Source organism: Pezoporus occidentalis, unplaced genomic scaffold, assembly GCF_034315485.1.
Source record: "Pezoporus occidentalis ecotype Australia unplaced genomic scaffold, CSIRO_AGI_Poc_V1 ctg338, whole genome shotgun sequence".
NCBI lineage: Eukaryota > Metazoa > Chordata > Aves > Psittaciformes > Psittacidae > Pezoporus > Pezoporus occidentalis.
The window spans coordinates 1,301-280,832 of record NW_026915355.1 but is presented as its reverse complement, the minus strand read 5'-3'; the positions used below and the strand labels follow the sequence as shown (position 1 = coordinate 280,832).

The window sequence follows — 279,532 nt, the reverse complement described above, 5'->3', positions numbered from 1 at the left end:
AAAAGTGGTCTGTTCTGTCTGCAGGCATTGCAAGTGTGTCCAGCTCAACAGTGGCTGTGTTCATAAAGGAAGTGTCTGCTTTCCATCATGGTCGTTAACCAAGGGATTGTTGCTTCAGTTCTGAGAGTTTAATTGCAGATGGAGCTGTGTCACTACCAAATGTCTGAGACAGTGTTCTGCTTTGTTCTATACCCCTGTGCTTTTTGGTGTATGGATCTATTTCCCTTCATCCTTGAGTATTTGATAACGATTCTTAGCTGAGTTTTGACTTGCTTTCTCATACTGATAGCACTCACAGAGATAACACATGTATTTTCTCTACCCTGATTCCCTGCTGTCTTGGGGTTTTTGGGGTTTGATATCTTCGACCTAATCATAAATCCAAAGAATATAATTTCTTTGAGAAGCTTAAAACTGGCATTACTAAGACAGCAGATATTCTCTACTAAGGCTGGTTGTGAACTTGACCTATTATTTTAGTCTTCCAGCTCTTTCATTACCTCTCATCTGAAAAGGGAGATTTTGTGGCCAAAATGCTACTAATCTCAGAATGCAGACAGTGGGAACTTCCCTGCACCGTTCTTCCCATCTTTTCTCTCATCTCCTAGGAGGAACCGTAAGTCAAAGAGCCAGCCTGCGTATGGTTGTGCTGGGCCCACACTCGCACCTCCGCACCACGCAGAGCTCTGCCGCCTGCCTGGCGATGGATGGGACATATGCACAGAACTCAGTCGCACAGAAGCTTCATGTTGTAGTTTGGCTTTGGTTCTGCATCCCTTCCTAGTTCCTCTGCCTATTTTTAACTCTCGGTGGGCTAAAACTAGAACTCCTTCAACGCGAACATGACTGTTTCAAGGTCTGGTTCAGCTCTAAGTGGATCTGATAAATGTGTTGCAATGGAGTGAGAAGCACGTTGGAGTATCAGCCCTGCCCTCAGTTGATACCAGCACTGATGATCTGTAACAAAGGCTCACAAAGTGAGTGTACATTGCAGGGTGCATTTGGGGCATTTAAGTAAAAAACTGTTGATAATGAAAGTAGCAAAACCCGGTATTGTAGACCACCATGCAGGCCCATTTATCCTTATCTATACCACCTCTTGGAATCTGTTTCAGTTTTTTATGCTGCTTCTCCATGTTCTTCTCATGCCATTCTAAGGCTTGTCTTGTATATGTGTTGACCATATAGTTCAGCTGGTGCAAGTCTGAGAATGAATACAGAAAACAGTGCATTCTCCAACTGTAAGGGTTCTGCTCAAACAGCATCAAAGAAATTCTACTATCCATGCCTCTTTTGAAATTAGTGTATGTACTTGTATTTGTTGCCTTTTGCAGCTCTTATAACACAATAGTTCATCAATTACAGGCTTTCAAAGTATAAGAAAGACAATTAGTCAATCTACCTGTTTAGTACCATTTTCATCTCTAATTTTGCATTTGCAGATTTCAAAAGTGTGGGGCTTTTTAACCTCAGCAAATGAAATATAAATTCAGTTCAAAGAAGAGTGTTCATAATGTGGGAATGATGCAAGAAAAAAGCAGGAAATGCACTAAAGGCTTCTCTGCCGTTTCTTAGTACTATTTACTTAGGGGATAAAAGCTGTATCGAAGGATGTTTGTTCCTCTCTGATTGAACAGCAATCTGGCTTATATCACATTACTCTTGGACTCATAGAAACAGAAATTAGTCCAAGCAAATCTCTTCCCCCAGAGTCAGTGACTATGTTTCTTCTGTTGCAGACCACAGGCTTGGAAAACAATGGAGATAAAACATTCAGGTTCTGTATCATCCTTTGTTTTGGCTAGTTTTATGTATTTACTTTGAAATTAGTCATGACAAGGCCAGAACACAATGCTCTGTATTGGTCAGGCTGACTGAAAAAGAACAGAACAAATACTGAAAGGAAGACAATTCTCATGTTAGATTCTTTGACTTAATACACCTAGAAGTTTTTTTCTTTGTATCTGGAGTGGAAGCATTAGATTAATTCTCTTTTTAGTAGTTTTAAGGAAATTTGTTCACGTATTGGTTGCTATTAATATAAATGTCATCTGAAAACTATTCTTCAGTTATGAAAACAAAACATTTCTACAAGGAAAAATATATGTGGGCCCAGTTTTTCCCCTCAGGGAAAAAAAAAAGTAACTATCATAAAACTGCAATATAAATTCATGTATTTGTGTTGCATTAAGCTTCCGTTTAAACTTGTCATTACACCTTTGTTTTGGCTAAGATCTAAGGTTCATGAGACCCCAGGAAAGAAGCTGCTTCTACAGATTTTGCAATAAATGAGAAATAATCCGTCTCCATGCTGCTGTTAACAAATTGTTCAAGACTTTTCTTCCCCTAGCCGAGGGCCAGCTCAGGAGAGACTCAACAATAGTGCTGTGAAATGCAGGTCTACAAAAATGGTGCATAGACCTTTCCAAATGCTTGAGCAGCAGGGAAAGAATCCAAAGTTGCAATGAATTTTGCTGGAGTCATCAGCCAAGTGAACAAATAAATGAGGATATTTTACCAGAGCATGTTTAGACCCAGTAAGGACCAAAGCAGGAGCAAAAAATGTTCCCTGAATTCCTTTGGGCCATGGCTTTGCACAGATAGATGTGCACCCTTACGTACGTGCTTCTGGCTGTACTCATTTCCCTTTCCCAGTACATTTAGTGCTGTTATATGCTCTGCAGTGAGAAGTATTTAAAAACTCACTACTGTGTGAAATTCTTACATAAATATAGAATTATTGCAAACGGAGCTGCTATGAATGATCGTTACAGCAGTCCTGCAGATACAAGTAATGCATCTGCTGCTCTTCTCTCCTGGGAGAAGGTCCAAGTTCTCTTACAGAGTTTGGGATACGTCGGAGAGGAGCAAACCAGCTTTGATTCTTCTCAAAGTAGATGAACCCACGTCTCTTAGCTTGGGGGTAAATGCTCTGATCATTGGACTGTCACCGAAGGGAAGGGTAATAGATGCAGCAGAGCAGGGGTTGTCAGTAAACAGGACAGGATTTCAGTGTCTAAATCCTGTGTAAATTCCATTTTCAGAGCCTCTGCTGGGAACACAGCAGTGTTTGCAGTACAACCCTTGAGAAGGGCTCGTTGCTTTTCTTAGGTGTGGAGGATTTGGCACAGTCCCAGGAGTGAGGAGGGTTTTTCCTTAATGCTCCAGTGACCACCTTGATGCCAGGGGAGTTATGTGACCAATTCACTGACCAATTACTAAGAGATTTAATAGCAAAGGAGGCAACAGAAGGATTAGGAATCTTTTGTTATCTGGCTTCCTTATTCAGCTCTGGTTCTGTGGCTGTTCCTGGGCTTAGGTGAACTCATTTCAGGGCAGAACAACTCTGGGAAAAGCAAGCCAAAGATCAGTAGGCTTGTGCTGGCTGGGGATTGTCTTTTCCGCTTGTCAGAGGATGATTTCGTTTGCCTGTAGGGATAGACTATTTTAAGAAATAAATTGAAAATCCCTTTGGTTTCTTTTTTAACCTAATATCTCCAACTAGAATATCTTGGTTCCCTCAGTGTGAGAGCTTTGGGGAGAAAAAATCCTTAACTCCAATTCCTGATCACCCCGTGCCCCATGACTGTGACAGCAAAAGCCCACAAAGACATTGGGCTTGGCATCTGGAAGATACTCCTTTAGATCGAAGGAGCAGAGGTATGTCAGAGAGACCTTCTTGGAAACATGACTGAAGGCAATGGACCTTCAAGGCTCCTTTAGTTCTGCCTCAGGTTGTAGAAATGCTGTCAAGGACAGCAGAATGGCTCTAGGGAACTCTCTGGGTCTACATTCATGCTGTGTCTTAGGAGGCAGGTGAAAAGACCTTTCAGTGAAGTATCTCAAATAGCAAAGGCTGCAGTGAGACCTGTGCACTGAGAGTGGCTCAGGTTTCTGCATTCATTTGACCAGAGAACAAAAACTATCATCAGAGTTGTTTGTTCACAGAGGATCATTTTGACATAAAGCCTAATGAAATAACTCCATTGTTGAGGTTCTCATATTTTCCAAACACCTCTGACAATTATGCAAAAGCTTCCCGAAAGCATATTTCCATGTCTATTGATGTTGTACTGGAAGGACTGAAGTTTTAAGGCAGAAAGCTTCTTATTTTTGTCTTTGAGAAGTTTAGTTTTAGATAAAGATGGTAAAGATTTACATTAACTACAGTAGGACAACAGTCAGACAATGCTCTTACATTAAGTAGGAAGACACTGGTAGTGTCATGTGTTGGTACACTACTGGGGCACCAAGGTGTAAAATACATTTCCTTTAAGAGTCTTTGTAGCCTTTATTTCAGATTTAATTACACAAAAATAATGATTTTAATAATTTGGTACTCTACAAGATGCTGATGGCAACCCTGAAATTGCCATTAGCAACACTTGCTTCAAGTAGTGATTTGAAAACTTCTGCTTCTAGATATTTCCATGAAACTTTTTAACTAACATGTCTGATCAAAATTGAAATAGTTATTTAATCTTATCACTCAATAGCTATGCAATCAGTTTAAATGCCAAACTTTCAGAAGTTTACTACTAAGTACCTAGGAGGAATTAGAAATGGGAATATTGTTCAAGGTTGAAAGGTTTAATTTCTTTAAATTGTTCCTTGATTAAAATATTTAAACACTCTTTCCTGCTTTTTTTGGTAAATCAGAGGTATTAATTCATACAAGGATCAGCCCATCATAAAACCCTGAAGCCTTTCCCACAGCATCTTGTGCAATGTTACTGTTCTCTGGCCACTTAATGGCTGATATTTTTATTGCATATGGACAAATACTTAAATAAAATTATTATGCAGGAAGGTTTTAGTAAACGAAAAATAATTTGACTGTAAATTCACAGACTGACTAGCTCATGGTTTAAAAGACATTATTGAGATAAATCCATTTCTTACCTTTTATTTGAAACTTCATTTGAACTAGCAGCACCAGCAGCCATAAATGGCTCCTGAGATCTTGTTTGCTCTGAGCCATTCAAAGGATAATAATGATATTGCTGCTGTACATGGGAGATTGCAGAAATCTCTGGTAGGATTAGTTCAACAGTACCTACCCCTGTAGCACAAAAGGATATCAAATTTGCATTTGCAGAGCAAAGATAATCTCATTGAGTTCTTAGAACTGCAGCTTGGAAGGGTGAAGCTGTGATGTGACCTGTCCAGAGGTTCCTTAAGACACATTCAATGAACTGGGGACATGCACATTTGGGATACACAGTAAATGTTTTATTCTCAGTTGATCTTTGAAAAAGAATATTTAGGATATTGACAAAAGTTTTCTCTTCCATTCCATGTTTGCTGTGTTTGTTCTGGAGCAAGAGATGCACTGGAGGCCAGTTGATGTGGTGTTTTGCCATATGATGGAATTGCATGCCTGGCAGTGTGGGATGGCATCAGCTGGGAACAGACTGGGGAACCATGGGTCAGCTGGCCTGCACTGTGTATGGAGTAGAACAGACTGGACCAGGTCTCCACAGGAGCCTCACTGGGCAACCTGCCTCTCTCTGCCTTGGGACAAAGCGAGGGTGTGAGCTACAGGGCAGTGGAGATGCTCCCAGTGTTACTGGTCACAGCTCCAGCTCTTTTCATCATAGTCATTGCTTGGTGGAAGAGTTGCTTGATTTGAAAGTGAGGATCAAGAATGTGTTGCCATCACTCATGCCCACCCTTCTTTTACAAGAAAATATATGTAAACTTAGCAGAAGCCCCAAGAACTAATTCATAATGGTATTAATTTGCTCAGTTGAGCTTCTGAGCCCCTGGCTATCAAAACCATGTATATCTGGGTGTCATACCCCTGCAGTGGGAGGTTAACATTGACGCAGTTTGGTCAGTGTGAGGAGGGGCTTTGCATTGTCTCCCCAAGGACCTGCTGGGTGGTCCTTTTTCCTCCTTTCAGACCGTAAATAATACGACTAAATCCTGTAACTGATTAAATGTCCAAAGGACTTTTGTTTGTACCAAGAAAATGGTACAAATGCCTGGAATCCTGTCAGATCCTAATCCCACAGGTGAGATTAACTCTTTTACAGATGCATTTCAAAACCCTCTTTGCAGAAAGGGCTACTCTTACCCCAGGCAAAAGTATGCTGTACCATGCTGCTGGATGTGTTAGTACCATGTAGTAGTAGAGGTCTTGAAGACAGATCCTGAGCAATCACTGAAAACCATGTCTCATAACCCCAATTAGGTGTCTCAGTTTCCTAAGTGTCCCCTCTTTCTCTGCTGGACCACACTGAAACCCAGACCAAAGCACCTTTGTGTTTTACAGACACTGAAATTCAAGGCCTGAACTGGATTGGGCCATGATGCTTTACACTCCTCAGTAATTAAATGGTTAAGAGGGAAATAAAGAAGGGAGATGGCTGGGTGGACAAATGCCAGCATAAGAAAGAGGTAAATGGAGAGGCATTCTGGTTCGTTGCACAGGGGAAAGAATAGCACGTGTGGCATGAAGTTATACTGGATGCCTATACATTTGGGGTGTGGTGAGAAGCATTAATGTGAAGGTCAAGTGTTCAAGGATATGTGTGGATCCTGTATATCTGCATTTTTAGCATCGCATATTTTAGAAGGTCTTTTCTTTTTTGATAACAAATGTGTCCTGATCTGGGTTTTCTGCAGCCAGGTAGGTGTGCTTTCTTATCATTATAGGAACCTGAGGGATTCCCCTTGTTGGGACCTCCTTTAAAGCAGTACAGGGACCCATTAACACACCTTTACCTAAAGTGGAAGTGTGCTAGCAGGCCCTGCTGCTTTGCAGGTGCCTGGCTTATTCAATGCACACAGGGAGGCTGCAGCTGCTTGGAATGAAGGTGCAGCCATCCTGCCTCAGCTTAAAAAACTAGGCAGATCAGATTCCCCTTCCTGCACCCAGCTCTTACCCACTGCAGCAGGGGAGAGGAAAACCTGTCATCCCTTTTGCTCCCCGTCAGCAGGAATGGCTCCAGATTTCACTGGAGATGCTCCAAACAGTGGGGAAGTAACAGTATTAACATCACTGTATCACTGCCCTCATAGTTTATGCTCTATACAGTTTATGGCCTGGCTTTAGGCTCTTGCATCTCCTTGAAGACATCCCCAGAGCAGTCTGATCACTGTGGTATCCACTTCTCTCTCTCCAGTACAGAAATTCCTGCCTAAATGACCCTGCATGTGATGTAATGTTAATATAAATCATCTTCAACCCAAATTCCTGGAAAAGTTAAAAAATTAACTTTTTTCTTTCTCTTTTTTTCTTCCAGATGTAGAAGAATCGAAAGGGAAAAATATCTTTTTCAGGACAACACAGGTGGCAAAAACATGCTGTGGAGAGGGAGCTTGGGAGTCCTGAGCATCTGCTGCTCACCTCTTACTTCCCTGGCTAAAAGATCATGGGTGAGTTGCTTACCTTCCTCTTCACCAAACTTGTCACCTGGGCCATGAATTTCTTCCCCTGCAAGGAGCTGCACATAGAAGAGCTGTGGTTCTCTGCTGATAGATGCTTTGGTGCTGGGAGACCTCATCTGGAGAGGACTCAAGTCATTCTCCTTCCCTGTGACCTTGCTTGTTTAGCAGCAGGAGCAGAAGGCATCCTTTGAGGGAATGCTGCAGGCAGATACTTGTGGGAATGAACTCAAAACTCATGTGAGGTTTGGAGCCTGCAATGTCAACATGTGCAGCATATATAGAAGTAAGCTGTGTGGCTGGTTTGCCATCATAACGCAAACAGGTATGAGTTTCAAACAGCATGGTCCAGTGAAGCTGTAACACTGACAGCACCTTTCATTGACTAAAGTAAGGTAAAAATGTCAATAATTCGAAGGATCTTCTTGTCATGCACATCTATTTACTACCTGTTTAATTGTGATAGGATGGGTTGTCGTTCTTAAAAAGAGAACTTGATCTAACTAGAGCAAGCTTGAAGAAACAGCCTTCTATCACATCCAAGATGTCTAAATGAGAAAAAAAGAATAGCTGGTAGTAGAAATGTATAACATTAAAGTCGTCTTTTTAGGTTTTCTCCTAGCAAGGATTCACCCAAGTGCAAACCAGCCCTAATATAAGCAGATTCAAATCCTCCACCCCAGTGCTCAGGGCATCTCAAACTATTCATCTAAGCAAAAGAGATGTTTCATTCCTCAGCTCTACCCAGCTCAAAGCTTCTCTGAGGTGGTCAAAACCATCATTCTCATGCATATTCCCTTTAGAAAATGAGGCTTTATTGAAATCTAAGCTTTTACCAGAATAGTGCTGCATTTTGCCCATTATAGTCTGAATGCAAAGTCAAACATGCAAATAAAGCTGAAATATTCCATTTTAAAATGACAAGAACTTCACATTTCCATTTTCCCTTTCAAAATAATTTTTGCTATGAAAATTAGTACTTGATGTAATAAATTGCAATAAGAATATGAAAGGAGCCTGTCAAAATGACAACAGAGTGTTTCAAGTGACTTTTAAAACCTTTTTAAACATCTCATTTCTAAATACGACATTTCACTCCACACTGCAAGGAAAATTGGGTTTGAAATTACAGAACTTCCAAGGAAACAGACATTTCAGTTTCCACATAGGTGCAGTCTTAATGCACTCAACATTTCAAACCCCAGTCTTTGATTGGGTAGTGCCAAGTACTCAAAACTGATTTCTGAAATCTGCAAGGTATCATGGATAGAGATGGGGTAGAGATGTCACACAGATATTTCATCAGTGTTGTTTTTAAAGCTTTGAAAACTTTATGCAATGTGATTTTATGGCAGAAGTGTTTCAAGTCCCCAAGGACAGTTCTCGTCTGAGATTATTGGTTTCCTTTCCTGTACTCCCTGCAGATCTGGCAGTGAAACTCAGTTTCACTTGGTGTGAACCTTTAGTTCAAAGTATTCAAGCTCAGATAAGATCTAAACTCATGACTTCATCTGTTAAAAGCAAGGTGCATTAGTGTTGCCACACTGCTTTAGTAAAAGGCAAAGGGAGTGCCTCCTGTTCAAGATCTGTTTCCAGTAATGCCCAGCCAGAAGCAGTGCGATGTCAAGCTCAGCCAGCTCGGTGCGTGACACAGTTCTGTTCTCCCTGATATCTCCAGGGCATTTGGCCAGCATCTTCTCGACACCCTTTTTTCCCTTGTGCTGCTTCCTGTGCTGGGAGAAAGCAGAGGTCAGAGATGGTGATGCCCAAAATGTCTGAGCTCTGTAATGGTCAGGGGGAAACATTTACCGTATTGACGATAGAGGTGGGCAGAGCAGTACAGCCTGGTTGGCATCTGTCCTTTCTTTCCTTCTGCTCTTCTTGTCCTTCCTGCCATACATTCCTAACCGGTATTGCCCTGCAGGCTTGCCTACAAAGACTCTAATTTGCATTTTAATCCTTCATGATAGTTTCTTTTCATATTAGTAACAGAAGATGGCTTCTTCCCTACGTTTCTAAAAATGCATAAATACATGGAAATCATATCCACTCACAATATTGCAGCATGAAAGGTCTGTAAAGGTTTCTAAATGTTTCACAGTTTGTTTTACTGTCTCTAGGAACCTTTGTCGGGGAGTCAAAGCTGGAGGAGACACAAGATTTCATCTCTACAGCCACGCTGCAGATATAAGGTCAGTAGGAACCCCATGCTCCAGCCTCCTACAGGCACTCAGGGCATCACATGGTGAGCTTTTCCAGGACAAACCTCTTGCTTTAAACTGAAATACCAAAACTGCATTGTTGAGATGTGTGTTCAGTGTCTGAAAGCGAGTGGGCATCCTGCAAACAGAAAAGCAAAGCTAAAAACCCAAGACAAAGAAAGCCTGACTTAAGATATTATCTTAGAGTCACCCAGAGGACTGAGAATTGAGTAAGGATTGGTGAGAATTGGCATTGTCTGCGTGCAAGTGTTTGAGGGAAGAGGGGGTAACTTTTGGAATCTCACTAAATTCTTGGACACAAATTACTGTATTGTATTAAGGAGTTTCCAGGTCAAAAGTACTTTACCTGAGTTTTAATGGTGCTTGACATAAAAGGGTTACTTGAATTTATAGTATTGCTTTGTTCTTATTCCAGTAGCAGCACAACACAAAGTATTTTGGAAAATCATTCTTTTTGCTTTTCCCATATCATTCGTTAGTGAATGAAATTCAATTTTTTCCATTACTAATTACTTATTTGAAGTTGGAGTAGTCCAAGCAGTCTCTTTTCATATGGAAATCTACCAAGTTTTTAGCATTGCTTCTGGCACTGTATGAACTTGATTTATATTTTCCAAATGAGGGGAACAAAACTGGATTGAACACACTGTTAAGGATGAGGAGGCATCATCACTAATGCAATATATGACACTATAATATTTTCATCATTACATAAAACCTACATTTAAATAGCCTAACATCTTACTGCTTTTCTGGTTAGAACACTTTGCTGAGCATGTGCTTCTTAATGAGCTTTTTAAAGCAGCATCAAGGCCTCTTGGTTGATTTACAATGCATGAAGACCAGGAATACTTCAGACTCTTTCTTCCCATATGCATAATATTTCAGGGGCCTTAATCTACCATCCCATTGCCCAGCTGATCTTTTTTCCTCTCCTTTCCTATGTGGGGCAATTCAAAATTCTCTCACATCTAAATAATTTTCTTTAAGCCATGATTATTTTATATCCATTGTTCATCAAATAGAGGCAGCAATCCTGTGTCTTGTAGAAATCATTACAATATAGAGCTGATAATCTCTTCCCTTGCTGAAAGTTTGTCTCTAAATTCTACATTTTGGATTGGTATTTTTTTTTTTATCTCTTAACTAATTTCTAATCAATGAGAGAGGTTTTCACTGTGGAGCTACTTAACCATACAACATCCCTCTTATCTGAGCAGCTTTGAGCCTCCATCTCCTCATCACTGGTCCCTAGAATAAAACAGGGGTAGCAGAAATGCCCACGTGTTGTAGATCCGTGCAGATAGAGCATATTTACATCCCTCTATGGAGAACTCAGCTTGCTGTTGCCATGCTTACTGTGTTCTCCAGGACTCCTTCGGCAGCTTGTGATTTGTTTTCCTGGCTTTTTGATGTCTCTGAGGCAAAGTGAGCAAAGTGAGCAAAGAGGAGCATAAACAGTGCTCCCTCCAACTGGCTCTCGGATGCTCCCTCCTCCTCTTCCTCCTCCTCCTTCTCCTCCTCCGCCTCCTCCTCCTAATCGGATCTGTCCATCATTGCTGCTAGCTGGAACGTGTCCAAAACCAATACCCCAGTGCAGCGTAAGCAGTGTGCTCATAGCTCTGTTTGATCAAGGCTAAATTCCCTCTATCTTTGGAGTGGCTTCAGGGGTGAGGCTTCAGGCTAAGAGGCTCATCTGTTTACCCTTCATCCACTTGTTCCAATGTTTTTGTTCTCAGGGTAGTTAACCACAGGGCAGTTTCAAAAGGAACGGCAGTGCCACATTGCTTAGGGTTAAGAGCATTTTGTCTCTATAAACCAAGGACTTGATAAGAGTCAGTGTTAGCACAGTGCCTTAGCCACAAAGCAACATAGGTGATTGATGGGATACCAAGTATATGGGTGTAGGCTAAGAGTCAGGAATAAGATACTGGGATAAGATAAGGGCTGGGAGAAAAGGGTTTGTGGAAGGTCACAACTTGGCTCCTTCAGAGAGCACAGGAAGATTTAGAAGAGGATGTGCACGGAGAGCAGATGTCCCAGTGCCCCCAGTGAAAGTTCTGCCAGACAAGCAAATCACAGACACAGACTGGTTTAGGTTGGAAGGGGCTTTCAAGCCTCGGCAGGGACCCCTTCCACTGGAGCAGCTTGCTCCAAGCCCCTGTGTCCAACCTGGCCTTGAACACTGCCAGGGATGGGGCAGCCACAGCTTCTCTGGGCACCCTGTGCCAGCGCCTCAGCACCCTCCCAGGGAAGAGCTTCTGCCTAAGAGCTCATCTCAGTCTCTCCTCGGGCAGGTTCAAGCCATTCCCTTTGGCCTGTCCCTACAGGCCCTTGTCCCAAGCCCCTCTCCAGGTTTCCTGCAGCCCCTTCAGGCACTGGAGCTGCTCTCAGGTCTCCCCTTCAGGAGCCTTCTCTTCTCCAGGCTGCCCCAGCCCAGCTCTCTCAGCCTGGCTCCAGAGCAGAGCTGCTCCAGCCCTTGCAGCATCTCTGTGGCCTTCTCTGGACTCGCTCCAACAGCTCCACATCCCTCTTGTGCTGCTGCCCCAGAGCTGGACCAGGATTGCAGGGGGGGTCTCCCCAGATGGAAGCAGAGGGGCAGGATCCCCTCCCTGAGCTGCTGCTCATGCTTTGGGGGTGCAGCCCAGCACACGGGGGGGGGGGGTCTGGGCTCAAGCGCACACTGAAGCCAGGTCATGGGGAGCTTCTCATCACCCAACACCCCCAAGTCTTCCTCAGGCTGCTCCATCCAATCTCCCCCAGCCTGTGTTTGTGCTGGGGATTGCCCTGACCCAGGGGTAGGACCTTGGTCTTGGCCTTGTTGGACTCCATGAGGTTTGCACAGTCCCACCTCTCCAGCCTCTCCAGGTCCCTCTGGATGGCATCCCTTCCCTCCAGCATGTCAAATAGTGGGAAACCTTGTCAGCCTGCATTTGGGTTTGTGGGGGACACATGAAAGGACAGGAGCAGAATGCACTGAGGATGGAAAAGATTAAAATGGGCAAGAACAGCAAGAAAAGGGAACATGGAAGCATCATCATGATGAAATCTCATGATGCCAAGCTGAAGTGGACAAAGGGGCCTTTGTCAAAATACATCTCCATGGGAGGCAGACACAGCTTCTGTGACCAGACCCAATGTTAAATGTGGTTATGTGTATCCCCACCTGCAGGAATCCCAGCCCACGCTACATCTGTTCCTACACTGCAGAATATAGTCTGTGGTCTCCAGGATATGTTTTCCCTTCTGATTAATATCAGACTTTGAGGATTTTCTTACCCGAAAAGACCCACTCTTTACACTGAAAAGCAAGAACAAAGTCTGAATTAATCTCTTCCTTAGATGAGTGCATTGCTAACAGGGGACTGGCGCAGCAGAAGGCTTCCAGTTTAAGTAACATGAAAGATTTTAGCTAGTGGTCTGAATAACTGAAGTGACATGATTAGATCAACTTTCTGATGGTCTAATTGAATTATGTGGATTTCTCAGTACAGCTGTTGAATTTTATGTTTGTACTGAGCCAAGCAGATGAGGCTGCAGAGACAGGCAAGGTTTCATCCTCCCTATGTGATTTCTGTAATGAATCTAATCCTAACAAGAGGTCAGCAAGGAATTTTTATATCTATTATCAAAAGTTCATCTCAGTTTCTCCTCTGCTAGTGGATTCATATAATCCCAGACTGGTTTGGATTGGAAGGGACCTTAAAGCTCATGCAGTTCCAACCCCTGCCACAGGCAGGGACACCTTCCACTAAGCAGGTTGATCAAATATTGTTAATCAGCTTGATTCCTGGGCATTCTGAATAGCTGATAGAGGGGAGCTGCCTTTGGCCTTTGTGGGTCCCAAGGCGGTTTTCATTATCCCAAGGGATGAGCTTCTTACCCCAAGTTCATTGTGAGCTAAACATCAGCCCTACAATGACAGACCCCTTTTTTCTTGAGCAAAAGAAAGTGAGCAAAAGTGCCTCTGCTCCACCCCATCTTGAACATGAGGTGGAGTAGAGGCAAGAGCAAGGCCAGCAGAGGGAAGGCGGATGTGCTTACGAGCTTATTGCACTCTCAAGAGCATCTTGGTCTGCAGAAAGGACGAGGTGCCAGGTTCAGCTGCCTCCACCTGACCTTTGTCCCCAGGAAGAACTGGAAGTGTCAAAAGAATTACAGCAGACAGGAAGTTTGCTCAGCCTGGAGTATCATAGTGTGGAGCGGAAGGCTTGGCAAACCCTGCGGTCATCGGTGTTTGCGCTTGGATGAGCTTTGTGTCATCAATTGCTTTTCAAAGCAGGATATTACAGCAACCTGGTGCGTGTGAGAGCAGGGTCAGAGGTTTCTCCTCCACCTCATACACTGCCCTGCCAAGCTGATGGACACCATCCCTCTTGGCCACCCAAATCTCTGCCGGTATATGCTGCAAGCCATATGTAGCTTCAGTAGCGGGGATAAGAGCAGCTGCTGCTTCTTCCGCTGATGCTATTGCTGGGTACCACGCACAAGCCTGTTTTCATCTGCCCGGCTCTCATTGTAACTGCACATTTGTCTGCTGCAAACTAAGCCAAACTGCAGCCTGGCCAGAATGTAAAGACTGCGTTAATGAAAGCAAATGTTCAGGAACAGTCACTGCTGCCAGACCTTTCCCTTCTTGTGCTTTCTCAGTTGTAGCATCCTGCAGTCTGGCATTTGGAACCAGCCTGGACAAGGACCAGGCCCACAGAACTCTTGAAAACATCTGATACAACCCTTGAAAACGTGGTGGTGCATCAGGGAGGGGAGGAATCCTCTCCTGCACTTACACAGAGCCACGTGCCCTTTGAAGCATGAGATTCAGCTGGAATTCTTTAAATGCCCATACCTCTTATTTATAGTAACAACATACTCAAGATAGGATCCATTTCCTATCACATTTCTTCAATGTAAGGCCGAGAAGTTTTCTTTCTAGGAACAAAGTTAGTATTTGGAACACTTAAGTGCAAAAAGTCCAGGCCAATTTTGACAATGGCTTTGATAGCTGTTGCAGTTATAATCTCACCACAAGAATGTGATACTAGAGCAGTGTGGAGTTTAATGGAACAGCAAATGACAAAACCCTTCTTCAGAAAATGACACCCTGAAGTAAATGTAGTTATTTTCCTTTAGGAAAAGAAGCCTGGATGGGAAAGGTGGAGCTTCTGAGCTTGTGCAGAGGAAATCACACAACTTGCATTACATTTCTGTTAAAATTATACTGTGGTATCACACTAGTAAAGACATGCCGTTCCCAGGCACTCCATAATGATTCTCAGCTTGATGGTAAGAAGCCAGTGTGAATCTTGAGACCTAAAGATCAACACCTTGAATAAATACAAGCAGATAAACATATGTTCTCTGAACATAGTAAGTTCCTCATTTTGCAGCCACTTGTTTTCATGGGTGCAGAGGACACTCTAGCTTTACAAGGCAGTTCAGGTTTTTGCAGACTGACTGGTACAGGGGTTCAGATGATTGAAAGCACATTTCTGTGTACCTACAGGGATGGTCTCGGTGCAGCCTCCCAGCACAGGCTGGGTCAGGGAAACACACCAAACCACTTTGTTCACATCTACAACAGGAGATGGGTGTCAATGCAGCAGGTTTAGTGCTTTAGTTTTCTCTTCTGACAGTCTCTGGTCTGAACTGGAGCACCAGTGTGTGCACAGAGCATGGTTCCAGTCCACTTATGAGCAGATGCTCTCCTAACTCCTCTTACTGAAAATGATAATCAGGCACTGCTTTCGTTCCTGTCCTCTCTCAGCAGGATGCCTCCAGCCTGGCTTTTATTCACTGTTTCACTAAGACTGAACTTTCCAAAGCTTTTTCCATGTCAAGTATGTCCTGTGTTTGTCCCCCTGTACACCAAAGTTCAGGCTCTTTAATGTCCAGCTCTCCGTACTTAGAGGACTTCCTCCTCTCTCATTCCTTTCACGTCTCTGCTCCCCCAGAAACACTGCAGCTCTTTCCTGCTCCTAGCCTCTGCCCTTCATCTCCTCCTTTCCCCCCACACCAACTCTCCTACCCAGGTCAACAGGAACACTGCAGCAAACAGCCAGTCTCCTCCAGGCCATGTCTGTCATTTGGAAGTTGCCACTGCATGCAGCACCTTTCATCTCTCAAAGACTCATGTCCTTGCTAAAAAGGCTGAGTGGAGATGTTTTATTTGCTGACTTTGTCTCTTGCCTGGCCTTCCCCTGGGCTTTTTGAGCTTTCAGGTAGGGATGCAGCATGACAAAGGTGACAATGCAGGCAGCATGCAGGCACGGTCCTGCTTCCGTCAGCACTTTTGTCAGTGGAGGTCACCTCTGCTCCAGGCTCTTGAAGTCAGATGTTGTTGGTTCCACGGCCTTGGAAAGACCTGCAATAAGGTTAATGGCCTCCTATACCTGGACTTTGAGAGCTAGGAGGAGGGTCTGCTAGAGAGCCTTCTTGGTGCTCACAAGGCGCTGGGCACCGTGTTGCCTGGACATGAGCATCTGACCTCTTTGTGCAGCCTGGATGGGTTGGAGCAGTTGCTCCAGTAGTTCCCATGCCAGGTCCATGGCTTTGGGCATCGCTACACGAGGCGAGCTTGTTTCACCCTGCCATGACTGCGCAGCTGTAGTGGCAGCAACCCAGCACAGCAGGTTCATGCAGGTGATTGTTGCATCTCCTCACCTTTTAGTTGTTCCTTGACACTCCAGCTAGTGTAGGGCTGCCTGTCCTGCTGAGACACCACAGAGGACACAGCCCTTGCTGGCTCTGCAGCACCAGTCAGCATGACCATAGGCAGGAGTTGAGCAGCAGACCCAGGCAGACCTTGAACCCCATTCATCGCTGACCTCCTGTTTGCGAGGCCATTGCCGTCACTGCAAAGGCTGGGTACCACAACCACCCCTTAGTGAAGGGCTTTGGTCCTTTTCAGTCACCAGATGCCACAAGGTTTTTGATGCTCAGCTTGGTGACGGACAGAAGACTCCTGTTTGGTGAGGCAGGTGTCCTCCAGCCCAGAGGACCACAGTGTCCTGATGGAATGGACTGTCCTTACACTATCCATGTGTAGCAGGCAGCTCTGGATCCTGATGAAGTCTTGTTCTTCCCTTAAATATTAATGGTGATGTTCAGTCGAGCTGCCTCACTTCTGAGATCACACACAGGGCAACAGTAAGGCTTTTTTGCGCCTTCGCATGCCATCTGCTCTTTCATCATGTACTTTGTAAAGGAGAGGCCCTCACATTCAGGAAAATCATTTGATGAATAAACATACTGTTTTCCTGTGATGCCTTTTATTGGGATGTTAACCGCTCTAACTGTGAAAGAGAAAGAGGTTTAGTTAGGGTTAAGACATTTCTCTTTTAACATCTACAAGAGCCTAATTATTATTCCCCTTGCATAGGCAGACTCAGAACTTAAAGCATAGCAGAGACTATTCTCCTGTGTGATGTGCACTGTCAGGAGTGTCCAATGAATAATGTAACATCACGTTGTCATATTGCACTCAAAGAAAACACCAAAACTTTGCTCTCACTTTCTGAACTCCTGCTCATGAAGCATTGATTGTATTCCCATGGGAGCTGACTCTGCTGGGAGCTGCAAGCCTGCGAGTGGAAGCTGTCCTTTTTCCATCACCATGGAAAGCTTTGACAAGTCCCAGGAGGAGCAGGCTCATCTGAAATAGGGCAGAGCGCTGAGTGTGCTGACAAAGTGATGTACACCTTGTCATACAGGTCTGCACCTCCAACAGTCCCAAAGTGGCTCCTGTTCAGAGCCCACTTCCTTTCAGGCAGCATCTGAATAGTTCTTTTACAAAGTACTGAGGACCAACAAACTCTCTGCAGGACGTTTATCTTCGCAGGGCTTGTTTTCTGCCCTCACCATGGGAACATGAAGTATCAGATGGCTATATGAGAAGGACCATCTATTCCAGGTCCCTGCATTCCCACAATGAACCTACCATGAAGTACGAAAAGCTACAAATTTAGAGACATGTTTGTTAAAAACGAATTTGGAAACTGTTGATGTCCCACTAAAACCAGGGTTCCGCCTCTTGTGATGCAAAGCAGCAACTGGCTACAGGAGGTAGAAGAGAAGCACCATTGTGAATGGCCATAAGAAATCATGGAATCATTGAGCTGGGACCTTAGAGCTCATCCACTTCCAACCCCCTGCCATGGCAGGGACACCTTGCACTAGACCAGGTTGCTTCAAGCTCCATCCAACCTGGCCTTGAACACTGCCAGGGATGGGGATTTCTCTCCTCCAGCTTTCTGTGTTAGTATATTTTATTTCTTCTTTTATCATTAGCTTAGCTTCCTTCTCCTCATTCCCCTCTGTGTCTTGGTTTAAACCCATCCTCATTTAGCTAAGGGTAAGATTAGGGCTTTTTTAAGAAACAACCTCATAACACCCCTCCCACGGGCGCTGCCTGGGAGCAGCAGAAAGGGCCCAGTCTCCCTGTCAGATACTCGCTAACAGATAGCATCACATTTGCAGAGAAACGCCAAGGATTGTGAGCTATTCCTGAGGGAAAGGGATCCATTCTGCCCAGTGCCCAGTGTCAGTCCTGGCCCTGGTGCTGGAGGAAACCGAATGCTGTTCTCAGAAACATTGACTGACTCCTGAACAAGCAATGCGTGTGTTTGGATTCAGCTCCATCAGCATTCCTTGCGCCAAACCATCCTATGATTCTATGAAACGTAACCTAGAGAGGGGCTTTTAAAGGTCCTGAACTGTTCACAAAGATGACAAACCCGCAGGCATTTAAAATGTAGGACAAGGAGCAGCTTTCTTGCCTGTGCTGAAAACCTGTGAGCACCGGACCATAGCTGTAGGTTGGCATCAGGCTTGAGCAGTGCGGCAGAGAGCCAGGGGAGGGCACCAGATGCTGCACAACAGCAGCCGAGGTGCTGCCACATCCCTCGCAGCCGAGGCCAGCGAGGATGTAGGTGCTGGAGCTCAGCACCTTGAGCTTGCACCCATCCCTGGGCTGCTGCATGCTGCTCCACTGCTGGGAGTCCTGGAAGTATCTGGCTCCTTCTCCAGCTATCCCATCTGGGGACAACGTGGTGAGCCACATTGGATGTCTGTGGACATGGGAGGATGGATGCTTGCTGATGTAAGGGTACCTGAGTTCAGGTTAGTGCTAAAAGCACATAGAATCACCGAATGGTTTGGGCTGGAAGCGATGCGAGGGGAGACTCCACAACTCGTTAAGGATGTAAAGTAGGTATGCTTTTATTCAGCGCTGAGGCGCATGGGGGATAGCTCCTCCAAAGGCATGCACACCTCAACATTGTTCTCCTTCACATTTATCCTCTAAGCTATTACATATTCATGAGGTTACACACCATGCCTATACATATTTATGACCTATCCCTGCTTCGTATTATAATGAGGTAAAGGTCCTTGCTTGCCTAGTGTCTCCTGGTGGTCATGGGCAAGGGTAGGAAGATGAAGTAAACGAGTCTTCCTTGAACTTCTCATCTCCAGTCGTTGCGCATGTTCACTGGTGATTTAGTCAGTGTTCAAACCGCAAAGCTGATCTCAGTTGGTTTAGTGGTCCAGGGAACAGGAGTTACTGTTCCTTCCTCCTGTCAATAGCCTTGGTCCTCCCACTCTGTTCCAGCAAGCACGATAAGTGTTGGGCACGAATTTGTTGAATAAGCACAAATAAGCAGTAGCATTGTTAAGCAAACGGCTTAACCCTAACCCCCCTGTACATCGGTTAACCCTTTGCATCAGAAGGAACTTTCAAAGATCATCTGGTCCAAATGCCCTGCAATGAGCAGGGACATCTTCAACTACAACAGTTTGCCCAGAACCGCATCCAGCCTGGCCTTGGATGTCTCCAGGGATGGTGCATCCATCACCTCTCTGTGCAACCTGTGCCAGTGGTTTATCACCCTCATTGTAAAGAATTTCTTCCTCACATCCAGCCTGACTCTCCCTCTTTTGGTTTAATACCATCACTCCTCATCCTATCACAACAGGCCCAGCTAGAAAGTCTCTCCCATCCTTCTTATAGACACCTTTTAAGTACTGAAAGGCTGCAATAAGGTTGCCCTGGAGTCTTCTCCAGGCTGAGCAAGCCCAGCTCTCTCAGCCGTTCCTCATAGGAGAGGTGCTCATATGCAAACAGGCTGCTGCCTCGGCACAGGTAGGGGGAGCATGCAAGCAGGGACATCCCACCTCCACATCCTGTGATAGACGATACCTCAGAGGCAGCACTGAGCCTATAGAACCAGGGCTAATGATCCCTTTCAGCAGAGATGGTGAGCTGTGTGGGTAAACAGGTTTTATTTCTAGGCCTATCCATGCATCCCTAAGCATTGCTGGCAGTGTATCCAAAGCACAGCTCGGAAATCAGCGGTTCCACCCTGCTACCCAGAAAACCGAGCTGTCAGCATCCCTGTCCCCAGGCTCAGGGGGAACATTACCTCTGGATTTGTTCCCTGAATGTTAATCATACTGATTCCCTCTTGGGCACTCTGCCTAAGATAACAGCAATAAAACCCCTAACATAATCTCAAGACTAGGACTACTGAAAGGACTGAGTTCCTGCACTGAATGGAGCTAGTTGTGATATTTAAGGGGCAGCTCCTATAAGATACTGCATCGTCTGGCCATGATCCAGGAGATAAATAAGCTGCTGTTTCATCTCAGGCCAGTGAATCACCCTCATCAAAATCAATAGGACTGATCTCATTAATTGGGTAGATCTAGCAACTACTTCTGTGTTCTCATCACTCTCCTATAATAAAAAGCTTGACTCAACCATTTTTTTAGTACTGTGTCAACTCCAAAAGTATAAGCAATGTTGGCTAAAGTCATCTTTTTTTCTACGTACCACCCTTACTGGCAGGAGGCTGTGAGGCCGACTGCAGCTTCCAGCAGGAGAGGAGAGCAAGAGGAGCTCTCCTGCAGAGTGTAATCCTCAGAGAAGATTGGGAGTTTGGTTGCCTCCAGCAGTTTCTCACTGTGCTCTCAAGTTTAGAGGCTCCGCTGGGGCTGCAGGAAAGTGCCTCTCCAAAAGGTTACATGCAGTGGAACAGAGCTGCAAGGTGGCAGAGCAAAGAAAGGAAAGAAGGAAGGGAGAAAGAGATCTCCCTGACAGCTCTATCCTGAAAAGCATTCCCTTCTGCTGAAGGCAGTGATACACAGCAGCCCCCTTGCTCCTCCTTCCTCCATGGCCAAGCACAGGTTTTCTTCCTTGAGCTGGCCTATGGAGCAGCAATGTGGCAGCAGCCTCTTCCTTCCTCCTGCCCTTTTGCAGGCTGCTGGCTGAGATACCTGCCAAGGAGAGCGGAAATATCAATGGATCTGGATCCCTGAAGTGTGCCAAGTGTGTGGGGGGAAATGGAGGACTTGCAGGGCGGGGTGACCCTGGGCAGGCTGAACACCATTAATATGGAGACTAAAATACTTGGTATGATGACAAGAGGCATCTCTGGGCAGGGCAAAAACCTCCTGTCAAACTTCCAGGGGTTAGGAATATGTTAAGCTTTGGAAGGAGCAAAGAGTCACGGGTTTTTGTAAGGAATGGAAGAGCAGGGGATGGGTGTGATGCTCTGTTGTTGGGGGTGACTGAAGAGCTGTGTAAACATCCACACACGTTCTTTAGACGGTCACATTGCTTTTCCAGCATGATTGCATCTGGCCTGAGCCTGGAAGAGTTTCCACACCAGGTAAGAAACAACCCCAATCCTGGGGAAACCATTTCTTGCAGGGTGGGCACAGCAATAGGCTTTGGCTTGCGAATCAGCCATGTCCAGACAAGCTCATGGGAAGAGGTGCCAGGAGGAAGTAAGATCCCCACAAATGAACAAAGCAGCTCTCAGCTCCTCGGTGGGGTCAAATCCTGGGAGGTGCGAAGGCAATGGAAGATGGGAGAAAATTAATTTGGTTTCCCACTTTAACAGCTTGGTTCTCCTGCATGGGTGATTAGCAGAAACAAGACGAAAATATTGCTCCCTGGCTCTGCCCTGTGCAGAAAACCAGAGCTTTCCCTGCAGATTCTTCCATGTGCTCCCTCTAATTGAGCTGGCAGTCTCGATTGGGCCAGCTCCAGCCCGCAGCAGAGGGAGCAGCTTTGTTGCAGCTTGGATGAGTCCTGCCAGCGGGACTCTTTGCTGCATCTTCATGGTGAGTGGGAAAGCAGCCCCAGAGAGCTGCCACCGTGCTCTCCATTGTGCTGTTGTAATGAAGCCCGTGTGGCACTGAGGTCTCTTCCTGCTGAGCCATGCTGCCACAGAGGCACCTTTGCAATGTGCTGCCATCAGCGACAGCATCACCTGTGTCTCTCAGGCCATTTCTTATGGCTGGAGACCTTCTGTAGTTACCTTGGAAACCTCAAACCAGAGTCAGAGATCCCCATACTGCTGTTTCTGATGGAAAACCATCTCCAGGTTCACCACCCTCCATCCTGCTGCTTTCTGGAGGTGTAGTTTTGGGGGACTGCTAAAGGAGATGGGTAGTCACTTGGCATCACCAGGACTGCTTCATGCTGAGCTTGTCACCACCTTGCTTACCATGTTCCTTCTGCTGGCACTGAAGAGGAGGCTGAGTCAAGTATCTGTGATGTGTGGCCTGAAAGCTACACTAAACCAGGGGTGAGTGACATCATCCAGGAGCAAGCCCAAGCAAACCACAGCCAGACAAACTGTGGGTGGAAAAATCATTGGGCAACTCCTTATGGCTGCCTGCATAGCTTTCCTGACCATTGTCTCACCGCCATGGGTCTCCAGTCACCCTTCAGCACCCAGGGATGCAACTGCAATCAGTGAAAATCTCCAGCTCAGTAAATTTGGCATCTCCTTGGCTGGGAGACCCTAACCCTAACCCTAACGGTGGAGGGATCCCCCAACTCCTTACCCCAGCTGGGGCTCAGCAGCATAACAACTGCAGCATCTCTCATAGCAGGTCATGTTCTGTCTCTGTTGCTCCATCTCAGCACAACTGTCCCTACTCTGGAGGGGAAGAAGTGACAGCAAATGACAGGAAGATGCAGGGGAAGGAGGTTGCTTGAGGTGCACCATGACCAGCCCTGGTCCTCCTGGGCTTGTTGAAGGTGGGTCTCCAGCACCATGGTGATGTGCAGGGCTACACACTGTGCGCACAGAGGAGCCCTGGGCACAGCCATAGGGCTGCAGCATCATTGTGCTCTGCCCATCATGGGCAATGGGAGTAGCACACATCCCCTGCAGCCTGGGACAACCCTCACATCAGGGAGGCTGGAAGCCAGTATTTCTCCTCACAAGTGGATCAGTGTCACCAGAGCTGGCTCTCCAGGAGTACCTGAAGGGAGAAGCAAGGACCTGGATGCACTCACACAGCTGCGCCTCTGCAAACCGCAACTGGGGACAGAGGTCCTGCTGCTGAGCCAGGGTGGAAAAGTGGTTTCTCTGTTCAAGCACAGCTGAGCAGGGAGCAGCTGCTGCCATGTGCCTTGCAGAGGCTCACATGGCTCTGCCCAGCAGGAATGCTGAGCTTCTTCCTTGTGCCACACGCAGGGAATGAGCACAGCTTGGCTGTCAGATGCTTGCAGTAATGGAAACCAACCAATCCCTGGAACAAATAACAGCTAAATCAGAGGCAGTCACTACCAGGTCGCAGACACTCTGCCAGCTGAGGAGGTGAAATGGAACCTCATGATAAGCTGTTACCTTCAGAGCATCCAGGCACACATGAAGCCCACAGATGAGCATGGAGCAGGGTGGTGAGAGCACACGTGCTGCTGGAGGGCAGTGGGGGATGTTTCAGGAGGGGTGAGCAGGGTGGAGGGCAGGAGAGCTGGGCTGGGGAGACACACAGGGTGGGAAACTGCATCCCCAACTCCAGCGGAGTCAGTGGAAGAGCATCCCTGTCTATGGCCCCGTGGGCCTCCCTGCTTCCCAAGCTGGGACCTCAGACTGCAGCACTGTCTCATGGCCAGAGCTTGACCTTTCCAGCACCAATTAGCTGGGAGAAGAGCTGTGCAGCTAATGAGCACATGAGGGGGGTTATCTCACCCAGCAGGCATGGACACTGCCTATAAAACTCTTGGCAAATGCAGCAGCTCGGTATCGATCTCGGGAAGGTCGGGTGCTCCGATGCATAAGAATCATACAGAGTAATGTTCATTTGCTCCCATCTGTCTCCTGCTGCTGCTTAAGGCCCAGTGTCCGTGAGACCAACAGCTCTCCGTGCCCAGCATGGTGAAGAGCCCCTGTCATGCAGTAGGCACCTGAGGTTGTCAACAGTGAGAGACTGGCACCCCTTGGGGGTCTCTGCTCTGCCCTCGCAAGCTGGGATGTTTGAAAAGGAAAGGGATATATCCTGATCTCCGTAGGTTGCAGTGGAAATGCCGGAGAAAAGAGGAGATAATGCCACCAGAGAGACCTTGAGAGATATACTAGATCCATTGAGGGAAGGTCTGTTATTTTTCCTGATAGACTTTACAGGAATGAGGCATTGGAAAATGCTCTTGGTATCTGCCCCTTTTGGCTGGGTTTGTTTCAAGTAAACCTGCATCTGGAGCATCTGCTCATTCCAAAGGGTCTCAGTATCACGGGAGAGCATCTCAACCGGGGAGGCCATGGCACGGTGGGGTGGGAGTACCTGGCTTCCCAGCTGCAGCAGCAGAGACCTGCAGGAAGGTGCCAGGGGAGCTGCCTGGTGTCTGAGGATTTAGAGCTGTCCCCATGCAGCCCTTCATGCCCAGGGGGTTTGAGCTGGTGACTTTTCTGCTTCCACCTCCTCAGAGCCAAGCACAGTCAATGCTGCCGAGCCCGCTGTACGTGGGATTAGGAGTGGGTAATTAGCCCTGAGCTTTTCTGCTCTCTGTACCTGCAGGAGGCTGGAACAGAACTCTGAGTCAGACAACAGCAGCATTTAGGAAACGCACCAGGCCTGGGCAGAATAATCAGCTGCTGGTAATGACTGTTTTCTCTTGCCACATCACTGATGTCTCCCATTGTACCGTGCTCGCTGCCTGCCGCGGGGTTGCAGGGAAAGGACGCCCTGTCAATCTCAGAGGCACGTTGCTCCAGTGGGAGATATTGTCCTTCTCACCTTGCAGGCTGAGGAGAGGCCTTGAGCTGTAAGCTGGCAGCCAGCAGAACTACGGCAGAGGGGCACAGTCTGACCACAGAGCACCTTTGCTGTGTGGCAGGGCACTGATGCTTCCTTCCTAACTCAGTCACGCTGCAATTCCCACCACAGGCATTTTAAACAAACCTTTAACCCGTGATTCTGTCCGGGCTGATAATCCCCATGCTGGCACATCCAGAGGAAATGAGTCTTCTACCATGGCAGGCTGTCATAATAACATATAATGTTTCTTCCCTTGGGAAATCCTGCCAAGGGCATCGGGTATGTCTTGTGAACAAGGATGAATGAAGCCCTGCAATCCCCCTGTGAAGCAAAGCTGATTTCTGCCTGTTTTGTAGACAAAGTGAGGGGCACAGAAAGGTTCCCAGGAGCTCAGGAAGGTCACCAAGCAGGGAATGAAAACCCAGGAGTCGTGGCTCCCAACCTTCAGGTTTAATTGCTAAATACAGCAGGCTCACCATTTCAGTCAGCTGCCGTTGAGGATTTGTCCCCATGCTTTCCTTGGAAGACGATGAGGCAGTTAGGCAGAGCCATGTAGTAGCTTAAGCATCAAAAGAAAAAGGAGAGAGGTTTGCAGAAGCATGGCTTAATGCACATTTGCCTGTCAGCTTGGAGCATGAACATGTTCAGCTATCACAAGTCAAGTAACTGATAACTGCTCATTTATTAATCTCTGGTAACTCAATCTGCTCTCTCAGCCCTAAGTGCTGAACAGAGATGATGCCCTCAGGAGCTGGAGATCAATTTAACTTGTCAAAAGCCTCAGTCCCTGACTCGCTCCTTAATGCCAGCACTCCTGATAATAACTGTTGGGCTGATTTCCTGTCACATAGCAAACAATCCCAGCTCCCTTTCTAGAAGCTCTGGCTGCCACATTCTCCTGGGCTGGAGAAAGAGCTGTGAATATCCATGACATGAGCTCTGCAGGGGGCACATTTATGCCTGGAGAAGTCTGGGATTTGCACTATAAAAAGCTCCCACCCCTCCTTTCACGCCAGCACTGAAGTCCTCTGGGTACCAGTGCTTCCATCAGCATCACTGGAGGAGAGCAGGGACTCAGGGGCCCTTTGTCTTGCTTCTTGCTCACCCTTGCTGCTGGGAGGTGCTCAGCCACACCAGGCAAAGCCTCCTTGTGAGTGGCAGCTCCAGCAAAGAGCTTATGGCTGAGCTGGACTGAAGAGCTGGGGGAAACCAAGCCCCCTCACTGGAGCAGGATGTGGCACAGGTCACACATCCAGCCCAGCAGTGATGGAAGTCAAACTGAGTTAATAAAATCCCTAATGGCCCCAATGCAAACCCTGACTGCTGCCTGCTCCATGTGGTCTCATTGCATGGACATCAGTGACTCCGTTGTCCCCCCATCTTTGCTGCCTGCCCTGGACTGGAACCAGCCCTCCCAGTCCCACCCCTTGGGGATTGATCCTCATTGGGAATTAAGAGCTTTGAGAGTGAACGTGGCAGCAGCCCAACGTTGCCGATGCAGGAGGCTCTGCTTCATTAGCCCCAAAAGATTGCTGACGATGAGCGCTTCAAGTCTGGCATTGCAGGTCCTGCTTCTCAGTAACAGCAAAAAGCAATTTCTGAGAGCACAGCCAATAAAGTGGAACTGCCTTTATCACAGCTGGTTAGGAGCGGTCGGCAAATGTGCCCTGTGGAGTAACTATTCCATGAAAGCTGCTGTGTCCTGAAAGCAGAGGTCCTGCCTGCAATGGACAGGCTGGGAGAGGGACCCTGGCACATGCAAGCATCCCAGCTCCAGAGGGGCTCACGTCTGGCCCCGAAATGCATGGCCAGTGGCAGGGCTACCAGCAAGATCTGCAGGTGCTGGATACAGGTGCCCATCTCTGCAGGGTCACCTCTGCCACAACGCCCTGCTCAGGTGGAAGGAACAGGGAAGTGGGTGTCCCGTATGGGAAGGTGTGGAGCTGCCCCACTGATTCGGGAGGTCGGCAGCTCATCAGGGCAATGAGAAGCAGCTGGGCAGTAGCTACAAATAGCTTGAGGGCTGCAGCCTGGGCTAAGCCAGGTTGCTTGCCTAGTGTAGACTTTTGGGCTTCATGGAGCAGCAAGGAAGGCCATGCGCCAGCACAGAGCAGGTACAGATCCTTCAGGTACCAAAGGGGCTGTTTCTGCTGGGGGCCCTGTCAGAGGTGCCATAGAGGATGCCCGACTTTCTCTCTCTCTCTGTTTAGGGGGGGCCAGTTGCCTGCAGTGAGCCCCACTCCTTCTCCAGCAGGTTCCTGCACCAGCTCCTTCAGCTGAGTTCAGTCAAGTACCTGGTAGGTGATGCTCCTCTTGCTGGAGGAGTTTGGAGCCCAGGGGAGGGCTGATAAAACCTTGAGACTGGCAGCTCCTTTGGTTTCTCTGCTGGACATTCTCTCTTCTTTCAGTCTTTTCCCTGTGCTCAGTGCCTGCTTGGTCTCTGCTTCCCCCCCATCCCAGCTTTTCTCCTCTGCCTGGTTTGGGGTTGCCTTGCTCCCCTTTTGCTAATAGTTGTTGCAGCACTTGCATTTCTCTCTTTCTCTGGGCCAGGAGAGGTGTGAGGTCTTTGGGCAGACAAGGTATAACCAAACTGGTCCTGGTTTACCTGGCTGAAGCTGGTCCCATCTCAGCTCCATCCTGGGTCGAAGCAGGGTTTAAAAGCCTTATTGAGGACCTCAAATAGCCGGGAGGTCTCATGCCCCAATGTACCTCTTGTCTGCAGCTGAAGATCCTTCGGAAAGCATCGGCCTGGATTGGATTTGTGGTCCCTGTGGAGACCATTATCAGCAAGGTCTACCCCTTGCAGTCTCCCAGGCCCAGAAGACTTGCCAGGAAGCGCCGGGGGAGACTGATGTGCTTTGTCCTCTCCATCATCCCCACCAGGATCCAGAGCATCCTGGGCTACCAGCCAGTGGGCTGGGGCCAGAGCAATGTGCCCAAAGGTAAGAGCTGTGCCCTTCTGCAATACCTGAAGGCTTTGCAGTCAAGAAGCACACAGGGCCATGTGTGCTGTGGGAACACACTGGGACTGGGGCCTCTGTGCTGGGTAGAAAGCTGGGAAGCACGTTTGTTCCGGGTGTGTTATGACTGTGCCTGCTATGAATCCCTGCAGAGATCCAAGAAGCCCTGATCAACTCTAACAAAGCAAGCAAGAGGAAGCGGGATGACCTAGATCGGGAGGAGGAGGAGTCCTTGTTGGTGGAACTGGAAAAGGACCTGCTAGAAGATGACTCTGATGATCTCACATACAAGGTAAGAGTTCCTGGCTGCTGAGCAGGTTTCTTCCTCGGGGGCTGAGCAATTTGGTGTTGATTGTGTTTAGCTGCTGGTAGACTGGGAATGTCACTGCATGGGTCTCCAGGGGATCCTGTGCAGGGAGCTCTAAAGAGGCTTCCTTTACTGTGCATCCTTTGAGGGCTGCAGGTGTCCAAAGAACACCGGAGCATCTTCAGTGTTTGAAAGGTATGGGATGACTGGGGTACCCACAGCCTTTTGGCTGATGTCCCTGCAAAGCAGCATCTCTGCCATCCTTGGCTATTTGGCTGTGGCTACCAGCATTATTCGGAATGGGGCCAGTGTGTCCTTCCTCAGGCTACTTCTTTCCTCCCCAGCCCTCGGATGTAGAAACAGATAGTGATGAGTATGAGACCCAGAATGACACTGAGGCAGACCTGGAGTTTGAAGAGCAGGATGGGATTGTTATGCTGAAGGAGTCATTGGATCTCCAGGTGAGTGTACCTGCTCCATGGCTGTAGACTAACAATGGGCTTTAAGGATGTACTTCAGTCCTTGCTCCCTTGGCTGCAGAAGGAGAAGGTGTCTGGGTTTGCTCAGACTCGTCTGAATTTCATGGGATCACTCATGGGTTTTGTGCTGCCTTTCTGCAGAGCTGCAGCATGACTGTGCCCCTGTCTCTGCAGGTGGAGAACATAAAACCTGCCCATGTTAACGATACCCCAGAGCTGCCAGCTGCAGGCACAGATCCAGGACCAGAGGATCCAGCTGTGTCCAACAGCAAAGAAGATGCTCCAACTGTTGATAGTGGCAATGGTAATACCCAGAAGCCACAAGCAGATGTGAGCAGTGGGGATGGCAGTGAGCAGGAAGCTGATGCAGACGATGATGACAGCAGCAGTTTGTCACACTATGGGGTAAGGATTCCTCTGTGCTGAGCCATAATCCCACCCATCCTATTTTAGTGTGTGGCAGGAGAGGACATGAGCTCGGAAGTGTTTCAGCCTGGAGGGATGTCCCTGGCATATGAGCCATTGTGAAACAGTTCTCCATTCCCTTTGCTGCCAAGTGAGCTAGGAAAGGGTTGTAGGGGCTCTAGTTCTTCTCTCTGTGTGAAGAGAGAATCCCCGTATGTCATTGAGATGGTGCTGGGCGTGTGCAATGCTGTGTGATGGGACCACCAAATGCCAGTTGAGCATCTTGTGCTGGGACCCTGGGTGGCCACTTCTGAACTGCAGGCACTAGCAGCAGGTCACCATGAGCCCTTCATGACCCACTGGCCCAGGCATCTTCTTGCACTTTAAAATGGAGAGGATTGATGGGAAAGTCTTCATCATTAGCAACTTCTCGTGGGGTCCTTTACTGCTCAAGACCCATCTGTTGTCAAAGCACTGGTGAATACCCTCCTAATTCCTATGAAGCTTGAGCTCGGCATCCCTGGCTTGCAGGGAAATGGAGGGTGAGGAGAGCTGCTCAGTGGGTTGGTTTGTACTCTGTCAGTGGTGGCTGGCCAGTGTGATGGGTGAAATCTGCTGTGTTTTCCAGGAGAAGCAGGAAATCTGATCCATGGACCTGGACTTCCGCTGTGGCTGCAAGTGCCTGGTTCTCTGGGCAGCTGCGTCCTGAAGTAAGACTGTGAAATGTTATGTTGGTGTTTTTTGAACTCTACAATAAAATTACCTTATTTTTCATGCTAACTGGGATGCAATCGGCTGTCAGTACCTGGAGCTGGCAGGTTCTGCTTGCGCATCAGGTAGCATGGGCATAGTGCTGCCAGGAGCCCAGGGCAGGGAGCTGCCAGCAGGACCTTTCTCTCTGCTCCCTCTTGGGGAGAGGCCCTTTGTGGCTCCTGGGGGGTGATGACTTTAGGAATGGGAAGGAGAGGGGTGTGGAGGTGAGGCTCAGGCTGAAAGGAGCTGGGTGCCCATGCTCCTAAGCATGGGTGGCCACGCTGACTGGTCCCCAGGTGGCTGCAGAGGCATCCTTCCACATGCATGACATCCCCAAGAAATATAGGGGTAGCAAGTCTGTACCCTTGGGGCAAACCAGCTGATTTCATGAGGAGTCCATGCTGCTCAGTGAGCATTTAGAGGCTTTTTGGTTGAGCGTTTCCCCATGCAGCCTTCTCCCTCTCTGGGTCCTACAGACCTGAGCAAACAGCAATTTGGTGTCTGGAGAGTCAGGTTGGGATTGGAAAGTGCCTGAATGCAACCTGGGGTGACTTGAACTTCACCAGCACGTGATACATTGCCTGGAACAAGTCACAGTGTCTGAGGCTGCTAAGAGCAGTAACTCCTCCAAATGTGAGTGTAAAAATGGGAACAGCTTGGGGTGTTTGGTGCTGTTGCTTGGGGCATGCCTGGAGGCTGTGCCTGACACACAACTGCCTTGAGCTGTATGAGCCTGTGTGTATCAGCTTGCACTAATGATTCTCTAAGTGTTAAAAATAACTGTGGCATCCTGCAGCAGGGATGTTGGACTGAACAAGCTGAGGTTTGGGGCAGGTTTAACCTGGCTGGGCCAGGCCAGCTCTGCTCTGAACATGGCAGTGGATAGCCACTGCTGCCAGCCAGCTTAGTAATGTCTGTGCCTGTCCCCTGCCATGGGCAAAGCCTCTGAGGAAGTTTAAACTGCAAGGAAGGAGGTGTTGAGATGCCCTGAGGTGTTGTTCTTATGTTTCCCAATACATGTGGGCTGCAAGAAAGAGTGGGAGTTAAAAAGCATAAATCCCATGGAGTTTAAAGGCAGGGCAGTAATGAGGATGGAGGTGTCCTCCCGCCCAGGCCCCGCTGTGATCAGGGATGCTAATATCTTTCTAATTAAAGATTGTTTCTTCTGTTAAAAGCAGCTCTGGGGCACATTGTGCTCTGTGCAGCCCTTCCTGCTGGGCTGCAGTGACTGTGTGCAGGGCTCCTCTGGCCAACAGTGAGCCATTTAAAGGAAGAGATACGGGTACCCTAACCAAGTGGCTGGGTCAAGACCCCTCTCCTCCAGCTGCAGCCCTTAAACCCTTTCCTGGCACTCTAAAGCTGATTCTCTCCATGTAGCTCTGGCCAGAGCATTGGTGCAGGCTCCTTGTACCTCTGCTTCAGTGGAACATGCCTCTGCCTAGGCAAAGACATTTTTCTCCCAGGTTACACCAGTTATTTGTGCATCATCAATGTACAGAACAGTCCTGAATAATGAAGCTTACATAGTCATAAAGCTGCTCAACAGCCTTCCCCATGGCGGTATCTCTTTAAATGCAGGTATGCGTCTTACCTGGCATCATCTGCTGCCACAATAGCAGTGGTGTCATTACTGCTGAATAAGAGCAAGGTTTTTGTCTGAAGATTGGTAAAGCAGCTGATGCTGCAACTCCTGGGTATTATACTGGGCTCTGCATCAGTTCGGTTGCTCCTTGGTTGTGTTTGATAGCTCTCCCATTCTCTGCAGCCAGTACTTTGTAAAGCAGAGATTAATAAAACATCCTTTGGTGACATGTAGCTAGGTAAGGGCTCTTTCTGAAATCCATGCAGGCTTTTCCTGCTTGCTCCTGAGCTTTAGTAGCACTGGATATGGAGATAAAGAGGAGTCTTTGTTCACTGTCTGGGTGGCAGGCTGCAGAGTGATTCTGCCTTAAAATGTAGTGAGGAAGCAACTCGCACTAAATCTGGTGCTCTGAGCTCACCTGCAAACGAATTCTGTGCACACCTGGCTGCAATGGGGGGCATGCCCAGAGCTTCCCACATCTTAAGCCCCGATTTAGGAAGAAGACACATCCTCGAGATGAGTCATGGGGGGGGAGTAAATGGCTTGGTGGAGTGAGACCTTGCTGCAGAGCTGCTTTGTCCCAAGGTCGTCATCCTGCATCCAGCCCAAGTAAGTGGTGCCTGTTTGTGTTGTTGAGGAGGTGGGGTGAAGAGGAGGGAGCTGCTGGCTGTGTGTGATGGCTCAGACTGGAGGGAGGTGGCTGTGGAAGGTGCCTGAACGTGACAGTGGCTGCTGGGTGTCCCCACTGCTGGGGGGTAGGTAATGGGTGCTACAGGGCTGTGAGTGAGCTGCATGAAATACCTGCTTGCACATGGGCTTTGTCTACTTGCAGTATGATGAGCATTGTACATCCCAGAAACGCAGCCTTGTGGCTAAAGGCTATTTGGCTGGTTCAGTGGTGCAGCAGCCCGAGCGTCCACCAGGATGTGGTACTACAGAACCTGATGCTTCTTGAGGACTTGGTCCCTTTTTACCCCTGCAGGGAAGGATAGGAGAGTGCCCTGCCAAAAGTCTGCTAAGGCCTCCTGAGCATCTTCTCCTCAGTGCCAGGAGCCAGGCAGAGGGGTGGCCATGGTGAGGAGCAGGCACTGAGCTGTAGGGGAGGGTTGTGGTGAGGAGCAGGCACTGAGCTGTAGGGGAGGGTTGTGGTGAGGAGCAGGCACTGAGCTGTAGGGGAGGGTTGTGGTGAGGAGCAGGCACTGAGCTGTAGGGGAGGGTTGTGGTGAGGAGCAGGCACCGAGCTGTAGGGGAGGGTTGTGGTGAGGAGCAGGCTCCCTCCCTCCACCCTTGCACACCCTGGAAATATCCAATGATTGCTTTTTCCAGGCCATGACCCTGCCTCCTCCTGCAGATCAGTGGGGTTGGGGTGGTGGGAACCATGCGAGCTGAGCCGACCCATAACCATGGGGTCTATGTGGTCCCTGTGGCTCAGTGGGTGGACACCAGGGCCAGTTTTCTCCTTGGCAAGGGCCATCAAAGAGCAAGCCAGGTGCTGTGATAGCAGAGGATGGGGAAAGGGAGAGAAATTGAGGGGTTAATGCAGTGGTAGGGGGATGAATACGTAAATGTGGCCCTGGAGGGAGCCTGAAGGGGTAGGTGAAGGTGACCCCTACGGTCAGGGTCCCCCAGGGGACACATGGACCAAGCTGCCTGCAAAAGGCTCTACACTAGATCTATGACGAGGGCATTGCGTGGGAAACAAATGGCTTAATTGAGGCAAAAATGATCATAATTAGCATGAGCAAATCCAATTAGGAGCCTGGGGCCAGTTACCTTGGGTCTGTCATTGGGAGCATGGGTGTTGGGTGGTGCGGGATGGGCAGGGATACGGGGTGATGGGTGCTCCCCTGGGACTGGCACTCATTAACATCAGCTCCTCCTCGGGCTGCTGGCTCTGTGCCCTGGATGGAGCCTAATTAGGATGGAGAAATGGAATTGCCAGGGGTGAGGGGGCTGATGGGCAGAGAAGCAATCGCTTCCCGAGGAGCAGCTTCCCAACAACTGCTGTTGCTGTCAGCTGCTCAAAGCTGGTAATGGAGAGGGTCAGAAACCCCATTCCAACCTTGCTGCGGGGCTGGAAGGAGCAGTTTGCACTTTCCTCCCAAGAGCAGAAGGAAAATTGTCCTGTTTGTCCTTTAGGGGTGACTGCCTTGTTCCTCACAAGCCTGGGGGCTGCGGAGGGGGGCACGTGCTGGGCTGTGGTGCCTCTGCCCTGGCATCCTGCAATGATTATGTTAAATGTGAAGTGTAACTTTGCAGATGACAGGAGGCGTTCATACACAGGCACACAACTGCTTTATTTCCAGCAAAATCATCTTTATGGGTTGTAATTTTTGTTACAAATATTTTTCCTCTTGGGAATATATGAATCTGAGCTGTTCTCATCGGGCTTCTCTTTCCTGTTCCATCTCCTGGTCCTCTAGAACTGGTTATTCACACAAGTGCAGCAGCAAGGGGCAGGCACTGAGCACCACCTCACCTTAATCCCCTGCCTTTTCCAGCCCAGCAGTGACTCCTCTAAGGGACTCCACTGTGTGAATAACAAAGCATGAGCTTGTGACCCCCTGGAGATGCTGGGCTGTGGTGCTGTGCCTGGTGTGGTCCCACCTCTGTCTCAGCAAAACCAGTATCCCTTGCAATGGGAGAGGCAGGCAGATCCCACAAAGCATCGGGAGCAATCGTGACCTGCAGCCTCCTTCTTCACAGGCAGAGGGGGAATTTGGGGTGCTCCTGGCCATCCTGCTCAGCCTCCTACTGTGTCACAGCAGATGCAAGCCCTCAGCTGTGCGGGAGATGACTGCTTGGTGCTGTCATCCATGTGAGACTCCTGCCTGCAACTGTTAGCAGCTCACAGCAATAATCCTGCCTTTATCTTCACGCAGGAATGAGGGAGGGTTTCTGATGTGTCCCTGTGGGGAGCTCAGTACAAGCTCCAGGTAGCACCAATGGCCTGTGTTGAGGATCTGGCTCTCCTCTGCGATGCAGGCAGCCAGGGTGGAAGTGCTGTAGCTGCCCTAAACCCAGTGGGTTTTACAGCTGCTGTTGGAGCTGCACATCTGCATGGTCCTGAGGCAAACGACTCTCCCCATACCTGCTTAGCATTGAATCAACTAGGCTGGAAAAGACCTTTTAGATCATTAGGTCCAGCCTGGTCCTGGGTGACTGGGGAATTAATTTGTGACTTCTCTGAGGGGATGGTGTGGTTCCTAAGTGCACACAGGGGTTTGGAGGCAGGGCTGGTGATGTGCTCTGCTTTGCCTAGGGATGTGCACAGTAAAACCCAGCCAGACTGCCTGCCTCGAGTTGCCCTGTGAGGGTTTGTAGTTGTCAATAAAGGGCTTTCCATCAGGGCTGGCCTCTAATTCTGATGGTTTATCTGAATGCAAAGATGCCTCAGACCAGCTAAGCAACGTTTAAGCCCTGAGCTGGGCACACAGCCTCCATGTTTTAAGAGGGGCTGCATCCAAGTGTGTAACTGGGAGCAGTTATCATCACCCCAGTGGCAGAGCGCTCCTGGCCAGCACCAAGGAGGTGCACTGTTTCCAGGACAGATATTTTTGGCTCATTTGTAGTCTGAATGGTGAAGTTTTCCAAGGGCCTTGAGCCAATTTCTGTGCTGCTGCCTTTATTGCAGTCCCTTGAGCCGGAGCCAAGCTGCTGGTCACAGTTGGGTGGCGTGGAGAAACTGGTGCTTTACCAGATGCCACAGTTGGGCTGGCAACCAGCTAGGAGATGGAGAGCTGAGGCCTGGATTCTTATTGCATGTCCCAGTGTGAGTAAAGTGGTGGAAAAATCATGAGATCCAGCAGGCCAGGCCTCCCCCTGCTAACGGCTGTGTTCAGCTGAGCTGGAAATGAGTTGCACCTCTCCTGCAGCAGCCTTCCTGTGTGTCTTTTGTGCTAAATCCCCAGTGAAAGCTCCCGACAACAAAGCTGGGAAGGAGAGTGTGCTGCAGGCATTAATATGCACATACATTAGGTGTGTGACTCACACGAGAAAGGAGAGTAATTTTCAGGTCCAATTAGCTTCATCCGTGCACTCCCCAAAACTCGCTGTATTTATTCCTATTTCATTTAAGATGCTGCCAGATACTGGCTTAGGGAAATGGGAGGTGACAGGAAGGATGAGAGCCAAGGACAGCTCCCATCCCAGCCCCATGGAGGTAAAGGAGGGTGAGGTCTGCCAGCGAGCTGGTGCCTATGCTCTAGAGGTGGCTCTGGGTATGGGTGCAGAGAGGACCCAAGGATTGCATTGAGTCTCTTTTGCAGAGTGCCCTGGATCTGTCTGCATGAAGGGGCACTTGGAGCTTCAGTTCTGGGTACCAGCAGGGCTGGAGGGTAGACCACCACCTATCCCATCCTTGCTCTGACCTCCCCTACTCCCTCAGGGACCCCACCAGTAGCTATGGGTGCTTCTGTGCCTGCTGTGAGTGACTTGTCCTCTTGAGGTGGTCCTAGTGGACTGCTCTGCTTGTCTCATCTTGGTTGCTGTGTCCCACTCGCTGCTACCAGGGGCTGCAGGTACCTGCCCCTGGCTGATGCTCTTGCAAAGCATGGAGGAGGGACTCCCTGGACCTCAATGGCTCTTCCAGACACCTTAGCAGCTCCTGGCTTTATCACCAAAATGCTTTCTCAGGAGGAGCCTGCAGGCAAGGGAATTTGATGCCCAGAACAGCTCTGTACGACTAAGGAAACACCCTGGATTGCACCTTCTACTGCATGTTCCAGCCAGGCCCCTCGTCAGCTCCAGGGTCTCTAGCAGAAAAGGGGAGTCTGAAGACCAGCAAAGACCAGGTCCTCGCACCTTGTTGTAAGTTTGTAATGCAGCTCATAGCAGAGGCAGGAGCCTGATCTGCTGACACCAAACCCAGCCCTCCTGCCGTTCCAGGGAAGTAGGTGGATTCTCTTTTGCTGGCCTCGCTCATGAGCTAGTTTTGTTCTTGGCTGTAGCTCACTTGCAGATAGGAGCCACAAAGGATCAAAACCACCTGGTTCCTGATGTCCAGGCAGCAAAGAGGTCTCTCAGGGATGGGGGTTTCATCCCAGGGTTGAACAGCCTGAAGTGCACATGAGGGATGGGGACGGTGAGGGAACAGCAGACATTGAAGACAGGCACCAAGTGTTGCTCTTAGATGAAGCAGCCCCGAGGCAGATGCCCTCCCACCAGCCATGCATCATTCATGCAAGGGTGTTCCCGATCTGATAAATCATATTAGAGAGACAAGAGACAATGTGGCTTTTAATTATGGAAACAATTACCCAGGATTAACGATAGCAGTGGTGTGATGGATTATTGCTACTCCTAAAGTTTAATAAAGCTTCGGTAGTTTTTGTCATATGGGGAGAGCAATGAGACAACACTTCCTTGGGTGTTTGCTTAAGCTGTAATGCACCACTGATGCTGCTTCATCCAGCCCTCCTTCTCTCAGTTGCACTGATGAGATGCATTTGGGGGCTTCCAGCGAATGCAAGGGCTTGGGTGAAGCCTCTGTGAGGTTCATTATAGGAAGGGATGGTGCTGGGTGAGGCGATGTTGTCCATGGAAAGCTGCTGAGGTAAAGCAGGGACAGTGTGGCTCAGTGTCACCAGCCACTGGCTAATGTGGATGTGCCCCCCAGGCTCGTGGGATCTGAGCAGAGATGCTGTTCCCTACAAAGCACATCCCTTCGTAGCCTGCCGGGTGGGTGCAGCAGCCCCTGATATACAGCACCAGCATCTTTACATCTGGGTCTTTGTGAGCAAAGGATCAGGTTGTCGCTAACATGGAATGGTTTGGGCTGGAAGGGACCTTAAAGCTCCTCCAGCTCCAACCCCTGCCACAGGCAGGGATCCATTCCAGTAGAGCAGCTTGCTCCAAGCCCCTGTGTCCAACCTGGCCTTGAACACTGCCAGGGATGGGGCAGCCTCTCTGGGCAGATGTGCCAGGGGGCTGGGACTTGATGAGCTTTAAGGTGCCTTCCAACACAAACCAGTCTGATTCTATGAAATTTTAAGCCATTTTTTTATTAAATCATTTCCTGTTTAAGTCCTGTTTCCTAACCGTGACACTTCTCTGCCCTGCAGAAACCAAGTGCTTGGATGGACAGGTCAACAGCATTCAGCGCTGGTAGGTTTGTCAAAGAAAAGTTAGTTACCCAAGTCTTCTTATTAGAATTATTCTTACTAGAGAATTCATCAGCTATCTTCCATCCCAAATTAGACCTTGTAGATCCACCCGTATTATGAATCAGCTCTACCATCACTGCATATCAGCATAATTTGTCTTCTCTTTCAGCATAGCAGCTCCCATCCCACTCAGAAGACATAGAGCAAAAGTAAGCAGCCAAAAAAAGCAAGACCCCATGTGCTGGACTCAGCAGAGCAGTAAAAGACAGGGCCTGGGGGAGTTTCTTCACTGAGTTCATATTCTGGACATGGTACATGTGAGGACAGGGAAGATGGAGAAAATCACTGAGGATTAGCATGACCCTGACCCATGAAAGGGACTGAAAAGGGCACATCCAGCTGAGCAGAGCAGCGTGAAGAAAACCTTGAATGTCTCCAAGAAGAAAAGGGCCGGAGGAGTGATTTGTCATCACTGGACACAGCAGAGCAGGAGAGGGGCCAGGCAGCTGCCAGTGGGGAGGGAGAAGGGCACCGAGCAAGGGGAAAAGCCTGGTGGTGGAGGGGATGCGTCCCTGCACCAGGGCAGGTTTAGATGGAGCTGAAGAACAATTCCTGCCCCAGAGGGTGCTCAGGCATTGGAACAGGCTGCCCAGGGCAGGGCTGCAGTCACCGTCCCTGCAAGTGTTCACACAGAGTGGAGACGAGGCCTCAGTGCCATGGGTCAGGAGTGGCCTTGGCAGGGCTGGGAATGGTTATAGAATCATAGAATCATAGAATGGTTTGGGTTGGAAAGGACCTTAAGATCATCCAGTTTCAACCCTGCCATGGGCAGGGACACCTCACACCAGACCACGCTGCCCGAGGCTCTGTCAAACCTGGCTCCATGCACTGCCAGGGATGGAGCATTTACCACTTCTCTGGGCACCCTGTGCCAGCGCCTCAACACCCTCACAGTAAAGAACTTCTTCCTTATATGTAACCTGAACTTCCCCTGTTTAAGTTTGAACCCATTACCACTACACTTCCTGATGGAGACTTGATGATCTGAAAGGTCTTTTCTAACCCAGTTGATTCTGTGATTCTATGACTTTTGGGGGGTTATTGCCACCATGCTCTGTGCTCCACTCCTGCAATTCTGCTCGGATTGGCTGGGGACAAGATTGCTGCTCTTCCATCTCCAAATGGGAACCAGCAGCTCCCAGAGCTGTAAGCAGAAGCAGCCAGGGCTTGAGCTGATGAATTAAGGAGAGGAGAACCTGGTCTCTTGGCATTAAGCATGAAGAAGCACGTCAGGGGCATGGGACAGAGAAGGCACCAGGGATGCTTCCATCCAGCAAGCGCAAATGCCATCTGCAGAGCCTGGACTCCTGATCGCCTGCAAAGCAGCCCTAATGATGTTTGGAAATGAGCTCGGAGATGCCGGGAGGGACTCGATGCCACGCTGAGATCGAGGCAGGCAGGCAGGCAGGAGGCACGCACGGAGGGAGGGTGAGGGGCCGGGGGTGGGGAGCACGTTTCGCACGATGCCGCCGAGTGAAGGGAAACGTGGGCTGAATTTCACCGGGAGCAATTTCCTGGCACGGAGAGGGGAGGAGGCAGCGAGCAGCCGCCCCCAGCTCTCCGGCAGCGGGGAGCACTGGGATGCTGCTGGGCACAGCTCTGGCGTGAACCCCTGCACTTGCCCAGGGATGGAGAGGAGACCTCGGACCCTTCCTGCTGCCACACAAAGAAGAGAGGAGGTGAAGCAGGACAAGGAATGGGAAGAAAATCGCTGCATGGGCAGCTGCCAAATCTGCTCCTTGATTTAGAGCCTGACATTTCCTGCTCTCCACTGCTTTTGGGTCAAGCAGGGATCCCAGCACAAGGCTGTTCATTAGGGATGAATGGGACCCCCCATGCCAGGTACCCCCCAACCCCACAGTGTCACTGCACCAATCCCACCACACCAGGCTGCTCCCTGCCCTGCCAGTGGCTGGGGACCCTTAGGAACATGGATGGCCCTGCAAGCCTGCCAGGCTGGGCAGCAGCAGCAAACCCCGCTCTGGAGCTGAGGATCACGGTGGGAAGGAGGAAGCAGGACGCCTCTGCTGGCAGCAATTCCTCTGATAACGCATCCTGGTACCTGGAGCACCTCCCTGGATCAGGAGGGCAAACAGAAACCTGGCAGCTGCCGGGATGAGACAATGAGCTGGGCAGTGGGAGGGGAATAAATCATCAGCAGATCATCAGTGAGGCAGCTCCGCACTCTGCTGCCGGCTGCAGTGGAGCCAAGAGCTGGGGGCGAGCAGCACCCAAAGGTGAGCCCTGAGCACCCGGAGCACCCTGTGCCAGGCAGGGATCAGCTCCGAGAACACAGGCAGGAGCTGGGTGCTGTGCAAGCACCTCTGCCCCCAGCACAGCAGAGCAAAGGTGGTGGCCTTGCAAAGGGGACCCAGGGTGGGCTGAGCCCCACCATGAGCATCGTGTGGCAGTGGGGAAAACAGAGATAATTTGCCTCCTCCTTCCTCGGGTAGGGAAATGCATGTGCTGGTTTTGAGGGCTGTTGCAGGTGCAAAGCTCCTCCTGAAGCCAGCTGGTGCTGGTGTTCAGTGGCTCTGCAAAACTGAGCCCCAGGTCTTCAAAAAGGAATTAGAGGGAGTTCTCCTTCTATAGGAGTTTGTCACCTTGGGCCGACTTTAGTGCCAGAAGGGACACCTTGACGCACACGTGGCAGAAGGGCTCTCTTAGGGCTTGCTAAAGGCAGCTGGGAACAAGGGGGGGATGAGGAGCCCAGGTCCAGCTCCCACCTCCTCTCTGCTGTCACTCAGAGCCCTGGCAGTCAGGCAGGGATAAAGGTCCCTCTCCTTCGTGCTTGGATGAAAAGCTTTTGCCTGGTGGTGTTTCTGCTGGGGACAGCTCAGAACAGCAGGTATTTGGCCAAAGAAACTTACATTGTAGTTACCAAATAGTTATTAAAAGTAACTAGGATTAGTCATCAGCTCAGGCTGTGTTCGCAGGGCAGGTACGTGGGTCCAGTGCTTTGTAGGTTAATACAAGGTGAGATGTCTTCCCTCAGGGGTTCATGCTCTGAAGCAGATCAAAGGTGCAGACACAGGAACATCGGGGTCAGGGCAGAGTGAGCGGGAGGAAACGGGCTCTGTAAGGGGAACATCACTGGCTCCATGGGGAGCAGGTCACACGCTGCTTGTGCTGTGGCAGTGACCCTGTCCTGTGCTCCTCAAAGCCCAGCAGCAGGGGCAATGGGTCACGTCCCTCCATCTGTGTGCTGGAGCCATCCCCAAGGGACAGGGGGAGGCTACGGTTTGGGTTGCTAAGAGGGGACCTGGCCAGAGCAGGTCCATGGGATGTGGGGTCCCAACCTGGGGAGAGGGTTGCTCCAGGCTGGGAAGCTGGGGATGGAGCAGGGCTCCTCCTGCCCTTCCAGCCTGAGCAGAGGCCAGTGTGGGGTGGGGTCCCTGGGGCATTGCTACCACCGGCCTAGCAGTCACTCTCCACTCAGTTTTGGGTCTCTGCAAAGCCTCCAACCAGCACATCGTGGGGCAAAGGGGGAAAGGAATAATCCCATCGGTGTGCCTCGGGATCCATAAATCCCCAGGGAAGAATCACCATGGCACATCCCAGGCAAGGACTCAGTTCCACCCTGGGGGGGTGAATCCCAGGGACCATGCCGTCCCCAGTCCTTCTGCTTTGCCTGGCTCTGGTGCAGGGGCATTTGGGAGCAAGAGGGGGGGGTCTAAGCTGCCCTCCAGCCCTGCCCTGGGGATGGTACTCCCCAAGCAAGGACCCTGGCATCCCTGAGCGCTCACAGCATCAGCCCAGTGCTGAAAGGATGTTCGGGGAGCTCCCAGCCACCCCATTTCCACAGGGTCAAACACTGCCTCCTTCTGCATCCACCATGTGGCTCGTGAGCCATCCACTGCCTCCTTCTAGGAGTTAATCGAGGCTTCCACTAGCCAAAATAAATGGCCACCGAGAGCCTGTAGTCATCTCATGGCTCCCACTGCTGCATCCTTAGGAAGGAGGGGTGGAAACCACTGGCTGTCACCAGAGCTGGCAGCGCTGGAGTGCTGCATCGGAGCTGGCAGGGGACCAGTGTCCCCAGCAGCACTGGGGCTGCCAGGGCCCTGGGCAGGCAGCGAGAGACCCTGGCCCCTGGGCTCAGCAGGGGAGCTCCCACAGTTCTCAATGGGAGGGAAACTGGGGGCAAAAGGGAATTTACCTCCCTGTTTATTGGATAGATGGTTTTCTCCCTTGGCACATTTCAGCCCAAAACTGGGATTTTGAGCGTGTGCCAGAGCAGCTGTGATTTTTTTATTTCTCTCTCGCTTATTTTTTTTTTTTTTTTTAGTTTTTAATCATTTTGCTGAGTCTGTGTGAAAATGCCCCAGAAAGCACTAAAACTTGTCAAGATGCTTCCAGCTCGTGCCAAACAGCTCCTCCAAAGGCAGAGACCCTCCCCGGAGCATTGCATGGGACAGCCCCAGCCCCAGGGCCCTGCCTCTTCTGTGCTCTTCCCCTCCAAGCTGCGGGGACAGGGACACCACGACAGGAGGAGATGACATTTGTGCTCCCCTCAGCACCCCAGATGCCATCGCCCTCAGCAGGGAGCAGGTTCTGGGTGTGCAGAGGACAGGGGGGCCCTGGCCCAATCTGTCCCCTCTCTCCTGGCATAAGGTCCTTTTTGATGAAATCCGATTTGAATTAACTGGAGAACCAGATCTAGTTCTGGTTCTGGATGGCCCCAGGCGGCCTCATGGGGCTCCTCTGACCTCCAGTTCAGGGTAGCAAAGCATTAACCTCAGCCTGGTGCCTTTTCTCACCATCTTTGTCCTGTTCTTTCATTAAAGCCCAAAGTGGTGCTAAAGAGGCATCAAAACTAATGGGAGGAGGTGACAGCCAAGTGCACCCAGAAGGGGAGAGCAGGGCTGAGCTAAAACCCAAAAAGCTTCAGAAACAACCTGTCTTAACCTGGCCACATCACTGGTCTGTGCCTTGGTTTCTCCCAAAGTACAATAATGGCGTGAAGGGGGCACAGTGAGACATAAATAACATGGGTTTCAGGTGAGAGGCTCAGGAGGGGACAAGGATGAGGTGGCCCCATCCAACCTGGGCTCCCCTGCTGCATTGCTAGCACTCTACCCCCCCAATCAACTCTAACCGTGGCCGGCAGGCAGGAGAGCATCTTCCATCAGACCAAATCAGATCAGCACTTGGCTCCCAGCGACAGGAGCACGAGCCACATGAAGGAAGCAATTCCCCCTGCCCCTTGATTAATAACAAGGCAGATCTGCTGAGCGAGGGCCACGCTGCTTAATTGACTCTGGTTTTGAAACAGCAGCTTAATAACTAGGTTCAAATTAGCCAGAACCACCTTTCCATCCCGGGGAACAGAAAGGAAATGGGGATTGCTTCGGCATGCCCTCCTCCCACGGCAGCCTCTTTAAAAACACATCTCCAATAAATCAGTTACATTTCTCATGCTCGGATTTGGGTTTTCATCTTTTTATTAAGCAGTTAAATTGTTACCGGTTAAAACAGCCATGAAATTCCTTCACAGCCATGTAAATCCCCTGGCTTTAACTGCAGATCCAGAGATGAGGCTGGGAGGAACCTCGAATGGGAAAGCCTGAGATGCTTGTGCCTGCAATGAAATTATAAATCCACATCCCAGAGCAAATGAGCAGTAGGAGGCAGCCAGAAATCACCATCAGCAGAAGCGCTGGGCTGCAGCAGGGGATGGAAGTTGCACGTGGAACCGAAAAGGCACCCAAGCTGGGAGAGCTGTTGGCATTTTTCCTGACAACACCCTGCACAAACGGAGTCACTTCGGGCAAGAACATCGAATAGGGGAGCCCCTGGCACTAAAGCAGCCTGGGATTCAGTGCTGTGCCCTGCTTCTTACCCCTGATTCCGTCCCTCAGTTTCCCCATCTGTAAAATGGAGGATGTGCTGCCAACCGCTGCTTGAAAACCACTGTCGAATGCAGAAGATGTAACTGAATCACTCAGGTGATGCTCGTCGGCTGTCACACAACAGACCAAGGGCAGCCCGTGTCCCCTGAGCCCTGCGACCCACAAGGCTAATGCCAGCCTGGACCAAGCAGTGATGAATAGAGAAGAGCAACATTTCTGCCCTGGAAGGATTTCAGCCCTAACAGGGGAGCTGGGCTCTCTCAGCCTCAAAACCTAATGAACCACATCGTCTGTATTTGTGGGAGGCTTCAGCGAGAGCAGAGAGGGGCAAGAAGAGAGAAGGAATGGCTGATGGTGAGCACAGTCTATACACGGGATATGGGTGCTGGTAGGGCTCACTGTGCTGCTACCCTGTGAGCCTGGCAACTTCCCGGCCCTACCTTGGCTGCAGGTGAGCTGGGCACTGCTGTGAGGGACAACTGAGCCTGCTGGGGGGGGCACGAAAGCAGTGTTGGGGGCTGCGTGGGTGCTGTTTGTCCCTGTTTCTCTGCTGATGGGAGGAACTGGCCGTGCTGGCCCATAACTACCTTTATGGGGTGCCCCCCCCCCAAGGGCAATGAGGTGGGCACCAGTGCCCTGTCCCAGGGCAGGCGGGGAGGGTGCCAGGGGCTGGGTCGGGGAGGGTGAACCCGGTTTATGCTGGCGCGGGGTCGGGGCCGCCTGCGGGCAGCCGGGGCTGGGGGTGTCCGGGGGGGACCCTTCCGCCTTCGGCCACAGCGGGGTCGGGACCCCCGCTCCCATCCGCGCGTGTGGCCGCGGGCTCTGCCCGCAGCAGGGGCCGCGCATCGCCCCGGTCCCGCTTCCCCGCCGCGCTCCGGGGCCGGGGGCGGCTCCACGCCCGCTCCGCTCCGCTCCGCAGGGCCGGGCACGGCGGGGAAAGGCACCGCCCCCGGGGCCGGGCCGGAGACGGGCCGGGGTCCGTCCGGAGCTGCCGCCGCGCCGCCCCCGGGGCTGCGGCTCTGCCCGCGCCGCCGCCGCGCCATGGGCAGCCCGGGAGCCGGAGCCGAGCGGTGAGTGCGGGGTCCCGGGCAGGGGGGAGGACGGCGCCGAGCCGGGTCGTGTTGTACCGGACCCAGCCGGGCCGGGGGGAGCAGAGCCCGGCGGGGCGCACACGTGGGTGCGGGGAGCCCTGCACCTCAAGGGGCCACGGTCTGAAACCGGCTGCGCGGGGCCGCTGCCCGCAGCCCGGGGCTGCAAGGCCCCTCCGCTCCCCGCAGCCACCGGTGGTGCCCGGGAACAGGGGCTCAGCTCCGGCCGGGGGGGGCGGCTCGGCGAGGGCGGCGGTGGCGGGCAGGGCTGTGGTCCCCCGTGCTGGGTTGGCACCGGGGCTTTAAATGGCCTCAAGCAGGCGGAGAGCTGCCCGGGGGTCCAGCGCGGACCTGCCCCGCTCCATCCTGTGCCGCTCGGCCCCGGCGCCCCAGGGGTCTGGTACCCGCAGTCAGCGCTGGGGCTGCTGCTCGCAGCTTTTCCCTGCAGACCCGAGTGAGCATCTGAGGTCTGAGCATCACCAGGCGTCAGGAAGGGTCTTCCCCCCCTCCATGTCGTGTTGCTCCTCTTTTTCCCCCAGTCCTGCAGGTTCTTGCTCCTTGTCACCCCAGGGCCCTGCCTGTCCCCTCCTCTCAGCATCCTTGATTTTAGGGCTACGTGGATTCTCCTGTCAAAAATCCCAGGGCTGGTTTAAATGCAAATGTTACCGGGGTTGTGTTTCTCAGGGAAATGGAGCAGGCAGCATTCACAGCAGACGTGGCTCCTATCGCCGCTGTTCTGGAGGAGCAGCCTGCCTCTTCCTACTCCAGATCCAGAGTACTTTTTGTGCCAGTTTCTTAATCCACTTGCAAAGCGGATTGAGCTAAAACCTGCCAAAAGGTGCTCTAATTCCCGCAGCGTTCGCGCAAGGGAGCGACTGCAGAAGAGCAGCTGCTCTTTAAATCCGTGCCCAGCCTTACCCTGAGATGAGATTTTGGGGAAGGAGGAATGAGCCGACAGGAGGGTAGAGGGTAACAGAAGCAGGCAGAGCGCCTGCAGAATAGGTGGAGAGCGGATTGGTGTGTGGACCTGCAGCCTGGCAGCACCCAGGGCACCAGCCCATCCCTTCGGAGTAAAGAGTGCCCTGAGAAGCTCAACTCCGAGGACACAGTGGGGTTGGGGACACTCAGGGGCCTGGAGACGACCAGCCTGGGCCTTTCAAAGAGCTCCCACTTGACGCTTGGTTTCATGGCTTCGTCTTGGATGCCAGGGGGATGCTGCTCGCTCTGGTCCTGGGCATGCACTGCCTAAGTGCTGGAGGCCGCCCTGCCTGGAGCGGGCTGCCCCGGCCAAGCTGGTTTACCCAGGTCCAGCCCCGTTGCTGGGAAGGCACCAGGAGAAAAGCCACATCCAGAGACAGAAAGTTCCTACAAACAATCTCTCTCAATCAAATCGCAAGGAATTAAAACACCCTGGAAAAGCAGAGCTGCCCAGCAGCTCCCAGCAAGCCCAGCAGCTGCTCAATGCAATGTATCCACGGGCATCTTAGAAGCTGGGGCCAGATTCTGTTATTGGCCTTAAAAATGCAGAACTGCAGGTTGTGAACCCCACGATATCCTTTGGTAAAGGGGAGGGGGGAACCTTGGGGCTTTGCACCCCAAAGCTCTGCCCTTTGCCACTGCTTCATCATCCCTAATGCCGCAGGATGGAGATGGGGTAAGGTCCCCGCACCCCAGGGCATGGCAAGAAACGTGGTGCATGTCCTCTGAACAGGAGAATAATTCAAGATGTGTTGGGGAGGTGCCAGTTTGACAGCCTGTGATTGATCTGGTTTAATTTGAGCTAATGTCTGTATCATCAGCGTTTCTGTGGCACTCATTACGGCGGAGGGGAGGGAGCAGAGTTGCTGCCTCTTGCTGCTGGAGGCTTGGCAGTGCCAGGTGAGTTATGGCCAGAGGAGCTCGGAAAAGTGGCTTCTCAGCCTCCCAACATTTCTCATGGTTTGCAGAAAACCCATTTCTCAGAGGTTGTAAAAACCCACTTGGGCACCTGCAACCTTTCCCAAAGCCCCTGGTCCTCAGCTGAGCTAAGATTGAGGGGAAGATGCTCTCAAACACGGCAATGCCCAGTCTGCAAAACAGCACCCTGAGAGCAGGGAATGTGTTCCCACTGGCTCAGGGAAGAAGCTTCATGAAAGAGTTGTGGCTTTGGGGCTTAAAAATCAGCAGATTTTGCTTTTATCCTGCCCTGTTGGGAGGAGGGAGCTGGGGGAGCAGAGAAACCGGGGCTGGGTTGTGTTTCACCCATCTTGGGCTGCCCTTCCAAGCTGCCCCTTTGCATCAAAGTGGCTGAACAAGGGACTCACCACAGTGGCAGAGCGAGGGCATCTCGCAGGCATGGCCATATCCTGCACCTCCTCCTGCTGCTGCCAGCCTCACCCTTCCCAGGGGATGCGCTTGTGCTGATCCCTCGCTGAAGATAGCAGGGCTGGGGGCTTTATTCCTATATTTTTTCCTAGCGTTTTGAGCTCAGGAATGTCTGTTTTCATTAGCTGTGTTAATCCTGCATCACGAGATAGCGCATCCCTCGCTCCAAGGCCCAAACCTAATCACTGCGCTTTCCCTCCAAGCAGCAGCACGGGCCCGAATTAAACGTTGAATTTGAAGCCTGATGGTACGGACGGGCAAGAGCACTCGGTGTTTAAAGGCTTTAAATCGATGCTGTTGGAATCGATTTCTTTCAACTCCTGGTTGTTATCTCGCTGCTGTCTCACCCCCGAGCATCCCACCAGGGAGCGGGTGGCCCTTCAGTGGGACCCGAAGCTGCCATAAGGCAGGAGGAGCAGTCAGTGGCAGAGGAGCTGGGCTGCTCCGGCAGATAGGAGCCACGTCGCTGCTGCGTTCACATCCCTGGGACAGGCACGAGCTGTTGCTGTAGCCCTGGAAATAACATCAGGAATGTGAAGAACATGGATGGGAGCATTTTGCGTGGGCAGCCTGGGTGGGATGCGTTGCCAGCAGCATCTCCCCAAGTGCCAAATCCCACATCTCAGAGCTCAGGGACCCCAGGGCCAAGCGAGGCCGTATCTGAGCTTGTCCCCAGCTATCCCTAGTCACCAGGTGGCTGTAAAAAACCCCAACATACATCCCGTGCCTCAGTTTCCCTGCCTGTAAGTGGATGTAATCTGCAGGCTTGGCTTTGTAGGTTGTGCACTCTCTCAGTCAGCCTAACTCCTGCTGTTAGTCTGTGTCTGAGCTGTAAAACAACGATTGAATTGCCTGAGAAGGGTCCAGGCAGCATCCTGCTGCATCTCTCCAGTCCCCAGGCAGGGGCTGCAGCATGAGAGCAGAAGGTGCTGCCGAAGGAGGTGCTGCTGGAGCCCAAAGGGCCGTTTTGTGTGTCCTGGAAAAACACCAGAATGAACAGGGGAGGGCAGAAATGTTCAGAGCAGATTTGAGAGGAGATGAAGGAAAGCAATAAAACCTGCAAGAGCGTTTGGAAAGGATGCAGAGAGCCGCTCCGGCTCGCTGCCGTGGTAGGGAATTCATTGTGCTGTGGGCATTATTGGTTGACTTTTCTGGGAGGCTATTTTTGAAGTTTATGTAGGTTTACCTAGAAAAACAAAGCAAATGCTTCCATGAGGGTTGGCCTGGGGGATGCAGGACCAGGGATGTGGGACAAAGCGGGGCTGGACCACAGCATCACTCAGCGTTGGCAGCGTGCACTGGGCTGCCAGTGGCAATGGCATGTGCTAGTTTGTCCTCCTTTTGATCCCTTTGCTTTAAGTCGTGATGCTTTGGGGCTGTAGCTGGATCCCTGCGGTGGCCTGGGGATGCCTTGGGTCTGTGGGGTGTTTGAGGTGGGGGCTAAATCTGGGCAGGATGTGGGTCCATGGCTGGTGTGGGTGGCAGAGCAGGGAAATGGTACTTGTCCCAAGCAGTGAAGCTGGCCACAGCCCCAACACATGCCCTCCTCCTTCCTGCAGCATCTCTCTCAGCCCAGCTCTTTCCTTGCTTTACTCCCCCTGAATTTTTCATGCCACCATGAGCTCCACTGCAGTTTGCAGCCCCATCCATCATAGGGGCTTGTTTTTTAAAGCTGCGTCCCAGCTCTTAGCAGCTTGGGCCTGGAGCACTGGGGCTCCTTGTTCAGCTCCCAGTGTGCCAGCCAAAATAGCAGCGGCCACGTACCGTAGTGGAGAGGAACAAGTGTCACCGAAAATTAAAATGACAGAATCCAGCATCAGGGTCTCCGAGGGTTTGTGCTTTATTAAGCAACAGTGAGTTCATGGGAAAGGACTTTCACCCAGAGCACCGGTTGTGTCTACAAGGAAAGAGAACCGGGGACTATATTTAGGTTCAGCCATGTGCTGGGGCAGCAGGGCCAGGCACCATGGGAAGCGAGCCCTGTCCCTGCAGCGCCTGGGGAGGATATGGGGGGGATGCAGGGACCAGGAGCTGGGAAAGGTTCAGCTCTGAGATGCTGCAGAGGTTCCAGCCATGGTGCTGCAGGGGAGGAGAGCTGGAGGGTTCCCATTGCCAGTGCAGTGGCCTGCCAGGGGTGTTGCACACACCAAGCCACCAAGCACATGTGGCCTGGCTGGAAAAGTCCCTCTGAGAAGCATTCATGCTGTCTGCAACCTGTTCATGAGCAGCATCCATCCTGCCACTGGGTTAGGAGAAAAAGGGGGGGGGTCTGCGACCCCGAGCGTGAGCTGATGCTCACACCCATCAGTCCCTGCCCGATGCTGTGAGGTCCCTTGTGTGATTCTGCCTCCCTGAAATGTGGTTTAGTGATGATGAGGGTTATTTAATAGATCAATGTTTTATCACTTTGCCTTAGGGTCTCCCTCTTTGCACCGCCCCCTCTTATTAAAAATTCATTATTTCTCCCAGATACTGTTGCTAGAGGGAGGCAGAAGGAAATGAAGGATGATCTTAGAAAGGAGGATGGAAAATATTTAATAGGAAAGGAAGAAAGAAACGGTTGAAACAAATATTGCCCTTCTCACTGCCATGGGCATGTTTGAGCCCAAGTGCTGCCAACAGACTTGAGGAGGTCGTGTGGGACCTGGGGTGAGCCTGGGGTCCTGCCTCTGCCTGGGGCTGTGGAACCCATCACTATGGAGGTGGCAAAGCTGCCTCTGTCTTCAGAGCGTGGGGACATCATGGTTGTTTCTGCAGCAAATGCTGGCAGATGTGGGAGGGAAGAAGCAGAGATATGGTGGACCTGCAGCAGGGCAGGGGGATGCGCCTGACCTCCAAATCATCTCCCATCTTTGGCATCTCCAGAAAAGTCTCCCTGAGGCCTCGCTTGCTTTTCCTGGTCAATTTGGGTGCTGTTTCTGCCTGGGCAGATGGGAAGGTTCATTTGCAGACTTAGAGGGGTTGATGGGCTGCGTGGTGAGGGACCAACTCACCTGGCTCTGCGACACCAGGAGCTTTGGCTGCAATGTGGAGCTGTTGGGCAGCCGGATCAGCTCTAAAATAACCAAAGTCAGCAGAGCATCAGCGTGCTGCCAGTGGGGATGGACCATGGATGGACTGAATAGGACCTAGGTGGGCTTGGGAAGGCGTTTTCCATCTTCAAAAGGCCTCATGAACATGGTCCCTACAGTGCTTCTTGCAGGTCAGTGACCATCAGGGGTTTGCAGAACCGCAGTTGACCATCCCATCCGAACTCCATCAGCCAAGTCTCCATAGTGACTCTGCTTCATGGGTACTCTTAATACCTCAAATTAGGCTGGTGGTTTTGTTTCCCTTTGTGGGGAGCACCGAGTTCTGTGCCCACAGCCATACCCTGGCTCAGTGGTGCAGCCAGAGGAGCAAAACCATGAGGGTGGTTGATGCTTCTGGCCTCTTTTCCAGAGGGTCACCCGGTCTGACCTTCCCCGTGTGCGGGACAGCTGGGCACCAACTCTTCAGTATTGGCAGAATGAGCTATTTTGTATTTTTCCATTTAAATCTCATTTGAAGGAAAGTCCATCTGGTTCCCTTCGTGCTGCCAGAGGAAAAAGGCTGCTCTTGGGTCAGCTTTTTCAGGGCGTCTCCTCTCTGGAAACACAGATGGGGACTGTATGGCCAGGACCTCCATCTCTTCTCCTCTGTGCCACAGCAACAAGGTGGGGTGGAGCAGGGCCCCCATAATTGAATGCTAATTGGGGATGGAAAAGGAGCAGGGCCCTGCAATTGCAAACAGAAGATGGAAGTGACATAAATGAGATCTAAATTGTGACCTTTTTCCATAAGCAGGAGTATTAACTAGGTGTGACAAATGAGGGGGGCATGATCTTGCCTTCATTAGTCCTTGTGCTCAGGGCTGACATGGAACTGGAGCCTTTGTTCTGCTCCAGGGAAGTGCAGATGTGGCATCCCTCCATGCCCGATGCCCCAGCAGTGTGTTGCTCCAGGAGTCAGTTTGGAGGCTGGAGCACTTCAAGGGTCCCATCATCACTTCAAGGGGCAGTTTCCCTTCTTGTCTTCAGGATCACTTTATTTGCATCAAGCACCAGCCTTGTGCCAGAGGAATTTCCAGCTTAAGGAATGTCCTGCTGGGGTTCAGCACCACAGCCTTTCCCCTGCCTTGCTCAGCCCTGCACCACATCTGGCAACCTCTGGAAATTCAGGTTGCTTGCTGTCGCAGTGGCAAATGGGGTTGTGATCTGATGGATGAGTCTCATCCATCACCGGACACTCTCCTGTCACGGCTGCCAGGTTGTTTTCCCATGGATTTCCCCTAGGGTTCTCCCTGGGTCCTGCCTGTTGCTGGCCTGTGAGTTATGGTTCACAGCAGGACATGGGCAGAGTCACCAGTGTGGGGATCGCTTGATGCTGGGCTGGGACCTATTGATGCTGAGGTCCAGCTCAGTGACTTCCCTCTCTCCAAAGACTCTGGAGAAAGAGGTCTTTTCTCCCTTTTCTTTTCCTTGTGCAGACAGATGCTGTTTGAGGGCCTTTCACTAAGAGAGGATTTCACTGATGATTTCAGATGAGCAGCCTGTGACACCCCCTCCACAAGAATGTGTCATTTTTATTGTTCATATTTCAATAGCTAAAGGTCAAGCACAAGCCTGGCCAGCTGGAAGGCTGATGGTAATTACTCTAATGAGCAGAAGTCTCTGGCTTAGTGCTCCCTGCTACACTCTCCAGATGCCAGGCAGTGCAACACTGCCTGGCCAGACCCTGGACACTTGGGTTGTTGTGGAGGGGCTCCTGGGGTCCCAATCTCTTGTTGTATAATTTATATATACAAGCAGGCAAGCTGCAATGGTCCGGTCGCACATCAGGCTGGAGCAACACTGAGGATGCTTCTCCTCTCTGGGAGGTGCCTGTGTCCATATCCTTGGGCTTTGGGGGTGTTTATTTGGAATTGCTGTGCTGGACACTGTGGAGGGGTGATTTACAGTTGTCTCCTTGTGCTGTTTTGTCCAGAGGGGCTGAGGCTGGCTGTGCTGGATGCTTTGCTACTTAAACATTCCTGGTCTTGGATGCAACAGCAGACCCAGATGTCGGTGCAGCCCTGGACCTGCAGAACGGTGAGTGCTTCCCTGGGCTTGAGCGGGGTGAGGCAGGGTCAGCATCATCACTGCTGTTGCACCCCATGGGGTTTGTACACTTGGATGCTTGAAACCCAGCTCATTTTTAACTCATGGCCATCCCTGCTTGGTGGCATTAGCTCCTTCCCTGTGCCCACCTTCCTTTTGTAGTGTGGTACCATCAAGCCAGAGGTTTATCGCATGTAACAGCTGAGAAATCTCCTGCCTGACCCCAAAATGAGCAAGAATTAACTGAAGTGGGGACATAATGCGAGGCTCAGGGGCGTTAAGCTCTGGTACTCACTCCGAGGTTGCTGGCAGACAGCAGTGGGGACCCAGCCTTGGATGCACTGGGATGCACGTGCAGCATCCGTTTGAAGAGCAGCAGTTCAGCTGGACATGGGAGTCCAGCTCCATCCTGGGAGAGGGGCTCTGGTAACTTTGCCCTTGCCTTGCTGTCAGGATGCCAGTCAGGGAGTTAGATCCAGTCCTGCCATCCCTTTACCCTCCCACCAGAGACTTTTGACTTTTGAGAACCTCTTTGGGGCTGCATATGGGAAAGGAGATGCTCTCCTGGGTCCACAGCCACAGCTGATGCCCCGAAGCTGTAGACGTGGGCACTGACGCCAGTGTGTCTCTCTCCAAATGTCACTGCTGCAATGTCCAGCCTGGAGGAGATGGGGGGGGGGGTTTGCAGCTGAACCCCCCTGAGGCTTGGCTGGCTCTCTCCAAATCTGAGCAGTGAGGCTGAGAGGGATCTGTTCTGCCCAGGGCTTGGGCAGGCCTCGGATGAGCCCCTGTACCCCTGCCCTCAAGGGCTGGTCCCACTCCCACCTGCAGGACAAGGTATAGGTTTGCAGTGTCAGACGTTATTCCACCCTGTAACAGCTTTTTGCTTTGTTTGCTTGCTGCTCCCATGATCATAATGGGGCTGGCAATAAAATTTCCAATGCAGCAGCTGTAGGCAGCTCTTAAGAAATGCATCCAGCCCAGGACTGATGCTGAGCAGAGCCGAAAGGAGGAGTGAAGGCTGTGGCTCCCCTTGTGGGGGTCCTGCTCCAAGCAGGGTTTCCAGCAGCTCAGAGCCCCCACATCTGCACATCGCACCCTTCTGCATGCACAGAGGTTTGCTCACAGAGCTACGAGCTTGTTTTCCCTCTGGAGAGCCAAGCAGTGGTGTCGGAGTCGGGTGGTTTTCCACCCATGGCTTCCTCTCCCGCGCTGTCCTCGGAGCAGACCTGAGGTAAGGAGACTTTGCCATCCAAGGTCCAGCGCTGGCAGCCACAGGCATCGATCAGGGTGTGATTTATGTGCCAGCCCTCGAGGAGCTCAGGCCAGCATCACCGAGATGCTGAGCTTAATGAACAACCTAATGTACGAGGGCTGGCACGCAGGACCAGGGGGACAAATGGGGTCATTTTGGGACAGAGCCTGCAGGAAGCATCTGGCTCTTGGGCTGCAGCATGGGAGCTCCACCAGCAGCATGAGGGGGGGGCTCAGCCAGGCCAGGACCACGGGGCTGCTGCTCGTGTGCCAGCCCAAGCCCTCGTCATGGCCCCAGGCAGCATCATCATTCAGCTTTCTGCAAGGTGGCTAATTACAGCGTGTGCCTTTCTGTTAGGATTATTAATCATCCTGCTCCTGCACTTTGTTTGTTACAGAGCTGCCTGTGTTAGAGGAGCGTGGGCACAGGGTCCCTTCATGTGCCGAGGTGGCACGTTCCATGCTGCTTAGGAGCCCTTCTAGGGCTTTGCACCTTCGGTTTCTGTAGGACACGGGGGCTCCCAGCATGGGGGGACAGTGTGGGGTGTGTCCCCCGGCAGCCCCAGTGCTCTGCTGGGGCTGTCCTGCTTGGGCAGACTCCAGCAAGCTCCCTCTGTCCCCTTCCCCGTGGCTCCAGCCCGGGCACAGTTGGCTTCAGTGCTTTCCTCTGCCGAGGTTTTGCTCCCAGGCTGTGTTAAGCGATGAGCTCGTAAATCGGGCACCGCGCACCGCAGGAGGCAGGAGGGGGAAGCAGCTGCAGGAGAAGGAGCAAATTCCCCTCTCTCATTTAATGATCTTTATTTGTGCCTCCGTAGGGGAAGGAGCCCTTGCCAGGAGCATAGCCCTGTTTTCCAAGATGCTCTGCTCGTAGCCAGGATACGTGCGTGCCCGACGGTCACGTCTGCGCTGGCCGGGGCTGTTATGGGCTCGTGGTTTGTAAACCTCTCAGCAACGTCGTGGTGTGGGATTTAAAACAGACAGATGCCAGGAGGACACTTCCCAGGGGCTCAGGTTCCCCATCCCTGCGCCTAGTTCAGATTTGGTTCAGATGGGGAGCTTCGGTTCAGATTTGATTCAGATGGGGAGCTTTGGTTCAGATTTGGTTCAGATGGGGAGCTTCGGTTCAGATTTGGTTCAGATGGGGAGCTTCGGTTCAGATCTGGTTCAGATGGGGAGCTTCGGTTCAGATTTGGTTCAGATGGGGAGCTTCGGTTCAGATTTGGTTCAGATGGGGAGCTTCGGTTCAGATCTGGTTCAGATGGGGAGCTTCGGTTCAGATCTGGTTCAGATGGGGAGCTTCAGTTCAGATTTGGTTCAGATGGGGAGCTTCGGTTCAGATTTGGTTCAGATGGGGAGCTTTGGTTCAGATGGGGAGCTTCGGTTCAGATTTGGTTCAGATGGGGAGCTTCGGTTCAGATTTGGTTCAGATGGGGAGCTTCGGTTCAGATCTGGTTCAGATGGGGAGCTTCAGTTCAGATTTGGTTCAGATGGGGAGCTTCGGTTCAGATCTGGTTCAGATGGGGAGCTTTGGTTCAGATTTGGTTCAGATGGGGAGCTTCGGTTCAGATTTGGTTCAGATGGGGAGCTTCGGTTCAGATCTGGTTCAGATGGGGAGCTTCGGTTCAGATCTGGTTCAGATGGGGAGCTTCGGTTCAGATTTGGTTCAGATGGGGAGCTTCGGTTCAGATTTGGTTCAGATGGGGAGCTTTGCAAAGCCCAGAGCCCCTGGGCTGTCTCCTGCCCTTTGGTGGGAAAGGAGGAAGGTGGTTTTACAGGGTAGTGTCCTAGACCCAGGCTGCCTCTGAGCTCGTTGTTGGGTGTTCTCTTAGCTGGGTGGGTGCTAACGGACAAGGATACCAAGGGGTTTGTGGCCAGCAGCTGGTCCTGGTGACAGCCAGCGATGGTAAAACATCAGGGGGAAGTCCTGGGGATGTGGGATGTCAAGTCTGTATTTCCCTTCCAGACCCTCGTCGCCCTGCCCATGATGTTAATGGGCTTCTGCGCATTGAAAGTTCTCACTGTGAACCTTTCCATTTGCTGGGAAACCTCAACAAAATAACTCCCAGTGCCCATGTGGGGACCAGTGCCACCGCCTAGAGCCAAGTTCAGCTCATGTGTTTCCAGTGGGCGCTAGTGGAACACTCACTGGCACCAGAGTGGTTTTGGGTGCAGCTGAAGACAGGGAGTTAAGCTCAGCCTTAGCTCCCGTGTGGTCCAGCAGATGACGAAGTTGCTGAGATCCAGGTCGGTTTGCTCTCAGCCAACATTTCCTGGTAGCAGTCGAGATTCAGATCTGGCTGATGGTTCAGTCCAACTGCTTGGGTCGAAGTAAGAGTAGAGCACCCACTTGTCCTGCTCCCCCTTCCCTGGTTTTAAAGGCGTTATTCACCTTGGTAGAGAAATAAAGATGCTCATGGAATATTAAATACCTCCCCAAAGCCCCTGTTGCTGATGAGTGGCTTCTGCACCTCGCTCCCTAGTACATGCAGTGACCTTTTAGAAATGTTGAACGTTGTGGTCGTATCTAAATGTCTTCTCCCCTGGGAGAATCTTGTGGAGATAGAGATTCAGACATGATGTCTATCAAGAAGAAAAGCAGATTGCGGCCAATCTGTGGCTGCCTGCGCAGTATTGCCTGGGCCATGTGCTCAAGAATCATAAGGTTGTCTCTAAAAATAAGCGGTGGCTTCTTTTGAGTTGTCTCCTTGGCATCTGAGCTCATTAGGGAATCCTCGTTTCTGGGTTTTCACAGTATTTGTGAGGGCTGGGAATTTCCACATGGAAGGGAAGTGGTCGCGGCTGTCGAAGACTCAGGATGGGGTGGGAAGACGGCTCCATGCAGACGTCAGTCCTGGCTTTTCCTGGGTAGAAAGGGTAAATCCTCCCTCTGCTGAGAGCTCACACAGACTTCCTGCTCCAGCATCGTCTCGGCTGGCCCTGAGACCTGGGGCTGTTGAGCAGGGGTTGATGCGTGAGATGCAGCAGCTGCCAGTCACCAAAATAACTCCCTTCTAGAGAAGGCTTTCATGTTTCTCCAGCAGTCCCTTTGAGCCGTGCTTCAGGACCCTTCCTGCAGTGACCCAGCCTCTCTCCTCACACACATCTCTCCTTTCAGGCTTTCTCTCCCTGTTTCTGCGAGTTGTCAGGAAAATCTGCTCCTGTTTGAGCAGCCTCACAGGGACACAAAGGTGTCTGTCAGGAGCACGGTCACCCCTGCCACCGTGGGTGTCCCAGCACCAACCCAGCTGCTCGGTTCTCCCCGGTGCTCCTCCTGCCCCAGCGCGGCTTTGCAGGACAATGAACTGACCCAAAGGAATGTGCTCTGGGTGCACCAAGAGCAGCAGAGCCGGGGGAATTTGTTCCCCCAAAAGACTCCGATGGGATTAGGAATAACTCCCGGCTAGATAATTCTCCATTAGGTCTGGTGATTGATTTTCTTCCTGCTTAGCCCCAGCTCTCACCTCCTCTCCCCGTTTCAGCTGGATTATTCTCATGCTAATTGCCTGATCTCCAGAGCCTCCTTGGAATGAGGCAGACACATCACTGGCCTCCTCTGACCCTCTGAGCTTTCTGCCTTTTTGTTTATGCCTCAGCTCTGATTTAATCCCCTCCGCTCCCCATCATAAGGTGGGTCACGCCTTCCAAGAGGGAAAACATGCTGGTGTAACTCCTGGACCCAGGGAAGGTCCTAGGGATGCCCCTTCCCCTCCTCCCTGTCACCTCCATCCTCTCCATGCCCCCTGGTCTTTTCCAGGGCTTTTCCAAGCTCAGTGTGGCCATAGACCTGCTGGGTTTGCAGACTCAAGGCAATGGATTAAATAAAGGCACAGGTTTATTTTTGAGTGATGGCACAAGAAACCTCTGAAATGCAGCACAAGTCACCATCGGGACGTTCAGGGTGCCCGTCCTCCACTATAAACCCATTCCAAGGGCAGTGGGTGGGTTGAGTCCCAGAAGAGCCATGGAGCCTAGCTGATGCAGCCGTATTCCCATTCCTGGTAGTCAAGTTGATAGCCCAGGACCAAGGAGCACATGGAGCTTGTGCTGAAGGTGAATCCGAGACCTTCCCCTGAGCCATCCTGGTACATGTCCTTGTAGACAAGACCCTTAATGACATGGGTTAGTGGTGGCCTTGGCAGTGCTGGGGTAAAGGTAGCTGCCTCTGCCAAGCTGCTGCCAAGCCGCTGGCACTGAGCCTGATGCAGGCAGTGACTGGGACACTTGGCTGCCAGGGCAGGGCTGAGCAGTGAATGGGCATCACTCGGGGTGTTTCCAGCAGCATTTGGCTGCTGTTGGTGTTTGTAGGAGCCCTCTCCTGTCCCGTGCCAAGTTTGGGACCTGCTGACACCGGTGCGAGTCGCTGGCACTGCCACTGCCCTGTGACCCGTGCGTCGGGGCACTGATATTATCCCTCCATCAGTATTTTGAGGATGAGCCTTTCCAAAAGGCATGGGGGTCACCATTTGCAGTGGGGTGACTCGGGCTTGGCCTCGAGCAGCAGCAGTGGGTTCTTGAAGAAGGTCTCAGCAGGACCATTTTGCATCCTGCAAGTCAGGAAGAATAAAACAAGACGCTGCTATGACTGAAGTATTTGTACTTGCACAGTGTCAAAAGAGGGGAACCTGGAATTGTCAACCTTGGCTTATTTTCTGGTCTTTATTCAGAAAAAGGGAGAAAATGGCAGCTGAGGAGCCATTGTTCTTAGAGGAGGTGATTGGGCCAAGCGTGTACACCAAAGCAGGAGCCATTTGAATGGGGTGGAAGAGACCTTGCTCCCTCCTTTTCTCTACAACGTGGTGGTGCAAGGGAGCAAAACCCCACCTGCAGGGGCTGAGCATCCGAGAGCCGGGTGGTTGAAGAGCACCGGTTCCTCCATGCTCTGACCCTGCCTGCTGGGAAGCACCATGGTGCCGGTGGCTGGGACAAACTGGGCTCCGTGGCCTCACATCCTGCTGGGAAGGGAGGGGAGGAAGGGGTCAGAGGTGGTCCAAGCTTTCCCCCTACCCTGCCACAGCCCCTCGGGTTTTCCCGGCTCCGTTCCCCATCCCTGCATGCAGCAAGCGTGTTATTTTTAAAACCGAATTAGATGCAAGGAGAGCCTCAATCTGAGCCTTCAGCTAAAGGCTTAATTGGCCTCACTCCCCAGGGACCAAGCTGCACTATCGGGGTAATGAGCTATTAATAAACAGCTCTGAGCTCGGCTCTGCCTGCGGTGGATGGGGATCACATCCCCCTGGTTGTCACTGCAGGGGACGCGGGGTCTCTGTCACTGGGCTGGCTTCTATGGGATGTCCTGGAGCTGGCAGGGACCCCCACGGTCAGAGCTGGCATCAGCCACCATGGCTCATGAGAGCTCCTGTCCGCCTGGGTTTGCTGGGAGGGGGCTCATGCAACTCCCCCCATGGGCTTTGCTGAGGGTTTCAGGGCTGTGCCCAGCTCCACCGGAGCACCCATGGGGCAGCCGGGGTGGCCGATGCTCTGCTCCAGCAGCAGAGCGGGGAGGAGAGCCTGGGGCTAAGGCTCCCGCTCCCCATCTGCTGGGTAAAACAATGCCAGTGGGTTCAGACCTTTGCTTAGGGGATCAGGTGGCCGGAGTAGTAACCAAAAGTGGAGTAGGGTTACCCCGGGCTCATTCATAATGAACACAGCACAGAGCTGGCGTGCTTCGGGCTGCCTTGGGACAGCGGTGTGGGCAGGGAGGTGAAGGGGTCAGGATGCAGCCAAGCATGGGAGACCCTTATCCTGGCAGTGGTGCCTGGGCACATTTGTTTAGTGTAGAGACACTAAATAAGAAGTGTTATGAGACGTTGGGAGAGCTTTTTCCTTGTGGGTTTGCAGGTCGTGCCTGGCTGCACCCATCCTATCCAGCCCCGTGGCAGAGCAGGAATGGAGGCTTCTGAACTAGGGGGAACCAAGCAAATCCTCCCCCTGAGCCAGCTCAGGTTCCCGAGGCCACCAGCCAGGCAGAGCCCATTGCAAAATGGCTCTTGGCACGGCTGTGAGCAGCCTCCTTGAAGGCAGAGGCTGCCGAGCAGCTCCAGAGCAAGGAGCTCTGGTCCTCAGGCATTTAAGGATCCCCAGTCGCAGGACACAGGGGTTTGGGTGCAAGTTGTGAAGCCTGAGCAGTGCTGGAGAGAGGGCTGTGGGGCTGGTGAGGAGAGAAGGAGGAGCTGGGATGTGTGGCAGGGGCAGCAATGGGGTCTCTGGTCCCACACTGCTGTCCCACAGCAAGGAAGGACGATGCTGCAAAACCCCTCCCTATGGGAGAAATGATAACACCTCCCTCTTGGTTTGGTTTTTTGGAAGAGGAAGGGGAATGTGTCTTGCGCCACCACTCCAGGGTGCTCCCTCCTCCATGGGGGACAAGGATGGGGGATTCGGGAGGAGGTGGTGCCTTATCCTCTTCCTGCTGTGGGCTTGCCCCAGCAGTTCCCACCATGTCTCCTGGTGGCAAGCAGCACCTCCTCCTCTATCCCTCCATCACCCCCTAAAACAAGCACCAGGCACCTTATCAGAAGCTTGTGGGCAGTGAGGACAACCACCTCTGCAGGGGTGGCTGGAGGGGCTGCCTCTGCCCTCTCTACCCCCCAAATTGCCTTTGTTGGGCTGAGAAACAGCCCGCAGCACCCCAGCCAAGCAGCTCTGCCACTTAATTAGGTTAATGACAGTGCTTCCCTGTGGAAAGGCAGCTGAGGAGTTTGCAGGCCCTGAGAGGTGTTTCCAGGCAGCCTGGAAGATCTGGGGCATGGGAAACAGGGAAAGGGAAGCAGAGAAAAGGGAAAGCAGCAGCAAAGTGCTAATCCCTGGGAAGGAGGGCAGCCAGGCTCCGCGCAGGATCAATGCTAATCCCTCATCTGAGACGCTTGTGCCCATGGATGCTATAATCTCCACTCCAAGAGGGTGACGCTGAGGACAGGGACAGGACAGGTCCCTTTGTGCAGTGCTGAGCATCTGCTTGCCCTGCGGGACCTCACTGAGCCCAGGGCCTGGGAAGGATCTGTGCCACTGGATGAGACCAGGACAGGGAGCAGAGGGGCTGTGGCATCCCACCTGTGTCATGAGTTTGCAGGGCCTCTGGCTGCATCTCTTTGCTCCTACACTGCCCTGGGGGGTCTGTGTCCCCCGTTATCCTGGGGCACTCATGGTCCCCATGCCTGTGTGTGCACTGTCAGTGGTGCCCAGCAGGCGTAAGCCAGGCAGGGAGTAGAGGCTGGGATGCGAGTCTGCTTCCATGTCTCCTCTTGCAGGTCTCTCCCCCTGCCTCAGTTTCCCTGCTCTCCTAACAGCACATGCAGACAATGAGGCTCGTTTAGCCCAGCTTTGCACAGGGCACAGTCACTGGGTCACACTTGAGATGCTGAGGGTCCTGCAGGGCTTCTTGCTGGGGGCTGGGACTTCATCATTACTACGGGACATGGTTTGGGGAGAGTTTTCCAATCTCAGCCCACACGGGTGATCTGGGGCTGGGCAGGACTTTGTTGGCTTCCCCCAAGCTCGCTGCTGACTCCGCATCTCTCTCCCTTCCAGGCGCATGGGAGAATGGTCGTGAGCCCATAAGATCATGCTCTACACAATGAGATGTTGGCTCCCGGTCCTGGTCCTCCACCTGGTGCTGCTGAGCCCCCGGCGGGCGGCCGCCTGCCCTGCCCGCTGCGAGTGCGCCCCGCAGATCAAGTCGGTGGTGTGTCACCGCAAGCGGCTCACCTCCATCCCCGAGGGCATCCCCACCGAGACCAAGATCCTGGAGCTCAACAAGAACCGCATCCGCTGCCTGAACCCGGGGGACCTCTCCCCGTACCCGCTGCTGGAGGAGCTGGATTTTAGCGAGAACATCATCTCCAATGTGGAGCCGGGCGCCTTCAGCAACCTGTTCAACCTGCAGACCCTGCGGCTGCGGGGGAACCAGCTCAAGCTCATCCCGCCGGGGGTCTTCACCAAACTGACCAACCTCACCCTCCTGGACATCAGTGAGAACAAACTCGTCATCCTGCTGGACTACATGTTCCAGGACCTGCGAAACCTGAAGAGCCTGGAGGTGGGGGATAACGATTTGGTGTACATCTCCCAGCGGGCCTTCTCCGGGCTGCTCGGCTTGGAGCAGTTGACCATTGAGAAGTGCAACCTGACCTCCATCTCTGCTGAGTCGCTCTCCTACCTCCAGAACCTGGAGGTGCTGCGGCTCCGGCACCTCAGCATCTCTGCGCTGGAGGACCAGAACTTCAAGAAGCTCTACAACCTCCTGCAGCTGGAGATCGACAACTGGCCGCTGCTGGAAGACATCTCCCCCACCAGCTTTCAGGGCCTGAACCTCACCTTTCTCTCCATCACCTACACCAACATCACAGCCGTGCCCGCTGCTGCCTTGAGGAACCTGGTGTACCTCCGGTACCTGAACCTGTCCTACAACCCCATTAGCACTGTGCTGAAGGGCTCCTTTAAAGACCTCATCCGGCTCCAGGAGCTCCACATCGTGGGTGCTCTCCTGATGTCTGTGGAACCACAGGCTTTCTCCGGCCTGAGACAAATCCGGCTGCTCAACCTCTCCAGCAACTTTCTCTCCACGCTGGAGGAGAGCACCTTCCACTCCGTCAACACGCTGGAGACGCTGCGGGTGGACAGGAACCCCCTGGCCTGCGACTGCCGCCTCCTCTGGATCCTGCAGCGGCGGAAGACGCTCAACTTCGACGGGCAGCAGCCCATGTGCTCCTCACCGCCCGAAATCCAGGGCAATGCCCTGCGGGACTTCCCGGACTCCGTGCTCTTCGAGTACTTCACCTGCCAGAAGCCCAAGATAAAGGATCGGAAGCTGCAGCACGTGACGGCCCGGGAAGGACAGTCCGTGTCCTTCCTTTGCCGGGCGGATGGGGAGCCAGACCCCTCCATTGCCTGGGTGTCCCCCCAGCACCGCATGATCACCACCCGCAGCACGGGGAGGGTGACCGTGCTGCCTGGGGGCACCCTGGAGATCCTCTTCGCCCAGGTGCAGGACAGTGGCACCTACATCTGCATCGCCAGCAACGCCGGTGGCAACGACACCTACTTCGCCACGCTGACGGTCAAGGGGCGCCTGAATGACGGCTCCCACTATGCCAACCGGACTTTGTACCTCCATGAGTTCAACGACACCTCTCACAATGACACGCAGGTCTTCTTGAAGTTTACGTTGGACCTCAAGACCATCCTGGTCTCCACGGCCATGGGCTGCATCACCTTCCTTGGCGTGGTGCTCTTCTGCTTCCTCCTCCTCTTTGTGTGGAGCCGGGGCCGCGGGCAGCACAAGAACAACTTCTCAGTGGAGTACTCCTTCCGCAAGGTGGACGGTCCCACCACCACCACCGGCCAAGGAGGAGCCAGGAAGTTCAACATGAAGATGATCTGAGCCTCTCCTGGTGGAGAACTGTTGTCTGCTGCCTGGCCATGGGCACAGCCGCAGGAGGATGGGGCTGGGCGATGTGGGAGCACTGGTGATGTCCCAGGGCTGGCGATGGGACGTCGCTGTGCTGGGACATGGCCGGAACCATGGTCAGAACCGCATGGACCTTGGGGTTGGAGAGCGATGACCCCAGCCCCATGGTGAACCCCAGGGGCACAAATGGCTCAGGGGCCATCCCGGCTCCAGGGGCTCCCAATGTAGCCAACATCCTTGCTACCAACTATGCATTTCTCCAGCCAACAAATCAGCAGCGTTTGGACCTGGGAAAAACAAACTGATTCCCTTTTCTTCCCCCTTTCCCTTTTTCTTTTTTTTTTTTTAAAGACTCTGGAAAACTTTCCTGGTGGTCGGTTCTGGTTCTTCTCTTTTCTTCTTGTTGGGGTTTGGGAGATTTTTGGTCCAATGATTTATTTTTTTTTTTTTAATGAATTTCCAAGAGAAAAGTCTTCCGTGGCGATGCGGGACTGGGAGAGGCACTGGGGGAGGTCGTGCTAAGTCGGGGTGCCCCCCAGCCCCTTGGCAAAGCTGGATCCCCAAAGGCGCATCTGTGCCTGGAGAGTTTCCCATCGGCAAATTGAAGACACGGCATCTGCAAACGTGGGTGCCCAGGGATGCTCCTGCACAAGCAATAACAACCCACCCAAAGCTGGGCTCTGAAGAGGCAACAGCAAGAAACAGAAGGGGGAAGGAAGGCAAAATGAGGCCAAGGTCATTAAATGAGGAGGAGCAGCCCTGGGGTGATGCAAGGCCCTGTCTTTGCATCCGCCCAAGCCACCGTGGGAGCAGCAGGGTGGGGAGTCAGGATTCCTGCAGTGCAAAAGGCGGTTTTGGGTCCATTTTCATTGGCTTGCAAAGTCTGCAGCAGAGCAGGAGCTGGCTCGTCCTGTGCAGGGGGGCCCGTACAGCCCATGGAAGAAGAGAGAAAGGCTTGGAATGAGCCGCTCAGGAACCAATAGCAAAAGCAAATACCAGGAGAAGGACCCGGCTGGCACCTCCATTGTGTCCGCCTGGATCCTGCACCCTCCAGCGCTGAGGACCAGGGGTCGGTGTCCCTGGGCTTGGCTCCTTGCTGCCAAGGGGACTGTTCCCGACTTCCTACCCCACCCCTGCCCAGGGCAGAGCTGGCTTCAGCTCAGGGATAGGATTTTGGGTGGGAGAAGGAGCAGAGCTGGCACAGATAGAAAGGAAGAGCCTGGATGGGACCTAGACGAGTCAAGGAGCCCATCACTTCCTCCTCTTCCTCTTTCTTCTCCTCCCATGTGCACCCATGGGAGCTGCTGCACGTCCCACCTCTGGCCCCGTTCCTGTGGGCACATCTACCTACCTGGATGCAGGGCTCTGGGAGCTGGAGAAGGCAGTTGCCCATCTCCTGCTGGGCATCCCTGGGCTTTGGGGGCTGCACTGGAGGCAGGGGCTCCCGAGGGGTCAGGGCTTTGCTGCACAAGTGGCTGCTCTGATGCTCCCCTCTCGCACCAATGGGAGCCCCAGTGGGGAGAGGAGCGATGGAGCCACTGGGTTCAGCACCCACCCTCCTCTCCAAGGTGCTCCCGCTGGTCACTGGCAGGATCCAGCCCCAAAGTGGGGGGGATGCTGCCCATCTCTCCCTTCGCATGCCCGGTGCCCCCCGCTCCCCGAGCCATGCATGCCGTGTCCCACCGCGGTCTCACCCGCGTGCCCTTGTCTGGTGTTTTTTAGCTGAGGGGGGGGTTAGGGGTGGGAAGGGGGTCAGGGATGGACCCTTGTGTCCAGGAGCAGAGGCAGGTTTGGGCAGTGCAGACCTGGCACCGGTTTGTATGTACCGAGCATGTGAATTGTATTTGCGGGGAAAAGAGACAAAAAAAAAGGGACTTTTGTGGCTTCTTTGGGTTTTTTCCCCATGTTTGTTCCTGAGTAAGAAAAGCCAAAACGAGCAGACAAAGCCCAAGCAGGGCTGGGGGCAAGCGTGGAGCTGGGCAGAACCTGGAAAGGGCAGCTGGAGTCACTTGCACCACATGCAGGATTGGTGCTTTTGTGCTTTCCTGCCCGGTGCAAGCCAGAGGAGTCCCTGGATCCAGGCAGATGTTAAACCCCTGGAGCTCTGCTGGGAAGTGCAGCCCATCACCACCATCAACTCCACAAACCCCTTAATGAACCATCTTTCAGAGGATACTGAAGTCCCTATTTATAACTAATAAATGATTAATGCGCATATGTTAACAAACTGCCGCTGCTATTAATCTATTATTAATTATTAATAGGGTGTTTGTAAGGACGTGCTTAAGCTGGAGGGTGCAAAGCCAGCACCTCCCCTCCTGCTTGCAGGGAAATTGGGGTTGGGGGGTTAAAAGGATTCCCATACACACAGGAGTGTGCAGACACGCATGTACACACACACAGAGCCAAACCCCTCTGCTGAGATGCGAAAACAGGGCTACACCTCCCCAACACCCAAATTTCCCTCCTCCCAGGCTCCGTGCCTGACCTGCCCCATGCCAGTCCCAATCCCAGCCTTTCCAGCATGGGACTGGGCTGAGGACTGCGAGGCTGAGGGCTGGTGGAAGCAAAGCAACGCTTTCATCTGCAGGAGAAAGGGGCCCTGCTTCCCAGCTTCTGCACCCCCACTTCCACACCCCACTGCTCCCCATAGACCAGGGAGGCTCAAACACCCACCTCACCAACACGACAGAGCATGGTTGTGAAATAACTGGGTGCTGCCGGTGCCCTGCACCTCCTGCAGTCGCAGTGGCGAGAGCTGTCATGGGAGTGAAAGAGGAAATTGTTTTTTTTTCTCATTTCCTGCATAAAATAATACCCCATGGCACAAGAGCAGCCAGGAGGTGAAGGGTTGGGGTTACAGTCTGGGCCAGTGCTGAAGGGCCTGGGTGCACCGTGGCCTCTGGGACAGCCATGGGAGCCAGCGCTGAGCCCACCCACTCCATCAGCAGCCTCTGAGGGATGAGAGTTGCCAGGACCAAAGATGCTGAGGAACCAGTTCAGGTGGTTTCGGTGCCCTTTGTGCCCACACAGGCCCAGCAGTGCCACAGGTATCACCCTGACCTTCCTGGAGCCAGGCGCAAGCATCCCTGCAGCAGCCACGCATTGAGAATAATGTTGATGGGGAAGAAAACGCTGAAAAATGGAGACAATTAGGGAAAAAAGCAATTTTCCAGTGGGTGCATTTAAAACTCCTATCTCCCACTGGGAAGAGAAACCAATTTCTTTGCAAATTAAAAAGATTGCAGCTAAATAAAACTCCCTGCATCAGTTCTCCAAATCCCACCCTGTGCAGACTGGGTTGGGGGGGGGGCAAACGGCTCCACAGTCCCTGGACCACAGACTGCAATTGCCATCACTGTCCTGATGCTGCTTTATCCCCCTGCACAGGACAAGGAGCTCACTGATGGATTCAGGGGTGCCCTTATGCTTGGAGAAGCAAAGCAGCTTTTGTTTCCCAGTTCTGTAGGGTTTAGCAGTGTAAAGTCACAGCCCTTTTAAAGGGCTTGGGCTGCTTTTAAACTTGGCATCATCTCCTTTACTCTATCAAGAGGCATCAGGAAATATGCAGATAATATTCCTGCAGAAGGCAATTCGTGCCTGCCCACTGCAAGGTTACTCCAGGCTCATGCCCCCCCTCTCTAGCTTGGTGGGGTCACACTCATTGCATTAATTCTGCAGTGGTATTCCTAATGGTCTTGAAGGTAACGTTACTCATTAGGGAAAAATATTGATGCTTCTAATGATTTTCTGTTGCTTAAAACAGTTTGTCCTACAGTCATTAACATAAATCACTTACTGGGATGAGGGATACACATACACTGACCCCATTGCTGAACACCATCAATAAGCTCAGGATCCTGCTGAATTTTAAATGCTCCATTTATATTCATAGAATCCCAGACTGGTTTGGGTCGGAAGGGGCCTTAAGGCTCATCCAGTTCCAACCCCCTGCCATGGGCAGGGACACCAACCACTAGAGCAGCTTGCTCCATCCATAAGATCCCATCTCAGTCTCCCCTCCGGCAGGTTAAAGCCATTCCCTATGTCAGGAATGGACGTGTTGAGGGAGCAACACAAAGCCAGGCAGCGATGGGCCAGGCAGCAGCGTGGGAAGGACCAGCGCCGGGTGTCAACTCCCAAAGCCTTGCACATCCTCCCCGAGCTGGTGCCGGATCCAAACATGACTCAGCCCCAGCACATATTTTTATCAGCTTTAGCACGCAGCCTCAGCACAACAGAAGCAGCTCCCATCACTCACCGTGACCCAACAGACACAAACCGCCTGGCTTGCTTGGGGCTGGCTGGGAAACACAGAACTGCAAAATACACAGCAAGGAAGATAGGAAGCCGGCTTCAGACTCACAGGCACCCGCTGAGCCCCAAACCAGGCCCCTAAAGCCCTGGAGAGGTGCCTGCTCCCACGGGCACTGCACGGTCCAGCCCAAATGGTGAGAATACAGTGGATGTTTCCACCTTCTTCGTACAAATCCATGTCCCCCAGAGCCTGCTCACCCCCAGGAGATATCCCTGGAGCTGGCACCCCGCAGAGGGGCTCACCCACACACACCCCCCCCAGGCCCATTGCTAACCAGTTCCATGAGCTGTTTGCTGACGAGCTCGAAGGCTGAAGAGAAGGGAGGAGGTATTAAAATATTCTGGGGTGTTTTAAAGTGTTAAAAGAGTGACTTTATCCTAGAGGGGATACAGACACAGACGGGGGGAGCTCAGCCCCTGACTTAGGTCACTTTGTGCTCCCTCAGCACCTGTAAGGCCTTGGGATGGAAACAAAAGTGGTTTCTAACAACCGTGCTCCTCTTGTGCAACGGCTGCAGGAAACCCCAGCAAAACCACTGAAGAAAACAGACAAATCCCACCTCGCCAGTCCCTCACAACCTGGAGAGCTGGGAATTAACTACGTTGTTTGGGGGGGGTTACTGTGAAATCCTCGCTTCGATGCAGGCACCATGTGGAAAGCAGCCCTGGAGAAGGGCACAGTGAGAGTGAGCAGCCTGGGGGGGGGGGACACAAACTCATTGCAGGAGGTTGCACCAAAGGCCAAGCCTCCGGCTTCCTTTACCCTTACGAGATGCAGGTTTTGAAAGAGCATCATCATCCCGCGAGCGGGGCTGCAGCGAGCGGAGCAAGGAGATTCCCGGGGGTGCCATGGCCGGCACTGGGGGAGCCCGGGATGAGGAGCGGGAGCCGCTGCGGAGCCGGGAGATGGAGCTGGAGCCCCGCAGGCCCCCGCCGCTGCCGGGGAAAACTCAGAGGTAACAAAACTGCTCCGCAAACGGGGCCGGATCGGAGCTTCCCGCAGGAGCCGGCAGGGCTGCTTCAGCCCGGTGCTTTGCGCAGTGCCAGAGGCAGGCTGAGAGCCTCACTCCCCCAGTGGGTAACGGGGACTGAGCTGGGTCAAACAGGGACAAAGCCTGTTCGGGAGCTCGTAAAGAAACCCACTGTGGTTCCGGTGCCGCTGGTGGTGGCGGCAGGGTCAGGGCTGCAGGTTTGCACTGGGCATAGGAGCAGGGAAGCGAAACCCCAGCGCGGCTGCGGGCGGCTCCTTCCCCCTGCGCTCCTCCCCACGGGCTCCTGCTTTTCCTGCCCCACACACAGGTCCCCATCCTGCCCCACACACCTCTCCCACCATCGTGTCCTCCTCGTGGCCACCCAACAGGGTCCGCAGGGCAGACACAAACCTGTGTGTACAGACACACATGGCTCTGAACCAGCATGGGAAGCCCCCTCCCAGGCAGCCCCCAACCCTCCAGAGCACCCCCAGGACATTCCAATGCAGGACCTGGAGTCCCTGGGCCACCAAATTCGCTGCCTTTTGCCCCCAGACCACGCAGCCAGGGCTCCCCAGGCCACGGCTTCCCCTTTTCTCTTTATTCTTCCCCTGACCCGGCACAGGAAGGAGCCAGATCCCCCCCCCGGGGGGGGGTCATTGCTGACTCCAGGCTCTATGCAGGGCCACCATGCAGGCACAGGGCAGCATGCGTGCCCGCAGCAGCAGCCTGGACCTGGGTAACCCCATGCCAGACACCCCGAGGAGCCACCCACCCCGGCCCCCCAACTCAGCCCTCATCTACAGCAACGTGGGTGAGTGATGCCGCGACCCCACTTCCTGCCCCCAAACGTCCCAGCTGGGGTGGTGGGGATGAACCCCACTGCTGTCCACATCCTTCTCCAGTAGTACCCAGCCATCACCCCTCTGGCTGGCGCTGGGCATCGCGTTGGGGCTGGAAACGTGCAGTGGGGCAGATAACAACGTGTCTATACTCCCATCCCACACCATCTCCCACTTTCTCCCTTCCTGGGAAGGTCTCAGACCCACTGTGTCCGTTCCTCCCTCCCCAGGAGAGCTGCGGGCTGACCTCACCCCACGCAAGGCCTGCCGAGGGGAAGGAGCTGGGAGACCCCCCCCTCATCCCGATGGGACCCCCCTGCCTCCCCCACTGCCCAAAAAGCAGCTCCAGCGAGCGGAATCCCTCCCAGAGCCTGGACAATCCCAGCACAATCGGGGTGACTCCACAACATGGGGCAGCAGCATCCCACAGCCCCATCTACAGCGTGAGGAGGGGGCTCCCAGCTCCACCCCCTCACCGGACAGACCCTCCTGGGCACACAAGAAGCGCTTGACCAAGTCCCAAAGCCTGGGGGAAGCGGTGGCCTGGAGCAGCCTGCAAAAATCCCCATCGCCCATCCCGGCGGAGCTGACGTTTGGGGTGGCAGACGGGGAGCTGGGGAAGCTCCTGCAGCTCCTGGACAGCCCGGACAGGGTGTGCAGGCTGCTGTTGGGGTGCCAGGAGGCCGCCCTGGCCCGGCTCTCAGCGCGCATCCAGGAGGAGCTGGTGGGACCCGAGGAGCGGCAGCAGCGGCTGCAGGCAGAGCTGGCAGGGAAGAGCTGGGCAGCGCTCAGCATCCTGGAGCGGGAGCCGTGCTGCGAGAGCCGGGATGCCTGGTACTTCCCGGTGGGCTTCAGTATGGAGCAAACGCAGGTGGTGTGTGCAGCCAAGGTAAGCAGGGATTGAGGGAGAATGGTCCGGGTGGAGCAGAGGGAGCAGCTCCTGTGGCGTGGGGGGGGGCTGGCTGCGGTGCTGCAGGCAAGTGTGAACCCGGAGTGTTTCCTGTTCCACGCTGGTGCTTCCCCTTTTTGCACCTACTTCTGCATTTGCTGGATGAGGCAGCGCTGCCAGCGCAGGCAGGGAGGGTGACAGCTCCCAAATAACGCATCAAGGGAAATGGTCCGCTGGGGGAAATGCCCTGGCTCATGGTCTTGAGGGGCCAGCATACACAAAGGAAAGGATGGAGCAGAGCTGGCTCCTCAGGCAGTGCAGGATAAGACCCATTAAAGCAGCTTTGCAGCTCACCTGGGGGTTACACCCCACCTTGTATCCCATTTCTTCCTCAAAGCCATTCTGGTGGCTGCCAGTGGGTTTGGAGGGTGCAGGGTGGTGGCCCTGAGCTGAGGTGGTGGATGAGGCACCCCATGGCTCCATCCTTGCAGCTGACCGTGCCTTGTCTCTCCTTGCAGGTCCCCAAGCCAGGTTCCACCAGCCTGGGGGTGCAGAGCTCCCTTGGGGTACACTGCAGCATCCAGCGCGTGATTGGCCGCTTCACCGACTGCCTCCCTTGGGAGCTGGTGCTCCCGGGAAGCCCTGGGGAGCAGAGTCGGTCCCTGCCCGGAGAGGAGCCAGCCCATCCTGCCACCCATCCTGTCCTGCAGGTCCTTATCTCCCCTGAGGTTCCCTACCAGACCCTGGCAGACTTCGTGAAGGGATCCCATGGTTTGCACAGGACCTGCCCTGGGCACTACGAACGCCTGGCTTGCCTCCTCCTCCTGCAGGTGTGCATGGGGCTGGAGCATCTCCGGGTGCAGAACGTGGAGCAAGGGGATCTCTGCCTTGAGAACCTGCTGCTGGTGCGATGCCTGTGTCCTCCCCAGAGCCAGCAAGGCAAGAAGGCATCCCTAGGGCTTTCCCTTCCCAGGCTGCTCATCAGCAGCTTCTACAAGGTTAAAGATAAGCAAAGACCTTGTTCTACTAGCCCAGAGCAGGACTGGACAGAGGGCCTTGCTGCACCACCCTCCCTGGCGGCAGATGAGCTGAATGTAGGCGTGCTGATCTATCAGCTCTTGCATGTGGACATCTCTCTGGAGAGCGCCTTGGGGTTCAGAAGCAAGAGACTTCCTGAAATCCCCTCCCTGTCCATCTACTCCACGGGACTCAAGCGTCTGGCCATGCTGCTTCTCCACAGAGATCCTTGCAAGAGGGTCTCCGTTGAGCAGGCAAGGAGCATCCTGCAGGTCCTGCTCTGGGGGCCTCGACAGGAGCTCTTTGCCAGGACCAAGAAGACCCTCGCCCTGCTCCGGAGCTGGGTGGAGGTGAAGAGGGCTCTGCTGCTCCTCAGGTTTGTGGAGAACGTGGCTGGGGCAGTGGGGAGCCCTGGCCTTGAGGAGTGGCTCTGCTGCCAGTACTTCAAGGAGGTCACCGAGCACACGCTCTACCAAGTGACCCAGGCTCTCTACGCTCCCTAAAGGCAAGCTGAAGTTTAGCCCACCCAAAAGGTCTCCTCAAAGCCAAAAGCCCATGAGGACCTGACCAAATCCACCAGCTCACAAGGAACCCAAGCTGGTCCTGGTTGGGTAAAGTCTGTTGCCAAACCCAAACCCACTTTCCCCCCAGCACAAGAATGATGAAGCTGGGACCAAACTCCCACCCGTGGCTCCTGTAACATGTGTTTTTATACCCTCAACCAGTTTTTGTCTGATGGAGACCAGTTTATCAGAGCATCTCAGGGAAGATGACAGGATAGAAGCCACAGCATCAAGTGCCAGTTGCCAAGTAGAGTTTATGGGGCTCAGACTTTACACAAACACCTCTCAGACCTCTCCTGTGGCTTTCACTGTTTCAAAGCCACACATTACAGCTCACCTGAATGCACCGTTAGCAAAGGGGAAATGCAATAAATACCTTGTATAACCTGCTCTCTTTAGAAACAATTTGTGGCACAGTCACAAATATAAATGACATTTTAAAGGGGGAAATACAGCAGCCACACAGCTTCAATAAAACCCAGAGCTGAGCCTCTTAAATACTGGTCCTTTATGTGCTTCTTTGACAGCATTACACACACCAGTAATGGATCCACAGAGAAACACAAAGCCAAACTTCCCTGCCCAGTGGTGCTCAGCCAGGATGGCCTCAATGGTGTCAGTTTATGGCTGGTGCACCAGGGACCAGGCTGCAGGGTTGGTCTCTGGCTGCACCAAGGCAGGTCCGTGGCATCTGATGCTTGGTATGAAACAAGCAGCACCATGTGGGATCCACACCCTGGTCCCTGAAGCCATGTGGATGATGAGTGACTGTCACAGTGAAGCACCACGCAAAGCCCTGTTTGGGTCATGACAATTATTATTAATTAAGTAATTATTAATCCATCCAAGAGCATCCTCCACGGGCTGTGCACACAGCAGGATGGACCATCCTGGCCTTCCCCACAGCTACGGCTGGGGCAGCCCCAGCGTGCCCATGGACATGGGCAGTAGCACATAAAGCAGTCACCAGAGCCTGCAGCACGGCTGAATTGAGGAGGATTCCTCCTAGGAGTCCCTGAGCTCAAAACAACCCCAAAAAAACCCCAGTAAAACAGAGCTGTGACACGTGCATCCCCTAAAGCGAAACCACAGAGGATGCTCCCTGCTCTATAATTAGATGGGTTTCTGCCTCTGGCTCTGTGCATGGGCAGGCAGCAGCCTCATCACCTGGGGCTGAAGACCCAGCCAAGACCACAGCACCTCTCTTCAAGACATGGGGGGACTTTCCTTCCCAAAGCAGCACCCAAAGCAGGGCAGCCTCTAAGGGGGGACCAAACAAGCTCCCTGGGCACACAGACCCAGAAGGGCTCACCACCCGAGCACAGCCGGGCCACAGAAACATTGCTCTAATTTCAGTATGGGCTTTATGGACCAAAAGCATGCTGGAGGGGTTCTCCAGGGTGAGCCCCAGCCCCGTCCCCACCGCCTCTCCTGTAGTATCTCGCATGGCTACAAGATGGCAGTAAAGCCCATGGCACGGCCAAAGCCACCTTGGGCAGCTGATCCTGGAAAACAAAGAGGAAACCAGCCCAGCAGAGGGGCACCTCCGAGCATCCCCTGCACCCCTGCTTCTGGTGACCCCCTCCCCTTTTGCCAGAAGCTTGGAGCAGTCCAGCTCTTGGGGCAACAGCACAAGAGGGACATCTAGGGAGGCCAGAGAGGGCCACGGAGATGCTGCAAGTGCTGGAGCAGCTCTGTGCTGGAGCCAGGCTGAGAGAGCTGGGCTGGGGCAGCCTGGAGAAGGCTCCTGAAGGGGAGACCTGAGAGCAGCTCCAGTGCCTGAAGGGGCTGCAGGGAACCTGGAGAGGGGCTTTGGCCAAGGGCCTGTAGGGACAGGCCAAGGGGAATGGCTTGAACCTGCCAGAGGGGAGATTGAGATGAGCTCTTAGGCAGAAGCTTGGCTTGGACTAAGGAATGCATGCTGTCCCCATAGAGATTACCACACCCTCATGCTGGCCTCTCTCAGTGAGGTTTCAAATCACTCAGCAGGTAACTTTAGCCAACCCATGACCCAAAGGGGGTGAAGGTGGCATAATGCTTTGGGGTAAACAGAAGCCTGTTCTGCCTACCCCACATCTGAACCTCTTTCTGCCTTGGCTCTGCTATAGCAGGCCACCAGAAAAGACCTTGCACCTACCACCTTCCTTGAGAGCTCCCCAGGCAGTGATCCAGCAAAGAAACAGTGACTGAGCACAGATGCAGTGTCCCAAATTACCAGTCGAAATGGACCATTATTGCACTCTAAGTAGGGCTTTTAGAGGATTGCTGAACTCCTTCAAGCCCTGGTAGATCACAGCCATGAGCTCCAGTCAAGCAAAGAATGACCAACACCTTTCCATACCTGCAACTTTAATGTCGGGGGCAGTTCCAGAGCCACCTCCTCAGCGTGTGAGTCTAAAACAGCTTAAACCAGCAATAAAAAGTAAAATATAAATTTTTATTTAGAATTAAAGCAAATACTTCAGTATCACAAACACAATATTAAACTTCAAGAAATATACTGCTAATTTGGAGGGAGCATTTATTTGCACAACCACAACATGCGCACAAATCCAGAGAAAGATGTGGAGTCTGAAATTTTCAACATCTCACCACCAGAGCAGTTGGTCACAACATTTCATAGAGTTATATATGTACTGTAATAGATGTTGACAAAATTTCTACAGAATCATCTTTATAGACAACAAGAAAGCTCTAAGAGGCAAACATTGCAATCTAGTCTTCTTCTGATGAGTCTCTCTCAAGCGTGTAGGCCATGAAGCAAGCATCTGGTCTCTTGGGGACAAGGGGATGCCCTGGTCTCACAATCTCAAAGCCCAAAAAGCTGAAAGTCCGGAGCAATGCAGCTAGGAAAAAAAAAGCAGAGAACATTTTATCCACTGATGCTGTACAACAGTTCAAGCGTCCACCAAAACAAGCTTCAAACAACGTTCCCATCATTGGAGACAGTGCCGTGAGTTATCACCTACCTCTATCATCTCTGTTCTTGTGGAAACAAATGAACACATGATCAACTCTAAGCTGTTCTTCAGCAAACTCCAGAAGAACTGCAAAACTGCAAGACAAATACAACGTGGTCAGCACACACAAGCAAGCACTTCCTTTAGAGACAGTAAGACCCTGTTGACATCTGCACATGAATGTACAGGCCTGAAAAAGAGGCTGGGGTGGAAACTTGCACTTGGAAGCAATCCCCAAGCCCCAGGCCTAACTTGGAAATCTTCAGTAACACAGGTAGCATGCTTTACTGTGGCAGCTGAACAGAACTGCAGTGACAGGCTAAGAAACAGGCTGGTGTTCTCAAGAGATAGATGGAGCCACCCAGTACCTGCGAGGGCTTGAAATTACAGACCTTTTGGGTGGTTCTGACAGAACAGGGGTCCTCAAAGCAGGATCACTTAAGCTGCAGCCTCTTACACAAAAGCATCAAGACCAGCAGAGATTCTCCCCCTCTACTGTGCTTTGGGGAAATCCCCCCCTGCAGTTCTGCATCCAGCTCTGGAGCAACAACACAAGAGGGACTTGGAGCTGTTGGAATAAGCCCAGAGGAGGCCACGAGGATGCTGCGAGGGCTGGAGCAGCTCTGCTCTGGAACCAGGCTGAGAGAGCTGGGCTGGGGCAGCCTGGAGAGGAGGCTCCAGAGAGAACTTTTGAGCAGTGCCCACTGCCTAAAGGGGCTCCAGGAAACCTGGAGAGAGGCTTGGGACAAGGGCCTGTAGGGGCAGGCCAAGGGGAATGGCCTGAACCTGCCAGAGGGGAGACTGAGATGAGCTCTTAGGCAGAAGCTCTTCCCTGGGAGGGTGCTGAGGCGCTGGCACAGGGTGCCCAGAGAAGCTGTGGCTGCCCCATCCCCGGCAGTGTTCAAGGCCAGGTTTGACACAGGGGCTTGGAGCAAGCTGCTCTAGGGGAAGGGGTCCCTGCTCGTGGCAGGGGCTTGAACTGGGTGAGCTTTAAGGTCCCTTCCAGCCCAAACCATCTGATGTTTCTATGATCAAGCACCATAATTAAGACTTCAAACAATGAAGGCAAACCAATGACACTGAAGTGCTATTCCACCCTACTGACAGACCTTTGAGACAGAGGCAAGTCAAACCAGAGCTGCATTTTAGCCAACCCACCTGTCTTTGCTCCCTTCCGGCAGAGCACCACTGGGAATTTCAATGTAGAGGTTGTTGTTGTTCAGCACTGCTCTCCAACTAATGTGTTTGGCATCTGTAAGCCTTGACTGGACATTCAGAATTCTTGTCCTGTTATTAGATGTTAGTTCTTCTGTTACATTCAGCCGATTATCCTGCAGCAGTGAGATGTGCATGGTTATTTCCAGTTCAGTTTGGAGAAGGGGTAATCCCATCGATAGGCTTGAGGCAAGAAACACATTCAAACTCACCAGAGCAAGCTGCTTATTATTGATACTCACCGAATAAAATAAATTAGCTGAAAGATTGTGATCCCTCTGACTATTCCCTCGCCCACCTGGGATCTTCAGGGGTGGGTGAGGGACATCAGGAGCACCACCGAGGCCCCGGACCCAGGTTACTACAGCAATTGAAGGGAACCCTGGAACTAGAAAAGGAGCACAGTTAGAGGTGCAGAAAGGGAGTGTTAGACAAAGGGATTATAGGAATTAGATGTTTTAAACAGTAATAAGATGGCAAGATATAGAAAATAAAACCCAACCTAGGGCAAGAGAACTCCTCCCACTGTGACCTAAACAAGTGGTAAGACAAAGGAGCCTCCAGACCAGGGATGGAACACTGCTGCCTTGCACCCAAACCCACAGGGTCAGAAAGCTGCTACTGCAGTATTTTGAGGGAAAGACTAAATTAGAGATGAAAATACTCTCAGCTTGAAGTGAGCAGGGTATCTATCTCGATACCAAGGCAGCAGGATGCGTGACCTGAATTCAAGAGAGGAACCATTCTGCTGTCACATACACAAGATGCCATTTTCTCCCCCACCTTGTTCTTGGGGTTGGCACCAGTACACTGCCCCAGCAAGCCAGGGGTCATTTTTCCCTGTGATGTATGTCCCTAACCACCTCAGACCTTGGCACCAGCATATTCAGCTTGAGGATCAGCAAGCTACATGAAACAGCCTCACAGATGTCACTACCTCAAACGCTTTCACCATGCTCCGAGGCGAAATCACCACTTTTCACTTTGAGACCATACCTGAGCATTTGGCAAACCTGCAAACCTTTCTACTGAATTCCTCAGAGCCATTTCACACCGCTTCAGTCTTTCAGGTTAAGAACATTATCCTCTTAAGATATGAAGCCTGTTTCTTGTATGCACGCTAAGTTTCACACCATCCACATAAGCCTGCTTAAATGAATAAGCCTGCTACTGTAGCAAGAGCCATGGTGCCTGGCCCCTCCCTCTGCACCATCCTTCACCCTGCAGGCTCACTCTTGAGTTGCGTCATCTCAGCAGATGCAGCAATCGAGGCCCTTAGGGAAATTTTCACAATCATCCTGTCTGTGAGTGCCAGCAGCCATTTGCAAATCAGAATAAACATGTACCAAATAATCCACCATTTTGCACAGTTCACAGGAGTTTCCTCTTTTTCACGAGCTGCAGATTTGGGATGAATAATCTGCATAAGAAAGGCACTGAATGTCTACATAGGTGAAATATTATGCATGGGAAGACATCAGTCAACACAGCAACTGCAAAGGTTTATTTAAAAAAAATGAAATTACACTATTAAAGGAGCATTCAATCCATTATTTTACGCTCTTTGAAAGGGTCAAAAGACACTTCCTCTTAGTATGAGCATTAGGTACTTGGTTTCTCTCACAATGACTGCAGAGCCATACATTCCCAATTACCTTACAAATAAACCTTTAAGCACCCAGCTCGGAAGCGTGCAGTGGCAACCCTTGAGCCAGTTTCCCCTTTCCCCCACCGAAGGGTGGTGCATAATGAAGGCTGCCTACACTCTGCAATCAACAATGCATTTGAGAGTGATGCTTGTGCGCACCTACACCTCTTCGAGAAAACATAAGCAGTAAAAAGCAGTGAAGTATAAAAACGGCTCTCTAAAACTAATGCTAGAACTCATTTCACAGTCCACATACAAGCTCTAATCCCAGCTCCCTTCATACGAGGCAGACTGACATCCTAAACGTCCATCACCCAGATTGAGGTATTTCCACCCCAGCATCTGTCGGGACTGTTTAATCTTTTGGTCGAGTTTTAAACTAGCAGCTTTCCTAACGCTCTTATATTCTACTTTAGGCTCAGTACCCTCGATTAGATTTCAAGAATATCTACGATTACATAATGGGATACTAGCTCCAAATCCTTTGATATCTTTGCTTAATTGTTGTTCTTTTTCCCCCCTCAGGGGTTAGAAGGCACCTCCAGGCCCTGCCTCCGGCCCGGCTTTGTCTGCAGGCTCCCTTGGGCCCGCTGGCTTGCTCGAGAGCCGCTTACCCGGAGGGCAGCGAGTTGGTTCCAAGGCTTCCTCCCATGGCTGTGACAGCTCCAGGGAGGCTCTCCCGCGGGCAGTTAACGTGGCACAGGGAGGGAGGCAGCCGCAGGCACCCCCCGGGGGCGGGGGGGGGAGGACGTGTCACCCAGCACGGTGGCGGGTGCCGCCGCACGGCCCCTGGGTGCCGCCTTGGCCGTTATAAAAGCCCTTTTTTTACCCCCTTCCCTCCCTCCTTTTTGTGAGGGGGAGGAAGGAGGGAAGGGACCAGGCCGCAGCGCCCAGCACTGAGGCGGCGAGGGCCGCCCCTCCCCCTGCCGCCACGGAGCACCCCTCCCCCCGGCCACGGGGGAGGCGACCGGCGCTTGCAGGACCGGGAGGAGGGTGGGCCCTGAGGGGGAAGGAGAAGGCGGCGAGCGCCCAGCGGTGCGTAGGCTGAGGGAGGCCCCGGCCCCTCACCTGCTCTGTCCGGTACTGAGGCTCAACACAGCGGGCATGATGGTGCTTTTATTCCCCTCTTTCTCTCTAGCGAAGCAGTGACTGTTGAGTATCCGCTGCAGGGAGGATTTCACCATCCGGCCGCTCTGGTCCGAACCCCGAATCCCTCCGCTGCCTCCCTCCGGCCGCTCCCCAGGCGCTCGTACACAAAATGGCACCGCACAACCAGCGGGTCCTTATATACCCTCCTCAGACCACGCCTCTCGCCGTGGCACCGCCCCCGACTGGGCAGCGGCCCAATCTGGTGAAAAGTCTCTCGCAAAGCCTCGCTTTCCATTGGCTGACGGGAGCTCGGGGGCGGGGCGAAACAGCGAGCTCTTTCTCTACGGGCTGGCAGCGTGAGGGAGTTCAAGATTGGTTAGAAGGGCTCGGGGCGGAGAGAAGAGGGGAAACGGCAGCCTCTGATTGGCTGCACCCGCCGTGGGTGGGCGAGGCCTGGCGGGGCCGGGCCGCCGAGGGCTCGGAGCGGAGCCGCAGCCTCCCCTGCACCGCGGAGCCGCCGGTTCGAGTCCCGCGTCCGCCGCCCCGGGCTGAGGTAAACGGCGGGGGAAGGGAGGGGCTGGGCCGGCCCCGGCCTCGCGCATGCGCCGGGGGAAGAGCGGGGCCAGTGTCCGCGGGGAAGCGAGGCGGGAGGGTCCGAGGGGGGCCGGGGTTTGGGCATCGCCTCAGGGCTCAGAGGGGGAGCAGGGGATGCCCCCCTCGCGGCTTCCGCTGTGGGCAAGATGCTGAGAGAAACTTGGACTGAAACAACAAGAGGGTCCCCCAAGGACTGGAGAGGGGCCCTAAAGGGAGGGCCCCAAGTTGTGGCTGGGGTTTGGGGTGCAGGGTTTGGGCTGTGGCCGTGCCCCCGCTCGCAGTGGGCAGTGTCCCTCTGGCCTGTGTGTTGTGCTGGCTGGGGCAGTAATGGAGAGCTTTGGTTGCCTGGGGAATGGTTGGTGGTTGCCTCTGGAATGGACAAGGGCTTTGTGTTGTACCTTGGCGGGGAAGCGAGTAAATCCCGGCTGTTTGCAGGGCAGAAGTCGGGCTGTAATGTAACGTAGCGCTCCGCTTTTCATCCGCAAGGATTTGGCAAATCCAAGGCTTGGGAACACAGTTGGGTCTTTCCACAGCCCCATGGCAAGAGCAAAGTCCGGAGGAAAGGATGGGAGTTTGGAAGCTGGGTGCTGCACTTCTCCTTTGGATAATAGCGATGAAAACACAGATTCATCCTTTTGGGGCTGGGGGTCAATCTAAAATTCAGCTTAAAAGCAGCAGATACGTACAAAAGGTAAAGAGGGTGTAATAGGTTATAATTGCCGTGACAAGAGAGCTTTGTCTTCACTATTTCTGACCATTTCAGCCTGAAAACCAAGTCAGAAGTCAGGGCACTTCCTAAACAGTGCGGCTTATCCTGTATGGAAAGACAGCTCAGAATAATGGTGTAAATGATAGTGAATTGAGTTTGCAGTCAAGTGTGCCTTGTAAATCAAGTGGGAAAAGGTGTTTGTAGAGCCAAAGAGCACCACTAAAGAGACATTGTAGTGATTTTCAAAACAGTGGCTTTCTAAAAAGGAAAAAATCAGTGCAGATGGCTGTGTTTGCTTTATTCAACCCGTGCTGGGCATGCCTGTTTTATTGCCTTCAGATGCCATAGCTGCATTGGGGCATTTGATTATATTTTAGGTGGTTTTTTTTTTTACTATCTTGCTCATTTGTATTTGCTTTAAAATATTCCCATCCAGGAGCTCTGAGTCCATTGATTGGTTCCACTTTGCACAAGGATAAGTGTCTAAATCCCAACCCACCTTCTGTGTCCTGAAACTGCTCTGATTGACTATGATGGAACAAAGTGTATTGCTGAAAGAAAACACTCTCTGTTCTCCTACAGCTTAGATGAGAAGCTGAGCCTGGCCAGCAGCCAGTGGCTAGTCTGGGAGTTGTGGTAAGTAAGAGGTATGAGAGAAAAATCCCTTTCCTGCTGCAGCTACATGCACTTAGCTCCCAGAACACAACATAACTGAGACATTAGTGCTCGCTTTCACCTCGCGCTCTAGATTTGGTGGTTGATTTATGGAGGGGAAGCTGGCTGCCATTTAGTGCAGTACCCAGAGACCGATTTGAAACAATGGGAGAGCTGCAATTCAGGAATATCCGGACCAAATGAAGCACATCAGAGAAGATTTAGCAATTCATGGTTTGGGTGTTGTATTAGAAAGGTTTTCCTGATGGGGGAATGAATGTGTTAGTCAGTGGAAGGACTGCCTGAGCATTTTGTTTCATTATTTCTAATAATGGCATTTATTATTCATGTAGTAATCTGACTGTAATTCCTTATAATGGAACTGCATTAGAGATCACCCTTGCAGCTGCTTTCCTCTTTACTGTGGCGCTGGGAACAGCTTTGCCCTTTGGATGCTTGTTGTCTCCATGGGCCATCATCCTATTTTACAGTGAGTGATCCAGCTGATGCTGTGGTGCTCTGTAGTCTGCAAAAAGCCCAATCGACCTGTTTTGCTTTTGTGTGTTAAATATGGTGTGGGATTAGTTCCAGCTGTGGTTTTGCTGAGATAGCCTAACTTCCAGTTTAGCAGTGACAGTGATTCATAAACCTTCACAGAGAAGCCTCTGACTCACGATTTCAGGATTACCAGCTGAGGAAGTTTGAGATGTTGCCATCTCCAGCTGGTTTTTTACCTCTGGTTTGCCATAATTCCCCTATCCTTGGCAGTAGGCAGGAGTAACTGCGCATCAGTGTCTTAGTTGCGCCAGCTGCATCCCTAGTTTGACATTTAAGGCTAGGTCGGGCAGGGTTTTGAGAACTTGGGCTAGTGGAAGGTGTCCCTGCCCATGGCAGGGGGCTTGAAACTAGGTGAGCTTTAAGGGCCCTTCCAACTTAACCCATTCTATCATCGTAGTCCAAAGCCATCTCAGTTCCAGGGCTGAGTGAATGCTCAGGTCATGCTGGGCAGTGAACCCTAACAGCTGGTGTGTGGGCATCAATTCCTGCTTGCCTGTGTCAGTTGTGGCACAGCAGTTTTCAACACAGAGGCAGAGAGTCTCATCCTCTGAAAGGCTGGAGGAAGAGTTTATGGCAGCACAGGAGTAAGCTGAAGTCAAATTCCAAACTGATGGTTAACGTAAACAGATGTTAGAGCAAGAAATGGGCAGGTTAATGAAACTGAATGTCCTTCCTCTTCGTTGTGTGTTTCCAGGTTTGCAAGTGTTTGTGATCAGATGACACGAAACTAGTGCTTAGAAAGATGTAGAGGACCCGAAACACTCGTAAGACTTGCCAGTTCTGAAGTCCTGCACGTTGATACCGTGGTTGTATCACATCTCTTATTCTGAGAAGGAAAGATAAACTGTTCTGTTGTTTAGCTGATTAAAACGTAACTAAATGACACGGCTGCAAATATTGGTGCTTCTGTGTGTTTTTCCACCACTGAGGAGGCGATTGGAAAGGGGGCTGCTGCAGGTGTCAATGAAACAGCTCCCATGTCCATGTTCTAGAGGAGTAACAAAGCTCCAGTGAAGGTGAATGGGGAAGAAAAAAAAAGATATTTGACATGTAGCAGAACTCCCCGTATATTTTCTGCTTGGCTGGATCATGCTGTCATAGCTCTTCTTGAATGTGGAAATTGATGTTTATGGCATTTAGCAGTATCATGGGAATTAAGCTGTCTCTTATTTGCTGACTAGGGAAGTACAACAGAAAGAAAAACATGAGCTCTCTTTTAAAGTATGTACAGTCCTTACATACCATTACACACTTAGTAACTCCCCAAAAATGGTAAAAAATAATAATAATACATCAATTGAGCCAGATAATCAAGTTGTTCCGATTGCCTTTTATAGAATCGTAGAATAGTTTGGGTTGGAAAGGACCTTAAGGCCACCCAGTTCCAAACCCCTTGCCATGGGCAGGGGCACCTCATACTAGACCGTGTCACCCAAGGCTCTGTCCAGCCTGGCTTTGAACACTGCCAGGGACGGAGCATTTACCGCTTCTTTGGGCAACCTGTCCTGGTGCCTCAGCACCCTCACAGTCAAGGACTCCTTCCTTATCTCCAGCCTGAACTTCTCTTGTTACAGTTTGAACCCATCACCCCTTGTCCTATCGCTCCAGTCCCTAATGAAGAGCCCCTCTCCAGCATCCTTGTAGCCCTCTTCAGATGCTGGAAGCTGCTCTGAGGTCTCCATGCAGCTTCTCTTCTCCAGAGTGAACAGCCCCAATGTTCTCAGCCTGGCTCCATAGGGGAGGTGCTCCAGCCCCTGATCATCCTTGTGGCCCTTCTTTCTGTTTCCTCTCCAGAAAGACTACTTGTTCTTACAGTTTTAAGGGTTATCTAGAGGTGCAGCCCTGCACCAAAACAGAACAGAAACTGAGGCAGAGATGTCCATTCTGATGTGTTTCCACAGAAATCACTGTGTGTGATGACTTCCCCACTCTGTAATGTAGCCACTTTTAGTCCCAGAATAATTTAAACGTTCATCTTGGTCAGCTCTGTGTGGAGATGAAGCACAACAAAAGTTTGTGAGGCCTTTATCAAAACACTGGGCAGTGGTATTTCTAAACTTCCTAAGACCTGTAGTTCACAAGCATTGCACAGCAGGGCTCTTGTGTCAACCCATCTCCTTCCTTAGAGCTTTTGGTTCCCTTCCTTACAGGTAACGGTTAACTACCAGTTATCTAATTTTAAATACTCCCCTCACAAAAAAAAAAAAATCGCTATTTGGCGTGTTAGAATCTATTCTCATCTTTGTGGGACATGTAATTAGAACACTCCTTCTAGCTGGAAAACTCTCCTCGTTTTCATTGTCACCCAAGTGAGAATGATCTGATTTGAAGGTCAGGTTTTCTGCAGACCCACTTGTGCTGGAAAGAGATCCTGCATGCCACTGCCAAGTTAAGCTGGAATTCTTAGATGTTTACCAGCACAGGGAAGAATTTCTTTTCCAAGATCTTCGTGAGATATTGAACTAAAGGAAAGCAGTCACTAGTTTGTCAGGCCAACAGATGTCTGTACTTCTTACCAAAGAAATGTTGGATCTCTGTTTTCTCACTTAAACCAGCTGACATGAAGAGGACTATATACCGATTGCAGATGAGATAACAGATGCTTAAAATGATTTAAAGTCTCGTTATCTGATTCAGGGGTGTAATCCAACATCATGCTTGTCATCTGATAAGTGCTGAATTGTTTTCCTTACATCTGCAGGATCGAACTCGTCAGGTTTTGCTGTTCACTTTCCACATAGAAATAAGGGGGGGGGGAGGGAAAAGCCAGAAGTAAGAACAGGAAATATAGTCAGGTAGGAAGTGGGTTAGCCAACAGCAGAAGGCCCAAGATGCGGTCAGAGGATGGCACCTTGAGAGTCCTGGGGAAAGAAGTGTGCCTGAGCAGTGTGTTGTTATGGTTCTGTAGCTGAAGGATAATGTTCCACAAGCTTAGGTTTTGTATTGATTTTTCTTTGGGTTACAAACAAGTGGTCATGAGGAAAGCCAAGGTAGTTACAAAACAATAGCAGGAGATATTGCAACATCCTTGCTTCCACAGTCCATTTTCTCTTTCATTTGCATTGAGCCTGATGCAGCACATCTCCATCCTCTCCTCTCCTTCTGCTTCCCTCGCCAAGTTGACAAGAGGTGATGGAGGCTCTTGCAAAGAGTTCAGTGCCATCAAAGGGAGGTTGAGCACTGGGTGAGAGCAGTGGGGTGCTGAGAAAGCAAGCCCCTCTGTGGTCACATTGTGATTGGCATTTTGGCATGCAGCGGCTTTCTGGAGTTCTTCCATGAACGTTTTCTTTCTCTGCTGACCCCTTTCCCTCCCTTGCTTGCTGGAGCCTTTGTGTGGTAGATTTATATATTTTTTTGCTTAGCTTCCCTTTTCTCCTACAGAATCGTTCAGCACAATCTGATGTTTCTTTGCAGGATGGGCCACTTTCACAGCCTCCGTGTCGGGAAGGCAGCTGGACGGCGAGGCTTATTTTCCCCCAGTTCCTATTGTGCTTGGATCAGTCAACCTTAGGGACGAGGAAGTGCACAGTACAGCTCAGCTTTTGTAACTCCGCATTTCGTTTGGGAATGTTATCAAAACAACCAGATGTCAGCAGGATGAACGTTAAGACCTGTGCAGAATCTGCTCTGTCAGAAACGAGTTCAGAGTCAGTTTTGCCTGCCTAAACATTTCGCCCAGCAGCTCATTAAAATGGATGTATTCAAAGGATACTTCCCCCCCCCCCCCCAGATTAGATCATTCCTGTGATAAGAGCATTAACAAGCATATTTTGCCATAAAAAAAATGAACAAGCCTCGAGGGCAAGGAAGGTGATTTAGCCTGCAGTTAAGTTATATCCCACACTCGTCCTTTATGGAATAAGGCAACCAGTTCACCTCTTTGTTGTAGCTGAGAACAAGCCCAACAATGGCCTCTGACCAGCAGAATGGGCAAAGTGGGGTTTCTTCCAGCTGTATGTTTGTGCTGCATGCTGCTTTATTTTGGGTATAATCCCTGTGGATTCAGTGCTTAGCGCAGTCCCTGGCAGAGCTCATACAGAGCTGTGCTAACAGCCAGGGCAGCCCTCGGGCTGTGCAAGAGGGATGGGGAGGTCCAGGCCTGGCAGACGTTGCTTTTGCAGGTTGTTTATTTGAGCTGCATGCAGCCTTGTGTTTTTGCCCACGAGTTATCTGTGTTTGAACCAATATTTACTCATGGCTCTGTGTACTGAGATAATCAGCAATCGCTCCAAGTGAGAGTGGAGCTGGAGCTGGCCATCAGACCAGCTTAGCAGCTCGGGTTGTTTACTTAAATAATACTCTTTAATTTCAGGCTGGTGAAAGGTGGCAGCTTGACAGCTCTGGGGAGCCTTAACCCACACAGCAGGTAGAGCAATGGCAGCACAAGCTTCCCCTGCAGCACACCCACTCTGACCTGCTCACCCACTGCACCTCTTCAGCCAGAAAAAGCCCTGGGGTGGGGAGAGGACTCCTGAGTTGTGCAGGCCTTGGCGTCTCCCCACTGCTTGCTTTGTATGTGACAAACTGAAATCTAAAGACAAACAGTGCTATCACAATATCTAGAAGGGATTGACAGCAAACTGCTGTCACATAAACCACCAAGCTGCTGACACAGTTAGGAGTGGAGGCTTTAAAATGAAGGCAGCTCTATTTCATTACTAGAATTTTCCAGTTTTCCTAAAGCTACTTTAGGTACACATTAACTTACCCTGTCTCCTGTTTGTTATTAACTCCAGAAGAAGCTGAGATTTGAAGGGTTCATTTCTTACCCTGCTGGAAAGGCTTGAGCCAGTGCAAAGCAGCACCACTTACACAGCCGTGCTCCCAGAAGCGTCTCAATGCTTGTCCCAGTGTTGTCGAAGTAACTAGGCATTAGGGGAGCTGTTGGTTCCCACATGTCCTGCTGTGTGTAAGCCCAGCAATCCCACACAGCTACCCAAACTTGACCCACAGAGCTTCCCACTGCAGAGGGAGGGCAGCATAATCTTTGGGGAGTGCAAGGGCACACTTCCACGCAGAGCTAAGTGTGTGCTCATAACTCTTAATAAGCCCAGTAGATTTTCTGAGGTGCTAGAAGATAAAGAGGTAGTGTAAGGAGGGCAAGAAACCTTGAAATTGCTGTTGAGGATTGGACTGATGACCTAGTTAGTTTGATTTCCTGCTTACAATGACTTCTACCAAGTACTTCAGGTGATGATCTGGAAACCTGCTTCAGAGGTGTGCAAAGAAAGGGATCAGTTGTGATTACAGGAAATACACTGGCTGGGCAGGAGTTAAGAACTAGTTATGAAATGGGGGGGGGGGGAGGGAGGAGGAGTATTTTAACTACTATTTTGTTCCTCCAGACATCCATCTGCTCCCCATATAAATGTTTGCTCTTCCTTGGGTCAGAATGCTCCCAGGTCAGATTGTCTAGTGGATATGTCCTTTCAAATTGCAGCGCAGATTCCAGTGGTGCTCTGCCTTCCTGGTGCTTCCTTGAACTTTTGTCCTACAGCACATTAATTTCTTAGCTCACAGTTCCTTGTTCCCTGTGACCTTTCCGTTTGGCTTCACACACAGACATATCTTCAGTCTCTGACTGCCGACAGAGATCAGGCAGCAGAGGAAGCCAGAGATCATGCACTATGCAAGTGGGCAGCCTCAGCCTGTCTTCAGACTCATTGAACTCATTAGGGAGGAAAAGGTAATCAGCTGTCCTTCAAGGAACAGGATGTGGCAGGAAGCAGTGAGAGTCAGCAGGTCAGTCCTTAGCAGCTGTCAGAACAATGTGCACAGTACAGCAGCTCTGGAGTTCTGCTAAATCAACTCACGAGCTTAATGGGCTACAACATGCACATTGAAACTGGTCCCTGCGGAGACCAGAGTGCAGCTGCAGATCCTGCACCATACCTGTGGCCACTTGTATTCACTAGACAGGGAAAATAGCAGCTGTGTTTTACATATTTAAGCTTCCAATGTCACCTCTGAGTCCTTGCAGCCCTCCTGCTCCCTTTGGAGGCTGTAACTTACAGTGCTTATGTCGCTTGTGGGTGAGGAAACTGAGGCAGGATAAAGGACCAGCCTCAGGCTGTACAGAGGCAGAGGTGGGATGGGAGCTGATGAGGTCTCTCGCCTCTGCTGCCTTCAGGCTACCTCCTCTGACCTTGAGTCCTATGGAAAATAGATTGGGGGTTACGTCACTTTTAAAAGTCTCCTCAATGTACCTTTGAAATACCGAATATGTTCTTTTGAACTTAATTATCTGCCCTTATACTGTCTCAACTCTCATTGATAATCCTCTTGTTTGCCTTTAAAAATATTTATGGGAGATTATTCTTTGGCAGCGATAGTTACGTTTCATTCTCTTTTCTATTATACTGGGCTTTTCTTTCAATGGATTCCTGATGTCTTGCCATTTGCTATTGTTAGGTTTATGTATTATGGTTTTAAGATTTTAAATGGGTTCAGAAAAACGCTTGCTTGTGGTAACTGGCTACTTTTCCCCATGAGCTGTTTTGGAGGTGGCCACAAGATATGAATTTATACAAAGCTGTATTTTTTTTTAATTTCATCATTCTCATGATGACACTGATTGATGTAAGCCCACCTTGTTCCTCTGACCAGCATCACTGCAGCTTGGGTCTTTGTCCAGCAACACCAGTGTGATGGCACTGAAACTCTGGTCAACTGCATCACCACTCTGTGTCCCCGGGCCTTCTAAAACTCTGCATTTTAACAGCGAGCCTTTCCTGAGCCTCACATGTAAAGCAATGCAAGTAAAGTTAATAATATATAAGGCTTGATTAAGCCTTTACTGTTCCAGTTCAGGCTGTGACACCACAGGCTAGGCCTGGGGCATTCAGGACTGCTTTAGGACTAGTGACTTCATGTGGAGACGTAGAGGTTCCTGCCAACAGCTAGCAGCAGTTCTGTGTCCAGCCTTAAACATAAGCCATCAAGAAGTCTTTGTCATTTTCATCTTGGTGCTGAGCTTTGTATTACAGCTAGTAAGTAGTTGCCATTGCAGAAGGCCATATAACCCATGTTGCTGCCGCAGAAAAGGATCAGCTTTTCAGGAATCACTCCTGACAGATGGTTCTAACCCGTTCATAAAATCTTAGCCCTTCAGTGACAGAGAGGCCAACATTTCCCTGGACAACCCCTTCCAATACTCTTCTGTCTTTGCTACTACAAAGTATTTGTGCTTTTCCCCCTTAAATTCATGACTGCTATTCATCGTTCTGTCTCCGTGGGCAAGATGACTGTTTCTCTTCAGTCTCTCATTGTATTCATACAGGACACATTCAAGCTCTTCAGCCAAAACACTTCTCGCAGCAGTTCCAATGAGACCTTTTTTCCATGACCTCCAGGTATAACAGCTGTGACACATTTGTTTGGAGGAAACTGTAAGATTAGAAAAAACAAGCTGTTCTTAATTTTCCTTGAAAATAAGCTATTGTTGCAGCTCTCCAAGATCCGTGCTCATTATAGCTCTTTGAAAAGTTACCAATCTCAAGGCACACACAATTTAAGAGAAGCCAGCTCATGTATCTTCTTGGGTTGACTTCTCATCTAGGAAGATTTCAAGAGCTCTTGACACAGCTTTGTGGGCACGTTGAGTGCTGGGACTGGGTTTAGCTTCCCAGTTTCAGAGACTTGTAGGATGCCTTTGCTAATAGAGGCATAGGGCCAGAAGAGACTTTCTGAGTCAAATCCAGACCTGCTGTCCATGCATGCTCCTAGGATTCTGTTTGTAAAGGTACAGTGCTCCATCCTCACAGCCTCCAGTGTGTCTCCTGCAAGGCCATCCCCCATGCTGAGTGCTCTAAGAGTTATGAAGCTCCTTTTTATTCCCAGTTATATTTACTCATAGCTGATTTTTTCCCCAGTTGGTTTCATGCCAGCATTGTCCTTACTGCTTAAATAGGCATCTCAGCTCTCTCTGGGGTGTTTTTATGTGTAGCAATCCTACCCCTTCTGGCCTTTGTTTTGTTTGGCTAAGCTCCCTGAGATCATCTTCTGTAGAAACTGCCTTTCTCCTTGTTATGCTTCTTGTCAAGGAGCCATCCAAAATCTTTCCCACACAAGCTATATATGTAAAGCATCTCTCCATGACCACGTAAGTGCCATCACCTCTTAGGTAAAACCCAACTATTTATAAATGTATTTGATGGATATTGGAAAGGAGCTTAAAAAGCACACACATTCAAGGAGAACAGGGAGCAAAAAGCTTGGCACATCTACCTGGGGGGCTGTAATTCAGTGAGGATGGTTTGGGCATGGGCCTTCACAAAAGGGCTGTTGGACCATCACGACTGGATCCTGTAATTCATATGGGTCTATGTTTTGATGTTCTGTTGAAAGCCTTCTTCAGTGGTCTGGCAAAGCACTGCAAACCAGTGCTGGTCTAAACCACTGGCTCGGGAGTACGTAGGTGGAAGGAGTTTGGCAAAACCTTACTCTGCACCACAAAAATGTTGCTTAGAGATCTCCCACCAGGAGTCTGAGCCCGAGTTTAGCTCCTTTGTGTTGATCTTTGGTAAGGAACTAAGAAACATTTTTTAAGGGGAGAAAACTGGTCACTTTAAGTCTTTCTTCACACTCAGAGCTAAAGTCCTCTTGACGTGGTTCCCGTAAGACTGGTGATATTGCCTCTCCAGCCCTGCCTCCCCCAGCGAGCAGCAGGTTTCTGAGGATGGTGGCTTTGGTAGGCACCCCTCGGGGAAGAGGTGCCAAAGGGGCTCAGAAATGATGCTGTGTCTTGAGGTGCAAGAGCAGCAAAGCTGCCAGGCACAAACTTGCACCCTGCTGTCCTGCAGGTCCCAGAGATGGCCATTTAAAAGCTCTTGTAGCTGCAGAAGCCTGGACCTCTTGTTTTGGGCAGATCTGTGCTATAAAAAACAGTTGTTCTTTTCATAGCTGTGGGTAGGTTTGACACCAGAGTACAGGACATATGGGGCTCAGACCCTGTCCTCCTTCCTTCCAAGGGGGATGCAGGTGATGCTCAGACCCAGGAGCTCCTTGCCAGTGACTGAAAGATGTTCTTCCGTCTGAAAGGAATGGGGATGCGAAGGGAATTGAGGACAAAGAGGAAAAAGCATCATGGTGAGGCTTTGCTTCACTTGGGGATCGCCCTGCTCTGCTTTAGGGCTCAGGCTTCACTCCCTAGTCTTATGCCTCCAGACATGTTCAGGCCTCTTTGGGCTGTGCTGTCGAGGAGACAGTGCTGAGGATGCTCACGTTTCCTTGCTCTCCTCTGAAGCCTCTCACCGTGAACGTGGTACCAGCATCCATCCTCAGCTCTCTTGCAGGGTGCAGTGCCACTGCTGACTGGTGTTTGCACAGAGGATGGATGGATGGATGATCCGATGGATGGATGGATGGAGAAGGTGATCTCCTATGTCTGTAGGGTGGTTGGAGCTGCTGTGTCAGTGGAGGGGCTGGATCCCAGGAGAAGCCAAGCTGGCAGCACAAGGCTGAAGCAAGCACCACTGCAAAGCAACATGGCCTTCTTTCTCCCCCATCCTCCTGTCCACATGCAGAGATGATGGTGCCACACCAGCAGCATTGTGCAAACCATCGTGTTTGTTTTCTCCGTGCCCCTCTTCTCTCCCCAAACCAGCCCATGTACCTGGGCAGGGGTGAGGCTGGGCCGGGGCTGAGTAAGGGTGACTCAGAGCCGGGTTCAGCCATCCCCTGCCCGCGCAGGGAGAGGAGCTGGAGCGGGTCCCACCTCGTGGCGTTAGCATCTCATCCCCCACTCCTCCTCCCTGTCACCCCGCACCTCGGCTCCTCGCTACCGGCGGGTGGAGCAAGACTAAACTGGTCTCTGCATGCACATCGCCTTTGTCTGGTGGGGATGAACATAAACTGCTGGAGGGAAGCATTTTAACGATGAAAACCATGCGGGGCTCGATTGTTCCCTGCATCCGTGGAAAATTACTCCTGCTCACTCTCCCCTTTTACTTGAGCAGCTCCAAAACACGCTCATGGGGAGGGTGAGGAGGAAGGAGGTGATCGTGCCTTTGGGGTCAGATCTGCTGCTTTATATGTTTGGTTTTTTTTTTCCCCTGCCTCTAAATGATTTATTCCAAAAGCCTCTCGCCTTTGTGTCATTGGGAAAAACACACAGCAATCAGCAAGCGTTTTGGGACCAGCCATTTACATGTCACTGGGAAAAGAATAGAAATGAATCCCTGACATCCCAGCGATGCAGCTCCAGCCCCCATCCCTCCCTCCCTTTCCATCTGGCACAAGCAAAAGCAGATGAGAGAGGTGGCTGTGGCAGAGGGTGCTGGTCCCCCTGCCCATGAGGTCTGTGGTCCAGCCCTGAGCACCCATCGGATGTGAGCTCTGCTGCAGCAGGGGCACTTCCCTGGGCACGGCCATGGGGCACAGGCTCAGGCACAGGGTGGCACACTGGCCATGGGCACCACTGGTGCCAGTGGTCATCCCACGAACCTGCCTAAGAGCTCTGTGGGTCCATCCATCCACCCATCCCCTCCACAGCTCTTGTCTGCTGGGGCTGATCAGGCGCTCTCCTCCTGCCTTTTCCCCATGGATTTGCTTTGCCATGGTGCTCCATTTTTCTTTCTTTCTTTGCCTTTTTTAGATCCTGCCTTTTTTAACCCAAATTTCTGGCTCATTTGCTCACTTATATCCTTGATTCATTTCCTTCTTTTTATATTTCCCCCCTCCCTCCACTCCCAGTGCTGCCCAGGTTCCCTCTTTAGCTCCTGCTCTCATTCTCATTGTATTTTCTTTGTTGTGATAATGTTCTCAGGAGTAAGAAAAGGCTTTCACTGGCAGGCAGGGCTGCCTGGGCTCACTGTTTTAATTCCCTGGGCAAACCCTGCCTTGCATTACTGCTGTGCTCCCTTCTCCAGCCGATCCCTGTGCTGTGAGGCATGCACCAGCCCCACCAGCTGCCTCCAGTTCTCTACACTGTGGGGATGGAGATGGGAAAGCTCAGGGCAGAAACCTTCACAAGACCTGGCTCCGTGCTGGATTTGTCCCCAAAAAAACATGGAAGATGGGAACAGATGCTGTAGGTCAACTGAGAGATTGCTGCTGTTGCCAATCACAAGTGGTGGGTGCCCAGAGGAGGAAGGCAGCAGCATGGATGATGTATTGCAAGGGGAATTAAGCTAAATACATGGAAATTCTAGGCTGGGTATCGAGGAGGATTTCTGCTTGAGGGATGTAGAAAATCAGTGGATCACATCTTGAGACAGCAGGAAAATCTGTGGTTTGGAAGCTGAACTGAACACAGCTCTGGAAGATACTGTTGTATGGTTGTGGATGGTGGATTTAGGGTTAAACTTTGCGACAAAAATGTGAAGTTCTCCCAAAAGCTCACCTAGGACTTTCTACAACCTGGCTTAGTGATTTAATTACATTTCTTTTTATGTGCACAGCAAATATCATTCCCTCTATTGACAGAAAGGGAAGCTGCAATGCAAGGTGGGGGGATTGCTCCTGGTCAGAGCCACAGCAGGTCCAGGCTCGGTGTTCAGCATCGCTCAGACTCTGGCTCTGCCCCAGACCCTCCTGTATGATTGTCTCCAGCCTGTACACTTCAGCCCCATCCTATTGCAGGAATGCAAAGGGCTGCCCTGACAGGCTGATCTTCTCTCATCTGTGGTGTGAGCTGGTGCTTATCTTCAGACATCCCTCTTGCATAGGTATTCCTGGCACTGGCAACGCTTTTTGCACCCAAGAGTCTTGGGTTGGGCTTTTTTGCATGTGTTTTTGCCTTTTCAATTTGTTTTCTTCTGCTTTTAAATCCCTCCTCTGCATCTGGTGTCTTTCTGAAACATGGTGAGAGCCTTTTTCCCAAGGGGGGAGGAACAGGAGGCAGGCTGGTTTTTGTAGGATCATGGGATGATTTGGATTGAAAGGAACCTTAAGGCTCATCCAGTCCCAGCCCCTGCCATGGGCAGGGACCCCTTCCACTGGAGCAGCTTGCTCCAAGCCCCTGTGTCCAACCTGCCCTTGAACACTGCCAGGGATGGGGCAGCCACAGCTTCTCTGGGCACCCTGTGCCAGCGCCTCAGCACCCTCCCAGGGAAGAGCTTCTGCCTAAGAGCTCATCTCAGTCTCCCCTCGGGCAGGTTCAAGCCATTCCCCTTGGTCTGTCCCTACAGGCCCTTGTCCCAAGCCCCTCTCCAGGTTTCCTGGAGCCCCTTCAGGCACTGGAGCTGCTCTAAGGTCTCTTTGGAGCCTTCTCCAGGCTGCCCCAGCCCAGCTCTCTCAGCCTGGCTCCATAGGAGAAGCTTCATCCCAGGTACTTAGCTGTGGCACTGCAGCCTGGGGCTGCCCGTGAGGTGCTTCGGGGATGTGACGTGAGCCACCTGATGCCACTGCAGTTCCTTTCACTCTCTAGTACTCAAAGTCAGGTTTGTTGCAAAATCCTGGTTCTTCCAGCAACTGAGAGGATGAAGGGAGCTCGAGGCATCTCCTCGTACAGTCAGGAGTCATTCCCCTCCATTCATTCCCCTCTCTGTCATTCCCCTCTATTTGTTTCCTTCTTTTCCCCAGTACTTTGAGCTTTCAGCTTTCTCTGTTGCTGCCCAGGGCTGCCCAGGACAGAAGGGAACAACATTCAAAGCATTCATGAAACTGCAGCTGAACTCGAGTAACTCTGCAGTGACCTCCTGTCCCTTCTTAGCTCTGAATTCCTCCCCTCCCTCTTTTCCACATCAGGACTTGGGAACTGATGGACGCCCCACCACAGGCATCCCCAGCAACTGCTTTCTGTGGCTCCTAAATATTGCTCAGGGTCCCAACTCGCTGGATTTGCTCACGGTTGCTAAGAAGGCAAAGGGAAGCTGGTATTGGGGAGGCAGGGCTGGAGCCAAGCTCCTCTTAGGTGTGGCTCCCAAGCCAGTCTCTTTTGCAAGCAATTGCTCACTCGCCTCCCCGCTGCCTTCCCCACAAACCCGGCAGCCTCTCCCTTCTCAGTATTGGAAATGATTTCACTCAGAAATCAAGAGTCATGAAACTGAGGTCATGGGACCAGTCAGTTACATGGAGGGAAGCGATCCCACAGCATTTTTTCCACATGAATAATACCAAGAATCCCTTTTTGGGGCACACACACTGCATCCCGCCACGGGCATGGTTACACCGGGAGGCTTGCAGGGGGCAAGAAAGGCAGAACCCCTCCAGGGCAACTGGAGAAACGCTCCCTGGCAGCGGGTGGGAGCGGGGGGGTGCCACTGGGATCAATGCAAAGTGATTCTATCGCTGGAGTTAGACCAGAAGTTGTGTCCATGCCACGGGCATGGCAGCCTCAACAGTTTGACATCCCGGGTTAGGAGCCTGAAGGACACTTGTAATTTAAGCTAATGGCAAATTTCATGGCTGTGTGAGACCAGTGACCTTCATGCCAGGAGGCAGGAACCAGGGCAGTAGCAAGAAGAGCAGCTGGAGCAGAGTATCGGTTAGATCCTCCCGTCCTGCGCTGCTGGGAGTTCTCTCACTGTTTCCTTGCTCCACCTCGCCTTCATCTCATTTCATTTGTAAATCACCCTTTGCACAGCCGTTGTATCCCAAACTGGCAAAAGTTCCATGACTTTACTGCTTACGCCTTTTCCTGGCCTGCTTCTGTCCTGTAAATTAAGTCGATGATGAGCTTGGCATGAGATCTGGAAGTTTTTCCCAGCAGGATCGGTTTCTCCCCTTTAATTAAATATTACAGGTTCCTCGTGAATCCTCATGCTTTTCTGAAAAGCCTCACCACAGTAATTAATGGGAAATCTGTTTTGATGTGCAGATCTGGGCCCCGCTTCTAACCTTGGACCCAATTGCAAAGCTCCCGTAAATCATCTGACTTTAGTGGATTTGCATCTTCCCTGCAACTGCAAGTCAGTGAGTGCAGCCAGGCTGAGCAGGCAGCGCCCCTGCTCCCGAGCCTGACAGCATGGACCCATCCTCCAGGCAGGTTTGGAAACCCTTTCCCAACGCACGGCTTCACTTGTCGCCTACTGCATCCCATGGCAGTGAGGCCCACGACTCCCTTATGGGACTGGCAAAAGACCTTTGCTGGTTTTCAGCCTGTCACTTGCTAGTTATCATCTGGGACCCCAGGTTTTGTGCTTTGTGAATTGGAGAGTAACTGCTCCCTCTCCGGAGCTCTCTCAGGTTTCTGTCTCTCTTCCAAGCTGACATTTTCCTCTCTTCCATCTTTCCTCATGTGGAAGCTCTGCCATATGCACTGTTTGCTCCCACACCCAGCCCTTCGTCTCACATACCTGTGTCCTTTCAGAGGTGGCCTGAGCTGCTGTCAGCAGTCAAGATATGGGTGCACAGGCGACACCTGCCAACACAGGATGGGTTTTTCCTAGCATCAACTCTGCACCAGTCACAGCAGCTCCCTCAGGTGCCGTTTTGCTGTCGTAAACCCTGAGCTGACATTTGCACAGTTACATCCACAGCAGCTCTAAGATCTCTGAGCAGTGTTAGCTCATTAGAACAAGGCCAGAGGAGGCCGCAGAGATGCTGCGAGGGCTGGAGCAGCTCTGCTCTGGAGCCAGGCTGAGAGAGCTGGGCTGGGGCAGCCTGGAGAAGAGAAGGCTCCTGAAGGGGAGACCTGAGAGCAGCTCCAGTGCCTGAAGGGGCCGCAGGAAACCTGGAGAGGGGCTTGGGACAAGGGATGTAGGGACAGGCCAAGGGGAATGGCTTGAACCTGCCAGAGGGGAGACTGAGATGAGCTCTGAGGCAGAAGCTCTTCCCTGGGAGGGTGCTGAGGCGCTGGCACAGGGTGCCCAGAGAAGCTGTGGCTGCCCCATCCCTGGCAGTGTTCGAGGCCAGGTTGGACACAGGGGCTTGGAGCAAGCTGCTCCAGTGGAAGGGGTCCCTGCCCATGGCAGGGGTTGGGACTGGATGAGCTTTAGTGAGCCTTCCAATCCAAATCATTCAATGAGTCTATGATTCATTTATGCCTCTTATTGCAATAGGTTATTGATTTTTAAAGAACCACGGTGTACGTGATCGTGCCGTCTGGCACCCCACCCCTCTTACTAACAACCATAGAGAGCACTGACCAGAAAAGGTAAACTGCAGGGAAGGATCAATGTTCCTGGGATAGATGTTTTGAGTGGAATAGGGAGATACAGGTCCACATATCTGCACAGGCAGGCAGAACTACACCATGCAATGCCCATGTCAGCAGTGAGGCTCCATCTCTCCTTCCTACACCCTGCCCAGGGCACCCTGCTTGTCCCCAGCAAGAACATAAAGGGCAATGGGGAGGGGGGAGAAAGGACAGAAATTGCTATGAATGCTCCTCCGGTTCCTTGGGCACAGCAGAAGTCATCCCATGGGATGGTTTGAGCAACACCAAATTTCAGCTGCTGTCCTGATGCCTTGTGCCACACGCCAACAGGATGCTGTGGTCCAGGGACAAGTCAGGTGTGTATCACTACGGTGGGATGGTTTCAGATGTGTTCTCGGGGGGAGAAGGGGGTGTCTAAAAGTTGTTTTAGAAACCAAAACCAAGCCAAAGCTCTTTGCAGTGTTAGCTTATGTAAAGCATCTGCTTGGCAGGGACAACCACACACGTCCAATCCCAACGTGGGTGTCAGATCCTTTCCATCCCTTTTCAATATCGTGGGGTGTCTTTGCCCGTTATTCCCACTGCTCTGCCTACTGAGTCCTATTTATAGAGCACCGTTCACTGGAGTCTGTAGGCTTTTAACCTTTATTCTTGGAGAATTATTCACTTCTTGGACCTGCCGTGGAGCAATTACTCACCAAAGCTCCTCCCCAGCCTGACTTGAAAAGAAATTCCCACGAGGCAGCTCCAAACCAAACCCCGGCTCTGCCCTGTGCCACGACCTGCCTCGGCTTGTCCCCCGGTTCTCAGCCTGGCTCTGTTGTTCATTCACCTGCTTTTGCCTTTAATGCTTCTCCAATGAGATCATTCACCTCCAAGTACAGGAGCAAAACACTCCAAATGGGCTGATTGGCTTCTCCAGGTTTCTTCCTCATTCTCTTGCTCATCACCTGCTTCTGTCTCTGGTCCTGGTCACTGCAGGAGAGAAGAGCCCAGCGGTGACTATAGAGCACTTTGGGGGTGGTTGGTCCCCCAGATGGGGATTGTTTCTGTGGGCATGGAAGGGGGGGGGTTGCTTCTTTGCCCCCACCAGCATTTCTGTAACACCCCCTTGCAATATGTGGGGTTGTTCAAAGGTGCATGTTCTACCTGCTTTCCAGTAGTTTGTGGAGTCTATCCAACACTGCAAGAGGCCAATGGGGATGGAGATGGTTCTTCTACCCCACATCTGTGAAGGGGCAGAGGTAGTTGAAGGTGTCTCCTGCTCTCCCTGCTTTTGCTGTTAAAATCCCTGCATGTCTAGAGTATGGAATGGGCTGCATCACTGCAGAGTCCTGAGGCTGACCTGGACACCGTGCTCTGTTGTGATGAGGTCTGGCTCCTTCCTGAGATACAGGGAGGCCTGAGCATAGCAAACATCGTGTTTGGAGATGGGGGCTGCTGGTGCTGAGACTCCTGCAGCGTTTCCTATGGAAAGAAAACCCTCGTGGTTTTGAATGGCTAATTTGGGGCCTAACGTGGGGCTTGAGGAGGAAATTCTTTCAGGCTGTTGTTTGCATTTCACTGGAACAAAAAAAAACCCAGAGCAAAAGGGCTCAGCTGGCTTTGCTTTCCTACCTCCCAATGAGAGGCAGGCTGGGCACATGTGGGGCGAGGAGGAGGGAGGGGAACTGGTGAAGCTGTGGGTAGTCGTGTTTAATCATTTGTCTTGGAGCTGCCCCCCAGGCGTTTGCATCCCTTTAATGAGCTTCACTCCTGCCCCCGAGACACCACTCGAGGGCAGCCGCGCTTCAAAGTCAAATCCCTGCCCCAGAGCTGGGAAAGGACAAGGCAAATCCCTGCCAGCTGCTGTGCTCTTCCCAGGATGGAGCCTACACCTGGATCCGAGTCCCTGGTCCTTTAGTTGGGGGGCATACAACCAAAGTCACACCATCTTCAGCGGTCACTGGAGGAGCCCTTTAGGCAAGGGATGCAAGGGTACAGCTTGGCTGGCGGGGACACTGAGCACCTTGCTGCTGGGAGAAGGCTGTGGAGCCGCTCGTCTCCTGCTCTGCTTCCCACTCACGCACCAGTGTTGCCATTCCTTAGGAATTCCATCATCACTTGAAATAGCTGTTACTACCAGAGCCTGCAGGCTCCTGCCTCAGCCCTCGCCGGCTGCGCACGCAAGCAAACATCGGCACGCTGCCATTTCCCGTGCGGGTCCCTGCACCTACCTGCCCCGTTTCATTCCTTTGTGCCTTTTGGCCAAGAAATACCAGACTGGTGGCGTAGACGATCATGGGAACTAATTCAGCCTGTGCCAAACTCTGCTGCTGTGATCCAAGGCGTGATCACGGAGGGCTCCATCCTGGCCCACAACATGGCACGGGCTGCTGAAACCGGAGGGAGAAGGAGGTTGGTTGGTTTCTCTGGGAGGGAAAAGAGTCAGGACAAGCCCCAGTGCTCCCATCCCCATGTGGTATGGCTGAGAAAACAGCCCGGAAAGCAGGGCAGTGCTGCAGGCTGAAGGATTGCTTAACTCGGGAGGTGGAGGCTCTTGTCCAAGTCCCTTCAAAGACCTTGCCCCAGCCAAGTGCGCAGGAGCCCCTGTGCATTGAGGGCTCCCTCTTGAATCTTCTGCTCTGCCATTCATTCAGAAACCCCGCCTAAGCTTGGATTAATCATGGCACATTGGTGATTGCAGCCTGGCTTTTCCAGGACATTTGCTTTCTTCTGGTGATGGCAGCGAGCTGTGAATGAGCATCAGTCCCAAAGACAGCCCCTTTTGATGTCAAAGAGCCACAGCTCCATAACTTCCTCATCGATCTAGCATAACCCCCTGGATTCAGAGAAGCTGCCTTGGATTTACACCAGCAGCACTCCTCCTGGCCTGCAACAAAACGTCTCAGGCAAGAAGAATAAAGGCACTAATGAAGCAGCCACTGCCCTCCCGCAGGAAAACCAGAAAGGGACAGATTGTGACCACTGTGATATTATCCCCAGGCTGTTCCAGCATCCCTTACCCAAAGCTTCACTTCCCCCTTAAGCTCCTTTTGCCTCAGTTTCCCCCCATGTGGCTGTTTCAGACCCATAGAGCAACAACCCCCACCAGCGGCCCTTTGAGGGGCAAACATTTCCCCATTCCCAGATGGCACTTCCAAGGACAGTTCGCTTGAAATGTCCTGTTCCAACGCAGTCAAGTACTTGTCTTCGCCTCGGAGGTACCAGCAGCTGTAAAACTTCAAAGACAATGATGATTAGCCCGAAGCAGTGCAGGGCTGTGAGAAAATGGATCATGGAACAATTACTGAAAGCAGCCGAGACTTAAAGTAGCATTTAATGGGATCCAGCATCTTCTGTTCCCACTGACCTGAATGCTGCTCCTTCTGCCAGGCAAAGGGAGTGAAAACCTCTGAGATTTGTAACTGCAAGTATTTAGGTCACACGTGGATTAAAGTGTGATCAGCTCTGGCTTTAATGTAGAGCTGCTCTGAAGAGCTAGAGATCACAGAGGGATCGGTGCTGCCAACGACCCAGCGAGGTGCTGGGCTTCTGAGGTGGGTTACGGGTGTTACTCATCCCTGTGCGATCCCAGTGGCTGTGCTGAGCCATGGGCCGGAGCCTTTGCCATGGGGGGGATCGCTGCTTGCAGCACATCCCTGTGCCATGCTCATCCCAGCTCACACATGGATGTCACAGCAAGGAAGGGCACGCAGGGCTTCCCACACCCTTTCTGTTGCCTCTTCTGCTCTTTGTGAAGCTTATCTCATAGAATCACGGATTGTTTGGGTTGGAAAGGACCTTGAGATCATCCAGTTCCAGCCCCCTCTGACATGGGCAGCTCTACCCAACCCCACTGCAGTGCCTGGTGGTGTGAAGCCACAGGAGCGTCCAGCTTCCAAAGTGCTCCAGGCTTTCAATTAGTTGCACCTCCACGAGGAGATTGCTCAGCTCACCGTATCTAACGCTTCCTGTGATGAGAGATCTTAATTGGACAGGGGAAGCACAGCTGGCAGAGAGAAGACATCGCTTCCTGTAACTTCCCAGTCACTTCTGCATAATGCCCGTACCTGTAAAGCTCTATGGTTCTTGCAATCACGTGGGGAAATGATCTCTCTGCTTGACGCGGATGTGCTGCTACCTCGAGGTAAGGAGGCAGCAGCTGTGTTTCGACACACAACCGTTGCACAACCGTTCAGGATGGGAAGAGCTGATGTATGCTGGATCCAACTGAAAGAGGAAATTTGGGTCAGCAGAATATTGTTGTCAGTGCTGGGCCGTGGCCAGGTTGCTATGGGGACACTTGTGCCTTTCAGGTTTTGATCCTGCAAGGAATCTGGATGCTCTTTCACCCCATTTCCCTGAGAAATGGTGTTTCTGTGATCCTCTCATCCAGCCGCCAGCCCTGCTCCCCCTCTCCGATCGCATCTCAGCCCAGTGGCAACCTCCAACCACATCTAAGGGAAGGGTGGAGTGCTCCAAGACATGAAGCATCTACAACAAGCCCGTGCAATGCCTGGCCTGAGCGCCACGTGCATCTCCAGTATTTGTTTGGTGCTGGTGCTGCCAGGCAGCACGTTGTGGCACCAGGAAAGGGGGGAACTCACCTGTGTAGCCCTGGATGAGCCGGTGCCCACTGCCACCCACATCAGGGTGAAGGGAAGATGCCAGCGTGGAGGTGATGGGGCTCTTGCTGAAGCAGGGACCAACCTGCAGAGAAAGGCTTTGCCCAGAGAACCTGCGCTTTGCAGGCAGCATCCAAATTCTCATCTTTAAAATGAAGTCAAGAGCCCAACCCTGTCCATGTGAGGGGTTGGAAGATGAAAGCTTCAAGGCCTGGAAGCGTGGTTTTCATCCCCAGCTTTGGGAATCTGGGTGGGTGTGTGTGGTGGAGCCAGGGATGAAATCCAGGGGCCAGACCCAGAGCCAGGCCAGGGAGCCGGTGGGTTTGGGCTGAGAGCCAGGACGGTGGGAAACCCACCTGTACAACCAGCTTAAGCTTTTGGCTCCCCCTGTACCTGTGGCAGGAGGAGATGGAGTCGAGCTGGGGCTGTCAGAGCAATAAGGACTCTGGGGGGCTTGGGAATTGCACAGGGAAAAGGGAAATTCATCCCCAGAACTAACCTGTGCCAAAAATAATCAGTGACTAATTTAATGTCTTTATGATTGCCTTTTAACTGCACGTTATTAAAGACAAGGAGAAAGAAGATTACGTCCTGGTGGGAGGATAACTGAGCGTTGCCATAGCAGCAAGGGGATGAGGGGATGCTGCGGCACAGCTCCGTCCGTGTGGACCACAAGCCACGAAGCCATGGCAGAGCCTCGGGGGTGGCCGGTGCACTGTGGACAGATGCATCCCTGTGAATCCAAGGCGAGCTGACAGCCTGGGAAGTCAGGAAAGAGAGATTCGTGTTATCAAGCCAAAGCCAGAGAGTCAATATTTAGCCTGGACACAGAGCACAGTCCATGTGCAGCCGAGCCTCCATCCGTCACCAGCAGCTCTCTCCCCTCCTGGTCTCACAGCGGATCGTGTTTCCCCCTCTCGGAGCCAACCCCATCCCAGAGACGCTTTTATCAGTCCCAGGGCAAGGAAGAAGCCGGGATTTGGGAGGGGGTTGAAGGAATTAGGAAAGAATTTGCCTCTGGGAATCTCTTTCCTCCATCTGCCTGGGATAAATTGGCCGATGGAGGCTTTGCAGCTTGGTGGGAAGCGGCTCAGAGTTAAACGTGTGGAGGCAAAAAGGCTTCTGGCCCTTCCCCATGCAGGAACTGCACGTTGAAGGGTGCTGGAAAGGGTGAGGAGCGCTCCCTGTCCTGTGGCCCCATGCAGGGACCAAGTGAGAGGACTTTTTCCCTGAGCCCTGTGCATGCAGATGTTTTCCATTCCAACCCAGGTTCTTTCCCGGAGGGATCAGCTCACCCACGGGAGGCAGGAGAAAGCTTAAGAGCCTGCAAGCTCATGGGAAACATGATTAACTGGGAGAAGAAAGGGGTTTTATTTGGCCTGTTAATGATTCGCTGCTTTCATTACATCCCTATAAAGCAAGCATGCCTTGCCAGTTAACAGCCCTGACCTTACTGGAGTGGGAATGAAACTGGGAAAACTCCCCTTGATGCGTGTGTCCGCAGCCCTGGCATGGTGTGGGGGCCATGTTTACAGCTCCATCCCTCCCTCCATCTGCAGTCAGCTTCTGCAGCAGGGATCATGGTGTGCTGGGTCCTTCCTCTCCCAAAGGGGGGAAATCCCTGCCCTGGAAAGCAGACAACTGCTCCCAAATTCATTTGCTGCATGGTCTTAAAGCAGGACCATGACACAGTCCCACCGGCTGTCCAGAGCCCTGCATCCCTCGGGGATGCCAGTGCCCAGTTTACTGCTCCTTTAGATCTTGCAATCAAAGACCTTTCACACCTCTGCTGAATGAAAATGGCAATACTGCAGACATGAAATGTCACAATTTGGTTTTTTTTAAATCTGAAGCCTTTCAGAAGTGGCTCTCCATGAAGAGAGATGCTCCATAAGCAGGATGCTGCCAAGATGTGCCAGGCTGGTACGGGTAAGGACCATCTGGGTGATCTTGCACCCAATGGTCCTTTTCAGCTCCCCAAAAGAGAGATGCTTCACCTCCTCACCACCTCCCCTGAGAGGGAAGCTGCAGTGGGGACCACATCCTTCCCTGCCTCCCCAAGAGGTGCCTGTGGCTGTGGGACTCCTGGGGACTTGGCTGTAGGAACTGGTAGCACAGGGAAATCGGAGGGATCGGAGAGCAAAAACCCACTGGCAAAAGGTGGTTTCCACCAGCACCGCTGGTCCCAGAGGACTGCTCCTCCTCAGCTGCACCTTCTTAACCGTGCCAGGCAGGTTTCTGCTCAGCCCCTGCATCCCCAGCACTCATGTCTCTAACCCAGGACGGGGAGCAAACGGCCCCTCCGCTCTTCTTTGTGCTCTCCAGGGGGGCTCAGAGGGACAAGCCATGCCCCAGATGCCCTTGAGAGCCACATCCCCCTCCAGCCTCCCTAAGCAGCCCCTGCTCTCGGTGCTTGGGGCTAAACTGCCTTTTGTGGGGCTGCAGCAGGGTGGGTGCTCGGCCTCCCGGTGATTGGGTGCTATTTTGCTCCGGCACCGTTGGGCAGCTGTTGCTGTATATTACCCCAGAGAGCCGGGGCCAGCCGGGCTTGGAGGCAGAGCAGCGCTGGTGGCCAGCCCCAGGTAGGACTTTTGGTGGCTTTTAACCCTTTTGGTGGGGCATGGGGCAGCCCATGGGCACAGCCCATGAGGGAGCGCTCAGCCCAGTGGGTCCAGGGCCCCGGGGCTTGTCCCAGTGCTGCCATTCCAACGTGCACGGGGAGGGCAGGGAGCGAGAGGGGACTATTTTTGGAAGTTTCTTTGATGTGAGTCAGCGCTTGCAGCACCCTCGGGAGCTTGTACAGGATCGGTCCCGGGGACGACAGCGCAGAGCTCAGTATTTGTTGGGTACCTGCAATTTTGGGCATTTAAGAGAGGATCTCGCACGTGGAGCCTGAGTCCGGGGGAGTGGGAGCACAGGAAGAGCCAGGGAAGGGATGGATGGGCCGAGCTGTTGTATGGGATGTCAGTGTGAGTGAGCCAAGGGCTGGAGCTGGCCTCTGGGGCTGTGGGTGACCAGCTCTGCCATGGGCAAAACGTCCCTGGCATCAGTGGCATTCCCTACTCTGCTTGCCGTAGGCAGTGGCTGTGTGCTGGGAACTGGTCCGATAGGAAGCCTGTTCCTGTAAGTGGCATGCTGGCTGGGGATGAGGATCCCACGTGAGCCCTGGAACGCATCCATCTCCTATCAGGGCATGGACCCCATCTCCCATCAGGAGAGGGACAGACCCAGACACGGAGCCGGTCAGCTCTGGGGCTGAGTTAATGCCTGTGGGGTGCTTGGCACAGGGGGTGGGTGTCTGTGTGCCCGGGCACAGTGTGGCTCTCACTGTCACAGAGCCCTGCAGCCATCGCAGCAAAGCTTCTCAATGTGCCCTGGGGCTGGAGGTGGTTTGGGCTCCTCCACCCAGGTGATGCCCTAGGGATGGAGGCACCGTCCCAGCACCCCACGATGGGAGTTGAGCTCCGATGAGGGGTGGGGACCACAGCAAGGATGTGGTGGGACGCTGTGTGCTGTGGGATGCTGCTGCCCAGCACCGGGGGCTGCCCACTTGGTTTATCCCTCTTGGTTTAGTGACATGGCAGCAGGTCCCGGTGAGGAGAAAGACTTGGGATGCCCCGAGGCCACGGACGAGCTGCCCAGGCAGGCAGGGAGCACTCGGAGGCAGCCAAGGAAGGACAGGAGCAAAGGTACCTTGTGCTCACAGCAAGGCAGTGGCCAGGAGGTGCTGAATGGGGTGCTCAGCCTGGCAGAGGTGGCTTTTTGTGTCACCATCAACTCTTGGGGCAACAATGGACATCAAGGGGCGCCTGCACGGTGCTGGCCCTGCAGGGATGTCGGCAGTAGCCAGGGTGAAGAGCACAGAGGCTTGTGCCCTCCTTCATCTTCCTTGCGTTCATCTTTGGGCATTGCCGTGCGCGCCAAAAACACGTCAAGGACTTGGGGGAAAAAGCTCTTTAAGGAGAAGTTCTCTGTCTCTGTGCTTTCCTCAGGGCTGGGAGCCCTCCGAGCCACCACAGCAGAGGAAGGACCAGGCTCTCTATCACTAGAGCAAAACCAAAGGCTTTGGTTTTTCATTTCCTCTTGAAAGCAAAGACCTTTCAGACTGCTGTTCCCCAGCTGAGAAGTTTCCTTTTATTCCTTTGTTTTGCTTCCAATACTGTGTCTTGGATTTCATCTTGGGAACTGGTGTCTTTTCTCCACATTCATTCTTCCACTGGGAGAAAATAAACTGAATCTGGCTCAAAGGGGGACAAAAACTTCCTCCTCCTGGTGGGGACTTGCAAGGATATGGCAGCCAGATCCCAGCGCAGACAGGGCTGTGCTCAGAGATGCCAAGGACTGAGGCCACTTGGTGCTGGGACCCTGTTGGTGCATCCTCACCCCATAGCTCAGCCCAGACCCAGGGGCAGAGAAGAGCCCCAGGAGCCCAGCACGTTCCCAGCCCTTCATTGCATCGAACCACTGCAGAGTCCCAGGGATGCTCTGGTTTTCTCTCCCATTTAGGAAGAGCCCCAAGAGCCATCCCTGAGCTTCGTGGGTGACTTGAGGTCTTCTTTGAGGCCTGGGTACTCCATGGTACCCGGTCCTGCTCTCTAGGCCACGGCCTGAGCTGCCTCCAGCCTCCAGCCACGTGTTTCCAGGGTGTCTGGGGGATGTTTGTCCCCCGCCGTGCGCCTTGGCAGGGGCTGGCACCACCCCGTTTGGCTGCAGCTCCCTTGGGATATCCAGGACGGTGACGTTCTGGGCTCAGCAGCCGCAGACCTGCCCAGTGCTCCCCTTACACCCCAACCACGCCGGCTGCTGCCGCGATGGCCAAGGGGCTTTTTGCCTCTCTTCCGAATCCTCCCTCCACGGGTGTCCTGTCTAACCATGGCCAGGATGTCCCCGCTCTGCAGGGCGGTGGGTGGCACACACCCCCAGCCCCTGGCCGTCGCCACCTCCCCAAACCCACCTCCTATTGAGCCACATTGTGCTTGTCCTTAACAGATGCTGACGCGCTGGTGAGCAGTGACGGGGAGAGCAGCAGAGCCCATGTAAGTGCACAGTGTCCCAGGGCTGGGGGGGGGACTGTCCCACAGCGCCATCCAGGAGGGCTCTGCAGCGCCCATCCCCGGGTCACCGAAGGCTGCATCCTTCGGTTGTCACTTGCGCTGATCCCTGCCGGTGGCAGCCCTCCCTTATGGCACCGATGACAGCAGCCAGCAGCCAGCCTGGCCACCAAAGCTCCTGTGTCCAAGCAGCCCCAAACACAGATCCCAGCGCATCGTGCGCTCCCTGTTCTCCCGGCACAGACCTGCACCATGTCCCCATCCCACCCTGCCATGCTGCTTGCTTTCCCCATGGGGCCCTGTGATGCTCTGCCCCCCCCCAGCCACATTCACACCCCTCCCCACAGGGGCTAGAGGAGGCAAGGAGCCGGCTTGGTGTCTCTGAGCAGGATCTGGACGAGCCTGAGCTGAGCATGCCCGAGCCAGCGCCGCTCGGCGTGGACAAGAAGAGGGCGGAGAAGGTGGGAGCCAAAGGCAGTGCTGCCAGCCCTCCAGGTAGGTGTGCAGGAAAGCCCTTCTCTGCCCCCCAAAATGGTCAGCCTGGCCCCATGGCCACAATGGTACCAACTCCTCCTCCTCTCTGCCCTGGCCAAATCTGCTGCTGGGGTGTGTGTGGGGGAGAGCAGCAGAGCCAGGAGCATGGGCAGAGGCATTCCCACTTGAGCCCCACGATGCTGTGACACTGCCAGGGGCCAAACACTGGGGATTCAGCCCCCATGTCCCTTTTTACCCCATCTCCACATTGCAAACACCTTTCTGTGCTGGTCTCTGCAGCTCCTGCCCCTGCGCCTGCCTTGCTTGGGCTGTGCAGGAGCATGTTAAGAGCCCTTCCCACCGCACAGCTCAGAGCCCTTTGCTGCTTCCCAGCTCTCCCCATAACTCTGCTTTTCCTCGTGGTCCCCAGTCCCCAAGAGCCTCCCCGTGCAGAGGAAGGTGGAGCCCCCCAGCCTGGACCCCGCGGAGGAGCCGCTCCTCTGGGAAGGGCTCACCCTCAACAAGTGCATCCTCGTGGCCTCTGTCGTTGCCCTGCTCAGCGTCACCTTCCAGGTGCTTCAAGGTGAGCCGGGGGCCGGATGGATGGGGCCGGGGTGGTCGGACCCTGCTGCCACCTCCTGCCTCCTCTCCCCTCCTCTCTTCCAGCTCCATGCTCCAAGGAGGGAGTCAGCCGCGGCAGGCAGGACCCGCCACCGCCTCCTCCCCTGCACGGTGGGTTCGGATGCTCTGTGCTGCCCTGATCCCCTGGATCCAGCCTGAGATGGGGCCGTGTCCCAGGGTGGGGTGGCCCTGGGACCCCATGTCTGGGACATGACACCCAAACAGCCCCATCCCCTGCTGATGGTGGTCTGCCCCCCTCCCCTCACAGAGGTGGTCACCACCAAGGAAGAAGAGGTCCAGGAAGTGGTGACTGCCCAACCTGTCCAGCCAGAGAGCAGCATGTTGGAGGAGGATGATGGTGACGATGACGGTGATGATGACAGTGATGCCGACAGCAACCTGGTATGGGTCTGGGTTGGGGAGGGGGTGAGCATCTTTAGACACCTCCCAGGGAGGGGAGGGAGCATCTCATCCCCATGGGGAACCATGGGAGAGGGGTCCCTGTCCCTTGGGTTGCTTCACCAGTGCCTGGTCCCCTCTGTTCCACCCCAGGCAGAGCCCTGGATCTTCAAGAAGTGGTTTGGCCGCTCAGTACCAGGGGAGGAGGATGAGGAGGAGGATGAGCATAAGGAAGAAGATGAGCATAAAGAAGAGGTTGAGCATAAGGAAGAGGATGAGCATAAGGAAGAGGATGAGCATAAGGATGAGGATGAGCATAAGGATGAGGATGAGCATAAGGATGAGGATGAGGATGAAGAGCCCACAGAAGAACCCACGGACGTCCCTGAGGTGACACCACCTGTGACAGAGGTGAAGAAGAGCCGGGGGAAGAAGCTGGAGAAGAAGGAGGAGAAGGCGCGGGAGGCCCGTGCTGCCCAGGCGGGGCGGAGCAGCCGGAGGGAGGCACGAGCCAAGGACCGGACGCACGGGGACAGACCCAGCAGAGCCCCCAGGACCCACCGGGAACCGGAGCAGCAGCCCCAGAAGAAGCGGGGCCGGGAGGGGAGGGAGAGCCGGCGGGAGCGGGACGAGCCCAGGAGGGAGGGGGGAAAGGGACGTCCCGGCAGAGCCGGTGACAGCCGGGAGAGCCCGAAGCGGGACTGGAGGCAGCAGAAGGGCAGGAAGCCCTGGGAGGACGGCCCAGCCCGGCCCAGGGAGGGCAAGAGGCGTGACTGAGGCCGGGGCAGCCGAGGGGCTCGGTGATGCTGAATGGGATCCAACGCCGGCAGTGCCCCCGGCAGTGCAACCCTGCTGCTCCCTGCCTGCTCTCCGCAGACACCCTGGGCACGGGCGGCAGGTCCAGGATCACCCAGCAGCAGCAGAGCAGCCCGGGAGCCTGGCACCAGCCTCCTGGTGACTTTGGGCCCCCCTGGATTAGATGCACAAAGGCAACCTGAAAGGACCGGGGGAAGGAGCTTCTCTCTTCCCCCGGCCTTGGTGCGACTTCTCCATCCCACCCAAAATCTCTCTTGCAGCCCGTTTTCCCTCGTGGTCCCGAGGCATCGAGACAGCACCGTGGGCACAGGGATCCCAGTGAACAGAGTTTGTCTCCAGACTGTGCAGCTCTTAGTGAATGGTTTTATTCAAAGCAAATCGAGAGAGAAATGACATTCTGGGTGAAGGAAGCCATCCTCAGAGAGGTGCCAGAGGAGCGATCACCTCGCCGGGTCCCGGTGCCGTCGCTGCAGGGTGGCACAAAGCTTTGCTGGCAGAAACCAGGGCTGGAGAGCCCATCACCGGGGATCCCTTCAGGCCTTGCCCTCACAGAGTCGCTTTTAGGAACGAAACACAAGTGCAATATCACGCAGCGCTGTAGCAACTACAGGAGACGTTCACAGCCCCAGCCCACGGCAGGATTAAGTATGTGCTAAATCAGTGCAGGTTAAAATAAACTATTTTCATTTTTAAGAAGGAGTGGTGTCTAAAAAAAAAAAAAAGAAAAAAATCAAACAAGAAAAGCTCTTGTTGCTGGTTGCGTTTGTGTGTTTTCTGTGACCCCATCCCCGATGGACAGGGGCTCAGGGCTAACTCAGGTCCCTGCATGGGCTGCAGGATGGGGCCGGTTGCAGCACCGGAGGGGATGACCAAGGGTTTGGAGCTTGGGCAGCCCTGTCCAGGCTGAGCTGGGAAGATGATCTGGGAGCAGCCGGGCTCTCGGTGCTGACACTGGCGGGGACGTGGAGCAGGTGCTTTGGCAGCCGCTTGTGCCTGCTCCCATTAATGGTGTGAGCAGGCAGGAGGAGTAACGGGATCGCTCCCTCCCTCACCCCAGAACGGGGTCAGCGCAGAGAGATGCAGAGCCCCGGGTCTCTGTCAGCGCCTCCCTATGGCCCCAGGGCACATGGGGACAGATCCCAGGTAAAGGCTGGTCCCTGTGAGGGGATTCTGCCTCTTGTTCTGCTTTCACAGGTGGAGCTGTGTGGGCAGCGAGGGCTTAGTGATGGGGCCAGAGGATGCTGCAGAGGAGGCTTTGGGCAAGCAACAACTGCCCTTGTCCAGCTGCTACAGGAACACAAGGGATAAATAAGCATAATCGTGGCTGGCTCTGCCATGCTTTGCCCTCCCCCGATGCCCTGTATCCAGCCCAAACCCCACTATGGAGTCAGAGCTACGCTGCAGCATGGCAGCTGGAGCATCCTTGGCATCAGGAGCAGGCACAGGGCATGCCAGGCTGCAGAGCAGCCCCCAGGGAGCAGCACAGCCACAGCTGAACCCACAACCAGAGCAACGCTAAAGAGCTATAAACCACGGGGAAAGGACGCGCAGGGAGCTCCCATCTCGGCGAGAAGCAGCTCCCGAGCTGCGCAGGCAAACGGGGAGCGGGGAACAGGCTGAGGGCGGGCGGGTGGCTCTTATCGACAGCCACACTCCTCTGCCACCATGTTGGGGAACTTGCGGACCTCCAGCCCCTCGGCGGAGAGGCTGATGATGAGCTGGTCCGAGTAGCGGACGGGCACGCAGCAGGGAGCGCGCTGGAGGGGCGAGCCCCGCTCCTGCATGCCCAGCAGCAGCACGGTGTGCGAGTAGTAGCTGGGGACGCGGGTGGAGAGGGGCAGCCTGCAGGGCCCCTCGCAGTTGTTGGCCGCGTAGACGGTGGGCATGACGATGAACTTGCGGTCGCGCAGGTCGATGGTCAGCTCCTGCAGGCGGCAGTGAGCCTGGTGCCGAGCGCTGCGGTTGTGCCGCTGCACCCGCCGCCGCTCCTGCCAGCGCACCCGCACCGTCTGCAGCGCCTTCAGCAGCAGCAGCGCATGCAGCTTCCCCGAGCCGGGCGGCTGCCCCCTGCCCGCACCCTCACCAGGCCCCGGTGGGTAGTAGCAGAAGCTCAGGAGATGCTGGAAAAGGCCCATGTTGGCTTGGAAAGCAGGGATCTCCTTCAGCTCCTGGATCAGCGCTTCCAGCTTGCCCAGCAGCAGCTGCAGCACGGTCCCCTCCGGCTGCCAGTCCCCCAAGTGCTGCTCCAGCACGGCCCCACTGTCCTGGGGGAAAAGCAGCACCGAGGGCTCCTCTGACTGCACCAGGCGCTCCAGCGCTGCCTCCTCGGACAGGTTGAGCAGCTGGTGCGGGAGGGTCTCCATCACTTGGAAGTCCAGCCAGTGGTGGGAGCTGGGCTGGGCGGGCGGCTCGCTGGAGGGGCTCAGGACCTGCTGGATGAACCGGGTCAGGATTCCCAGGAACTGGCTGCTGCCGCCGGGCACTGGGGATGAAGAAGCGTTGGCTTGGCTCGGTGCAGTGGGGAACAGCAGCTCCTCGGTCCCGGCCTGGGGTGGGCTGTGAGGAGAACACAGAGAGGGTCACAGGGTCCCACCAGGCCCTGCCCCATGGTAGAGGGGCTGGGGCTGCTCCTCTCCCCCCCCCCCCCCAACCCCGGTTGCAGTGAGGGTCACAGACCTGAGCTGTGGGTATGGAGCCACATCCACCACCCCATCTGCAGACAGGTAGGAAGAAGGGGCCAAAGCCGCTTCGTCCTCCTCCTCCTGCCGTGACTTGGCCAGCAGGAGCAGCACGGGGGTCATCCTGGTGAAGCACTTGTCATCGGAGCCGAAAAGGAGCTGCTGGGCCTCTGCAGGGGACAGGGGGGCACCTGGTGGGGAGAAGAGCGGTGAGGAGCACGGCCCGGGGTCCCCCATACGTCCCCAGAGCCCATCGTTAGACGGGCTTGGGCACATCCCAGGACACAGAGGGCACAGACTCCGCTGTACCCCCACACACACACACACCATGGGGGTGCCGTGTCCCTACCTCCCGCTCCGCTCTGCCTGAGGGCCAGGGATGCCTTGAAGCGGAGCTGCTCGCTGGTGCGGGTGACCGCTGCCACGGCGGCTCCCAGGGCCAGGTACCGGGTGTCCCCGCCGAGGCAGAGGCTCTGCGCGGCGGCGGGAGGCGCAAGGGGTGAGACATCGCGGGGGGGACCCGAGGGACTCCTCCTTCTCCCCCCCCCCCCCCCGCTGGTACCCCCGGGTAGTTCGGGACCCCCGCGATGGAGCTGCGGTGCCGGGGAGCGAGGACGGGACCCGGGACACGCCGGGGGAACAGCTCCATCTGCAGGCACGGCTCGGCCCCGGCGGGAGGCAGGGAGCGATGCTCGGGGGGGGGGCGGCAAAACGGGAAGGGGTGGAAAAGGGCCTGGGAGGCGATGGAAAAGGGGCTGGAAGGGGATGGGAGAAGAGGGGGGAAGGATGGAAAAGGGACAGTGAGGGTACGGCAATGAACTGGGGAAAGTGGTCGGGAGGGGCAAACAGACTGGGAGGGGGTGGAAAGGGGACGGGGAGAGAATGGCAAAGGGAGTGGAGTAGGATGGCAAAGGGAGGCAGGAGGAGGGGATGGAGAAGGTGAAGGGGACGGCAAAGGGAGGGGAAGGGGATGGTGCCGGTGCTGGCCCGGCAGAGCCGAGTCCCCCTTCCCTTCCCTTCCCTTCCCTTCCCTTCCCTTCCCTTCCCTTCCCTTCCCTTCCCTTCCCTTCCCTTCCCTTTCTCCCAGCCGGAGCCCCCGGCACCCACCTGCTCCCTCGCCAGCCCGGTGCCCGTGGCCAGCAGCTGCTCGCGGTGCCCCGGCCGCTGCCGGGGGCCCAGGTAGAAGAGCAGGACCGCGAAGCGCAGGGCTCCCAGCGACCGGGCCACCTCCGGCTGGAAAACCAGCTTGAACCAGAGCTGCGCCGGGGCTTCCCACTGCACTGCAAGGGAGAGCCAGCGGTGAGAGCCCGGCGCGGCTCCGCCGTGACCGGTGGGGAAGGGGCTTCGGGAGCAAGCCCCGGCCCGAGTGGTGGCCGCAGCATCAGAGGCAGGAGCTGATGGGCTGGAGGGACACAGCAAAGCCTGCTGTGTGTGACCCTATGGTCATGTGAAATCCCCATTCCCAGTTTCGGGAGGTGTCAGCAGGGGCTGCCTCCCTCGCCCCCAGAGCGGCTCTGGCAGATTTTCATGGGCAGATCCCCATGGAAATCTCTTCTCCTGAGACATCTCTCCTTGCCTGGGGACACTGTGGCCCCTGGGAGCCACTCCCCAGCTGCCTGGGTTTGGTGTAAGGCTGGAGCTACACGAGCCAGCCCAGGGCCCTTCAGCAACACCCAGTGTGAGATCAGCTGGGGACACAGCACAGCAGGAGCAGCCAGCGCTGTCTCTAGGACCCTCTCCTCTCTTTCCTCAATCAGAGTTGCAGTGGGGTCCTAACCTGAATGAGAAACGCCTGTGATCCTGAAAGCACAGAAGCCACCAAGAGCATGGCCCCTGGGCATTAGTGACAGGCAGGGACACAGCCCTCATCACTACTAAAGCTTCTTAAAAAGGGACCCAGGAAGACATAGAATCACAGGATGGTTTGGGTTAGAAAGGACCTTAAAGATCATTTAGCTCCACCACACCCCCCACCACAAGCAGGGACGACATTACTGTATTCACTGCTTGTAAAAGGAACCCAGCCCCACACATACAATTTGGTGCCTAAATCCCTGATTCGGGACAAGCAAACGGCATCAGCCTCCCCTGGCCCCGTGCTCAGCCCCAGTGCAGGGATCTCCCACCAACCTTCCTCCAGATGCAGCACGAGGAAGCGGTCCTGCCCCGGCTCCAGCACGTGTGCATGGATGTGCTTCAGGGGATGGAGAGCAGCACCCGCCTCCCCGCCCAGGCACAGCCCGAAGGTCTCCAGAGAGCTCTGGTCCCAGATGGTGCGTTGTCTCAGGAGCTTGATGAAGCTGCTTTCGTAGTGGGTGAGAACCCCCACCACGTCCAGGTGCCCCGGGGTTAGCCCGTCCTCGGCCATTGTCACCCTGCACACGGGCCCCTCCAGCCCCCCGAGTGGCCAAGGGTGCAGGCTGGAGCTGGTGCCCCCATCCTCAGCCACCTCCTGGAGGCATTTTGGTCCTGGGTCTGGCTTTGAAAAGGGGCGAGCAGCAGCAGCCAGCCTGGGGCTCCCCAGGGAGCTGGGTCTCACTCTTTCCTGGGAACTTGCATTTTCTCCCCGTCTCTCCTCTGTTCCGAGTCCCAGCTCCTCTGGCAGACTCAGCTCCATTTGGTCAACTGGGGAAAGCCTTTCTCCCGTGCTCCCCTTTCTTGGAAGTGCTGCAGAGGGAAGCAACAGCACCAGGCACAGCCAAAGCACCCTCAGAGCAGCCTTCATGGTCCTGCTTCGGCTACTCCAGAGCAGTCCGAGCCACTCACACGCATCCAGAACACTGGGGCAGGAGGGGAGGATGGTACCTCCCTTTTAAAAGCGGGTGGCCTTGAGTTGACAATGCACAACGCAGCTCCCTTGAGAAACTCAAAGTGCTGGAGAGGAGGGGGGGATGCTTCAAAGAAACCTTTCTGTTCTATTTTTGGGTTTGCATCCATATTGGAAATGTAAACAGAAAAAAGAGGAAAGCTGTTTCTCTTACTTGTAGGGATGCACGTCCTTGACTTCAGATGTTTCCTAAAGGAGGATGGATGTCTAGACCTGGATCTTCTTGGGGACTGGCACACAGCATTCCCATCAGCAGTGAAACACCAGGAGGGAAGAACTAACCAAGAGAATGGGGATAGAGACAGAGAATGCGCAGAAACTAAGGACATGCATGGAAAGTGTTCTCCTCTCTTCACTGGTACCTCACATGCTGCAGGTTAGAGGCTGCCCAGGCTGCGTCAGCCTCTGAAGGAGAATGTCACAGGGTGCAGCAGCACCCTGATGGCTTTGAACACTTTGGAGTTGACTTAGGAAGTCTCACAACACACCTCTTATAAGGACTTTTCCCTCTCTGAGATGCCAATGTTCACCTAAACAGTTGAGGTTACCCACACCACCCACCTAACCCACCCCAGTGAAACATGGCCCCCCCAAGGTATCTCTTTTGGCAGCTGAGAGCAGTGGGAAATGTACCTGCCAGGCAGTCCCAACACACGTTCAGAGCCTTCCCTGGGCTCCCAAGGCCTTGTAGTTCAGAGCTCAGCACATCACAGACCACGCAGCTCAACTGGAGAGGGCCAAAGGCACCCACCACAAGTCTGGAGAGGGCAGCCCTCTCCTCTGCAGGAGCTGAGACAGGGGACACTGCCTGGCAACGGGGGGACCTGCACAAGCCCATTCAAACACCAGGCCAGCTCAGCTCCAGCCAGAGCACCCAGCACGGTGGTGAAGCCAGCAGGGGCTGGACACAGCGGGTGGGACTGAGCAGGACCTGTGTCAGGCCAGCAGAAGAGGTGACAGCTTTGATTTCCCACCAAAGGGGCACGTGGTGGTAGGGCTTTGGCAAGCTCAGCCTCCCCTAGGCCTGCGACACGAGCCAGGCACTGGCCAAGGGCACAGACAGGCCAAGCAGCCCAGTCCCCAGTGCTGCTGCTCCCCACCGAGCACTTGGGTCTCACTTCAGTGCCCCCCCACTTCAATGAAATGGATCCTGGAAGAGACAGAGAGGCAAAACCTCAGAAATTCTACTTTCAAATGGCAACCAAATGGTTGGTTGAAGGAAACATCAGGAATAAATAAAACCAGAGAGCAAAAACTTGTCAAAACTAGTCTGCCAGTGGGAGATCTTACATGTACAGTAAAAACCACACGTGGCAGCAAGTGCTTCATAGTGGTACAGACGTTTAATGAATTACAATCATAAACTAAGATTTAAAATCACTGTAGTTCTTCCACTAAACACTCCCAGAGATCCCCAGCACCACCACGAACCAGAGCACTGACACTTTGGGAAGCCGTGTTTGGTGTGGTAACTCCAGCGAGCTGCAGCTGCCTTCCGGAAGGGAGGAATCTGGCTTCACTTGAGATCTTGTCTGGTGCTTTTCAAGGACTCCCGAGAAGCAGTCCAAACGGTGGAGAGGCTTCCAGCTTTTAGCTGGCAACACCTGAGTGCTCTGGCACTGGGAGCAGAAAGGCAGTGGTAATCACCACTGGGATCAGTGGTGACCCAGTAACGGAATCCTGCCCATCTGCCTGTGACAAGTCTCCCCATCACTGAACGAGCAGTTCCATAAAGGACTTCAACTGATTCACTGGCTGGGAATTTCTGGGATACACATCCAGCCACAGCTGTGCTGAGGCTGATGTAGCTTTACAGTTAGGAGGCAAAGTGCCTTGAGATTTCCAATCCTTTGTCTCTTCTTTGGAGAATTTCCAACATGAAACCAGACTGGGAATGTTTGACCTAAGGGCTAAGGGAAGCGAACACATGTCAATATTTTAACCAAAACACGGGAAAACAGGAAGGAAAATTGAAAAGCTTTTAATGAACCTACAGGATTTAGTCAAATGTGCAGGTGTACAAACCCAAAATAGGTCTCTCCATCAGTCATGATCTGCATATAAAAAAGAGAGGGGCTGGAGGAGTCCAGCAGGACTGAGTCCAGGAGGGGCTTCAGTTGGAGGGAGGTGGAGGGGGGATAGTGCCCGGCCCCTCTGTGGGGAGCGGTGGCCTCATCATGGGTGGCAGAGGAGCAGGAGGGGGTACACCGGGGGCTGGTGGCAACTGCGGTGGCACTGGAGGCGGTGGCACCGGTCCAGAGGGAGGCATAGGAGGCAGAGTCATGCCTCCTGGAGGAGGTGGTGGCATGGAGTCAGGCAGAGGTGGCCGCGGGGGCAAGCCGTTCATCAGCGGAGGTGGAGGAGGCCGCTTCACAGTCGGGGGCCCTGGAGGGAGGTTTGGAGGAGCTGGGGGCTTCTCCATCTTGAAGTGGAATTGAAGGAAGAACTGGGGAGGGGAGGAAAGCAGAAAAGGGAACAATTAATCCTCAGGACAGCTTTGTGCCATCACACAAGACAGCTGCCCTCTGTCTCCAGGAACACAGCTCGCGTCTCTTCTGGCTTGGTAGCTGCACAGACCACAGTCACAGCATTCCTGACGTGTACTGGCCTTGTCTAGTACTTAACTCCTCTGAACTCCTCTGAAACATGTTCTCAGCCCTAAGCTCCCTGTGATGGGTCAGTATCCCCCACTCTGCAGTATATCCTCACCACAGACCTGCAGCCAGGAGCCACACAGTGGGCACAGTGTTGCACGTTTATGCACCCTTCTGCTGCTGCTGGCAGCAACCAAGGATCTGCCTCCCTGGTTCAATTCTCACAAAGACTCCTCTGTCAGGAGGAGTCACTGCACAGCTGCATTCATAGAATCAGAGAATGGTTTGGGTTGGAAGGGACTTTAAAGCTCATCCAGTTCCAAACCCTGCCAGTGACAGGGACAGCTTCCACTAGAGCACGTTGCTCCAAGACCCATCCAACCTGGCCTAGAAGGAATGAAGATTTAAGCAGCAAAGCCAGCAGGGATGTAACTGATGCACACTCTTCCTGCATCACCTTTCCCTCCAAGCTGCTCTGCCATCCCTCTTCAACCTTTTTGCACTGCTCCAGTTACCTGTTTGGTTTCTCTGTTCCAGTGAGTCCAAAACTTTCCTTCTGCTTTGTCGATTTCTCTGCTTGGCACCTGCAGCAAAAAAGAACAAGGACCTATTATTAGCACCACCAGATTAGCTCAATGGGCCTTTTTAGCTCCAAAGCCTGCAAGATAAGCACAGTTATTCCAGGCCTTTGTGAGATGTGCTAGTCTCGGATGTTATTACATAGAGATGGGGGCAGGAAAGAATTAAGTTACATCCCTATCGGTCAAGGACAAGTGTGTTGGCAAAAACCCCTCTCTCAACATCTGCACAAAGGCTGAGGAGCAAAGCCCAGGCAGCTCCTTCCCGTGCTGAGAATTCAACAGCTCCCCAGAGCTCAGCACACAGCCTAATTTTCATGCCAGAGTCCTCCATCAATTCTCAGTAGGGTTTAATGACTTCCAGTCATATCTTCTCGACCCCCCTCTCCATCCCATTAACCCCCTGCAGGCTAGAACAGAAGTCTACAATAATGGTCACTGGGAATTAATGCCCTGAAAAAGATAAGAAGGGAACTTCCCCAACAATCAATTAATCCCAACTCTTACCTTGAAGGCTATGGTTTCATAGGGCTCTGCTGCCATCAAAAGGTATTGCCAGCGTCTATCAGGGGGCTCAATCCTCTGCTCGTAGGCTGACATGAACCGGTGACGAGGCATGATACTTTCTGCAATCTCTGGGTAATCAATCTGTTGGGGTGTTGTTGCAGCATTAAGGAGATGTCCAGGACAGGGGAACATTCCCTTTCCACCCCACCTTTGCACAAAGCAAATCCCTCAACCGTGAAGCATATTGAGAGATCAGTTCCAGACAGAGGCCACCAAAGGAAACAGCCTGACTCAATCAGCAGCAGAGCATCGGGCAGATAAGGCCTTTTTTTTTTAATCATTATTAATTTCATGAAGCTTGCCAAGAACTGCTTGTTCAGCAGCACTTTTACTCATAATCCTGACACCAAGAATTTGACAGTGCTCTTACCTGGAAGAGAAGGCTCTGCTGGCCTGTTTCTGGGTCTCTCTGTTTGGTCACTGTAAAGAAAAGAAGAAAGCTCAGTGAAGAAAGCAGGGTTACAGCAACATTATTTCTGCCCTAGGAAACACACAAAGCTTTCAGCAACAAGATACTACAACATTTTTCTCCCATTTATCAAACAAAATACCACGTTTTTTTTAACCAAAGTCACTACTGTGTTCAGTTTCAGGCCCCTCATCACACGAAAAAGATATTGAGCTGCTGGAGCAGGTCCAACAATGCTGCAGCGTCTGGAGCACAAGTCTGATGAGGAACGGCTGAGGGAGCTGGGTTTGTTCAGCCTGGAGAAGAGGAGGCTCAGGGCAGACCTTCTCACTCTCTACAATTACCTGAAAGGAGGTTGTAGTGAGATGGGGTCGGTCCTTTCTCCCAAGTAACAAATGACAGGACAAAAGGAAATGGCCTCAAGCTGCACCAGGGAAAGTTTAGACTGGATATTGGGAACAATTTCTCCACTGAAAGGGCTGTCAAGCACTGGAGCAGGCTGCCCAGGGAAGCAGTGCAGTCACTGTCCTTGGAGGTGTTTAAAAGACATGCAGATGTGGCACTTAGGGACTTGGTTTAGTGGTGGCCCTGGCAGTGTTAGGTTAATGGCAATTTCCAACCTTAATGATTCTGTGATTCTACTAAGGATCTCCACTGAAATTCAGCTGTTGAAGGGCAAACACTGTGCACTGCAGAGCAAAGCTGGGAGGTAAAGAAGCCAAGTTTTGCACTGAAGGCCAAACCAACACAATGAGGAGTTCAGAGAAAACACTTGAGCTATACATGCAATGAGTGATTTATGAGCATTACTGAATGATAGTACAGCACAGTAAAAGGAGAAGAGAGACTGAAACATCATTATCTGCTGCATGATTTCTACTAAGAGCTGACTGAGACATACCAATCTATTATTAAAGTGGTTCTCACTCAACTGACAGCAATAAAGAGATGTTCATGGCAATTTCAACAACAGACATCAGGAGATAAGCCCATCTCTTATTCATAGCCATAACTGCTCAGAACACTAATGAATAATTCACATCCCCAGCAGTGTACTTCATCAGCTTGGGCAGACATTGGGTGCCTCCCACAACAGACACACCCCCATCCCCAACAAACCTTTATAACCTGGTCTTCCAATTTTCACAAACTTCTTCACTTCCACTTTGACCTTTTCTGGTGCAGGCTGGGCAGGGGCCTCCTTGGCCTCCTTGGCAGCTCGACGGGCCCTGCAGAGTGATTTGACACGTGCCAAATTGAAAAGGTTAGCCCCACTTGTTTCTGAAGGATGCACTAGGAGCAGCTTGAATCCCTTCCCATGGAAGATTCAGTGCTTCACAGAAAGAATGCCAGGAAAACCTGCCATGTCTCTTCTACATGCACCACTACAGGCCACTTGTATCCATGCCCCCCCCTGCCTAAAGGCTGTCATCTCATTTATCTTATCCTCCCCCAAGCTGACCTTGGATTTGAGAAGACTTCTTGAAACATAAAAGAAGAAAACCACACGAGCTACTCATCTAAACGAAAGCAAACTTTGCATTTCTTCAAATAAAGCTTACAAACTTCTCCCAGCCTGTATTCACAAAACCAGATCCTTCTAACCAGACTCAGACAATTTGCTTTTAAAACTCTTTCTCCCCCTTCCTTCAGAAATCCCCAAACTGGCTTTGAACTTGAGCTCGAAATGGAGCTTGTCATGTTTTGGAGCAGATCTAGGCTGTCCCCCCGGCTAATGCCAGGCTGCTCCCTAGGAAACAAGCACAGTGAAAGAACATTCAGGCACGGTGGCTACTGGATAATGGAGGTGAAGATCTGTAGATGTGCACCACTTCAGTTTTAAATTGCTTTAGTAATGGAGAATAAAGCTACAGTGGAGAACAACTTACAGATTGGTCTGATGCTTCTTCCCCTGGGTATGGGCTAAGTAACTTCCCTGCAATAAAAAACAAGGAATAAGAAAGTTAAATGAAGGCGCATCTTACACTGAGAGATACTTGTCACAGAGGAGAGACAGCATCACACATTGACAAGGGTATTTTAATCCTTAGCAGAGAAGGAATCTTAACTCAAAAATTAGATTGCTCTCAACTGCTGAAGTGTCACGAGCAGTCAGGCTTAGCACACAAGAGCCACCACCCCCCAGCATCTCCTCAGTACGCAGCCATCAGGCACATCCCAGGTTCTTGCACCTGAAGCTGTATTCTAAAATCCCTGCTGCCAAGACGCAGCCAGCCAGCCTCTCAGCTCACCTCATTGTTGTGCAGCGTCAGGCAGAGCTTGCATTCATAAGAGCCCAAGTGATTTTTCATAAAATAAGGGTCCTAAGAAGAGAATTGTTCAAAAGTTAAGAGCAAAATACATGGCAAAACAACAGGATAACCAAAATATTGACAACCTTCTTCTGCATTGGAAGAACTGGGTTCATAGATTTAAATTACCACCACGATACTGCTTTAGGACTATGAAAACAGAAACAGTTGTTCACTGGTGACAGCAAACCCAACTACAGGGAGGAAACGGCAAAATACTAACCAGTCCTGAGAAGGCTGAACATAATATAGTACCAGCATCTTGAACATAATATAGTACCAGCATCTTGAACACAAAGTGCTGGCACCTCTGTGATCAGCCCCATCACAAGTGCTCCTCATTCAACTCCCACATTACCAGGAACAGAAATACTTCATTCCAATCCACAACCCTCCACTAAATCTCACACCCTCCAAGCTATTTCACTCAGGCAAAGCCCTAAGTGCTTCCCCACAGCTGGACAGGTCGCTCCTGCAGGACAGGAGCCCCGTGTCTTTTCCTTCCTACACACACAGAGGCCAAGGCTCACCTTGTTGATGTCGATGGTTTCCAAAGCCAGCTGCCGGAGCCTTTCCCTGCGGTCTCGGTTACTTTCTGAGGCAGAGGCTACGCCTCCGCTGCCTGTTTTGCCCCCAGGACGATGCTGAAAATCCATGATGGGGACTTTTGTGCTTCAGCTACTTATGGAGAAAGTCTGGAAAGATAAGGAAAAGCAATGTGAGTGATAACTAATGCTTTTCCCAACGTGGAGGTCCCCCCACTATTTACACCCATCAGCAAGGATGGGAGATGAGCACATAAACCCTGCCCTGGACACTTGCCACTTGACGCAGGGTCAACCACAGCGGGTCTTGTACCACTGGCTCAGTAAGCGGAGAGTAAAATGATCCAGAATAACAACGTAATATTGGTTAAATATTAAAGGGGGCCTACAAGAAAGCTGCAGAAGGGCTTTTGACAAGGGTAAATGGTAACAGGACAAGGAGGAATGGCTTTAATCTGACGTATTGGAGACTGAGATGAGCTCTTAGGCAGAAGCTCTTCCCTGTGAGGGTGCTGAGGCGCTGGCACAGGGTGCCCAGAGAAGCTGTGGCTGCCCCATCCCTGGCAGTGTTCAAGGCCAGGTTGGACACAGGGGCTTGGAGCAAGCTGCTCCAGTGGAAGGGGTCCCTGCCCATGGCAGGGGTTGGAGCTGGAGCAGATTTCAGCTCCCTTCCAAACCAAACCATTCTAGGCCTCTATGAACAAGCCTCCAGAGACTGCTGCATCTTCTCAGCCACTGTTTCTACACATTCTCCTCCCCACGCTCAACGAGGCTCTGCAGCCCCACCAGCAACCCAAACCAGGAGCCTCCAACCCTCCCCCTTGGCAGTGAACAGCCCCAGAACCAGCCAAAGCCTTCTCCATCGGTTCAGTGCTGCCTCCCTTACCCCCCCCCGCCCCACAGCCACCCTTAAGCAGCCCCAATGCCTCCAACCTCCCCCCCTCCAGCAAGGCCAGACCCTCTGCGCACCATCCCCAGTGCCCCTATGGGGTCCTAGCCCCCCCCTGCCACTTTCCTCCCCGCAGGGACGATTCCCCCAACCCTGGTAAGACCTTTGCAGGAGCACCAGAGACCCCCAGCCCTTCAGCAGGCCTCAAAGTCCCGTCCCCCCAACCCCGAGCACCCCCCAGCAAGGCTCAGCCCCTCTGAACCCCCCACCAAGGGGTCAAGGTCCCTCTCAAACGCTCCCCACAAACAATCTCGAACCCCTTGGCAAGGGTCAAAGCCCCCCCCCCCCCTTAACCCCTCAGCAAAGGTCTAAGACCCCAACCCCCCCCCCCAAACCTCCCCAGCCCTAGGCCTAAAGCCCCACACACCTCCGCAAGGCCTCAAAGCCCCCAGACCCTCATCAAGGATCACGCCGAAGCCCCCCCCAGCGCCCCCCAACCCCTCAACAAGGGGTGAACCCCCCCCAACGCCCCCCACTGACACCCAAACCCCCGCCATCGCCCTCACGCTCCCCAGGCCCCTACCGCCTCCCGCCGCTCCCGCCGCGCGCATGCGCGGGGCCCGCTCCGGCTTCCGTAGCGATCGGTTCCGGGGCGGGCGGGCGGGAGCGGCTCCGGGCGGGCCATGGGGCGGGCGTGAGGGGCGGTGGGGCCGCCATGAGGTACAACGAGAGGGAGCTGCTGTCCCTGGCCCGGCAGCCCGCTGAGAAGGCGGCCGAGATCTTGATGCGGGTGCCCAAGAAAGGGAGCGGTGAGAGGAGGCGGGGGGGGGGGCAACGGGACAGGGAGAGCTGCGGCTCTGAGGGGGGAGGACACGGAGCAAGGCCTGGGTGCGTTGAGGGGGGACTGGGGAGCACGGGTGCTGCCGTCGGGTACAGGTTGGGGGTCTTGGGGAGGGACCGGGATGAGAGGAAGGGGCGCTTCCCTGGAGTATCGCAGCGAGTTTCCTTTGGAGCGTTGGGAATCCTTCCTTTCCCTGCGTCGGCCTCTCCTTGCAGGCCTGTGGGCTTTGTCCCTGAGTAACAGCAGTGCTGGGGGGGGGGGATGCATCCTGTGCCTGTCAATGGGGGGATGCTGTGCGCTCTGCCTGCCCAAGGAGCCACTGGAGCAGCTGCAGGGTGACTCTGGCACCCTGGGGCTGCGGTTCAGCTGTGGGGTGGGTGAGAGCTCCTCTAGGAGCAAAGGGCGGCACCGGAGCAGGGCTTCCCCGTGGGTTTGGTGGGGTCGGTGCCATGGCAGGGATGGAAAGGGGTTCCGCTCGCCCCTTGTGCCCACCTCAGCACTGGTTTCCTTTGCAGTGTTAAAGAAACGCCTCGTGAAGCTGGTTGTCAACTTTCTCTTCTACTTCCGGACGGACGAAGCGGAGGTAGGGAATCTGCTGTGGCCTCATTCGGCTTCATACAATCCCTGCCTGGGTTGGGTTGAAAGGGACCTTAAAGCTCATCCAAACCCAACCCCTGCCGTGGGCAGGGACCCCTTCCACTGGAGCAGCTTGCTCCAAGCCCCTGTGTCCAACGTGGCCTTGAACACTGCCAGGGATGGGGCAGCCACAGCTTCTCTGGGCACCCTGTGCCAGCACCTCAGCACCCTCACAGGGAAGAGCTGCTTCCTTATAAGTGCTCTTAATCTACCCTATGAAATCTCCTCCCTCTCTCTTCTTTCTCTGTGGATTGATTGCATGGGCTTTATACAATGGTGCAACAAGAGGCTGCCAGAGCCAGGACACAGCAGCCACGTTTTCTCTTCCATCAACTCAGTGAGACCTCATAGGGGTGAGGAGCGGTGCTGCCATCTCAGCACTCCCACGTGCTTCTCCTGGGAGCTTGGAATGAAGCTGTTAAACATAACTGTGGCCCCAGAGCTGCCAAAGGTGGAGTCTGTGATGTTTGTCTGTAGGACTGTGGTGCCAGACTGTGAGGGGAGGCTGAGATTTCGCTCTCCTGGGAAAAGCATTAACATTGCTTTTTCTTTCTGTGTCAGGAATTTTGTGTGCACACAATGCTCGCTGTTACCGGGATGCTCTGGTGGCCATACTGTGGCACCGTGGGTTTTCTGGGCATGCAGAAGCCCTGCTTGGGTCTAGAAAAAAGATAGAACTGAGGGATGTGACCTTTGGGCTCTGTTGCCAGCTTCGCCAGTGCTGAGATCTGGTGATTTTTAGTGAATCCCTTCATAACTGTTGCTAAAGAGTCTTTTGGTGGAAAGCGAATATAAAAGTGCTATAATGATGCGTGTGAAGAAAAGTGCTGTGTGCATGCTGGTGCTACAGACAGGAGCTGGGAAGCTTCTGTTGGTGGTTTTAGACTTAGTTTGTCCGGACTCTTTCACTCTGATAAGGGCTGAGCTCCTCTTTCCAGTTCTGCCTTTTCCTCCTCTCTGCTCAAGCACAGCCACTGCTTCACTGGTGCTGCAGGGGCCGCTTTCCAGGGTGATGGAGATGCTGAGCAGCCTCCAGCACATGTCCCTGTGCAGGCTGAGGTCTGGCTCCTGCACCACTGCAGGATGAGGCTCTGAGGACAGAGCCCATCTCCTCCACTGCCACCAGCACTGCTCTGCTTCCTTTCCTGGTGGTGATTTGGAAGCACGTGTGTGCGCTCTGATGGAGGGGAGAGGATGTTCTTGAATGGATCAGAAGAGCTCAGCAGATAGGTGGAGGGTGCTAATGTAAAACCAGTGTGCCAGAAATAGAGAATAAACCAGGGTTTTCAGTATCTTCCCTGCTGTCCTGTTTGCCTCTCACAGTTTGTTTAGCTTGGACAAAAGAATTTGCTTTTTGTGGGTTGCCTTTGTGGCTTTTATCCCCCTTTGCTTCCCGTGTCCTCGCTCTGTGCACTAGCGAGCAAATAGCACCTACCTTTTGTCTGTTTATCCTGAGCTGTTCTAGTTCATCACAGACTGTTCTTAATACCCTGCAAGGCTCCAGGACTGCCTGTACCAAGTACAGTGTGAGTTGTTCTGTGTCATGTTAAGTATTTCATCTTTGTTTGATTCACTGAGCAAGGAAGTAAATCTTCAGGGTCCTCACGTCACAGAAACAATGCTAATGCCAGGGTTGAATGTGAGCAAGCAGAGATGTTTAATACCTCATTCACGTACACAGAGTGTTCCAGGTAGGACTAGCACAGTGAAGCATGACTGCAGACACCAAAAGGTTCATTAAAAACCATGGAACATCCATGTAATTGGAGTGAATTACTTTAAAGGTAGCATCAGGTGGTGAAACTCAAATGGCACCACCAGCAAACTGGGTTCAGAACACTGTTATGCTGGTGGGCAGAGTGGCTTAATCCTTCTCTCCGGGTCTTTTCCAGCCCATTGGAGCTCTGCTGCTGGAGCACTGCAGGATCACCAAAGAGGAGGAGAACGTCTTCTCAATCAGTGAGTTCCATCTCTGCATCTCCTTTGTGTTTCCCTTATGGCAAATAGTGCTATGTAAAAGGAAAGGTTTTGCTGCTTAGTTCCTTCTTTTCCCTCTCTTTCTGTGGTGACAGTAGGGCCAGTGCTCCTCAGCCTTTTCCTCCTCCTCAATGCCCCTCAGCCCTTCTCCTCCTCCTCAGCTGCCAGTTACTACTGTGGCATTGCCATCCCCCATTAGTATTTTGTTGCTGGCTGAACCAGTCTGCGTGACTTGCACAGCTGCTTGTGGGGAGAGAAGCAAGAACAAAACAGACAGACCATGGCTTGTGGAAGTCCCTCTGTAGGAGGGTTTGGTGCTGACAGGTTGCTGCTTCTGTGCTACTGCATTCATCAAAACAAAAGTGAGCCTCAGCTAAACCATCTGCCGGGCTAATCTAGCACCAGTCCTCCCGTCACGCTGCTCGTCCTTGTGTCGATAGCCATGGCTCCAGCTGGCCCGTGGTGTGTCGTCCTTTGTAAGCAGTCTTTCATCCAACAACTAATCATTGTGTGAGAGGTATGTGGCAGAAATAACAGGATGTTTCTCCAAGGCCATCCCCGTATCTTTTGGCCTGGTTGTCAGGCACAGCTGCTTCTCTGTGCAGAGCCTTGTCTCCCCTTCCCACTGGGAGAGGTGGTGTTCTTGCTGTCTGCAGAGCATCCTCAGGCAGGCTGGACACGCTGATCTCTCTGAGCACCAGCTCCAAATTTCCTTAGGTTTGTTGGGAACTGGTGAATGAGGGGTCCTGGGAAAGGAGCCGAGTGCAGTTGGGGTTGGGTTTGTCCCTGCACTGCAGCCCTAAGGGGTCTGGTGCAGTCTGACCCAGTTATTTCTCAGCAGAAGCCTGGATCTCTGTGGGCTGTGTACTGAAGAGCAGAGCTCTGAGGACAGTGTCATTAATTAGATGTCCTGATTCTGTCTTGGTGAAGAACAGGACTTGCACAGGGACTTGCTTTCTGCTGTGCTTAGTACCAAATTCCCGAAAGCCTTAAGCAAAGACAGGTCAGTGCCTTCTCTGAGTACATTTAACATCTCAGATGGCTGCCCTCTGCATGGGTCACAATTGCTTCCTTGGGGCCATTTTCCACTTGGATTACTCAGTCTGTGCGGACTGTTTGCAAGGAGGCTCAGGGAGCTGCAGTCTGCCCTGGCCATGTTGGTCTGGTTCAGTTCCGAGCTGCTGCTCTCAGTGGAAGTTGCTCTTTCCTCTCTTTGCAGCAGTCTTTGGCTGCTGACAGATGGTGGCAGAGGCTCAGGACCAGCAAGGAGCCACGCAGGGTAAAGGAGAGGGGCCAGAGGCCTGTGCTACCAGCTCGGTCACAGATCATCTTGGTTGAACAGAGACATGAGCTGCAGCCTGGCTGTTGCTGTGAGAGCCCAGTGGAGCCAGGACCTCCCTGAAGCCTTTTCCTTGTCCCTGGCAGGTTTCATTGAGGAGCCCGAGAGGAAATACTGCTTCGAATGTGACAGTGAGGAGCAGTGTCAGGAGTGGATTGAGGCACTCAAGAGAGCCAGGTAGGCTGAGCCACCAGGGCCAGGGCTGCCTCGTGTGCTCTGGGCTGTTTGTTTTCTGGGATGGGCTTGTGGTGAACCCAGGGAGGAAAAGTGGTTGTCTCCTCCCAAGCCAGCTGCCCTCTGGCTCTAAATAGCAGCTGAAACTTCACATCCTGTCCTGCTCAGCCTGCCCATGGTCTGTTCCTGTCTTACAGCTACGAGTTCATGAGGAGGAGCTTGATCTTCTACAGGAATGAGATCCAGAAAATGACAGGGAAGGTGAGAGAGTCCCTGGAAGTTGACTTGTCAGTGGTGATGATGGGTTTGGACCGGAGCAGGGCCAGCAGTGTCTGGTGTTGCTGGCAGCTGTTCTGCACAGGGCTCTTTGCTGCCATGGGTATGAAAGAGATCCTGTAGTAAGCCAGAGCCTGAAGCTGTGCTCCCAACAGCCAGACCTGAGTCTTCCTCCCCTCGGCAGCCTGCGTTGTGCCCAGCTCTGTCCCTCTTCCGGTGGTGGAGTGGTGCAGGGTTTGTAGCTGACCAGATCTGGCCAGGGCTGCCTGTGAACTCTTCCAAAGAAGTGGTGGGACTCCCAGCACACGTGGGTCCAAATGCTCTCACACCCCTGCCAGGCTCCTCGGAGCATCCCTGCTCGAGGTGATGGAGGTGGCTGCAGCTCACCTGTGTGCTCCTGCACCAGCGTGGCCTTGAACCATGCGTGGTTGTTCCCTGTGTCCTCCTCGATGGCTGCCTGGCTTTCTGCACCAGAAACAGCAGCCAGGGCTGGGCTGGGGAACATCCAGCCCTGCAGAATGGCTGAGGGACAGTCCTGGCCTCCCCTCTTCTCTGTGTCTCACTGGTGCCTTCCCTCTGCTCTGGCTGCAGGACCCCCTGGAGCAGTATGGGATCTCGGAGGAAGCCCGCTTCCAGCTGGGAACACGCAGGCAGTAATCCCCTCTCTGGAGCTGCCCCGGTGCCTGGCCCCAGGCTCCCCTCCCCGGGGACAGCAGCAGCAGTGACCAAGGGACTTTTTAATTTATTAGCCACATCATTTTGTATGATTTTTTTAACACGGAATTCTTTGCACATTCCCCCTTGCCCCAGCTCTGGAGGCAGCCAGGCTTAACTGCTGCACTGGTGGCATGAGAGCAGAGGAGGCAGGGACTGAACAGAGCTGCAGCACCCGCTGTTCTCTGCTGCTGGGGCAGGTCCTGAGCCAGCTCCAGCCCTCCTCTTCCTCCCCTCCTGCAGGGAGCTACTCAGCTTTTCTGGCTCAGGATCTTCCTGCAATCTGCAGGGGTTGTTCAGCCCCTCCTGGCAGAGGATGCTCCACTTGATGGCATTTCTGTGCTTGCAGGGTTAACCCTGTCCCATCCACTCCTGCTCATTGCAAAGCCATTCCATGCTCACCAAGCCTGATGGTGCAGAGGAGCTGGAAGCCTTCCACTAACAACAGGAGAGCTCAGCTGCAGGTGACAGGGGGTGACGTCCCCTGTGACAAGGCAGCCACTAGCACCGGCCTCTGGAGTGGTTTCCTTCTTTCTCCCTCCTCTGGGCAGGTTGTTTCAGTTCCTAGAGCCTGGAGGAGCCCACGCTGCAGCCCACTCAGAGCACTCCACAAATGCATTTGAAAGCAAAGCTGAAAGCACAGGGAGCAGAAAGCAGAGTGGGACCCATGGAGGGGGCCAGGAAGGAAGCCAGGTGGAGGTTTGGAAAGATGGGAACTGCTCCACTTTGGCTGGAGGTTGTGGCTTCAGGCCCTGCAGAAGTTAATCCTGGTGAGCGTGTGGGAGCTGGGCAGTAACCCTTCATCCCCTGAGTTCCTGCAGCATTCCTCCCCTTTGTAAGCATCCGAAGAGAAAGACTGGGACACTGGAAGACCAGGACACTGTGCCACAGTCATGGTGAGCTGCCAGGGAACAGGCGCTGCCATCCCTGGGGCTTCTGCAGTGAGGGGGTGCCAAGGAACATCCCTCCTCGAGGCTCTGGCTGCACAAAGGAAAACTGCCCAGGGATGAGGGGTGGAAGGACCCGCACCCCGAGGCTGCAGGAGACCCAGATTCCTGACGCCCACAGCAGCAGAGGATGCAGCTGGCAGCAGCTGCCTGGAACTAGATCAGGAAAACCTCCAGGAACCCCTGGGAGGGTCCCAGGTACCGTTGTCAGGCCCTTGATGACAGAAGGGACTCGGGCAGATGCAGCACAAGATGAACTTTGGGGGTTCACCTGGGTAGCAGGAGCGCTGCCGCAGCCAACAGCACAGGGTAAGCGAGGGGCAGCCTGTGCTGTGAGCTGGGCTGGAAGGGAAGCTCTGACTCTCTTCCTCTGGGAATTGATGCTGAAATGAGCCTGTATTGTGAGCCCCAGTGACCTGGCCTGGCCTCATCTCATGCTGCTGGGCACCGGGAGAGTGGCAGATGTCACTGATGCTTTAGGTTCAGTCTCCAAGCCAAGGTTTTTCCTTTCCCTCCCCAGATAGTCCCTTTCCTTTCAATCATTCCAGGTGCTTGCTCCAGAAATTGCCAAAAGAAGCCGAGGGGCAGCTGGCCTGCACAATAAGCTGAGGGCATGATGAGGTGGAAGCAGAACCCAGGGTGGTTTGGAAGACAGATGGCAGCTCTAGTGGAAGCAGCAGTGAGGGATTAAAGGCAGGAACACAAAGCTTGTGCTTTAGGGAATTAGTGTCCTCAGCTCAGTTTAATCCTCACAAGCCTCCTCTGCTTTACCTCAGTGCAGGGGCATGTTCCTGCCGTGCTGGTGGGTGCACAGCAGCTTTACTGACTGTGACAGAACCTGGTCTGGTCGCTTGCGAGGACGGATGGGTGGATGTGGATGCAGCTCCAGCTTCAGGGTTGCTTTGCCAGCCAGGAACGCTGCTGCAGCGCCGCTTTAGGGGCAGAAACCCGAACTGAGCCCCCCGGGGTTCAGCATCCGTGACTCCATCAATGCACAAAGTCAATCCATACATGAACCCTGCGAATTCTGCCACATTCAATCGTTTCCAGCCAGCAAGCAGCAGCTCATACCCTGCTGCCCTCAGGAACAGCCCCTTCTCAACCTCGTGCCTTTCAGCTCCTGGCAGAGCTGCCACCCGCCACCTTCACTGTACCTAAAAATGGGCATTTTCTGTTATGGGAACAGTTGGGGGAGCAGGAGAGAATCCCACCCCCTATTTAAGAGGTTGATGACATTTCTGACCTGAATGTAAGACAAATGCTGTGAAGCCTTACATGGGCCCGTGGCCGGCCCGGTAAGTAACTTGGATCCACTTCCAGACTAGTGTAGGACACTGGGTGAGCTTTCAGGAGGATGGTACTGCCAAGACACCTCGAGATGCACATCGACTGGTTGTGAATTGTGGACTATTGGTCATGTTTCCTCCTCTGGTCACTGTGCTTTTGTATTTCAGTGCTGTGTACAGGCTCCCGATGGTGTCCTGAAGCCGTTTATCTGTTGTACAGCGACCTTTCCAATAAACACTTGTTTTAATCTTGGTGGTTGTCTGAGAAGCCAAATCCTCCCCTGGGGAGGGGTGGCTGGAGCGAGCTCTGTGCTGAGGGGCATTGGAACAGGCTGCCCAGGGCAGGTTTAGATGGAGCTGAGGAACAATTCCTGCCCCAGAGGGTGCTCAGGCATTGGAACAGGCTGCCCAGGGCAGGGCTGCAGGCACCGTCCCTGCAAGTGTTCACACAGCGTGGAGACGAGGCCTCAGTGCCATGGGGCAGGGGTGGCCTTGGCAGGGCTGGGAATGGTTGGACTGGATGAGCTTAAAGGGCTTTTCCAACCCAGGGGGTTCTGTGGAGAGACGATGCCCGCAGCCCCATGAGGAGGAGCACGGTGGGGGCTGGAGGCAGGGACCCTGCTCAGGACGCAGCTGCAGATGCTCCAGGTTGGAGGGGTTTGTACCGGAGCCGAGTGCTCGGCTGTAGCTCAGGTGACAATGAAACAGGCTCAGGCAGACAGAGCTGGGTCCTGCTGCTGCCTGTGCACAGCACCTAAAACCCATCTCAGGCCAGGAGCTGCGTGAGCACTGGATGCAACGGGACCTGCAGCTCATTTTAAGGCTCCTCCAGCCGTTTCCCTTCACCAGCATTTGAACACATCCATTTCCTTACACTGGTGAAACCACTGGCTGAAAGGCTCCCCAAGGAGAAGCGCACCAGCACGTTAAACCCCATGAGCTGGGCTGTCCCTGGCCTCCCCGGAGCTGAAGGCACTAAGTCAGGATATGGGGGGGGAACACACGGCTGCTGCCCTCAGATAAAGCCACATCCAGAGCCCCCATTTCCTTGCTGGCTGCTGGCAGCGGCCCCACTGAAGCAGTGAAACGCCACAACAAGACGGTGTATTAAAATACAGACACTTTAATATAAAGACCAAACTTCAAAGCATTGTTTCCATTACAAATCAAGGTAAAGACACAAGAAATTAAGTGGAGGGAGGGGAGGAAAGAAAAAAACCAACCCCTAACTCTTACATTGGGGAGAATTAGAAAGGCAGGGTGGAAATATATATATTATACATACATATATACACAGCAGAAGAATTCATTCTAGTTCTATGGAAGAATGGAAGGAATGAGAGGACAAGTGAGCGGTATAAAACAAAACTCCAACGACGACGACAACAAAAATAAAAAGATAAATTAGGGGAAGTCTGAACTTTAAATAATTCGATTTAATAGACTAAAATTATATAAACTAATTCCTATTCACTAGGAAACATCCCATTATCACTGCCCTAAGAAAATGGGGGGGGGGGTGTAAAAAATCCACTGCAAAATGGATTTCATTAGTAGTTAAAAGTTTACGAATCAATTCCTGAGCAACAGCAACCTCCTCACCTCCTGCTTCCCCTACCCAGGGCCCACTCGGCGGGCGCAGGCTCACCCTCCTGCCGCCTGGAAGTAGAACAGAGACCTAACCAGCTGGGGTTTCATCTGAGACCGAGGGCTGCCCGGAGGAGCAGGGCACGCAAGGACGGCTCAGCCCCTTCCGCCTCCTCAGCTCCCCCCACCACCACCTCCCGAAGCGATGGGGCTGAGCGGGTGCGCCTCGAGCCAGCCAAGGGAGGACTTGGGGTTCGCGCCCCACAACTCGGCGTTCCGAGGTGGGGGTTTGGTTTGAACCGAGAACAGCTGCAGAGACGGGCTCAAGGACAGCAAATGCGCTGCAGAAAAGTTTCCCTTTACTTCGTGGCCTAGGTTGAAACCCTGAAGTTCCCATCTTTTCTTGCAATACTCAGTCTAAACAGATATTTATGTATCTATAATGCATAAGGATTAATAAAACATGGCACAAGACCACCTTTAACAGGGGCAACCCATCGTTCAGTGAAAACCTGACACGCAAGCTACGGAGCAAAGCAAAACGGGGAAAATCCCTCTGGAACAGCCATAAGAAGAGGAAAACTCCAGAGCTGAGCTTCCCAACCCCTTCCTGCGTTGTCTCCTCAGTGCTGCAAGGAGAGTTCACAAACCCACTGGAACACTGAATCGTTTCTTCTCCCCAAACCGTGGCTTTCAAGCACGTTCTTGTCGGTTTGCAGTCCACTGCAACAACATCCACACCTTCCCCAAAGGAATCGTTTACTTGGAGCTCCCACCACTTAATCCTCTTTGTGCTTTTGGCTCAGGGAAAACAAGGGAAGCAGAATCTGTCAAGAGCTGGGTGGGATGGGGTAACTCCCTCCAAGAAATAAGCACACCCATAATGTTCAGGTTTCCAACCCCTCTATTAAAAGACTGAATTCAGCACAGGACTGGGTTGTACCTAGGACTCGATCCACCAAAGCTGGACTTGATCCACCAAAGCCTCCTCCCATCCCATCAATCCTAAGGAGCATCTTCTGCCATGGGAAGGGACAGTGACCCCGGGCTGGGGAAGCACCTTTGGTACCTGGAGGTGATCAGCACCAGCTCCAGACCGGCCGAGGAAGGAAGGACCATGGAGGGGAGTCACCATCAGCAGCCCAAGAACTGAGCCTCCTCTTCCAGCAGCTCCTGAGCGAGGGCTCAGGTCCCACAGGGCCTTGTGCCAGTGTCCCCATAGGGTGACCGAGAGCGTGGAGAGCCTCGGAGGAGATGATGAGCTGCAGCACAGCCACCGCACCCCACCAAAACCATCGCCTGTCCCATGGCAGATGCCAGCTCCGCACCCGCCGATGCTCCCCTGCCCCGCAGCCGCTCCTCTGCTGGGGCTCTTCCAAGTGGAAACCAGAACAGGGCCGGGGAGCAGAGGCTGCTTTCCAAACACAACATCCCCGCAGAACCAAACCACGCCGGTGCCTGGAGGTGACCCCGAGCTGCCTGTCCCTGGCCCCCGCACCCAGCGACCAGGGCAGATACAGAGAATCGGGGAGGAGCTTGGGTTGGAAGGGACCTTTAAAGGCCACCTCACCCAGCCCCTGAAGGAGGAGGTTGAAGAAGTGGCACCAAACCTCTCCGAAGGAACCTCTTGAAGGCACCTACACACACGGGGCCCTGCGGCCAAGGGATACTGAAGCGTGTTGAAATGAGATCGAGATGCAAAGGGAGAGCTCACCAAGCCTGAAACCTCTGCTCGGCAGCTTTCAAAGAGAAGTTCCCTGCTCCAGTATAAAGAAGAAAGCGACTCAACACTGACATTAACTGGGCTGGGTGAGCATCAAGCCCTGGGGATCTGAAAGCTCTTGACTCACAAAACCAGCGACCGGTGGCTCCCGTTACGTTCAAGTGATGCAGCCTCCTCGCCTGGGTGCGCCAGCGACCGTAGGTGCAAGCACAGGTTCAGTCCCTACAAGCTGCCCTGCATCCCCACATGCACACCCCACCAGCCAGTCCTGGCACAGGGGAAGTGAGCACAAAGGGGGCACCAGCAGGTAAAGCGGCTGCTGCCATTAGGAAGGAAGGAAATGAGATGGAAGCACAAGAAGGTATTTCTGTTTCTCTGGTCAAGCAGACATGTCCCTGTCATTGGAAGAAACCAGCTGGAGACGGTGCCACGTGCATCCCGGAGGTGCTGCATTCCCTGATGTTGGCAGCTGCCCCTTCCTTTATGTCCTCCAGCAACATCTTCCCACCTTCTCCCTCCTCTACACGAAAAGCACTGGGACTGCTGGTGCCCAACGGAGGAACCGCTGCGGAATGATGAACGCACAGCGAAGAGCACGTTGAGATCTGGTGCCTTTGGAGCCTCCCAGCCTGGTGGATCCGGGTGGACTGAGCCCAGGCCAGAGGCAGCAAATCCCCAGACAAGAGCAGGGCTGGCTCCTGGCAGCAGGCAGCAGCGGGCACAGGCTTTGCTCAGCGCAGGGCTCGGCAAGTTCCTTCCTTGCTCTTGGCAACGCGCGTGCTCCAAGCTGTATCTGAGCTTCCTGACAAGTCCCTGGCACCAGCGGCGCGGAGCAGAGGGAACTTGTGTGACAGCCACGGGAGGCGGGGAGCCGGCAGGGTGCGGGCACGCAGGAGGAATTCCCTTTGGGAACTGCCTGCTCGGCTGTGACTTCTCACAAGTGTCTCCAGTTATCGCAAACAGGTTGCGGACCCCTGGCACAGCATTCCTCCAGCAGGGTCACGAGGGTCTTATTCTTGTAGCCGTCTGGATGGGATCTCAACAGCTCAAAGCTGTTCCTCCAGCAGCCCCACAGCAAGAGAAATGCTCTCCCCATTTGCAGACAGAGGGGAAACAGGTTGGACGTGGCCAAGGTTATGGCAAAGCGAGAGAAGATCAGGGAGAGCCGAAGACAACACCGCAAACCCCTTGGCAGCATCTCTCAGATAACACAACCCGAAGACACCAGTCCCAGAACCTGCACTCGCCGGCTTCCCATCTCACCATTGCTCCCCACCTCATCGGGCACCTTCCTGGAAGCACATCCCAGTGGGGATCACTGCAAGGACTTAGACTGTAGCTGCCACACAATGCAATTACTCAACGCCAGGTGTAGGACAGTTCCATCCTGCACCCAGACACTGATGGCTGCGTTGCTGTGAAGCTCAGGGCAAAGCTGAAGGGGAGCATGAAAGGCCCAAGGAACCCCGAATCTTGGTGCCTTTTCAGAAGAGGATCTGAAAAGCAGCAATTAAAAGCTTGGGTGTCCCCATCTTTCTCAGCAGGGATATAAATGATAGGGGGGAGACAAAATTAAGGCCGCTGCCCCTCCAGCAATTGCTCAAGCACAGCCTACCACGTTAAAGCCTTCAGAGACCGAGCGCTCGGCCGCCTGCTGGGAAGGATGCTGAGGCAGCTCTGCAACTCCCAGTCACCCAAGGAGCTGGAAGAAGCTGGAGCTGCCCAACTCCCAGCTGCAAAACATCTGGGTTACATTTGTCTTCCTGGATTCCAGGACATAAACTGCGTACGGCTTCTACTAGAAGCTACCGGATGCTTCTCAGCTCTCACCCTCTGAGCATCTTTGCCCTTCTCCAGGTTTCCATCTCGCTGTTAGTCACTCAGCAGGGCGCGTCGCTGTCAACTCCTCTCCCACATGCAAAGCAGGACACGATTCCAAAACGGCCCTCATTTCCAGGGCTATCAATCCCTTCCCTTTCCAGCGAGTAAGGCGGCACGCTCACATCAAGTTTCCGCGCACAAAGGCTGCCTATGGAAGACACACTTGGGAACCAAGAGAATAACTGCACTTTGTCCTAGATCTCTACCAAGATTGCCAGGGATGAGGGGCAGAGGAAAGGGCCTCACTGAACTCTGCAGGAGCCCGTGGAGCTCAAGGACCACTCTGGAACACGCCAGCACGGCGCTCGCAGCCGTTCCCCACGGAGCCAGGCAGCAGGAGCGAGCGCGCAGGGCAGAGGTCTCGTGCCGGCTTCAAACCCTAAGGCAGGAGTTAAGCAGCTATGAACAGCTAAGCGTTCTCAGTGACCATGGGATGCTGTGGCCTTGGCAGAGCTCGAGGCCGAGGGGAATGCCCCACTGCTGGAGGTGGGAGATTGCACAGGGAGCACTACGGACCCGGATGGGATTCCAGGACAGCGAGCACTCCGATGCAGAGCAGTCAGGGCTGCCCCTCGGAGCACAGGCCTGCCAAGAAGACGTTCCCCGAAGCCTAACCATCATTTTGCTGTTGCAATTCCCCTTCTTTGCCTGTAGTTTCTTTTAGTGGTACCTGGTCCAGTCTGAACCACAGCCCAGTGTGATCTCTACTGAATGGATCATCCTCCTCCTCCCTTTGTGCACTCGAATAAATAAGTTTTTACAAGTTTACTGTGCATTGTACAATCTAAAAATAAATGAAATAAAAGTATATGAAATTTATATTTTTCTCATCACATCTCTATAAAATACAGCTGCTGCTCGGAGCAGCCCTTTCTGTACACAGAACACCAAGTCACAATACAGGAACTGCACCAGTCGGATCGTGTGGCAGCACGTAGGCGAGATCAGGGTGTTTTTGTGAACTACCATTTAGACCTACTTAAAAGCAAGGAAATACAAAAGCAAAATGCACTTTGTCCATCAATGTACACGGCTGATCCATCTCTGACTCAAGTATCAAAACCCTATTAACAAAATACATTGTACTTGGAACAAAAACCAGCAAGCTGAGAAAATCTGCTACCTGCACCAGGACAGAAGCCCTATGTTCAGTCTTCCCAATGCTGTAGCAAGGGCCTGACCAATACCAGTGATCACACACCCTGTTCATATGCCAATGACATCTCAAAACAAGGTACCAGCCTAGCTACCAAAATTCACAGTGACTTGAGTGCCACCAGCAATGCCAAATGGCCCAGTGAAGCAATCTGAATGGGGCAGGACTTGGGATTTCTCCTTTCAAAGGTGCCTGTGCTGGTGGAGCTCGCCTGGGCAACCCCAGGGCCTCTTAGCTGCCATCCCAGAGGGGAGCCCGAGTTCTGGTTGGTAATGAACACAGTTAAACCCCCCCCAGTTAACAGAGTTCCAATTAAAACACAGCTTTAGTTAGAAGCCTGCCTTCCTCTGTAGCTCCCACCGCTGCAAACCAGATGGCTTTTGGCATATGAACAGAGCAAAGTGAAGAAATAACCTGCAGACCCTTCTGAGAACTGGGTTTGGCATTGCTCAACCCTCCAAATTCAGCACCAAGGATTCAAACTAGAGGCACAGTTCTGACGGATGAAATAGCACCGAGAGGAGGCTCTTTACATCTCTGCTGGTGTGCCAGTCCTTTATTAATCAGAAAATTTAATAATAAGTTGTGTTTATGATTCTAGGTGGAATAAAATAAGTCAAAATTGTTTTCACTTTAAAAAAAAGATAAATACCTTTATCTAAACTATCAACAATACAAACTGGAGCTTTAAGCATTTCTTTTGCCTTTTTTTTGTCTTTTTTTCTGTTGTTTTTTTTTTTTAACTCAGATTCACAGTAAATCTTTTCTCTGTCGTTTAGGTCTTTTTATGGTTTTATTTTGTCCAGTAGTAAGAGTAGAAACCCCTGCACAGGCCAGGTGAGCACCTTTCAGTGGAAGCCGAGTGAAGTTGGTCCACGTTGTCCTTGCATAGGTCACATTGGGTTGAGGTAGAAATCCTAGTTACCTGCACAACAGGAGGAGAGGAAGAGACTCATCTAAATAAAAGACAAAACTCTACCACGTGTTAGATGTGTCAATCATTTCTACAGTGCTCCAAGGCCTTGCCAGCCAGCAAAGGAGGAACAACTCTTGTCCCAGCCGCAGTTAGATAGAAAGGATGCCTCCAGGAGCAACAGCAGCTTTTAAGCTTTCATAGAATGGTTTGGGTTGGAAGGGACCTTAAGGCTCATTCAGCTCCAACCCCTGCCATGGGCAGGGACCCCTTCCACTGGAGCAGCTTGCTCCAAGCCCCTGTGGCCAACCTGGCCTTGACCAGTGTAAGCACATTGAACTCTGTGCTCCCATGAAGGCCACCGAGGTGGGGAAAATAAGTAACCCCCCCCCTGCACTTCAGCTTTTCCTAGCACACACTAATCTGCTTTGCATTTCGTATTACCCTGGGAGAGAAGCAAAGCAGTTTAGCCCCCGAGCCCAGTTCAGCCTTGGTTCACCAAGGACTTTGAGCACAGTAATCACACCAAAGTCAATGAACTGCTCACGTATTTGACCTGTGTCCAAGAGTCACACAGAGCAGGACCACAGCTACGGTCCATCTGCCACACACCATCTCCTGGCAGTAATGCTTCTGTTGCTTTGCTCCACAGGCCAGCTCTGTCATCCAGCTACTCTGCTCCATGCTTATCACTCTTGTGCCTGGCTTGTTTTGCTCAGAACCATTTTGTGACAGGGCCCACCACAGAGATGGCAGAGTCTAGCCCAGTATAACCTCTGTTCCAGGTAAGACAACTGCTTCAGCACAAGGCTTGCACGCTGTCCTCACCCGAGTCTCACAGCTACAAACCCCTCCTTGCCCCTTCTCCCCCACTCGTTTCTATTCAGGGTCTCTCAAGCCCCTTCCCCATCACACTGTTGCTCTCTGCTGGCACGCAGGGACCACGTCACTCAAACCTCAGCCTCGCTTCCTTGTACGGAAGGGGAAATTAATACTTACATGCCTCACAAAAGCCTAATGGGGATTTGTTTTGTGTCTGTGGAGCAATTTGATGATGAAGACACTATAGACAAGGCACAGTCAAAAGAATCTCTCAGGTATATATTGTAATTGAGTCAGATGCTTTATAAGTGGCAAAGAGTATTCAACCATAAATCGTACGTAGCTTTGGTATCAGAGAACAGCAACAACATATAAAGACCTACAGGAAAAGCACGGAGCAAGCCCTGGGGCCTAACAGACCCATGTCACTTTGCAAGCACAAGCTGTTACATCAGGATGCCACAGAGTATTTCCATTAACAGTACCCAACTCTGCAGTGGTGCACTTTATTCTGGGGTTGCTCTGAAGACATTTAAATACCTGCTTCAGTAAAAATGCACGCAGTCTCCAGAACCCCTCCTCTCTCCTGCAGCCCCAGCCTTTATGAAGCACGGAGCACAGTTAACCCTGAACATTCCCTGTGTTCTCATTCACAGTGTACTCAGTAAGCCAGTGATTGCCAAGTGGGGATAAATAGAGCACCTGGTGAGCTGGTGACTCTCAGCCCTTGCAGGCAAGTCCAATGAAGCTGCAGCACACAGATAAATCACAACCCTTTGCTACGCGAGGTTGTGTTTGCCACTGATGCAGGGGGCACATTAAGTGCGATGCAAGACCAGCGCATTTGCTCTGCAGCTCGTAAACCAAAGATTTTTAACTCTGTCGTTATTTAGAGCAGTTGTCATTGAGTGGCAGCAAAACCAAGACCACCACATTGCCACAGAGAGTCACAAAGCAGCACCACCAGGCAGCCTAACGCTGTGCGGACGTGGACTTGGGGAGATGCAACAGTCTGTGTCGGAAGGCAAGAAGAAGGGAAGGGGGGAACAGGCAACAACCACTTCCAGCAACTGTATAAAACCATACTTAAAAATAGACATTTCCTCTTGAGTCCTGACCTTCAAAATAAACATTCCCATGAAGTGATCTCCACCTGAACATAATCCTCATGTGAGACAAGACAGACCAGAGATCCTATTGTGAGCACTCCTTGTCGAGAAATCCTGACTCCCAGAACAGAGAGCATTAAGGCTCTCCATCCTCTGCCATCAGATCATTTGCTTCCCACATTTGAGAGGTTTTTCCTTCCCAGAGCCCATCCCCAACCTCTCTCTGAAAAGCAAGAAGCATCATTCAGCATCTTGTACAAAACTCCTCTTTTGTTTGGTCTAGCCTTACCTTACAAAATAAGAACTGTTAGCTAAGCAAGCTCTTTATCGTGGCTTAACCCCAGAAAGGTGCGAAGCATAAGGAGGCTGCATGCCAAGTGTGACCCACAGAGCGGCCGTGCCAGCAGCGTTGGACTGCGTGATCATGGGCGCGGACTGTGCCAGCGCCAAACGGGGCAGAGGCGGGTGATGGACTGTAAAGGAGGGGCGGGAGGTTTTGTGCTGGAGAGAAGCTAGCTTAATAGACAAAGAAGCGTTAGCAGGTTGGACAGAAGCAGCAGAAGAGGGTGGCAGAAAGGCTTCACCAGGTGGGATGGATGGCAGGTTCTGCAGAAGCGCAGGCTCGGAGTTAGAAGCGAGCAATGGAGGAGGTGGGGGCAATGAAACGTTAGGAGGGGGATGGAAAACAGATTGCACTGGCGCTCTGTTGAGGTGCTGAGCAGATCTAGTCTCACTAGATGTTACTAAATTAGAGGAAGGGGGTGGGAAGGATGAGGATGAGGTGCTGGCAACAGCCTGCAGAGGGTTTAAGCTTAGCACTGTGCTGCTAGAGACAGCACTGCTGCTGAAACTGGCTCCAAACTGATGAGGAGAGGAGGCAGAAGGCACCGCATGGTTAAAAATACCTGCAAACAGGAGAGAAAAACTCAGCTTCAACAGATGGGCTTTGTACAGTCTCAAGTGACAAGAGAAACAAAACCAAAAAGAAAAATAAAAAAGAAAAAAAGCAAAATCAAAATAGTTACAGCCCCATACAAAAATATGCAGCATGAGAAGGTAGCAAGCAATGAGAGATAATGGTGCAGGCCAGGAGGTACAAAAGATTTCACTTACCTTTCCTACTGCCAACCTCTAAATGCCACGAGGAAAAATGGTCAGACCCAAGAACTGTCAGTTCTATACCACACAGGTAGACTTTTGATGAGATTACGTGGTCTTTAGAGTTGCTTATCTGGAGACTCAAATTGCTGCTCTTCCCTCCCCACCCTCCTGCTTTCCCACTTACAGGAAAGCAGAGGGGAGATTGCATTTCCAGCAAATCTACGTGCTGAGAGATGTGAGAGTTAGGATTTCCCGACATGGTGCCTGAATGATTATGGACAGGTAAGAAAAACTGCCTTGGACACTTAGTAACGGCAGGTTCAGACTATCTTCTAGTCCTGCCAGCTTGTCTCTGGTTTGGGCCACAGAAGCCAAGCCTGTGCCGAATCCCAGAAGTGCAAGGTGCATATGGCATTGCCCTTCCTGGCAAAGAAATGCTTTTCATGTCCATTCAAGAGCCAGAATGCTACGCAATTCCCAACACCATCTCCTCTGAAGAGGCGCTGATGTTTTGCTCTTCCTGGATCATGCTAATTCCATTCAAGGCCTAATCTCAACCTTTACTCAAGTTGTCAAGTTAGAGATCCCCAACTTGGTACCAGGACAAGTTACAGCTTTTACCTGCAGGCGGACCCAAGCTGGTTCCAACACAGCAACATCTGAACAAGCATACATTATGAAATCACAAAGTCTGGGTGTATTGTTTCATTAAAGGTGATACAACAAGCCCATCTAGTAGACAAAGCTCATGAGATTTCACTGTGGGGAACTGAACTCATCCTAGCATTTCCGAGAGATAGAGGAGACTGGTTATGTGGGACAGATGTGCTTCACATCCTGCAGAAATGAAAGGGTTTCACCCCTGGAGAGGCAGTGTCAGACTTTCCTTTAGGCCCTGTCTTATACCAGAGAAAGAGTTCTGCCTACCTCCAACTGTTCCACCTGTAACCCCAGGAGAGAAGTTCCCCATAGTGTGAGAATTAGTCAGTCTGGTTGCAGCTGATGACACGTGGACCAGACTGGCAGCAGCTGGCATTGAATTAAATAAGGACTGCAATACTGAGGAATTTGTCACCGAGTTGAGGTTCGCTTGCAAGGCCATGGGGCCGAGGGGGAACTGTGATCCAGTGGTCAAAGTGTTTAGGAAAGGATGGTGCGTCTGAACAGAAGATGCTGGGTTGCCTGCTGAAGAAACAGCAGTAGAAAGGCTTTTACCATTCAAAAGGCCACCAGAGGAAACAGCAGCAGAAATGAAAAGGTTGTGGCCGTTTTTAAACTCCACATCTCGGTCCCGTCCTTTGCCAACCTTTCCGTTATGCTGCAAAGAGTTTTTGTCTGCAGAACCCCCAGTGCGGATGCTGATCTCGCTGATGTCTTTGCCTTTGACCCCTGCCCGATTTAAGTCTTCTCCTTTCGTGCCGCCAAGGCCTTCGAGTTGCCTCTTGTTCAAGAAAGGATTCGTTTCCGATACCCCCACATCTTTGCTTCGCTGTGACTGGAAACCCAGGGTGCAGTTGGAAGTCGTCACATCTGAAGCTTTATGTGGAAGAGAAGCACCATCGATAAAGCTGTGTAAACCCATGTCACTTGAGAGTCCACCATTGTAGGGAAAGCCATTAGTGGAGTTTGTACTGGGGCTGAGCCCATCCGCCCCGGAGGAGGGCATGGCAATGCTTTTCCTAGGGTGTGCCGGGATCTTGGCATCCATGGCAAAGCTATCCTCAGTGGAGGGCCTGAAGGCAAACAGCGAATTCTGGCTCAGAGATGAAACCGACTGCAAGGGACTATCTGTAGTTTTGGTCAGGTTGATGTCGGATATTGGTGAAAAAGTAGATTTCCATTTACTGCTGTTCATGTTCTCGTTGCTTTGTGCTTGTTTCCTCCCACCTAAGCTGCCACCTAGTTTGGGAGAAGAGTTGTAAGCGTCAAAAACCATCACGCACTGAATCCGCTCATGAAGAACAGGGGGTTAATTTTTCAAACACACATTCTATCAGTCTGTAACTCTGTTTGGGATCCAAAGGCAGAAACATTTGTGAAGTCACCTTAAGTTCTTAAAATTTACTTTAATGCTCTGAAGAAGTTTGAGGATCACAGACCTTAAAGCTCCTCCAGCTCCAACCCCTGCCACGGGCAGGGACCCCTTCCACTAGAGCAGCTTGCTCCAAGCCCCTGTGTCCAACCTGGCCTTGAACACTGCCAGGGATGGGGCAGCCACAGCTTCTCTGGGCACCCTGTGCCAGCGCCTCAGCACCCTCACAGGGAAGAGCTTCTGCCTAAGAGCTCATCTCAGTCTCCCCTCTGGCAGGTTCAAGCCATTAAAATCTTTGATTTGCCCCAGCCAAGGGAAATCATGTCCCAGATCTGTACCCGTGCCTCCTCACTAAACTTGATGCCACATGGGATGCTGAGCTACTTCTTCCTTCATCTTTGTACTACAGATCCCTCCCCAAACCCTCAGTCAGTGAAAAACCCTGGTCAGAGCTCTGGAGACTTGTCATTACAGAAAGAACTAATCCCAAATCTGCGAACCTGCCCTGGCAGAACTGCACTCTGCTCAGCAGCACAGAGCACACAAACTCCTGCTACTGACAACTTCAGTCAGAGGCAGACACCCATGCCCAAGCCCACCCATTACAACAACTAACACTCCTCACACTTACCATTTTCAACAGTCTTCTGTGGAGATTTGCTTTCCAATGAGATTGTTGCAATTTTCCTCTCAATTCTAGTGGGAAAAGAAAAAGATTATAGCACTCACTGCAGACCTTTTGTTGCACATCCATTCTCGTAACGTGTCCTCCTCATGTTCATGACTTAACAGTTGATGAGTACAAAAAGCCAAGTCATCTAGATAGCTCTATGCTAGTAAAGGAGCTTAAAAGCATTAAAAAAAATCCACCACAAACTTGAAGTAGAGGCTATTACAGAATTACTGCTCTTTGCCAAGATTAGTGCACGTTCCGAGCACTTCACTGTTGCTTTTCTTTCACAACAAAAGCAGGCTGTTGCTCCTGTTTCTACAGAAGTGGTTACTTCCCCAGTACCTTAAACAAGGAAAAAATTGCACCCCACAGGCAGGCAAAGGTGATGAACAATCGTTTTGCAGAGCAATGTATCAACCAGCAGTTTGGGGCAGGGTGTAAAGAGTTTGGACTCAAGCTGAAACTGGGAGTAAGCAGCAGACAGACCCATAGTTAAAGATTGCACGCACAGCCTCCGTACTGCCACAAAGCAGTGTAGTAAAAATGCATTCCTACACTAATTCTTTCTGAGGCCAGGCTGCCAGCCTTGCAAACACAGCAACAGCTCCCACATTCAAGCACTACTTCCTGAATACCTTCCCTATTCACAGTTTCAGCCACTTAAGAGGCTTGGCATAATGGAATCAGCCTCCAAGCAATAGGAACAAAGGTGGCCTAGCACCTCTCCATTTAGAGCACCACAATCAGCTCCCAGAGAAATCTCATCCTGAAACCCTTCCCTGGGTATTCACCTGCTGCTGTTGTGCTCATCTTCAGATCCCTGCTCTTCATCTGACGTTAGAGGGGAGTAATGAACACCATTGGTCTGAAGCAGGGGCTTTTCCTTTTTCAGTACCGGGGGCTGGTCATTGTCCTGGTAAGGAACAGGAGAGTTCTTCAGGGAGTTTTCAGGAGAGGAAATGGCTGTTATTTCTAAAGGCTGGTTAATGTTATTGACCTGGGCAAGAAGGAAAGAAAGCAGTTACAGATGAGAGTATCCCTTTAAAAACAAAGCATCTTACTAAGGGTATTAAAACCAGGCTTAACTTGCTCAGCTTTAGGATGCAGCAACAGCTGCTTGTTTAGCACTGCTCCTGCACTAAAACCTGGGATGAAAGCTTAAAGATAGCAGAAAACCAGATAATTTTCATTCTTTGCTTTTTGTGTTTTAACACAGAAATGAAAACACGGGGTAATCACATTTCTTCTCAAACTACCACTGCAGGACCAGATGAACGCAACTTGTATAGCTGGCTTAATTATGCAGGAATGCCATATGCTTCTGGCACTCGTAAAGCTATTTAGTCACTCTTAGTTTAAACTATTTTCAAAATATTTAACCTAGAGCCTAAAAAACCAACTTCACTGCAGAAACAAGGTCTGTGTCCTAAGGGAAGATTACTACTTTTAATTTTCACTGCTCTGTCAGCAAAGAACTCCTTGAAGACGTTCTCCCTATACAGAAACAGCTCCCCAACTTTTCAGCAATTCCCTGGCCTCTCAGAAGGGCCATTTTCACCCAGGCTCTTCACACCAGGTCTCGCCACTATAACAGCCTGGGAGTACACCAAAGAATAGCTGAATTTCCAATTCCAAGAGCCTTCCCAAGCCCTTCTCTCTTGCTAGAGCTCTTCCTTTCTGCCCTTACCATGGAGTTGATATTGAGCGGTGACCCCGACGGTTGCGTAAAGAGTCCAGACACAGTAGGTAAGGATTTGCGTTTAGGGGAGACCCCGGAGTTCCCGCTGAGATTCCCAGTGGAGGATCTCTTCCGCCGGCCTCGCTTCTTCCCATCCTGCGCGTGTGCTTGGCCACAGTCCAGCCGAGCGCTCGTGGGCAGCGGACTGTGCTTGTTGGAAGGGGATTGTTTTACATGTCCTGTATTAGGAGAGATTGTAAAGATGATTCTTCTCTTGGCCTCGTTCTCAGGATCTGAAAACGCTGCATCAGACTGAAGATCCCCCTTTGTTCCTTCGGCAAACATCTTCTGAGCATCTGCATATTGCAATACCCCTACCAGGCTCTGGGATGTGCCATTTAACCTGGGGCTTGTTGAGTGCTGGTGAGCAGGGGAGTTTTGCCCAGAGTTCCTTGACTGCATCATTAGCAAAGGATGTTGTGGAGTGGAACTCCGAGACCCTACTGAGTTAAACAGACTCCCAGAGTCGTCCAGAGCTGCCTGATCAACACTATGGTTAAGATGGGCTGGGCTGTTTGTAAGATTTCCATTGACTGCCACGGAGCCAGAAGAGTAAGAAAAACCTGTTGGAAGGGAAAGTATGCATCATTGCTTCTGCTGAGCGACAGTTCACAGTGCTAGATTTCTGGGATGACTGGGAGTGGTTTCAGCTCTACCTCCAGGAGATCAGCAGACACAGGAAACTCAAAGCTGCTTTTTACACAGCACAGTTGAGAACGTGGCTCTGTGGGCTGGTGGCTTCAGTTGGGGATTAATAATTTGCTCTACTCTTTTGCCAGTTCAGGAAAATTCATGTGATATGTAAAGATATCCTATGCTCTACCTCTTTTCTAAAAGGGAATTCAAGTGTAAGCTGAACTATTACACCTCTTGAAATCAGGGCTTCTCTACTCTCAACTCCTTCCTATCATCAAGGAAATAGTTGGGCAAATTCAGTCTGTTCCCTTCCCACAAAGAGAAGGGACTTGGTCATCCATACAGCTCACTTCCTTCTCTAAGTTAAACAAAAGGCTGTGGCTTAGGAAGCGACAGGGGATCTTCAGAGACACTGTGGCAGAAGAATGCCACGAGAGGAAGGTTGGAAAGGGAATGAAGTATTTGTCGTGGTGTATCATAAATGGGTTCAGTGCTCTACTAAGGCCTGCCTCTGGGCTGCCTAAGTGGAAGGGGGAGAAGGAAACGTGGTGTTGGTTTATAACAAACGGGTTTTTAAATACTTCATTGGTTGGATAGAAAATTGCAGCCAAGCCCTCCTTTGCAAAACAGATGCTAGAATCAACACAAGCCCCTTGAGGTGGTAAACATCAGGAACACATGCACTTTCTGATGAGGGATCAGCTGTACAATAACTTCTGGATGCTAGAACCTACTTTTCCTGGTCCACAACACTGCCATATCCTGAACAACTAAAGGCCACAATTTCATCAGATGAGCAAGTTCAGAAGCAGTGTCTGCACTCAAGGTACCTCTATCCTCTCCCATTCAACCTTTCTTCCTACCCAGATCCTTGTGCCTTTACAACTGCTCACGAGGCACCAGTGTGACCTGCATCACAAAACTAATTTTGATATTGAAATCTCACTCTGTAAAATAAAACTTCTAAAGCCCAATCATCGGCTCGTAGCAGAGCTACATAACACTTCACTGGTTTGCCACATCCTAAAGGTAGGAATCTCTTCACCCACACAGAAGAATTTGCAAAAAGCAATTATTAATGTACAATGCAAGAAGCTGCAGTTCAGTTAAAGGCACGTCAGACCAATCCTTTATGCCAGAATGCATCTAAATCTGGTTACAAAACCCACATTTCTCTAGCATGGAGTGACCTGACAAGAAATGCTCGGGGGTGCTGTCCCCACAGACAGGGCACCTGCGTGTAGGTAAGGCTGTTACCTGAGGTAGCCAAAGCCAGTGGCTTGTTTCCAGCAGCATTGCTTACGCCATTATGAGAACTAGCACCAATCTGCTTTTCAAGTGTCGATGAGTCTCTACTCTGGTGAACTGGGCTAGGTGTGCTTCTCTGGGGAGAGAAACAGGCGTTTTAGTACAGGAAGTATCCTCAGAAGTCAACAGTTCAAACCAAATTCACATGCAATAGCAGATTGACCAAGTGCTTCTCCTTCCTAAATGTCCCAGATTTTGCCTATTTTGACAAAGGCACCACTCAGCATATTACAGGACCAAAATAAATACTGGGATTATTATACTGCAACAGTATCTAGCACACAGCAGATACCATGCAGATAGAGGGAGCGCAGGCTCATCATCCCAGGAAGTTTAGGCTCAGGACAGCACTGCAATCAGAGTTCACTGCTTCACAGGCAGCCAGAAAGGAAACAAATGGTTGTACCACATCTCCAAGCCAGTGCACACAAAGTTCCCCAAAACAACCCCAAAGTGAATGTGAAATGCATCAGGCTGTGCTCTCTGGTACACAAGCAGTGTTTTCCTAAAGCAGGCAAAACAACTGGGATATGGTTGCCTGAATAAACTATGTGCTGAAGTGAGAGACACCACCCAGAGCTAACACTGTCTCTGAGGACACACAAATCCTGCTCACAGCTGGGCAGACTCTAGCTCTGCTATAACTACAAGTCTTCAGCTGGAAAAAGACAATGGAGCAAACGGTTCTCTGCTGTACCACTTAAGTGACAAACATCTGGAAGAAACTGGACCAGGCTTTTTTAAACTCCTCTGCCACTGAGGGGTACAGACTTAGCAGGATTTCAAAAAGAGATGCCCCAGAAGTTCTCTGTGTCCTCTGCTGCTCCAGAGCTGTCACTCACACACCAGGTATTGCAGCCTCAAGGCGCTATTCGAGTTCATCCTGTTATAGACAGCTTTAAGATGCCCAAACTGAGGCAGAAGAATTTGTCTCCCAGGGCCATGCAAGAAGGCAGGGGTTAAGAACAAACTGACGTGTGATTCTCTGCTTTCACTGCCACAAACTCTCAGATTCTGTGCCTCTTCCACCCAGCTGGACATTTAAGACCAGGATCACTTGTGGCAGGTACTGCACTTTCCTTCCTGGCAAACACCACCACCCCAGAGTCACATGAGAGGAAAAACCTACAGAATGACCACGAGCCAAGAGGATGCATCCCAACAGCAGCCTCCCCCAAAGCATCACAGTCAGGATTAACAGCCCACTAAGGATTCTGGTGCACAGCACCCCCTTACTCCCCACTGTGATTTTAGTTAGGGATGGAAAGTGTTGACAATCCCTTACTCACCACCTTCTCAACACGGCTAGGTAGGACTACGCTGGCCAGAGGGATACTAACAGGGAGTTTATTGGGCTGCACTGTGCTGAGAGGAATACTGATAGGTAAGCTGGTGATAGTTTCTCCATTACTCACAGAGGTTCTCTCTCTCAAAACCTGTAAATGCAAAAGAAAAAGGAACATTCTTAACCACATGCTGTTACTAAAAGACTTTCCAAACTACCTGTAACCTGCTCATTTATATCCCCTTCCCCTTTTAAAGAATTACAGGATGAATAGCAGTGACTATATAGCAAAGACAGGGCATGCGTGGAGCAGCTTTGTTACCAATATCCAACAGCATAGAAGTATGTAAATCCAAGCTACTGCTGGCCCCAAACATAAGGAAAGAGATGCCTCAGGCAAGCTCATTTCCTAGTGTTGTTGTTAGAGCTCTGTGAAAAGCAGAATTCATATCTTGAGGCCCTCTGTACACAGAAAATGTAGTAGCCAAAAATATCTCCATGGTATCCTCCTATTAGAGGGCACCTGCTTGCTCTGAAATAAGCACCAGCACGATCCCTGGCTGGAGCAATTCCATGGACAAATCTTTGTTATTTCTAGTTTTGTAACTATGAAAGAAACTACTTTTCAAGTTCAAGTAGAGACACACCAGATCAGAAAGAAGTCCTACTGCATTACTGGTGCAGTCTGTCTACAAACCAGTAGCTAAGAGGTGAGCACGTCTTTCATGAGCACAGTATTCTCTTCCTCCGGTCAGCAACCTTCTGCTGTATCACACCTACTGTATTTTGTGTTATTTCCCATGGCAAGCAGAGCACAGAAAGGAGGGTGCCTGCACTCCCTAATTTGACCAACTTCCTCCTTGTTCCACCAGGTGTAACATCTCTGAACCTGAACACAAGCAGCTCGCTTACCTTCTCGCCTGCAACTGGTAAGGCCGCTGGGGAAGAGGGCCGAGTTTCCTGTGGACTCAGCTTTATGCCATTTGAAATACCAGGGCTTGGGTATGTAAGGCCATTCTCTTTGACATGGTCAGCTCTGGAACACAGATGTAGAATCATTAGACTATAAAAGTGAATGACTTCTGTGAGGAATTCCTGTACCAAACTCCAGGCACCACCTTATTTCCCCTATCAGGTGGGTTTCTGGAAACAAAACTTTAAATAGCTCATTCATCTTCACTTTTAAACATATTTTTCCACAGTCCCAATAATCCACTGTAATTAAAACAAGCAATTACCCCTCCTTTCCCAACCTACGAAGTGATCACTCTCACCTCTGTATCTCATTAGCTGTTGCTTTTCCATTGACTCCATGGTCTTGATTCAAGTGTCTCCTTAGTGCGATTTTAGCTGGGGAAAACCTGGTATAGTCAGGTAAGGACAAGCTTGTCATCTTGTCTGCCTTCTGTCTGCTGCTGTGGTTGGGGGTACACGGAACTATTTCTTGGTCCAGGTGAGAGGTTGTGTACTGAGGGGTGTTCTGCTTGGAAGAGGGCCTGCTAAAGGCGTTGTGAATTTCATAGGGAGTAGCATGGCCGTTCATGGACAGTTCAGGGCTCATGCCATTGATGTGGGGCATAGGAAACTTGGAGCATTCCAGCTCCAGTTGGAACCTGCCATGATCAGCCTCAGGATCACGGCTCAAATGGGTTTTATTGTGTAGCTGTACTGATAGGGACTCGTCAGACGGTGTGTATGATTTCAGTTGCATAAGCTCTTGCTGTCTTTGACTCTTCTCAAGTTCCACAATGCTGATCTTTAAATGAAGAGGAAGACAATGATTAAAGACCACACTTAGCAATTCTAGCACATTATGGAGCTTTGCCTCCATATGTTTCTCAGGAAAAGCAGCCCCATTTCTGGGAACAACAGACCCAAAATTTGAGAAACAGATTTCAAGATGCTGCTCTGAGCTTGTGACCAAAAGGCACAGGTAAGGGCTCAGAGCTTCTCAGAAAACACCTTTCAGATCTTAAAAGCAAACATAAAATATCTCCAACTATACAGACAGTATGGAGTAGCTCAGTACTGCCAGTCATTGAAGGAAACAGTCACTCCATGTCAAAGTACCTCACAGCAAAAGAAAAGTTCTTAGACAGGAGTGTAATTTCTTTTCACTATGGGAAGTGACACTCTGCGAACTGATTCCTGAACCAAGACATCAGAGCACACATGCAAAGAAGCAAGACCTGCTTTTAAATTGTACTTGATGGTAAACCACGATTCCTTCTTCCACAGCATTACCAAGGAATGAGCTCATAGCATCTACTTCCCTTAAACGTTATCCACCTCTTTTTCAAGTTGACTAAAAGACTCTAATAGAAAGATTAATCTGGGGTGGGAGGAAACCACCTATCTTCTCTTTTAACATCATATCCAGTCACATACCCTTAACTGGCCCATTGCTCAAGAGCTACCCCACGTTGGTGGCTCTAGATTTGTTTCTTGCTCTCTACCTGCAATTCCAAACAGTGCTTTTGTTTCTCAGAAATCTGATTCTTCAACGCCTGCTTCTCTTTCAGCAAGTTCTCCAGTGACAACGTTGACCAATCCAGCTTCAGTTCTTCACACCGTGCCTTAAGCTGCAATGACACAAGATAAACAGATCAAAAGACAACTTTCTCCACACCACCCAAGGTGCAAGCTGAAAGCCAGGCACCTTCCAACTGGATGTAAGCAAGAAGCTTCTTAACCCACTGAAAACTCTCAGCTTAAGCCAGGCATCACCTTGTGGTCCCCACATAACGTGGCAAGATGTGACCTGGTCCTTTCTAAAAGCAGTGTTATCGCCCACCCTCCCTAACCACTTCCACATGCCCTTCACCTACCTTAACAGTTTGAGCTGCCAAGATGAACAGTGAAGAGTTAAAACAAGCACTGGACAAACCTCTTGGAGAGAGATCCAGATTCAGTTGCAAGAACATACACAAGGGCAAAGCCGTTTACAGGACACAGCTGAGTCAACTGTCACCTGAGCATTTGGTCAGAGGGAAATCAAAGAAGGACCACCTACATTCTTTCCCCCATCATTCCTCCCTCTTACAGAGGGGCTATGGCAGCTGGATGATTTATCAGTTGTAAAGATCCCCTGAAGACAGGGACAGCACTGGGCTCCTGAACTGTCCTCCTTAAATAAATGGCACCAACACCCTGCTACTCAGACACAAGCACTGTACACACCAGCTGTAAGCTCTGGTTCCTGAGTTCGCTGTTATCCTTCTCCAGCTGTTTCGTCTGTTCTTTCAGTTGCTGATTGTGAGCAGAGATCTCCTTCTGAGCCTGAATCAGGTCATTGTATGTTAGAGCTTTAACTCCCAGCTACAAAATGAAGAGTGAGGAAGAGAAAGAGATCACTCAGTAAGGTCTTGACATCCTAATTCCAGATGATTGTCACATTCAGAAGTGACACCGAGGAGATCTTGAAATGGCAACACAAGAGTTTGTTCCTTCCACCAGCAGGGAATACATCCTTCACTAAACTACCACAGTGCTCATGGTCTGTCACCCCCTGGCTCCTGGACACAACGATTTCAACAATGAAGACAAAACACAACCAAAGAGTGATACAGATTCCACATTCTTTAGCATGATCTGCTGCAAAACAGGGGCTCAAGACCTGGGACTACTCTGGTCTTATTTTTACCAAACTCGTTTGCATGCAGATGAGTAACAAGCATCCACTCCCACCAGATCAGGGCTACCTCATCAAGTTTCTGCTGAAAAAGACGTTTGATTTCCTCTTTCTGTGCCTGGCAGTGGGTGAATAACTGCTGTGCTGTCCCCAGTAACTGAGCATTCTTTTCCTGCAAGAGAGAAGAGTGAGGAAATACACTTTTAGCACCAGCTGCAGCATGGTCCCTCTTAATGAAACCATTACACCCAGTTTCTGTAGCAAGTTGGAAGTGAAACTCAGCTCAGAGGAGAATTGTATGAACTAATCTAGCTCTGCCTCAGGTATCTGTGAGCCTATCCTACACAATGCTCATGGAAGACACACAGTAAATTAAAACACTGTGGGGGAAGATAGGAAGAAAGTCATCAATAAGCCAAACCACTTGTATCTCCAATGGCAGAATTACTCCAGTGGGCCACATGACCCTTCCACTCACAGAACATTTCCTGCCTATAACATTCCTTGACTAGATACTTCCTTACTCATTTCATGGTCATGCACCGTGTGAGCAGCAAAGGGCAAGGACAGGACTTTGCTGAAGAGCCTCATTTATTCCATTCCCACATGAAAGATCAGTGCAGCAAAAGCAGCAAGCTTTGGAGACTGACACTTTTCTCCAACTTTAGCTGCTGATGCCAAATGGGAATTGTGCAGAAACTGAGCCATGGCTCCAGAAAACGTGGAGGACCAGGGCAAAAAGCACCTGGATCTTCCAAGCAGGGGAGCAGCAGTGCTGGCAAGTTCCACCTGTGTGAGAGAACACAGGACCTGGCATACAGCTCGCGTTGCCTCTCACGCCAAGGACTTGGGAAAGCAGCTGAATCACTGCAATGCTAAACAGCCGAATCACTGCAATGCTAAACAGCCTGCCACAAGTGATGCTGAAAAAAGCCTTTAGGCTTTCAACAGCAATTATTTCATCCAGCCTTCACAAGCAGCAGGAGCTGACAGCTCCACCTAAGGGTAATCTGGTGAACCAGCAACTCACAGCATCTTCACTGACAGGGTTGGAAGGGGCCTTAACGCTCACCCAGTTCCAACCCCTGCCATGGGCAGGGACCCCTTCCACTGGAGCAGCTTGCTCCAAGCCCCTGTGTCCAACCTGGCCTTGAACACCGCCAGGAATGATGCATTCATCTTGTGTATTTTAAAACCATAATACAGAAACATTTTTCTTGTACTTGAAAAACCTTCATGTAATAGAGTGTCATTAAACAGGCTACACAACAGCATCTCATCCAGCAAAGTTCTGCTCCTGCCTTTGTGAACTTTAACTTGCCATAAGTCTCATGCTTAATTCCTCAATTTTAATGTCTTCAAGTATGCAACAACTCGTAGACACCAAAGTGAAATGATTACTTTTCCACACTCAATTTCCACTTTCAGTGTATGGCACGGTACTTGCACACTATCATTTCTCATGCTGTTTCTGGGCAAGGAGATCAGTTAACTTCATGCTGACTTTCCCGACCAGTAACAAAGAACCAGAAAACTACACTGCTTAAGGAAAAGGTTGAAAATTCAAAGTGCTGTTACAGAGAGAAAACAAATGGAAACCACCATAGAAAAAGTCTGCATCAGCACCAACCGTCAGTAATGAAGAGGGTGGCACAAATCAGCCTCTGTCATTTGGGGAAAAAAGAGCTCCCCTTATGGAAAACTCCACCAAACAAGGCTATGGCTTTATGCTGACACCTTCACAAAGGTCACAGAGCTAAGGAAAGCTTCCATGGGGACTACCAGAAGCTGGAACTGGACAGGAGTGAAAGGTTATTGTTGAGTTCTATGGGGGAAGGTTCCTTCACAGAAGTAGCAGCAGAGTCTCTCTCATCAGGGCTAATTTATAAAGCGATTAAATTATTCAGAACTGAGGGAAAGCAACACAAGAAGCAAAGGGGTTTAGCTGGAAATCTTCTCCCTCTGCTGGGGAGATGGCTCCATAGCAGAGCCAAACACCACAGCTGCAGGAGTTTCTTTGCCTTTCCCTGCACTTCAGCCCATGACTTGGTAAATTTACACCTTGCCTACCAGTGCAATCTTAACACATTAAGATTCTCACTACTAAGAATGCTTCATTAAATCTCTTAAATCAGTGATGACAGTTTGGGGCTTTTTTATTCCCATAATTCAATTTATTACACGTTTAATGAACCATCCTGATGCTGCAGTTCTCAACTCGTTTAGGCTTTCTGACAGTGTGAAAACAACAGATGTCAAAAAGCAGGAAATTCAGCTCCAAGGAATCAGTATCCGTGTGTTTTTCAAGACAGTCCTCATTCAAAGTTGCAGCAACCTTTGGCTAGATTAAGACCAGTTTAATTATCTAAGAGCAGTATGACTAGCAAGGTGCAGGACACAGGGAAGCCCCTCAAAGCGGAGGGTAAGGATGAGTTCAGGCAGCACATGCTGCTGGGGGGCGACCACCACCTCTTGCTCCCCCGAGACATTTAGAGAAGAAAAGCAGCTGCCAATCCCAAGTGGGAGAAAAGGACACCAGCTTCCTGCAGAGGAACACATGCTTCATGTCAAAATCAGAGTTAAAAACACAGATACTGAAGTAAGCCTTATTAGATGGAGGGGCACCAGAGGGAAGAGGGGAGGTGCATCTCTCCCACTTTGTAGATGGGAAATTTAAGCACACAAAGACTGAGTTAGCAATAAACTCCCTAGGTTCAGCCTAAGCATTACTCTGGTGGAGTCTTTATAACTGGTGTTACTTGCACACAATTTTCCACGCCCATCCAAGGCATCTGGTAGTCTGGCAATTTTGTTTAGAAATGTTAAAAACGAGACTGACCTTTTCCTGTTCCAGTAACTGTTGCAGACTTGCTTTATACTGAGGAGTTTTCATATATGCCATGAACTGCATGTACTGGATCTTAAAAGAGTCTGCAAAATAAATAAGGAGGTTATATGTTATAAGCGAGAGTAAGTGCAACACTCCTATTTACCCCTGTTTGCTCCCTTGACACCTCTCTCCCCTTTCCCTCTCTTGCTTTTTATCTGGACTGTAAGTAAGACCAAGCCATTAAAGATCAATTTAGAGCATGCTGAAAATCCATCCTCTGATGCCAGCTGAACTCTGGGATCCATTAGCTCCTTCTAATAGGTATCCCAACAGAAGTCATGACAATACATTCAGAAACCAGAGGAAGACAATGGGTGCTAATGGTGTTCACATGATGAAAGAGAAGATGAACATCTTTCATTATTTCTACTTACAGTGCATTAAAAGAGATGAGCTGTAAAAGCCAAAACCAGCCCCCAGCTCAGAGGGCTCCTTCTCTCAGCTTCACAAAGACAGGGCTTGCTGTACTCCTACTTCCATACACACAGATGACATGCTCTACAGCCACATTCACTCTACTCTCCAAGGAGCATTTGCTTATCACTGTCTTATCTCCAGTCTCCTATTACACAAGGAACCTCCCTTCTCCCCAGCCCTCACTACTAGGGCTCCTGTCATCATAAAGCCAACCACATGATTAAGACCAAGCTGCTGCAATCACAGGCAGCCAAAACAGGTAATGAGTAGAGAGACCTCTGCAGCAAGGTTTACTCCAGACAGGTGTTCATCTCCCTGCTTCCACACACACCCCAACATAAAATGTTCCCCTAAATCACTTTTTCTCTGTACAGTAAGAACCCAGTCATAACTGTAAGACACCACAGCAAGAGAGGAGAAGTTTAGGACATCACTGATGTCCTCGGTCTCTACATAGACAGGAAGATTACATCAGATTCCCAAGTGACCCTAGACTGGCTAATGCTCAATGCCCAGAAATGGGGGGGGAAACATACACCACCAGGAGTCCCTAAAAAACACTCTCCAAGTTTTTCCCTAAATCAACTCTTGCACATGGAATGTATTTTCCAATCACACCACCTTTGTGACCTCAAACTTAGGCACTATCTCATATACTTCGCTCTAAGTTATGCAGAGAAAATGGCATGATGTTCCCCAAGATTTAAGAATAAGAGAATGGTTTCATTTAAAATAGTTACTTCTGACTAGACACTTCCATTTAAAGTTATTTTTAATTCCTGCTAAACCCAAGCTTATTTCCTTTTGTGCCAAATATGAGCTGAAACAATGCCAAAAAGCAAATACAGACCAAGACATCAGCTTCAGCAGCAAGCAAGAGAAGAGGCCTTGTGGTGACACCAACAAGGGGAAGAAACTAACCCTCTCTCCTGTTCAATATACAGCTTTCCACAGTGGCTGTCTATTAGTAGCCCTTTGATGTTCATGTTCAGAAATCACACATTCACAAACCTCACAGTGGAGGTTCCCATGCCAAGCAAGTCACAACACTGCAGTCTTACCTAGCAGCTTCTGTAGTGCAGGTGGGGTAGGTGTCACCAGTAGCTGGTTAGATGAATGCCGTTGCACTTTAGGAGGTAGTTGGTAATATGGACTATGAGGTGACTTGTATGCATCTGGAGAGAGAAACAAAGATAACCTTTCAGATTATGAAAGCCAAGTGTTTCTGGCACTTTAGCACCGGAGAGCCCATCATTTACAATGGGAGATCCTGTAACTTAGCAGGATCACCACACTGCAACAGATTGTTTAGAAGGACATCTACAATTTATCCTTAGAACATTAGCAGCAGAGACAAGCTCAGCAACAGCTTCTGGCCCAGTACCTACAGACAGGTTCAATCACCATCTTCTCACAGAAGCATACCATCATCTCACAGGGAGCTTTGCTTTGGTGGCAAGAGAGAAGTTATGACACAAAATCAAACTACGCCTAGCAATAAAGGAACAATAAGCTTCAAGCACGCACTCAGAGCCTCAGATCCTTCTCTAGGCTCATGTGGCAGGGGGAGGCTTCTTCCACTGCCAACTTTGAACTCACCCTGAGGAGAGGATGAAGATGTCTGTGAAACAGTTTGAGCGTGCAGAAGTTCTAGTGCAGTTTGGCTCTTCTTGGTCTTACGCTCTGTGTTTGCAGTGTTCATTTTCTTGGGACGTCCCCGTTTCCTGCCTGCCATTTTCCTTCCTTTTTTACTCAGCTTTTTCTTCCGGGCTTTAGAGGGAGATGGCTTTTTAACAGAATTTGCTGCAGCCTTTTCTTCTTCAGCACCAGAATCCTAAAAGACATGTGGAAGCCAAAAGCTCTTCAGCCATTCCTACCTACATGCGCAGCATTCCTTTAAAGCAAGCATTAATAACTTTAATAATTTTATGAGAGGAAACTGATGCACTGTAGTTAAATAACTGGCCAGTGAAGTAGACTTGGTTGGGATAAGAGCTGTCCCTAACACCCAAGGAGCTGCACTCATTCTCTTCTGGACTTACTCATAACAGAAAAGGAAATCTGTTACTGTTGTCTAAGAAAAGATGATTATTGATTATATTCTTCAAGTGAATTTCATTAAAATCTCAATGTATTTTTGTGCATGAACAGTCACTGCGTTTCTAACAGTATTATGCAACTGAATGAGAAAGGAAATGAGTCTTTGCAGGAGAGACTCAGCACACTTTGAACTCCATTCAATGGGTATGACTCAGGGAGAGCTCTGCAAGCTGGTGCTGATGGCAAGCGGGTGGACACCAACTGTTCTATTCATCTTGCAATACCTTTTCTCCAGAATTAGTGGCACAATACCCAAGTGCAGCTTTTATTAAGTCACTCCATCATATTTGTGTCCACAGCAACAGCTATACCAGTTTACCCATTCAGAGAACACGCTTCCCACAGAATCAGTTTTTTCCTGACACCGGTTCTGAATTCATGCACAGCTAAAGAGAAAACACATTCTCCTCTATGAAAATGCAGGATGTCCACCTTATTTTCTTGAACCTTCGTTGGAGTAGTTGTGTTGCTCTTGTTTTCTCTTTGCTGTCGACGTCTAGCTGCCTCTTGTTCCTCCTGGAAAGATGTTTTCAAATAAAACATTAAAAGAATAATCATTTGCTCCTGTGTTTCTCACTTTTTAACACACACCACTGTGTTTCCCAGCTTAGCCTCCCCCAAAAGCCAGGTGTAAGTGCTCTTGGCACACAATGCCCGATTAAAAACACCCCAAACTTCTCTTACCAGCAAGGGAAAAAACTTCACCTGCCTCAGGCAACACTCAGTGGGAAAGGGAAGAGCAAGTCACCCCTTTGTACTGCATTACCCTCCCTAACGGGTTTCAAACATGCAGCCACAGGGCAGAAGAGATTAAGCCCAAACCTCCTCCTTTATTCTTCTCCTCCCAGTCCCATCCCCCAGATCACACACTGGTGTTAGAGGGTTTGGGTTTGGTTTGGAGGGGGGGTGCTGGTGTTTTGTTGGCTTAGGGTTTTAATTTATGAAATATTTCAACAGTTTTCCCTACATCCCCAACATTCATGTGTTGTTACATCACTTTAAAAATCTCACATGACTTGAAATGGCAGAGCCATTAAACATCATCTAATTCAACTTTAGCCACGTCTGTAGAGGAAACTAAAAAAACCAAAGCAGCAACTTTTCAGCTTAATTTTCGGGTTTCAGTAGGGGCAGGATATTTCAAGGAGCTCATTTAAAGCCTTTCCCTACCTTGCAGGGGAGGTTTCACTTGCGTAACAATTCTGGCAATTCCATCACCTCTTCTGCTGAAGAGGTAGAAATGGCACCATTTCTTCACCATTAAAACCAGGGAAGTTCCAAAGCACAGGGATGCCACTCGAGGAGTCATTTTTCCCTCCAACTTTGAATTCAGCAGCCTGAACAAACCTCATCCCAAAGCTCCCATTAACCTTTTTTCATTAATTCCTGAGCAAGTCAGTTGGAAGACAAACGTTCACCTCACGTTCTAAATGAAGTGGCTTCCCTTAATTCTCTAACTGGGAATACCAGCCCCATTGCCTAGCTCAGATTAATACAGCCCAGCACAGCCTCACAAATCCTCTGCCATTTTAATTCCACTCTTAACAGCAGAGACTGCAGCAACTGACCACACATTCCATGTCTCAGCATGCCCCAAAAGTAACATCTCAGAGCACTCTTCAGCTTCGTTTTCATGCAGCTGAACACAGGGACAGATTGAAACTATCATTTCTTTCTTTAACTTCAGTTCCTAAATGAACAAACTGCTCTTTATAGACCTCCACTGCAAGGTAAGAAAACCTGTGGCTGCCCCATTAATTCTCTATTAGAAAGCTCTTGAACATGATTCAATTAGTGCTTAATGGCACGTGATGCTCCACTTCAATCAGCTCCATGCCCACATTACTTTCTTATCAAGCAAATCTGATTTGCTATCAATTCTGTACATCTTTAACAAGTGATCAAATTCCCTGTAGTGGCTGCTCTGCTTAGTTTGAGTTTTCTACCAAAAAAAAAAAAATGACTGAAACTTACCCTGAGTTTCGGATTTTTGAGACTAGAAAAATAGTTTTCAAGCTGGAAACAGAAAGGTAAGAGTCATTTTCAAAGTCACGAGAGATGAATACAACATATCAGCATTAAACAAATGCAGAACTGCAGAAATCCTAACTGGCTTTCTTCAGATAAGCTACAGCAAGAAGCCATTGACATTCACTCTTCTGAATGACGCAGACACACTGGCAGGACATAATCCACGCCTCAACAAGGTTTTAGCATCTTCACCGCTGCCTGTTCTTGTTTTAAAGCTTTGTGTCATGTATCTGCACTCAGCAGAAAGTTATTGTCAATGGAGCTATGTCGCTCTTATGCGCCACTAAAATATTCAACTGCACTTTAGGTTATTCTTTTAACAATTATTCTTTAACATTATTAGACTACAGCAAACATAGGAAAAAATCTTACTATCACACTGCAAAACAGTGTGGGAATAAACTATTTCCCCACAAAAGCTGACATTCCTATAGAGTTGTTTCTGTTTTCTTTAACTGAAAAAAACCAACCCAAACCCCAGTGAATGCATGAGTATTGTTACAGAGCTTTGGCTGGTTCTACATCAACTTGACAGTTTAACTAGAATGAGGATTTACTGCTTGAATATGATCAAACGAAATGCTCCGTACACCACAAAGCCAACTGAGGAATTAAAGACCCAGATAGTCTTTAGTCAGGGTGGAAGCTATAGCACAAGACCACGATTCTGCATAGCTGTGTATTCTGGAGCACGAGACAGAATTATACCTGTAAATCCATGGACCTTCAATGAACTAACAGACTGCCAGAGTACTGTCCATCATTATACTGTTTGCGCAAGATGCTGCACCGAAGCAGCCAAAGGCTACCAATGATGTGTGCTACAGGTCTAAATATGCAAGGAAATATGAATACAATTCCCAGAAACAAGGAACTGAAGTTGGCATGTTGACTTCAAAGCAGGTAAAGCAGCCAGAGCCACCAGCCTGTATTTATACTCACTATGGTTCGGTCAATAGTATGCAGGTAGTAAGAAACTGGTTTCCCGGTCCATGACACAGACCCTTTCAGTGGTGATAGCTCCACAACTCTCATTATAGTGCCAATATCTGCAGGAAGAACATCAAGTTAGGGAAGCAAGGCTCGCTCAGTTTGGCACACAGTTGTACCCAGCTGAAGCTAAGCCATGCACCAGTAAGGCATGTTTCTTCAGAGACCACCAGCCATTCTAGAGTAAAACTCTTGTTCTAGTGCAAGCTTTTAATAGACAGAACTTCCCTGGGTTTCAGAGGCAACTTTTACGAGGAACCCAGCGACCAGACATCTGTGCTAACAGACAGGATTTAATTAGATAGAACCGGCAACAGAGCACCATTAGAGCCAACCCGTGTAAACTGCAACTGTACTATATTGGGACTGAGGACAAACATGGTTTGTATTTGTTTGCTTGCCTATATTTGTTCTGTTCCCTAGAATTAATAGGTATGGGATGTGCCTAAGCATTTCCAGAACCACTGAACACTGAGTGAGAGGCACGGCTGTAGAAGAAGTTACGGCACACTTCTAATTAAATAGCAATTACCCAGAAGAGTCAAAACACAAGGTTTAGGATTCAGCAACTTCCACCACTATTTTAACCAGATTTTAATACTTGCTTTGGTTTGTCCTGGCTGTTTCCACATTTCTATTTCTTTTTCCAGATGGGACTAACTAAGGACAAAAATGGCACTGAGAAAAAATGTTGCCTGCTTCCTAAAGTTTTCTCTTTTCCACTATATTTTATAATATAGGAAAATCACAAGACTCAAATCCTACCTGGGCACAAAAGAAACCCCACTGAATAAAAGTATTCTTAAAACCCTACAATAGGGCAGCAGCATAAAGCTGGCACAGGAGGCTGAAATCACCTCTCTGCATGTGAAGGTACTGGATCCACAGCTCCAAGTGGATGACATTCCCTGAAAGTGTCACTTAGAAGAGGCCACTAAGACCAGAACAAGTCTTGGGTTTAGCACATCCCATGCATGATCATTTGATATTGGCACATCCCAAATACAGCACGGTCACAGAATGGGATTAAGACCTAAAATTTATACCAATAATATCCTCTCATTACTTGTAGCATAATTTCTTTTCAGGATCTCTTCTCTGAATCCCTGGAAGAGTTTCCTGTTACTGGAAGCTATTATCTACTCTTCTGCTAAGCAACCTCTTTCACTCAGATCTTCATTAGCTATCTCGATATAATTTTAACATCAACATTCCCATTAAGCATTAAATAACATGTCATATACACAGATACATAAAACTTCAGCATTCTAGAAAACATTCCACAGGGGGTTGAAAGCTCAAACAGGATAAAGAAGTGGCTCAACTGATCGTCATAATCAGGGCTTTTATTCAGTGCCCCCTTTGCCTCCCCACCTAGCAGAAAGACACAGCAAAATGGTCATGAGCCAGGGAAGAAAGGGCTTGGGAGGCCAAAACCCCTTATTTACATAGGCAGGTCTCCTAAATGAAACCTCAGAAGTGCCTTCTTGCATTTCATCTAGTTCTAGTGTGCTGTACAAGAGGTAGGAAGCTTTACTTAAGCACTCTTTGTCTTGTTAGCAAACTGACAGGCTGATCTCAGCTCCCTGGAGGCTTGAGGGTTTCCAGGATTACCATTCCACCCTTTAAACTCGTTTTATTTTCAAGCCCATGTCTACAAAGGATTGCCAAGCCAGGACCCAACGGTTAATGAGGTTCCAAACAATCAAATGCCACAGAGAAGAGTATCAAACAGGAAGGAAATGGGCAGGTTTGCATGTCTGCTGCACAGGACATTCACAGTTACTCAAGCTTCATAAAAATAACTCACAATGGGGCTACTTCAGTGAAATGCCTTAATGACAGTCTTCAAATTACTGTTCTTGAAAAGCAGTTTGCCATGAGTGTCAGGCCAAGCACAGGAAACACAGCTTGAGATCTGTACCTCAGTGTGTTACCTGCCATGTTTGCATAAGGAGGGGAGTAGGGCTGGTTTTGAATTTAGGGAATGTTTTGCACTGGACACAGTAAATGTGTAAACCCCAGCCTGGATCCTTCTTTTCCTTGGCAAAATTCAACAATAAAAGCTGAAAAAAGGTCACAAGAAAAAGCACCATCACAGGGTGTTGGTAATCCCCAAACCTCATTGAACTGAAGCTCCCAGGCTTGCGAAGGACAACGTTGGCACGTATCAAGTCTACTAGATTCAGAAGGGAAGGAAAACTCTTGTTGGCAACAAACCAGACACAGCAACTGGGCGTTTATGGGCTAGGCCTGATGGATTTACAGCACAGAAGACAAGGCATTCAACGTTGAACATTTCAGCTTCTAAGCCTCACAAATCATGACTGGTGGGATTTACCTGTCCAAATTCAGACAGCTATTGTATAAGGAACTCACATGCAAGTTCATCACTGCAGCCTCTTCGTACTTAAAGACATTAACCACGCTCCTGAAAATCCTGATTTCAACACTTAATTTCAACCTCTTCAACTGTAAAAGATGCCCAGCCAGGGAAAAACTGTCATTACATCTAAAGGAGGAACCCCACAGAAGAGTGGTGGTTGGTTCCAATGGGGGGGGGGGGGGGGGGGGGGGGGTTGGTTTTAAATACATGTCACTTTGGCATGTGTGCTATCATAATACAACAGCATTTTTCTACTTACACAACTCTTTAAACCACAACCCAACCCCACTACAGACACGTTCAGATAACAAATACACCATAACTGCAATGTAACAACAAAAGGGGCAATCATACCACTCAAGTTTCGACTGTTAATTCTAAAATTCAGAGGTGCAAAAGGTTTTGAGGACACAATTCTTCCACCTGGAAAAGAGGAGGAAAACAAAAAAGAGAGCAAAGTCAGCTACTAGTTCTTCTAGAAATAACTACTTTCTAAATCTAGCCCAGCACAGAGCCCTGAAGAGCAGCCCTAATCAAACTACCACTTGTATGTCATCACCAAAAGAAAACTCCTTAATGCTCATTCTGATAGCATGCAACAAAGTCAATCTCTTCGTCCTGCTGGGTAGCTGGGAGGGGATCCTCAAGGATCACTACAAAATGACATCTTCAAACACTTCCAAAAAAAGAGCCCGTTAATTCTCAGTGGCAATTGATGGGAATTTCAATCAGGAACACCACCATCCCAGTCCTATTTGGTGTCTTTCATGCACAAGTCCCCAGAGCCCTCTTATTTAAAAGGCTGCTCCTCTCCATTCCACAGCTATCTGAGGTCATCCAGCCCAGAGCACAGAGCCCCAGCACCTTCTGGGAAGAGAACTGAGGTTTCTTCATTGGGTTAAAAAGCCTGCCCCACCTTGCCACTTCTCTCCAGCCACCACTAAACAGCAGCTAAAACGGAACAAAGATCACCCACTAAAACTAAAGAAGACAGCTTAAGTTAAGGGGTTTTACAGTTTGCAACAGAGCCCAAAAGTCACATTCTTCACTATCAGGGGAAGCCACAGCTGCTTTGTTCATGCCACACAGTTTTCTTCTCAGAAATAGTAATTTTTGTTATTTCTGCCATAACCAAATTATTACTTATCCAAGTGGTTAAGAGGAAGGAAAAAAAAGACACCTCAGGCAGCCTAAGGGTCACAGTGGGGTTACTGGGCATCCCGGGTCACTGGTGTCTGCAGTGAGACACACAAGACATCCAGTGATGGTGCTCCCATTTTAATACTGATTAGTGAATACCCAGTACTCCGTGTGACAACTTTAAATAGGATAACCCAAGAACTGCCTTCAGTATGCAGCTACAGAAATATTATATTGTACTAGACACAGAAAGCCACCTGTATCCTGGGCTGCATCAAAAGGAGTGCGAGCAGCAGGTCAAAGGAGGTGATCCTGCCCCTCTGCTCTGCTCTCCTGAGAACCCACTTGCAGCACTGTGTGCAGTGCTGGTGCCCTCAAACATAAGGACTTGGAGCTGTTGGAGCAAGTCCAGAGGAGGCCATGAGGATGCTCAGGGGCTGGAGCAGCTCCTGCATGGAGCCAGGCTGAGAACATTGGGGCTGTTCAGCCTGGAGAAAAGAAGCTGCGTGGAGACCTCAGAGCAGCTTCCAGTGTCTGAAGGGGGCTGCAAGGATGCTGGAGAGGGGCTCTTCATTAGGGGCTGTGGTGATAGGACAAGGGCTTTGCAGTCTCAGCCACTGCATGTTTTGTCGGCTCCCGTACCAAGTAAGAGAGGACCAGCAGTTCCTCCCACCCCCCAGAGCTCTGCAGAGCCTTCACACACAGAGCTACCTCCAAGCAGTCAGGGAGGCCAGAACAGATATTAAAATGGGAAGTAAACAGCCCAAGAAATACCCATCTGGGGCGCAGATGCTTGCTGCAAGGCACAGAACAATACCCACCAACCTGGCTTCTTTAACTAAGGCCTCGCCACCACCAGCTCCCATAGCAAGCAGGAAAGCAATGGGAAAAGGTTTGAAGTTCTTTGTTACCTTCCTTCATGTTTGCAAATCGCTCCTTCAGTTGGTGATCCACCTCAGGACCAAAGGCAAAATTATTCACAAAAATAACACTGCAAGATAATGGTACAGTTAAGGAAGAGGGACAGGCAAATGGCACAACTATACCCCTCAGCTGCCCCCACAACCACAGGTCACAGTCACTTACAGCCTTTACAGCCTCTTCTGGAACTGAAAAGTGCTGCTTGTCCCTGTATACAGCCACTTCCAGCTAATAAAATGCTTTCTTCTTGCATATAGTACCTTACCTTTAGCATTCACTGGTAAAAGATGTTAAAGGCACCCTGCTCTGTGCTCCTCTCAGCACACAGCTGAGTTTTGCACCAGAAGTTTCAGCATAAAACCAATGTGCAAAATGTTTTCACCCCTCTGTCATGGTGAGATCAAACACCACACTCTTACGGTAGTTAATTCACACATGAAAAGCAATGCTCCAACACAACAGACACGTTTCATGCCAGTGCCTCCTCGCGTGCATTTAAACTATTATAGCACAATATCAAAATGTATTTTCTCTTCCAGCTTTAAATTTACCCCTCAGTGCAAAAAGACGCCTCTCAGCACATCTCCCTGTCCTAAACCCAGCACTTCACCCTAACCCACAGTGCACAGTTGCACCTTTCTGGGTTAGGAAATGGAGCGAAGGGGATTTGTTCCTGAAAAAAAACCCCAGTCAGACAGCAACAAAGAAACGTGCCCATAGGCAGAATCACACAAATGATGAAATGGTTGGTGAAGAAACAGAGCACACCACAGATTAAAAAAGAAATATCCTTTATTTTTAAGAGCCTGGGTCCAGTCCAATTGTCCCTGGTGCCCATTTCCTACCATAGAATCATAGAATGGTTTGGGTTGGAAAGGACCTTCAGATCATCCAATTCCAACACCCCCTGCCATGGGCAAGGATGCCTCACCCTAGACCATGTCACCCAAGGCTGTGTCCAACCTGGCCTTGAACACTGCCAGGGATGGAGCATTTACCACTTCTCTGGGCACCCTGTGCCAGCGCCTCAGCACCCTTACAGGGAAGAGCTTCTTCTTTATATCTAAACTGAACTTCCCCTGTTTAAGTTTGAGCCCATCACCCCTTGCCCTATTGCTCCCCGCTTGCAACAAGAGCCCTCAACATCTCTTGGAAGCTGTGGAGCATCCTGCACATGCAAAGTGCCAAAGCCATTCTAGCATATTGTTCCAAAATGAAGAAGTAACTTCTTTGCAAGAGGTCTGTCTGAAAACTCCCCTCCTAGCGCCTCCACACATGAAACATGTTCAACAAGGACAGTGAGTTTAAGAGTGGCAGCCAAAGCTATTAAAACCCATGGATGAAAAACTGTCTCTACATTAAGGGGAAAAAAGAAAATGTTATTCTTGCTCTGCCTTGCTCTTGGAAATTTGGGAAACCCTGCCTGGCAAGTAAGGCTAGCAGGGGTTTCTTCCTCCGCCTTCCCACCCTGTGCCAAAAAATGAGGCCTTGCAAAAGAGCCAAGCATATTAATGGGACTAGAAAACATCCAGGGAAGGAAGGGAAAAAGATAAAGCTTGCCAGATCCATTTCTTTAGTGTTAATTTTGGCACAACACTTGTATGCGCAGGGCAGAAGTACGGGGGACCCCCGTCCACCTCGCCTTCAGCCCTCGTTCCTGCACGTATTGCTAAGCCACAGGGCCAGTTCCTGCAGGAATCCTGCGTGCTGCACAGCTCCCACGGCAGCGCTCAAGCACGTACAGCCCTGTCCTGGTACAATCCCAGCCTGTGCTTCCAGCCTGGCCGCTCACGGGAAGGGTGGCTCTTGGCTTACTGAGACTGAGCTGAGCTCTTAGGCAGAAGCTCTTCCCTGGGAGGGTGCTGAGGCGCTGGCACAGGGTGCCCAGAGAAGCTGTGGCTGCCCCATCCCTGGCAGTGTTCAAGGGCAGGTTGGACACAGGGGCTTGGAGCAAGCTGCTCCAGTGGAAGGGGTCCCTGCCTGTGGCACGGGGCTGGGACTGGATCAGCCCCTTCCAACCCAAACCAGTCTGTGGGTCTGCGATGGGGTGGCTCCAATGGGAACTCATCAGACAATCTGCATCTCTCTAGATGGAGCTGATGCTGAGCAGTTGGCCCACTCGGAACAAACACCAACACCTACCAGTTGTGAGCAACAATCTCCTCCTTTTTGAACTTCTACATCACAGAGCAAAGGGAGTGTGGATCAGCAGGCACACCGTTAGCTGCACGCCATACAAAATAAACATCTACCAGCATTTCTGCATGCAGTTAGATGTACTCCAGCTAAAAATAAATAAACCAAATTCCATTTGCTCCAAGGAAAGCTGCGCAGACAGCCGAGGAGCGTGGATTTGGAATCACAAGCAACAAAGCAAAACCCCGCTATGCAAAGCTGGGCCAAGCCTGTCCACAAATTAAAAGGCACCTCTAGAAGTTTAACTGAGGTAGGGAGCAATGCAGGAGTCATCAGCCGGGCAGACGCCTGTGTGATGGGGTACTCTTAAAAGAGGGTGTTGGAAGCAGTCCATAGATTGCCACAATGCCGAGGACTTCCAGAGAGCCCTCTTGGACAAGTCTTCATTCCCCCACACAACAGGGTGGCCCAGAAGGTCATACAAAGATCTTTTTTGTTCCATCCATAAGGCTGGAAATGCAAAGCCTTTAAAGAGGCAGAGTACGTTACTGCTTTAGCCAATTTACTCCCTTGCTACTACCATCAAAAAGGAGTCAAATCCTCTGTACAGATCCTCACAGAAACAAATCTTCAATACAATCGGCTCAAATGAATTCCCAATTTAAGTTAGAACACACTCACTTGGGTCTTTTTAATGGCAAGTGAGCCTCGCAGTACGCACCAATAGCCAAAATAACCAGCGTTTTGCCAGAATCACCGACTTGAACAACAAGGATATGCAAAACAAACAAGAGGCTGATACTTCTCTGCAGAACCAGAATTTATCTTGGATACACCCTTGTATGTATTATCATGGGACAGACATTTAAACCCATTCTTCTAGTCAGAAAACAGGATCTAAAGAGGCCAGTATAAAACTTGGCAGATACACTTCTGGTATTTGCTATGGAAATTCTATATAAAAAGCTGGCCAGCCTCCCAATTTCCATTATACAAACTCCCAGATATTCAGTTCATAAAGCAGCATTCAACTGCTGCACTGTACCTTGTGTTTGCAATTCTCTCTCTCCATTCTTCTGAGAGGAAGTCACCTCTTTCCAGCTGAAAGAAAGACAACACAAAAACACACACACACACACACACGAGTTAACATCGTTCCTTTCTGCTCTGGAGCAAACATGTTGTACTAACTCAGGGGTGCCTCTGAAGTAAGGGCAAATGAAGGCTTTAGGAGATACCGAGGAGATGAAGCACCCAGAGCTCCTCAGGTCCTGGAGGTGGCCTCCCCCTCTGCTCCCACCCTCATCTGCTCTCCTGCCATGGGATGAACAGGGAAGGGTCTCCAGGTATCACTGATGCCCTACAAGGACTGTGCTCTATGGAGAAGCCAGCAATACCCTGCAGCACCCGCAGCAGAAACCAGAGCCCCCTCAAGACCCTGCTGAGCCCTGTGGTTCCATCAGACCCCTCAGAGTGGGAACCAGAGCACAGAGCCATGGTGCCTGCTGCAAACCCTGCCTCGTAATTCAGGCTCTTGTTGCAACAGATGGCAACCTCTGATCTTCCTGTGGTACTGAATCTAAATCTCACATGCTCCTAACACTTTGATGCTGGAAATCAAGTGACGTAAAGGCCTTATTTGAAAGTAATTCTAGTTATGACTTCAGTACCTTTCTGATGAAACCCCATCACGTGCCAGGTTAATACCTGCAGCTCCATAGCCTTCCCACCATTAAGTCATGCTTTTGAAATGCCAGAGGAATCTATGGGCTGTTTTGCTGTGCCCCAAGTAAGGCAGGAGAAAGGTTGCGGGAGGAAGATAAGAGGAGGAGAGAAAAAACAACATGCAACTGTATAATTAATGACGATGACACACTTTGAAGGCGCAGGTAAGATGATGGCTTAGATCAGAACCTCAGGAACATCAAAACAACACAAAGTGACTGCTCTGGAATCCCTTTTCTGCATATATTCTTTAGTATGGAAAGAAAGGAGCATTTCACATGCCAGCACTCAGCGACAATTCAAACAGAACTGCAATGCAGACATGCTCCAATACTTCGAAACCCTGCTAGCTGAGCTAGGGTACCTGTCCCAGAGAAGCACTAGAGCCTGCTTCCTTCCATTGTAGCCTCCCCTTCCCAGCAGAGCAGTCTGATGCTCTAGTGGAAGGTGTCCCTGCCTGTAGCAGGGGGTTGGAACTGGATGAGTTTTAAGGTCCCTACCAGCCCAAACCATTCCATGATTTTATGATTAAGGAAAGTATCGAGGGTTCTCAGGCAAGAGATCAAGAACTTTGCAAAGAGCCTTAAGGGTCAGACACTAACCATGCTGAAAACAGCAGGTCAGAACAACTGAAGTTACTTCAGTTCTGCCAAGCAGGTAGGCTGACATAAGATTTTAAACCAGAATTACTACCTGTGTTTCCCACCTGCTGCTAGGGGATGCATGCTTTGATATCCCTGCTATAGTAAAACCAAAGCATACGTTGGAGACTGCACTCACAGAGATCCAACCTAACAACGTCCTGCTAGATACTTCCGAACTCTAAAGGGGAAACTCAATGCAACATCAGAACAGTTCTAAAGAAGACTGAGTTCTTCTCACCTTATATATAGAAACATTTATTCTGGAGCTCTAGATGCCCTATTTGTGAATGAAGACCATCTCTAGACTATTTACGAGATAACTTTGTCTCAAATCTTACCTCTCTGGTAGTGAATAGTTTCATGGTTGGGCAACCAAGAGACAGTAGAAGAAAACCCACATGTAAGGCAACTGTATTTATTTTACAACCATTTTTGCCAAGTCAGCTGCTCTGTTGCACTCCTCCCCACCACTGGTGTCTAACGTCTGCACGAGGTTTCCAAACGCCAACAGGAGAAAGAAAAGAAATGGCACAATAATAAGGAAATGTGATTATAAAGCCATAGCTCAGCAAGAGAACAAAGAACCAGCGGAACCTGAAACTGCTTGGAAATAAGAAGCTTCATATAAAGGTCTTGAAATCTAACCTAAATGGCTGTTATGCTTTATTTGGATCCAGTCACACTATATGTTTGTCCTGCCAATGTGGTTAAGAGCACGGTTATAACCAAAATCTCTGGGTTTTAACCCAATATAACACATGGAAACTGAACACTTTTTCCTCTGTCTCCTTTTGCAAGATACAGCATTTTACAATTTAAATGCAGCACAGCCCTGTTTCAACCCATCTATTTTTGTATTGGAACACTACCCTAGCTCATACTTAGCCAAGAGTTGAGGGGAAAATCTCACCAGGAAAAATACTGGCGTACAGAAATAACCAGATGGTCAACTATGGTTGGGAGAAAATTGGTTATTTTCTCCCCTCTGGAAGGAAGACAGCAATTCCTGGATCAGTGCTCTGCCACAATCAAACCAGAGCACAGCAGCTACCTGACTGACTCCTCCTGATGACCAGTTTCTTCACTTACTGTACTTGGGGAGCAGTGATTAATAAATGATGGAGTAACAGGAGGAAAATAGGACCTTCCCCATCAACTGACAATGGCAATCCAACAAAACTCCCCCCAAATCCCAGTCAACTCTGTGCTTTACAGTCATTATGAGAGCAAAACAAAAACTGGTAAGGAACTGCCAAGGCCAAGGGCTGCAACAGCTAAACCAGTAGAAGAACATGGTCCCTTATGGTCATGGATGGAGAAGGTGGCACGCCAGTGCAAAGCAGAGGTGACAGCCACAGGGACACCCTCAATCTCTTCCCACCAGTGTCCCAACCCCCATCCTGTTGCTCCTCTTGCTGTGAAACTTAATCTCCTTAGTGAATAATGAATGGAAGGGACCATCTGTAATGCAGATATTTTCATCTGATTAGACAATGCAGGAGTCGTGCTTTATCTAAAAGGATAATTAGCTCAGTGCAATCCGCTTCACAGAGCTGCCAGCCCGCATTAGTTCTAAAGTTAGAAACCAAAACAGGTTTCTCTTCAGGTTTTTCTAACAGATAAATGTGCTCTACAGAGACTGCAGAAATAGGCACAGCAGCATCTGTGGCTCTTCCTGTAACTCGAAGAAAACTGGCAGGCCAGAGCCTGGGGGAAGCAACAAGAGGTTCGCTCCAGCGCGTGTGCGTTCAGCACGTACCAGAGCGACAGTTCCTGAAGGTCAAGCCTTGGTGGCATGGAGGAGAGCTCCACTCCCAGCCCAGCACTGCCCTGGGATCTCTCTGGTAACGGCTCTGTTTGACCAGCTACACAAAGCCATAAATTCACACGCAGAAATGTCTCATTCCAGCAGCCTCCATGCAAACACTTGGCTCACAAAACCCACTCATTTCTGCCTGGAAAAGTACACAGGGTTATTTTTAGGTTCCTGTTCTTTTCAAAAATAACTGGAGGCACGAATCCAAACCTCCAAAATGTGGCATCATTTCAAAGCCACAGGGGACATTTGGAGGGCTTTTCAAATACCAAAACATGGACTTTCCCGCTGAAATAGGGCATTCAGAACTATCTGGGACAAACAGCTCTCCTGCCCTTTCCTTAGCTGCAGTGCACTGCTGAGCAGTGGTAGTTTTTAAGTACAGGTAATGCCAGTAATCCCTACAAAGCAGCAGCTGGCACCAGGCAACAAGAGACAACTTGTACCCAAATCACTGCTTTTGCTCAGAATGGAGGTTTCCAGGACAACAAGCCAGACAGAGCACCCCAAACTCAGTCAGAAACAAGGCTGCAAGCTTACAGATGCCAGGCTTCTGTTGACTGATGCACAACAAAATCCACCTCTAATCCATGGGCTGACCCACAGAGTATCTGCAGCTATTAGGAGCTACAGGGGTTTCCTCTGAGCAGGCAGCACACGTGTCAGAGGTGTCCAGCCAGCAGGAATCCCAGCCTTTAAAAACGCTGACCTGGTGTTTCCTGCACTTCTTTTGAAGCCTTGTGCAGATGATCTCCACCCACTGCTCAGACAAGCTTTTATGGAAAAGGGGAAGGTCTTCTGTTATAACCTGAGCAAGCAACATCAAAGCAAACCCTTACCATCAGCAGTCCAATGTGTGACTGCAGCCACCACCAACTTCCCTTGCAGAGACCTACTCTAACCTACAACTGGAAGAATCCCGTAACAGGCCATAGGCACTGAGGACACACAGCTTGCACCAGGGGTACCCCTGAAAGAACACTGCAGCACTTTGCTCCATGGCAATCAGCACTGTGCCCTAGATACCTGGAGATGGCTCTGATTTTGAGGCCACATGAGGATATGTACAGTCAGAAACCATGAAAACCCATCTGCCTCTTGTGATACCGCTTTATAATTGGATGACTACACATGTGCAGAAATTCCCCGAGAAAGCCTCTCTAATTATCCAGGCCTAATAACCTCTGAGAAGTCTCCTGTTTCCTTCAGACAACAGTTTTCTTGAAAAGAGGGGGTAAAGCTAATCTTGGAAACTTCTCAGCTCCATGGGAAAAGAAACAAGACGGTCAACGGAGCTGAAATAAAGTGATGCGTGCTGGAAGTGGGACATTCCAGTCCAAACAGCTGAAGCAGTTGATGATGGAAAAAGCCCTGAAATACTTCATTCCATCTGAATGCAGAAGACTAGCAAGGAATATGATTATCCCTAACCCATCAGGAATTAGACATCAACAACCACACGACCATAGCACAGGGATGTAAATATTTCCACGTCGTAACACTAGCATTGACTGTAAAACCTGAGGAAGATTCTTATCAGAGAGCATTACTCTCTTGGTTTAGTTTGGGGGGTTTTCCAATTAGAATCCTGAGACTCAACAGCTCATCATTTAAAATGAAACCCAGTTCATTTAACAGGATTATGAGATACAGTTATCTCCAGTAGCTGAAGGTCAGGAGACTTACAGGCCAACGTATGATGAGCAACCTGCCTCCCACTCCTGTCATGCCCCAAATGGATCTTCTCACTCCAAAGCTGCCATGACGACCCATTACCAGCAGCTGGGGCTCTGCAGAAGCTTCAGGGATCCAACATGCCTCAGGACAGTGCTAGAAGCTGCTGGAGAAGTTTTACCCACTGTTATCATCTGAAAGTGACTCTCAATGATGAGCTGTTTTACTGAAGGTATCTGCGTGCACGTGACAGTGTATATTTTGCATGGAACCACGTCCCAAAAGAGACTTTTCTTCTATGACTGTGGACAAAGGAGAGTGGAAAGACACCTGGAGGGTTTATTTTAAATGCTGCCACTGAGCCTTGCTCATCAGAATTCACATGTCCACGTTCAGAACTTCCAGCACATGCTGATGGGGAAGGCAAGGAAGCGATTCTGATGGTTGCAGAGCTGATATGGGCAATCAACTGCTGCCTCACCAGAAAGACAAGACTTTGGACAAGCCCTTTCTGTGAGAAGTCAAAAATCCATTTGTATTGGAAAGCTGTAGAAGGCTCTTGGCTGTTACAAGAAACAACCCAAAGCAGGATTTGCTGCTGCCTGACGTACCACAACCTTTCCAGCAAGGCAGTGGAAGTCAAAACCATCATCCGCGTTATTCAGTCCAAGCTGCAGGTGGGTTCTAAGACTCCTTGCCTCAGGATTTAGGCCAAGCTTCCCTCCTCCAACATAGGTTGCCCAAAGAAATGGCAAATGCCCCATCCCTGGCAGTGTTGAAGGCCAGGTTGGACACAGGGGCTTGGAGCAAGCTGCTCCAGTGGAAGGGGTCCCTGCCCATGGCAGGGGGTTGGAACTGGATGATCTTAAGGTCCTTTCCAACCCAAACCATGCTATGATTCTATGACTGCCTGAAACATTAGAGTGGAATTCACAAGTTCAGCTCTTCTGGTGACAGACTATTCCAATTTGTGCTTATTTAGTCTACAACATTGGGAATTTTGGGACTCCACTAAGCATAATGAAGGAACAAAGTTGTTTTCCAGAAAGATAAAGACACCGAGTTTTCAGTTTCATGCCTCCCAGTGTCTCCTAGCTGCATTATGTTTGCTCTCTGTTTAACCAGAGTCACGTATAGAAAATGTTGTCTAAAGAGTTACTGAAGAAAATAAACTGCTTGGCAAAAGCCTTGGGTGTTTGAAGAAGCAATAAAAACTAAGGAAAATCTGCCCTGTGCGTCTACATGTAAGCAACCAAAACCTATTTCAAGCATCACTACAACATGGTGCTGGAAACAACTTTCCTTACGACATGCAGTGCTCCAAAGGTTCAACTCTTCCCAGAAAGGCAGAAAAGAGAGCTTTTACTCTAAACCTTTTTCAGAAAACAGAATTATAAAAGCCAAAGAACCTAGCAAAAAATAAATAGCTTTGTTTCACTGTAGTACCAGACTCTGTCACTTGGAATGCGCAATATGGAAATGCTCGCTGCCTACGGCAATCAATATGCTTTCAATATTTTAGTCCAAGTTCCTATCCTACTCTTTAAATTACACAGCTCATAAGCTGAGTATCTTCAGGAATAATTCCTTTCATCTAATGCCAGCTGGGTGACACAATGGAAAAATGCCATATGGCCACTTCATGAAAAGTAAAGCGTTCACAGTGTTTCCACAGCAGGAAAGAGTTAGCAGCCCAATATCAATCCTGCTACAAACTAGTCCCGCAGCAGGCCCAGCATCCCTCTGAAGAGGATCACGCTCTCCAATAAAGGCATTCCAGGAAGAAAGTGCAAAGAGGCAGGTGGCACCATCCCCTTCTGCAGCCTGCTTCCTGAAGGGAGAGTCGTAGCAACCTTCCTCACAAGATAAGCCCTGTAAAGAGCACCAGGGATCCCAGAAGACCCAGAAAACTGGGAAATAAAGGCTGGCCATTTGATCCCACACTGCTGGAACGCCATGTGGTTCAAACCATCCCAGTAACAGAGCAGTAATGGCTCTGTACAAGAGGAAAATGAAGCAGCAGCTCCCCAAGCCCTTGCTCGCACTTGAACTGCAATCCTCATTGCTAGCTGCAACTCCGAGCAGGAAAGTGACCCAACTTCTCTGGGCAGTTAGGGAACAATCCTGATCCGTCCAGCCTCTTCTTGACCACCAGGAAGTGGGTTCCTATTGTACTATGCCTACGTACATTTCCTCACTGGGAAATGATTAACTGGGGAGCAGGTTTTCTTAGCGACATTTAAGAAGGGGGAGAAAAGGAAAAGGGGAAGGAATGACACAAAGCTCTGCACATGCTTCACACTGTCATTACAGCATAGAAAACACATCCACAATGACTGAGTAACATTCGGAGGAAAGGGAAAGCCATTTCAGCATGTGTCCCCAGCCCCAAGGGGAGAGATGCCCTGTGATGACCCATTTACCCCTCTCCTGCTCTAACTCCACCTTCAGAGCACCCAATTGCAATCCTTTCCAGGTCAGAACCAACCATCCATCATCCTTCCTGAGCCCACAGCCCACCCCCTACCCCCCAGTGCAAACCATCTATCTTGAATTGGTCCTGGAGCTCTCTGCTTTAATCTCAGCATGCTGGGATTCATCGAGAACTCAACCCCATGCTCCCCGAGGCTGAAACCACCGCCCTCCCATCCCCTCCAACACCAGGTGACCACATCTTCCCCTTTTGTTTCTAGCAGGAGATTTCAGAAACCCAAGGAGGAGCTGCCACTTTCAACAGTCTGCCCAGCAGCACCCCCACACCATGGGGAGAGCAGGGAGGGGAAGCCAAAGGCTATTTAATATAAACCAAAGACACATGGCAGCCCCACTTAAACGATAATGTTTTAGAAGAATAAATCTTCCAAGAGCTTCTGAGAAGACCTGAATGTGTTCCCAATAACACCATACCACATGTCAGGCGAGACAAAGAGAGGGGCCTGGGAGGGTGTCTTGCAGAACACCAGCCTGGGGGTCAAGATAAAAGCCAGGAAGCACATCTGACTCATTCTGGCTGGTGAAAGGCTGAAGAGGGCTTTGCAAGTTCTGTACATCAGCGTGGATCACAAGGTTTTTCAGCTGAATTTCACTCACTGTGTATTCTGCGTGTTTCTTCCCATACCATTTCATCCACTTTCTGAACTCTCTGTCCATCGTCTAGAAGAGGAAGGAAAAACAAAACCACCTCTTAGGACATCTTGTGTTACCACTCACATCACAGTCAAAGGAGATGCAACTCTGACAGTGCTCACAAACCCCCAAGACTTGCAGTTTTGTTGGGTTGGGGTTTTTTTTACCATTACCACTCAAAAGATAGGCAGACAGACAACTACTGTAGTTTATTTTCCTTAAAACCTTTGGTTCATCAGGGCCAAGTCAAAGCTGGCATCTTCTCTTCCCTCTTTTCATCAAAGTTACATGTTCAAAATAAGGCAAACTGAGTTGACACTGCTCAGCACTAAAAGTGGCACAATCTTAAGTAGCTCCCATGTTGTGGTACATAATCCACAGTGAGTAGGAGGCACTGAATGCAGCCCAGCCTAAGCCCAGCCAGCAAAGGAACAAACAGGGTAAAGCCAGGCCTGCTGGGGTGAATGAGAAAGCAGAAAGTGGCATGCAAAGCATTGCAACAGCAAACAGAAGCAGCATCACCCTTGCTGGAGCAACCAGGAAGAATGCTTCAAACTACAAGCAGCTTCCAGTACCTAAAGGGGCTCCAGGAAACCTGGAGAGGGGCTTGGGACAAGGGCCTGTAGGGACAGGCCAAGGGGAATGGCTTGAACCTGCCCAAGGGGAGACTGAGATGAGCTCTGAGGCAGAAGCTCTTCCCTGTGAGGGTGCTGAGGCGCTGGCACAGGGTGCCCAGAGAAGCTGTGGCTGCCCCATCCCTGGCAGTGTTCAAGGGCAGGTTGGACACAGGGGCTTGGAGCAAGCTGCTCCAGTGGAAGGGGTCCCTGCCTGTGGCAGGGGTTGGAGCTGGAGGAGCTTTAAGGTCCCTTCCAACCCAAACCAGTCTGGGATTGTCTGTGAAACTACATCTAGACAGAGTCGGGCTGCAGAGGATGGAAGGCTGCTACTACCCAGCCAAGTAGCTGGCATCAGTCTTCCATTGCCCAAATACGGAAGGAACCTAAAAACCCAGACATCGAGACAGCTTGATGCCTTACAAATGTGCATCTTCCCATTCACAAAATCTTGTCCCATTCTCTATACAGTGACAATATGCAGTCTTTGCTTTAGAGTGGCAGTGAGGGTCCAGCTACACCTATACAACACATTTGAAAATGAAACTCAAGTGTCTTGGAAGACTGAAAAACCTCTGGATCTTCAGGATTTGACTCTACATACGGGAGGGCCCAGATCTGGAGGTAGCAGGGAGAGGGGATAAGGGAGAGAAGCACAGCAGGAATTCTGGCTTTACATCTTGGAGATGGTGGAGACCTCCATCAGCAGGTCAAGTAAACCAGTGCTGACAGCTACGTTTTTAGGATTCTTTATGTTTCAAAAGCACTCCAAAGCTTAGCAAGATAAATCAGAGAAATCTTCCAATTTTTCTCATATTTCCTATGAGCTTACATTTTACTGGGTTATTTAAGACAACTTCACTAAAACAAATCCATCACACACTTTGTAGCTGAAGCTTTCCAAAGTCATCTGCATTCATTAGCATTGTAACCAGAGATGTGCGGCCACAGCCAATCTCAACTAGAAACTTAATCCAATCCCCTCCACAAACGGTTGTGAGAGGTGGGGAGGAAAACTGGTGCGTGACACACAGCACAAGGCAGAGGAGCTGAGCACAGGCAGCTTCACGCGTTCTGACACAGCAGCAGCTGTGTCGCTGGTAAATCTGACAGGACAGTGTCTATAACCAGAATAATGCAGAGTATTTTATTCATCCCATAATCTTATGAAATCCTGCTGTACTTCTGAGGCTGAAGGTACTCCAGGAGTTAATACTCTTAACACTCAGTTTGCGGGCAGATTTTTGTTTGCTACCCATTTTCACTTAAAGCCCTTTTTGCACAATGACATAAAGGGGTATTTGTGCAAGTGAGGATTTAGCTTTCCCTCTTTAACACTAATCTTCACATTTGCTATTAAACACAGACAGGAGTCCAGGCTTTGCAAGTGACTCCCTAATGACACCAGAACGCTCAGCAGTGCTCCAGTTGGAAATTTCCACTGGGTCATTGCAGGGCAAACAAAATGGAGTTTTAGATCTTTGTCTGATCCTCTTTGCCACTGTGCAACTGTATTTTTGCCTACACTACTGAAAAAGAGGATCAAGGATTTACTTCTTTTCCCCTCCCTTCAGAAGGTATCATTTTCTAGCCTGTACAGACTGAGTCAGCTTGTTTTAACAATACAGAGGCATATGGCACTGCTCAGTCTACTGAAGAAAGTAAACTTCTAATGGTAAGGCATGACTAACCTTTATTGTTTGCCTGTAGCTCATTTGTCTTCCAGGTTTGCCTTGGAACTGATTATCTTTGCGTCTCCCCATTGGCACAGAATTAGAAGAAGTGTGAAGAAAACTGCCTGTCTGACTAAACATTATGGTTTTCTTACAGTAAGACTTCATTTGGGGGCCTACTGAGCAGTTATTAACCAGGTATCCCATAAGCAGAGGTCTCATCAACTGCCTGCAACAGTTTAATAACTAAGCTGAACTTCAGCCTTAGGACACCAAAAAGGGGCATCACTATCAAAAGCAGAAACTTAAAACCTTTAAGATCTATTTGTTGGGTGAATTCATTCCTAGATTTGCTTAATGCCATGGTCTCTGGAAGCCCTGTATTAGAGTCACATCAGACACAAAATGAGTGCAGGTTTACATGAAGCTTATACTGCACTTCCTTTTGAACAGCTCCTGGATCCAAGAAGCAAAATAAACCAGGAATGAAACTCAGCTTTTCTTCCTGCACAGCACCTAATAGTAATCCAGAACCACTGAGTGAACCTTCAAATAAGACATATACACACAACCCACTTCAAAACCAACCTCACCTCAGCATATTTGGCTGGAATATCAGCTTTCTCCACACCATAGTGATGTTTGCAGTTGGTGGCTGCAGCCACTTGAAGCACCACCTGACCCACACCTGCAGGAAAAAACCACATCAGAGAACAAGTTTCAGTAGAAAACCACTGCAAGGGGAGGAAAAGCTTTTACTGGGAAAGGCAACAGGAAAAAAAAAACAGGATATGTGTGGGACTGGACTTGAGGGTGCAATTTCAAGTCCCACTTGTGTCTGACAGTTTCCATGTGAACTGAACTCTCAAGTGAAAAGCACATTCAAGGCAGCGTCCATTATAAAAGCCAGTCCCATTTCCCTCCAAGATGTGAAATACTAAGAAGCTGGTTTTCAGGAAAAAGGCTTTAAATTCTAACTAGAAAGCAAACAGAGCAATTACACTGCTCTTACAGAAAGGAATTCCTAGCATCGTAGCTCTGAGGTTTCCATTTTTCAATATATTGAGTACTTCTTATGATAACAGCATCAGGCTACAGCATTCACAGCAATGTCTGCCTTGATAATTGTGAATGACTATGTTTAGTAACTATTAGAGGCTCAGTTTTACAAATTCACACAGGTTTTGCCCACAAATTTGATATGCATTTTACCAAATCTTCAGGTTTTACACTGTAACTCACCCTTTAACTAAGTAATTGAACAAGCAGTTGGATAAGCACAAAGCACACACTAAAGCAATGTCACTCCACATCTGTTAAAGCAGCCACTTCAGATTTTCTTTCTTAAACCACCCAGTATCCATCAACAGTAGGCTGATGCATCCCTTTTTGTCTCTGACTAACACAACCCCTGTTCTTGTCTCATCAGTGCACTCCATCATTCTGCAGATGACCACACGGGAAAGGAGAGTGAGCTGAAGAGGTTGGCCTAGTTGCATGGAAACATACTGCTGGTTTCCATCCCGGCAGGAAGCAGCACTGGTAATTGAAGGGGTGGAACTCCTGCATGTAAACCATTATCACTATAATGCTCTCTGGCACAATGAGAACTGCAGTGCTGACAGGGAGGTTTGCTGTTGGAGGTTTCTGGTGGCTTTTGGGGTTTTTTTTTGCCAATTCCCATTTTGCATATGCATGCAGGTTTGATTCACATGCAAATATGGATGCGCACATTTCTGCAGGGGGGAGAACATGAGCAATCAAAAGGTCTGAGGCAGAACTGTTTCACTGTTTCTTATGTAAAGAGCAAGGAGGACAAAGACGATCAAGAACACACTGCATCTTTAGACATCACATGATACAGCCTCAGAAGTGCCCTGGTTTTGGTCAAGAAGCTATTAATCTTGTCTTTGGCTTCTCTTTTTACAAGAGCCCAACTCTGTTGTTATTTCAGTTTGCCTAATGATGATCCATACCTCCATCAGTTCCTCCTGGCATCGCCCACAACACTAACAAGCACAGCCACAGCATCCTGGCTGGGTTTAGCCCTGCGGTTCAGCCACTGCTGCACACATGGAGTTATTGGAATGACACAGAATTTACTGATAGAAATAATATGCTGTGACAGTGTTTTCATTTACACTGCACTCTGTGCTGCATGGGTCACAATTTACAGGAAGTTCACCCCTTCAGTACAAACTCAACAGCTATTTCTCTGGGTTTTAATCTAATCCAAACATTCCAAGTCCAAGGCTTCTGAATTTAAACCATTCCTTTCATGCAGGCTTTTGAGACTGTGAATTTTTGTACTGTTGCTCAACCTCCAAGATGACAGTGGGGAGGTTTGCAATAAATACTTGATTTTATTTCTGATGATAGCAGCTAAAAGCATGTAACATTTGAGCTTGTTAATCAACAGCACTACAGGACTTCAGATACGATCTTCTTTAACCTTCCTGAACAAACAATTGTGAGCATCTACATTTTCTACCAGATGGAAAACAATTCGCCAGGTCCGATGCTTTTCTAAATGTCTCATCTGGAGTCACTGAAACAGGAAATTTCAGACCTAAGTCCCACTGAGGGGGGAAGTAGAGGGTCAGAAAATACAATGAGAAAAATCACTGAAGATCTCTGACTGGGGATGTATTCAGTTTTAGGGGGGAATGGCAGTCCTGCTGCACTGGAATTGAAAATACATTTGGTTTTAAACAACTGAATGTGTTTTAAAACATTTCTCCCCAAAGCCCTGTATCATACCAGCAACAAAACCAAAACACACTTCATTTAAAACTTTACAACCCATCCAGTGAAAGGGGAAATTCTTGTTACTCCTTTCCTGCTTTGAACCAGGCTTTAGCAACAAACAACATCATCATCTTACTCAGTACATCTCTTCCACATGTGTTTGAGTCATATCTGGTTTCTCTACCAACTAGAAATATCTATTTCCTTTCAAAACACTAACCTCCTCACAAGATGTAATTGGAGATTGTAAGCTAGATCTTGTGGGGTCTCACAAAGCAGCTGTCAAAGAAAACTATAAGGGCTTTTCACACACTGAAAAGTGTGTCAGAGGGGAAAAAACCTGCCTAATTTTCAGCTCCTACACCAAGAGTTTCACACTGGCACAGGAAGGGTCAAGAAATCCCATTTTCAGATATGAAAGGCATGAAGTGAGTCCACTGAAAAGAGATGAATCCTGAGAAATGGAACTGCTATTGTTATCTTTCAAGCATCATTTTTAATACTGTATACACGTATCTGCCAACAGCACCAAAACCCAGGAGTTTTCTGTAACAAGGGTTTATTGCATTGGTAGGCCAACATTTCCCTATCACCACAAGGAAGAATGTCTGGGATGTCTGTTTGGTCTACTTAATCCTGCCATAAAAAGCAGGAGCATCACTGGGGATCATCTAGAAAAGGTGCTTATCCTGTAACACAATCCTTAGTCCTGGTTCACTTTCCAAACATGAATTTCATCTCTTTTTTTCTAAAGAAAAGGAAAAGACAGCAAGAAAAACCACTTCAGTGATTGGTCACTTACCACTGCCCAAGTCGACAAACAAATCATCCTCTGTCATTTTAATTTCATCTATCATTTGGGCCACTAAGTCAAAGGAAGTTTCTCCATAAACCTCTGGGGAAAAGGGCTCATAGTTGTTCAGCTTCTCAGGATCAGTCACCGAGTGGTTATACACCTGCTGCAGGATGTGCCGGAGGAGCCCGTTGGAGGGACGAGTGTTCAGTTTCATTGGTTGGGTGGTTCCCTTCCACTAAAGGGAAAGAGCAGGAAGAAGATATGAACACAATGCAAGTACGAGGAAACATCACCACGAGGCTGCACTGGCATAATGCAGAATAGAGGCAGAGGAAAGACGTTCTAGCAGGGCCTGTTGTGACAGGATGAGGAGTGATGGTTTTAAACTGAAAGAGGGACATTCAGGCTGGATGTGAGGAAGACATTCTTTACAGTGAGGGTGGTAAAACACTGGCATAGCTTGCCCAGAGAGGTGATGGATGCCCCATCCCTGGAGACATCCAAGGCCAGGCTGGATCTGATTCTGGGCAACCTGATCTAGGTGAAGATGTCCCTGCTCATTGCAGGGAGGTTGGACAAGATGAGCTTTGAAGGTTCTATCCAAACCATTTAGGATGCTACCATTCCCTCTCATCCCCTCCCTCACTGGGATGCTCTGCAAAGACAAAACCAGTGAACACCACTAAAGAAATCACATAACAAAGACTGTTCTGTATTTTGCCTCACCTCAACCAGCATACGATTTTAAATATACCTGCTAGAAATAGGTGGGAAAGGGGAAATTAAAGAGATATAAAAATCAATAGGCTGTGTAGTGTAAAGCTTAATACCAAATATAGTTGGAGTAGCTGTAAAAGCCTGTTCACTCATCTCTTTATGTACTGACCATCACTGAACTGATGTTGACTGCATTGTCCACAGTAAGAACAGTTCCTGTTTCTTTCAGGAACTGTAGGATGGGAGGGATCTATGTACTCAAACAGGGAGTGGCAGGAAAGAGATGGAAATCAAGCTTCCTTTCTTTCCCAGAAAAAAACCCTGTCCTATCCATAAAAGGTGTTTTTTATAATGATCCCTTTGATAAGGAAAAACAAACAAAACAGGGACAACTCCAGGATCCCACCTAAACACTCCTCTGCTTGAGGTTCAAATGGCAAAGCCAAAATGAAACCCATCAGGTCTGTGATCTCAGTCAGTAACTGCAAAGACTGATTAGCTTCCGATTTTTAGCTACTACCCAACATACACATGAAGGCGCTGAACCCAAACAAGCACAAGTTTTAGGCAGTTGTAGGCCCATAAAACAAAGGAAAGCCTGGCAAAAATACCCTTGTTCCCATATAATGCACATTTCAAGTAAGTCCCACGAGCACAGCAGAGCAATAAAGCCACGTATATTTTCAAACTCAAACAGAATAGTAACATTAAGTCACTGCTTGTGTTTTGCTTCCTCCATCTCAACCATTTATAGGGGTAAGAAAACCTAGAAGCTTATTAAATTGGTCTGAAAAGAGGGTACATTCTAGTTTGGCCAGTGATCCTACAAAAGAGAGCAGATGAACTGAGTGGAAAGGAAATTCCTATGCCACTGACCACATCCACAGTACATAAGAGAGTTCATATGGGTAATTTAAGTACCTATAAGGCACAGATTTCCTTATATAAAAGAAAATCTGTATGATAAATTCCTTTGAAACATCTAGACATTAAATGCAGAGAAACCTTTTGTTCCCCCTGAAGGTTTTGGCTACTTCAAAGTGCCAAAAACATGGTGCTGGAAGCAAGCACTCAGGACCAATAGGTTAAAATCTGCACTTTGGAGGGGAAAATTGTTATTTTTTTTCTTTCCTTCCTATAAGAATGCCCCTCCAGTACTAACTGCTCAAATGGCCAGGTGTGATCAAGAAAAGAAGGTTTAATACCAGACTTCCTAAGTCCTCAAAAGAATGGAAGTGCTGAAGAGTGGTGTTACAACTGACTACCACACACAATCCAGCCCTAAGTCACTGCCTTCTGGGTATCATTCACTGCTTGTGAATTCCAACCAGCTGGATAAAGGTTGACGGTGGTAACAAAGGTAAATACATACCAACTGGTGAATGCTATCGATGGCTCGGTTGTATTTGTCACAAAGCCTCTGCATGCTCTCAAAGCTACAGGGGGAGAAAGAACACAGGGTCAGTTAAAACCAGAGCTCTACGTAGGTGGTTATTTAGGGTTTGTCTCCTGCAGAACGTAATATTACACACACAGTTTTAGGACTTTGTATACAGTTTCCTTTATAAAAATTCCCCCATAGTCCAAGAGAACAGGAGAATTCCTTAATTAATGGAAAAAGGAACGAACTCAAAGTATGGTTAATTAGGAAGTTTTTCTTTTCTTTTCATTATTTCTTTTCCATACGCTCAGCTGCACAGAACATCTGTAAATTCTTCTCCTTTGTTCCATCATCTCTCCAGGATAACCAGTCCTAGAAATTAACTCTGGAACTGAAGCTGCAGACAGAGCCAGGACACAATCTAAAATGTCACCCATCAGGAAAGCATGCTGATTGCCTCACAGGCTGCTTGGGATTACAGGCAATTCAGGCAGATGCCTTAATGACAGAAGCTGAGAGGATTAAATTCATCTCAGGCCAGGGAAGAAAAGATATTATTGGGAACATCATCTGTTAAGTAATCAGACCACAAAGCAGCAGCAAAAAAACAATACAAGGAGTTACAGGAACCATGGCCATCCCCAAATCCAGAGAGCGGCCATCTCAAGGAAGTGGCTCTCAGTCTCTTGTGATCCTCATCACTGCTACACTCCTCTACAAGAACTGCTGACTCCCACTTCAAGCTTTCAACTGCCCCTGCTTATTTCCATGTTAAGACAAAGCAAGAGGCTGAAATGGTTTTTTGTCTGCACAGCACATGCATTTCCTCCACATCCGTGTGGCAGTCTATCTGCTACAAGTAATTTTTCTGATGCCTTTTTTCAAAGGAAGTATAAAGACTAAAGAAAGCCATTTAGCACAGTTACAGGTTTATGACTTCCTTGAAAAGCTGCAGAAAGGTGAGCAGGGTGTGACTTCTGGGAACAGATGGGTTTCTCTTCTACTGTTGCCAACCACACTGGCACTGCCTAATTAAACATGCCCAGTGAGGATGGCAGAACTACAGAAGTTACAGCATTGCAGTCACTGGGAGTAAGCCACAAATCCCAATCAATAGATTTGATGACAAGGGATGCTTGACCCCGATTTCTCCTTTTGATCTCTCAAGAGGAAGAGAGGGACTAACAAGTCTTACAATGAAACAATTAAAACATAACTAAGAGAGGAGGAAAGCAATACCTCAGATCATGATTGAAGTCTGGGGCTCAGAGCAAGAGCCAGTGATTAATGACAGTGATTCAGTTTCATCTGTAAGCCTCGTTCTGTAAGTTCAGTCATGCTGTGGACTTGCAGAAATTCAGTCTTTCCCATGAATACAATGAAGGAGGTTTTCGTAAGCTGCAGCTTGAGGGTTATCTCTTTCTCCAGGCTCAGTACAGCCAAGTCAACACACGGAATCTCAGGCACAGATACACCTCAGGTCAGACTGCCCTGCTCAGCCTCAAGGCAAATGCCACATACTCTACATTCATTTTCAGCTGTTTGTGGAACAGGTACTAAGTGTAACTACAAGCACCTTAAAATTACTTCTTACTCTCCACAAGACCAGTGCGAATAGTCGGCCTTTTAATTTAGCCCCTCATCCAAAGAGCATCCCACTTGCACTGAGTCTAGAGGAGGGATGGGGAAGGTTATCCTCCCACAGGCACGACGCTGACTGACAGTGCCATTTTCTAAACAGGAATTCTGAGTTACTACAAACGTAGAAACCTCCGTGCCATTCACATTCCTAACACTGGACACAGTCCAACAGCGCAGATACCGATCATTGTTTCGGAGTGAGTAATTCCAACGTACACCAGAGCTCAACTCTACTGTGTGGAGTTTCCAATTATGTCCTTAATCCAACAGCCTTTGCCAATATTGCTGTTACACATTTCCTACCAAAATAACTCTGCGGAGTCTGAAGCCAGTTCTAAAAGAAAACTGCAGTTCACAGTGTCTAAGAATAACCAGTTACAAACTGATTCATTATAAACCGCGCTGACCTGTCCTCCTGGTGGGAAAAAAACTATTCCTCTCACCTTTTTGTATCATAGTCAATTAAAACGTAGTTTTCCATAGCAAGCTTGAGATCTGGGATTTCTTCACAGACCCACCTGAAATGAGAAAAGAAATGACAGCATCTCCAATGAAGTATAACAAGGCAATCTGCCTCAATTCCAGAGTGGCATCGCTATACATTAAGACTGCAGCAGAGCTGAAAGACCACACTATTGTCAGGAGTAAGGCAGACATCCCAACCTGCTGACTGGAAAGCTGCAGGAGTTTGCATGTGTGTTGAATAAGCAGTAAGGTGCCCATAGACACTGGCACCAGTATAAAGCTCTTCAAATGGCACAACTCCAAAACAAGGTGATAAATGTAGTAAATGCATGTCAAAATACTGAAACTCGTGGCTGATGCTAATCTAACATAAAACATAATGCAGAAGAATGCTGCTGCTGGAACAAGCTTTGACAAAGCTGAATTTGGAGAAGATGCTTCCTGCAGCACATCAAAAGAATGCCAATAGCCACTGTAAGGATATTCTCCTCCATGTAGTGCTTTAAACCACTTTTACACCTTAAATAACCCAACCTGAAACAGACTTTAGGATTTTGATTAAAAAATCTCTTTGACACACCGAGTTAGTAAAACCCTGTATAGAGCTGCCATTAGAAATGGACAGTGCACATCTACTTCCAATGCATCTGACAATGGCATCTCACAGAAGAGATCTCCACCCTTGGAAGGTAGGAAGAGTAACTCCTCTCAGAGATAACTTAGAAGCCACATAAGCTTTGCCCACACGTTCCTCCAAAAGCGTCAAAGAAACCTCAGAGCAAATCACTTAATGAATTCCAATATGGACAGCAGTTTCTTCTTCACTCACCTTGACACATGCTGCACTATTAAATCAGTGAAGAAATAATAATGACTAGAGCTCATTCTGGTCATTTTTGGCCAAGAAAGGTTGGACCATATGATCCTTAAGGTCCTCTCAAACCTCATAGTCTAGGATTTCCCTAAAAAAAATGTTAGGGCTCTAATCTCCACAAGTTTTTTTCTCTTGAATTACAGGAATGGGCACTCAACAGGCCATCATCTACCATGGCTTGAAGAGACAAATGCAAATACCTCTTTGCATTCTTTTACCCACCGCTTTCCTAACCACATACGAGTTACTTCACAAAGGCAGCATGAAAGCCCTCTTAACACATTGTGTGCACTGCAATCAGGCTTAAACCATGGTTGTGAAACATTCCTTTGGCCCAACTGCCTGTGCTGGGAAATGCTCAGACTTCCTACTCTTCATATTAGTCTTTCACCTTTATCCTCCCGTTTTCCCCTTACTGGTGAACTCTATCAGCAGGATGAAGAGGACATCATTCCCAAATAATGCAAATTCCTCAGTGCTGCGACTTCACAGCAACAGGGGGAGAGGAAACGGTTGGGAAGAGGATGTGCAAGACCAGAACTTAACACATCATGCCAATGATGTTCTCTTAACCTTGCTTTTCTCAAGATCAAGTACAGACTGCCACAAGCACCAAAGCTGAATATCACTGTATCACTTACCACTATAATCCTGTTCAAAAGAGCATAGAATATGACAAATTTAAACAAAGTCCACTTGACAAGGAGATTTGCATTGCAACAGTATCAGTTCAGCTCAGAAAATAATTTAGAGCTGCTAATTTACAGTTATAACTGCTGCCCTCCTTTATACCTTGTCTCAAGATACCCAGGCACTGGGATGCAGGAAGACAGAGGGAAGGGGTCTCGCCACGTCTGCCTTGAACACTTACCGAATTGTCTCAATAATTTCATGAGCAGCATCATGGTGTTTGTCCTGAAAGAGAAAGAAAAGATGTTTTCAAAGACACATCCTTGTGCTGTTTACCCCAACGTTACAAGAATCACAATCCTTTCAAGAGTACAGGTGGTGAGCATACTAGCAAAGGAGACTTTGATTGCCACCCAAGCCATTAAACCCATCAAACGATCCCTCCCACAAAATTATAAGGCCTAATGAAATACATTTCTCAAGTTTCTATGGACTAGCAGAAGATTTACATGAAGGAACTGTCATTCTACTGATTTCTTTGTCACTTCCTGAAATCAGGAATTGTGTAGCTGATACTCTTGGTAGGCAGTAGGCACTTGACGGCAAGTTCCACAAAGAACAGCTGATTTCATGGCCCTAGCATCTGGTACATGCTCCCATCTCCATATGGACGCTAAGTTTCTAGCACAGTGAATGGCTTTCTAAAATAAAGCATCAAATCAACAGTAGGAGTGGAGATCAGCATAGGAAGAAACACCCTCACAGCACACACACGCACACACACACAAAGGAGGCCCAAGTATGCAGAATAATGCAGCCCTTTTCACGACCTAAAACCCAAACCACACATGCACAAGTCACATTCAGACTTGTGCATTACAAGTATCCACTAGACGGTGAGGCACAGCTCTGTTGACTTTCATTGGGAGTTTACTCAGGAGCAACAGAAGCCCAGGTAAGTTTGGCACAAGCCATTCCCAACTCCTGCTAATGAAGCCCTGGGAGGTGCATGTAAGATATGCACCATGCCACAGAAAAACTAGGAGTTACAAGGGGTTTTGTATGTATTGTTGCATCCAGCTTGTGAAGCCTCAGTCACCAGACTCCATCTGCACAAAGCTGAGGTTTATTTAGTGACTTTGTTTCTTGTAGTGGCTTTGACTTTCTATTAGAAGTCCAGCATCTAAGGACCTTCCAGAGCTAGAAGCGTAAAGGCTCGGTCATTCTCAAATCACTCCCCTTGCCTTCTGCTGCAGAAATGTCATTTCTATGGAGTTACTGGGGAGAATTCCATAGCAAAGGGTGAGACAGGCAACAGAAAGCAGGGGAAGGAAGGGAATGGAAAAGAGAAAACACTAATGGACAGTTAGAATCATAGAATAGTTTGGATTGGAAGGGATCCCCCCAAAGCTCATCCAGTCCAACCCCACATCTTCACTTAGATCAGGTTGCCCAGAACCACATCCAGCCTGGCCTTGTATGTCTCCGGGGATGGTGCATCCACCACCTCTCTGGGCAAGAAGCTATGCCAGTGTTTTACCACCCTCACTGTAAAGAATGTCTTCCTCACGTCCAGCCTGAATGTCCCTCTTTCAGTTTAAAACCATCACTCCTCATCCTGTCACAACAGAACCTGACAGAACGTCTCTCCCCATCTTTCTTATAGGTTCTTTTTAAGAACTGGAAGGCTGCAATAAGGTGTCCCTGGAGTCTTCTCTTCTCCAGGCTGAACAAGCCCAGCTCTCTCAGCCTTTCCTCACAGGAGAGGTGCTCCATCCACCCCATCATTTTTACGGCCCTTCTCTGGACCCCCTCCAGCAGGTCCATGTCTTTCCTGTACTGAGAACTCCAGAACTGGTGACAGAAAACAGCTGGGAGTATATCTCTCTTCAAGACATACAAGGACATGAAAAAAGCCTTTTCCATCAGTATCACAGCTTTCACATTTGCATGAGGAAACAGATTTCTCCTTGTATAATTAGTTTGTATACTTGGGATCAGCCAGTCTTCTAGAAGTTCTCATTCTGAGCAACACAGCCCTTTAGATACCCGATTAAAAATCTCATGACTGAGAGGAATAGGAAGGCAAACATTTCTGAAGTCTGCCATATTAAAGATGGGAAGGAACCTATTTGATTAGGAACAGCTTTTGTTTTCAGAATGCAAAACCCCTGCATGGAGGAGTCACACAAGAGACTAATGAAAAGATCACAGAATCCCAGGCTGGCTTGGGTTGGAAGGGACCTTAAAGCTCATCCAGTTCCAATCCCCTGCCATGGGCAGGGACACCTTCCACTAGAGCAGAAAACCAAAACATTCCAGTTACTACATCCGAAAGGAGGAGCAGCCAACAGAAAAGCAGTGAGGACACTCGGGATGGAACGCAGGAAGCTGGGTGTTAACCTTGGTGCTGCTTCGTACCAACATGACAATGCCATCCGTCACAAACCATGCAGAACACACCTGGCGCTGCGCCTGCTCCCATCTCTGGTGTTCACTCAGGATGTGGGCTGGGACAGCCCAAAGCCAACAGAAACCAACAGCACCAATCAACTCCCCCAGCTGAAGCTCAGAGCGCCGGGTAAGTCATTCTAACAGGGAATCTTGGCCTAGAAAAGAGGGCAGCAACTGGGCTCAACCCCGCTCCTCACCGTCAGCACCCATCTAGGAGAAAAAGCAGACAGGAGAGGACTTCTCTTTCTTTCTGTTTAACTGTGAAGTACAAAACTACCCAAGAGAGTGGCTCATCCATAAACATCCCCTATAAATCTTCATGTTTCGCTACACACAGTTATCACAGTAGAAACCCCTTAGGCTGATCCAGCTCTCCCAGTAAACTCTGTTCCTGTATAGTAAGAATCTGCTTTATCAACATAAGCACATTATACCGGAAAAGTGAATTCATGCTTATTCTGGCATAACCATTTTCTCTGAAGAAGTTATATTCTTCACTGATGGTACTGGGCAGCTTCAGTGCTCGCAGAACACACAGAGAAACCCCTTGTCCTATAGGGCTTCATGAAAACGCCCCATAAACGGCCAAAGCTGCTTAATCAGCAGATTCCTTTGTCTTGGGTCAAAAGTGAAAAAGGAAGGTAAAAAGAATAAGAATAAATCCCAATGCACATTTACAGATCATCCCATTTAAGCAAGTGGATTTATTAACACAACCTCGTGGAAATTGGAGCCAGAAAGGGCCTTTCCAAGTTTAGCTTGTGCCATTATCCAGGCATAATGAAGTTGAAAACAGTTCCACATTTACTGCTGCTAAACTTCTCATGTTGAAACACTTACAAAGTTTACAGTACTCTATAACTAACATACTTTGTCCTAGTTGACAGGCTCCCAAGATCTCATGCAAGTCAGAGACGATGTAACATTTCTTCAAAGCGGACACAGCCATGAAAAATGGAGGGGGAAAAAGGGGGAAAGAGATCTAAAGGAAAGGCAGAACAGTTTCCCCTCCTTTAGAGAACCTTTTAGTCCCATTTCCCCATTATGGTTGGAAGATTTAATAAGAAAAGGCATTAAACAGCACCAGTCATCACATCTGTATTCATGCAATTGTTTATGACGCTGATATAGTCTTCAGCAACTCAAAACACAAGTTCAATAGAAACCTCACCAAAACCACAGACTCTGCTCCCACCAGCATCAGCCTTTGTCCAGCATCCTTACAAGCAGATGCACTGGGTTTGGCCAGACACGCAACTGAGCTCAGTGCAGCAGCTTTAACCTGAAGCCTTTTACAGCCCCATGGGTGAACACTGAAACCAGCAGGCTGGGAGGGACTGGTGGCAATTCCTGATGGCTCTGCTGCAATCACAGTACTCTGACAAACCTACACCTGCCTCAGCCAAGAAAGCACACTCGGAGATCATGGCTTGGGTCAGAAGAGACCTTGAAGCTCATCCAGTTCCAACCCCCTGCCACGGGCAGGGACACCTTCCACTAGAGCAGCTTGCTCCAAGCCCCTGTGTCCAACCTGCCCTTGAACACTGCCAGGGATGGGGCAGCCACAGCTTCTCTGGGCACCCTGTGCCAGCGCCTCAGCACCCTCACAGGGAAGAGCTTCTGCCTAAGATCTAATAAAGATGGCCTCAAGCCTCTCAAATTCAGACACGGTTTTGGGGTTTAGGAGCCCTGAAGGTTGGGGGCTTTTCCCTTTTTCAGGCTGCAGGGACCCATGACCAACACCAGCATGGCAGCTACACCTCTAACACAGGCAGGTTATACAAGCCTGGTGTGTTATACTTCAGCAAACAGGGAGCCATGAGAGCACAGCTTTACACTGTATCTGCATCCATACTCATAGTGCTTTGTCAGTAAAATATCCTGGTAAAGAGCCTCCTACAAACAGCCTGGCTATCAATCATGAAAAACTGTGCAGAAGCCTTTTGGATGAGTCTCAAGGAGCGTATCTAGTCTGTCTGCAGTCACACGATGATGCCACGGTACTCTGTGTCATGGAGTTCCATTCATCCTCCAACTCTGCTCCAAGCTGTTCTCCCACCCTCCTCCCTTACACACTGATGTGAAGCATACTACGTGCTGCTCATTGGCCTGGCCGTACTTCTGCAATGTTCTTGTACTTATGTAGTCTGAGAGGCCCTCAGAACCTTTTGAGCTCCATAAATGGAGTCTATTTCATGAGACCTTATCTCTTTAATGTGGTCTATGCCCTAAGTATTTGAAGTAAAAAGTTGCAGTCTGTAATAATTATTGAGAATACCTAAAGCTATTCCTAACAAGTTTATTTATATTAAAAAAACTAAACACACATTAAAAGCCAGTTCTTGCAGTTAGTTCTCTCAAGCTGAACTTTATAAGTTCTTCTTTTCAACCTAAAAGTTCCATTTAAAACTGAAACGTGAGCTCCCACAGCAAGTTCAATGGTTTTTGCCAAGACATCTCCTTGGGAAAATGATGGAAAGAAAGCAGACATTTTTTCCAAAAGTCATTTACAAGGGAATCCGATTTTCTATGGAAAACAGTGGAGAAGAGTCAGCCAGAACAACTGAGCAGCTTCGCACTTCCGATTCTTACACCGGATTTCTCCATTCACATGTTACTACAACTCTAATCGCAGGCGTTAGGAGCTTGAAGCCAGCAACACACCCACGGCTATTACTTGCAGTACACTAGTGCCCAGAAGCCCTACCAGCCTGCACGACTCCTGGTACGCCCCGTGCCAAGCAGAGTGAGTCCTCCTGCAGAGATCAACGAGCTGCATTAGCAGTTTGGCCCTTTAGGACATGGGAATTAGGCCAATTTTTAGGAGTTTGGTCTTTTCCTTCTCTTCTCCTGAAGAACTTTCCCATCCTGACTGTTCTCAATGAGGACCTCTTCCTGCAGTTTAGGCTCAGCGCTCTGATTAGGGGGGGATAAGGAGGAGAAGCAAAGACTGGATAATTAACTTCAACGTTCAAGTCAGCCCATGCTCTCTGTACAAGAGGCATTGTGTATCTTGCAGCCATCAAAATCCTACCCATGGTTTTAAAGGCCAAATCAGACCTTTCCAAAAGCTCTTTCCAAACACGTATTTTCATGCAATCATTATCATTATTCTGATATCATTCTGTATTCTAGTACTGTATCCTAAACTCTCGGGTGTATTTGTACAGGACTAGTTATCCCACAATGCAGCAATTCAAATCTAACCTAAAGCAACAGATTTAAACAGACACAAAGAACTTGTTCAATTAATTTGGGCAGCCGTCATTGCCTGAAGCAAGGAACAGCACCCTAGTGCCCCTTCCAAATTTACATCTTTTTATATTTAGGTCTTTCTTAGGAAGCCATGCTTATCCTTGGGGATAAGTCATTTGGAGTTTGTGGGGTGATCACTGTATTTCTAAACTTCATTTCCCTACATGCAAAGTGGAGTCCTTGTGAGATCCGACCCATCTACAGAATAAAGGCAGCAAAAAAGCCCAAACCTGAGAGGAAAACAAAAGGTCTGAAAATCTGAATGTAGTCTTGTAAAACAAAAACGCAGCTCATGCCCCTTCAATGAGTAGCTCTCACAGCACCATACACAGAATTTATGACCCCTTTACCCACTCTTCATAGAAAGGAACAAGGGTTTGCAAAGCAGGATGAAGAGATCTCCCACTGGCCACCAGCTGAACCCGACCAGCTCCGAGAAAACAAACCCTCCAACAAGCTAGTTACAAACAAACCAATGGCAACACTCATGTACCTTTTAATGAATGCTTTAGATACTGTTCTACCTCCAAGACTTCAACCATGTAGCACTGGCTCCCAAGGATAAGCACGGATCCACTCAAGTATTAACAGAAGGCATTTTGATTCACCAATCTATTTAACTCCCAAAACAAAAGAGGTCAGGCTCACTAGCCCCTGGTTTTAAAGAACAGCTTGGTTGCCTCTCATGGCAGCTCTCTCCCCAGGCAGTTGTCCATAAATCCAAAGGAGAGGATGTTACAGCTGGAGACAAGATGGTTAGCAGAGATCAAAAAGATGGATTAGGAAAAGCCAATCAATCTTGCAGAAGGCAAGTGGGACAAGTGCCTCTTTAATGTCCCCTCGGTTTCCTCCATCTGTGGAGGATGATAAGCATTTCTCTAGACACCCAGAAAGGCAACATGAGCTGCTGCAGCTTCCCCACCGGAATCACGGAAGCATGCAGCATCCTGCATGGCGCATGGATGCCCTCTCACAACTGCTGCCAGTCAGCCTGTCAGAAGTCTGCATTCCTCCTACCCCAGGGTTTCACTTCATTTACACCTTGTCTAGGAAGATTCCCCACTACCAGCTTCTACATCCAAAGCGTGTCCATATTCAATACACTACAAAGAGGGGTTGACAAGAGCTTATGGAAAGCCAAAACCAAAGCACTTCCAGCTGCTATAGCAGCAAAGAGCTGCCTGCAGGCCAGCTGAACAAAGGCAGAGATCTCAAACCCTGCAGTCCTACCTTAAATCACTTCACATTTTAGGGCCTTTGCCTTGTGCTCAAATGCTAGTTACGTTTTGAGTAAGGAAAAGGCAAAGTGCTCTGTGCAATATTTCATACTGTATAGCAAGACTTCATTTAGTATCACCAGATTTTATCCCAAGTCAAGCTTGTGTGACTCAGCTTCCACAGCAATAACCAAAGCACAAGCTATCTTATCAAGAGAGATGAGGACCAAAAGTCTCCTTTGAAGCACTCAATTATTGTTGTTCCCTTAATCAAGAAAGTACAAGGCCATTCACAAGCATACACATATATTAGCATGTCTAAAAAGAGATCTCCTGCAGAGAACAGCTTGTGTCCATTCTTTTCCTCCCAACCTCAAGAGAAGTTGCAAGGGAAGCAAGAGCCACCAAAGCGCATTTCAAAACCCATCTCCCATACAGTCAAAAGAGCTGACAAGTTGTATGCAGTTTCAGGAATTCCTAAGTTTACTGTCACACAAACCTAGATGGAAAACACAGAGGGCACTATGGCCTCCTTATTGGCTACATATGGCTTTTCAAAGGAAAACCAGGTTTGGCCAGAGAACCAAAATATACTGGAAGTGTTAACAAAGGAAATTGGAATTAGAAAAGAAGATCCAAACAGTATTTCTTCTACAGCATTTGTAGACAAGACAGTTGTGGATGCGGTCGCAACAGAAACGCACACTTTCACTGGGGTATCTAAACCACAATAAAACCGTTTTGCCTCTCCACACAGCAATTCCAACTGTTGCTACACACACTGCACAAATGGAAGAGGGCACAGTTCCCATGCTAGCACGCAGGAGGGGCTGTGTAAACATATTAACATGCAGTCACTCTGCAGGAGTGTCTAAGGCAACATCCACATGGACCAGTTAGAGCGGGATGACCTGCTGGCTTCAGTCTGTGTAAACCAGACATAGCCCAGACATAAGAAGTAGTTCTGTTACACAAAAAGACAGCCCAGTTACAGAAGGTGCCAAATGAAGGACTCCAGCGTGTGCTTGCTCTGGGCCAGGGCAGGCTGCTGGGCTTTCACTTCACTCACCCAGCATCTCACAGACAGTTCAAGCCAACACAGCTGCCTGCTGCCCTAAAAGCCACCTCCTGCGCTGGCCCAGCAGTGCCTATGCACACACACAGCAACGTCAGGGAAGGCTTAAGCTAAACTTAAAGCCTTTTTGGAGCTTTGGCTAGCTAGCTTTCAGTTCACCCCACACCAGTGTACAAACACGCTGCTATAGGCTGAGGGCAGCTTAGACTCAACAGCAAGTGGACAGAGATGGCAGGAGCTATTGCTACTTATGGAAGTACCAGTTTGAGACTTTCACCTAACAAGAACCACCACCTGTATTAATAAAGAAATAACCCTCTGGTGCAGCAATAACTGGAGAGTTGGGGTAGCAGAAAACAGCCACACGCATGCCAGAAACAAACCTTTGTGTGAAACCTAAGCAAACGGTTACTGCTGCTAGAAATGAATACCCTGTCCTAGAACTGCTGCTGTTGAAAGCAGTTCCCATCTCTCTCAATCCTGGAGTCTTCCCACTCCTTGTTGGGTGCTGGGAGGAAACTCTTCAGTCAGGTTTGCTCTTCAAACGGCTGGTCCTCACCTCCTGCAAGGACAACTGGCCAGTCAAAGGGAAGCATCCAAGATAACATCATCTTAAGCATCCACTTCACATCTGTAAAGATAACTCAGTCTTGGACAGCCCAGAAATGCAGCTCCTGCTTAATATGCAAATATTCTACATAACAGAAGTCCCTGTACTCTTTCTGAAGCTCGGTGAGCCCTTAAAGATGTTTTGTTAGGGACAAAAGAAGAATATGAATGATTACAACCTTCTCCCCCATAAGCTTTAACTTGTGTTGCAGAGCTGATGCAAGCCACATCCAGCAAGGACTCTGAGCAGCATACATGACCTTCCTAGTGCCAACCATTTCTAAAAGCTTCCACTTAAAAGGTCTTTAAACTACCCTGCAATATTACAACGTACTCCTCGTATGTTGCAAATGAGGACTGGTTCTAATAAGCAGGGAGGGAAGCCAAGGTGGGATCAACGCAGGCGCCGGGCCCCAGCTCCAGAGGGTCAGGGGCCACCCTGCCCAGCATCTCATCTCCTAATGCCCAACAGACACACCAACATGAGGGAATCACCTGCAACCCCACAGAGACTCAGATGAGGAATGAAAAAACAGGCTTAAAAGCTCAAGAAATATATGCTATCAACGCTAATAATATTACAAAGCTTTAAGAAGCAAATGACAAGTTCATGCCAAAACCTCAGTAAGCTGCCCTTCACACGCCACAGAAAACATGAGAAAGTTTCTCAATCACAGAAACTGTGTTAAAACCCATTGATTTTTACTACAATTTATTTAGAACCTTCTGTAGTGCTTTGGCTTTTTCCAGTTTCCAATGCTTCATTTAGCTGTCTTCAATAATTCCTTACATTTTCCAGCTATCACTAAATGTTCTGCCAGTGTGGACTTTTAGGAAATTCTCATTCATTCATGAAATGAAACAAAACCAAATACTCAGAACAGGAACTTTTCTGCTATTCATAGATCTGCTCCTATCTATGAAGCCATCGTTTCCTGCTGTAAAATATACTCAACCCTCTTCCTATGCTCTAAAAATAGCAACCTACTCAATTTGATATCTATAGCAGCATGTGGCCGAGATCATCATATATCGTTTTATTTCTTGCTCCTCTTCAGAGTTTGCTTTGTCTCCTCTTTAATACTCACTACAAAAGTAAATATATTATGCTCACAATTCCTTATATGAACAACTTTTGCTTCTGTAGATCCTTCTGTTAGGAAGGAGAAAATAAGTGAAGTGAGAAGACCTTAAATATGTTGAGAAACTTCAAGATTATCAATGTGATAAATACACTGTAAGGGACAGAAAAGCATCCCACCTCTGCTCCCTGTCTTGATCACTACAGTAGAAACCTTTACTCAGGCAGCCAAAGGTTAACTCGAAGCAGGAAATAAAAAAGCAAGGCAGTATGAAAGGGGAAGAAGAAAGAAGGAAGAGTACAGAAGTAGACATATGGATGTCTGGGGAGAAGGGTGATTAAATTTCCCATAAATCTCACATACCAAGAGGTAAGATATTTTGCCTAAATTCCCAAGAGAAACACAATTCAGTCACATATCTGAGACTTGAAAGGACAACCATCTCCATATATATTAAGGCTGCCATGAAGGACAAGAGTTGGAGTTGCATGTGATGGCATGGATTTCCCTTGGCACGCTAAAAGCTTTCAATGCTGTGTCCGCCTGTAACTGATGGGTGAATTTTAGGTAGATAAATTTGAATTGCCTGAGCTGGAACTTTGGCCAGGACAGGAACATTAATCCTCACTCATCTGCTGATAGAAAAGAACAAAAAAGCAATCTTCACCAGCTCCTCTGCCCTTCAACAGTTACCTTTCAGGTAATTGAGTTATATGAAGAAATAAAGCCTACTGTGGTGCTAAGATGCAATACAGGAGAACAACGTTTTTCTTCATACAGAAATATCAGGGAAAAAACACGCGAGTTGACTGCACTCCTGCTTTATATTGTATCCAACGGGCCAGAGCTTTGAACAAAAGCCAGTCTGAAAACTGCACAAGTACTGATTGTCACCCATGGCAAGTTACACTTCAAAGGGTAAAGCCCAGAAGAAAACTGCTCCTCTGTAGTATCACGTACTGCACAATTAAATGCTGTATGGTTACAGTCTTCCTCACCTTGCCAGGCCACCTCACCTCCCAGCAGCACACTGCCGGCTTCCCTTTGGCATGCAGGAGAACAGAAAAGGACAGGAAAACCGATGCGACTGTGCCAGCTCTGTCATTTGCTTCTGCTTATTTGCTGGGCAGCAGCAAAACCCAAGTACTTCTGAAATGACTGAGTCAATTATTTCCCAGTTTTACATTATTCACTCTTCCTACTCCGTGGGTCTTTAGAACTGGGTGTTGAGAAATCGGAAGTCCCCTCAAGTTCTCAAACCTTCTTCTTCTCTAGAGAATTTCTATCAGTAATTAGTCATCCCCACAGACATTTCCCAACAAGCTGCACTGACAGCATCTATTAAACCAGAGAAAACCCCCTAACCTCTGCTACCGCTGAAGAATTTCTGGGCAATTACTCAGGGTGTGAGGAGGTTTTTGCCTGGCAGAGTCAGCTCAAACAGTTTCCTCCGCTCGCCACCCCCTTCTTTGTACCGGCGCTGCTGCCCTGGGAAGGCAGCATGAGTCAGATTACAGAGCAGGGTGGAGGGGGGGCCGCTCTGAAAACACTGGAACATTTCTTTCCAGCTCAGATATTTCCAGCGATGCAGTTCCCAGAGCCACCCCCCACACAGCTTCTCAACAGAGGAGCTGCAAGCACCCCACCTTCCCCCTCCAGCGCAAACCACCCGCACGTGCAAAACGTGAAACGGTTTTCCATCGGCTCATCCCACCGGAGCCTAACGGGGTTATGTAGTAAGGAAGGGCTGGATTTGCGCAGGGAAAACAGGGAGAGCAAGCAGCTGGGGCAAGGCGGCACAGGACCATCCTCAGCAGCAGCCTGTGTCTCCAGCAGGTTGGTACAACACTGAAGGGACCAATCTAGGACCTCCCTAAATTGATCTTACCGTACTATGCTATGGCACTGAACTCCAGCAGCAGCTCCCACACCTACTTTACCATCGGAGAAGTCAATGCTCACCGGCAAAAAACCTCTCCCCAGTAAAGCCGAGTGACACACACACACACAAAGCATTAAATCCTTAACCAAGGTTTATTATTTCATCCCTACCACTGATCTTTAATTTCAGAGGTGACGCTCCCCACTGGGCTGTGATTTTCATTATCACTGCCTGTCCTTGAGCTCTTCGTGCACAGCGCATTCCTTTGGTGACAGAAGGGTATCAGCTCTATCACCAACCATGGGGATAGGAAAAACCCCACACCACCCACACTGCACCCTTCCACCTGTACAAAGTCCAGTACTAGCCAGCTCATGGCTCATCACTCAGCAGCAGGCACCCACAGATCCACCTCTCTCCCACAGCTGAGAGCAATGCTCTGACAACACTCAAAAAGCCAATGAGGATTTTTTTGCCATTACAGCTGAGTGGAAAGTCAGCAGCAAAGAGAAGGAACACAGACATATCAATGAATTATTCAAGCCAGACTTATTGTCACAGTTGCTAATTTGGAGGCTTAAGCTTCAGCAGCTCACAGCAGAGGTACCTGCACAAAGCGCAGCCAGGACTGTCCCCTCCTGGGACAGTCAAGATGCTGAGATGTCCAGGCTGGAAGATGGAAACAAAACCGGCACATAACCCTACTGGGATGCACTGGGGCTTGCCCATCACCAGTCTGGGCACAAGAGGAGCTCCCAGCCACTATCACAGTGCAGACACTGAGCCCTTACAAGTCAAACAGGAAGGGGGAAAACACACACAAAACCTCAGCACAGGGAGGTCTGCAGTTATCTTTGGGGGGAATGCTATTCAGCAGGCGAACAACGGGAATGCCTACCAGGCAAAGAGAGCAAGGCAAGACAGGCAGATGTTTAATTCTGAAACTTGAAAGGACTTGCACACTATTTAACATGACAGGCAGCGAGTCATGCACAGCCATCCATGGGGTGAAGGCCACAGTGCCACAACAGCACACACCACTCAAAGCCAGCACCAGTGCCACCCTCCTCTCATCACCTGGCTGTGCCTCCCTTTTGTGCCCCGTCAGTCAGGGCTGACACTTCCTTTGATCACTCTGCACACCCCGTCAGTGCCAGCCCATAGGAGAGGTGGTCACGGTGTCCTCTGACCGATGCACGTGCTACCAGAAAACAGGCTTTTCCACATTCACAAACTCCTCCATCACAACAGGGCGCAGCTTAGCAAACACCAATGGGGGTGACAGTCATCAGCCTCAGCAGGTCTGTGTGCGTGCAGGCCCCCACTGGTGCCAGGGGTCTAGGAGCAGAACTGTGGCGCACCAGACTGGGACTCATCCGGATTAAAAAACGTAAGAACCAAAAAAAACCCCAACCAAAAGCAGCAAACAACCACCTCCCCACACACACCTTTTTCATAGAATCCCAGCCTGGTTTCGGTTGGAAGGGACCTTCAAGCTCATCCACTTCCAGCCCCTGCCACCTTCCACTAGAGGTGTGTGGTTTCCCCACACACATAGGAGGCTGGGACTCCTTCAGCAGGAGCTGTTGTCAGTAGTTCAAAGTACACCCTCAGACTCCTCATAGATTAGGCAGAATTTATGATGTGAAAAATCTCCATGTTTAAACCTAATAAATGTTCAGGTTTAACTATAGTAAAAAGTCAAAGACAAGAGAATGAACCAATTTAAGGACGACTCTCTGGAATAAACCTAAACACCTGCATGTCTCAGAACTACTTCCATCAGATCTAAGGAGTAAGCACCAAGTTGTGCCTATGAATACCTGAAATATGACTACTACCCTACTGGCATTAGCCTATTTAAGACCACCTAGACCCATTAACTCTGCTTGCTCACCCCTGTGAGAACGTAACATACTTCCTTTATCCAGGCCTGTAGCTCACCCAATATCAAAATTCAGTTTTTCAGCGCAGTACCAGTGGTCTCTGACAAGCCAACACAAGCAGAAGACGGGGCAGGTATGTGGGAGTCAAGGAGTTAAACAGCACACAAAGGAATAAACTCACTTCGGCTCTGATTAAGCAGGGCACTCATAAAAACAGAGGTCAACATCAGAAAATATTTTGTGAGTCATGAGGAGAGATTACTCACCATGCACTATTCAACTTACTCATCACAGTGTGCTACGGACAGAACTGCTCACCATGTATTCATTAGGAAACCGTGGCCTTTCCTTTGAGACAGGGAGAAGGCGGGGGAAAGAGTCATACTTTCAGTTTTGTATGTAAGCCAGTGGGAGGCTGGATCTGCAACACCAATGCTCTCTCCTCCCACGGCCCTAATTAGACTCGTAGGGAAATACATGTTTCACATCAGCCTCCCAGGCTCTTTTAGCATCCCAACAAGCAGCAGTTTGTCAGCACAGCTATTATGCGAACTCAGCAGTCTGAAGAGACCCCACTTTTCCTATTATACCTGAAATAAGCAGCAGTCCTGCAATAAATAATGTTATTAATCCAGGCACCCATTAATACAAGACATTAGACCCACAGCCTTTTATGCAGCAATACGACCGCTGCTAATTTAAGATGTAGTAAGAGCATAAAAATAGCCAAGTTACTCAATGCAGGGTTACATCACACGGAGGTGCTCATCAGTCAGCAGCCTACAACCCCACTCAGCCTCTGATGCTGGGAGAGATAATTCCCAGCTATCCCTGGCACCCACACCAAAAATAATTAGCCAGGACTGTGAGCTTCCCCTCCCCTTGCTCTCCAGCTCTCTCTGGAAAACAAATCTCATAGCAAACAACAGGAAGCAGCAAGAATAAATAAATAAATGCAAAATAGAACTACTTGAAGTGGATTTCCCTCTCCCCCACCTGGTATCCCACCTTGCTTCTTCGGAAGCCAGAAGCAGACGGAGTGGTGAAACTAAGAAATGTTCTGCTTACGTCAAACAGAGCTGAGCTCTAAAACCACAACGGTACATAGAGCCTGCTGCCAGCTCAAGGCTGAGCCAAGGAGGGAAAGAAACTCTTCAGTTAAGGGAGCACAATGTCAGGAGGCCAAATGCCGCCGTGCACCAAGAGGAGGAGGATCTGTTCCTAACACTCCAGAGTTCATATGCTGCTCCAAAGGCCGGAGCTGCAAGCAGCACACGTGTCTATATATGTGTGTGTGTGTGTGTATGCATGCCCGTGCACGCAAGCGCACGCTTCTCTAGTGTGCAGCATGATCTTTCCCCCAAACCTGCCAGGATGGAATATTGATCCGCTCCAGATGAACCATCCCCTCCCGTGGAAAAACTCACAGCACGGAGAGGAGGTTTCCTGGCAGGATGTTCGGGTTGTGGGGGGTATTTCTTCACACACACAGGCAGCACGTGTGGATAAGCACCCCTGCCCGCTGCATTTCTCAGGGAAGGCAATCTATGTAGTCTGCCATCTTCAGAACCGGCTGCTCAAGTTTCCCCAGAATTAACTCAATCCTCATTTCCCATGCTGCAAACAGCATTAAAATGCACATTTGAAGGAGGGGCGGAGGTTGGTTTGGTTCAGGTTATTTTTTTTCAGCCTGTAGGAAGTTTTATGAATATAAATAAACCCATTCCTTCCAGATGAATCCCTCACCTATGTAATCTTTCACCTATACCCCACACAACCTGCTCGGAGACACCACGTTACTATTCAGCCCCATGAAGTCAAACTGAACCGGCCATCGTTATACTTTCAGTTTCTGTCAATTTAAGCGGAGCGCGCGCCCGGGAACTCACACACACGAATGACAGAGCTGCCCAAACAGGAAAGGCTGCGTTAACCACTGCTGTCGGAGGCTCCATCGGGAGCAGCCGATGAAAATAGCACACCAGCGTCCATGGAGGATGTTTTGGAAACCACGGATACAGCAACAGCACCAAGAGGCAGGCAGCAGATACAAACACGCAGCCATCTCCCCTGCCACAAGCCATAGATTCGTAATCAGCCGCATACAAGCGCGTTCCGGCTGCCAAGCGTGTTCCAAGATCAGCAGTATCGGCTGCCCCAGCCTGTGCGTCCCAGCACATTCTCCCCGTGAAGCAGCACACGTACGAGAGAGCAAAGCCTGGAACACAACAATCAGCAGCACGCAGGCCAAGTGCAATACAGACACAGAGCGGTTCTCCCCTTTACAAACTGTTCTCAGTGGTGCTACACGCAGTCGGGGTGAAAAACTGGTCAAGGATTGGTACGAACTCTACACGCACACAAACCCAAGCCTCTCAAGCCTTTCACCTCCGTGAGATGGTCACTAATCCGAACACGGACATCGTTATCAAGGTCACACATCTCCCCCCCAGGGCTCAGGAGAGGCAGGGGAAAGTCAGGCAAGTTAGGAAAAACCCCAGCGGCTCCGTCGCTAAAAGAGGGACAAGTGACATTTTATTTGGAAGCGTGAGGATTACGGCTGACTGGAATTCTGTTCGGCATGAATACAAGAGGAGCTGCAAGGGCACTCGCTGGAGGGAGGCGTTAAGCAGCAGCACCGACCCCTCCAACACGCACCAAAGGCAGAGCCCTGCTCCCGTACCCGCAATTAACGCTGCCACGCGGGGGACTGGGTCCGGGGGTCCCCCGAGCACCCCGAGGCACCGGTAATTCTGTCCGCCAGCCACAGAGCCCTGCGCTTTCCGGCAGCTCTCGGTTATTACCCGGTTACAGGAGCCGAGCTCAGGGAAACACGAAAACTTTTCATTAAGCAGTCCTCCTCCTCCCCGCCCTTAAGTTTAGTCAACCAATTATAAAAAGAAATTGGGGATTTGACTTGCAGGCGAGCGGCAGCTCCGCGGGCCGGCAGCCCCGCAGCCCCTCACCCTCCGGCCCGCGGCTGCTCCCGCCTGGGAAGCGCTACCGGATAAATAACGCGGCTCCCTCCCGCTCGCTCGCAGGAAGGATTAACGCATGGCCCGGCCGGTGACAGGGAGCGCTCGGGGAGCCGCCGGGCAAGGAGAACGGGCCGGGGCCGGGCCCCCCGCGGGTGTCCGGGCCCGGCCGGGGGCGTGTGCGGGGAGCGGCGGTGGGGAGGGGAAGGGGGGGAGGCAGGGCCGGTGCCGGTGCGGGCGGGGGCTCGCGCTGCCCTCGCCTCCTTCTATTGTCGTTGGCGGCTCGCGGGGCTCCCCGGCGCCGCCGCCATCTTGGGCCGGCGTGAGGCGAAGCACAATGAAGGCGCCGGGGCCGGGCCGGGCCCGACGGACGCGACAGACGCGGGGAGGGGAAGGGGGGGGGTGCGGGGGGCGCGGCCTCGCGCTCCCTCCCCCCTGTCCTCAGCTGCCCTCCCCGCGCGCGCCGGGTGCGGGGTACGGCGGGGGGGGGGGGGGATGGGGGAGTGCGGGACCGCGCGGGACGCGCGCACGGTGGTGAACGGCGCGCGCGGGCCCGGGGACAGCGCGCGTGACCCGTGTGCGCGTGCGAGGCCCCGCGTGCGCGTGTGCAAGGCCGTGTGTGCGTGCGTGCAAGGCCCCCTGTGACAGCGCGCGTGATCCGTGTGTGCGTGTGCAAGGCCCCGTGTGACAGCGCGCGTGATCCATGTGTGCGTGTGCAAGGCCCCGTGTGACAGTGCGCGTGACCCTTGTGTGCGTGTGCAAGGCCCCCTGTGACAGCGCGTGTGATCCATGTGTGCGTGTGCAAGGCCCCCTGTGACAGCACGTGTGATCCGTGTGTGCGTGTGCAAGGCCCCCTGTGACAGCGCGCGTGATCCATGTGTGTGTGTGCAAGGCCCCTGTGACAGCGCGTGTGATCCATGTGTGTGTGTGTGCAAGGCCCCCTGTGACAGCGCGTGTGACCCGTGTGCTTCTGCAAGGCCCCGTGCGTGTGTGTGTGCGTACAAGGCCCCGTGTGACAGCGCGCGTGATCCGTGTGTGCGTGTGCAAGGCCCCGTGTGACAGCGCGCGTGATCCATGTGTGCGTGTGCAAGGCCCCGTGTGACAGTGCGCGTGACCCTTGTGTGCGTGTGCAAGGCCCCCTGTGACAGCGCGTGTGATCCATGTGTGCGTGTGCAAGGCCCCGCGTGACAGCGCGCGTGATCCATGTGTGCGTGTGCAAGGCCCCCTGTGACAGCGCGTGTGATCCATGTGTGCGTGTGCAAGGCCCCGTGTGACAGCGCGCGTGATCCATGTGTGCGTGTGCAAGGCCCCGTGTGACAGTGCGCGTGACCCATGTGTGCGTGTGCAAGGCCCCCTGTGACAGCGCGTGTGATCCATGTGTGCGTGTGCAAGGCCCCGTGTGACAGCGCACGTGACCCATGTGTGTGTGTGCAAGGCCCGCGTGACAGTGCGCGTGATCCATGTGTGCGTGTGCAAGGCCCCGTGTGACAGTGCGCGTGACCCATGTGTGCGTGTGCAAGGCCCCCTGTGACAGCGCGTGTGATCCATGTGTGCGTGTGCAAGGCCCCGTGTGACAGCGCACGTGACCCATGTGTGCATGCATGGCCCCATGTGTGCGTGTGCAAGGCCCCCTGTGACAGCGCGTGTGACCCGTGTGCGCATGCGAGGCCCCGCGTGTGCAAGGCCCCGTGTGTGTGTGCGTGCAAGGCCCCGCGTGACAGCGCGCGTGATCCATGTGTGCGTGTGCAAGGCCCCCTGTGACAGCGCGTGTGACCCGTGTGCTTCTGCAAGGCCCCGTGCGTGTGTGTGTGCGTACAAGGCCCCGTGTGACAGCGCATGTGATCCGTGTGTGCGTGTGCAAGGCCCCCTGTGACAGCGCGTGTGACCCGTGTGCATGTGCGCAAGGCCCCAAGTGTGTGGACGGCCCTGTGTGTGCATGTGCAAGGCCCCATGGGTGCGTGTGTGCGTACAAGGCCCCGTGTGTGTGCAAGGCCCCGTGTGACAGCGCGCGTGATCCATGTGTGCGTGTGTGTGTGTGCGTGCAAGGCCCCGCGTGACAGCGCGCGTGATCCGTGTGCGCGTGCGAGGCCCCGCGTGCGCGTGTGCAAGGCCGTGTGTGTGCGCGTGTGCAAGGCCCCGTGTGACAGCGCGCGTGATCCGTGTGCGTGTGCAAGGCCCCGTGTGTGCGTGCAAGGCCCCGTGTGATAGCGCGTGATCCATGTGTGCGTGTGCAAGGCCCCCTGTGACAACGCGTGTGACCCGTGTGCGCGTGTGCAAGGCCCCATGTGTGTGCACGGCCCTGTGTGTGCGTGTGCAAGGCCCGGTGTGTGCATGTGTGCGTGCAAGGTCCCGTGTGTGTGCAAGGCCCCATGTGACAGCGCGTGTGACCCCTGTGCGTGTGCAAGGCCCCGTGTGACAGTGCACAGGACCCATGTGCGTGTATGAGGCCCTGTGTGACAGCACGTGTGACCCGTGTGCGCGTGTGCAAGGCCCCGCGTGTGTGCATGGCCCTGTGTGTGCATGTGCAAGGCCCCGTGTGTGCGTGTGTGCGTGCAAGGTCCCGTGTGTGTGCAAGGCCCCGTGTGGCAGCGCGCGTGACCCGTGCGCATGTGCAAGGCCCCATGTGTGCGTGCAAGGCCCCGTGTGACAGTGCACAGGACCCATGTGCATGTATGAGGCCCTTTGTGACAGCGCGTGTGACCTGTGTGCGCATGTGCAAGGCCCGCGTGTGTGCACGGCCCTGTGTGTGCGTGTGCAAGGTCGCGTGTGTGCGTGCAAGGTCCCGTGTGTGTGCAAGGCCCCATGTGACAGCGCGCGTCACCCGTGCGCATGTGCAAGGCCCCGTGCGTGTGCGTGCAAGGCCCTGTGTGACAGTGCACAGGACCCATGTGTGTGTGCAAGGCCCCATGTGTGTGCACAGCCCTGTCTGTGCCTGTGCAAGGCCCTGTGTGACAGCGCACGTGACCCGTGTGCGCGTGCAAGGCCCCGCATGTGCGTGCAAGGCCCCGTGTGACAGCGCACGGGACCCATGTGCGTGTGCAAGGTCCCATGCGACCCATGTGTGTATGTGCAAGGCCCCGTGTGACAGCGCACGGGACCCATGTGCGTGTGCAAGGTCCCATGCGACAGTGCAGAGCACCCGTGTGCGTATGTGCAAGGCCCCTTGTGACAGCATGCGTGACCCGTGTGTACGTGCATGGCCCCATGTGTGTGTGTGCAAGGCCCTGTGTGTGTGTGCACAGCCCCTATGTGTGCGTGTGCAAGGCCCCGTGTGACAGCGCACAGCACCCGTGTGTGCGTGTGCAAGGCCCCTGTGTGATGGCTCCAGGCTGGTGCACAGCACCCGTGTGTGTGTGCAAGGCCCCGTGTGACAGCGCACAGCACCAGTGTGTGTGTGCAAGGCCCCATGTGACAGCGCACAGCACCCGTGTGTGTGTGCAAGGCCCCGTGTGACAGCGCACAGCACCCGTGTGCGCGTGCAAGGCCCCGTGTGACAGCGCACAGCACCCGTGTGCGCGTGCAAGGCCCCTGTGTGATGGCTCCAGGCTGGTGCACAGCGCTCGGGTGCCTGTGCAAGGCCGGAGCCTGTGCGTGGCAGCGCAGCGTGCGCGCGGTTCACCAGCACAATGGAACGAGCCCACGTGGCTGCTGGTGCGAGCTGTGCACGCAGGTGACAGTGTGGGCTGTGCACCATGCCACCAGGTCACAGGGAAGGCGCTTGTGTTGCACGTGGGTCGCATGGCATTCCCGTGGGTTCCCAGTACTCACGAGCGTGCCCGGCTCCACACGACTCCAAGGAGGAGCTTTCCTGGGATGGGGCATCCTGAATCCATGGCCTTGCACTGGGGAGCATCCCTGCGTGTGCCCCCATGCACCACCCATCAGTGCACGTCCTGCCCTGGTGCAAGAGGAGCAGCGCCGGGCAGGGAGTCTTTGGGTGGCAGCTACACCCTACACCCATGGTGTAACCTGGTAGGAGCACTACGTGCTGCACCTCATGGTGGTGGGGTGGGTGCACTGAGCAGGAGCTGTGGCACCATCCTGCACCTCTGCACTGTCCTGAATGGCAGCGCTTTGCATCTCTGTAGGTGCCAAGTAGTGGTCCAGGGGCAAGCGATTCTGTTTTGCATGGCTTTAGGTGCCCAGCTGGGAGCCCAGGGATAAAATCAGGCCAGAGCTTGTTCCCTTGGAGCTTTTTTGGTGCTAATTCCACTTAACTGGGGACATGGGGTTCAGGGACACCTGGGTACCCTGCCTCCCTGCCCTGAGGTGCAGGCACTGCCACCCTCCTGCTGCTCAAGGAGCCCTGGAGCACTGGTCCCATGTCCCGATGCATGGTGGGGCCCCAGCCCTAACGGGGCTTCCCAAAATGAGCTATGGCTTGCAAGCTGCGGTGGGTGATGCGGGAGTCCCACCCACTGTGGGCACAGGGGTCACCTTGCCCCACACTGCACCTTGGCAAAGGGACAGTGAGTGCACCCCAACACACAGCGATGGCTCAGCACGTACCCACAGAGCACCAGGGACTCCTGTGGGGTGCACGTGTGTGATCCCCCCTGAGAAATACCTGTCCCAAAGGCAGGGCTGTGACAAAGGTGGGTGCGGGACCCATGGAGTTGTGGTCATCGCATCACAGAATCATGGAATGGTTTGGGTTGGAAGGGACCTTAAAGCTCCTCCAGCCCCAACCCCTGCCACGGGCAGGGACCCCTTCCACTGGAGCAGCTTGCTCCAAGCCCCTGTGTCCAACCTGGCCTTGAACACTGCCAGGGATGGGGCAGCCACAGCTTCTCTGGGCACCCTGTGCCAGCACCTCAGCACCCTCCCAGGGAAGAGCTTCTGCCTAAGAGCTCAGCTCAGTCTCCCCCAGGCCTCCCTGTGGAAGGGGCAATGGAAGGGCCCCGATGTCTGATCACATCCCACATCCCAGGGGGCTGTGGGCAGCAAACCCACTGTGGAACCCACACAGGGAGCTCCGGTCCCCATGGCATCACCAGCTGCAAACACCAGGGAGGCTGGGGGCCGCCTGCTCCGGAGCCAGGCTTCAGCCCATACCTCGGAGCGATCGCATCCGCTCTCCCCCTGCGCTGGGCTGCGGCTCCAGACCCAGGCATCTGCAAAGTGCTTCAGGCTCCTGCTCCCTCCGCCTTGGTGACGCACGGAGACGCCGATGTTTGAGCTGCGAGCTGCATCCCGGAGGCACCGTGTGCCAGAGCAGGAGGTTTCCAGGTGAGTTTGGTGCGTTATTGAGCACCTCTATTCACTTGGAGGTCACTGCCTCCAAGCTGAGGCCCGGGGCCGTTCACTGGAGCCCTGCGATGTGTCCCTGCTCCTGTCCCCACGCACGTGGCTCCCTCCGAAACGCCTCCGAATCTGGGTCCGAACTCGGCCGCCCTCCTCTTTGCACCCTTTCCACCTTTAAGTGTCCATCCATGCGGAAAGTTCCGTAGCTAGGAATGCTTTTCTAAAGAAAACACTAAAATCATCAAGTCAGCAGCGCTTAAACCGCTCTGACGGCCTCTTAAATAATCAATTCATCTTTAATTAGCTTACCACCAAAATTCCATTAAATTTAAATAAATAGACATGGCAGGAGTTCTCCGAGGCACAGCAGGCTCCGTTTAAAGAATTCTCTTTGAGTTCGTTAGGTTGCTCTTTAATCAGTTTGTCGTCCCAGTCCTTGTGTGGCCCAAGCAGGCTCCTGGGCTGCTAATGAAGAGCAGTTGAAGCTATGAGAGTTTCCCGGATGGATCCAGGCCGTGCCTGGCCATGTGGCTGCAGCGTGTGCACGGGTGCCAGCACTGATGTCCTTTGTTGGGCAGGTTGGGTTTGGAAGTCCTGCCCTCACCAGGGGAGCCTTTTTTCACCCATTTCTCTGAGTTTTCCACCTGGGAGAAGAGAGGGAAGTGAGCAGGGCAAGGCTTTGTCTCCTGCCAGCCCAATGAGCAAAACTGGTCCCCAGGAGATGGGAGCAACCCCCTGAGAGGTGGGGGCCGCTCTGTCCCCAGCTCTGAAGTTCTCATTTTTGGGGTCATTCAACCAGGGCAGTTCAGAGCTGAAGTCGGAGCCCTTCCTGCATCCCACCACTCCTGCATCCCACTGCTGCTCCCACAGAGCCCAGGGACCCCGGGGCAGGCAGCAAGTGGAACAGGGATCCTGGCTCCTGTGGGTATGGGGGCACAGGGAAGTCAGCGGTGCATCCGGGGCATCTTACACAAGATATGCTCCGAGCTTGCCCTGCACAAGTCATGTGCAAAGGCACCTCCTGAGCTCATTCCCATGTTGTTGTCATTCCATTTGGAGCTGTGGGATCAGATCCCTGCAGCGGTGCATCAGTTCGCTTGTGAGTGATCAACAGTGCGAGTGCTTGGTGGGATGGGGGCCAGTGTCAAGGTGCACATTGGCTGCTCCAGAATCTCACCTTTCCAGCGCCCTCTCATCCCAAGTATTGACCCAATGGAGTTGACAAGAACACATCAGATCACACAATGGGTTAACGCAAGTCTGTTCCCTTCACGTTAAACACTGCAGCTGGAGCCCCTGGAGCAGCCGGGCAGGATGCTGGTGGTCCATAGCCCCAGGGGATGGGGCCAGCTCCCTGCAGTGATGCCCCAGCCCTGTGAAGCCTCCTCTCATTGTGGTACCCACATCTTGCCGTTTGTTTCTCCTTTGGGCTCTCCTGAGACACGGCTGCTGGTGCCCTTGGTGGGACGTGGTTTTTCCTTCTCTCCCCCTGGAGCCTGGAGCGTGGCCAAGCTCTGTTCACTGTTTCGTGGTAGGACCAATAAAACCCAGGCTCTGCAAATGGCTCCCGTTGCACAGCTCCTTTCCTGGAGCAGTTTTAACCCCAGCTGGAATCGCAGGTCTCAGTCCTTCAGCCTCCCCATGAAACAAGGACACCACAAACACGAGCCTGGCCCTGCAGAGCTCCCCTTCCCCTCCCTGCTCCATGGCTCACGTGCAGTTTTCTGAGCCCTGTTTTAATTTCCCAGGGTCAATCCCGCATCGCACCCAGGAGCTCCCTTCCACATGATGGAGCAGCATCTGTCCTCTCCATCTGTCCCAGCACCTCCGTGGGCCAAATCTCCCCAGGGATGCTCCGGCTGCAGTTGCCACAACAACAAAACGCTGCAACAGTTTCCTCTCGGGATGCAGCAGCAGCATTGACATCAACACCGGGGATGATGGCAAAAGGCAAAAGGTGCAGGATGAAGCCCTTTGTGGTTGTGAATGACCCCAGTCTGGTCCTGGAAACGGTTTTGAGCCCAGTTTGGGGGCTTTCTGCCCCATCCAGACATGGCTGCTGGAGCCACCCTCACCCAGGGATGGGAGCACTGTCGCTGGACATGAGGAGCCAGACACCCACATCCCCCAGGGAACAAGATGGGATGAGCCAGGGGGACTGTGACCCTGCTGCCTGCTCAGCCCCACTGAGCCAGACCCAAACCCCACCGCAGTTAACACTGGAACAAGCCCACACTGATCCCACCTCCAGCGTGGGTGCGCGGTGCCCCGCAGAGCTCTTCCCCTCATGCGATGGCTCCAGCGCTTGCCCCTGGTGTCCCCACTGCTGGGCCATGGGGCACCCACTGCTGTGCCCGTGGGTGCTGTGGCTGCCTCGGCACAGGGGTGCTCGGGGTGATGCTGTTCACTTCAGTAGGGGACAAAGGCACCGGAGGGCTGGGGACAAGGGGACCACGCCAGCTGCACGTGCTCTGCAGGGCAGGAGCAGGCGAAAGCAGCCGCAGCGCCTGAATGGGCCCCTTGTCCCCGCAGCCCCGGCTGGCCCCATGCCTGCTGCGTGCTTGGCCCCCGGTGACACCGCCTGCCCCTGCATCACAGCTCAGCCGGCACCAACACACAGCACCCACCCCCAAACATAGGCACCCATCCCCAAACATGGGGCACCCATCCCCAAACATGGGGCACCCGTCCCCAAACATGGGCACTCATCACCAAACATGGGGCACCCGTCCCCAAACATGGGCACCCGTCCCCAAACATGGGGCACCCATCCCCAAACATGGGCACCCATCCCCAAACATGGGGCACCCATCCCCAAACATGGGCACCCATCCCCAAACATGGGCACCCATCCCCAAACATGGGGCACCCGTCCCCAAACATGGGCACCCATCCCCAAACACAAGGCACCCAACCCCAAACATGGGGCACCCAATATGGGGCATCCATCCCCAAACATGGGCACCCATCCCCAAACATGGGCACCCATCCCCAAACATGGGGCACCCGTCCCCAAACATGGGCACCCATCCCCAAACACAAGGCACCCAACCCCAAACATGGGGCACCCAATATGGGGCACCCATCCCCAAACATGGGGCACCCATCCCCAAACATGGGCACCCGTCCCCAAACATGGGCACTCGTCCCCAAACATGGGCACCCATCACCCAAACGCGGGTCACTCCCTGTCCCTGACACGGGGCACCCCACACGGGTGCGTGTCCCCGCCTCCGCCGCATCCCCCCCGGCTCTCCCGGGCCACCGGCGCCATCTCGCGGGCAGGGGCGGGCAGGGACGGGCAGTGGGAAGGAAGCGACGGAGCAGCACGAGCACCCCAACAGGGGCATCCCAGAATGGTCACCTGGGGACAGGGCAGCCTCATGTATAGGCACCTGGCACATCAATCCACCATGGGCATCCTACCAAGGACACCCCAGCATGGGGCACATCAATATGGGCACCCCAACATGGGGCACCTCAATATGGACACCCCAGCATGGGGCACATCAATATGGACACCCCAGCATGGGGCACATCAATATGCGCACCCCAGCATGGGGCACATCAATATGCGCACCCCAACATGGGGCACATCAATATGGACACCCCAGCATGAGGCACATCAATATGCGCACCCCAACATGGGGCACATCAATATGGACACCCCAGCATGGGGCACATCAATATGCGCACCCCAACATGGGGCACCTCAATATGGACACCCCAGCATGGGGCACCTCAATATGGACACCCCAGCATGAGGCACCTCAATATGGACACCCCAGCATGGGGCACATCAATATGGACACCCCAACATGGGGCACCTCAATATGGACACCCCAATATGGGGCACCTCAATATGGACACCCCAGCATGAGGCACCTCAATATGGGCACCCCAGCATACCCCAGCATGAGGCACATCAATATGGGCACCCCAACATGGGGCACCTCAATATGGACACCCCAGCATGGAGCACATCAATATGGACACCCCAACATGAGGCACATCAATATGGACACCCCAACATGGGGCACATCAATATGGACACCCCAGCATGGGGCACATCAATATGGACACCCCAACATGGGGCACCTCAATATGGACACCCCAGCATGGGGCACCTCAATATGGACACCCCAGCATGGGGCACCTCAATATGGACACCCCAGCATGGGGCACATCAATATGCGCACCCCAACATGGGGCACATCAATATGGACACCCCAACATGGGGCACATCAATATGGACACCCCAACATGGGGCACATCAATATGGACACCCCAGCATGGGGCACATCAATATGGGCACCCCAACATGGGGCACCTCAATATGGACACCCCAGCATGGGGCACATCAATATGGACACCCCAGCATGGGGCACATCAATATGCGCACCCCAACATGGGGCACATCAATATGGACACCCCAGCATGAGGCACCTCAATATGGACACCCCAGCATGGGGCACATCAATATGGACACCCCAACATGGGGCACATCAATATGGACACCCCAGCATGGGGCACATCAATATGGGCACCCCAACATGGGGCACATCAATATGGACACCCCAGCATGAGGCACATCAATATGGGCACCCCAACATGGGGCACCTCAATATGCGCACCCCAACATGGGGCACCTCAATATGGACACCCCAGCATGAGGCACGTCAATATGGGCACCCCAACATGGGGCACCTCAATATGGACACCCCAGCATGAGGCACCTCAATATGGACACCCCAGCATGGGGCACATCAATATGCGGACCCCAGCATGGGGCACCTCAATACGGACACCCCAATATGGGGCACCTCAATATGGACACCCCAATATGGGGCACCTCAATATGGACACCCCAGCATGAGGCACATCAATATGGGCACCCCAACATGGGGCACCTCAATATGGACACCCCAATATGGGGCACCTCAATATGGACACCCCAGCATGAGGCACATCAATATGGGCACCCCAACATGGGGCACCCCAGCAAAGTCCCCTGAACACAGGCACGCTGTCACAGGCATCCTGTTCAGAGCATCTCATCATGGGCAACCCCAACCCCTATAGGGGTACCCCAGCATGGTCACACTAGTACACACACTACCACGAGCACCCCAACAGGGGCACCCATCACCCCAGCTCAGACACCCATCACCCTGCTTGTGCCTGGGATGTGCCATAGGGCAGCCCCTGCCCTTGGCTGGGCTCCCAGTGAACCCTGCCTGTGTTTGCCCCTCTCGGTTGGGTTTGGGGATATGGAGCTACACGGCCCTGGGACCGCTCCAGCACCACGGTCCTGAGGTCACCCCATGCTGCAGCAGCTGCTGAGCCCAGCCTGAGTTCAGCAGAAAATCCTATTTTTGCCCTTTTGGAGGCTGAAAATCACCAATTCCACGTTTCTTTCCCCCAATTCAGTTTACCCCAAACCAGCCATTAACATAACAAGAGCCAAAGCTCATTGAACCTCATAGGGATGGAGTGCGGGCAGCGGAACCCATGGAGCACTCCGAGCACTGGGACAGGAGAGGGCTGGAAGACAGCAAGAACAGAGGTGCTGCCTGTGGAAAACCAGGATCGAGCCCTGCAGGTGCAGAGCAGCTCCATCGCGGGTATGATGCTCAGGCTTGTGCTCTCCCACCGACAAACACCGAGGCTCAGCAGCCCATCCTGAGCAATCCCAAGGCACAGCATCCCTTAGGGATGCAGCTGGGAGTGGGAAAGTTCCTTCCCGGGAAAGCTGCCTGCAAACTTGCCGCAGCACAAACAGGAGGTGGCGTTGGTTGTTCAAACAGATCCGAGCTGCAACAGCCGGGAGAGGCGGAGATGGGGAATTCGAAGGGCTTTAGATATTACCTACGGCAACGATGAGGGTTAGCGCCATGCTCTTTATCTGCCTTCCAGGGGAACCTGCTCCAAGATGTTGCCAGGCACAGAGGTGAGACTGACTGCTCTGTAATTCCCCGGGTCATCCATTTTCCCCTTCCTGAAAATGGGGGTTATATTTCCCTTTTTCCAGTCCTCGGGAACTTCACCTGACTGCCAGGATTTCTCAAATATTATGGCCAGTGGCTTCGCAACTTCATCCGCCAGCTCCTTCAGGACCCATGGATGGATCTGTGCACGTTCAGGTTTTAAAGACGGTCTCAAACCAGTTCCTCTCCTACAGTGGCCCCAAGGTCTTCATTCTCACAGTCCCTGCATCTGCCTTCCAAGGCTTGGGTGGTGTGGTCAGAGCCTTTGCCAGTGAAGACCGAGGCAAAGAAGTCATTCAGAACCTCAGCCTTCTCCAACTCCTGTGTAGCCAGTTCTCCGGAGAGCTTCCTGAGGGGGCCCACGCTGTCCCTAGCCAGTTTTTATTTGCAATGTGCCTGTAGAATCCCTTCCTGTTATCTTTAACATCCCTAGCCAAGTGTAATTCTAACTGGGCCTCAGCTTTCCTAACCTGGTCCCTAGCTTCCCAGACAGCATCCCTGTACTCTTCCCAGGCCGCCTGTCCTTGCTTCCACTTTTTATAAGCCTCTTTTTCCATTTAAATTTTCCTCAGCAGCTCCTTATCCATCTCCCAGCCTGGGCTGCCATGCATGGTGTGATGTCCTGCCATGGTGGGAAAGTGTGATGGTGTGACAGTGTGATGGTGGGACAGTGTGATGGTGGGACAATGTGACGGTGGGACAATGTGAGGGTGGGACAGTGTGATGGTGGGACAATGGGACGGTGGGACAGTGTGACGGTGGGACAGTGTGACGGTGGGACAATGTGATGGTGGGACAGTGTGATGGTGGGACAGTGGGACAGTGTGATGGTGGGACAGTGTGATGGTGGGACAATGTGACGGTGGGACAGTGTGACGGTGGGACTGTGACAGTGTGATGGTGGGACAGTGTGATGGTGGGACAATGTGATGGTGGGACAGTGTGACGGTGGGACAATGTGATGGTGGGACAGTGTGATGGTGGGACAGTGGGACAGTGTGATGGTGGGACAGTGTGATGGTGGGACAATGTGATGGTGGGACAGTGTGACGGTGGGACTGTGACAGTGTGATGGTGGGACAGTGTGATGGTGGGACAATGTGATGGTGGGACAGTGTGACGGTGGGACAGTGTGACGGTGGGACAGTGTGACAATGTGATGGTGGGACAGTGTGATGGTGGGACAATGTGACGGTGGGACAGTGTGACGGTGGGACTGTGACAGTGTGATGGTGGGACAGTGTGATGGTGGGACAATGTGATGGTGGGATAGTGTGATGGTGGGACAGTGTGATGGTGGGACAATGTGACGGTGGGACAGTGTGACGGTGGGACAGTGTGATGGTGGGACAATGTGATGGTGGGACAGTGTGATGGTGGGACAATGTGACAGTGTGACAGTGTGATGGTGGGACAATGTGATGGTGGGACAGTGTGATGGAATCACTGTGTGTGGGCCTGGGCTCTAATGGACCTGCTGAAATGGTCCGGGTTAAACCAGGGCTTTTCACAAGCTCATCCTCTCCCCATGTGCCCAACGCTCTCATGATCCCTGATCGGTGTCTGCGCAGGGGGTGACGTTCCACTGCAGATGGGTGGCTCCTCGGAACATGAGGGAGACAAGAAAATGTCGTGGAGCTGCTTTCCCACCCCACCTTCATCTCCAGAGCTGGATTCCAGCATCTGGGAAAGCAGAGGAATAAACAGAAAGGACCTCGCAAACAAAAAGGAGACGTGACATTGCCAAGATCTCCTTGGGCTCTTTGAGCTGCTGCACAGCGGGTGGAAGGAAAAGGATTTCTGTTTGCTTCCAGTGGTTTTCCCCCTTTGTTCTCGTCTTCAGACTCTGACTTCCAGCTTGTTTTTGTTGGATCCTGGCAGAAGAACAGAGCCCATGGGTTTGTTTTTGTTTTATTCAGGAATAGCCACACACATCAGCCTCTACGCATTGGGTTTCCCTTCTTAAGGGAAAAAGTCAAAGGGTTACAGTTATGTTCATAGGAGTCCTCATGGTACAGATAACGTCATAGAATCCCAGCCTGGTTTGGGTTGGAAGGGACCTTAAAGCTCCTCCAGCTCCAACCCCTGCCACGGGCAGGGACCCCTTCCACTAGAGCAGCTTGCTCCAAGCCCCTGTGTCCAACCTGCCCTTGAACACTGCCAGGGATGGGGAAGCCACAGCTTCTCTGGGCACCCTGTGCCAGCGCCTCAGCACCCTCCCAGGGAAGAGCTTCTGCCTAAGAGCTCATCTCAGTCTCCCCTCTGGCAGGTTCAAGCCATTCCCCTTGGCCTGTCCCTACAGGCCCTTGTCCCAAGCCCCTCTCCAGGTTCCCTGCAGCCCCTTCAGGCACTGGAGCTGCTCTCAGGTCTCCCCTTCAGGAGCCTTCTCTTCTCCAGGCTGCCCCAGCCCAGCTCTCTCAGCCTGGCTCCAGAGCAGAGCTGCTCCAGCCCTCGCAGCATCTCCATGCCCCCCCCGCCCTCACTCCAACAGTTCCACGTCCCTCTTGTTCTGCTGCCCCAGAGCAGGACCAGGACCGCAGGGGGGTCTCCCCAGAGCGCAGCAGAGGGGAATCCTCTCTCTCGTCCTGGTCCCGAGTCCCTTCCGCTGTCAGTGACTGCACAGCCGCGGCTCGGTGCCCGCACAAGGGGACAGGGCCGGAGCCCGCCGCTGCCGCCCGCGCTGCCTCCGGTACCCCCGGGACCAGCGGCAGGGACGCGCGGCTCCCTCCCCCGCCACGTGGGACCGGCGGGCGCGCCGGAGAGGGCGGAGCCAGGCGGGTGGGCGGGGTTAGGGCACTGGCGTGCTGTCATTGGCGGACGCGGGTGGGTGGGGCCTAGACGCAATGGGCGTGGCAAGAGGCTGGAGCTGGCAGGGGGGCGTGGCCCGGAGGCCGGGGGCGTGGCCGAGCCCTCAGCTGACCGGCCGCCATTTTGTTCAGGCGCTGTGCGGCCGAGCGGAGCGCGGCGCCGGGGGCGAGCCCCGTCCGTGCCCCCCGCGTCCCCCCGGTATGTGAGCGGCCCGGGCCCTGCTCTCACCCGGCTCTCGCTGGAGCAGGAGCCGCGGCGGCTCCCGTCCTTATTCCCGGCTGGGCCCGGCCCCTCAGCTCCGAGCGCAGGCCCCGCGGCCCGGCCCCGCCGCCGCCGCCATGGCGCTGAAGATGGTGAAGGGCAGCATCGACCGCATGTTTGATAAGAACCTGCAGGACCTGGTGCGAGGGATCCGCAATCACAAGGAGGACGAGGTGAGCGGGCCCGGCTCCCCCCCCTCCCCACCGCGGACCGGCTGCCGGCTTCGCTCGGCGGGTCCTGCCGTGGCCGGCTCGCCTTCGGCTCCGGCCTGGGCTGCCCGCCTCATCCCTGCGCGCTGGCTGTGGGCTCCTGCCCCTTCGGGGCGGTAGGCGCCGTGGGAGCCGTTCTCCCCGCGGAGGAGGCTGTGCCAGGCCCAGCAGCAGCCGCTGTCTCGGCCATGCCGGAAAGGGAATGATGGTGTGGGGAAAGTGGAAGCAGGAATCAAAAGGAGGAAGAGGACGCTGGGGTGTGGGCCCAAAGGGAGAGTCTGTGGTGGAAAAGAAAACGTTAGGGAAGGAGGGAGTTGAAAAGGAGGGTGAGGGAGGGTCGTGCTTGGTACTCGCTTTCCTATTGAGTGTGTTACAGTGGTGTTAGGATCTGTGAGGTATATCTGTATAACTCAAAGGAATTCCTTCCAGTATCACTACAGTCAGGTACTGAAGTCAGCTGTGTCCTTCGTTCAGGAAGGCTGAGTTCAGTCATAATTCAGTGTTGTGATTATTCATCTTGTATACCTTGTGTCTAAAATGTGTTCTCCTTGTTTGAAAGCTCATGTAGGCAGAAAGCAACTGGATGTGTTGGCCAGTTACTGCCTCTTGTATTAGAGGCATGTGACCAGGAAATTAGTATAGGTGGAATAATTAGGCATCAAGAACATGTTATGTGAGACTTGTGGCACTGAAGTGTCACTTGTTAATTGGGAAGTAACAGTCACTAATCATAACGGCATCATTTACGTTCATCTTTGTAGCCTTAGAAGCTTGCTTATGAGTGGTTTAAGAGTCACGCTTTGCTAGGGTGAGTTGCTGTGGAGTTGGTGACAGGCTCAAACCCTAAAAACGTTTGTGGACGATGATGTCTCTTCATGGAAGTACAATGTCCAAATGGTGTCAGCTGTTAAAAGCATCTGAAATAGTTGTAAATGTGTAACTAAATTAAACCACTTAATTTGGAAAACTATGATCTCCATCACTGATGCTGCTGGGCTGAAGCACAAAGCACAGCTTCCAAAACCCCATGGATGTTCAGATGACTTTTAGGCCTCTTTAATGAACAACACGTTGTCCTCTGTTAAGGAAACTTACATTTTTATTACATTATCTTCAACTTACATTAAGTTTATGGGTGTTGATTTGGTGGCAGGGGAAGATAGTGCTACTGTGAAACGGTGCCCTATGAAATGTGGGAGAATACACAGGGAGGTGGAAATGGCATGTTCATGTGAACACTTAATGTCTTATACTCAAAGTTGGACCAGGTGAACAGTGTTTCTACAGAGCCCTTCCCCATAGCATGCTTAGGCCCAGTTTGTGTGTCCTGCTGCTTTTAGTAAATATGCTTTATTCTTTTGTGCATAGGACTGAAAATGTTTTGTCAGCTGTCAGCCCTCTGAGCATCCCCCTGATGAAGGTCCAGGCTGGTCCAGGCCTTCGTGGCACTGCTCCTCTTGGAGGAGGGTTGAATGTACTGTTCTCATTCCTAATGTAATTTTGTTCTGCATAGCTCCCTTTCCAGGACTTCAGAAAGAGCACAAGTGCTGTTACCCAGTCAGGATGAGCAAGTTCCTGTGTAGCATAAGCCATGCCAAGTTTGTTCTCAGTTTCTGACAAGAAATAGTTAAAATGTGCTGGCTTTGATCCCCTTTGGAGATAGGAAAAAATACTCCTCAGGCTATTTAGTAGAGCTCTGTGTATTTGAAGGAAGTTGTTATACCGGTAGGCAAGCTCCCTAGGACACAGTGAGGGCAAAGCAAATGTGTTACCTCTTGCTGCAAGAGGCTGGTGTAAATTACAACAGTTGGACTGTAGCATGACAGTATTTTAAACGATGGTAGCTCTTTAGTTTGAAACGGAAGCTGTGAGATTTTAAAGCACGTAACTGTCGGGATAGGTCCTTTCTATATCCTTGTGTGTACAGCAGAAATTAAAACCTGAACTTCAGGATGTGTTTGGCTCATCAGTAGATGTTGCAGTGAGGAGATGTTCAAGAATCCTTCAAAGAGTTTGCTAAATCACATAGTGACTGCAGACAGCGTGGGACTGCTCCTTTTTCTAGCTCAGCTAGCTGAAGAGGGCTCCAGACCTTCTGCTAAGGTGCTGGGTGTTGATTCAGTGCTTCCCAGTCAGTGGTCATGGACATTTACTGATTTTTCAAGGGATATTATGAAATCGGAATGGTGTTCTAGAGGAAGTAGCTGCAAAAATTCTTCCTTCTTTTCCTGCAGTGCTTCCGTTGTTCATTGTATTTATTATGTGTTGCTCTAATCCTGCAGTTGTTCTACATTTGGGGGTCTCAGGATGAGTGTTTAAGCTTCAGACAGCCGTTCTGGCCTATTCAGAAGAGCAAATTTGTTTAAAGCAATCAGCAGCATGCTTTAGCGGTGAGGATACTGGCTGTTGGTCTCAGCTCAGCAGCGGTACTGTATGAAAGAGGTGTCTCTGGAAAGGATGTTGTTAAAATGACATGGAAAGAAATGAAGGCATGATCATTGCTTTGACTTCTGATTTAGTTATCCAGAATGTTAATTTCTGTTGTATATGTTGGTTCTTGTTTGGAATTCAATCATGTGGATGTTCTGCCATTGCTTTTTTCCCCCTCCTCTTTCTGGGCAGTCTCTCCTGGTAGGTAGAAGACAGTAAGACTTATTCCTTTCCCAATTCCTGCTCAGGTAGCATCACAAACCAGTGTAGCTGCTATTTCACTGGCACATCAAGGATGTGTGTGCAGTGCAGGATGTGCCAAATGGTTGTCACCCATTGGGTTTCTCAATACAGCTTTTTGACAGGCCTGCTGCATTCTCCCTTGCTGGGTATATGTTCACCCTAAATTGTTGGGACTCTTACGTGCACACCCCAAGGCTGGTTGTGAAGTGAATGGAGCACCACAGCTCTGAGTGTCCTCCTCAGCTCACTGAGAACTGAGGGGCTATAGGAGGCTGCCTGGCACTCTAGTTCACATTCTTCTTCCAGAGTGCTTAATTACCTGTTGGAGACCACTTGGCTTTTAGTTTCTGCACTGTATCCAAAGCTGACCCATTTATTTTGAGTTTAAAACACTGAAACTGAAATTATGGCCTTCTGTAGTGTGGGAGGTAAGGACAGGAGCTGGTTAACACAATCACTTTCCTGTGCAGACATACTCTGTCCGTTTTCCAGTCTTCTGGGGAAAATTGGAGCTGCCTCATCCTTCTGCAAAGTAAATACTAGTGTGGAAGGAATGAGGTAGCACACCAGCGTTAGATCTTTTCCTGGTTTGACGTGTCGTGTTTACTTTCCAGCACTCTGTACAGATGCTTTAATCCCTGTGGTGCTTCCCAGTGCCAATTCAAAGTTTGAGGGAGAGCCAAACCTGCAAGGAAGACGTGATCCTATTAGGTTCTCCCCTGACCTTCACTTCTACTATCTCATTCTCTCTCTTTCATTTGGAGCATGAATCCTTTTGCTAATGAAACTGGTAAGCCTTTTACCTGTTATGAGGTGGGTTTGTACTCTATGGCGTAACTTTTCCCCACTTTGGAGCTACTTTTTATGGATCTGCTACACAGGAGGGGAATGGCTTGTACCATAGGCTGTTAAAAGTATAATGGATTTTTTTTCCAAGATATTCCAAACTGAGAAATGATTTCTATTTAGAGATGTTCTCCTGAATGTGAAGTAAAGGAAGGGGTAATCCTTTGATGTTACTTGGCTCTTTCATTTGCAGTTAAGAAGTTTGTTGTTCCCAACAAGGAAGCTGCTGTCAGATGCTGTGGTGAGAGGTTCCTTCAGAAAACTGACATGATAAAATACAGAAACAGAGATGTTAAATGAGTGGTGCTTTGTCCTGTTCAGATCCGCTGTGTTTCAAGTGTCTTTGATTTACTGGAGGACACTTAAGGAGGAAGAAGGGGTTAAATAACATCCTGTGCGAAATGTCTGTGCTCTTCTCATAACTTGAGAAAATTGCCTCCCTCTTCAGCCAGAGAATGTGCTGGTGTGTGCCACAGGATTAGCCCTTCATGCTTTTGGTAATCAATACTCTCAGGAAAAAGGACATTAAAAAGTCCACATCTTCTTGTGTGAAGTGTTTGGTGGTAAGTATCTCATGCCTGCTTTGTGCAGAAGCAAGGTAGAGTAACGAAAAGAGCAGTCGGTGTTTCTGGTTTGGAAAAAATAAGGATTACTTTCAGTTACTAGTATCATGCTAAATAAGAGGCATGTTGCATGTCCATGCTGTGAAATATGGCTTTCACTGCCCAGAGACTGGTCTTACCAAATTGGCAGCGTGTCCTCGCTTCTTAGCAACTGTCACCTCAGGACAGTGCACTCGTCTTGCTGAAAACACTTTTCCCCTAAAGAAAGTGCTGCTGTGCTCCACGGCACACATTCCAGCTACTTCTCTGAGCTGTTTTCAGATGAAATGATGACATAAGGAGTTTTGAGGAATCTTTTAAGGTCACAAAAGCCTTTTGGGTACAGCCTGTCATGATATGAGGCTAAAGACCATCTAATGCCTTGGCCTTCTGAGGGTTTGGCCTCGAGCCACTGTTGTGGTATTGGTATCTAATGGTAAAGGACATGGAATGAAACGTAATAAGGGAATTTTGAGGAATGCTAAAAAGCTTGTTGGTGCCCAAGAGTGAAAATCCAGCCCAACTGATAAGCAGCGTGCGGCTCATTGATGAGAGACAGCTCTTTAAGCCACTGCTGCTTGATCAGTTACTGCTTGTCATATGTGTGTTAATATCTTTGAAGGGAGCTCATTATTCCACCCACTTTCAAGTGGCTCTGGAGTTGCTATTGTTAATTCTTTGAGCGTGTGAATCACTGCAAAAGGCAAAGTCGGATATAGAAACAATACACAAGGAGGGTTGGATGAGGACCTCACACCAGTGGGTAGAAAAGCACAATAGTACTGGCCTCCAAGGTTGCAGGTACAGTGTCCCTGCCTTACCTGCTGTGTCACAGAAAATGAAGGGCCTGGAGCCATGAGCATGAGCCAAGACGTGGGCATTTTCTTGTATGATTAGAAGCAGATTGCAGCTGCGGCTTTGCATTAGTGCTGCCTTTCATTAGCTTCTTGCTTTCTCCTGTGTTAAACATTACTTAATTGGCTGTGTCACAAGTGGGGCTAATGCTTTGTTCCCAGTCTGAATTGTTTTGTAGCTGCATTTTCTGAGGGTTTGAAGGGCTCCAGACGGATTGCTTTCTCTCATGGGTAAGGCAGGTCTGGGGGAGAGGAAGAGCTTTCTGGTACCTCCTCCTAAGAAATGGAGTGCCCATTCACTGCACCTTTTGTGAGGCTGGTGGAAGAACAGCCAGAGAAATCAAAGTAGAACAAAGATACTGATGACCTTTCTGTTCTGTGGTCATCTTCAGAGAGTTGTTCGATGCTTTTTGATGCTGGTCTTTGTCCCAGTGTGAAGCATGTAAAATAGGGTTTTGTGTGATTTCCCCTAATGTTGTCGGTGTCCACAAAAGTGACTGAAAAAACCTTTTCCTCTGTGATGTAGGTTAGTGAATATGTGTGGTGTACAAAGAGTACCTTTAGGTTTCTCACTTAAAAGTCTTTGCACCAGAAATGGGACATGCTACCAATGTGAAGAGCAGTGAGGGAAGCATTGAAGGACATACATCAGAAAGACCGAGTCATGAGACAAGTTACAAAGAAGCATTTGTGTTCCTTAGGTTATTAAAAAGCCTGATCATTCATGCTGAAAAATGAAATGCGTCGTTACCTAAAGGGGAGTCTGCTTAAATCCAGGTGGCAGGAAGCATAAAGATGTTTGACTGAAAGATGCAGAAAGTAACATGGTTAGAGGTAGTGTTGGGAGCTCATAAAAGGTGGTTGAGTGCTTTTAAATAAGAAGCATATGTTCAAGAAGCCTGAAATACTTCTGAGTCCTGTTGAATCCTGACATGTAACTGGGCATGAAAACATCACAGTATCACAGTATCACAGTATGCTGGAGATTGGAAGGGACCTCAAAAGATCATCTAGTCCAATCCCCCTGCCAGAGCAGGAACACCTAGATAACGTTACACAGGAATGTGTCCAGGCGGGCTTTGAATGTCTCCAGGGAAGGAGACTCCACAACCTCCCTGGGCAGCCTGTTCCAGTGTTCCGTCACCCTCACTGAGAAGAAGTTCCTTCTCAAGTTTAAGTGGAACCTCTTGTGTTCCAGTTTGCACCCATTACCCCTTGTCCTATCATTGTTTGCCACTGAGTAGAGCCTGGCTCCATCCTCGTGACACTCCCCCTTTATATATTTATAGACACTTATAAGGTCACCCCTCAGTCTCCTCTTCTCTAAACTATAAAGACCCAGCTCCCTCAGTCTTTCCTCATAAGGGAGATGCTCCACTCCCTTAATCATCTTGGTTGCCCTGCGCTGGACTCTCTCCAGCAGCTCCCTGTCCTTCTTGAACTGAGGGGCCCAGAACTGGACACAATATTCCAGATGGGGTCTCACCAGGGCAGAGTAGAGGGGAAGGAGGACCTCTCTCGACCTACTAACCACCGCCCTTCTAATACATCCCAGGATGCCATTGGCCTTCTTAGCCACAAGGGCACAGTGTTGGCTCATGGTCATCCTGTCGTCCACTAGGACCCCCAGGTCCCTCTCCCCTACACTGCTCTCTAGCAGGTCGTTCCCCAACCTATACTGGAACCTGGGGTTGTTCCTGCCCAGATGCAGGACCCTACACTTTCCCTTGTTATATTTCATCCAGTTATTCCCTGCCCAACTCTCCAGCCTGTCCAGGTCTCGCTGGATGGCAGCACAGCCTTCTGGCGTGTCAGCCACTCCTCCCAGCTTAGTGTCATCAGCAAACTTGCTGATAGTACACTCAATTCCCTCATCTAAATCATTGATGAATATATTAAATAATACTGGTCCCAGTACTGACCCTTGAGGCACTCCACTAGTTACAGGCCTCCAACTAGACTCAGCCCCATAGACTACAACTCTCTGGCTTCTCTCCTTCAGCCAGTTCGCAGTCCACCTCACTACCTGGTCATCCAGTCCACACTTCCTCAATTTAGCCGTGAGGATGCTGTGGGAGACTGTGTCAAAGGCTTTGCTGAAGTCAAGGTAGACCACATCCACCGCTCTGCCATCATCCATCCACCGTGTTATTTCCTCGTAAAAGGCTAAGAGATTGGTCAAACATGATTTCCCCCTGGTGAAGCCATGTTGACTGCCCCTCATAACCCTCTTATCCTTGATATGCTTTAAGATGGCACCAAGGACAAGGTGTTCCATCACTTTCCCAGGGATGGAGGTGAGGCTGACCGGTCTATAGTTACCCGGGTCCTCCTTCTTGCCCTTTTTGAAGACCGGAGTGACATTTGCCTTCCTCCAGTCCTCAGGCACCTCTCCCGTTTCCCAGGACTTGGTAAAGATGATGGCGAGTGGTCTAGCAATGACTTCCGCCAGTTCCCTCAGCACCCGCGGGTGCATCCCATCTGGACCCATGGATTTATGGACGTCCAGATTGCTCAACTGATCTCTAACCCATTCCTCATCGACTAAGGCAAGTCGCTCCGTCGACCTGACTTCATCTAAGGTCTCCGGGGTACAGGGCTCTTCAGGACTGCCTGCAGCAGAGTAGACAGAGACAAAGAAGGCATTCAGTAACTCTGCCATCTCTGCATCTTCTGTCACCAGGGCACCCATCCCGTTCATCAGTGGGCCTACATTGCCTCTGGTGTTAGTTTTGTCTGCCATGTACTTGAAAAAGCTCTTTTTGCTGTCCTTGACCCTTCTTGCCAGGTTTAATTCTAAGGAAGCCTTAGTCCTCCTAGCTGCCTTCCTACATCCCCTAGCAGCAGCCTTATATTCCTCCCAAGTGGCCAGCCCCTCCTTCCATGACCTGTAAACTCTCCTCTTCCACTTGAGCATACCCAGCAATTCCCTATTTAGCCACACAGGTCTCTTGGCCCTCTTCCTTGACTTCCTACGTGTTGGGATGCTCCGATCTTGAGCACGGAAAAAGCAATCCTTGAATGTCAACCAACTATCTTGGGCCCCTTTTCCTTCAAGCAGCCTTGCCCATGGGATTTCCCCTAGCAATTGCTTGAAAAGGCCAAAGTTTGCCCTGCTAAAGTCCAGGGTTGCAATTCTACTTGGTATTCTACTAGTCCTACCACACAAGATCCTGAACTTCACCATCTCGTGGTCGCTGCAACCAAGGCAGCCCTCTACCCTTACTGCTTCAACCAGACCCTCCTTGTTAGTGAGGATGAGATCCAGCAGCGCTCCTCTCCTGGTCGGCTCATCCACCATTTGCAGGAGGAAGTTATCATCCACACACTGGAGGAACCTCCTGGACTGCGGCTGGGTTGCCGAGTGGTCCTTCCAGCAAACATCAGGGAAGTTAAAATCCCCCATGACGACCACGGCCTGTGACTGTGAGGCTGCTCTCAGCTGCCTGTAGAAGGCCTCGTCAACTTCCTCACCCTGATCTGGGGGTCTGTAACAGACACCTACAACAGTATCGCCCCTGCCAGCCTGCCCCTTAATTCTCACCCACAGACTCTCAACTCGCTCATCATCTGTCCTCAGACAGAACTCGGTGCATTGTAGTTCCTCCCGCACATAAAGAGCAACCCCACCACCCTTCCTGGCTGGCCTGTCTTTCCTAAAAAGGACATAGCCCTCCATGACTATATTCCAGTCATGTGAGCTGTCCCACCACGTCTCTGTAATTGCCACCAGATCATAGTCTCCTGACTTAACACAGGTTTCCAACTCCTCCTGTTTATTTCCCATGCTGCGCGCATTGGTGTACAGACATTTCAGGGAGCGAGCTGAGCACACCGATTTCACCCTAGGATTATAGGAGGCCTCCCAGTCTTCATTAATTCTGGAGCGCTGCCCCACTGGGGCAAGCCCAGCAACAACCCCATCCCCCTTCGAATCTAGTTTAAAGCTCTCCAAATGAGCCCTGCTAATTCGTGCCCCAGTATCCTTTTGCCTCTGTGAGACAAACCTTTCTCACTTGACATTGTCCAGACTGGTGCCCTATAAAACCAGCCATTATCAAAGAATCCAAAGCCCTGCCTGTAGCACCAGTCTCGTAGCCAATTGTTCATGAACCGAATCTTCCCATTCCTTCCTGAACATGTTTGGTTCATACCAGTTACCTCCGAGTCACTGACTGTGGGCTCATCAAACGGAGTCTGGAGACCTCGTAGTTGAGTGCTAGGTTTTATATTACCTGTTCCTTTATTATTATTCTTTCTTTTATGAGGTAGATGTTCAAACCTGTCAGCTTTCACTGAGATGTGTGCAGTGAAGGTGTGTAAAGGGAAGTAGGCATCAGTGTGGGTATGCTGAAGATTTCTTTCAGTGGGCTCAGTTCCTCTTGGCAAATTCAGGATTCATAAACTCCTATCACCTCCAGTTATCACAGTGTGAGTAAGCTTCAGCTTTGAGAAATGCAAGTTTGGTTAGAGTGAGAAGTATGATTATACAGCAGGGAGTAGGTGAACAAATTTATCCTAATTACACCAAGATTTGGTACTGAATTTAAGAAGTCAGTGATGACCATGAAACAACTCTTTCTTTGTTGTCCTTCCTACCTTTCCATAACTGACAAGAGCTCGTAGCTTTGTGTAAATGAGGGGTGCATCATTGAAATGTTTTCAGTGGTATGTTTTGGCATGGTATTCATAGGTTGTCAAGCATCTTCTTTTGGGATGTTTCCCTCTGAACTATAGTTCCAGTCAGCTGAGTCTTGGAAACAACAGCTTCTTGAGTTCCTTAGAAGGATGTGACTGTTTCCTTACACATGCAGCGAAACCGCATGCTTGTAACAGAGTCTGCCTTTATCAAAGCCTGGGACTCGGCACAGAAATATGCCTGGAACTGAGAAATTGAAAAATCATGGAATCCCAGCCTGGTTTGGGTTGGAAGGGACCTTAAAGCTCCTCCAGCTCCACCCCCTGCCACGGGCAGGGCCCCCTTCCACTGAAGCAGCTTGCTCCAAGCCCCTGTGTCCAACCTGGCCTTGAACACTGCCAGGGATGGGGCAGCCACAGCTTCTCTGGGCACCCTGTGCCAGCGCCTCAGCACCCTCACAGGGAAGAGCTTCTGCCTAAGGTCTAATCTAAATTACCCAGTATCTACTGTAAAAGTACTTGCAGAGCTTTTTGCATAGTAATAGTAAAATGAATTTGAGTACATCTTGTGTTTGCAGGGATGTGACACGTCTTTCTGGTCTTAAAAGTTGTCTGCTCAGAGATCATTTAGATAGCACAAGCCCCTGAGGATTGTTTAATTGCCATGCAATTAAATTAACAAATACTGTGATCACAGTGGAGTATTTATATTCAGGAACTGATCAGACTGGAGATACTAAAGGCCATCTGTAGACCCTTGCTGATGATACCTGCTTGCTGGGTTCTGCTGGACTCTTTGGGGTTTGCTACCTAATACCCACTTTTTTGCTGCGTAGCTGTGCTGTGGCTTGCAGCGTAGGTGCTTTGTGTGAGTATTTCAGCTGTTCGGGGTCCTGTGAAGTCTCCTACAGTGCCTTATGGTGCTGTGGTGGTTTGTTTGGGGCTAGTTTGTGTCTGATCTGAAACTGGAAGGTGCACGCTCCTTGCATTGCATCTCTGTGAATTGTTAAAATGAGGTTCAGAGGTGTTCATAGGCTTATAGGCAGCATCAGACCGAGTTCCTGTTGGTATCTGTAACTTCAGGGAACAGTCAGAAAAGAAAGTGTACATTGATTTTCCACATTCCTTCAGCAGTGTCATTTGGTGAGAGGAGTCTCCTTTGGCTTGGATGGGGCAGTGGGTAATGAATCATGGTTCTGATAAATAATACAGGTGAAGACTGTATTATTTATATATATATTTATATATATATTGCTGCAAATGAAGTGGCAATAGTTTACCTTCATGCCTCCAGTGTTTATCTCTGATGAGAACAGTGCATTAGTCTGGGATCTTAAGCCTACCTACAAAATGAGTGACTAAATCCCTGGAGAGCTGGGTTTGGTACCCAGGCAAGCAGAGACACATTAAAACATCTATAGCAGTGCTGTTTCTCAACAGCTGAGTGAAAGATAAGCTTGGCTTTTTCATAATGCCTTTCAAGTTGTAACGTTTTCTGGGTTCCTTATTGTATCTGACTACCCTCTGCACCCTTTTATTTTGGCTGCTGCAAACCTGCTGAAATGAATGCTGTGCAGTTTCTTAGTCCCTGCTTATACCCTGTTATATGCTTACCTGCTTCACTTGCTTTATGGTTTTAGTTAAGGTGGCTGGGAGATCACTACGGTGTGGGAGTACGTGCTGTGCAATTCTCTTTCTATCCAGTCATGGGGTACCCTTAACAAAGGATCCTGTTACCTTAAATAGCCCTTTCTATGGTATTTAAATAATATTTTTAGATATGTATGACAGAAGTTACCAGCTCCTATGCTTTTCTCTAACACTGTCCGAGGAAAGCAGCATGTTTTTGCTCGGAAGTGTTAAGAGCAAACAGTGCATTTATGCTCTTGTTACTTCAGTTGACTTACAATGTGCTGACATGGCATGATGCTGGTGTTCCAGGTACTGAAGTCAATTCTAGGTGTACAAATTCTATTGGACTAGGTCAGTGGCATTTGTTGATGTGAAGTACTGCTTTTGGAGGTGGGGCTTGATAGAAGCCTGGCAAGAGAGACGGATTTCTTTCCATCCTCCTTCCTAAGTTAGGAGGTGGCAGCTGATCTGTGCTGCGCTTGTAACAGGATCTTATGCTTGAAGCACAAACCCCCACAAGGTGTCTGTGGTGTAAGTGCTTTTTGCATTGAGCATTTCTTGAGATTCTTTGGAAAAAAAGAAAGGAAAAGAAGGGAAGGGCAGTTGCTGGAACACTTCACTTGGAACAGTGGCATCTTACCCATGTGAGATCCATCATGTGCTTGTGCTCAACATGATTTCATGGAGCTTGGCTCAGTCCAACAAAAATGATAAATCCTGCATTGCTTAAAACAAGTGTCATATTTTGTGCTTATTTCAGTTATTTGTATTTATGTTCTACTTATTCCAAACCTTTTCTGGTTTAGAATGGGGTAGTTACACATTTATATCAGATCATATCTTGCTCCTTGTGGTGTTCACTGTTGGTCATCCTTAATACGCTATATTTAACCCTGAAAGTGCAAGAGAAATAGGGACTAATGTTCACTGACACTTTGCTGTCTTATCTGGGTGGGGAGTTCTTTGCAGTTGCAGTAAGTGACAGGTTTGAATCTCAAATCAACAGCAGCCCATTCCATAAATTGTGACCCACTTTTCCCTTCCTCTGTTTCAAAGGATTGTGACTTTGATTTGTGATGCCTTCCTTCTTATTTCAGCTACTCGCACTCACTCGATTGCACATAGTTTCTAGGTGAGGTCTTGGAATTCTTGAGGAATTTGGACTTATTTTAAGAATTAGCCTGTGTATTTTGTTAATGGACATAACATGCATACTGTACTGCTTGGTGGAACCATTAAGAAATGACACTTCTGACTTTGTGCTGTATTCCCAGTTTGCTTTGTTATCAGTGCTCGCATCTGCATGGGTTTAGCTATGCTGCTCTGAGTGTGTTCCTGTCATCTTCCTTCTTCTGCAGAGTATGTGAGAGAAAACAAACACCCGAGTGTTTCATCAAGGAGCCTTTTCCTCTGTGTTGGGAACGGCTCCTTTCCCACTTGGCAGCCTCTCAGGAATAAAAGAGCTCCTCTCAGCAATTCCCATGTTATCATATTGCCCTTCAGCTTCTGACTACAGTCTCACAGCTTTGCCTGCACTGCCATCCTGTTGAGGAGGGTCTTCATCCCTCTAATGGCTCTGCTGCTTCTGGCTGCCCTGGGAGTGAAAGGCTGCCCTAAGGGCGGCCTTGCTTGCTCAGAGCAGTCTGCCTGGGGGATGTCCAGAGGTCTGTGAATATTGTGACTGGCCAAAACGTAGGAGCAGTGGAGTAGGCTCCTGGCAGGACTTCAGATAACACTGTCAGAATTAATGAGGAATTGGTAGTTAAGAAATATACTGATGGTCTTTTCCAGCATAGTTGATTCTGTAATGAATAATGTGAGCATAACTGAACTGTGAAGTATTTTCCTTTTGCATTCCTTTCTTCATGGGATCTCAAAAGCATTTAAGGAAGAACTGAGTCAGTTATATACTGGGAAATATTTATTTTTAATTACCACACGAAGAAATAGCTGTATTTGAAGGATTTATGCAACAACTATTAGTAAATCAATGCTGGGAACTACAAGATACCCACGTTTTGTTCTGTTTCAGTATTTAAATGGTGTTGGTTTGGTTTCTGTCCAAATACTGAGTGACTTGCTGAGTGACTGCCATGTCTTGTTCATTAAGTGAAGTGGTTGTTCTTCCGTTCAGTGTCCAGTCTGGCTCTGGTGAGCAGCTTGCAGGCTGCAGCATGGGGTGAGAACGCTTCGGTGCAGCCCATGTCCAGGGCTTTGCAGAGGTCAGTGATGCCACAGGGAAGAGCTTCACCAAAGATCCACACGCACCTACTTGTTTCTTTCGTATTTATGTAGATGGTTAATGTAGCAGTGAATCTGGTTGGGGTGGTTGGGTTTCAGATTTCAGTGTTAGATTAAATAGATCAGTTTTCTTCATATTGCTCATTCTTGGCAGTGCTACTCTAGAGAGATTAACAAAAAGTTAATACCTGCTGATCCTTTAAAGCTTTCTATATATAGAAGAGTCTTTCATTCCTTGTAGCCTTTTAGGCTTTGAAGTACAGCTGCTTTGGAAGGACTTCTTTCTGCTCTTCAAAATCCCTGGAACAGGTTGCCCAAAGAAGTGGTTAATGCTTCATCCCTGGCAGTGTTCAAGGCCAGGTTGGACACAGGGGCTTGGAGCAAGCTGCTCCAGTGGAAGGGGTCCCTGCCCGTAACAGGGGTTGGAGCTGGAGAAGCTTTAAGGTCCTTTCCAAACCAGACCACTCTGGGATTCTGTGTCAGGCTCGCTGGTAGGGAAGGGTTTGCCTGCAGGCTGCTGGGGGCAATGAGTGTGGCTGCTGACTCAGAGCTTGTGTTCAGCTGTGCTGGACTGGGTGTTACTGAACTTTTCTGTTTTCTGGGGTTTTATGGTTTGGGTTTTTTTTCTCATCCTGGTCACACAGTGTTTTACATTCAACTTCTAAGGGGTCACCAGGAAACTTAAGCTAATATTATACAGTTTGAGAATAGATACTATGGGAAATGATAATTATGCTTTCTGGTTATGGACATAAAGAACCTGCTTGTTAGTGTTCGGCACTGCGAACCAGTGCTGACCTTGCTGACCAAGATGTGGCAATGAGATACAGTGGGGAAGGATTTGGTGACACTGTTCCAGCATGCTCCTCTGTGGCCATAAAATATTCAAGGTGAGGTACAGTGTATTTGTAGATCAGTTGCATGTTGTATACATCGTTTGTTCAGTGTCTATGAGTCTGACTGTTGTGGGGTATGTCTGCAGTGCCATCCAAATACAGTGTGCCCCCAAAAAAAGTGTAACTTGTAGAGTGTATTTTCATCAGTCACCTTAAATTTGTGGGCTATTAATAGTGTTTGACATAGTTTTTATTCTAGACTCGCAGTGATCTCTGTCTTCCCATTGAGGGGAGTGACCAGTGTGTGTTCCAGGGATGGTGGAACTTAGGGTTTTGTTCAGACCCCATAGTACATGATGGAACAAATCTTTGGAAATCGACTTGTGGACTCAACAGTGTAATTCTGATGGAGACAGGAAACCATTGAAGAAATATCTCAGTGTGCTTTTGTTTTTGTAATAGAATTGTGATGTTTCTTGGTAATGAGTTTCATCAGTCAGTAGTGTGTGTGAGATCTGGCACTTTGCACATGATGAGTTCTGCTGCTTCTCCCCACAAACATGCTGCAAGTCTCTAAAACTGGTAAATGAGCACAAATTTTTGTTTGTTTTTCCTCAGGCAAAATACATCTCCCAGTGCATCGATGAGATCAAGCAGGAGCTCAAGCAGGATAACATTGCAGTGAAAGCAAATGCAGTCTGCAAGCTTACATACGTAAGTGCCTGTCTTGGGTTTGCTGTGATCCCATCTTTGGTTTTGTATTGCTGACTGGGAGCCAGTCTCTGGTCTTGATGCCTGCTCTTCTCAGACTGGTGCAGGTGAAGATGCTCCCACATGTGCCTGACAGCAGAGGCTGTGCATTCCCATCCTTCATTGTGCTGGCACTAGGATTGGTGCAGTTGTATTTTGTTGAGTTAGCTCAAGAAGCTGCTCTGATTTAAAACTAACCCAATTTTCAGAAGTTGTTTTCAGCTGGATTGTTTCTTGTCAAATAGTTGCCTGAGCTCTCAGAACTGGTTGTTTCTCTTTATGCCATCCTTTGTCCAGGAGAAAAAAACTGTTAAAGAATTACTTTTGTACTTCTGTTCTGGGTTTTAGTTAAAAGAAAACAATCCTGGAAAGAACCCTTTTCCCCTGATGTTCATATCACTGTGTTACCAGGAATTAATGCAAACTGCTTAAATCTTGTGTCTGGAACATCAAGGCTTGTTTCCCTTACTGTGAGTGGTGTAGACTGTAACATTCCACATGAGCTTGAGAAATCTTGTAGTGTTATTTTTGGACTCATGTTACATCTTCACTTTTGTGAGGTGTCTTGACCTATTTTCTTGACTCTCTTATTTCAGAAGGCTGTTATCTTTGTTTCTCTGCTCACAGTTACAGATGCTGGGCTACGACATCAGTTGGGCTGCTTTCAACATCATTGAAGTCATGAGTGCATCAAAGTTTACATTCAAAGTGAGTTCGCTGTGTAGCTACAGCTGTACCAGCCAAGCTGTGTTTGAATGTGTTAGGATGTCATCTTTTGGTTTGCTTTCTTCAGTATGGAAGGGAAGCAACTGGCTTTGTTTCTAGTACATGGGTAATACTTGCCCTGCTTGGCTAGGTTTTTTCTGCCAGATGTCTGGCAATACCTATATATCTTTCATGAAGAAATGGGCTATTTTTATGTGAAGGCCCCCTAAGATTCCTTATAGCAGGCGTATTCTATTTTGGAAGAGCTTTATAATGTTTCTTGAAGAGTTTTGTTCATGCTTTGTGTTGCAGACCTTTTTTACCAAACAGGGTGGAATGTTACTATCTAAGGAATAGTTTCCAGTTGAGCTTTAGTGCCTGAAAGTCAGGAGTGAACGCAGACAAAATAAATGTAATGTTCTCCATTCCTTCTACTGGCAGTCCTAGCTTATTTCTACATCTTTGGGGTCATTGAATCTCTATCTTGTAACAAAGTAGAATCATAGAATCGTTAGGGTTGGAAAGGACCTTAAGATCATCTAGTTCCAACCCCCCTGCCGTGGGCAGGGACACCTTATGCTAAATCATATCACCCAAGGCCTCGTCCAGCCTGGCCTTGAACACTGCCAAGGATGGAGTAGAGAAGGTAAAGCTAGTTTTATTATCCTTAAGATAGATGTATTATCCCTGGAGATGTTGCCTGTCTGAGCTTATTCTTTCCTGATATAAACCCCCTTTTCTAGAGAGCCTTGTCATGCCTCTTCTGTTATGCAAACCTCCTGGTAATTGTTCATCTTTTTATTACTGGTTTTGAAGCTGCCAGTTGTTGTTCATCTAAACATTGTCTAAACTGACTTTACAGATGTTGCTTTTCCTCTTTGCCTTTTGCAGCGCATCGGTTACCTCGCGGCCTCTCAGTGCTTTCATGAAGGGACTGATGTCATCATGTTGACTACGAATCAGATCCGAAAGGTGAGCTTTTTACTTCAGTCCTTATTTTTGTCCTGCATTGTCTCCCTGGTTGTGTTTTCACATCTGTAATTTCTCTCCTAGGAATATAAAGGTGTTTGAGTAGAATTCTGTTCACTTGAGTTAAATCTGCTCTTGTTCCATAAGCTGAAGGGTTAATGAAACAGCTTCAAAGCTGTCCATAGACTTGTGCTGTCTCACACCAGCTCTCTGTTCATTCAACACGATGACAGTGAGAACTTTTGGTGCTATTATCAAGCTCTTAGGCAGCTCTTAAAAGAATGTAGTGGATCAGAAAAATTCCTTAAATAAAATGAACAGTCATCTTGCTCCACAGATTTTCTATCTGTGAGGGTCTGTTTTCTTCTGGTAATAAGCTTTTGATACTTCTGGTGTAATTGTCTGTAGAAGTCAAGAGTGTATGTAAAGTTGTATTCTGTATTCGTGTACCCAAGTGTGTTATATTCATTCTCATAGAGCTTTGTGACTTGGATTCTTCCTGAGTTATTGGGTTGCAGCATTCTTTTTTCCTGCGCTTCAGATTACAGATCTATTTTCAAAGCTCTTAAGTTTAATTTTCTAAAGTATCACCACTTTAAAACTTGACTGATCCAGTACAAGGTGTGCTTGTATTTTTACCATTTAGGTAGTTAGAATATCTTGCACTTGCTTAAAAAAGATCAGTAGGGTGTCATCCTGTATCTTTCCTAAATAACCGGTGCTTTTGCCTTTATCTTTTAAGCCATTCTGCTCTGAAAAGTGCATATCTTTAATGATGTCCGACCATTTTCTTTATTGTGGAGACTATTATACTGAATTTCAGTCACTTACTGGGCTACTCCTTCCTTTTGTGCCTTGCGTTTTTACTTAAAAGCATCTTTATGCTTTTTCAAGTTTCATTGGTCTAGCAACTTCGTATTTTAAGGGCTTATCAGGTCTCAAAATCTGTTAAAGCTGGAATGAACTGCAGTTTTGTTGCTCCTGAAGAAGCAGATTTCATTATTCTTACAGTAGGGTCTGATTTCCTACCACCTGCAAAAGGTTTTATAATAGGGTGCAAATGGCAGAGAATCCTGAAGGCCTGACCCTGCATAACTTTCCTAAAGCAGCCTCCATGTACACACGAACCTGGGTTGATACTTGAACACAGTCAGATATGAACATTAATATTGTTAAGAGCCTGAAGCTTAGAAATACCTGAAACACAATGTAGGAGTATGCAGGGTACAAATAAGCTCAAGGAGACTTGACCAGTGAAATGTATCTCCCACCCAGCTTCTGTTGTGCCTTTATGGATGGTGCTGCCAGCAGCTTGGAAGGGAAGTAATCATCATTTCTCTAATAGATGAAGCTATTCACTCACTGTGAAGCGTTCAACAAGCTGATGGCAGTTGGGCTTTGACCTGGCAGGGTTTGTATTTAATACCAGGTTTTTAGGACTTTAAAGATGTTCATGGTTATGTCAAGAGTTTCCCATCCTGAAATACCACCAGAGGAAGGTGTCTGTAATTGCTCTAATGCTGCAGTATCCAGCTGTTGTTTAACTAGGATTAATTATGCCCATTATTAAGCCCAGGCTGGCTGCATATTAGAGGTGTTGGAGGCCATTCCTGTTAAGAGTTGACATAAATCCTCCTGTGAAGTAGAGCTCTGCTTCATGTGTATTGGGTGAACAACACTGGACTGAGAAAATTGTTGCTCAGCATCCTGTGTGATCTTAAATTTTTGAGCCTGTTTTTCCTTTTCTAGGATCTGAGTAGCCCTAACCAGTATGATACTGGAGTTGCACTGACTGGCTTGTCATGTTTTGTTACTCCAGATCTTGCCAGGGACTTGGCAAATGACATCATGACGCTGGTGAGTTGATAAAGTTGAAATCACTTTTTCCTGTCATTAAAGATTGTGAAATAGTTCAAATCTGGTAAATAGCTGTTAAATTTAGACTTGTTCCATGTAAAATCTTGATGCTTTGCCTTTACAAATCTTAGTTAGCTCAAGAGGATTACTTCAAATATTGCTGTTATTTCTAGTGATAACTGACACTGTTTTGCTCTGAGCTCAGAAAGTAGTTGAGTCTCTTTGAGAGAGTAGAGTGGACATAAGGACCTTGAGCAGAACTGGAAACACAGATTTGCTTAAGAGCCTGACTGCAATTGTTTCCTGAACAGATGTCTCATACAAAGCCTTACATCAGGAAGAAGGCAGTGTTAATCATGTACAAAGTGTTTCTGAAATACCCAGAGTCCCTCCGTCCTGCATTTCCTCGCCTTAAAGAGAAACTTGAAGATCCAGATCCTGGTGAGTGCGTTTTAGGGAATTAGTTCTGCTCCAAAGCATGTACATAGGTCTGCTTTTGGAACTTAGGGAGAGAAGAATACATGGGAAATGCTGTAATCATCTTTTGGGTGCTGGTTGGCCTGTTTAATGGGTAGATAAGCACACAGAGTTTTGACAGATGTTGCCTTATTAAATATCCATTCTTTAAAAGGCCTTCAAAATTATTACTTCGAACTTGAAGCTGTTGAAGCTGTATTAGTGGATTAACTTTTTCTGGAACAAAGCTATTTAATAGTTTGTTACTTACCTTGGCTAAACTTACTTACTTGGCTATACTTGAGGGGTTGGGGTTTTGTTAGGGAGAGGTAATGAGGCTGATCCATTCCTCTTGGATCTTCAGCTGCCCTCATTCTGAGGGTTCTGCACTAGAAGCTTCAGTTACAGTGAAGGTGTTGATGAGATTTCTGCTTTTCCCACCTCTTTCCCAGGTGTTCAGTCTGCTGCAGTAAATGTTATTTGTGAGCTGGCTCGACGCAATCCCAAGAACTACCTTTCCCTTGCTCCCCTCTTCTTCAAGTTGATGACGTCCTCTACCAATAATTGGGTTCTCATTAAAATCATAAAACTGGCAAGTATTCTTGAGTGGTGTTTGCAGGATTGGGGCTCTCACTGAAACACCTCAGGTGCAAAAACAGATTTCTTGCTTGGAGGTGTAGTTGCCATGAAATCCAAATACAAAGAAACCAGGAATATCTTCTAATGTTTAACATAACCCAAGAGGGAAAAGCATTTCGGTATAGCTTGGTTTAAATATAATGAGCTGCACTTGAAATCATGCTTTTTATACTGCTTAAAAACAGCTATTAAATCACTTTCTTGTCTGCACTTTTTTTAATAGTTTGGTGCTCTTACTCCATTAGAACCTAGGCTGGGGAAGAAATTGATTGAGCCTCTGACCAACCTCATCCATAGGTATGTATGAGAGATGTCACTGCTTGAGCAGCTCAAGCCAAACCGTTTCTGTCTGTCCTCCTAGTTTACCTTTAAGGCTGATTCAGAGCAGACAATCCAGCAGCCTTGCATCCAAATACCTAAAGAGGGGTTTTTCAGCAGTGACAAGTAGATACAAATTCACCAGAAACAGCAGGAAGATGAACTGTGTGTCTTCAATCCTGCCTCTGCTTTCTCTCCCCAGTTCCCACAGTAGTCATTCATTTTGTTGTTTGTGAGGACTTAACCCTGTTCAGTTTGGTCTCCCTTCAGTCATTTGGGATCTCGGTATCATGTCAACACAAGGCAGACTACCCCTGACCATCATGAAGTGCACAGGGAACAAAACTGATGGTTTTTGTTTGAATGTGCTGGAGTCAGTTATACAGTGTGCTGAGTGACCTTCACAGTATCGCTGCTGACGTCTGCCTCCAGAGCTGTTTGCTCATTGCTTCTTGTAAAGGTCTGCTCCTTTACTTGTGAGGTTCACTGTGTTTCCCTCTTGTGTAGACGAGGATTTCTGAGTAGCTCTGAAATCCTCAGAATTGTACTGTGTGTGTGTTCAGCTGGCAAAGGTTGTCTTGAATTTAAGTTTTGGGGCAAATCATATGCTGAAAATGGGTTGCTCGCTTATAGCAGGAGCAAGTGTATATGTGCACACCAAAGGAGGCTGCTGCTTATGTGTGACTTGTTCCCTTTGGAGAGGGAGACTGGAGGTTCTCCATCTGCTGCCTTCTCAGGAATTTTTGACCTTGGACAGAGGATTTAATTTGATCCTTGGACAAGATTGCTTCAGTGCTCAGTAACTGGTGCTGAGCTTTGGAGTGACCACTTCCTTCCCTGTTCCTTGTGTTACAGTGCTGGTACTGTAAAAGTTTGGTTTTTAAACATTCAGTTTAAAATGAATGTTCGTTCCTTCTCCCAACAGTTATCATTTCATCTAGCTTGAAGGTACATGGACCAGAATACTGCAAACTTCTTGTGTGACTAAAGGTGTTAACTAGCTCCAAGCTACTGCTGACAACTCTTCAAAATGTGCCTATTTTATTCCTTATTTAAAATACCTGATTTCTGTTTCAGCACTTCAGCCATGTCTCTCTTATATGAATGTGTGAACACAGTAATAGCAGGTGAGAACTGAAATTTGTAACTTGGAAGCAAACCATGATGAACTTTGTCATCCATTAACACCATCTGTAACCCTTATTTAACTTAATGTATTTGATAAATGAAATAAGTCACCTGGCAAATGTTGATGTGTGTTACTGCATAACTGTTACTGAAATCCTTTGTTATCAGTCAAGGCTAAGTTAATACAGCTACATTGTATTTACTAAAGGCTGAAAGGATGAACAATGGGTGATTATTTGTATGCAAGCTCCTAAATGTTGCTAAAACTAGGAATTAAACCAGCAGCATAATTAAAAGACTGATGCTTCATGGAAATTTGGACCACCTTTTCTAACGTGGTGAAGGAGCAGACTTATTTTTTTAATGCTCCAATTTCACAGCTTAAAAACCTGATGTAATTCCTTAAAGGAGGTAATTGGAATATTGATTAACAGTTTCGGTTTCTGGGGAAGGGATGCGAATTCCATAACAGGGAGTGAGAGAGAAACAAAGCTAGAAAGGGATAAGACAGCATTGCTGCTCAGACTTGGCGCTTTTCATGTCTTACTGTGGAACTGGAGGGTTATTGACATCCACAGTTGGGCCATTAGCCTGCCTCTTGTGTGTAGTTTGGATAATGATGCAGGAACTTGCTGTACTGGGTCAGTTCAAAGAGGAAAGGGTGATCTGTCACTCAACTCTGCAATCATTTCGTTCCTTGAGGGAAATATGAGATGACATGATGGGGGGGAAAAAATTCCATTCTGTTGTGGATCAGTGTGTGCTTCCCTGAGACACAGCAGGGTGATTCTGTGGATTAAAGGGAAATTCACACCCCCAGTACACCTCGGGTGCTGTAATGTAAAGCTCAGATTCAGAAGGTGAGATGGGAAGCTCTGTGCCTGCATTACAGCAGCACCTTGCCCCCTACCAGCTCTCTTCATGACCCAAAACCAGAGCATCCAGCCCACCTTCTTTGAAATGGAGCCCTCATTATGGAGAGCAAAATGCCACTGTACTTATTAGTCACCAGGGCCAGCCTGTGTGACTTGCTCAGCATTGGTGCTGGCTTGGCTGTGCTGTTTGACAGCAGCAGTTATCAGTGCAACAGCACCTCTGCTGCAGGGCTGCACGCAGCCAGAGCTTTACAGGCATCCAATGGAATCAACAAGGGGACCTGATTTGTGCCTCCAGTCTCTTGCTGGCTTGATTAAATCTAATTACATTAAACTCCAAGATCCATTGCTGCATCTCATTACATTATGGAAGTGCCTGTGTAAAAATTCAGCTATACAGTAGCTGATGACACATTTACAGTCTTGACGGCTATGTGATAGCAGTAAAACAAACCTGAAGAAGAGCAAAGCATAGTGAAAAGCAGCTTTGACCTGGCTGTTGCAGCAGTTCATTCCTTCACACTTTTATTCTCTGCACTGCTGTTATTACTCTTAAAGAATATGAAGCTATAAGTTTGTCTCCCAACTTTCTCCCCTCTAAAAATCCAAGCAAACAGAGAAACAACAAAAGCAACTGGCATCTTTCCTTGGGAGCTGAGCTGGCTGTTGACTGTTAGTGCTGCATTCATTCACAACACAGGAATACTAACTGAAATGTGTGCTTATGTGTTTCAGTTTTGATCTCTCTCTCCTCTGGGATGCCTAATCACAGTGCTAGCATCCAGGTACAGCACTGGGGTTTGGTGGGGGCTGTTTGTTCTGCTCTACTGTGTAACCCAAGTGCCATGAGGAAAGTGGATTATGTTCCTCTGCCAGAATTTAAAGCAGTAGCTCCCTGAAGCACTCTTGCTCAGATGGAGTCCTACAGACTGAAGCATTTCCTATACAAATTATCTAATTTCCTTTGCTCTAAAATGAAGATTCTTCTCATTTAGAGTTTTCCTGACTCCTCCTCAGCTGCTGCTGTCAATACAATCATGCTGGGGTTCCTTTTGTTTTGAAATCTGTTAATGCAACAAGACCCTCTTCCCTAAAGGCCTTAGTCTTGGTCAGAATGCTTCCTGCTGTATTGAGTGCATTAATGTCTTTTAATTAAAGCTTTTAAAGCTTGGAGTAAGCATGATGTGGTCTTTTTTTTTCCAGCTTTGCGTTCAGAAGTTAAGGATATTGATAGAAGATTCTGACCAGAACTGTAAGTATGTTGCATGTCTTCTGGAAGCTTTTAGCAACCAGCCACTGGGGAGAAACTGCAGCAGTCTTAGAGGCACGAGCTGTTCCTCTAAACAGCTTGTTCAGTGTCCTCCTGGCCGGTATGTCGTGAACGATTGCTGGGATTTTGAATGTGGAGATAAATTTTGATAGTGAGCACTTCTTTATAATGAGCTTTTTTTAAAACCCAGTCATATTATTGCTGCTCTTTGTGGTCTTGTGAATCTAAATCAGTTCTCTTTTTCCCTGCTTGGGGTTCTCCCTTTGAATGAACTTGCTGCTTGGAAAGTAGCGAGGGGTGTTTGGCAGTGTAAGCATAATAGTAAAATGCAAAAGTGAGCACTTACTTATTTTAGTGACTGCAAAGAGCACTGTGAAACCCTTTTTTGTACTAACCTTTTACATCTGAGTTTTCCCCATTGAGAGTAGGGCTCCTACTTAATACACCACAGTCTTCAGTGCGTGTTCATTCTAGGATGCCTATTCTCAAGCCCTATAGTTTCTGTATATTACATATTTTCAAATAATTGATAAAACTTGAGATGCAAGATGACTGTGATTAAGATTATATGTGTAATTATGTGCCTCTGTATGGGATTATGAAATGAAAGACTATATTCTGTGATGCACTGTTTCTCCAAAATGCTTTTTCTCACCGTAGGCTTTTATTCAAGTGTATTTCAGTAGAAGCACATAGTATCAAGATCTCATGCTCAACACAAAGCAGTGTTTCTATATTTGGAAAGAAGTTTTATTTTGTCTTTCACAGTGAAATACCTGGGACTGTTAGCTATGTCCAAAATCCTGAAAACGCATCCTAAGTCAGTTCAGTCTCACAAGGATCTCATTCTCCAGTGTTTGGATGACAAAGATGAGTCTATCCGACTCAGAGCTTTAGATCTCCTGTATGGTATGGTATGTTGCTGCTTGTATTTCCTTTACTCTCCAGCCCTGTGACCCTTTATGAGGCTGATGCTGAAAAAAAACCCATGCAACTTTCTCTTCCCTTCTCCTCAGTAGTCTTGTGATAACAGCTCCCTGATTCTGGCCCCTATGATAAGTAAAACATCTGGCACAGCATGGTCTTGCATACTTGTACTGGCTCTTCTTTAATAACAACATTGAAAAGAGATTTTCAGGTTCCCTTTTTGGATTGTGACCGAAGCTGGGTCCTAGAGGGGTGGTTCTGATTCCTTGTTAACACATGACACAGGCCCATCAAAGAGCTAGGAGGTGTTTTAATGGGATTAAAAGGACTTGACAGTATGGGAAACAGCTGTTGTGGTTCAACCATTCAATAACTCTTTAACAGGTATCAAAGAAGAACTTGATGGAGATAGTGAAGAAACTGATGATCCATGTGGATAAAGCAGAAGGGACGACATACCGGGATGAGCTGCTGACCAAAATCATAGATATTTGTAGTCAATCCAATTATCAATATATCACAAACTTCGAATGGTCAGTGGTTTTATGTGTCATTTTTTGAGATCATTTTGAGCAATGATAACGCTTGCTTGTCTGCTGATAAAATTGCATCCCTTTTACTTTTTGTAGGTACATCAGCATCTTGGTGGAGCTGACCCGACTGGAAGGCACACGGCATGGGCACCTTATAGCAGCTCAGATGTTGGATGTAGCCATCAGAGTTAAAGCTATTCGTAAATTTGCAGTTTCTCAAATGGCCATGCTTCTGGACAATGCTCATCTCCTAGCCAGCAACACCCAGAGAAATGGGATCTGTGAGGTGCTTTATGCTGCTGCTTGGATATGTGGGGAGTTCTCTGAGTAAGTGTGTACACAAAACCTGACACACTTTGAGTGGCTTCTTTCAGACAGAGATTCTGGTCACTGAAACGTGTTTCTGAGAAGGATAGTTCAAGAATATGCACCCTAAAGCCAACAAAATGATTTCTTCTTTCCTGCTCCTTTAGCCCACAGACCATTCAGCTGTTTCTAGACAAGATGGATGCTTCACTCTGAATATCTGGTCTTTTTTCTTGTCTCTGTCTCTCTTGCCCACTTATTCAGGAAGTCACAGTTGTAGGTATAAGCTGCAAGAGCTTAAGACTTTGAAGGATCTCCTTAACAATTAAGGTCTAATCCCACTTATATCATAAGGAAGATGTCCAGTCATCGTGTTTGACTGAATCAGTTTTCACTCCCCTCCCTGTTTTGCCCTTACTGAAAGGTTTTTGCAGAACCTAATCTTCCTGAGATTTAGAAGTTGTTTTTTTGCTCTGAACTTCTTTGTGCCCACAGTAGCACAGTTTTCCTTGTTCTTATATCAGCGTTGTCTTTTAGTTTAAGTAGATGGGGTTTGTCTCTTGGATGTGTGAACATACTCTCTGTTTTCAGTTTGATCACGTTTTCAAAACTCAGATCTCCGTGAAGACTGAAAGGTTGAAATTTCTCAGTTGCTGTCTTTCATCTGTTCATTCTGTCCTTACAGGCACCTCGAGGAAGCAAACCAAACTCTAGAAGCAATGTTGAGGCCTAAAGTGACAACTCTCCCAGGCCATATCCAGGCAGTTTATGTGCAGAACATGGTGAAGCTTTATGCATCCATCCTGCAGCAGAAAGAGCAAGCTGGGGAGAAGGAAGCAGCTCAGGAAATCACGCAGCTGATGATTGACAGGTTGCCTCAGTTTGTACAGAGCGCAGACCTAGAAGTTCAGGAGAGGGTAAGAGACCAGAAGGACTTTGGAATTGATCATACCATGTCTCTCATTCCTCTGAAGCAGATGTGTAATGTTCTGTGGCCATGCATGTTCTATATAAGCTGTTATTGATGGCGTGGCACTTGAATTCTATGCTTGTGTAACTGTGTGAAGCGAAGCTCTAGAGCTGCAGTAGGAATGGTGGTGACACTTCAGGTCAGAGCTCAGGTTCTATTCCAGTTAGATACCACCTCTGAAAACTGCAAGCCTTTCACTCAAAGCAATTTAAATTTAAAATGATTCAAGCACCTAAGGACACAGGAAGGGCACAGCCAGATGAGGGGGTTACCAGGGATTAGTTTGCATTTGCCCTAAACCTGCATTTTATGCTACTTCTCTTAATTCCCTTAATGGAGTAGAACATTTTCTCTTCTGCTGACTTGCATTGCAGTTTGATTTCTTTTTCCTTTGTTCAGTTTGTTGATATTAATTCGCACATTACTTCTGCTTTTGTTTTTAGGCTTCTTGCATCTTGCAACTAATAAAATACATTCAGAAGCTACAAGTGAAAGAAGTACCAGTAGCTGAGGAAGTAATAGCGCTGTTTGCTGGTGAGCTGAACCCTGTGGCTCCTAAAGCACAGAAGAAAGTGCCAGTTCCAGAGGGGTAGGGTTCCTTCTCTCTCCCAAAGCCTTATTTAATCCTTGAAACTCTTAAATAATAAAGCTAAATATATAATGAGAAGCACTGAAATACTCAGGGGTCCTGAGTCAAATGGTTTGTGTATTGCAATTCTTCACCAGGTTGGACCTTGATGCCTGGATCAATGAACCTCCATCAGACAGTGAGTCTGAAGAGGAAAAGCCCAAAACAATTTTTCATGATGAGGAACAAAGACATTCCAGACATAGGCAGCCAGAAATAGATGAAGAGGAGCTGGCCAGAGTGAGTGAATGTTAAAGTGCTTTTCCCTACATAATTCAGTAGTGATGTTGTAAGCAGCTGGAGCTGTTGTGGATTCTCTGTGCACACAGAATCACTCTGCTTTCTACAGCTCAGGGAATCTGATGATCTGATGTGAACAAAATACATGTATTTGAATACAGGTGCTTTTTGAGGCACTGTGCAATATATCCATTACAGAGTTCTCTTGACAGTCCAGCTTGCCTAGCTTGTCCAGATAGAAACAAGATACTAAGAAAGCTTGGCTCTTGTGAGGAGTTCTGAGCTCTTGTAAAAAATGTGACCTGTGAACTGTGGTGTCTAGTGCAGTTCATTTGAAGCACAGGGCCTTGAGGATGGACGCTTGTGCTGGGCTTTGCTGCTATTTGATATTTTACACACCTCCATTGGTGTACTTCTGTTGTTCTGTGTGCTCTGTACCAGCAGAAGCAGCAGCAGCATCAGCATCATCTTTGCATGTGGACTTCAGCAGCTTCTGTGTATTCCTGTAATGTGACTGTTCAGTGGTCATACCACCTTTCCTGCTTCTGGCCTTTTTCCTTTCATAAAGAAAACCCTTTATTGATAAAGAGCTTCACTTCTTTTCTTTGCAAAAATGAAAATGGAAACGTCTGAATTGCCATCAGAATCTGGTCTTTGGGAGTTACTGTCTCTATCCTGCAACTACTATCTCTAGTCTACAATTAAAAAGCAAAGAAAGGGTGTTCTAAGGACTGTTGGTTACAGTAGTGAAAGTACCTGTAGTATGTCTTGTAACTCAAAACTGGTTTATCATACACAAACCACTATGCTGGAGTCTTTTTGCAGGTAGATATGTATTGTTCCAAAAACTCATGGAGATTGCATTTTGCACTTTGATGCCTTTTATCTCTCCTTGCTTACAAACAGGCATTCTAACTACAAATCCTCTTTTGTTTTAGCGTCGAGAAGCCCGGAAACAAGAACAGGCAAACAACCCATTTTACATCAAAAGCTCTCCTTCCCCACAGAAGGTGAGTGAGTGAGTCTGTCTTGCTGGCCTGGTAGAATTGTGTGAAGGCTCAGTGAATGTTGGAGCTACAGCTTCCCTCTGGGCCATTCTGATTATTCCCACTACAGTTCTGATCACTTTTAATAGTGTGCTGACTGCAGTGGCCACCGACTTTCTATAAATAAGTTTGTGTTAAGAAAACTCATAAATGACCTCATGTCACAAGACTATTCTGGGAATCTCTGGGAGACCTTCAGTTTAGGAATAAGGAAGTTTTAATTGTCCCAGCTCCCATTACACAGCAGTTTGGAACAGTCTGAATTAACTTGCCATGGAAAGCACAGAGTTTAGATGTCAGCAAGGGCTCTCTAAAAGCTGTAGAGAATCACTTCTCTGTGCCTTTGTGTCACAAACTCCTCTGCAGGTGATTTGTCCCAACACTGGGTTCAGATTGCTGGGCACTTCATTAAGAGCAGTGCACAAACATGCAGTGTGTTTTATAGATCAAAAGGTCCTTGTGGTCTCTTAACGTCTTTTTCAAGGAAGGAACCTGCTTTATTCCCTGTGTATGCTATGGACTGTCCCATTTTCCTCAACTCAAATGTCAAAATTTGCCTTTTGAAAGTTACTAGAAATAAAACACAAACCAAAAACTCTTCAGAGTTACAGCTTCAGGACAGCAGCAGGTTAAAAAGCTGGAGCTAAAAGCGAGGTCTTCTGTGATAGCTATCAACTGGCTCCTGCTGTCACATAGGATTTAGTACAGAGCTGTTCCATTCCTATCCTTTAAAATGTTCACTTAAAGGATTAAACTGCTTGCTGTTTCAAAATGCATCTGTCTATATAGGTTTGTATCTGCCAGTGCTCAGAATGTAACAGGTTTTCCTTTTCCCAGCGATACCAAGACACTCCAGGTGTGGAACATATTCCTGTGGTCCAGATTGACCTTTCTGTCCCCTTAAAAGTTCCAGGTAAGTGCAGCTAATCTTTAAAATTAATTACTGAAATTCAGTTAAGCAGAAGTGATAACTCCTTCTTAGGAATTCTTCCTGAAGTGTTTAAGGGCAAGGAGCAAGCATACCTTCATTAAACTCTTAAATGCATTCTCTGAACTCACATGTTGAAAACAGTACTTTACAGTCCAAGTGCAGTTCCTCTCGAGACAGAAAATTAGCAGAAATTCTGTGATTAAATATATTATGCAGCCAAGTCTGCAATATCTGAAATAACCACTGTTGTGTGTAGGTAAGAGTCACCTTTGGAATGTCTTAAAGGGCTGATGAAGGTGGTCAGGAGACATTAAGTGGAGTCTAATGGTAGAAATACTGTTTTAATATGTTTCAAGTGTCGAAAGATAGTTGTGTATCTAATGAGGAGTTTGGTATAGCACTGAAAAGCTGTTGATATACGTTGCAAGTGATGAGTTCTAAGTGCAGCTGTTTTAGGTTTACATAATAAAGTGTGGAAACTTGTCAGTATTAGTACAGAAATGGTTCCAATTCTATTTAAAATATCGTTGTTTAGATGCAATGTAATCCAGTTAATGTGGATGAGAGTCAGGGAGCAGGATAGAGCTTTATCCTGTTTCTGGAGAGATGGAAGTACAGCCGGTGGTAGAGGGGCTGTGAGATGAGAGGGGAAGCATGATGCGGGAGCATGATCCTTCTAATTCTGAGCAGCTAGAAGTGAGGTTCACTCCTGACATATTGTTTCAGTGATCAGTGTCCATGTGGACTGTAGCCTGAAAGCAGTTTGGCTTCCTCTGCAGGAATGCCTATGTCTGACCAGTACGTGAAACTGGAAGAAGAGCGAAGACATAAACAGAAACTGGAGAAAGACAAGAAAAAGAAAAAGCAGAAAAAGGAGAAGAGGGGTAAACACCATCGCCATAACTCCCTGCACACAGAGAGTGAGGAGGACATTGCTCCAGCTCACCACGTTGATATCATCACAGAGGAGATGCCAGAGGTCAGTTGTTGTGGTTGGTGGGCAGAGCTGTGGGGTTTGTCTGTGTGCTCCTCTTGAGAGAATTTTCCCCCAGAACTGCCAGCCAGTCTGTATTGTTGCAGTTCAAGAGCTCTGATTTCTTGTAAGCTGTTCAGGAAGTGACTGATCCTCAGCTGTCCTTTGCAGCAGGAGAAGTGATTGTCTCTGTGCACGAAAAGACAAAAATTGCCACTGAAGCTATTTAAAAACCAACCAAAAAACCCTAAACCCAACAAACCAAACAATATGCGTTTCTGCTGTAAAAGGAACTCTGTCCAAATAGTGACTTCATTTGTTATGCTCTGCTGCTTCACTTTGACATTAACTTGCTGTCTAGTCAGCAGGTTTGCAGCTGATTGTAATTAATTGTGCATGCTAATGATGTCATCTGTATTTGTTCCTAAAATTTCCTTTAATCAAAACCCAACAGCAGCAATTCAAATCCTGCAGTTCATGAAGAATAGTTTTTTCTGTTCTAAATTAATCTTATAACCAGATGCTGCATTACAGTGCATTTGTTCCTGTAACTTACTGTGACTGACTGCAGGCTGGCCTGTTCCAGGGTTAATCTTAAACTGGTTTGGGTGATGCCCCATCCCTGGCAGTGTTCAAGGCCAGGTTAGATGGGGCTTGGAGCAGCCTGCTCTAGTGGAAAGTGTCCTTGCCCCTGGATAAGCTGGATAAACTTTAAGGTCTTTTCCAACCCAAACCATTCCATGATTCTATAATGTAAAGCTTTAGGTCTGAAGTTGCCTGTGGTTTGCTGCTTCAGTGGATAGTCTCTTTATCTCTCCTGCAGAATGCTTTGCCCAGTGATGAAGATGACAAAGATCCCAATGATCCATATAAGGCACTTGATATAGATCTGGATAAGTAAGTGACAGTTTTGTATGTGAATTTACTTAATTACTAACCAAAATGCATGAGGGCGGGTTTGGGTCTGAACAGGCAAGGGCACTATGTATCTACAGTCCTCTAGGTGAGACTAGTGTTGCTGTGTCTTGGATGTAACCTCAGATGATCACCCAGGTGTGGGTTCCCACTGTAGCATAGCTGCTGAAAGCTAATCTGCTGCAGTAGCAGGGGGCTTGGGAAGGGCAGGAGAATCATTTTGTGTCCCTGAATGGACTTGGAAAGCCCAGGCAGTGTGGCTGGGATCAACTGTGAGAGAGTTAGTGTGAGCTCTGGGGGCAGTGTTATCTCTGCTCTAACCCACACTGGCACTGTGTGACCTGCTTTCATCTGTGTTCATCTCAGATCCACTGTGACCATGGCAAGCCTGTGTGCTCTGCGCTGTGATCATTTGGCCAGTAACAGCCGGTTCATAGCATCCCCATTGCCCTGTGGACAATGGGTGGTTCCACTGCTGAAAAATGCTGTTCTAATATGATTGACTGAATGAACTGCCCATCGTGACTTCGACCAGAGTCTGGTCCCCATTCAGCTACTGGGGTTGTTCACATATGAGCACCCCAGGCTGCAGTGCAGCAGACTCTGGGTCCCTGCATGCCATGTGGTGATTAGCAGTGGGCTGTTAAGTATTGCATGTAGAGGGGTTTTAGTTGCTGTTGTACAAAATCACCACAATAAAAACTGTTGCTGATGTATGGTCCATGGATGCCTCCTGAGAAGTTCTGAGGCCTGTGCAGGCACACGTGTGCACATGTAGTACCTCTCTCTCTGCTAACTTAAAGTCTGTACCATTCTCTGCAGTTCTCAAACCAAACTCTACACCTCAACAGTGTAAACACTGAGCACAGCAGTTTCTGAACACTGGGCTCCAGGAGGCATCTTTGGACCTCTGTATTGTTTCCATCCATTCTCCTTCCATTTTGTAGGAGTCAGTGTGCTCTCCTGCCATGTTTTCTCATGTCTCTGTCCTCTCTCTTTCTTTCTGTGCTTGCACTGCTATGTCTGTGTCACGCTCACATGCAGTCTGGTTTCAGGGAAGCCTTCCAGGTAAGAGCACATACATCACTATCAGCGGTTGACCTTTGTCAGGTTGGCTGATTTCAGTGGACAGCAGAAATACTTGAAGGGAGGTGAAACTATTGAAATCACCCTCAAATTTGTGCGAGATCGTTGACTTTCAGCAGCAATCCCCATTCCTGTACAGGTGTATGGGAGGTAGCTTAAAGATGAGATCTGTTTAGAGTTCACACAAGACCCATCTTGTCCTTAACAACATCTGTTTCAAAGTAAAAATGCATTTGGTCTGGTGGTTCTTGAAATACAAGCAAAAGATTAAGGCCGATGAGGCCATTACAAAAATTCCTGAACTGGTTTTGCTGCTCAAACATGAAAATTAATGTGATGTAAAAGCGGTAGAAATAGGAGAGGAGGCAATGAATGAACTTCTCATTGGTTTCTGGACAGTGTTTGACAAGAATGGAGAAATTCCTGTGGTGTTCTGCCCCCCAAGTGACAGGTTTGGGACAGTGTAAATCTGAACTAGTGCTCATGGAAGCAGGTGTCTGAAATTAAACACAGCTTTTAAAATGTAATGGTAGAGATTCATAGCATTAGCTTCCAAAATCGAACAATTTCTTACTTTAAACAGTAGCAACAAACAACGTGCCCTGTTTGAGCCATACTGTCATTCCACTGCTTGAATTTCCTCACTGTTGCAAATGCTTCCTACTGGTGTTTCACTTCTTCACTCTTTTGAGAGTGGTCCCACAGAAATGCAGCATAACACTATGTGTATATAGGTGTTACTCAGCCTGCAAATCTGTAGTGGGAACTTTTAGGAGTGATCAGGTGTCAGCAAGAGCTTGTTTCTGTCACCTTCACCTTCACATTCATAGAAACCTATGAATTTCTAATCCATAAGGGCAGTGCCTGCAGTTATATACATAAACTTTAGGTGCAGATGTGCCCATTTAAGATTCTGGGGGCTAACTCTTTAAAACCAAAGCATGCCTTGTCTTGGACACCAGGCAGGTAATCTGAGCTAAGGGAGACTGCTTGCAGAAGGATAATGGGCTCTTTATTTTTAAGACCCTTAGCAGACAGTGAGAAGCTCCCAGTGCAGAGACACAGGAACGTTGAGACCCTGAAGTCACCAGACTCAGAAGCTCTCCTAGTAGAGAAGAAGAGCAAGAAACCCAAAAAGAAGGAAAAGAAACACAAAGAAAAGGAGAGAGAGAAAGGAAAGAAGAAAGAGAAAAAGGTAGTACAGGAGGAAGAGGAAAAAAAGGTAATTTGCCAAGGCTTGCATTGTCCCAAAAGTGCTGTTATGGGCCATATTTATTGCTGTGTTCTCTTTGTTGCTTAGGAACAGTCACATTTGGCAATACAAACAGCTGAATGTTTTCAACCTTTCCTTAATTTTTTACAACTGTAAAAGCAGGTATTTAAAGATTTCTGTTGATAAAAATATAATTTATTTAGCCTTCTAAGTCAGCAGAATTCTGCTTGCTGCTGCCTACACAGCAGATCTGCCAGATTTAATCTGGAAGCGGAGTTTTCTGATATTTGATCTGCCCTTAAAATGGGGAACTCTTCAGCAAAATATCAGGAACTCCCTTTTGTTCTACATCCTATCCCACCTATACTTCAGAATATTTCAGTTATAAAACTTGATGATTGTCAGTTACTATGAAGACGTGAAGTGTCCTTCTTGTTAACTGCTGTGCAGAGATGCCCTTCTCTAAGGGGCAGCCAATGTGCTTTGAATACCTGTAGGTACTGTGATTTGTAGGTGATTTGCAGTTACTGTCAGCTATGTTCAGGTTTGGGAGTGTCCTCAAGAAGCTGACGTTAAGCTTCTTGAACTATTTGCTCCTGGATGTATTGCAGATCTGTATGTGAGCATTCTGGAGTGGTGCCTTAGCAAGAAAACTTCAGGTGTTAATTTAATTGATGACTTTATTTTTGTTAGGAACAGTACCAAACCAACCATAATGGTTTTGTTTTCTCTTGGAATTCAGGGGGAAGACTTGGATTTCTGGCTCTCCACTGCTCCACCGCTTGCTTCCACTACCCAGCCACAGGTAGACATGTTGCCACATCACAGGAGGCCTTTCCTTATGCCTGCATCTTAGCTGAGATATGAGTGCTCTGTCATGCTCTGGGAAACAAGGGAAGGCTGGGCTTCATCGCCTCAGCTTAGTGCTGCAAAGCAATGACATTTTATCTCCCCAGTTTAATGGGAGGTTTCAGGCTCATTCTGCTGTGCAGATCAGTGGATAAAAATACAGATGCAGCTACAGGCTTGGTGGATTTTAATATTATTGGTGAGGTTTAATGTTAGGTTACACTATGGTTTTCCTAGTGTGAGCTAGACAGTATTAATAGAGAAGGGAGACACAGTCTGAAAGCAAAAGCTTAATGAATTTTGATGGGAGGTTTTAGAGGAAGAGACAGGGACTATAAGGGGATGGGTTCCTTGGAGGAAGTCTGTTTAATCTTGTCCTCAGGTGGTCACTTTAGCTGGGTTTCAAAGGCATGAAATGAAGACTTGATACCACGTTAGTCTAATGTAATTTTTGAAGTAACAATCTGGGGGATTGTCACTGTTAGGTTTTCTTTTGGTGTAGGATTCAGTTGTTCCATTAGTGTCATAATCCTTCTGCTAATGTACTCAGAGTGAGCCTGAAGTGGGTGCTGCCCTTGTGGCTGAACCTCAAGAGATAAAAAAGGAAGAAAAGGAAGAGCAAGAGGAAGAGGAGGATGATGAAGGAAAGGTAAGTGGTTGAAGTTGCTGACACCCTTAGCCATGTTCTCCTAGTGTTCCCTAAAAGAAGCACACAGGAATTACCAACAGCATCGTGTTCCTTATAATGACCACCTGCAGATGGGCAGCAGTGGAATGCTACATCCTTGAAGAGCTTTAAATGTTTCATAGGAAGAGGTTTGGCTGTTCCTTGAGCTGAGAGTCAGGTCACAGTTTTAAAGCTGAGCTTCCAAACTGTTGAAGAGATTTGGCTCCCTGCTGATCCCAGGCTGCTTTGGGTTAAGGTGTGGTTATCTGAGAAGGGAGCAAATTAACTGGGACCCAACACAGAATGATGGTTGGGGTTTAAGGAATGGGAGCTCTGTTTTGGCAGCTACTGGGCTGCAGAGAGTCTGGAGTTGAAAGGTTGCTAGGAGGGGTCATGATGTAATGGCTAGAATTACGGGGTTTCTTCAAGGGTTTCTTGTTTTTCTTGATAGAAATCCTCCAAACATAAGAAGAAAAAGCACAAGAAAGAGAAAGAAGAGAAATCAAAGGATAAAAAGAAATCCAAAAAGAAGAGTCATCACAGCGAGGAGGAGACAACCGAGTCGGTGCAGAACGGAACACTAGATGATGAACCACTACCAGTGAGTTCCTGTGCCACTGGCAGCCCTTGCCTTGGGGAAAAGGCAGGAGCTAAACTGCTTTGGGAAGAAGAATAATGTCTGCTCTTTTCAGTACAAATAGTTACATTACAACTGTTCTTTCTTTCTTGTTTTTCAGCCTATGTCCAGTTACCGCCTTCTTGCAGAAAATCCATACATTAAAATGGTGAGTGTTTTGGTGGTCGTTTCCAGATGTCTTCTCTTTTTGTGCTCTCTAAGAAAAGAGAGGATACCCTGGGGATAGTATAGGGCTTTATGTAGACAACATTTAACTGAAGAACTGTTAAAATCCCAGGGGGCAGAAATACAACAGAGCTCTAGTTCTCTTCCTTAAGTGGGATCCCACTTAAATTTTTAGGTTGTTATTTTCTCACTACTTAGCAGCACTGTGGAGCTGATCACCAGTGTGCTTTCCAGTACCCTCTAGCTGTACCAGATGACCTTTATGAGGCTTGTTTTCTTTGGTGCTGTGCTCTGCTGCTTGAAGTTGCTGAATCTTTCCTGTGGCTTTTTTTCTTTCATTTGCAGACTTACGATATTCAAGGAAACCTCCAGAATGATAGTCAAGTTACTGTCTCTGTTATCTTTGAGAACAAAAGCACTAGCTTCCTTAAGAGCATGGAACTAAATGTCCTGGACTCTCTGAACACGAAAATGCTCCGACCAGAAGGCTCATCCGTACACGATGGGATACCTGTACCCTTCCAGCTACCCCCTGGTACGCAGCTTTGCACAGGGTTCTTGGAGTGTGTCTAGTCCTGCACTGCCCTCCTGTGGAAAGAATTATTCCTGCTACTTGCTGTTTTCCAGAAAGGCTCTGCCTGAGTGTTCCTGGGCTTTCCCACAGTTCACTGGACAGGATAAGCCTCCTTACAGTACGGCTGTAAATGCAGGTGGTTCTGTATGGCAAGCGCCAAGCCTAATGTAGGGCTGGGACTCAAAATGTCTTGAGTTATTTTTCAGGTGTCTGCAGGCTGGCATGCGTTTTGAACATGCCACCATCCCCAGGAATCTGAAATTCAGGAGTTTGCTATGAGATTTAAAAGGAAACAAAGTTCATAGGTTCATGAGCCATTAGAATCTGCTCTGGATTTATTCTCAAGCTATCGTTTTAATGGCAGAGGCCATATGCAGTGAAAGTTAGTGATAATTTTGTATTTATTTGGATGGGGAGCTGAGCCCCTAGGAAATATTAGATGCAGATGAAGGATAATGGCTTCACACGTAGTACAGTCAAACCACTGAACTGCTTTTACCTTCACTTCCTCTGAATTCTGACCCAGCTCACAGAGGTCATCTGGGATTAAGTGGCTTCAGGGAGTATTTTGATCCCCCACAAAAAGCAATTGGGTATTCCTTTTTTATTCTGTAGAAGGCAGATTTTGACACAGACTATGTATAATAATAGAAAAACAGTGAAACATTGGAATTCAGTTTGGTTCTGACAAATACTTAGGAAGCTGTGTGTCTTTCCAGTTACACAGACAGTTGAAATCTATTGCCACTGTGACATACTTTGTCCTGACATTCACTCAGTAACCTCCACCAAATGCCAGCTATCGCTGCTGCTTTCCAACACCCAAGAGCTAAGTGCTGAAACACAGTAAAGTCACAACAGGATTTGTGCATCTAACTCTTCCAGCTCCATGGAAAACTTTAAACTTTGGCTCAAAAATAGTCAGCGCATAAAGCTTAGCTGCTACTGATGGGTTTATTCTAACCATTACTTAGAGATGGAAACCATTTTCTGACCTGACTTCTCCCTCTCCTCTCTTCATGCTAGGAATCTCTAATGAAGCCCAGTTTGTGTTTACACTTCAGAGTATTGTTATGGCTCAGAAGTTAAAAGGAACACTGTCCTTTATAGTCAAAGTAAGTGCAGCTTTAAACTCTGTGCTTCTGCTTCCTTTGGAACTGCATAAGGGAGCTTGACTTGGGTGGAAAGCACTGCTTTAGAGCTTTTTTTTGTAGGCATCATTTCATCCCTGCTGCACCAGCCCATTCTGTGATGTGAGAAGTATTTTTACATGACATCTTGTGCAAAGAGTGTCCTGAATACTGCGTAAGCATGCCCTAAATTGTCATTGCTGGCAGTGTGTGAGCAATGCAGCCTGAAACATATGCCACGTTGTCAGCTAGAAAATCACCGCAGTGGTGCATCTGCCGGGGAGAGGAGGTCAACCAGCTAGGGAGAGGTACAACCCAGGCTGTTTCTTCTGATCTCAGGTGTCCAAAGATCAGCTGGACACTACTTCCTGGTAGAAGCCTGGAAAAACAGTAAGAATTAGGTATAGTTAATAAGGATGGAAACCCAGCCCAAGAGTGAGGTTAGCTGAAGGCAGTGTTTAATGAGTATCAACTTGTACAAGACTATATGGGTTGCTGATCTTATTTCACTACAATTTATTAATGAAGGAGCTGCATGAACAGCTTGAAGTGAATGGAGACAGTTGTGGCTACTTCTGGGTCAGCCATGTTCTTTATTTTAAGGGTTTCTTTAAAATAGTATTTGAGTCCTATTTTCAGTACCTGAAAACCTGGGAGAGTTTAACTTCTTATTTTGCTTGGGAAACAATGAACTGTAAAGCCACATCTCCAAGTGTTAGTTTAAACTCGGTCTGCTCAATATATTTCAGCAGAGTGCTATCAGAAATGCAGCACACTCCCTCCAGTTGTGTCCATTACCTGCTGTAGGGGTATGTATCGACCCAGCTACCCACATCTTTCCTCTGAATGGCCCAGTCTTGTAGCGTGATGCTTGTTCTCAGACTGATCCTTCAGGCCCAGCCAGGGTACATCAAAGGGAATTGAGCCCTAAAGTCTTCCTCAGTGCCTGTTTGGTAGGTGGGGGTGGTGCCTCCTCGTGCTGCCTCAGGGCTCCCATTCATCTCCTTTCCTTTGACCTGTTGCAGAATGATGAAGGTTCAACCCATGAAAAACTAGATTTCAAATTGCACTTCAGTTGCGCTTCATACTTGATCACGACGCCTTGCTATAGGTAAGTGCCACTTAGGGAGCACAGCACTGGTGCTTTTGCCACCCATGTGAAGCTGAGCTTTGGCTGCAGGGCATCTCTGTAAGATACACAGCATGCTTTTGACTTCGGCTGCTTGTGATTGCTTTGGTTACAGTTTGGTTATCTTATATAATGTTTGACTTCATGAACTTATTCATTCTGAAGAAGGAGCTGTGGGCCCTGTAGGCTGCCAGAGGTCCTGTGGAAGTAGCTCTAGTTGAGGTCACTCCAATCTGGAGTATGGTTCCCACATTTGCTTTAAACCCATTTTTGTAGAGCTTGGAAGTACTTAGACTTCTGCATCCTGCAATGTCTCAAGGTCTGCATGGGGTTAATGTGGCAGATTTCACTTGAATTTCTAGTTGAAGTGTTTCCTTTCCTTCCTGTTTTGCAGTGATGCTTTTGCCAAGCTCCTAGAGTCTGGAGATCTGCACATGAGCTCTATTAAAGTAGATGGAATTAGCATTTCTTTCCAACATCTACTGGCAAAGATCTGTTTTCATCACCATTTTTCAGGTGGGTCTTCCTTGATGCAAACCTGCAAAATCCTACATTCTAAGGTTCCCGCTTTGCTTGGCCAGTGCAACGCTCTGTGGCCTCAACAGTGACAGAAGGAGGTGGTGGCCAGATTAAATAAATTCGGGAGAGGAGATTTTTCCAGGTCTGTAACAGATCAAAACATGGCAGTGCTCTTCAGAGCGAGCACTCCTTCTGTCCCTGTGGCTTTCCTCCAGCCCAGCAAGGCACGTGCCAGGTACCACGGGAGCAGCTTGCTTATAGTCAGGGCTGTAACTGTTCTCTGAAGGCTCTGTTTGATCTCCAGTGCTTCAGCCTGCCTCCTCCCCAGTGCTTTCTTTCAGTAAAGGAGAGCTCAAGCTATTCCATTTTGGACTTAATAATTAAAACATAAGTACTGGATGAAGCAAAACAAATGGCTGTTTCATCATGCTCTGCTTGAACTCTTTGGATGTTGCCTCACTGAAAGTGTTTCTGGGGAAGAGATCTACGTTTTGATCAGCAATTTTGCCACAAAACGGTTGCAGCTTACTTAAAAGACAAATGACTTAACCTCGTGATTGTGAAATACCCCAGAGAGGAGCCAGGAGGAGCCAGGCACATACATCATCTTAACCCTGACTTCCTCCTCCCCTCCCTCAGTAGAAACTCCTGTTCCTTGAGGCCAGGGAAGGCAATAGTTCCTCTTCATGGGAAGCAAACCCTCTATTAAAAGTTATGCCACTAAATGAAAATTCCTTTTCTCTTTATAGTTGTGGAACGCGTTGATTCGTGTGCATCCATGTACAGTCGTTCTATCCAAGGCCATCACGTCTGCCTTCTGGTAAAAAAGGTGAGAGCATTGTAACACTGAGGCAAGACTGAAGAGAAGCTGCAGTCTTCCTTGGCTTAGAGAGGGGGAAATCCTCCTGTCTGAATCCCCTGGGGACACCATGGGCAGATGAATTCATCTGGCTCATGGGGCAGTTTGCACTGAGCTGCTACCACACTCATAGCTCCCAGTGGGCTCTCTGTTGCTCAGCACAGTGGGCAGTAGCAGTGTTGGTGGCTTCCTCGAGCTGTCCCCAGGGTGTCCTCTCAGCTGAGCCTGCTCTCATCCTGTGCAGGCTTCACTGGTTGATCCTAATCCCTGAGCTTGGCTGCAAATAAAATTGTCCCCTCTTAGAAGAGGAACTGACTGATTTCTCTTTTCTTTTTTCTTTCCAAGGGAGAGAACTCTGTATCCATAGATGGGAAATGTAATGATTCCACCCTGCTTAGCAACTTGTTGGATGAAATGAAAGAGACATTGTCCAAGTGCTGAATACTCCTTACAGAATACTCCGACTGCAAGAAACACACCTAACGTGTAAAGACGAGCAGACCCAAGTGTTAAGTTTCTCCCTCGTACGCATGTACTATCCTGGGGCACGTGCTTTTCAGTTAACTCCACCATTGTTTGCAGTTTAGACATTTTAAGGCTGTATGTTACCTTTTTATTTCAAAACTTTTTACAAACTGTGGTGTTAACCCTTTCTAGCCCAAAGAGACCCTGGTGACATGACTGGAGGAGGGAGGGAAGGGCGCTATTTATTCAGCAGCTCATGATGATCCATCCCATAAACTTTGCTGTCTGCGTGGGACAGTGGAATAAGCAGAATTTCATCAACAGTAGCACAGTGTTGCTTGTGCTTATTGCCAGGGGAGGTTAACTTGATACTTAGCCATGGAATGTGTCTTCAGGGCTGCTGTAGTTGATGTATATTTCTAGCAGAGGCTGGTGCTGGACCTGAAGGCCTCTTTTGTTTTTTTTATATATATATGATTTATTATTATTATTATTACTATTATTATCTCAAGATCTGTTGTGATCAGCATATAAACATCCTCCATCTCCTTGAGCTAATCCAAATGAGCCCTGTGAGAACTGGGATGTTTGACTTTCTGTTTATAGTAGTTGCCTTGAGCCTTAACCTTCTTTTAGTGACAGCTGAAAGAGTAGAGAGTGACTGCATGGACAGGCTGGAAGTGTCACTGTTTGGTCCTCTGCTCCCATTGCCCACCCCTGCAAATGGAGTCTCTCATGCCTCTGCCCTTTGAGCAGTCTCTGATGATGTGTTTCATGAGTCCACTTCGATTTCACATTCCTAGGGCGTAGCACGAAACTGGAAATCCAAGGGGGTCTGTTCCTGCTTTTCTATCATTTCGCTCACCAGCTGAGGTTGACCACTGCCAGGTTGGAGAAACGTGCCCACGTGTGTAATCCTTTGTGCTCTGAACAGTTTGGAGGTACAAGCCCTGCTCTCCCTCTCATCCCTGCAGCATTCCACAGCCCTGCCCTTGCAGTGCCTGTGGATTGAGCAGCACAAGTGTACCTGGATCCCTGCTGGGGGCAGGAGGAGGTGTTGGTGAGGAGCTGCAGGCCTGCTCTGTAGCAGGTTCCTTCAGAGGGAAGAAACGGAGGGTCCACAAAGTGAAGCCTATTCTGCACTCTTGGAATCTTGTGGAATCACTGACCAGAAGGGGATGTTGCTGTGTCCTTTACAGTGATACTGAAGTGGTGTCCTTCTCCAAAATACCTTGCTTTGTATTTTATCCTCCTCACTTCCACTTGTTTTACTTTTGCTGCTCCACACCCAGCAAACTGAGAACACACTTGAACGGTTTTGCTTTGAGCCCCAGGGCAGAGAGCTGTGGGTTGCTGTCACCAGGAGGGTCCCCAACGAGGGTTGTGTTGGTCTGTGCCTCTCCAGCACCACCACCGCGACCTAAACCCCATGCAGGCCACAGGATGAAGTGTTGATCATATCCTCTGGGTGAATGTCCTGTACTTGTGCTCTTCACCCTCTTCCCACATGAGGGTGTTCAAAGGCTCTGGTTTTATTTCTAGGACCAGCTTCGTGTTCTGACCGTGCTGCAGGAGCTTGTTTTCCCTGCTGGCAAGGTGGTTTAGTGTGGGTCAACCTCCCCTAGTGAGCCCGTTGGTGTATTAGAAACTGAACATATTACAATTGTCTTCAAGGATAATGTTCCTCAATTAGTGTTTGGGGTTTTTTTTTTTAATTCATGGATGAAAACTGTCACTTTAGCATGTAGAGTCTTCTCTTACAGAATCCTGTGCAGTGATTCTAGACTTTTGAAACTGTATGATGTGTTACATTCACAAATTGATTTGCTCTCAACATTCCCTTAAAAACAACAAAAAGAAAACGAAACCAACATACCACAAGCTGCTGTAATGATTTTGTGTCGAGATGATCCAATAAACTTTCAAAACAAAGTTCAATTTTTGGCTAACCAGTCATTCTTTACAAAACCCTCACAGTTTGCATAGACCCAAAGCCACGACATGAATTTATCCCAGCTCTGAATGCTCCTGTCTGTGGGGGGACAGAGGAATCTTGCTCCAGTAGCTTAGGAGGAGGTAAGGACCCCACTCTGTGTCCCAAACATATTATCATGTTTGGGATGATATGTTTGGGATGTCCTTCTGGATGTGAAGCTGTTCAAGTCCAGAGGAGGCCATGGAGATGCTGCAAGGGCTGGAGCAGCTCTGCTCTGGAGCCAGGCTGAGAGAGCTGGGCTGGGTCAGCCTCGAGAAAAGAAAACTCTTCAAGGGGAGGCCTTAGAGCAGCTCCAGCGATAATAAAGTAGGATAAAAGGAAATGTATTCTATTTCTTCTAATCTTTTTTTCTTAGAGTAGAATAAAAGAAAATAGAGTAACAAAAATAGATAAAAAGTTAATAAAGGAAAATAATAAAATAAATGGCAATAAACGAGCTTTATAAAAGAAAATGCAGTGCAATGAAGGGGAATGCGGTCAAACACCAACACGCAGCTCACCCCCACCGCGCCCCGCTTCCTGCCCCGCCTCCCCGTTCCCCGCGGGAGGAGCCGGTGGCGCGGCCCCTTTAAGAGGAAGTAGTGCCGGCCGCCGCGCGGAGAGGGGCCTGGCGCAGGACCGCCGAGTGGTGCGCGGGGGCCGGGGGCGGGTGCTGCGGCCGCACGAGGGGAGACGCTTCCGCGCCGGCACCGCTGAGCTGCGAGCGGGCAGGTACCGGGGAACGGGGGGGGACGGGAGCAGGGCCCGGGGCGGCGGCGGCGGCGGGGCAGGTCCGGCTCGGGGGTCCCACGCGGGGCGCGCTGCCCGGCGCTGTCCGTGCTCCCGGGCCCTTGCGGCCTCCTCAGGCCGGGCCGTGAGGGGAGCCTGTTGATCCGGGGCTTTCGCTCTGGTTCCCCGCACTTCCTTGGCGAAGGCGGCGGCTCCCGCGGCCCCTGCGGCGGCCGGGGGGAGGTTGTGCTGCGTTCCGTGTCCTGGAGCTGGAACGTCTCCGGGGGGGGGCTCGTGTTTCTTTCCCCCCGCCCTTCTCTGGCCGCGCTGATAAATGCTTCTGTTGGGGGGAAAGGCGAGGTCCTGAAGTTCAGACTTCTTCATCTCTTCAGTGCCTGGGGGGAATGCGGAATTCGCCGCCGCCTTCCTCCTCGTGGTGAGGGGAGCTCGTGATGGTTCAGGGCAAATCCTGCTCCGCTTCTGCCTCGTGTGGTGAGCACAGGGATGCGGGGGGGAGGACGGGCGCTGGTGAGGCTGCTCCTTGAATCCGGTGTTCGGTTCTGGCCCCTCACTACAAGAGAGACATTGAGGTGCTGGAGTGGGGCCAGAGAAGGGCAGCGGAGCTGGAGCAGGGCCTGGAGCCCAAGTGTGATGGGGAGCGGCTGAGGGACCGGGGGGGTTCAGATGGAGAAGAGAAGGCTCAGGGGGGACCTGATGGCTCCCTCCAAGTGCCTGAGAGGAGGCTGGAGCCAGGAGGGGCTGGGCTCTGCTCCCAAGGAACAAGGGATGGGACAAGAGGAACCGGCCTCAAGCTGCACCAGGGCAGGTTTAGATGGAGCTGAGGAACAATTCCTGCCCCAGAGGGTGCTCAGGCATTGGAACAGGCTGCCCAGGGCAGGGCTGCAGTCACCGTCCCTGCAAGTGTTCACACAGCGTGGAGACGAGGCCTCAGTGCCATGGGTCAGGGGTGGCCTTGGCAGGGCTGGGAACGGTTGGACTGGATGAGCTTAAAGGGCTTTTCCATGATTCTCTGAAAGGAAAGGGCAGGAAGTCCTCCAGAGAGAGGGGTGTGAAGTCGTCCAGCACACGGTGCAGATGTTTGGAAACAGCATCTCTGTTGTTGGCTCTGGTGTTAGTGAAAGGCAAGATCCTCTTCTCCTGGAGCTTGGAGGTGGGGAGCGGCCACACTTTCCCAGCTTCCATCCTTTTCCGGTCTGGAAGTCCTCCCCAAGTTGCAGGGCAGGGGGGATTTCTGCTGGGAGATGCGGAATTTCCCAAGCCACCTGTTTATCACAGTCCCCAGGGGCTTCATCCTTGCACTCTGCTTCCTTTCCAGGCTCTAGGCTCCCATCCAGCTCTCTGTTTATCTACTGTCCCTTCTTGGACTGTGTATTCCCTACTGCAGATTCACTTTCTGCCTCAGTCACGTACTTGTGAACTTGGGCAGGAGCCTCATAGAATGCCCAGAAAGGGAGGAGAGGCGTGCTGGGAGCTCATGCAGCTTGGTGCTGGGATAGCTCTTGGTTTACACTGAGGAGCTGTCCCTGGAGCAGGGAGCTCCCTGTGCCTGCCTCACCTTTCCAGGTCTGGGATGCTCTTTCAGACCCATTACTTGGGGTTGTGCCATCATCACAAGTGAGCACGGGCTCTCCTGCAACACTGAGGCTTGGGGAGCTTGAAGCCACCTGAGCATCTCGAGCAGAGTCCTCGTGGCTTCAGCTCTGCTCTAGTGTGGGAGCTGTTTGCCAGGTGCTTCTTTGCCCACACTTGGCTCTGTCGTGGTTCTTTGGTTGTCGGGGTGTGAAGTACCCCCTGAACCGAAACAGAGCAGTGTAGCCTGTGTGCTGAGGTGGGACTGTGCTCATGTGTGCCGTGTCCTGTACCTCGTGCTGCTGGGCCAGGGATCTCTATGGACACAGTGTCCATAAGGACACACAAAGGAGAAGTGTTTCCCTTCTCAACACCCAAAGTGTGTGGGGTCTGAGGAAGATTACAGACCCACACCAGACCTGTGCACAGCAGTCGAGCCTGGGGAAAGAGCTGCCTTCATCTCCTGAGTTTTAATTTCTTACAAGACAAGAAAGTGTTTTGTGAGCCATAAATGCTGCTGTAAGGGGATCTGTAGCTGGCTTTGCTGGAGCTTTAGCAGCTTATCTTCAGAAAGAAGTAATATCCACCTAATGCTTTCAATAAAGAGTGTACCTGAGGCCGTGTCTTTAGCCTCCCTTTTCCAGATGCCCCTGGGAGGCAGGGTTACCGGTGACTGCTGTGTTAGTGCTGCTTGTGCTTCCCTCTGGAGCTGGGCTTGTGCTGAGAACTGGGTGAATTGTTGCTCTGAGTACGTGAAGCAGAGAGGAGGAACAGAGGCAGCGAAGGCCTGAAAACAAACCACTTGTGCAAGTGTGCAAAGCCTGTGCAAGAAAATGCATCACACTGCAGCAGCTTGGAATGCTCCAGGAGAGCCTGGGCGAAGGCTCCAGAGCTTGGCTTTGTTGGGGTTGAGTCAATTGAAACCACAAGAGAGGAGACTGAGATGAGCTCTTAGGCAGAAGCTGTTCGCTGGGAAGGTGTTGACACAGGGTGCCCAGAGAAGCTGTGGCTGCCCCATCCCTGGCAGTGTTCAAGGCCAGGTTGGACACAGGGGCTTGGAGCAAGTGGAAGGGGTCCCTGCCCATGGCAGGGGTTGGGACTGGATGAGTTTTAAGGTCCCTTCCAACCTGAAGCATTCCATGAATTCGGGAAGAGGCAAAAGTGATGCTGCTGGGTGCCGTATGTCCTGGGAACCGTCTGCCTTTGGGTGAATCATGGCCCTTGCACTGGCTCCGAGGGAGCCTGTGGAGCAGAAAATGAGGTAGAGCCATCCATAATGTCCCACTTGGAAGCAGGAGCCGAGTCGAGCCCATGGCTGCACTGAAAGGCAAGGTAATGTTTATTTCATCTTAACTGCAGGCTTCTCTCGGAGCTGCTGTCTGGGCCTTTGGGGGGGTTAGCTGCTTCTTTCTTCTCTTGCTGTGTGGCAGGAGGTCTTATGATGTGGTTAGTCTTGAGGTGCTATTTAGCTCCACATCAGTGGGCTTATTCCTTGCCTGGAGACATGTAATGTGTCAGGTTACTGACATATCTCCTTGTGAAGGGGAAGAGCAAGCCTCACGGGCATCTGCTTTCAGCAAGAAACAATACTGCTTTTCTTCTGAAAGCATAGCATCAACATGGGGAGAAGAGGAACTGGTGTGGGATTAGCCCTGCTGAAGGAAGGGCTGGCCAGCTCGTGCTCCAGCTCAGTCCCTGCCTGAAGGAGCTCATAGGCCCAGCACCTCCTGTGACCCGTAGCTGTGCTCTGGAAATAGTGCCTCTGCTGCAGGCAGGATTCATCCTCAAAACCCGTGGTACCTTTAACTTGGGCGGGGGCACATCCCAAAGTTAGAGCAGATGAAGCTGGTGGTGGCTCAAAAACTTCCCTGCCCAGTGAGGATAATAACATGGAGCCTTCAAAAGTGGGATGAAATGACATGGTCTCGTGTGAGGTGTCCCTGCCCGTGGCAGGGGGGTGGAATTGGGTGATCTTAAGGTCCTTTCTAACCCACAGCAGTCTGGGATTCTGTGAAACACAGCACTTACAGCTTGGCTTCCCAAATATCACAGATCCCAGGCTGGAGGACGGAGAAGGGTCTCCCTGAAGGAGCAGGCTTCAAAACCCAGCCCCTGAGACCTCAGAAAGGCAGAGCTGCTCTCAGCGTGCCACCGCTGCGGTGCTTCATCCTGGGCATGCTTCTCTGTGCAGCTTAACCTGGAGCCTGGCCCTGCTTGTCGCTGCAGGCAGCTCTGCCTCCTCATGCAGCCACCCCGGTGAGCCCCATCTGCCAACAGAGCTGCAGCTCTGACACTGCAGTGGCTGCAGATGTCATCTCAGAGGCAAGACACTGGCTGTAAGGCCTTGAGCTGCCCTGCCACCCTGCAGGCATTTCTAGGCCTTTTAGACTATAAGGCCTTTTAGTGGAGGCTTTTAAACTGCAGCTTCTGCTCTCTGAGCATCCCCTTTGGGGAAGAGAAAGCAGGAGGGGTGATGACCTCTTCCAAAAGGTACTTTCTTGTGCACCATTTCCACCCTCTGTGCCTGTGAGGGGATGCCTGAAAGGCCAGGGGGGGACAAGCCATGCTGGAAATATGCTCTTGTGTGTAGTGTTTGAAGATTGAGCCCCCCCATCCCCTGCCAGAAAGGGTTACCCAGCCCCATCAGTGCTCACTCCCCTCAGTACCCCCATAATGTCCCTCCTGTCATCTTCCATGGTCTGGATCTAGATCCTGAGCTCAGAGAGGAGCACTGAACTGCCTGCTCCTAGTCCTGCTTGTGGGGTGGAGAGGTGCCTCTTGCTGCATCAGCTGCCTGATGGGCTCTGCCAGAGCTGCTGCACTGGGGTCTTCTCCTAACCCAGAATAGCTTCATTTAACAGGGCTTTTCCCTTTATTATATAAACTAACCTGACTTTAAAACTGATCTGAATGCCTTTTAGGGGAAAATCAGGATACCAGTTAAAGCCCAGTATAGCTATTTTTTGGTCTTTTATTGTGCTGCTGCCTTTTCTTGTGCATATGGAGATGCAGATGGGCTCTGGTTTGCATGGCTTAAAGGCACGTGAAGTGACTGTCCTGCTCCTAAGGAAGTGATACGGTATCTATACAGTTTCTTACTCGGGAATTTCCAACTTGTGCAACTCATTTAAATTGCAGGGGGTAGGGGGTTGCTGGTGACCACAGGACTTTCTTAGAACTGACAGTTGTGATGCAATATAAAGGGCTCTTTGTTTGCCTAAACCTTGGGAATTCAGCGTTTGAAAGGCGTGTTTCTGAGGGGCTCCATGAAGTTTGTTGCAGAGGCTGCTGCTAAAGCAGCTTCCAAAAGAAAAACGTGGATATTGTCCTGCCGAGCAGCAGAATGAACCGGGCCAGCCTGGGGCTGTAGGTGCAGCAGGGACGGATCCGCTCCCTGCTCCAACTTCCGAGCAGCCAGGAGCAATGGAGAAGGAAACGAAAAGGCGATGCTGGGGGTGCCAGCAGGCAGCTTCTGGCCCTCCTTGTGCAGCAGCGGGGAGCGATCTTGCAGGAGAAGAGGCAGAAACACCACGACAGAGCCTGTGGAGGGGAATGATCAGCGTTTGGGAAAACACTGGCAGCTCCCTGGGCCGGACTCGGTGCCAGACAGGAAGCCGGTGACGTGGAAGTGTCTCGCCGGGATCATGAATGGCCAGGCGTGCGCGCTCAGCCTCCGCTCCGTGCCCTGCCCCGGCTGAGGTAAGCGCAGGCACAGACCTTTGTGCCTCCTATCATGAGACAAGCCCAAAGAGCAGCCAAAGGCCTCGTCCCGTGGAGGTGAGCTGCCTTGGGTGTTGCCAGACTGGCTCCAAAGGCGCAGAACCTGCCTGCCGTTTGTGCCGCTCCAGCCCTGCTCGCTGTCGTTGCTCTGAGCCTTGCTGTCCGTGTTAAAATCTCTCCTTTGATCGTAGAAAACCAGGATCAGCTCGTCAGAAACAGCACAGAGCGGCTGTGGGAAGGTATTTGTGAAAGGATGGTGGGGAATTATGGAAAAAGGTGTCCATCTTTGCTGGGTTTTTTCTGTTTCGAAGCCACTTTTTGGGTGTGCTCTGTACGTTTGTTTCTCTTGTGAAGCCCTCGATGCAGCTGATAGATTGTGGCCGCTTTATCAAACCAGCATGGGTGGGTTTGTGTCCTGTATTGGAAGCGATGGTGTTAGCAGTGAAAACCGTGCTGGGAGGGAGGTGGAGGCTCGTTGCTCCCTTCTCCCTTCAGTGGGGACGGGGTGGCTGCACGAGCTCATCACCGCGGGCTGCAGTTAGAAGCAGGACGTTGAGGCTGGGCTCGGTGCGAGTGCCCAGCAGCAGCCCCATGTTGGTGTCATCTCCCCGGGCAGCAGCATGGCTTCCCTATAAAGGAAACCAGAGACACCGTTTCCCCGGAGAGCTCACTGGGGTTTGCTCAAGGGCTTTCTGAGCAGCACCGTGGCAGGATGTGAGCCCAGCGCTGGGGTCACTGGGAGGGAAGTGGCTTATGTCTGACCCCTCCCCAGCCTGCAGGAGCCTTCGGATTGCAGCTGCCTGCGGAACGAGACTTGGTTTTTTTTCCCCTCTGTTGAAAAAGGAAGCTCTTTGCCTCCGTGCCTACGAGCACACGTTGCAGAGACGGGCTGAGCAACAGCAAGAGCCATCTGCCGGGGCTTGAAGCGCAGGTCGGAGCTTGCTGACGTGCTGGTTTTGGTGCCTGGCTGATGTTCAACCCCTGCACGGTGTTAGTGGTGAGGGGTGTTGTTCAGGCAGGCTCTGACGGAGCAGTCATGGGACTCCTGGAAGAGGGTTTTGAGCCGTCCCGCTGCTGCGGGGGGGTTAGGATCCGGTGGGAATGCTGCTCGCTCCTGGAAAGCCTCGGGATGGCTGCAGCGTGTTGCAAGGGAAGAGGCAGTTCCAAATGGTTTAGAAGAGGTGACTGTCTTTTCATGTTTTTATACCCTCTCTCTGCATGTAAAAGTAACCAAGAGACAGGGAACCGACCGCTCCGGCTTCCTCTACCCAGAGCTTGGTTTAGCGTGAGCCTAGCTTGGATCTGCCATTCCCAGCTAGGGAAGAGGAGCAGCAGGGTGATTCCCATAGCCCTGCCCTGGCTTGCCATCAGCAGAAACCAGCGTTGGGACTGGAGCTGGGACTGCCCGGAGTTAGGAGAGAAAGTGAGCTTTTGGGGGAGGGAAGAGGGGACTCAGCCTGCGCTGGCAAGTTTCCTCCTTAACCAGCATAATTCCGAGCCGTTCCTTGGTGTACTTGGGAAAGGGGGCTTGTTTGTGTTCTGGACAGCCGCAGTGTGGGGCTGTCTGTGGTGGTTGTGAGCTCGGAGGGGTGGCCAGGGTGCTCCTGGAGCACCGGTGACATGTGCTGTAATCTTGGCTGGCGGGAGGGGAGGAGTAACCAGAATGTGCTGCAGGTCAGTTTGGGAGGGGATTCTTCTGTTTTATCTCATCTTTGAAGCCTGCAAATACCACTCAGATGCCTTGCGTGTCCCATTTCCTAATTGTTCCTAACCTCTCCTTTCTCTTCTGTGCAAAGGCAGCATCCCAGTGCTGCCCAAGCTGTGAGTCCTGCCTGTGGAAGTAGGTGTTGTACGTGTGATATCATCTTCAAGCAATGTCAGGGATGCGTTTGGTCTCTGCGTCTTCTTTCTTTCTTTTTTTTTTTCCTTTCTTTTTTCCTAGAGCTAAGTGTTTCTTTTAGCTCAGTTGCAGTCAAAAACCATAATTAAATAGGTTGCATCTGCTTGAAGTCTCAGCTACTCATTTTGCTAATGCCTTCAGACAGATGCTGAGTCGTCTGAGAGACAATTGCTGCTGCGTCGAGCTCCCTGCTTCTCATGGGTGATGTCTCTGTAGAAAGAGGAAGTTGTCTGTAGGATGAATACAGCCTCGGCACCAAATAAACCCTACTCAAAGTCCCTCCACCCTGCTCAAATGGCAGTTTCTTCTGGACTATGGTCAGTGGTTGCTTCTTGATGTGCAGTCACTGGCCAGCACCGATGTGAGTGCGGTCACAGTGATCAGACAGGAAATAGGTAGGAACAGTCGTACCATGCCAGGGATGCTGTTGGAGCTCTGCGTAGGGCGATGCTCCTGCTCCTTGATGGCTTCTTTGTTTGAAAGGACATTTCTCCATCTCCAGCATAAGGAAACCATCGCGTGTGAGTGTTCTCTGGGACTGATTTCCTGCTGGAACCAGCTGCAGACTCAGCACCTGCTCTCCACATTGCCGGTGACTCGAGGCTGATCCACCCTTTGCTCCGGACGTGGCACCGTGGCCGGGTGGGTGCAGTCCCCGGGTGCTGCAGGATGTGGTGAGGCTGTGACACAGCTCCGGGTAACCAGAGCTCTTGTCTGTGCTCAGATGTCGCTCTGTGCAGTTCACGACTTCCTCTAACCATGTCTGTGGTGTGACCAAGCACCTCCTAAAGACACGTTATGGGGGGATATCCTATTTTTCCAGTCACTGGTGGTGTCCCTCAGGGCTCGGTGTTAGGGCCATTGTTGTTTGATATCTTCGTTAATGATCTGGATGAGGGGATCAAGGGCACCCTCAGTAAATTTGCAGGCCACACCAAGTTGGGTGGGAGTGATGATCTGCTGGAGGATAGAAAGGCTCTGCAGGGGGATCTGGACAGGCTGGATCCATGGGCTGTGGCCAGTGGGATGAGGTTCAGCAAGGCAAGGCGCTGGGTCCTGCATTTGGGCCACATCAACCCCCTGCAAGGTTCCAGGCTTGGGGAAGAGCGGCTGGAAGGTTTTTCATGGGAAAAGGAGCTGGGGGTGCTGGTTGATGGAGCTGAACATGAGCAGCTTGTGCCCAGGCAGCCAGGAAGCCCCCAGCATCCTGGCCTGGATCAGCACCAGCGCAGCAGCAGGGCCAGGGCAGGGATCGTGCCCCTGCACTGGGCACTGGTGAGGCTGCACCTTGAATCCTGTGTTCGGTTCTGGGGCCCTCACTGCAAGAGAGACATTGAGGTGCTGGAGTGGGGCAGAGAAGGGCAGCGGAGCTGGTGCAGGGCCTGGAGCACAAGTGTGATGGGGAACTGCTGAGGGACCTGGGGGGGTCAGATGGAGAAGAGAAGGCTCAGGGGGGACCTGATGGCTCCCTCCAAGTGCCTGACAGGAGGATGGAGCCAGGAGGGGCTGGGCTCTGCTCCCAAGGAACAAGGGATGGGACAAGAGGAACCGGCCTCAAGCTGCACCAGGGCAGGTTTAGATGGAGCTGAGGAACAATTCCTGCCCCAGAGGGTGCTCAGGCATTGGAACAGGCTGCCCAGGGCAGGGCTGCAGTCACCGTCCCTGCAAGTGTTCACACAGCGTGGAGACGAGGCCTCAGTGCCATGGGTTAGGGGTGGCCTTTGCAGTGCTGGGCACGGTTGGATTTGATGCTCTTAAAGGCCTTTTCCAACCTGTCTGACTCTGTGGGTCTGTGATTTTCTTTCTTTCTTTGACTCCCCCACAGCAGCTGAGGGGGTCGCAGCAGTTCTGGACACAGCGAAGCCACGTGTGCTGTGGATTTACCTTCCTGCCCAGGGTGGCTCTCACTGGGCCACATTCAAATGCCTTTTCAGTTTCTCCCAACGCATGTTGTGGCCCATGTTGCAACAGGAGGTTGGATCGCTCCGCTTCTCCACAGAAGAGGTGACTGAGCCCGTTCCCACGGGAAAAGCAGCGCTTGGGAATGTTGAGTCTGGTCCTAACGGGACAAACTGAAGTGGTTTGGGTTTTCCACCTTGCTCTGAGAAAACAGGAGGCCTTGGTTTAAGTCTTTGTAATCTTTCTCCGGAGAAGAGATGCTGATTAGCACTGCACAGCATCTGTTAGGGATGGGCTGAACTGTGGCAGCCGTAGTGTTGACCTTGAATTTGGAATTCTCTTGGCAGCATATGAGGAAACTATTTACATATTCAAGCAAACTGTGGCTTCATAGAAATCAGGGGAGATTTCTGCTTGGTGAAAGGGATTCGTTTGCTTGCTTTCTTCTAAAACTCATGGAAATTCTTACTTGCCAGATTCCATAAGGCATCAGCTTTATTTAATTTCTGTTACTTTACTTATTCCTCTGCCCAGCACATGTAAAATAATATTCTTGGTGCGCATAGTTTTCTGCCTTAAGCTTCCATCAAAGACCAGCTTGACACAAATTATACAAGGGGATGGATGTGGGAACAAAGGAGGTATAATTAGCTACAGATAAACAGAGCTGTGTTTCTCGTCAGCATCCTTTTAGATCTCAACTTGTGTCTCACCCTCTCAGAGCTAATTCTTTTCCACAGACTGAAAGAGGAAGGCGAGCTTTCAACCAGCCTTCACCTTGCCGTGAGCTCAGCTGAAATGAAAAGTGGTTATGGTCTGCCTGCACCGGGAGAAGAGGCTGTGGCTGCTCTTAGAGCTCGTGGTGTTTCAGGATATTCTCTTTCCGGGTGTCTGAGCTCCGACTTCTTCTTCCTCTTCTTCTCTTTCTTGTTCCCCTCCACCCTTTCATGCCCTGTCTTTAGCACCACAACAGCGCACACATCTCCTGCTCAAGCAGTGGCTTTGTTGGAGTGTGTCTGTCAACAGATCTGAGCTCCAGTTGGCTTGCCATAACCTTACCTTTTAGGTGGGCTTGTTTCCAAAGTGGGGGAGCAGAGGTGAAAAATCTGATCCAGGAAAACCCAGCTTGTTTCACCCTTCTGAACTCTTTGGTGTATTGGAGCTGAGTAGGTGGTGGTGTTTCTCATTGCTTCTGATGGGTTTGGGTCTCAATGGGGTGAATTGCAGCCACAGCTCTTCCCTATGGGGCTGGTTTCCTCATCCCCACACCGAGTGTGTAGGGAGACCTTGCAGGGGTGACTCTTGGCACCTCTGATGGCCGAGCTGCCGCTCTGCTGCAAGCTATGCTCTACAGAGAAGGGGGAGGAAAGAAACCTGGCATTGGCTTCCCCCCCTTCTCAGCTGTGGGGCGAGGGCCCAGATGGCATCCCAGATCTCTGCCTGTGGGATTTACACAAGGTTTCCTGTTGAGAGAGCTGCTCCTAATCGCTGCCCTTCTGTGCTGCGTTGCAGATCAGGACCAGATGAACAGAGGAAGGTTTCTGTGAAGATCAGAAGCCCTGCCCCGGGAAGTGGCCCAGCAGCGCCTGTCATCGCTACGGACCTGGAAAAGAAAGAAGTAGAGGAGAAAAATGTCCCATGCTTTAAAGCAAGTGTTCAATAAAGACAAAACCTTCCGGCCCAAGCGCAAGTTTGAGCCGGGGACTCAGCGGTTTGAGCTGCACAAGAAGGCTCAGGCCTCCCTCAATGCTGGCCTGGACTTGAAAGTTGCCGTCCAGCTGCCACCAGGAGAGGAGCAGAACGACTGGGTGGCCGTGCACGTGGTGGACTTCTTCAACCGCATCAACCTGATCTACGGCACCATCAGTGACTATTGCACAGAGCAGTCCTGCCCTGTCATGTCGGGGGGACCCAAGTACGAGTACCGGTGGCAGGACGAGCACAAGTACCGGAAACCCACAGCCCTCTCTGCTCCCCAGTACATGAACCTCCTGATGGACTGGATTGAGGTACAGATCAACAACGAGGACATCTTTCCCACTAATGTCGGTGAGTTCAGTTCTAGCTGTGGCTGGGAGGTTGGTGCAGAGCCTTCTCCTTTGAGCCCTTGGGTCCCCTTTCTAGAATCATGGAATCACAGACTGGTTTGGTTTGGAAGGGACCTTCAAGCTCATGCAGCTGCAATCCCCTGCCACAGGCAAGGATACCTTCCACTAGACCAGGTTGCTCCAAGCCCCATCCAACTTGGCTCAGAGATCTATTCCAGGAGATGCTGTTGCACAGGCCAGCCTTGTAGCAGAGCTATTTCCTCTCGTGCTGCTCAGAGCCTGGCAGTGCAGTGAGCTCTTCTGAGCACCCAAAAAACTTCAGAGCTCTTCTGGAGTGCTAAAACACCCAGAGCTGTATCAGATCCCGTTTGGAGCCATGGATACCTCAAGTAAAGCCAAGCTGTGCCTAAGCAGTGAAAACAAGAGGCTGCTCTTAGAACAGTCTCTGCCATGACTCTTGAGCAGCTGACTCTTGAGCCGTGGTCTCCTGAAGGCCAGCTCTCTGAGAGCTGATTGCCAGGTTGGGCTCCAGGCGCGTGCTCTGCGTCGGCCGGGTGATGGTGGCCACGTTGCCATAATGAGGCTCTTTGTCATTCCAGGCTGGCTGTGGCTGACTCTGCCCTTTCAAGCTCAGTGCTTCCTGGCGTGTGCTCGGCTGTTGGTTGCAGCTGGAGGGGTGCTGACACGCGCATGGAGGGAGGGGCAGTGTTTCATCTATTGCCAGGGTGATGGAAAAGAGAATTTGGGCTAAGACACCTAAATCTGCGTACCCAAACGCAGCTTCGTGTGCTGGCTTTGGGACAAAGAGGGGTGGGGGGGGTTGTTTATTTTGTGTTGATGGGATAATTCAGTATCTAAGGCATTAAGTAAATATGATTCATCCCATTCAGAGCTCCCATCTTCTGGGATGCAAGAGACAAGATGCAGCAGAGCTCCCACCCTCCTGCCCCAGCATTTATCCCATGGTGGGATGCAGTTCGTCTCTGTGTGGGACACACCTGCCATACAAGTGTCCACAGGGCTATCCCATACATGCCAAAATGCTGCTCAAACCTGGTGGTGGGCAGGCAGAGGGGAGAGCAAGGCCACAGACTCCTTCAGACAGCTGAGACACTGAAATCCTCCCCCTGTTCCTCCTGTTGCCCGCACAACGGCTGCGTTGCCTTTAGCTAGGACTCTCCTGCGAGTCTCTCTGGGGACTACAAGCAGGGTGTTTGTTCTGCTCAGGGAGGCAAGACAGGTTTCCCACAGCAGGAGGCTTGTGGTTTGGAGGAGTTTTTAACTGTAATTGTTGTTGTCAGCTCACTTTTTACCAGATTCCTCACCCTCAGCACCAGCTGAAATGCTGCAGCTTTTGCAGAGCACTGAAGGGGTTTAAACTAATCCTTGTTCCTCCAGAAACAACCCGTGTGAACTTTAAACTGTGATGTATTGCCCTGGGATGGCTGGTGGGCCCTGGCTAAAGAAACCCCAAAGGACTGATCCCTTCAAAGGGACCTTAACATCTTTAATTTTTAACCAAAGAGCTAAAGACCCATCAAAATAAGAGAGAACTGTGAGGAGTTAACAGCCCTGACTCTTTCTTCTGGGGAGTTGTTTGGTCCTAGCTTGTGTTTTGTGTTCTCTAGATAAGCATGAGAAACAGGAGTAGAAGAAAACTCTATCGGACTGAAGTAGCTGCTGGGAATCTGGGAAGCTCCAAGGCCAGTTTCTTACAGCACTCAGTTGCTGAAATCTGTGCTTTGAAAAACCTGATCCAAGGCAAAAGGAGAGGGGAACTGGAAATTCATAGCATCCCAGCCTGGTTTGGGTTGGAAAGGACCTTAACATCACCCAGTTCCAACCCCCTGCCACGGGCAGGGACACCTTCCACTAGACCAGGTTACTCCAGCCTGGCCTTGAACGCTGCCAGGGATGGGGCAGCCGATTCCAGTGCCAGGGACAGAAGCCCTTTTGTCTCAGTCTCTCCGTTGTGTCAATTCATTTTAGCCCCAAGGAAGCAGTTCTAACCTGACTGACAGTTTCTCCTGGTGATGTCTTCCCTCCCAGGTACTCCCTTCCCCAAGAACTTCCTCCCAGTGGTGAAGAAAATTCTCTCCAGGCTCTTCCGGGTCTTTGTCCATGTCTACATCCACCATTTCGACAGGATCACCCAGATGGGGTCGGAAGCCCACGTGAACACCTGCTACAAGCACTTTTACTACTTTGTGAAAGAGTTCAATCTGATAGACACCAAGGAGCTGGAGCCACTGGTGAGTGTCTGGGTGGGCTCAGGGGACGCATTGGTCTGTCGGGCTCTGGGGCAGTGCAGAAGGGCTTGACTGGGGGTGGAGGAGTCACAGAGGCCTCCAGACCTTCAGAGGTCCCTTCCAGCCCGTGCTGTTCTATGATTTTATATGAGGAGTGATGGTTTTAAACTAAAAGAGGGACATTCAGGCTGGACGTGAGGAAGACATTCTTTACAGTGAGGGTGGTAAAACACTGGTGCAGGTTGCACAGAGAGGTGATGGATGCCCCATCCCTGGAGACATCCAGGCCAGGCTGGATGTGGTTCTGGGCAACCTGATCTAGGTGAAGATGTCCCTGCTCCTTGCAGGGTTGGTCTAGATGAGCTTTGAAGGTCCCTTCAGACCCAGACTAGTGTATGATTCTACCTTCTCAAAACCGGTTGCCCAAATTCAGGCCATCAGTTGGCCTTGCAGCTTGGCTGTCAGGAAACCAGGAGTGAGGAGGTGCAGACACAGCTCAGCAGGGTAGTTTGGGTATGGGATGGGAGAAGTTGACTTGTTCTCCAGCAACCTCCTTGCGTTTCTAGCAGCTGGCTTGCCTTGTTTGTGTGAGCCTGACACTGTTGGCCATCCAGGACGGGGATGTGCTTCCTTCCCTGTGCTTGCTTCCCAAAAGCAAGGGCAACGCCAGCACCTTCACAAGGAGTCTGGAGGATGGAGAACATGACCTGGTAGACCCAGGAGGTGGTGATGGTGTTCCCAAAGCTGTTAGCAACAGAGCAAACCTGCAGAGCCACTGGGCAGTGGAAGGGTGTCCTGTGGTGCTGTTAATGGGAGCGGTGGGGGGAACGCAGACCTGCCCAAACCGGAGCTCTTGGGAAGTGTCACAGTGTGGCTGACTAACCAAAGGTGAGGTTTTGTCCTCCACGCCCTCCCTGTCAGTCTGGACCTTCCTTCATGGGCCCTTGTCTTTTCTGTCCCTTTGACAGAAGGAAATGACCTCCCGGATGTGCCACTGAGCTCAGACCTTCCTGCTCCCACCGAGGACTCTGAGTCCCGCTCCTGCATGGGAGATGCGATTCAAGGGGAGAACAGAGACATTTTGTTAACAAATCTATATATTTTTAATGAGTTTCAATGTCAAACTGTGATACTGCAGGAATATTTTTTTAAAGATGCTCTAGATAAACTAGTTTTTTATAGTAATTTCTATTAAAAAAAAAGAAGAAAGTATTTGGGGCCGCTTCATGGGAATGCTCACTCTTGGAGGAGGGAAGAGCCACCCTGAGCTGCCTCCTCCTCATGCCCTCATGCAGCAGCAGCACCACGTGAGCCAAGCCAGATGCTTCAGATAGAGCCATGTCCTGTAGCTGGTGCTGCCGTGGAAGCGGTACTTCCCTCCAGACACCCAGTTCCCATGCATGAATGGTGTATGTGGGGTGGACGTGGATCCCCTGGGGTGCTGTTTGCTTCCAGCACCTCTTCCACTGGCTGCGAGTCCAGTTTTTGGACAGAGCTGCTTTTGTGCTCCCTCTCTGCCTGGCATCCTGTCCCCTCCTCGCTTTCCCTCAGTTGGATTTGGGTTTCTTCCATGGCAAGACCAGTGCTGCTGCTGCTCAGGTTGTGCTGCAGCTCTGCTGTTGTGTCTTATAGCAGCTCTGAGCTGAGCTTCTCCTCATGCCCAGCCCAGCCCAGGGATGCAGGCTGGCAGCCTCAGGCCAAGCAGACCTGTGCCTCATGGGGATGAGCAGAGGGAAGGCGCTGGGACAGGCATGGGGAGGTCTTCTTCTCAAAGACCTGCACTTACCATCTCCCTGCGGTACGCTGAGCCTGCCCAGAGGAACTGAGCTGCCTGCATGTGGGCCATTCTCTGCTTCCCATTAGGGTACGGAGCCTTGTCCCTCTTCCCGAGCAGCACGTCCCCACTGGGCTGCACGCATCCCCTAACCAAAGGGTCTGGTGTGCAGCCAGAGCCCGCAAGCCTTGCCTGCTGCTTGCACAAGCTGCTCTGCTGCGTGAGGGGAGCTTGGCAGTGCCCCCGAGGTAGGTAGGATTTTGGGGGAGTGGGGGCCAGGGTTTACAGGAAGAGAAAAGGTTTCTATGACCAGTGACCAAACTGCACCACTAACCGCTTCTTCCTTACAAGGTTTTCCTGTGTCCTGGAATCTCTGTACATACGTGACTATCATTAGGACACTCGTACAAATACCACTATAGTTCTCTGAAATGGAACCAATAAATTATGTTGTATTTACGTATCCCATTGCTGGATGTCTTGTGATTACTCGCTCGTCGGAGGCTTTCTCTCAGCAAAACAAACCCGATGTGTTTGGACTCCTCAGGAAGTACTGGGGAGCTGTTTCCTACAGTTCCTAAAGCTCCTGGCTCGGCTGCCCTAAGGTTTCATTCCTCCTGCTGTCACTTTGCCAGGTCTGGGCTGCTCTGGGCCCCACGCGTGTTCCCAGGGCTGTGGGGCAGAGCAGGCGGGTGCTGGAGCTCAGCCACCGGGCCAGGCTTGTCCTCACTTGTCTCTCTGCAGTGGTCCTGGACCCAATGGCTGAGCTCTTCTGTTCTCCCAGCAATAAAACCTGGCTGGCTGTGAGCCTGGGGGGTGAATTTGAACTCACCAGCATGTTCAGAAGAGCCCTGGGCAGAGCTCTCGTGGTCGAAGCTCTGCATTCAGGGTCTGCAGGTGATGCTCCTGCCCAGAAGAGGAGTTAAGGGGCTCCACAGCTGCTGCTCCTGCCTGTACCAGCCCTGGTACAGACCATGCAGGTCCTGCCTGCTCCCCTGCATGGCAGAGGTGCCGGGGCCCCTCTCCCTGTGCTTTGTGGGTGCAGCTCAGCTGGAGCTGCATCCCCCTGGCTGGGTGCTGCTGCAGGGTGCAGCGTGGCTGCCCGGTGCTGTGCTCAGAGCCCCCATCAGAGCTGGGCCCCACTGCTGCCCGTGCGAGTGCAGCATCCGCAGCCCCTGGTGTGCGAGGCCGGATCCTGAGCACAAGCTGGGGTGGGCACAAAGCTGCAGGGACCCAGTGCTGGGGCTGCGGAGGGGGGTGAGCAGTGCTGGCTCTGTGTGTGTGTGTGTCACTGCTCATCTGCTTCCCTTTCACACCACCTCAGTGAGCACCGTGTGCACCCGTCCCACTGCCACCCTCGGGGCTGGGGGGCTGCCTTCCTCTGCCCCCCCTTCCCCACTGGGAGAGGTCTGGCTGCTTTCACGTGAGACCGTCCCAACGAGGGCAGGAGGAACAATGGTGAGGAGCTCCCCATGTGTGGCCATGAGAGCTCGCAGCCCAAAACCCCCCATGTGCTGTGGGGCATCCCCAGAGCATGAGCAGCAGCTTGAGGGAGGGGATCCTGCACCTCTGCTCTCCTGAGACCCCACTTGCAGCACTGGGTGCAGTGCTGGAGACCTCAACACAAGGACCTGGAGCTGGTGGAGCAAGTCCAGAGGAGGCCATGAGGGTGCTCAGGAGCTGAAGAACCTCCTGCATGGAGCCAGGCTGAGAACACTGGGGCTGTTCAGCCTGGAGAAGAGAAGCTGCGTGGAGACCTCAGAGCAGCTTCCAGTGTCTGAAGGGGGCTACAAGGATGCTGGAGAGGGGCTCTGCATCAGGGACTGGAGCGATAGGACAAGGGGTGATGGGATCAAACTGAAACAGGGGAAGTTCAGCTTGGAGATAAGGCAAAAGCTCTTCCCTGTGAGGGTGCTGAGGCGCTGGCACAGGGTGCCCAGAGAAGCTGTGGCTGCCCCATCCCTGGCAGTGTTCAAGGGCAGGTTGGACACAGGGGCTTGGAGCAAGCTGCTCCAGTGGAAGGGGTCCCTGCCCGTGGCAGGGCTTGGAGCTGGAGGAGCTTTAAGGTCCCTTCACCCCAACCCATTCCGTGATCCTATATAGGTTCTATAAAGGCACCTTTAGGGGGGAAGAGCCGCTGGGGCTGGAGGTGCTGCTGCCGAGCAGGACGCAGCAGTGAGGACGTCGCCCAGGCGGCTTTGCAGAACCCTCCCTCCCCTCTCTGCTGGTGCCTCCCGCTCCCTGCTCTCACCTCCCTGCGGGGCCTTTGTGTTGACTCTCCCCGAGCTGCAGGCACCGGCTGAGCCGGTTCCGCTGCGGCCGGACCCGTCGCTCGCCGCATCCCTCGTGTGGCCGGGTGCTCCCTGGGCGCAGACCGAGGGCTCACCAAGGCGCTGAGAGCCCCATAGAGAACTCATTTGCCCATCTCCCGCAGTGCAGGGCCGGGCTGAGCGCGGTGCCCAGGGCTCCGCAGCCTCCCTCCCCTCTGCGGGGCTGACCCCATCCCAACAGCACAGATGGAATCAGCCCCGGAGCTGGAGCGGCCGCAGGAGCTCGGCCGCGGCGGGGGCTGCGGGGCCGTATGGTCATAGGGAAATGAATATCCCTGCTCTTTGGCTGGGAGCGGGCTCACGGCTGCTCCCGAGGATGGAGGGGCTCTGCCTGCGCTGGGTGTGGAGGAGCTTCAGGACCTCAGCTCCCGTTTGGGTTTGCTTTTACTTTCAGGATGTAAACCCTGTATTGAGGAGTCACAGAGGAACCAATCACGGAATCATGGAGCCCCAGTCCGGCCTGGGTTGAAGGGACCTTAAAGCTCCTCCAGCTCCAACCCCTGCCACGGGCAGGGACCCTTTCCACTGGAGCAGCTTGCTCCAAGCCCCCCATCACCGCATGTGCCCACCCGTCCCTGGTCTGTGGCCATGTCCCACCACTGCCCCCAGCACAAGCTCTGCCCTGGGGGGGTCCTTGATGGGGGAAGCCCCAAGATGTGGCTGCAAAGCCGGAGCTGGGAAACCCACACGGGTTTTCCCTCGGCCCCTTCCCTGCAGCAGACGGGGGTGAGGGATAGGAGCCACATCCCTGGGGATGCCCTGCAGTGGGGGGGGGCGGCAGCACTGGGGTTTTGGGGGGTGCTGCATCCCCAAGACCCTGCCCGCTGCAGGGTCAGAGCTGCCCCAGTGCTGTGGGGCTGCCCAAATCCCCCTGGGGCAAGGAGGGAGGTTGGGGAATCACCGCCACAGGAGCCAGCGCAGCCGGGTGCCCACAGGAGCCTTGGATGTGTGAGTGTGCCCCGTGTGCCCCCCACAGCAGAACCAGCGCTGGGAGAGCCAAGGCTCCGGGTTCTGCCTGGCAGGAAACTCCCGGGGTTTGGGGAGGTTTTGCCATTTGAGATGGGGCCAGGGCTCCGGGCGCAGGGGGGGCAGAGCCGGGCCCGGGACAGAGCGCACGGGAAAAGGATTTGTGGTGGTTTCCTTCCTTCCTTCCAAACGGGAGCAGCCGGTCAGGGGGGAAGCCCTGCACCCCCCATGGGCAGCCACCGTCCCACTGCTCCTGCCTGCGAGGGCTGCCCCATGTCCTGGGGCTGGCTTTGGCTCCGCTCCCCCTGCTCCCACTCCAACAATAGCGGCCTTCCGGCACGGCCCCGCTCACTTTCCTGTTTGCCCTCAGCCGGTGCCTGTGTGAGGGGCTCCATCGGCTCTTGGAGACCCCATCCTGGGGCACCGCAGGCGCAGGGACCGGAGCTCCCTGTGCGGGTTCCACAGTGGGTTTGCTGCCCGCAGCCCCCGGGATGTGATCAGACATCGGGGCCCTTCCATTGCCCCTTCCACAGGGAGACTGAGCTGAGCTCTTAGGCAGAAGCTCTTCCCTGTGAGGGTGCTGAGGCGCTGGCACAGGGTGCCCAGAGAAGCTGTGGCTGCCCCATCCCTGGCAGTGTTCAAGGCCAGGTTGGACACAGGGGCTTGGAGCAAGCTGCTCCAGTGGAAGGGGTCCCTGCCCGTGGCACTGGAGGAGCTTTAAGGTCCCTTCCAACCCAAACCATTCCGTGATTCCACGGGTTTATGAAAGCAGCCACAGGTGGGCCCCAAGGGGGATTTTTGCTGGACCCTGCATGCACCGAGGTGTGCGGGAGGGGAAGAGCCCCACGCATGGGACAGCACCAGCATGATCATGTGTGTGCGCATATGCATGTCTGCATGTACATGCATGTACAAGCCATCCCTTGAGCAACCGCATGGCCCCACAGCAACGCACCTGGAACGGCTGCACCTGCATGTGTGTGCACACATGTGCTGGCTGCACACGCATGTAGGGTACCTCCTGCATCCTGCTTTGCCCTCGCGCACGTGTGTGTGTGTGTGTGTGCTCTTGTGCATGCCTGGGGAGCACACGGATGCTCGCTCCCCGCTCCCTCAGCCTGAGACCCAGTGCTCTCACCATGCCTGGCTGCAAAGAGCGTGCAGTGAGCGTGCAGTGAGCGTGCAGTGAGCGTGCAGTGAGCGTGCAG

At 50.4% G+C, this 279,532-nt stretch overlaps 11 protein-coding genes and 1 long non-coding RNA gene across 32 annotated transcripts; 8 read left to right on the top strand and 4 right to left on the bottom strand.

Moving 5' to 3' along the window:
- The first annotated feature begins 26,695 nt into the window (after positions 1–26,695).
- LOC134169169 (uncharacterized) lies at positions 26,696–29,596 on the top strand. 2 transcript variants are annotated; one of them, XM_062629458.1, is made up of 7 exons: positions 26,696–26,794; positions 26,876–26,962; positions 27,388–27,607; positions 27,778–27,917; positions 28,277–28,393; positions 28,586–28,816; positions 29,445–29,596. In XM_062629458.1, exons 1-7 carry the CDS (start codon positions 26,741–26,743, stop codon positions 29,460–29,462), a joined length of 867 nt encoding a protein of 288 aa, XP_062485442.1. In that variant the 5' UTR covers positions 26,696–26,740; the 3' UTR covers positions 29,463–29,596. The 2 variants fall into 2 exon arrangements, with proteins under 2 accessions (XP_062485442.1, XP_062485443.1); XM_062629459.1 differs by having other exon boundaries at positions 26,698–26,779.
- Positions 29,597–42,482: 12,886 nt separating this feature from the next.
- On the top strand, positions 42,483–63,106 carry LINGO3 (leucine rich repeat and Ig domain containing 3). Of its 5 annotated transcripts, none has more exons than XM_062629444.1 (4): positions 42,485–43,521; positions 46,055–46,133; positions 51,624–51,727; positions 60,518–63,106. In XM_062629444.1, exon 4 carries the CDS (start codon positions 60,552–60,554, stop codon positions 62,367–62,369), a length of 1,818 nt encoding a protein of 605 aa, XP_062485428.1. In that variant the 5' UTR covers positions 42,485–43,521; positions 46,055–46,133; positions 51,624–51,727; positions 60,518–60,551; the 3' UTR covers positions 62,370–63,106. The 5 variants fall into 5 exon arrangements, with proteins under 5 accessions (XP_062485433.1, XP_062485428.1, XP_062485429.1 ...); XM_062629447.1 differs by lacking the exon at positions 42,485–43,521 and adding an exon at positions 44,127–44,237; XM_062629445.1 differs by lacking the exon at positions 46,055–46,133.
- Positions 63,107–67,424: 4,318 nt separating this feature from the next.
- On the top strand, positions 67,425–71,493 carry PEAK3 (PEAK family member 3). Of its 2 annotated transcripts, XM_062629432.1 has the most exons (5): positions 67,425–67,669; positions 68,368–68,498; positions 68,757–69,415; positions 69,934–70,245; positions 70,345–71,493. In XM_062629432.1, the coding sequence occupies exons 1-5, from the start codon at positions 67,563–67,565 to the stop codon at positions 70,933–70,935; spliced, it is 1,800 nt and encodes a 599-aa protein (XP_062485416.1). In that variant the 5' UTR covers positions 67,425–67,562; the 3' UTR covers positions 70,936–71,493. The 2 variants fall into 2 exon arrangements, with proteins under 2 accessions (XP_062485416.1, XP_062485415.1); XM_062629431.1 differs by having other exon boundaries at positions 69,934–71,493.
- A 1,918-nt stretch (positions 71,494–73,411) lies between these two features.
- On the bottom strand, positions 73,412–78,093 carry OAZ1 (ornithine decarboxylase antizyme 1). Its single transcript, XM_062629430.1, is given in 6 exon segments — positions 73,412–73,841; positions 73,965–74,050; positions 75,114–75,286; positions 75,413–75,499; positions 75,501–75,558; positions 77,887–78,093. Coding segments are annotated over 6 exon segments (651 nt in total). The 5' UTR covers positions 78,003–78,093; the 3' UTR covers positions 73,412–73,710.
- Positions 78,094–78,643: 550 nt separating this feature from the next.
- Positions 78,644–87,205, top strand: LOC134169168 (uncharacterized). 3 transcript variants are annotated; one of them, XR_009966800.1, is made up of 5 exons: positions 78,644–79,846; positions 81,117–81,438; positions 83,124–83,217; positions 83,837–84,357; positions 84,735–87,205. It is a non-coding gene; the product is annotated as an uncharacterized LOC134169168 (long non-coding RNA). The 3 variants fall into 3 exon arrangements; XR_009966799.1 differs by having other exon boundaries at positions 83,837–84,375; XR_009966798.1 differs by lacking the exons at positions 83,124–83,217; positions 84,735–87,205 and having other exon boundaries at positions 83,837–84,234.
- A 15,363-nt stretch (positions 87,206–102,568) lies between these two features.
- LOC134169165 (uncharacterized protein DDB_G0283697-like) lies at positions 102,569–108,034 on the top strand. The gene is made up of 7 exons (XM_062629450.1): positions 102,569–102,651; positions 105,059–105,105; positions 105,510–105,615; positions 106,025–106,177; positions 106,261–106,326; positions 106,484–106,617; positions 106,768–108,034. The coding sequence occupies exons 3-7, from the start codon at positions 105,534–105,536 to the stop codon at positions 107,389–107,391; spliced, it is 1,059 nt and encodes a 352-aa protein (XP_062485434.1). The 5' UTR covers positions 102,569–102,651; positions 105,059–105,105; positions 105,510–105,533; the 3' UTR covers positions 107,392–108,034.
- Positions 107,780–112,912, bottom strand: AMH (anti-Mullerian hormone). Its single transcript, XM_062629443.1, has 5 exons — positions 112,239–112,912; positions 111,216–111,388; positions 110,458–110,581; positions 110,107–110,299; positions 107,780–109,986 (listed from the first exon to the last, which is right to left on the bottom strand). The coding sequence occupies exons 1-5, from the start codon at positions 112,831–112,833 to the stop codon at positions 109,068–109,070; spliced, it is 2,004 nt and encodes a 667-aa protein (XP_062485427.1). The 5' UTR covers positions 112,834–112,912; the 3' UTR covers positions 107,780–109,067.
- A 1,988-nt stretch (positions 112,913–114,900) lies between these two features.
- SF3A2 (splicing factor 3a subunit 2) lies at positions 114,901–207,943 on the bottom strand. Its single transcript, XM_062629451.1, has 9 exons — positions 207,933–207,943; positions 119,926–120,091; positions 119,336–119,407; positions 118,973–119,019; positions 118,203–118,312; positions 117,045–117,094; positions 116,615–116,755; positions 116,045–116,113; positions 114,901–115,381 (listed from the first exon to the last, which is right to left on the bottom strand). The coding sequence occupies exons 2-9, from the start codon at positions 120,049–120,051 to the stop codon at positions 115,049–115,051; spliced, it is 948 nt and encodes a 315-aa protein (XP_062485435.1). The 5' UTR covers positions 120,052–120,091; positions 207,933–207,943; the 3' UTR covers positions 114,901–115,048.
- Positions 121,492–129,272, top strand: PLEKHJ1 (pleckstrin homology domain containing J1). Its single transcript, XM_062629429.1, has 6 exons — positions 121,492–121,638; positions 122,186–122,253; positions 124,199–124,265; positions 125,709–125,799; positions 125,994–126,057; positions 126,664–129,272. The coding sequence occupies exons 1-6, from the start codon at positions 121,545–121,547 to the stop codon at positions 126,727–126,729; spliced, it is 450 nt and encodes a 149-aa protein (XP_062485413.1). The 5' UTR covers positions 121,492–121,544; the 3' UTR covers positions 126,730–129,272.
- On the bottom strand, positions 135,006–200,818 carry DOT1L (DOT1 like histone lysine methyltransferase). 6 transcript variants are annotated; one of them, XM_062629434.1, is made up of 29 exons: positions 199,876–200,818; positions 186,391–186,434; positions 184,624–184,698; positions 182,531–182,594; positions 180,448–180,676; positions 177,491–177,585; positions 174,575–174,637; positions 166,671–166,726; positions 163,480–163,559; positions 161,783–161,851; positions 158,995–159,101; positions 157,996–158,037; positions 156,454–156,537; positions 155,521–155,755; positions 154,983–155,096; positions 153,454–153,545; positions 150,685–150,786; positions 150,164–150,301; positions 149,440–149,565; positions 148,258–148,739; positions 147,896–148,019; positions 146,988–147,134; positions 145,648–145,774; positions 143,704–144,317; positions 142,808–142,929; positions 141,975–142,039; positions 140,239–141,210; positions 138,500–139,115; positions 135,006–136,291 (listed from the first exon to the last, which is right to left on the bottom strand). In XM_062629434.1, the coding sequence occupies exons 1-28, from the start codon at positions 199,876–199,878 to the stop codon at positions 138,535–138,537; spliced, it is 5,052 nt and encodes a 1,683-aa protein (XP_062485418.1). In that variant the 5' UTR covers positions 199,879–200,818; the 3' UTR covers positions 135,006–136,291; positions 138,500–138,534. The 6 variants fall into 6 exon arrangements, 5 of the variants coding, with proteins under 5 accessions (XP_062485418.1, XP_062485417.1, XP_062485419.1 ...); XM_062629433.1 differs by having other exon boundaries at positions 142,808–143,013; positions 199,876–200,816; XM_062629435.1 differs by having other exon boundaries at positions 142,808–143,013; positions 143,704–143,933; positions 199,876–200,814.
- An 8,918-nt stretch (positions 207,944–216,861) lies between the features above and the next one.
- AP3D1 (adaptor related protein complex 3 subunit delta 1) lies at positions 216,862–259,082 on the top strand. 4 transcript variants are annotated; one of them, XM_062629441.1, is made up of 32 exons: positions 216,862–217,057; positions 232,034–232,129; positions 232,793–232,873; positions 233,762–233,842; positions 235,589–235,696; positions 236,008–236,137; positions 236,605–236,744; positions 237,015–237,088; positions 238,187–238,236; positions 239,848–239,897; positions 240,316–240,364; positions 241,151–241,296; positions 241,694–241,842; positions 241,939–242,169; positions 242,834–243,065; positions 243,562–243,707; positions 243,845–243,986; positions 244,925–244,996; positions 245,870–245,945; positions 246,743–246,942; positions 247,760–247,833; positions 249,961–250,159; positions 250,893–250,955; positions 251,550–251,648; positions 252,118–252,267; positions 252,404–252,451; positions 252,814–253,003; positions 254,069–254,157; positions 255,198–255,283; positions 255,696–255,817; positions 256,570–256,649; positions 257,025–259,082. In XM_062629441.1, exons 1-32 carry the CDS (start codon positions 216,962–216,964, stop codon positions 257,118–257,120), a joined length of 3,645 nt encoding a protein of 1,214 aa, XP_062485425.1. In that variant the 5' UTR covers positions 216,862–216,961; the 3' UTR covers positions 257,121–259,082. The 4 variants fall into 4 exon arrangements, with proteins under 4 accessions (XP_062485425.1, XP_062485423.1, XP_062485424.1 ...); XM_062629439.1 differs by having other exon boundaries at positions 216,877–217,057; positions 249,961–250,132; XM_062629440.1 differs by lacking the exons at positions 255,696–255,817; positions 256,570–256,649; positions 257,025–259,082 and adding an exon at positions 254,257–254,347 and having other exon boundaries at positions 216,877–217,057.
- Positions 259,083–259,695: 613 nt separating this feature from the next.
- MOB3A (MOB kinase activator 3A) lies at positions 259,696–274,422 on the top strand. 5 transcript variants are annotated; one of them, XM_062629457.1, is made up of 5 exons: positions 259,741–259,851; positions 267,561–267,700; positions 270,470–271,006; positions 273,055–273,257; positions 274,223–274,422. In XM_062629457.1, the coding sequence occupies exons 3-5, from the start codon at positions 270,589–270,591 to the stop codon at positions 274,250–274,252; spliced, it is 651 nt and encodes a 216-aa protein (XP_062485441.1). In that variant the 5' UTR covers positions 259,741–259,851; positions 267,561–267,700; positions 270,470–270,588; the 3' UTR covers positions 274,253–274,422. The 5 variants fall into 5 exon arrangements, with proteins under 5 accessions (XP_062485436.1, XP_062485441.1, XP_062485440.1 ...); XM_062629452.1 differs by lacking the exon at positions 267,561–267,700 and having other exon boundaries at positions 259,696–259,851; XM_062629456.1 differs by lacking the exons at positions 259,741–259,851; positions 267,561–267,700 and adding an exon at positions 264,871–265,137.
- Positions 274,423–279,532: the final 5,110 nt, after the last annotated feature.

Coding starts and splice junctions, on each gene's coding strand:
- LOC134169169 (XM_062629458.1), top strand. CDS start 26,741: ATGGAGCAGCAAGGAAGGCCATGCGCCAGCACAGAGCAGGTACAGATC. Junction 26,795..26,875: donor AGCAGGTACAGATCCTTCAG/GTACCAAAGGGG, acceptor CTCTCTGTTTAG/GGGGGGCCAGTTGCCTGCAG. Junction 26,963..27,387: donor TGAGTTCAGTCAAGTACCTG/GTAGGTGATGCT, acceptor TCTTGTCTGCAG/CTGAAGATCCTTCGGAAAGC.
- LINGO3 (XM_062629449.1), top strand. CDS start 60,552: ATGCTCTACACAATGAGATGTTGGCTCCCGGTCCTGGTCCTCCACCTG.
- PEAK3 (XM_062629431.1), top strand. CDS start 67,563: ATGGCCGGCACTGGGGGAGCCCGGGATGAGGAGCGGGAGCCGCTGCGG. Junction 67,670..68,367: donor CTGCCGGGGAAAACTCAGAG/GTAACAAAACTG, acceptor GGCTCTATGCAG/GGCCACCATGCAGGCACAGG. Junction 69,416..69,933: donor AGGTGGTGTGTGCAGCCAAG/GTAAGCAGGGAT, acceptor CTCTCCTTGCAG/GTCCCCAAGCCAGGTTCCAC.
- LOC134169165 (XM_062629450.1), top strand. CDS start 105,534: ATGCCCGAGCCAGCGCCGCTCGGCGTGGACAAGAAGAGGGCGGAGAAG. Junction 105,616..106,024: donor CAGTGCTGCCAGCCCTCCAG/GTAGGTGTGCAG, acceptor CGTGGTCCCCAG/TCCCCAAGAGCCTCCCCGTG. Junction 106,327..106,483: donor ACCGCCTCCTCCCCTGCACG/GTGGGTTCGGAT, acceptor CTCCCCTCACAG/AGGTGGTCACCACCAAGGAA.
- AMH (XM_062629443.1), bottom strand. CDS start 112,833: ATGAAGGCTGCTCTGAGGGTGCTTTGGCTGTGCCTGGTGCTGTTGCTT. Junction 110,582..111,215: donor CCGGGCTGGCGAGGGAGCAG/GTGGGTGCCGGG, acceptor GCCGCCGCGCAG/AGCCTCTGCCTCGGCGGGGA. Junction 110,300..110,457: donor CAGGCAGAGCGGAGCGGGAG/GTAGGGACACGG, acceptor TCTCCCCACCAG/GTGCCCCCCTGTCCCCTGCA.
- SF3A2 (XM_062629451.1), bottom strand. CDS start 120,051: ATGGATTTTCAGCATCGTCCTGGGGGCAAAACAGGCAGCGGAGGCGTA. Junction 119,408..119,925: donor AAACCATCGACATCAACAAG/GTGAGCCTTGGC, acceptor TTCTCTTCTTAG/GACCCTTATTTTATGAAAAA. Junction 118,313..118,972: donor AAGAAGCATCAGACCAATCT/GTAAGTTGTTCT, acceptor ATCACTCTGCAG/GGCCCGTCGAGCTGCCAAGG.
- PLEKHJ1 (XM_062629429.1), top strand. CDS start 121,545: ATGAGGTACAACGAGAGGGAGCTGCTGTCCCTGGCCCGGCAGCCCGCT. Junction 121,639..122,185: donor GGTGCCCAAGAAAGGGAGCG/GTGAGAGGAGGC, acceptor TTTCCTTTGCAG/TGTTAAAGAAACGCCTCGTG. Junction 124,266..125,708: donor GGAGAACGTCTTCTCAATCA/GTGAGTTCCATC, acceptor TGTCCCTGGCAG/GTTTCATTGAGGAGCCCGAG.
- DOT1L (XM_062629433.1), bottom strand. Junction 150,302..150,684: donor TTCAGCAGAAACTTGATGAG/GTAGCCCTGATC, acceptor TTCATTTTGTAG/CTGGGAGTTAAAGCTCTAAC. Junction 145,775..146,987: donor CTAGCCGTGTTGAGAAGGTG/GTGAGTAAGGGA, acceptor TTCTCTCCCCAG/AGAAGCACACCTAGCCCAGT.
- AP3D1 (XM_062629441.1), top strand. CDS start 216,962: ATGGCGCTGAAGATGGTGAAGGGCAGCATCGACCGCATGTTTGATAAG. Junction 237,089..238,186: donor CTGACCAACCTCATCCATAG/GTATGTATGAGA, acceptor TTTCTGTTTCAG/CACTTCAGCCATGTCTCTCT. Junction 243,708..243,844: donor AAAGTGCCAGTTCCAGAGGG/GTAGGGTTCCTT, acceptor ATTCTTCACCAG/GTTGGACCTTGATGCCTGGA.
- MOB3A (XM_062629452.1), top strand. CDS start 270,589: ATGTCCCATGCTTTAAAGCAAGTGTTCAATAAAGACAAAACCTTCCGG. Junction 271,007..273,054: donor CATCTTTCCCACTAATGTCG/GTGAGTTCAGTT, acceptor CTTCCCTCCCAG/GTACTCCCTTCCCCAAGAAC. Junction 273,258..274,222: donor CCAAGGAGCTGGAGCCACTG/GTGAGTGTCTGG, acceptor TCCCTTTGACAG/AAGGAAATGACCTCCCGGAT.